Raw genomic sequence first — 257,842 nt, 5'->3', positions numbered from 1 at the left:
TTGCAAAGAGTAAGCACAGTTTCACAAAAAATACTAAGAAGGATACATATATTCTAAGGTGTTAATTAAACAGTACACTTAATCAGCTTACATAAATATTTTAATTTATTGAGTTGTTTCTAATATACTCAAAACCTACTTACATAATAATTAGTTAATAATGTAGGCATTGCAAAAAGATTTGCCGCAAACAATAGTGTGGAAGGGAAGCAATACCTATTGAAGCAGGTAGCTGCCTAATAAAGTAAACTGTAGAAATGTCATGCACAATGAAAAAAATGTATTAAGAATATAGAGTTTACGATTTATGGGAGAAATGCTGGTATGAGTTAGGGAAACCAAATATTTTTAAAAATACAAATTATCGGGGAAACAAACACATATAGAGACGCGATGCACCCCTAAAAAACCTTCTGACATGTTTATGAATGGATCACGTAGGTATTGCAAAAGTGTTCACTGTTTGAATACATCTCTAACCATACAGATTCATAAGTTGTTCATCCAGTACAACAAAAAATATTTTTTTATCGACAATTTGTGTTTTTGCCTACATCTAGTGAGCCTCTTAGCATTGAGTTATCGTGGGCTGACAGACTGATCCAAAGACTAGAAGAGTAATTTCGCTTCTGAGTTTATGGCGAGTACTTCTCAAACAACAAAATTTCACATTTTGTTGTTTTTTCCGCTGTTTAGTATTCGCAAAAATGCCTACTCATAGGCCTGACCGGTAATACATAGATTATTTAGTGGCGTGCAGAGGAAATCAAATATTTACAATTTTAAGAAAAAACTCAAATGAAAATTACAGTTTTGCTTCGCTAAATGTTAGATATAAAATAAATACTAAAGTTGTCTATGAAATGCAAATGCTTCTATTCACTTTTCTAATTATTTTATGTTATGTTTTTCAGAGGTTTCCTCAAATTTCATATGAACCATAAACAATCTTTTTTAATAAAACTTTCTTAATAGGAAAAGTTGACAAAGCCCAAATTGTATTAAAATTGTGTCAAAAATGATCCATGTGACGTAATAAAAATAAGGGATTATCCATCTCTTTGTTAGGGGTTTTCTTTCCAACTTCTCCTCTCATCTCTCTCATTTCATTACGTCAAATGGATCATTATTGACACAATTTTAACACAATTTTGGCTTTGTCGGAAAAGTTAAGTAAAGTGCACGGTAATATAACAGGGGCTTGAAATATTATCTGAAATAAAAATATTAGAAATACATATTACGCCTTTACCTCTTGGCATAATTCATAACTTCCACCTTCCCCCACATGATGATGCGTTGACCCTTCCCTAGTCGTGCAAATTCTTTTGTCAAATATAGAAAATAAATAGATGTAAATACAAGGATATTGTGACAGGGGAATTTTTGTCGTCAATTTAGGTTGCTAATATAGTCCTCTGATATTGGTCAATTCTATTCTCCATTCTCAGGGAAGAGGATGGGGTAGAGTCATAAGAGGGTGATATCGTTATATTAGCCAGCTGAGAGAAACATTTTATAAGGGTATGCGAGAATATCTTACAATATCCATGTATTCAATATCCATTAGAAAACAACAAAACTGACTTTGTCATCATATTCTACAAAAATTATTTGCTCTTTCTCTTGAGGATTTGGGTTGGGGTAGATTTTCTCAGCTTACAGAGAGTGGATATAACAGGGATTGAACACTGGAAGATAAATTACCTTTCCGTCAATTTTGATTATGCCTTTGGTTGCTTTAAGAATTCATGGAAGAATAGTATTTATAATTTTGTCGTCTATTTCTGATTCAAAACCTTTCAAAAATTGAAAAAGGAAAAATCTCGCCAAGAACCAAAAAATTCTTCATTTTAAGGATACTTCACACAGGTCCAGAATGAGTTTGTAACAATTTATTATAAAACTTAATTCTTTCATATAAAAACAAGGATGACAACATCCATAAAAGCGAAGCTCTGAAACGGTAGGACAAACGGACATTAACACTTGTGTAATGTCAGAACTGAATAATCAGAATGCGAATGTATAAGAGTCAAAGCAAAATTTGTTGAAAAACTGCTTGATACAGGATAATGATTATGGACATACTTACATTTTTAGGACTTGATTATAGAGTTGCTTCGCTTATAATATTGTACTTTGTTGTCCCAGGAATCAGTATACCAAAAATCAGACCAATCAAATAATTAGGTCACATACAAATTTGTTGTTAAAAATGTAAAAAAAAATCAACATGTTTAAAATGGACGTACGGACATTCTGGTAATGATTATAGAGTTGCTACGCTTTCTAACTCGTACCTAACTATTACAGGATTCACCATGCAAAATTTGAAATCGATAGGACAATTATAACATGCCTAAATTAACGAAAAAAACTATTTTAAAAAGTAAAAAAATCAACATGTTTAAAATGGACGTACGGACATTTTGGTAATGATTTTGGTAACTACTAAAGGAATCACCATGCAAAATTTGAAATCGATAGGACAATTCTAACATGTCTAAATTAACGAAAAAAGCTATCCGTTACGGACGGACGGACGTACGGACGGACCGACCCTAATTATAGAAAAGCTTCGCTTTTAAAAACCATAAACAGTAGGAGAGACTCTCAACCTTGCGGGATTTAGTTAGACCTACAAAATTTATATTATAAAGGATAAGGAAGCATATTAAGACATTTCCATTTACTTTGCCTGTATCCCTGAACCCCCCACCCTCTCCTTTTACTATTTATCTCCAATCATTACACACCTTTACACCTTATTTACATCATTAATACAGGGATAAGAGATAGGACAATTGGCATGGACAGGACAATAATGTCCTTCAGTAATAGAGCTAAGAATATAAATAGCAGTAGCATTCCTTTGGTATTTTAAATAAACCACATAACAATTCGTTGCATGTTTATGTCTTATTCACTTTTTTGTTGTAGTACCTCATAAAATACTAGCGGCTACGCCCCCCCCCCCCCTAGAGGCCTCTAGAGGCACTTGAGGAGAGGGAATTGATTTTTTTTTGGGGGGGGGTGATTATTTTCTAGAGGCGTTTTCTCTTGGGAAGGTTGTGGTACCCCCCCAAAAAAACTCCCCAGGACCTATAAGAAGCTACCCTGTAAAGGAGAACTATAACGGTTCACCGGTTAGCGATATCCTTCTGTACAAACAGACAGATAGTTAGACATCCTATTACTTTTTTTATAAGGATACATCATACAAGGAAGATTTGAATATAACCGACAGTAAGATGGATTATGGACAGGCAATTTATAAAAGCGAAGCTTTTCTATAATTATTAAAAGCGAAGCTTTTCTATAATTAGGGTCGGTCCGTCCGTACGTCCGTAACGGATAGCTTTTTTCGTTAATTTAGGCATGTTAGAATTGTCCTATCGATTTCAAATTTTGCATGGTGATTCCTTTAATAATTAGGTACGATTTAGAAAGCGTAGCAACTCTATAATCATCACCAAAATGTCCGTACATCCATTTTAAACATTTTTTTGTGATCTAATCATCCGATTGATCTGATTTTTGGTATATTGATTCCTGGGACAACAAAGCATAATGTAATAAGCGAAGCAACTCTATAATCAAGTCCTAAAAATGTAAGTATGTCCATAAACATTATCCTGAATCAAGCAGTTTTTCAACAAATTTACTTACAATTTTGCTTTGACTCTTATACATTTATATTATGATTATTCAGTTCTGACACTATACAAGTGTTAATGTGCGTTTGTCCTACCGTTTCAGTGCTTCGCTTTTATGGATGTTGTCATCCTTGTTTTTAAATATTTTTACCCCTATGTGGTAATAATGCAATGTTTCTATCACTCTTAAAGACAGGACAGTATTCAGATTTAATGGCACTTGTAAAGTAGTGCCTCAATGAAACACAAAAGACCATCCTTCATCCCTGTGTTGAAATAATAATTGCTCAAAAATTTCGCATAAAATCTCCCCCCCCCCCCCCCCCTATTCACATTCTCCTTCCGTCATCATTTTTTATGCTGTGCGGTGCTTTTAGCTTTAATAATGAGAGGTGCGTCTTTATGTAAATAACACCTATTCAAAATTTTAAAGGGTTTTTTCTTTTGCAGAGTTTTTTACTTTATTGTTGTGGCTAATGTTGGTAAATAAAGTCTGAAAGAAGTCTGAATCGCAAATAAATTCTTGGGTTTTAGTTTTTTAAAATAATTTTTATAAAAATGATCTAATCTTTTGAGCAATTTAAATGTGTGACTATTGAACATAATCTTGCGGAGAATGCAGGTTTCAAAGCAATTAAAATTTACAGTAGATTTTCAGTCAACGATAAACTAATATTCTTATGCGATCCTACTGTTAGTTGAAGGCTATAGGAACCGCCTAACGGCTAGCACCGAGCCTAGTATAGCCATTACTAGCTTTGAAGCTGCCAAAACTAATAAATTTTCACAGGATTCTTGCAATACAAAAAAGCTTCATGATAGCGAATATTTTAAAATTATTCTTCAAATGTCGCACACAAAAAGGCAGAATCATTGTGCACAAAATTATGTGAAATCTAGATCGTTTACAAGTTAACAGGTAAAAAAGGCAAAGTTAAAGAAAAGAAGTCGCCAATGGTAAGACAGGAATCTTTTATTCAATAAGACAATAAAATTATTCCACATGTATAATTTTTGGAGGAAAATTTTAGACCCTGATGCTTTGTACTGACGAATGATATATCAACCTAACCCTCTATTTTTTTAAGGCAACGAATTGTAGAACGTGATTATTATCTTTTGGAGTCAGTTAACCTGATTAAAGAGTTAAATTAATCTTATGGGATCGACTACCAACATTTGGGTTTTGTAGACTGGCTTTCAACTAAAGTAACAGGATGTCTGTCTGTTTTTGTGTCTGTGTGTTTGTTTGTACCGAAGGATCTTGCTAACCGCTGAAACGATCGGGTTTTCCTTAACAGGGTAGCTCCTCATAGGTGCCGGGAACGTTTATAACTATTTTGGGGGAGGGTACCACCACCCTCCCAAGAGAAATAATAATAAATCGAAATTTTTATTTTAAGTATAGAGACTCCTACGTAACATTGCGAGGTATCGTTAAAGGGACTCTTACGCAACATATCGTAGAAACTTGAACGAAACAAAAAAACAAACATTTAAAGTGCCACTAGAGGCTTCTAGGGGCATAGCCGCTAGTATTGGTATAAAGTAATGAAGTGAGACTGCATAAGAATTTTATTTTGAATAGTACTGACTGACAGACTGACGAAGCCAACCTGACGATATTTACCTTCATCTAATGTAAAGTATTAAATAATCGCTAAATGATTATTGTAGGGAGTTTTGTTAGATAACTAATTTTGTCTAGGAATAAATTCTTGCTTAGTTTAGATAATTACATATGATACATACATGGTTATAAATAACAAAAGGATCACAACTTCCATAAACGCGAATCTCCAAATTTAAAAATCAGGATTGGCCATGCCAACATTTAGAAAACAATTAAAAACTTTAAGTTTTTTATTTTAAGCAACCTTTAAATAGGTTCTAGTATTGCTTTAGCCTATCTTATTATTTAGATTTAAATGGTGGGATGGATTTATGCTTTTTTTTCTTTCCATCGGTTCCCTAACAAATATAGAGCCTTTAGATGCTAGCGGCGCAGCCGCTAGTCCTCCTATATATCATTAAGATGGAAAAATAAGACATTTTCAGGATTTTATGTAATTGGAAATTCTATCCTTTTCTATCTGAGGACCATTGGATCTTTTTTTCATAGAGAACCGGAAAAAACGAATTCGAAAAAAAAAATTTTCTATGTATAAAATCACCTATGATAAAAAATACGTCTATAAATAAATATTTATTTCCCATCCCTTGGCCTATTTTCATTTAAATACCTTTTTCAATACCAATCTTATTTGCATTTCTTTTTCTTTAACTATGGTGATATTCATCCAATCCGACCGCCTTTCTCTTCCTAACCTGAAAAATCTATATACATCCCCAAAATATTTTTTATCACTAGCTTAATTTTTCATCAAACGATGGAGGGGGGGGGGGGAGAAATGTTTAAACTTGCAGACAACCCTAAGGAAAAATCCTGTGCATGCACCGCAATTAGAATTCAAATCTACAATTTTCTCTAAATACTTTAAACCTACTTAAAGACAGAATTAAGTTTCTACTTTGAATTAGAGTAGAAATTAATTTGACCCGTGTTTCGTGATATTTTTTGTGAAAAAATATGTCAATGTATGCAGGGATCTAAAGGGATAAACAATGACCGATAAATTGATGTACAATCCCAATGATGTACAAAATTATCCCTTCTGTAGATCAGATTAGTGTTTGAAACGTTTTAACACTCACCTTAGTAAACAAACCAATCAAAATTCAGTAATAGTCAGTGTCCCCAAAGTTGTTGAGCCAACGAATAAGAAAACGCTATTGTAAAATTTTGTGGACTAGTGTTATAAACAGCTCATTGTCCCCTCTCTCTTTGCAATGTAGGACTAAAGAACCATCCCCAAATCATGAAAAATACTGTTTTTGCACTTTGTAAATGTTTGAAAGAATAAAGGGTTGTAGATTATTTAACCCACATTGTCCTTACCCTACCTGTAAAATGTAAATTACTCACCTCAAATATACATTATACATGTTTGTTCATGTCGGAGAAGCCAATAAAATTAGCATGTAACCATCAGATAGTGAAGAAAATGTTCATGTCCTGACCACTCCACTGAATTCATATTGCTTTTAAGTTAACCAAATACCAACAAATTACAGCGCAGCTGCGATATAACTAAGTTCTGATTTCACTTTTGAGTATCTAATTTTATATTATATTTTTAATATAAATTGAACTAAATTAGTGCTTTTCCACAAATTGTTAGTTGAGCACTGATAACCACTCTTATTTATAAAATAAATTACAAATAAGAATAGGTATTTTTTTGCTATGCCATTGCCTAACCTCTATGGGGGTCTAACCTTGTGGGGTTAAACCTGCGGTGCCCTAACCCTTCGGGGCTACCTATTACCCAATATAACCAAACCTAACACAACCAAAAGAATAAAACAATTATACGAAAAATACCCCCCTACACCCCTTGTTTTGAATATGTTAAAGAAAATTATATTAAGCTCATTATCGCTGCACTTCATAAGAACATAATTATCCTTGATATTGAATGTACTTAATATACATTTCTTATATACATATATTTGCAAACGATTATCTTAAATGGATGTAATATTTGATTACTTTTTATTTCTTAACCTCATTTGACTTAAACTACCTAACCTTCGAATTAAAAATTAATAATAAACAGAGGTGAAGTTATTAACGGCAAATAAGTTGGAGCATTGGTAATAGGACCTTTAATTGATAAAACCTAGTGAGCATCATTTGAAAGAAGAAAATGACTATTCCATCCTTTAATAAATCCTTCAAGGCTAAAGAATAAAAAAGTACATAAATTGCTACCAAAAACTCATCAAAATTCAAGATGATTCTGCGAAAAAAAAACTCTGAATAAAAGTTTTGAATAAAAATGTAAAATTTTTGAAAAGGTTGAAATGAGCTGTATGTAGCACAGTATGCCACCGTACCATGGATAAATGGTAAGGTAAATGAAAAATAAATTTGAATTTTGTTTTGTTACTTGTGGTTGAGATTTTTTGGGGCTGTCTCTAACTTGTGGCGTTTTTCTAATTTCTAAATATAAAGTAGTTAATTGATTGTCTGCACAAAATTATCTTTATTTGATTGGATTCTGTTATATAAGAATCCAGCCCCTTCCCCCCCGCCCCATAACAAAAAAAAATATTTCAAATGCAATTTGAAGACTATTTGTTTTAAAACATTGGAATATTTATATTTTCAGAGGTAAATCTTCTATTAGTTAGTTCTAAAGTAGTAATCCTCAAAACTTATACAGTTTTCAATAATATAAGGTATCTTTTTTCCTATTCCTTAATCCTTATCATAAAACATGCATAAAGCACTCCACATACCTAAGCAAGTAACAAGCTTATTATAAAGTGGAACATTTTGAACAATGTTTAAAAATATTGTAAAAAGAATAGAAAAGTTCTTTTTTGACGGATGCAAGTAATAAGAAAGGGAGAAGAAAAGGTGCTTTAATGACTTTGTTAAAAAGCTACAAAGTTTGAATTCAACATTAGAGTTTTAAATTAACAGAAATAAAAAAAAATTAAAAATAATTATTCTTAGGGTAAATCAAATACAATATTAATAAGTTGTTTAGCTTGGTTTTTAAATACAGCAATACTAACTTAATCACTTGACCTATCAGTAGTAGTAAACGTCTTAATTGTATTGCTATTATACCTTGAAACTAAACTAACTGTTTTGCTTGAACACCAGAGCTTGCATGATTAATGCTGACATGTTTGTTTAACTATGACAAGGTACAACATTTATTTTTAACATTCCTCTCCAGCCTTTACTTACACTTCAACATTTTTATTTTCTACCCATTTGTACTCAACAAAAATGGGTGCTTTCACACATAGTACCTGTTGAGGACTTATAAGCCCCCGAATTCTTTTGAAAACAAATGGAAAATTTGATTTTGATTATGATACTGCTTCTAAAGCTGAAGCCAGAACAAGAAATTTTGGATTTAGTGCAGTTCACGGTAAAATGTTCCTGGTAACGATTATCTCCAAAAATCTATGCATTTCAAAAGCTACTAACGGCCAAACGGTGGAACGTATTGATTATGCACGAACAAAATTTTAAACGAAAAAAGAAGGCCTATATACGACATACGTGTATAATCTGGAATAGTCATTACTCAATAATGCACAGTTATCTCGCAGTAAAAATAAATGCGCACAAAAGACTTATTTTACGAGTCCTTGTGCCTCATTGGATCTTGGCTATTCCATATCATATTTGTTGTTTTTATATAATTTATTTCGAGTTAAACATGAAACAAACTATGAATTTATGTATTTTTAAATGTTTACAATAGATAAATTACGAATTACGGAATATAAATCATGTACATTTGAAGTATGAGATATTATTTTTTTGTTTTAATAGAAACTCAAGAAAATCATTAAGAAAATCAGAATTTAGACCCATATTATTTAAAATTGATAAAGCAGATTTTACAACAAACAATGATTGAGAGAAACAGTTTAGAATGGTCCATCTTGATAAACATTCATCTTTACTAATTTTTAATGAGCGATCTTTGGCAATTAGAATTAGCAATGATAGTTGAAAAAATATTTCATTTTTAGCAAATATAGGGTACCAAACATTAAAAAGATAAAAATTTTCTTTGAGATAAATGAATTCAGATCATATTTAGGCCTTATTATGCCGCTTAACACAGTGTGCATGTATGGCATGTTCGTCCAACCGTTTGGCAGCTACACCCTTTAAAGTTAATAGATTTTTGGAGTTAACGTTACCAGGAACCAATTCACTGTTAGATTCGAAAGTTTGTAGGAATGAAATTGAAGAGCTGTATGATTTTTAAATTACTTAAGATTTAGAGAAGCTTTGCTTTAATAAATGAAGTACGCCGTTAAATTCATGTTTTGACCATCTAGGTCATAACTCTATCTCTTCTTGTCCTGACATATCTAAGTCATAATTCATTTCAAATCAAAATAATGCTCATAAAATATTTCGCAGTGGTTTTCCTTTAAGGGGCAAGTAGTACTATTTACAAGTCCCCTACTATCTTATTGTATCTATAAAGTAATTAAGTACATTTTGTGGTTTGTCAGTTAGGATCTCGCTAACCTCTGAAGGCAAGTTTCATAAGGCTCCCCGAGTGGTTTTGAGTTATCCTACTTCTAAATTAAAGTCTTAGGAGGGTTTAGGCTTTTTTTCTACCACCATCATCACATTTAGAATACAGAGCCACCAGATACCGCTATTTATATCAAAATTTGTATGTACAAAAGTTAGAAGCACTTGAAATCCTTCTGGTTTGTTGTTTTCAGTCACTGCACTGTTTCAAATATCTAGTTATCATTTCAGAGGTTTGGAGATTTTGGATTCTATGGAAAATAAATAGATTAAGAAATATACAAATTAAATATATCTTTTGAATTATATATACACTAGCGGCTTCGCCCCTAGCCTCTAGGGGCTTTGCCCCAAGAGGTGATCAAAAAAAATTTAGGCAAAATTCGTAAAAGGACCAAGGAAATCTTCTGCATAAAAAAAGGAACAAGGAAATCTTTTGCATAAAAAAAGGACCTAGGAAATCTTCTGCAAAAAAAAGGGCCAAGGAAATCTTCTGCAAAAAAAAAAAAAAAAATTGGGGGGGGGGTTGGGGGTGTCCCATCCCCCAAGAAAAAAATAGCTTAAAACCACCACAGGAACGATAGGCATATACCCTGAAGAGTAGAATCCAATCGGTTAAGTGGTTACCGAGATCTTAAGCTTCAGACGGACGGACGGACAGACAGACATCAAGCTACTTTGTTTTATAGATATGTATATATAAATCAATAAAAAGCTATAGTTTTTTTTAAAAATAAGCTAGCAAAAGATAAATTTATAGTGCCAAACACAAATATAAAGATGAAAAAGAGAATGTGGTGTAACATGAGCATCACAGAAACACACCAACAAATATGACTTATAATCAGAAGCGTCCAGAAGGAGGGAGATGTATAAGCCTCTTAGTAAAATTAATTCCAGCAGGGGTCTACCCCCCCCCCCCCCCTGTTCTTTCCTACATTACTACGTCATGGGTCTACACCTACCTAAAACAGCTAGGGGGGATGACAATTTAAAAAACCATATTCCACCCTGGTGAAACCTTTTGCATGCCACTGCTTATATATATATATACTAGCGGCTACGCCCCTAGAGGCCTCTAGTGGCACTTTAAATGTTGTTGTTTGTTAAAGTTAATTTTTTATGTACGATACCACCTTATTTGACGTTGAAGTCTCCTCTAAATTTGAATTTTTTTTTTATTTTTTTGTCATTTCTCTTGGGAGGGTGGTGGTACCCTCCCCCAAAATAGTTATAAACCTTCCCGGGACTTATGAGAAACTACCCTGTTAAGGAGAACCCGATCGGTTCAGCGGTTAGCGAGATCCTTCGGTACAGACACACAGACAGACACACAGACATCCTGTTACTTTAGTATAAGGATATATTCGAGCCCCCACTACAATTAAATGATGGCAAGTTAAATTGTAGGCTAAAAAAAACAGGCCTTATAGGGAATTCTGGGTTACATCGTATGAACATCAATGTTGTATAATCTTTTATTTGATAAAAATCTTTAATGTCTTTATATTTTCATTGTAAGTGCTTAGACACTGTTATTTTAGTATAGAAATACTTCTGGTTAAGCATATCTCTATATCTTTAGTGTAAGTAAAAGGTAGAAAAGGGTTGTAGTATTCTACAAGGTTTATTAGGCATAAATAAATATCTTAATTTTATTTTAGATTCAAAGCTTTAATTCAAACATTGTGATAGAATGGTTCTATCGGTTTGAAATCTTGTTATAAGGTTCATGCAACAAATAAATAATCTTGAAAGATGTGTTAACTTTATGATAATTCCCACAAAGTGGCTGTCAAGCTCTGAACCCCCTACCTTTATTTTTTTGATAAATTAAAAATAAGTGTCTGAGGGTGTGTGTGTGTGTGGGTGGGGTATTTTTAGTAGCGAAGCTACTCTATAATTTGAAATGTCCGTCTGTATGTCTGTCTGAAACGTTTTGGGGGAAACATGATTTTCTCAGCTCCTACAAAAGATAGAAGGCTGAAATTTTTTGTCAACATTCCCATCATTATGGAGCATAAATAAGTATAAAACATCATTAGCGGTCGGACTGCTTTTAAGCAGCTTTTTAGCCGCTTTTAATTTTCAAAACTGATTTTCTTGGCTCCTGTAAATGAAAGAAGGCTGAAACTTCTTGTCAATATTTCCATCAATATGGAGCATAATTATGTATAAAACATCAACAGCGGTTGGACTGCTTTTAAGCAGCTTTTTGGCCGCTTTTATTTTTCAAAACTTATTTGGTCGGCACCTGTAAAAGAGAGAATTCTGAAACTTCTTGTCAACAATCTTATTGATATGAAGCATTATTAAGTAAAAACATCAATAGCGGTCAGACTGCTTTTAGGCAGCTTTTTAGCCGCTTTTAGTTTAAAAAACTGATTTGCTCGGCTCCTGTAAAAGATATAAGGCTGAAACTTCTTGTCAACATTCCTATCAATATGGAGTATTATTAAGTATGAAACATCAATAGCGGTCGGACTGCTTTTAAGCAGCTTAGAGCCGCTTTTATTTTTTAAAACTGGTTTTCTCGGCTCCTGTAAAAGATAGAAGGCTGAAATTTTCTGTCAACATTAAAAACAATATGAAGCATAATTAAGTATTCAGCATCAATAGCGGTCAGACTGCTTCTAAACAGCTCTTTAACAACTTTTACTGTTTGCAACAGTTTTTCTCCTACAAAAAAATACACCACTGAAACTTGCCAATATTACTGACTTTATGCCCCATACTTAGGTATGAAAAATCTTTGGTAGTCTGATTGCTTTTAAGCTGCTTTTCTTTTTAAAACTTTCAGATATAAACCTTAATTTTTCAAAGTTTCATGATTTTAAGTTTTTGCATATTTATTTGCATATATATCTCTTTCTTTTCTTTGTTAGGTATGAAAACAGTTAATCAGCTCTATAAATTACTTTGTCTGTTTGTCTATTTTATTATAGATTTTGTTCTTCGCTACTTATGGATGTTGTCATCCTTGTTTACCTATACCTAACTCCTGCGGGAGGGCCTATACCTGCGGTGGCCTAATCTTGCGTGGCCACCAAGTACTCAATGTAACCTAACCTGGCCTAAAGTAATAAAAAAAAAACGAAAAACTACCAGCACCAAACACCCCTTCCCCTCTCCCCATTTTAAATAAGGAGGGTTTTTGCTCAACAAGGCACTTTGAGGAATAACGCCTCAAAAAAAGTTTAATTTTTCTAACCAAAATTTAAAATGACACATGATTAATCTATTTTATTTTACTTTACAAGTAATTGTGTAATTGCATAATGTTATGATAATAGTAAATTAGATATCTGCTCTCAAAGCTTTGCAAAGGTAAGTATTATCAAAGCATGGACGTCAAGGAAAGTATCATTGAGACTAGTTAACCTTCCTCTTGTGGAATCTAAAGCTTACAAATGGTGTCATATTTGACAGATAAATCTTGGTTTTGTCCCTCAATACCTACATATAGCAAAAACACTGGGACGTTTAAACTTTACAACTTTACAGAAAAGATATTCTTAGATATAAATATATGTATAATGTATATCTATTTATAAATAATCTCTTTACCTATCTATCTATATTTTCTTCTATAACTTTCTATCTCTGTTCTCCTCTCTCTCTCTTTATCTCAAGTTATATACAATAAAAATATTTAGCTTAAATGCATCAACACTAAAAATAAGTCAATGTTTTTGCAACTGAGCTTATATGTTTAAAATCGCAAAATATGCTTTATTCCAAAAAATCTATGTCCTTATATTTCAATCTATAGGTTGTGCTACTAGCCTCTAGGGACTTTGCAATACTATAGGAAAGCAGATAGCATAAACTACCCAACGATATATATTTATGAGGCTTCTCTGAAAAGCATAACTCAATCGGACCAACCATTTCCGAGATCCATATTGCTTTAGAAGAAAAAAACTATGATACTCTATATTATACACGTACTCCCCCCCCCCCTGGCCTCTAGGGGAGGACGTGAAGACAAAAGACTAAAACCACACCAATATATGCACAAAGCTTCCCTGAAAATTCCATCAATTCTGACTGGCATATTCTGAGATCCTCGAATTCTCTTATTCATTTTATCAAAATTAAAAGATTCTATGTTTGGGGAGGCAATTTTTTCCAATACAGTTACAAATCTTCCATGGTCCTTTATAAAGCTTTAATAAACCAAATATTTGTCCATTCAGGGGGAGCTTTAAAATGTGCTCGGAATGGTTTATCAGGCTATTTTATTTTTAGATGTAATCTTGGGATAGTTTGGCTATTTTCTGCCCTTCCTACCCCTAGATGCTATGGACGCAGTGACTATAAGATTTCAAAAAGTAGGGAACAAAACAAACTACTAGCCAAATACTTTGAACATAGTTATGGAAATAATGATTATAATTAAACCAAAAAATCTTTTTTATTTTCTTTTCCTTACGCTAAAAACGCTTTAAAATATAAGGTCGTCTTCGCACCGAAAGCTGCGTACGAATGCCGCGGAATATTAACTCCAACAAATTTTGGCAACGCAATTCATGCCATCAACAACATTTTACGTTTAGTGTTTTTTGGTTATTTTTAGCTTTTATGCGCATAATTTTTAATGACATGATGCAAAATGTTATCATTATATAATACACGTATTTATAGTTTTTTCTTTTATTATGAAAATTATAATTTATTTTTATTAAAAGCATTTAGATTTTTCATGGTACGTAAATCACACAGAAACCAAAACTAGAATGATCCAGCTTATAGTAATGGTTTTAAAAAAAGAAAGTTCAAAAATGGTCTTAACCACAAAACCTCTCTGTGTGTTTGATTAAGGTTCTTGTAATTAAATAATACAAAGTATTATTTTTTTATGATAGAAGTAAAATATAATAATATTTGACAGTAAACAAAACTATTTAATATATATTAAAGTATAGGTACAGTTTTAAATATTTCTTGCATTTAATCTTATATAATCGTAAAGTATTTGTTTTTATTACAATACTTTTTTGTTTATTTGTATATTTAACACAGTAAAATTCTTATCTTTCATTATATATTTTTATTTTATCTCAACTTTATTTTTTAATTGAATTTGATTGTTAAAATATAAATGTAGGTAGTTTTTGTTAAGGCCAGAAGTAGGTAGGTAACATACAATTTTTAAGGGTGTATTGTATATCATATGTTACACACTATTTTTTCTATTTCTTAAATTTTTATGATAAATTGCTTAATTCTTTTAATAGGTATGTACTATGGGTGAAATAGTAATTTAGAATTATAACAATTTTACCTTATGTTTTAAGCTAACTTACTTCCTTCCCCCATTTTTTATTTACGAAAAATTATACCTTTTAAGAGTGGCTCTTGCTTTTTTTTCTACGGAGCTTTTCTAACCTTTGCTTAACTTAAACCTTTTGGGATTCGACAATATACAATAAAAACATTCATTAGTGACAAGTTATTTTTTTCAAGTGTTTTGTTTTATTATCCTTGTTTTTATTTCAGACGGTAAATATTATATCTGTACAGAGGGAAGGCAATCAAAAAAAAAATGCCTTGGACCAAAGACTTGGCAGACTCGATGGGAGCGGACGAGAACGCGTTGAAGCTTCTCATTGGCCAACTCTTCGGATACCCAGTGATGCTATTACACAGACAATTTTTTAAACATTCGTCCACAACAATGCAACATATTTATTTTGCTTCCACTGGCCTCGCCACGGGGTATTGGTTTTTAGGTAATTTTATTTACCTACCTCAAAATATTAAATTTATTTAAACTTATCTATTTAACACTTAGTGAAGTTATCCATATTTTATGTTTTAGGTGCTGAAGTTTTACACAATGTAGCTTGTATACTCGGAACATATCTTATTTTAGCCACTATAGGTTTGTTTGTATTTATTAATGATATAAAAGTGAAATTAAAATAATATACCTATTGTAATTTTTTTTCTACATATTATAAATAGAAATTATTTAATTTTTGTTTATTATTGAATTCATATTTAGGAGGATCGATGCTTTCTGTAATAATATCCTTTTTGTACAACTTTTTGTATCTCCTGATTGGTTATTGGTACACAGAGATGGATGGATATTTGATATGCTGGACTATGCCTGGCTGTGTATTGTGCCTTAGACTAATTGGTAAGATCTTATTATTCCTCATTATAAACTAATTTGCAATAGGTCTAGAACGTTATTGCTTTTTTATTGGGTAAAATAAAATGTTTTAGGACCCATCACTCCTTAGGTGGCGACGCCCTTACTATGTATAAATTTTTTGTTTGTTAGGTTAGACATATTTCTTAATTATTTACTATTTAGGTCTTACCTGGGACTGTTATGATGGGGAACGAGCAAATAAGGAGGGAGAAAAAGTTCTCTCAAAAGACCAACAGAAAGCCGCTTTAAAAGAACGTCCATCAGTACTAGAAATGTTATCTCACAGTTTCTTCCTAGGTGGCTATCTAATCGGGCCTCAATTTTGCATGAAAAGATACCGTGAATATACCTCTCCTGGCTATCTAGACACCATTCCTTCTACCCCCGTCATTTACACCATCCAGAGATTTTGTCTTGGCATGTTATACCTTGTCCTTCTACAGGTCGGCTTGGCCTACTTTCCTTCTGACTGGCCCGATACTCCTGCATATTACGATGCTAGTCTGATAATGAAACTGGTGCTTCTGCCAATCTGGGTGCGCGTGTGCTTGTACAAGTATTTGTCACTATGGCTCCTTGGTGAAGGTGTTTGCGTACTCTCAGGTATATATAAACATTTTGTTTTAGTAGAAACCGAAAATATTATTTATAGAATAGAATTTATTAAGTAAAACAAACATACAGCGCTTAAAATTGAATTGTCTCTAATTAGTTCATGAAACATGTTGCTGCGCTGTTTCTATTCAACATTTATTATTACAAAGTAAAATATATATATTTATGTCTAGACGTACTTGATATTTTTTCCATGATTTTAGGCCTTAGTTACAACGGCACAAATGCAGAAGGTAAACCAGATTGGACAGGATGCAAAAATCTTAATCTTACTAGGTAAGTTAATCCTTCTTTGTTCAACTGTTTTTTTTATTTATATTTTTTTTAGAAACAACAACTAGCAACATAAAACAACATATGATAAGTAAAACTAGAAAAGTAATTTTTACATTTTTTCAGACTTGAAACCGCCTCAAGATTTGGGCACATTATCGAAGCTTTCAACATTAACACAAACCACTGGTCCGCTTCTTATATTTACAAGAGACTTAAGTTTATGAATAACAGATATATTAGTCAGGAAAAGATTTTTTATAAGCTAAGAATCCTTTCTTAAACTTTTTTAATAGTATTTTTTACATGGTTAATTTGTATTATCTTAAGTACGATCTAAGTATCTACTCTGTTTTAAAAACTGATATCCTTATTAAACAATAAACAACTAAAAAGCTTACTACAGAAATACCAATTGTCGTTCCAACAACACACCTATTGTATTTTAGTTAAATATTATTTATATCAAAAGTTTTGTTACATAAGATTTTTTTTCTCCAAATTGTTGAAAGTTTCCCTAAATAAAATAGCTCTTATATCATAAATAAGTTTAAAACATTCCAAAAAATCTTCAAAGCTTATGAAATAAAATCTTTTTTACCAGGGGGCCACCCTTGCATTTCTGGCCATATGGCACGGTTACCATGTTGGTTATTTTATCACATTCTTCAACGAGTTCATGGTTATCAACTTTGAGAAAACCTGGATGGCGCTGCTGGAGAGAAGTGAATGGATGGAGCATCCCGGGGCCGCTGTTGTTGTTAAGGTTGTTCTAGTTTTTTTTTCGGTTTCCTGTTGTGCCCCCCTCCCTTTCGTTGTTATTTTAAATAAAATAAAAATAAGGGAATTGGGGTAGTTTTTCGTTCATTTGTTTACTCTATGTTTGTTATATTGGGTACTTTGAAGCAGGGGTTAGGAATTTGTAAATATATCCCCTTCCCCCTTATTATCAAATCATTTATTATATAATTATTATTGTAAGACGGGGCCGGGAGTGTCAGTGCTCAACAGGCACTTGATGTAAAAGTAATTTTTTTAGCATCCTGACTCATACTAAAAACACCAGCTTGTAGAAAGGTAGGGGAAAGTACACCAAGGTAGTTAACGCAAAAAAATTTTTTTTTTCCATTAAAGTTTATAAAGGGATAAAAATTGTAACAGATAGCGGTAGTTTAACGAAGATAAAAAGATTTTGATATTTATTCCTATTTATCTGCCTAGTATATTTATTTAGGAAGCAATATGTGAATTTTTAGATGGATATGATGTTTTTGAATGTACTAAACACTAGTAGGATTGTGACAGATAATTTAGGCCGTTATTGTGTTGATTAACTCTTTATTTACTCTAAAAAATATTTTAATTTTGAATTGATTTAGGTCCTTGGGTGGCTGTATGTATTCATGACTCTACCCCACTGTTTCATCCCCTTCTCATTGTTGACTAGTACCAGGTTCATCGCTTCCTATCAATCTACATACTTCATATTTTACATATTCTTCATCACTCTCCCACTTACACTCAGAGTTATTAAGCCCTGGATGCGACTCAAGCCGAAAGTTAAGAAGGAGGAATAGAAATAAGCTGCGACACTTTTTGTTCTTGTTGTAAAATATTTTTTTAGTGATTTAGTAACGTAGCATTTTAGGTTATAAAATATAATATGCTCAACTTATACTGCAAGATTATGGTTGGGTTAATTCATTAATGATTGTTATTTTATTAAGTGTTTATTAGTATATGTTATGATTATTACATGTTATACTGTATTACCTTATAGGAGATTTAGTTTTCTTCAAAGGTGCTCATTATCAAAAATGTATTTTTTGTCTGTACATTGCATCGAAATATTGGAGATTATCGCACATTTCCTCTGAATGAATAAGTACTTAAAAATTACATTTCTTTACAGAGGCGTTTGTATATTTTCCAGCCAGAAGAATTTATTTCTTCTTTTATTCCCTTTTTATGTTTATTACCCTTTTTTTCCTTTTTGTTTCTTGCCTTTTTTTATTTCTTTTCTTTCCCCTTTTCTTTACACTGTTTCTCTTTTTACTTTCTTCCCTTTTCTTTTGGTCTTATATTCCCTCCTGGCTCCACTTGATATTTTTCTCCACCTTGATTCTGTAGCGGGGCGTGGGGGGGGATGGATTAATGGAAAATATACACCCCTGTTTGAACAAAACCAATTTGGGTTGAATTTTTTTTTCTCAGTCGTTTTCTTTTTTATCAAAGATTATGAGATTATCTTTAAACTATTTCAATTCAGATCATAAACAAATTTGAAAAATATAATCTTAATTTCTTAAATGCTTAACAAACTTATAACGGGTATCTAAAGCAGTCAAATGTTATGAATGTAAAAAACCATCATTCGTTATAAACACAAATATAATACATATGTGATGACTAAAATTCTGTTATGATTATAAAATATGTAGATACAAATATACTACCTAGCTTAGGATACTATATGTAATGTAAATAAGAATAGGATAATATTTTTTTACTTATCAAAGACAAAATTACAGTTGTGAAATAGTTTTTTTTTGTGAATGTAATTTGTACAAAGAGAAAATTAATAGATATTTTTTTGAAATTAACCAGTGATGTCAAAATTCAAATATATCCTATGCACAAAGGATGTGGTGTTTATTATAGCAGTCATTTTAAAAACTGTTAAAAAATCTGATTTTTCCTCCTTTTGTAGTTTGAACATTGATTACCTACCTTGAATGAAAATTAAAGTTTTGGTAGCTTAAAGGTTTCTCTAATATAAAACAATATATAACTACATTAACATTATGGTTTAAAGTTCTCTTGAAATGAGAAGTTTGAAATATGTTTCATTATTTTTGGTTGAAAATCACAATATTTTCTAGTCTTGATTAGTTATATTTTTATTTTGCTTCTTGTACTATAATATCTCTAGAACCGGCTTTAGGGATTAAAGAGCTTAATTATTTTTTTTAATAATAATTTTAATTGCATCTATAAGACTGATGTCAATGTTCTTGATTTTTTTTGTAGATTTTTAATCTAGCAATTTAATCAAAATATCTAATTTTGAGTTCTGAAAAGCCTAATTTAGAGATTAATTTGAAACTTTTATGTAAAATATAAAAAATTATCTTAAAAGCAGCTATGTACTTTTGTATGTAATAAGAAGTGCCTATTAAGCTATTGATAGTCCTTTTATGAGTAAAGTAATGAATAAAAATATAAAAAGAAATGTATAATTATATAAACTTATGATAAAGCTAAGTCATAAAGAGGCGTTAAATTGCAGACCATATAGAAAATATCTGTACTGTCTTATGAAGAAGTTTTTCAAACTATTTCATTGTTCGCCTGGCTTACTTTGTTAAACCTTTCCTTTCTGTTATTATTGTAAGTTCGCTGAAGGGATTTGAACTACTATCCCGCTGAGTGAGAATACAACGTCTAAACTCTAAAAATTCTAATACCGTAGTATCACAATGTAGAGAAAATAAAATATATAAATTCAGATTTATAAAATGGCAAGAATGCTGCATCAGTATTTTAAAAACGGAGGATTATTAAATACCTCAAACAGGTAATGTAAAAAGGACAGAGAGGGATTAGTCTATTAGATAATAGTATATAATTTTCCAACATACTCTCAACATTTTATCTTTCAAATGTAAAATATCCTGATTGGATTGTTAAAGGGAGTTCCATATAAGCTCCAATAGTAATAGGTAAACATGGGGGGGGGGGGGGGGTTATAGACGGTTTTTTTGTGGTGCCTCTGGTACACCCAAGATGGGGATAAAGTCTTATCTATTTTTAAAAATTATTTTTAAGCACCCACATGCAATAAAAAAAATTTTGGCGGCGGCGGAAAATGGCGGTGGACGGCCCGTAGGGTTGGTTATAAGGGGAAAAATTTTTGAAAAAAATAACATAGTCTCAAATGATTCCAAATTGCCTAATTCGGCGAGAAATGCAATAAAAAAAATTTTTTGGTGGCTGCGGAAAATGGCGAACGGCGGGAGCGGCGGTTCCGCCGCCGTTTTTTTTGAAAGATACCAAAACTTGGGGTAATTAGTGACCCAGCCCGAAAGATTTCACCCAATTATCTCTAAAACTAAGGGAGTAGCACCCAAAATAAAATTGCTGGTATGTCGAGGCACGAGTCACCACATTCCCCCCCCCCTTTTTCTCGCATTTTACACATGTTCATTTTACACTTTTTCAGCATTCCCATTATCATCGTTTTCCTTGAATAGGTACAATTTTGTTACTTTGACAGCTTGATATGTAATTTTTTTTCTTGTTAAGGTTCTTATTACAACAAAGAAACGGTGCACTGAATTTATACTTTATCCAAAGACAAAATTTAGGCTGCACAGTAATTAGAAGTTGTGTAAATTCAAGAGAACAATCTAGTCCTGTTAGGGTTAGATTTGCTCCAAGTCCCACAGGTCAGATAAAGTATTTTTATTGTGGGATGCTGAAATCCTTACCCCTCCCCAAATAAATAATAGATTCGACAATTTCGGGTTCATTAATGAAAACTTAAAAAGAACAATTATGTCAATAAGTAGCGTAGTAACAAGAAAGCAATGTAAAAACTTTGTATGCCTAGGTGTGTGCTCATGTAAAAAGAGATTATTATTATCTTTATCATAATATGGTATTAAAATTAAAACGATATTATGACTGATTTTGTCGGACCTTGGTTATAGAGCAGCTTTGCGAGAAGGTGACATTTTTACAACCAGCAGAAATACAGTAGAATGTTTTTTTTTGTCAAGTATAATCACCACCAAAAATACAGAAATACTTAAACTAACTGACATTAAAAAATCTAATACTGGCACTTTTACAATGTACATTCTAAAACAAATCCACAGAATTTCTGCCGATTGTAAAAACATCATGTACATATGATCTTTGCTACAAGAAAGTGTTTTTAAAAGTTTTTATACAGGTGAACTACATCTTGGCGGATTTAGAACAGCATTGTATAATTATCTTTTTGCAAAGGTAAGTTATTTTTTATCTTCAAAGCACTCAATGCAACTTGGATATTAATTTGTCTATGTAACATACGTCTGTATGTGTATGTTGTTAAAATGAGATTTAAAACTATTCGAGCGCAACTTCATTTAAAAATTAAGAAAACTAACTTTTGTGTGTATACTACACTATACATATAATGGGAAGTTTTTCACAATTTAGGCGCTCCGTCTAGACACGTCTGTAACGGATAGGTCAGATCGTTAATTTAGAATTGTCCTTACGCGTTTGAGATTGTTATCATGATTGTTTTGAAACCATAACAACTAATCTTTACTAAAAGGTTGTATAATATGTTTTTTTGTTCGTCTTGCTGAGCTTCGCTGTTAGGGATGTTTTCATCCTTGTTTGACAAAAGAACACTTAAAGCTTTATTATTCGAATAAATGTTTGAAAACTTTAGAAACATGGAGGACAATTTCTGTTACGTATCGAGGATACAGACCAGACCAGACTTGTACCTGGAGCCGCACAAAAGCTGGAGACTATTCTAGACTGGCTCCATACACCACCTGATGAAAGTCCCACTAAGGATAGAGGTCAATTTATGAAATCAAATAGTTAAGTCATTCCATTAGTTCTAATTATGCAGAATGGATTTTAGAAAGACTAATCATTGTTATGGATCTTTAAGCAAACAAAAGAAACTTAGTTTTTACATGAACTATTATGTTTTTAATTAGGTATTTTTTTGTATAAAAATTGGGGGAAAATCAGAATATACTGAAGAAGCTAAGTTATTCATTGTTTTAGTGCATTAAAGAAAATAATATGAATGCTAGTGCGATAAGAAAAGTAAGTCGACATCAGTAAATAAACATTTAAAATTAATTACATCTCAAATTAATTAAAAATAAACATTGAATTTTAAACTTTGACCTTTGACTGCAGGGAGGTGAAGCTGGACCGTATGTACAATCACAGAGACTACATCTTTATAACAAGGAAAACACCAAATAATAGATTTGCCCCTAAAATAGGCAAAAAAACGGTTAAGCTGCTGAGCCGTAACTTTCCCAACTTTTGTTAGATTTAGGGAAATAGACCTAGCAAGGAATACTCATGCTAAGTTTCATAGCGAAATTAGGATTCTAATTGCCATTTGTGCACTGATTACAAGAAGGTTGCATTCCCCCCCCCCCCCCCCCCCCTCCTCTTAATACTTTATAAGCTGTATTTACTTTAATGCACCTTGTTAGTTATTATGTAATCTTACAGTACATAGAGATATTGCATTTTTTGCACATTTGTTATAATTTTTAGAAGATTTTTAAAAACTATGAAATGAATATAAGGTAATATTTTATCATCCTTATTATTTTGTGAATATTGTAGCATGTAAATGAAATGATAGCCAACGGATCCGCCTACAGATGTTTCTGTACAGAAAAACGGCTGGAGATATTGAGAAAAGAATCCGCTAAAATGAGAGTTCCAAATATTTATGACAGAAGGTTAACATTTATATTTTGATGACAATTAGATTAGAGGTAATTGTATGTTTGTGTTTGTAAGCATTTGTTTTGTGTCGAAACACAGTAAAAGAGGAACAGTGAATTCAAATCAAAATAAAGAAATTACTTAGAAAATATATTAATGTTACGACTTAGATAGTTTTACTTAATTACATTTAGATGTATGAATTTAACGGAATCAGAAATAGAAGAGAAGTTAGCTTCCAGAGCCAGCTTTACAGTCAGATTTAAGCTAACTCCGTTTCAAGAAGGTTTTAAGGTAAAGTTAATTTTGTGACCTATATTATTTTTAGACCGCCCGTTGATTTCCATAAAGCTGTTGTGATTGAGTTGAATGATACAGCATTAGACTTCCTCCCACTAAGCACATTATAGTTACACAGTGGGCATCGGAGCTCAGTGGCAAGACTACGAATTACATTTGTTAGAATCGGAGTTAAAATCTTTACAAGTTTACTCGATATTTTTATTCGCAAATTATTCACGCAACTTCCTGATGTGTAAGAAGGTGGAATATTTAGTAGTAAGGATAGTGTTATTCCAAAGAATCTAATATCAAGACAACCTAAATTCCAAGGACACCTACTGTCTTACTATTCGGTTTGGATACGGTAATAACGATGAGTTATTAGTCATTGTGAAGATACAAAACATAGAATGGCATTTATAGGGATTTCAGACAAAGGTTCTTTCAAATTCAAAGGTTAGTTGTCTGTTGGCTGTAATGCAAAGTTAATTGCATGAATTCGTCTTCTTTGATTATTTGATTATAACTTTAATAATACTTGAATTCGTCTTAAGGATATGGTTTATGGTGAAGTACATCATGACGTTCACAGTTTAGAAGGGGATCCTATTATCATGAAATCTGACGGCTATCCTACTTATCATCTTGCTAATGTAGTTGATGATCATTTAATGAATATTAGGTAAGGGGGGGGGAAGTTTTGCCACTTTCGCTTACTCCGTGATTATTGGGCTAGGTATTAAAGTTAGACTATAGGTTATTTGGGATAAAAGTTTACTTTTGGGTAGTAGCTCACGTATTTTTAATCATTTTTGGATAACCCCACCCCCTAGCCCCCCGGGGCTCAAAAACCCCCTAAAAATGAACCTAACCTTAATTTTCTCAGGAACAATTTGACCAATTGAGATGATTTTTTAAACTTAAGCTTTTATGCTTATAAACTAACTTCTAGTTTAGAAGTCACCTCCCTGCCGCCAACCCCTAGCCCTCCGGGGCTCCAAAAAACCCTAAAAATGAACCTAACCTTAATTTTCTCAGGAACCATTTGACCAATAGAGATGATTTTTTAAACTTAAGCTTTTATGCTTATAAACTAACTTCTAGTTTAGAAGTCACCCCCCTGCCGCCAACCCCCAGCCCTCTGGGGCTCCAAAAAAACCAAAAAATGAACCTAACCTTAATTTTCTTAGGAACCATTTGACCAATAGAGATGATTTTTTAAACTTAAGCTTTTATGCTTATAAACTAACTTCTAGTTTAGAAGTCACCCCCCTGCCGCTAACACCTAGCCCTCCGGGGCTCCAAAAAACCCTAAAAATGAACCTAACCTTAATTTCTCAGAAACCATTTGACCACTAGAGATGATTTTTTAAACTTAAGCTTTTATGCTTATAAACTAACTTCTAGTTAAGAAGTCACCCCCCTGCCGCCAACTCCTAGGACTCCGGGCCCCGGGGCTCCAAAAAACCCTAAATATGAACCTAACCTTAATTTTCTCAGGAACCATTTGACCAATAGAGATGAATTTTAAAACTTAAGCCTTTATGCTTATAAACTAACTTCTAGTTTAGAAGTCACCCCCCTGCCGCCAACCCCTAGCCCTCCGGGGCTCCAAAAAACCCTAAAAATGAACCTAACCTTAATTTTCTCAGGAACCACTTGACTAATAGAGATGATTTCTTAAACTTAAGCTTTTATGGTTATAAACTAACTTTAAGTTAGAAGTCGCCGCCAACCTCTAGCCCCCCCCGGGGCTCAAAAAAACCCTAAAAATGAACCTAACCTTAATTAAAATTTCTTATTTGAAGAGTTAGTGGTACATTTATTAAACCAACTATGCTTATTTTTGGATGTTATTGACATATTTGCTGAAAAAATTAGAATCGGCCTCCAGATTCAGGTGCTGCAGGCCTCCAGGTCCACTCTGGAGACAGGTAAAATTAAAATTTCTTATTTGAAGAGTTAGAGGTACACTTATTAAAACAAATATGCATCTTTTTGGATGTTATTGACATATCTGATGAAAAAATTAGAATCGGCCTTCAGGTTCAGGTGCTGCAGGCCTCCAGTTCCACTCTCGACAGGTGAAAGTTAAAATTTCTTATTTGAAGAGTTAGAGGTACACTTATTCAACCAAACATGCTTCTTTTGGATGTTATTGACATGTCTGCTGAAAAAATTTTAAATTGGCCTCCTAACATACTTTAAAAATTTAAAATCGGCCTCTAAGTTCAGGTGCTGCAGGTCTCCAGGTCCACTCCTGAGACAAGTAAAAATTAAAATTTCTTATTTGAAGAGTTAGAGGGCAACTTATAAAACAGAATATGGATCTTTTAGCTGTTATTACTATTTCTGGAGAAAAATATTAATTTGGCTCCAAGTTCAGATATTCACCTGGCCAGCTGCAACCAGCGGTCACCAAGACGCAGGTAAAAGTGTCCATATCAAAAAGTATCAATGAATATGATACCTAACATGTTTTAAAAAACTGAGATAAAACAGCGAAAATATCTGAAAATACCCCTAAAAGCCATCTATAAGCCTGCAGTACCTGGAGGCCGATTTTATTTTTTCTTTAAATATGGTAATATTATCCAACAAGATGCTTATTTTCTTGGGAATTGAGCTCTAACTCTTAAATTAAGAATCTAAATTTTTTTCATGTCTAGAGTTGAACTGGAGGCCTGCAGCACCTGAACTTGGAGGCCAATTTAAATTTTATCTTCAAGTATGTTATTAACATCAAAAACAATGCATAGTTTGTTTTATAAGTTAACCTCCAAATAAGAAAATTTATTTTTACCTATCCAGTGTCCACCTGGAGGCCTGTAGGACCCGAACCTGGAGGCCGATTTTAATTTTTTCAGCAGATATGTCAATAACATCCATAAAGAAGAATATGTGGTTAAATAAGTGTACCTCTAACTCTTCAAATCAGAAATTTTAATTTTCACCTGTCGAGAGTGGACCTGGAGGCCTGCAGCACCTGAACCTGAAGGCCGATTCTAATTTTTTCATCAGATATGTCAATAAAATCCAAAAAGTAGCATATTTGTTTAAATAAGTGTACCTCTAACTCTTCAAATAAGAAATTTTAATATTTACCTGTCTCCAGAGGGGACCTGGAGGCCTGCAGCACCTGAACCTGGCGGCCGATTCTAATTTTTTCAGCAGATATGTCAATAACATCCAAAAAGATGCATATTTGGTTTAATAGGTGTACCTCTAACTCTTCAAATAAGAAATTTTAATTTTACCTGTCTCCAGAGTGGACCTGGAGGCCTGCAGCACCTGAACCTGGAAGCCGATTCTAATTTTTTCAGCAAATATGTCAATAACATCCAAAAATAAGCATATTTGGTTTAATAAATGTACCTCTAACTCTTTAAATAAGAAATTTTAATTAAGGTTAGGTTCATTTTTAGGTTTTTTGAGCCCCGGGGGGCTAGAGGTTGGTGGCAGGGGGCTTCTTCTAAACTTAAAGTTAGTTTATAACCATAAAAGCTTAAGTTAAAGAAATCATCTCTAGTAGTCAAGTGGTTCCTGAGAAAATTAAGGTTAGGTTCATTTTTAGGGTTTTTTTGGAGCCCCAGAGGGCTAGGGGTTGGCGGCAGGGGGATGACTTCTAAACTAGAAGTTAGTTAATAAGCATAAAAGCTTAAGTTTTAAAAATCATCTCTATTGGTTAAATGGTTCCTGAGAAAATTAAGGTTAGGTTCATATTTAGGTTTTTTGGAGCCCCGGAGGACTAAGGGTTGGTGGCAGGGGGGTGACTTCTTAACTAGAAGTTAGTTTATAAGCATAAAAGCTTAAGTTTAAAAAATCATCTCTATTGGTCAAATGGTTCCTGAGAAAATTAAGGTTAGGTTCATATTTAGGTTTTTTGGAGCCCCGGAGGACTAAGGGTTGGTGGCAGGGGGGTGACTTCTTAACTAGAAGTTAGTTTATAAGCATAAAAGCTTAAGTTTAAAAAATCATCTCTATTGGTCAAATGGTTCCTGAGAAAATTAAGGTTAGGTTCATTTTTAGGGTTTTTTGGAGCCCCGGAGGGCTGGGGGTTGGCGGTAGGGGGGTGACTTCTAAACTAGAAGTTAGTTTACAAGCATAAAAGCTTAAGTTTAAAAAATCATCTATATTGGTCAAATGGTTCCTAAGAAAATTAAGGTTAGGTTCATTTTTAGGGTTTTTTGGAGCCCCGGAGGGCTACGGGTTGGCGGCAGGGGGGTGACTTCTAAACTAGAAGTTAGTTTATAAGCATAAAAGCTTAAGTTTAAAAAATCATCTCAATTGGTCAAATTGTTCCTGAGAAAATTAAGGTTAGGTTCATTTTTAGGGGGTTTTTGAGCCCCGGGGGGCTAGGGGGTTGGGTTATCCAAAAAATGATTAAAAATACGTGAGCTACTACCCAAAAGTAAACTTTTATCCCAAATAACCTATAGTCTAACTTTAATACCTAGCCCAATAATCACGGAGTAAGCGAAAGTGGCAAAACTTCCCCCCCCCTTAATTTTTTAATTACTCCTTCTTTGAAGTGGATTTTATTTGAAGTTATTGATAGAATTTTATCCCCTTTAAGTAGATTAATAATAGATTAGCCGAGACAAGTTTTAAACCATTTGATTCGTGTTCTACCAAATAGAAAGTGACACCGGCAATTTCTATTAATGTTCCTATGAAGCACAAAAACCTCCCCCCCCCCCCCCTCCTATTTTTGAAATAAATTAAAAATAATAGGTCAGGGTTAGTTAGGTGCTGGGTAGTGGGTACAGGGTCAGAAACAGGAAAATAAAAATCTCCCCTCCAAATATTTTCAATTTATTAAAAAAAATGTGGTTTCTTGGCTCAATAGAAGGTTCTTTGAACCTAGGAAATTAACCTTATATAATAATCAATAGGTATAATATCAACGTTATATGAATTGGTGGATTTTTCAGTCATGTTCTACGAGGAGTAGAATGGCAGGTGTCCACCCCAAAGCATATTCTCATGTACAGAGCATTGGGCTGGACCCCTCCCCAGTTTGGTCACCTTCCCCTCATTCTGAACGCTGATGGTTCGAAGCTCAGCAAACGCCAAAACGATATGCACATAAGGAATGTTCAGTTCATGCATTTTAGCAAAATATATTATTAAAGGCCAATTTATTCATAAATAGCTCAGCAATAAGAAGCCAATATTATTTTGTATATATATTAAAAGATTTAACTGTATCTACTACTTTTATTATGTAGGAAATCATTTGAATTTCTTTGTAATTGTATGACGTAAAAGTTACCTATAAGTAAAAATACGAAAAAAATCCATAATTTTGAATTATAGAAAATAAACACCCCTGAAATAATATTCAATAAAATGCTGTAACAAGAATTCTTGGCTAGAACCCTGCAGGAAGCCAGTTATGATCCTGTGGCTATCCTAAACTTTGTTACCCTACTTGGAGGAGGATTTGATAAGGAGTACAGTCTTAAGAATATTTTTACCACAGAAGAGCTTATAACACAGTAAGTTTATCCTATTGTCTAAAGTAGTAAGTTTTTTTTGTCTGAAGCTTAAAATCTCAAGAACTACTGAACCGTTTGGGTTCTCTATTTTAGGTAAGCTTTACATAGGTTCTGTGATGGTTTTAGGCTATTATATTTTCAGATTTAAGGCATTGAATGTCTTTAGGCTTTTTTTCCAGCCCCTCTGAAAAGATCAAACACTAGCTTTTTTATATGCCGACTTTGAAGGCTTTGATTCAAAGCTTAATACTACTTCAAATTTAGAATTTTATTTTGAAACACTTATAGAAGACTACTTCAAATCTTGAAATTTATTTTGAAACACTTATAGAAGATAATAATATATTTTTTGTTTCAGTTTTGATGCAAGTAAAATCAACACTAATGGAGGAAGAATAGAAATGGAAAGACTGGCAGAAATCAACAATAACTTACTAAAACAGAAATTTTCATCAAACAAGAATGAATTTTTGCAAGAGTGTAAAGCGTACATATTAGCATCGTACAATGAGGCGGATGTGAATACTAATCTTGAAGTAAAAATATCTTGGGCCCTGGATAGAATTAAAACAATCAAAGATTTGATAAAATCAGAGTTTTTATTTCTTTGGAATATTAACACAACTTGCCTTGAAGAATTTACATGTGATATTAAAGTACTATCAAAAGTTATTGATATATTTAGTAAATCAAATGACTTTAAATCTTTTCAAAATAACATAAGAAAATATTGCAAGGAACAAAACTTAAAAATGCCAATGATAATGAAAGATGTTAGAATAATGTTGACTGGAAAAAGTGAAGGGCCGCCCATAAAAGAAATTTTTGATCTTATTGGTAAAGATAGTTGTCTACAACGTATGAAAATAAGTTTGTCTTAATTTTCAGATTTGATAAAACTTTATTAAAAATGTTTCCAAGTTTTGGTTTTCCTGATATACCACGTCCTTTCAATACACAGGTTATGACTTTTTATGTTTTTCATATTGTTTTATATTTTTCCACCAATTCAATTGTCTGGTGCCATTTGTATGATAAGAGACCTCTAAATCAGCGGTTCCTTAATAGATTATTTGTTTAAATTTTCTTTTTCTTCGTTTAGTTGTCTTTAGTCATGTGTAAGGTTAATTGTCATCCAATTTCAAATATTTTTTTCTCCGATGCCATTAGTATTAATTTCCAGTCTTTTATATGATAGGTACTTAATGAATATTCTTTTTAAATGTACCTATAATAGAAGATGTTTCCTTTTTTCAGAAAAAAAATATGCAACTTAACTCCTTTTTTTCGCAGATTACTTTCCTTATTTTGATGATAGAAATAAGTACATTTATATTGAATTTTATATTTTTATTTCAGTACCGATGTTTTTCTGTGTCAATGCTGCCAGGAACTGAAAGATCTGATATTGAGGCTGGTGGCAAGATTATTATGCCTCCATCAGCCCTGGATCAGCTCACTAGGCTTAATATTGTTTATCCTATGCTCTTTAAACTTTCAAACAGGTAAGATTTTTTTTTACTGGAGAAAGTTTTATTCTTCTTATTTTGAATTTGACTAAGCTAAATTTGAAATTGTAATTTTTAGAGAAATAGTTACATTTTAGACCATACTAGCGCCATTAGCATTTACCTAGGAAATAGGGTGTCCCATAGTGTAGTGGTTAGCGCACTACGCTGTGGTTGGGAGAAACCGAGTTCAAGTCCCACATAGACTTTGCACTTGGTTGACAAATGCTGTCGCAATTTGTCAGATTATGATCACGCAACCTTTCCTAAGATGCCCTAGGGTTGTAAGGAGGGAGATTTGTAGGAAGTTAGGATTCTACAAATCAAGCAGCTCTAACCATGCTTTCCCTCATCCATGCTCCTCGTATGAGAGTGCCATTAATTAGGTTGGCTTAATATGGAACACCTGCCAAAACTCTAGGCCAGGGTGATGTAATAATTGAGTAGCTTCCATGAGAATTTCGGGTCAGCTTGTAATGTATAGAATACAATCAGCTGTGCGCGAAGCTTACCAATCTAAGATTGGCCAAAGGGTTCTCACTTCCAGTCTCCGTGTGCATCTGAGTCCTAACTTTAGAGAATCATGGCTACAACAACAACAACCTAGGAAAGGGAGGGCAGCAATATAGCTGAAAGTTTAACCATTCCAAGACTTAAATTTGAAGACTATACAATTTTAAATAATGCTGGGACTCTTGTGAACCTTTCTTAAAAAGGAAACCCAATCGATTCGCATTTGACATTACATTAGAAAATTTCTTTTTGCATTTTGTGCTTTTTCAATCTTAACCATTTAAAATAACTATTTTAGTACTATTTTTTTTTATAGAACTACAAACCGCACAACACATTGTGGTGTACTTGAATTTGTTGCCGACGAAGGAAAGATTTACATTCCATACTGGATGATGCAAAATCTTGGCCTGGAGGAAGGTGGTCTAATTCAGGTATTGAAATTTTTCTAGGCTAATTTTCTATGGTATCTATTTAACAACTTTTTTTTGTTTTTAAACAAGTCACCTTGTATTGTTTTTATCTTGTTTTTTGGTTAATTATACTTTTGTAAGTCATTTTTTGCTCGTTTTTTTTTATATCCTTTTATATAAAGTAGTAAACATTTTTGTCTGTCCCGAAGGATCTCGCTAACCGCTGAACCGATATTGTTCTCCATTACAGTGAAGCTTCTTATAGGTCCTGGGAAGGTTTTGAACTATTTTTGGAGAGGGTGTCTTCACCCCCCTCCCCCCAAAAAATAATTTTTAAAAACTCTTTTGAAATTAAAATTTAAAATGGGATGAGGATGTTTTTTCCCCCTGCTCTCAGTGCCCCGGGCCTAGAGGCTTCTAGGGGCGTAGCCACTAGTATTTAGAATAGTGATAGAAAGAAACCAAAAACAATAATATTCATTCTTGCAAGATAAGACAAAGTTATGGGGATGTATCTTAAATGGAACTTTTCTTGTATTCCTAATATGCTTTTATAATTTTTATGTTAATGCTTTTCTTTAAGCAAAAACATCGTTGTTTTAGTGCCAATCAATATTATTAGTGATATTGTTTCTAGGTTGAATCCGCAACACTGCCAGTGGCTACATTTAGCAAGTTCCAGCCCTTAACCACAGACTTTCTCAATCTCACAAATCCTAAAGCTGTCCTCGAGATGAGGCTCCGCCATTTTGCTTGCTTATCGAAGGTGTTGTCCTTGTTTCATTCCGAATAATTTTATATTTCCTGTGTTTCAATTACCTTGTACAGTTAAGGCTGTTGTCTTGTTCATGACACTTCTTAAACATCAATTCCAACAACCAAGGAAAACTAAGGGGAACAATCTATTTTTTTCTTTCCAAGCACCCAATTGCACGACATTTGTCTGAAAGTCCCAACTGGACATGGTAAATTGGTAATGAGTTCGAGTTGTGCCTAGTCTTTCGATTAATGTCGCGCATCTGAACTGAATAGTAGCAGCAGGGACCATTTTTAACGTCTTTAGTTATGACGCGTTGTTGAGCCGAGATTTGTACCTATCACCTCCCAAACGGTCGAGGGTTAGAATAGCCAAAAAAAAAAATCAATATGTATTTTTTTTAAAGAGATTAAAAGCTTAATTACATTATTATTTTTATTTAGGGAGATATAATTGCAATAAATTACAATAAGAAGATCTATGAATTAAATGTTCTGGAGACCAAACCTGCCCCGGCTGTTTCTATCATTGAGTGTGATATGAATGTAGAGTTTGAAGCCCCGCCGGGTTACGTGGTTAGTATACTTTTATTAGGATTGGTGGTATTTTATAACTTACGCATCCAGTATGTTCGCCATTATCGGATCTTGTATCTTCCTAATTGGGGTGGGATTCTCTTTTGATTCCAAGTTATCATCTAGAGAACCCTAGGGCATCATCCGATTGTTTTGGGATGCAATACTCTAACGCCCACTGGTGGATATTAGTTTAAGTAACATTCAACAGACAACCAACCATTTGATTCGACGATTTTTGTCTGAGAAGCCCTAAATGTAATTGGTAATGAGTTGCGCCTGTTTATGGTCCAAGACATCCCCCATACTCAAACTATTGATGTCGCGCACCTGATATAGCAGCAGTAGGAACCATTTTCTTCTTCTTTGTTTGGATTTTGATATTATAAACATTCAACCAAACTTTAACTAATTACCAGGAGCCATCAGTATCGAAGGCCCAGCCAATGGAAGAGGAAGAACCAGAACTGGATATTTCTAGCATGCTGCCGGAACCAACTGGTTTTATTCCATTTTCTGGCACTGGAAACAGGTAAGATTCATCTAGTAAGTTTTGGGCGCTAGAATATTTTCTCGCCAATGATTTTGTTTAAGTAACATTCGAAGCACCAAGCAAGTGTGGAGTGGGAAGCTTAATACTGTTTTGTAGTGATGATAGTTAAGTTTTGCGGAAAATTTTGAAATGTGGTTTTCTTACCATACGAGAAAAATTATTAACAGTTGCAATCTGAAACTATTTTATGGTCTAATTATGACCGTCATAGTACTATTCAACCAAAGATTCTTTACATCAACTCTAGAAGGTGCTTGGATCACTTGCTTTTTTCGTGCATAAGTACCTTTCGTTCGTTGAAATTAAATATCCTTTATTTACATTAGACTTGATGGAAAGAAGAAAAGAACTAGTAGTGAGAATGAGATACAAAGTCAGCTTCTTGCAGAATACACTAGGGGCATTCCTGACTACGATTATCAGGTAACAAAACAAATATTTAACCTTTTTTAAACATTCTATGAAGAATTATCTCTATCTGTTCCTTTTCTTATTTGTGGATTGATCTGAAAAGACTGGTCTACTAGAGATTAAAAATTGTTTTAAAAATTTAGTGGAAGATGTAGAGTAGAAGAATAAAGGGGGGAGGCGGATGTGCCACTTTTTGAAACCAAAACTAAAAGTCAAAGGAACTCAACTAAAAAAAGAGTTACAGGTCTGAGATTTTGCATGGCAGTTGCTTAATAGGGGTACAATATGGAACTGTAAAGAAACGGCGGCGCAACCGCCGAAAACCGCCGAGAAAAGGCAAAAAAAAATTCGGCGGGAAACGCTGGTTTTCGGCGGTTGCGCCGCCGTTTCTTCACAGTTCCATATTGTACCCCTATAAAGCAACTGCCATGCAAAATCTCAGACCTGTAACTCTTTTTTTAGAGGAGTTCCTTTGTTGACTTTTGGTTTTGGTTTCAAAAAGTGGCACATCCGCCTCCCCCCTTAAAAGTTTATACTTCTTTTCAAAGTGTTTTTACTATATAATTTTCTGCTATTCGTTTATTTATATTCTTTGTTATTGGTGTAACATACAGGTAATTGCAAACATAAAATATCTGCGTTTGGGAAAAGAATGCATTAGATTGAAAATCATACTGATCCCCAAAGATTATCAACACGATCTCTTCCGTTGGTAGGTATATTTACTTTGAAAAATAAAGATTAATCATGATGCTTTAGTAAAAGGTTTGAACATTTGAGTCTCTTTGTGAGATTCATGTTATGATTACAATAGATACTGTATACATGTAAAATTACGTGTGTCGAGGTAAATATTATTGAGATAATATTTATAGAACCTTATTTTGATTTAGCCTGGAGAGATTAAGTTTATCCGTGCAAGAAGGAAGAAGGAGGAAAAAGAAAATATTGTCGATGATTTTGAAGCTTTCCAGGTTGATATATTTTTTTAATATTTCATTTTTTATTATTAACTGGCGGCTACGCCCCTAAAAGCCTCAAGGGGCCCTTGAGAGGCGGGGGAGATACAATCCCCCTACTTGTTGGACTATTTCTCTTTGTGGTACCCTCTCCAAAAATAGTTATAATCCTTCCCGGGACCTAAGAGAAGCTATCCTGTAAAGGAGAACCGTATCTGTTAAGTCGTTAGGGAGATCCTTTGGTACACAGAAGCATGTTATTTTATTTTAAGGATGACATTGTTGGTGAATGCTTACATTACAATTTAGAAATTTTGATCCTTCTATGACTATAAGCCACTAAGACATTCCTTTTATTTTTAGGGTAAAGGGCAAACTCTGAGACAATCTAAGAAGAAATAAAGAATCTTTTTTTATATGTATTATGTAATATTGTAATTTATATGATAGGTATTCATATTGGTGATCTTTTAATAACTCTGAAATAAGTTTTTATAATCCATCCATTAGTTGCATTAATAGTTAAACCAAAATTCAGGGTTAATTTAGAAATTTAACCTTTTTTTAATTTGATTATTTAGTCTTTGTGTTAATTTGAATTTATTTTCCACTACCTATAGACTAGAGTAGACTAATATTTAAATCTTTTTATATACTTTAGTCAGAGTTATTTTAAGGTATTAAATAGTCACATAAACCAAATGTAATCACTTTTCTTGGATAATTTTTATAACATTGTGATAATTATTATTTATAATATAAAATATTAAAAGTATTGTGTATGCAAAAACAAGGACAAATATATTTATTTGTAGCAGAGGAACAACAAGCTAAAACATTTTCATTGAATAAGAAAAGTTTTCCCAGGATAAACAATAAAATTCTCAAACAATGATTTTGTGTTCCTTTCAATCAAACTCTTTAAAGTTATATTTCACATTGAATTAAATGAAAGAGACTTGTTGATCTTATCATTCTAATAAAGAAGCTGCGCTACCAAAATTATATTTAAGTTTGGCCCAAAATTTATGTAGGTGGTAAATTGGTAATTTTCAGACTTGTAGAAAGATGGAAAGTGATGAGGAGAGTTGTTCCGAGTTTGAAGAACCTGCACAAATTTTATATGATATTGTTCCATACAAAGAATGGGAGCAAGAGCCAGAGGTAAGGAATAAAACATGGTTGTATATTCTGCACAAGATTCTTTTTTTCCCCGCTTCAAAATACCCCCCACCCCCCATATTTGACATTGACTTGACAAGATTATGGGAGCTACTCTATATTACATCACCCTTGCCGAGTATGGCAGGTGTTTCAATTAAAGTCCGCGATAGAGTTACCAAGAACTACTCTATAGAGAGAGTACTATTATTTAGAAGATTTTGCGAAATCATAAAATATGATTTTATTTATCATTCATTAGGTACCTATGGAAATTTCTCAGTAATTTTTATATTTAATTTGACTTAGATTCTTTACATGACATATATGTGAAAATGGGTATTATATTTAAGGCCTTTTGTGTGCTTATTGTTTTTTAAAGCGGATTCATTTTAGGTAGTCAAATATGCGGACAAGAATGGGCAGAAAGCTAGAGTTAGTTACTGGCCCTTCACTAGTCAATCCAGCTCTGCTTTACCTGGCGCTGTAGAAAGTATTTTGTCACACAGGAATACTTTTTGAAAACTCTTGATGGTAATGCAGTTATTGAAAAGTGTTTCCTTTTTATTGAGTTATTTCATTCTTAAGTAACTCAAGCAAACTTGGCTTTGTCAGTTTGTAGATACTGTATAATATTCCTACATATCCTTTTTAATTAAACCTAAGGTTCTCTAGGGCATTAATTAAAATTTTTTTAAAATGTATCTTATAAGCAGGCTTCCATGGCTATTTGCAGTTTCACAAGATGCAAATCTGGTTGCTATATTACAGGTTATAATTTTGTATTGTTGTTAAAACACCCTGAATTTATCTTGTTAAAAAAATATTTAATGTGTTTTTCACAAAACTTGATGTTGAAAGATGACGAATTTATTCAGGAAAATACGTTGGAAGTTTGGCATAGTAAAGAAAATTATGGGACTCTTGTTGGAAGAAGAACAATAAGGCGAGGGTTTTTACACATTAGCTAAAAACAGTCATTTTTATCTTTTACAAACAGTTCATAAATATCAAAGAGGCAGAGGATTGTAAGCTATCATGGTACCCAAAGCGGTATAATTTCGATCTTATTCGTTGTCTCAGGTTATGTTCTTTTGATAGATCTTGAAAGGGTTGTTCAAATTAGCAGGGTCTACTACGGATTAAATGGTAATATTGTGTATCCCATATTATCGACTATTGTCCTATCCCTAATTGTCAAATGTCCAGTTTTGTTGCTTCCTTTATTCCAGGGACGAGGTATAGGACATCTGATTTCCAGGGAAGGATTAATTTTATACCTCAGATACAATCCACTTTCAGTCATTAGATACAGTCTCAATCTGATGTAGATATTCTCTTCTCATCTTTACCAGGAAGCTTTACCATAGTCTTCTGCAATAGGCATTGAACAATTGGTAGAAAAAGAATACACTCAGGTAGTTGATATACGTTGGCTTAGCTGATTGGCTTGCCAGGACTTGATCAATAAACTGCAAAGAAAAATAACAAGATTAATTTTCTTGAAAGTTTATGCATTTGGTAGCAAGTTTAAAGATCATTCCATAAAAAAAATATTCTTTTAATTGCAAATTATAAATGTTTTAAATATATGAAAATATGGTGCTACAAAAAACACAATAAATTATGGTGCTACAAAATATAACCCGGAGTTTACTAGCAAATTTTATAAATTAAATACAAATATAATGACTTTTACCTAGTCAGGGATTGCAGATTTCTTAAATAGGAGCTTTTTCATCATCACACTTTGCAAGTTGAACTTTTAAATCTTAAAAGGAAATAAACTTGGTAAGTAAAAAAAAACATTATTTTCTTTCTTTTTCAAAAATCTTTAAAATGATAAATTTTCATTCAATATTAAATAATCATTGTACCTTACTCAAAAACCACTATTGTTTTCGGGCTTTTGCAGGTATACAGATAGAACAAGATGATTCCAGATACAATCAGGTACAACTAAAAGATTTAAATATTCTTTATTAACTATAACTTTTAATTGTCTTTCTATTTTTTGATATATCTTGAATCTTTTTTATATTGCATATTAACGGCAATTTTGATAATACATAAATTAACAAAAAATGTATAATAATCAAACAAACCTCAGAATTCCTTTAAATGTCCTCTAAGGGCTCAAATGTTACAGGTAACAGGAAAACTTCATTTTCTAAATACAATATAATCTTTTCAATTTTCTGTTTTTTATAAAGTAAACTTTTTAACAATGATTTTAAACAAATATTGAAATTGAGTTATGACCATTTTGGTCCTGCTTTAATGCTAAAATTACTTTTTCTTTTTAAATATTTACATAATATGAAATAAATACTTACAACTTCCGTGGCCTGGCTAAGCAGCTCCTCTTTGCTATCCACAGCGGGAGGATATATGCCGGCAAGTTCACGGAATCCAGGTAATGTCTTTAAAGTCTGAAATTAGTAGCCATTATTGTCTTTTCTAGCTAATTATGAATTTCAAACGATAAAAACATGTACTTTACTAATTCTGGATCCATCTTCTGGAGTTGTTTCAAAAGTTGGAGGTAGCAGGTAATTTTCTCCACACCTAAAACAGCATCAGTTGGACATTTGACACTGCCGGGCGGAAGAAAAATTACCTGCAACCTCACTCCGGGTTTAACTATTGGCAGAACTTGAGGGATAGTCTAGTGATGACACACCCTCTTGCTATGCATTTACAAACATAAATATTTTTATTTATTTGATAGTTTTGAAATTACTTTTTGTACTTCAAGACTTATTTAAAGTGTACAGCTAACGTAAAATGCAAGAAATGCAATAGTATTTTTATTAACAAAAATTGACGGGGCACAATGGCCCAAAACTGGATAAAACATTAAAATAAAAATGGTGTAAAATATTCCATAATATTAAGATATTTGGTTTTATAAAATTAGGATAAAACTGAATGAATGTTTTTTATAGAATAAAACTTCGGCAAATAAAAGTGTTTTTACATATAAAAATAACATAAAATTCACATGTTTATTAACGTTTATTTATCACCTTTGTACAAGTACATTAAATCTGCTCTCTTGGCTGCTTGGTTTAAGATCTCTGGAAGTGTCAGCTCGTCCTCAGTGACAATGATTGCAATGTTGCGGACAGGACGGCGGGTCTGGCGGGTGCCTGCCTCATTGGCATTCTTGTACTCAACCATAACTGAACGAATGACTCCATCCTTGCTGGTAAACACCTCAGAAATTATCCCAAGCTTAAAATTCTGATTTCCGACAAACTTCTCCCCCTCTGACTTGCAGAAAACAACGACATCTCCAACTTTAGGTTGCTGCGTCGTCTTGTCAAATCTAGCGGCTTTTGGGATGTAGTCAGCAATCTTCTCAGTAGTCCAAACCTTCCACCATGACTCATAGACTTGGTCTAATTGAGCCAATAGTTTTGTCGGTTTATCTACACACACAGGGGAATTTAAGCTTCTATTACTTGCTCTGCCAAACATTAATCTGCTGGGGGTGATCAAATCAATGTGATCAAGCTCGCTGGTTTTAGATCCAATACAAATAGGCAGATTATTTAACTCGTTACATACAAATGACAGAGCAGTTTCATAGGCCAAAATACTCAGTTTAACTCCACCAAATGTCAAGAAAAACAGCTTTTTAACTTCAGCAATAGATCTCTCAACAACACCTTGATAATTTGAACCACCTGTTGGTCCAACCTGATACTTGATTCCAACAGTATGCTTACCATTTAATGTTCTGGTCAACCTGGTCACATTTAACTCCATCCTGTTACACGCTGACTTTAACTGGCTACCTGGATCAATGTAGATCATGTCTGGAACACAGTGGTTGTGGCAGAATCTTGAAAAACACTGTAAGAAAGCCTCTGTTGAATAATCTTGCATAATGTGAGCGGCTAGGGCACCAGATCCAGGGTCACGGAAAATGGCCGCCCAAACTTTAACAGATGAACGGTGGTTATGCTCACATCTGGCAATAAATGGTCCGCAGAGATCCACTTGGGTGTTAAAAAAGGGTGGTGCTACAGTTATCCTATTTTCATGAACAGGACCCATTTTTACCTCCAACAGTCTGGCCTTTCTTTTTACACACAGCTGGCATCCTAGTCTGATTTCCTTTGCCAGATTTCTACCTCCAATAATGAAGGCAATATATCTGGATTCAAGGAGGGTGTGTTGAGTCCCTCTATGGTTGACAAGATTTTCATGGACATGTTTCATAATTGCATATGAAATTGGGCTGTACCTGTCCAATACAGGTCTGACAAATGTAAGTGGCCGTAGGTCTGGGAAAACATTTTCAGGATCCAAAATATTCTGTCCATCAAGAATTCTGCCAGTGTAGTAAATAATTCCGTCCCTTTCAACAGTGCCAGAAATGTCCTTTGACTTAGTGAACTTCTTTACTTCAGCAGTTCCAATACGGAAAAAGTAGTCTTCAGCAGCTTTAATTTCCACAGAACTCAAACGGTCCTTCATATTGACATTATTTGGCAGTTTTCCGCTTATATCCTTTGACTTGCTTAAGAGCCACAAACCAAATCTTTTTAAATAACAGCATCCTTGTATTGTCCTCCACCAGCCATAACGATTAGGGTCAATAACATACTTGCCATATTCATATCTAGCGGTCAACTCATCCTGCAGGCTAACATTAACAGAAATAGACTTAATTTCTTTTCCAACCTGTTCTTTATCTTCCTTAGTCAGTTGGATACTCTGAACCTTTTTAATTGGCCAGTCATCAGGACTCAGGTACATCCATTCCTTTCCTCTTTGCCAGGCAGATTCTGGCCCAATGTCTTCAATTGTTACTCCTGGACGGGTTCCAGTATCAGCCACATTTAACGCAGTTTCAACATGATACCACTGGTCCCTGGAACTGAACCTCAGGATTTCAACAACAGCATTTCTTACACCAATGGACATTGGGCGGCTATCTTGATTTAGCCAGGAAAGTACAACAGAGCTGTCGCTAACAAAATATGTGTTATTAATCTTGCCTCTGTAGTTATTTATTATGACCTTGGATAATACAGCCCCCATGACGGCAGCCTTTAACTCAGCACGTGGGATGGTTGAACCTGTGATAATCTTGGATTTGCCAGCAATTAGTTTAACAGTAACCTCGCCATCCGTTGATATGTGTCTTGCATGGCCACAAGCAATAGCTATATCCTTACTTGCATCAACACTAATAATCAAATCAACACTATCTTTACCAGCAGCCGAACGGGGAAACTTTATCTTCGGCAGCTGTTGCATCAATTCCAAGTTCTTAACCCACTTGTCCAGGTACTTATCAGGTAAACCATCATCCCACCCTACTTGTAAGTCGATTATTTCTCTGTAGTCAAGCTTAAAGTTTCCAGTAACAGGGGAGACTAAACCCAAAGGATCAAAGCTGCGAGCAATGAGGGACAGAATAGTCCTTTTAGTGAAGTATCTACGAAGTGCTTCCTTAAGGTCTCCACTAACAGGGTCAGGTCTTTTTCCACGCTTGCACTTGCCAAAATACAAAGGCTTTTCTTCAAGAGACAGGACATCTTCCTCTGGTGCCCAGGTATAGCCAAGGATTGAAACATTTACACCATCTGAAGAGACTTTTTCATCAGGTTTTTGTCCAGACAAGACAAAACTTTTAACTTCCATATTGGCAAGGTCCAAGGTAAAATTGATACCATTAATAACTTCTACTCTATCCTCAATGGTATCCATAGCATCATTGGCATCATCCACATAACACTTTTCTATCAGCACCTCAGCTCCTAGTGTATATTCAGGATGATTTAGTTTACAATAATTGGCAACTTGTGTAATACCTTCAGTTGTTTGGTTGCCGGAACTAATTACACCATAAATAATGGTTAGCATACATCTTTCCTCCACTGGTTTACTCGGGTCAAGTTCATCAATCCAAAGATATTTATGCCATCTGTAACTCTTTGGGTCAAGTTTTATCTGATTGTATGCCATTTTAATATCGCAGCAGAAAGCATACACACCACTCCTGAAGTTCACCAAGAGATTAAGGATTTTTTCCAATCTGTTACTGCCCTTAGCCAGACAGTTATTAAGACTTTTGCCGGTGGTAGAGTTGCTGGATGCATCAAAGACTGTTCTTACGGGTGTGCTTAAACTGCCTTCCTTGTGAACAGTTCGCCAGGGCAGATAATAACAGCCTTTATTCTTTTCCATTTCAAGTTGTATTTCTGGCGGTAGTTCTGACACTCTACAGGAATAACCATTTTCAACCAACTTATTGTGTGACTTTAGAACCTCTTGCCTTTTTTCAGGATTTCCCTGTAATTGTTTCATTTGACTTTTTAGGATAGCCAAAGCAACATGATGATTTTCTCCTAGCTCAACATCAGGGTCACAAATGAATGGAAGTGTACCAACGACCTTTTTTTCCTCAGGTGCAAATTTGACAGATTGACTGATTATCTCATCCTCCCTCTCCTCTTTTAGGCTCTGATGCTCCAGTTGGTTGCCCTTCTTACAGGTAGGGCAGCCTCTGCAGTTAATACATCTATAGGGGGCTTCTGTTCCAACACCTTCCAGCTCAAAGTATCGTCTTTCCATCATTTTAGCATGATTTATTGAATGTTGCGTTTCTGTCAGTCCAGCCGTATCTTCAACAACATCCATATCTTTTGTTGGCATATCAACACTCCAGTCCAGAGATGACCACAATGCACGTTTATGGCTCTGATAGGCTCTTAATTCACAGGTTAAAAATGCTGCTGACCCCATAAAATTGGCAGCATGGGCAGCTAGTCTCCAGGCTTCATGGGGACCGCCAAGGATTCCACGGTGACCACCCATCCCGGCAAACTTGCTTTCATACAGACATAAACCACTGGGCAGAGTAGCAACCACAGTAGGGAACAAATAATTATATTTTGACCCAAGTAACAAGTCTACTTCAGAACCACCAACAGATTTAGGTACAGTTGGCAATTTGACAGTGTGTCCATAAGCTTTAACAATGTCATTATAGGCCTCAGTTAACTCCCAGACTGGGAACTGGGTGGTGACATGATCCATTTGTATACCACTGACGGTGGCTATTTTGTCAGTCCCGGCCATTGGTAGCTCAAATTGCCGGTCACCATATTCTAAGTATATTGACTTTCCTCCAGCGACATTTAAAGTTGTAGGTCCAGGCCTAATCTCCCTAGTGTCCATCAGATTAACAGCTCTCGTGCTCAAACAGGCAGATCCGCAACCACTGTCATAAAAAAGTAGTATAGTTGGACCTCCTTTTGTTATCTCTAACTCTTGACACATAAATATACCAGGGTTTTCAACATCTGGGATAACATTTGCAGGTAGGTCTGTTGCCGTCACCTGACTTCCAATGTCAGGTAATGTTGTGTATGTGTCAACAAACAGAAGGTTATCGCCGGGAAGCCTGCTGCTATCAATAGAGGCCTTGAAGTTATCAAGCCTCTTTTTGTTGGTATTACGATGATAACTACAACACAAAATATGCCTTTGCCTTCTATGGTGGACTTTACCACAATTATCCAAATTGCAAAAGTGGTCTGTTCGACAGTCGTTGGCATGCCTGTCCCACCATGACTGCAGATCATTTAAATCAACATTACTGTCCATTCGAAGGCATCTATGGCAAACTTTTTTGGAGGTGGCCAACTTTGCCCTCTCCTTTATAGGCGTGTCCAAGAAATTTTTGCAAAAATACAGGTGGGTATGGATGCCGTCACATTCCCCACACACAACATCAATTGGTGGATAGCCGTCGCCCGTCTGTTGGAGTTGTGGGGTTTTTTGCTTATCTTCTTTTCCATAACTTTTCTCCCGTGTCTTTTTGTCAGTTGGTTTGTTTCCGGCGCCCACAGAGAGGACAGTTTCCTTCTCCCTTTTATTTTCCTTCCATTGCTTTTCCACCTTCTTAGTTTTATCTTCACCAGGCAGAGAAATTGCGGGCATGGACAATTGCCAACTAATGTCACTAACTTGTTCAGTAAGAAAAGTGATACATTCATCAAAACATTTGTGTTCATCCATGAGACCCATTCCAGATTTAAATTTTTGGTATCGCCGTCCCAACTCTATCTGGCGCTCGCGGTTTAACAGCTGTTGGACCAATGTGTGAATGTCACTTTTTGTATATAAATAGCTTGTGACGTCATTATTCTCGGCAAATTTCTCAACCTCTAGCAGTTTGGCTTGAACCTTATATAACCAATCTGCTTGTTTTGTCCTCTCAGAATCTTTGTAAGGACATCTGCCGAAATGGAAAAACTCATCCTTGTATTTGTTAAAGATCATGGGAATGTTTCCATACCTTTCTGATAACTTGTCCCAACATTTTTCAATAGTTGTTTCTTGCAGACAAATGGCGGCAGGGAGTCCCTTTAAACATTTTTTCTTCAAAAATTCCAAACGGTCAGAGTTGGTAAGGTCGGGGATAGAACCAACGTAGATTATAAATTGTTGCTTGAAGGTGAAATAATCTAACCCCTTTTCTCCACTGAATTCCGGGACGGTCAGAGACTGGGCCTTATGTTTACTGGTGACACACTTTGTTTTTAGCCCAAAACTTAGTTCTGCTTCTTTTACATAGTCGCGTGTTTGCAAGTATTGTTTATCAAGACTATTTTTAGTTTCTTGAAGCATTGTAGCCGTTTCAACTTCATCAAGCTCCATGGCGTCAACAATTTGTGTGTCAAGCCTCTTAAACAACTCCAAAGTCTCTTTCTGTAACTCTTCAAAATCGTACAGCATCTCCATCAAGTGTGCGTCCGATTCAGGGATCCTGTTTGTAATGGCATAGAGTAGCTCCTCCACATTTCCAGCACGCGGGACATCTGTGGTTTTGGTGGCCTCAAGTCTCATTAATTTAACTTGCCGTGTAGCATCATTCATTTTGTTTGGATTGACAGGATAAACCCTAATCCCTGTTGGCATATTTCCAGGGGCGGCGGCTGCCGGTGCAATAGCTGGCGGCGGCGCGGCTGCGGCCTCACGTTCAGTTATACTTCTTTCATAAAGGTGGTCGCAAAGTTTAGTGACCAACGTCCGTATATCATTTAACAGCGTTGTTGCGGAACCGGCCTTCTCAACAAGGTTTCTATCCTCGGGCGGGTTGGTTTCAAAATGAGCTCGGACGTCACTAAGCAGACTTGCTGATAAATTTAAATCTTCTACAGCACGGTCTAGGACGGTGGTTTTATACTTGAAAGAATCATTTCCTTTCTCTTGATGGTTTTCAAAAAGGATTTGGGCTTTACAGAGGGACGCAAGTGCCTGTTTTACTTCCCCTTCATAAACCATATTGGGGGTTTTTACACGGACGGTGTGGCTAATTTCAAATTGTCTATTATCTGAGCTAAGTATTGTTTCTTCAACACTATTATCCCATTGTAGGGTGTCCCCACTGCTTTCACTAACGTCAGAACGCGTGGGGGTGCTGGCAGCAGAAAGGGGGCCCGACGGTGAACTGGCGGCAGACAGAGAACCAATAGGAGCTCTGGCGGCAGAAAGGGGGCGCAACGTGGAATTGGCGGCAGACAAGGGACCAATAGGAACGTTGGCGGCAGGTAGGGGGCCAGTAGGAGAACGGGCTAAACTTCTCCGTGATGTAAAGGGGGACGCCGGCAAGTCAGACTCAAAATTAGCGCGCGTTGAAACTGGCGGCCTTGGTGTAGTGTGGTTTACAGGATGGGCTCTGTCTCGGCGCAATGGGGGCAAGTTATCCAGCCCAGGGTCTGTGAGTCCAGAGCTTCTCAGGTTCATGGAATTGTCTACTTAATCATGCGGACTTATGGAAAATTAGAGTTATGCCGCTTAAGATCCTTAAAACTGCCGATGTCTCAATCTCAAGTTAGGGCCCACAAGGTTTAACGTCTGCATTTTGCCCGACGGGCGGTAGCCATATATCGGGCTACCGCATGAGACTAGTGGGTTGGCGCTTTTACGGCCGTTTTTATTGAGCAAGAAAAAGTTCAACTATAAAACAATATATATAATATATAATAGTGCAAATTAGTGTGATGTGCTAGCAACCCCGCGAGGGACGGCTAGTTCGGCTTTAGCTTCGCAGCTGCTGCCAGGTGGGGCTCCCAGGCAGGTCCACCTTCAGTCCTCCAGGTTAAAACGTGGCTGTTAGACTCTTCAAGCTATAATTGACCGAGCTTGGAACCATAGTTTATTGATTGTCAAATGTCCAGTTTTGTTGCTTCCTTTATTCCAGGGACGAGGTATAGGACATCTGATTTCCAGGGAAGGATTAATTTTATACCTCAGATACAATCCACTTTCAGTCATTAGATACAGTCTCAATCTGATGTAGATATTCTCTTCTCATCTTTACCAGGAAGCTTTACCATAGTCTTCTGCAATAGGCATTGAACAATTGGTAGAAAAAGAATACACTCAGGTAGTTGATATACGTTGGCTTAGCTGATTGGCTTGCCAGGACTTGATCAATAAACTGCAAAGAAAAATAACAAGATTAATTTTCTTGAAAGTTTATGCATTTGGTAGCAAGTTTAAAGATCATTCCATAAAAAAAATATTCTTTTAATTGCAAATTATAAATGTTTTAAATATATGAAAATATGGTGCTACAAAAAACACAATAAATTATGGTGCTACAAAATATAACCCGGAGTTTACTAGCAAATTTTATAAATTAAATACAAATATAATGACTTTTACCTAGTCAGGGATTGCAGATTTCTTAAATAGGAGCTTTTTCATCATCACACTTTGCAAGTTGAACTTTTAAATCTTAAAAGGAAATAAACTTGGTAAGTAAAAAAAAACATTATTTTCTTTCTTTTTCAAAAATCTTTAAAATGATAAATTTTCATTCAATATTAAATAATCATTGTACCTTACTCAAAAACCACTATTGTTTTCGGGCTTTTGCAGGTATACAGATAGAACAAGATGATTCCAGATACAATCAGGTACAACTAAAAGATTTAAATATTCTTTATTAACTATAACTTTTAATTGTCTTTCTATTTTTTGATATATCTTGAATCTTTTTTATATTGCATATTAACGGCAATTTTGATAATACATAAATTAACAAAAAATGTATAATAATCAAACAAACCTCAGAATTCCTTTAAATGTCCTCTAAGGGCTCAAATGTTACAGGTAACAGGAAAACTTCATTTTCTAAATACAATATAATCTTTTCAATTTTCTGTTTTTTATAAAGTAAACTTTTTAACAATGATTTTAAACAAATATTGAAATTGAGTTATGACCATTTTGGTCCTGCTTTAATGCTAAAATTACTTTTTCTTTTTAAATATTTACATAATATGAAATAAATACTTACAACTTCCGTGGCCTGGCTAAGCAGCTCCTCTTTGCTATCCACAGCGGGAGGATATATGCCGGCAAGTTCACGGAATCCAGGTAATGTCTTTAAAGTCTGAAATTAGTAGCCATTATTGTCTTTTCTAGCTAATTATGAATTTCAAACGATAAAAACATGTACTTTACTAATTCTGGATCCATCTTCTGGAGTTGTTTCAAAAGTTGGAGGTAGCAGGTAATTTTCTCCACACCTAAAACAGCATCAGTTGGACATTTGACACTAATAAAAATTTATAAAGGATGAATGATAACTAGCCGTGGCCATAGCGATTCTTTTTAAGTTTAGGATTCAATTTCAGTCCCATTCCACGTAATAAAAGTTAAGAAGTTCCCTACAACCCAAATTACTACAACATCTATACCTATAATATCTGAGCATTTCATGAAATATTATTTTGGCTTCATCAGTGTAAACCCTAAATGAAGGCGGGACCCGAACCCGAGTTGGCGGTGTTTGGCGTGGAATGAGGATAACCAGCTACTAGCTATTGCCTATTCTGATGGAAACATTGAAATCTGTGATACTGTAGGTTTGTTACTCTTTCTCAATAAACACGAAAACATTTTGAAGATTATATACCTTTTAGCCAACTCGTATTTTATTGGCCTAACATTTTTTTTTGTATGTTATTTCTACTTATTATACATCAATTAACCACCTTTTTCTCCTAAAAAAGCATAATTTAATCAACTGTCAACTATTTCAAACTTAATCAACCAAGAAGAACAACGGTACTACTGACTCCCTGAAATGCACAATTCAAATTGTTCAGTCGATTTAATGCTAATAATTATCTGGTTCAGGAGGAATGATGTACCAGATAATATCTCCTCAGATACCCGCCAGTCAGCCTCCTGCCAGCAACAGTTCAGATAATAAGATCAGGGGACCTTCTAATCTTACTTATGTCAACATATTCTTCACTAACGTTAGGTAGGTCAATGTATCATCCTTTTATCAGTTATTTAAATGTAACAGGATCTCTGTCTGTCTTTCTGTACTGAAGGATCTCGCTAACCGTTGAATCGATATGGTTCTCCTTTACGGTGTAGCTTCTTAAAGGTCCTGGGAAGGTTTATAGCTATTTTTGGGTAGGGTACAACCATTCTCCCAAGAGAAATCACCAAAAAAATATTTCCGATTCCTAGTATCATTGTTATGATCACATTTCGCTGCCAACTTTGGGTTAAACAACATCAGATGGTGTACCTGGCTTCTTAATTTGGACTTACTCAGTAGAACTAAACCCTAGCCTTAACTATTAATATTTCACCTTTTAACCAACTTCACTAATTCTCTCAATCGTTGGATTTTGATCTTTGAAATCCTCAAACTTTTCCATAAATGACTAATCCACAGAAATGTTTATTTCCGAAACTCAAACGTTAATAGTTATTTCTCGTATCGTATTATAAACGGCTTTCCGCGGATATAGAGTGTACAATTATAATCTTATGATTGTACATTTCTATATTCGTAGAAAACTGGATATAATACGATGCTAGACATAGTTTTTTCGTATGGATGAGAACCGGTTCCTATCCACCGGATTCGAATGAATACGAGAAAGGTATTTATATTTTTTTGTATTTTAAAGGATTCGTGATAAGAAATGGATAAGTGAGCTTATAGTTGTAGATGTTGGTGGGCGGATTCTCAGCTTTCTAGTCTCCTCCTCGGGTTATCAGGTACGAAACTTTTATACAAGTAGGGCTAGTGCATCTCTATAATCTTTTCTAAAAATTTAGTTTAGTATTTCCATATTAAGCATAGTTTATCATATGTTATTATTTATACGGCACTAGTGTTGAAAATAACACAGCTCAAAAGTAGGAATATATTATATAGGAATTTACAAAAGTTTTTAAAGTATGAAACTAAATACTTTGCAATTTGCAAGCATTCTATTTTTAGTTTTACTTTTTCATACTTCCAACTTGCTTTTTAGTAAAATATATTTTCTTGTTTACAGGAATTGAGCAATTTTAGTGTTGGTTGGAATTTGACGTCAGCTGTCTATTGTTCAAAGCATAACCTTTTAATAACTTCAGGTGAAATAAATTTCTTTCTAACTAGAATAAATATATGATTCGTTAAAATCTCGATAACCACTGAACCGATAGGTCATGGTTTTTTTTGGCTAATTTAATTATGATTTTAAATCTGTGGATGATTTTAGGCATTTTCTCCTCTTTTATAGATTTCTCTATTCCATTATAAATCCTTTGTATTCTAATGGCGAATCCGTTAAGTAGTTATTTGTATTTATGTTTAGGTGAATCTCCACTGCTGGGTAGGTCAACGTGTGCTGGGAAAGCATGTTCCGTTGGTATTCATTCTTATAGGTAAAGAAATTGTCCTTTAAAAAAAACACGCCGACATGTAAGACTAAAAGATTTTATGTTATTAAATTAGGTTTTTGTAAAAAGTAAAATATAGTTATTTTTCCCGGATATCAATAATAAAACCGATGTTTTTCCTCAGAAGTGCTTTTTTTGAAAACAGAACCTCCACCTTATTCTTGAAATAAATTGAATTTGGGGGCGGGGTTGTTTGTTTATTTATTGCATCAATTCACCTTAGATTATATTGGATAAACTTTTTTTCCCGATCAATTTTTAATGATAAAATAGCGATTTTTCCAAAGTAAATCACAAATCTACCTACAAATTGAAACAAATTAATGTTTTAGATTGACAAATGATAGTCCACATTACGTGTCAACACTGGATGAAAGTGACCAAGCTGCGTTACTTAGCAGAGGATTTACCTTCCCTTTCATGTCAAACAAAAATCTAGATTATGTTGTAAGGTAACTGCTACTTTCTATTATTTTATTAATTTCTATCACGGCTGTAAACTCAATTGATATCCGCTGGATATAAATTAAATAGGTTCTTAACCTTAAATAGTTGCATAGAAATTGCCCACGTAGACGAAACTAAAAATCATAGGATTAAAAATGATTATTAACTCTTCTGGTATTTGAATCAGTGCAAGTGGTATATGAACGATTAATCTTCTATTCAATTTTAATATGTACAATTCTGTCTTATGTTATCAGACCAAGTCCAAAAGATATAGTTTGATTTATACGCAATTGTCTACGATATTCCTGCAGATTGGGTACAATAATTTGTTTTAGTATGTCCGTTGATGAAAGTGGGCGGAGATTAGGGGCAATTCACGAGTCCGGCAGCATCTCTGTGTGGCTTCTACCTGGATTGTTCCAGGACAAGCAGGTCAACTTGGCAGAACAGCCAGCTTTTGATGAGGTCAACCCACAGCTGTTACAAGTGCCAGGTAGTTTTATTATTGAACTATTTTGCCTTCGTCTTTTATGTCAATAAAAACTGATTTAGATATATGTATCTACCACTATTCTATTAAAGATGGAAGATGTTCTGAGCATCTAAAAATATACGGATTAAAAACAATATATTTCTAATGAATAATGACTTAGATAGACCTGAAAGTGAATAGAAAATATCCTTTTTATTTCATAGTTTTAAACACTGGATTATTGTTATTCAACATGCTTTATAATTGTTATCTTGTTTATATGAAAGTTTATTATTACTATTTAAAGCAAATTTTAGTTTATTGTCCATGTCTTGTCCATATCACATTTGAGATATTTTTAGGCAAAAAGAAGTTAAAGCAAGAATTTCTGGCGAACGAGCATAAATTTCACCCATCCGCAATCTCCTGGTGGAATGCAGAATCTGTCATTATTTGCCGTGTGTCAGGTATTTTTTCATTTTGATAAACTTATTTAATATTTATAGGGGTGTATTATATTTTTCAGGAGATCCCCGGCTAAAGAGGGAGGAAAATAAAAATATTGGGGGGGGGGGGGGGGGGGTTGGAAAAGTAAAATGTACTGAGAACTAGGGTTGGGCCGGATATTTTTTTGGCTGGATACCGGATATCCGGCTGATTTCAAATGCCGGATATCCGGTATCCGGCCGGATATCTGGCCAACGCCGGATATCCAGCAAATATCCGGTTATCTGGCCAAATTACCGGATATCTGGCCGGATAACCGGCCAAATTACTATATATTAAAGTATCAAAAAAGGATATAGTCCCTTTCGTGGCAATGCACCTTAAGGGGCGATTCGTTGTATTTTTAAAATTCCTTTTAATAGGTTATTTTAGGCTAGGCTAGGTTATATTTGGTTAGGTGATTGCCCCGCAGGGTTAGGCAATTTGCCCGGCAAGGTTAGAGTCCCCCGCGAGGGGCTAGAAATAGGAGGAAAGCTACTGTGAAAATACGAATAATCGCTCCTTAGGGTGCTTTGCCACGAAAGGGACTATACCCGCAAAAAAAATTTCTTCATAAACTGTTGTTTTATATTATACTAGCGGCTGCGTCCCTAGTTTCTAGGGATATTAGAAGGGACATGAAAGTGAAGAAAAATTACCTAAAACTTTACAACGACTTTTTAATAAAAATTTAACAGCCTAAAACCACCCTAGGACCTATAAGAAACTTCACACTAAAGTAGAACCATATCAGTTCAGCGGTTAGCGAGATCCTTCGCTACAGACAAAAAAAGCTTACTGCTTTATATAATAGGATAAAATTAAGGTTAAAACTTAAAAATTAAGTAACTATTAAATGATCTTTCTTCTTAGCAAATAAATCTAATTAACTATTAATACCCTCAATCTGTAATATCAACCCCTAACGGTTGGAGGATGGGCGGGGTGTTGGCGTTGAATGCCTGCCCCCCCCCCCCCCTTTGTTTTTTTCTGTCCCATTTTCTGTGTATAAAAGGTAGAGGGCTATAACTGAGATACTTTCGAAATTTGGATATGACACATAACTGAGAGTTGAATTTTTTTTAATACCTCCTTCCTGGCGGGCACAGGATGCCAGCAAATCTGGTAAGGTCATTCAGGTAAAAAGTAAAACTATTTTTTTACTTAAACAAAGCATTTCATGTTATCTAATACTAAAATATCCCATAGTCGTACATCCTCATATGTAATATAGGTATTCAAGTCGATTTCAGGTTCCAGGTAAAATCCTGCAAGTCCTGAACCTCAAGGTCTCCAGAAATCTTTAAACGGTTCCTGTGACCGTAATTTTTTACTTGAAGATTTCAAATTTTAAACTTAGGCTTTTTTATATATCTTCATGGCATATTACAATTTCATAAAATCCGTTGCCGTTTACCTGCCAACCGTCGGTTTGCGGCTGGCAGCTGTCAAGTACTGCTGCCACCGCCAATACTTATGTTTTGAGATTTCTAATATAAAATTTACATAAAGATAAACATATTCAGAAAAATTTGTTCTTTTGGCTTCAATAATGAGAAAATTACAGCCATTTAAGATTTTAAAAAACAGAGATTTTTGTTATAAAATATAAAAGATTATATTGCCGGATATCCGGCCGGATATTGAAAATTGCCGGATATCCGGCCCAACCCTACGAGAACATCAGTTGATACTACTATTCAGAAAAAAATTTTAAATCGGACCAAAGATATGGAGAAAAATTTGAAATATTTTTGAGGGGGAAAAAATGAATGTTGTGCAGAATTTAATTATACACACCTAGATATTTATCAAAAATCTTTCATTCAATCAGACTATGAGGGATTTTTTGAATAGACTATCAAAGTCGAAAATAGGTAAATTAATTTGAAACTTAAACATGTGGTTGAAATGTTGTTATCTAGTTACAACTTTTAATTATTTCATAATTCTTTTTTTATTTTTTAGGTGCCCTATCCGTGCTAAAGCTGGACAACTTGACTAATCTGCTTGGTGATGCCCCAGAGTTCCTGGATGGTGTCCCCAGATTGTCGCAGACCTTTGAGAAAGGATTTTTTGCTCTGGAATGTGAATCCGTTATTAAAGGTAATTTTATGAACCCTTATATGTGAGCAAAGTATTAAATTAAATAAATAATAAAAAGATAGGGCACTGTTGGTTCATACCAACCAATCAAAAGTTAGATTTAATCAATAGCACCTAACTTTTTTATGCAATAAGAAACAGAGAGAACATGTTCATAGAACTTTATAATCAGTAAAATTTACAATTTCATTACCTTCTCCCTCCCCGAGTTTTAAATTATCTGCCTTAATTACGGGAAACAATTTAAAGTGATTTAGCAGCTTCAAAGAGCTTTTTATGTAGGTCGGCGTCAGTCAACTAAATCAGAATCTGCGGGCGGTGGCGAGGATCCTGACAATGTCGACGTTGAAGTCGAGGAGTCCGATGACGAGGATCGATCCTGGGTCCAGCTGGGCAAGCGATCAGCCGCCGCTGTAGCCTACTTTATGACTGACAACGAACGCTTCGCGCCACCCAAGAAGAAGTCAAAGATTGTACGGCGTACGTACAGGATGATTGCGCTGATATCAACAACACCGGATGAGCTGTATGCCAGGAAGATTGAGAATGAAGAGTATGGAGAGGCTATTATGTTGGCGCAACACTATAGGTAAGAAGTACAACTACTCTTTAAAAATCATTTTAGTGTTTTTAATCAAAGTCCCAAGCGAACACACACGCAGAACCTATACATGCCCTAAACCTAAACCTAAACCTGTGGAGCTACTACGTTATCTATATAAGTTATATTAATATCAAGGAAACTTTTAGGTTAGACACAGATCCTGTATATGAGCGACAATGGAAGAAGTCCAATAAGTCAGTGGCTGCCATCCATGATTATCTGGGAAAAATAAAGCGAAGAATTTGTGTTCTTAAAGAATGCCTTGAAACAATTCCGATGGATATAGATGCAACAAGGCAATACACAATACATATATTTTAATATATCCTATCGCCGCAGTTGCATTATAGTTTATTTGATCTGCTTGTCCTTAGTTAAAATACAGTTTTTTATATACTATATTTTTTTTCAAGTGACCCCTCTCTAATATTTTAATTCGACATTCTAAATTAATGTTACAATTTTCTAGTGTTTACTTATTCCACCAATTCAATAAAATTCAGTGCTTTCTTGTCATTGCTTTGGCTTTGGGGACTTCCAAATTGATGGCCCAAAATGTGTGTCTGTCCGTTTCTCTGTTTGTTTGTGTGTGTGTTGGTGTGTTAGTTTATAAATTAATACAATATGGTTACTTTTTGAATTACATGTATTGATGTTACTAGAGAGCTGTTACAATATGGTCTCAGTGGTACAGATCTAGAGACACTCATTGCTCTGGCAGACAAAGACACGGGAGAATTTATCAGGCAATTTTCATTGCAAATTATTTTAGACAATATGCAAAGAGAACAAATAATTTGGCATGTTAGAAGCGACATTCCAGTAACGACAAGGAAGTTATAAATATTGGTAAACACATTTGTTTACCTAGATTTTTTCATACTTCGTTTCTTAAAATGATGTTGTAGGGGGGATATTGTATAGTTAATTATACTGGTACCCAAAGTTGTAGGAACACGTTCTCTCATTCGCACAAACTAGCAGTGTACAAACTTGACAACCAATAATTATAATCTAAGTAATTTTCTGGTCAAAATGGGAATTTTACATCAACTTTCGTCCATTCTTTTATCCCTTAAGATCCTTGGACATTATGTTAAAGTAGATTATAATGAAAATATGATCCTACAGATCAGATCGTGGTGGCCAACATGAAGACGAGTGGTTTGAGGACAACACCAGCCCCGACAGACAACGTGAGATCAGAGCAGAGCGGGAGAAGGCTAAGATGTTGAAGTTGATATCCAAAGTGAACTGGCAAAGCCTTAGTTTAGTGCAAAAAGATTTGATAGCGTCTAGACTGAAGTTTATTTATTACCTGGATATTCTGGATATATACGAAGATGCCCTGGGTGGCGGGCAGCGTGCTGCCGATAAATACGACACTGCTGTCTACCGGACAATGCGTAGTTTGTCACCGTTGGAGAATTGTCTGACGGCCGCCAGGGCCATGGATGCAATTACGATTGCCGCATTTTTTTCAAGTTTCTACTCGGATGCTATTCTGCCACACTGGCTTCCTATTCTCAGTGCCTTTCCAGGTATTTTTAAAATACAGCAAAATTTTATAATTAATAGCTAAACAATATGTTGTGTTTTTAGAGATACTTTTAATCGGTTGTAAACTATTTTGACTAATTTGAGACATTTTTTTTCTTTCTTCATGTTAGCTTACTATTTCTATTCAAATTGTTATATCACTGTATATTTAATTTGTATAAAAGTAATAAGATGTCTATTAAGATGTCTGTCTGTCTGTACCAAAGGATTTTGCTAACTGCTGAACCGATATCATTGTGCTCCTTTACAATGTAGCTATTCGTAGGCCTATTGAAGGCTTATATGTTCGTCTGTGGAGGGTTCCACAATACTCTCAAGAGAAATAGCCCCAAGAAAAAAATGCCCCTCCCCCCAGATTATTTTTCATAACTATTTAGATATTGTAGTTTATGATACAAAATTTTCCAGAAACTACGAAACCTGATGTGATGATAGAAATCCTGCCAAGTTTAAACATGGAGGGGAGTCCTGTTCCTTGGCTAGCTGCACTACCAAGGACAAAGGTAAACTATTTTCCAGTATGGCTTCGAAAACGATTAATATCCGCTGGATTAGAACCGGTTCTAAGCCATAATATTAACACGAATTTGGTATAATCCTTTAAAAAAATTTTTTTTTTGAATTTTAAGTTCAATTTTCAGTTACCGCACAATCATGACAAGAAAAGCAAAGATAATTAATTTTAAATTTTAAAAAAGTTTGCTTTCACAAAGTTCTTCATAAAACCACTCCTGATGCGATAATAGTCATTTCTCGCATCGTATTATAAACAGCTTTCCATGGATATACAATGTACAATTATAGGATTCAAACCAGTTTTTTTAGCCCTAAGTTGCCGAAGGCACGGGTATAATTTTTCAGTTTGGCTTACAACCAGTTCAAATCCGATTTAAAAAATAAACCTATTATTTTATTCTGTCATTTAAAAAAAATATTTTTTTTCATTAAGGATTGGTGTGAACAAGCCTTATCTATGAAATGGTCAGGTCATAAGGTGGAATGGGATCCAGCCATTCTCTATTTAGAAGATGCTTCGTTAGATAGGTTTAAGGACAAGAATCTTAATACAAGGCAAGATTTTTACCTTCTCATATAAACTTATTTTTAGGTGAACATAATCTTTTTGTCTGTCTGTCTGTTTATTGTAATGAGGGATCTCGTTAACTGCTGAACCAATATGGTTCTCCTTTACAGTGTAATGCCCTGGCTGGGAAGGTTTTAGGTGAGGGTACCACGACCCTCCCTAGAGAAATCGTCCATAGAAAAAAATACCCTCCCCTCAATTTTTTGTACTTTTTCTTTTAAGAACTATAATATTAAAGAGGTGGTTGTCAACTCCTTCGCCCCCCCCCCCCCCCCCTACCCTTCTTAACTGGAATTCTCCTAGGGACCTTTAGGGACGAAACCGCTTGTATACATCATAAAGGCAATACATATTCCTTAATCTTATACAGTCCGGACGGAAAAAGGGAGATAGAGTAGTTTCATTTTAGTACGGGGAATTTGTCTTCTATCCATAACTGTTCGATTAGGCTCAGGAGCGGATCAAGTAAATTATCTATTAGCTTTGTTTATATACCTAATCACTTAAATGAAATATTCTTTGTTAGAATGGTGACTGAGTGGTATGAATGGAGAGCCCGTACAGTTACTATGAATACCAGTATTCCAGAGCTTGGGCTAGATCTTTTACAGAGGGTCAGTAATTACAAATAATTAAAAATAAACAAGGATGACAACAGGCATATGTAGCGAAGCATTTTTAAGTAAAGAAAAAATTCTGTTGATTTTGGTCTAAATCAAGAAATGTTTTTTTTAATGAAGGATAATAAATGTTTTATATCTATTGAATTAGTTTTATTTTGAACGCATAAAATGGCTGGAGAAAAAGAAAAGTTAGAAAAGGTTTTCTTCAGATTTTTTTTGTATAATATTTTTCTTTACGCAAGATTAAAATTGTTCTAGTTATTCAGAATTCGAGAAAGAAAAATATTAGGTATTTGATTTTAAATTCAAAATCTTTATTATCTTTATTTAGGGTATCGAACGTAATGTAGAAATTAGTATGAAGCTTATTAACGACCTACGAACCTTGGATGCTCTCGTTTATGATGTTCAGGTGATGTAATGTTTTTATTTGTCCACCAATATAATGCTTGTTTTGTATAAATTACCTAAACAATTCATTTTTTAGATTTTTGGCTCAGATTAAAATGATTAAATAACATAACAAAATGATTTGATTAGGTCGATATTGATTTGTCTAAATTTGAAGCAATGAGCGAAGCAGAAAAAATGAGTGCTTTACTTTCTAGAACTACAGATCTATTACAGGTAAGCTTTAATTAATAAGTGCTTTAAAAATGTTGCTGACAGTTGCCGTATATTGAAAGATTATTATAATTACAGGGGTGTATATTCTACATGGGATCCCCTGCTCAGGAGGGGGGAAAAAAATAAAAAATAAGTGGTTGGAGGGAAAAAAAAATGTAAAAATTAAGAAAACTGAAAACATTTTTTCCATTTCCCCCCCTCCTTGGTGAAAAAAACTAAAAAAAATGTGTGGTAGGAGGGATGAAATAAATAAAATATAGAGTTCTTAAATATTTTTCCATTTTCCCCCCTACTTGGTGAGAAAAAACTAGGGGGGGAAAGAAAATAAAAATTTTTGTAGCCGGGGAAAAAAAATAAATCTTGTGCAGAATATACACCCCTGTATAATTATAAAGATTAATATAATCAAATACTATTTAAGAGTCAAAAATGTACAAATTATATTTCTATCTATAACTCTGATTTAAAAGCAAACATTTTACCCAACGGTCATGCCATTCTTTTAAAAAATTTTTTTGAAAAGTTAAACATAAGTCATCTAGGGAGTTTTTAATCTAGGAACGTAGCCAATGTATATTTCAGGACATCCGTAGTCTACTTCTTCCTTTCCTGTTACGAATGGATGATGCAGAACCTGGTCAGTTTATCCACCTGCTCTACACTTTCTGTATTCATAAGGAAGGTTTACTGTTCATACAAAGTTATTTATAGCCTTTACTTATTGCTTTCAAATCTTAAATGTCGTTGGTTAAAGAGTTGTTTTAATATTCGTCCTTCACTTTTAATTCCTAAAGAGAATGGATAATATGAAATTGAAAGCAAGATGTGTTATAAACAAGTATGGCAACATCTATAAGTAGAGAAGCACAAAAATATTAAAAGGTATCACGAAAAAAACACTGCTTATTAATTAGAGGAATCGTCTAAAGTAATTTCAAAAGTACATTTAAATGTATTAACACAAACCTTACTCAGGCTGGGAAAGATTTAACAATTCCGCTGACCATTATTGATAATAGTAGACCATCTACCAGAAACAGGTACATCATTGATTTCTAGTGTAGCTACAAAACCCCATTAATGGCTTGTTTGAAATGGCTTTATATCTACTTTTTTGCTCTTCCCATTTTATATCTTATTACCCCTCTTTCCTGTTGATTGTTAATCCTTTCTATTTCTTTCATTTTTGATTATCAATTCATTTTCTCTTTAATTTTGTATTTTTTATCTTTACCCTATTCCCTTCCTTAATTTTTCTTCTTTTCTTTTATTCACTACTCTATGCTGTTAATCTTCATACTTGTATTTAGGATTCTTGAAAACATACGCCAAGTTGTTCAATTAGGCATTGATTGTTGCTACGCGCACGGCTCTGGCCAACAAATAGACTACCTTGACCGGATAAGCTACTGCATCAGAGAAATATTTGAATCCAGCCGCGGTGGACTACGCTTAGATGTTATTCAGGAATGAAAAGATTATGATAATTCTCTTTTGTAACTATAGCTGTTGCTAGCTAAAAATGCATTAATTAGCGAAATATTTTCGAAATAAATCAAGAAAGTACACTAATGTTTTAATCTAGTTAATTTATCTTACTTTTGAATTTATTTGCTTAGCACCTACTTATTGTTTTGTCAAATTATGGAACTATTTTTTAGAAACATTTCTAAAAAATATTTTATCTATAACAATCAAAACCATAAATCAGGCATACAACTTGGACGTGAACCAGTACCGTGCCTACATGCAGCATATTGAGATAGCCAAGATAATGCACAGGAACGGAGTCAACAAGCCCCTGTCCATCTTGAGGGATGGCAGCAAGGATTTGCAACTTATGAAGAAAATTTTTGATCAGATCAACTGTAATGCTGAAAGAATGCGGCCACCACTTGATCAGGTAAAAAAATTATTAGATATCAGTGTGAGATGAAACAAAAAAGAGACAAAGTATTCACAGTTATTGCCAATAAATTACTGCCTTTTTAGTGTTGGTAGATAGTTATTAATTTCAATTTAAATCCTTTTTTTTGAAGTACAGTTCAATGTACATAAATGTATTGGTTAAATTGGGTCATATTTTAAGGATGGTTGGAGGTGTGTTTTGAAGGACCTGCAACGACTGCAGAAGCTTATACCTGTGGTACCTCTGGACAGCGTCTTCTATGCTTTCACCGAAAGCTTGCTGGCCTCTGGATTTAGGTAATTTTTTAAGTTAGAGGAATTGTTAAAACTCAAAACCATAAGAAATTGTCGAAATAGAAGGAAAAAATCGTTCAGTTTTTCTTCCTTAAAAAGAATTCTTTACAAGTGTAATATTTGTTAGTTTAACCCGATTTCATTACATTTGATTTTAAAAAATACTTTTAAAAAAGAAGAAATATAATTTTCAGGGAAAATATTGAATTAGCTGGGGAAGTTCTGAAGACTCTAATGGAAGAATCTGACCAAGTGAGTATCAATAATAATAATGAATAATAACTGAAGGAATAATCGAATTAAAGTATTAAAAAATTGGAAAATGAATATTTTGGCCTTTTTTAAAAAAGTGCAGCAGTAAAAAAAAAGAATAACATTCAGTAATTGTAATCAATCTTAATTAAGTAGGTATTGTATTTAAAAAAAAAAACTTTCTCCGTTTACCTACTTTTTTTCTACAGAAAAAAATGTAAAATCTGTTACTTTACCTAATTGATTATTTTCTCTATCCACAGGTGAAAGTTGTATTAACAGCTTGGAAGCATTACTTCAGCACCAGTACAAACCTGAATGATCCCAACATTGCTCTGGCAAAACAATGCCTCCGTCTCATCACCTTCACAAACAAAGAAATTTCCGAATGCTTTGATTTAATATCGTCCCTGCAATCTTTGGCTGATTTTGGTTTGCCTGACGTGCATCCATTCTCCGTGTTGAATTCTAAGAATAGGATTGAGTTTGTGACCATGGCTTTGAATAGTAAGCCCACTGCCTACAGAAATTCTCAACGGCTTATGAAGCTGGCTACACTGTTGAGAATTGAAGAAAATATGGATAGTCTTGAAGGTATGGTTTTAAAAACGAAGCTGTTCTAAAATTAAAGTCAGCACGTACATAACGAATAGCTATTATCGTTGATTATGGCATGTTAGAAACTATGTTTTAATCATGTCTTTGCCCGCACTGTGCAGTGAGGTCATGTTTATGATGCTTATTTTAATTTCCCTTTATTCTTAAGATAGATATTAACTAACTCTCAGTTTTTTTGTAAAAGGTAAATAACAATACATTTTCAGGTATGGTTTGGGTGCTAGTGGCCAGGAAGGCGCTGGAGGCCGTGGATTATAGTTCATGTTTGTTAGCTTGTGATAAGATTATTCTGAATAATTACACCCAAGGATGGGATATTTGTTTTGCTCTTGGTGTCCAAGAGGGCTTTACAGACTTACCCAGGTAAGATTAGAAAAATAGATCCTTTTAGTTTCATTTGGAACTGCCCTGTTTGTTTTATAATCACTTAATAATTGATTTATTACCTTACCTTTTGCCACTTGTTTACACCTAAAATGCTTTTGAAATGTCTCATATTATTATTCTACAAATTCATAAATCAAATTGGCAACTTTTAATATTAAAATTGTCCTTTCTGTGCTTCCTCGTCTAAGAACTTGTTATTTTTGCACCAGCAATAAAATAACATCAAAGTATTGATTTTAATAAAAATATTTTACTCGTTACATTGGTATATAAAACTTTAATCTTGTTTTAGATGCCAAGACCTGTTATCATTTGCCGTAGCCCACTGCGACCCTGAAAATATTGAAAACATCATTCTATCACAGCTAAAAGTTGAACAGAAAATGTTTCATCAAGGAATTAATATAATAAATTTGGTGTATTTTCGAGATATAAATTATGGAAGGGAAAGTAAAAAATCGAAATAAAATGTGTTTAAAGTAGTGTTTTTTTGTTATTGAAAGTCATCAACTGTTTTCCTTTGTATTTTTATCTATTGATCAACAATAACATTATATTTATTGCTATACTTGCTTGAATTTGAGAAAAAGAATGCTTTTAATTATAATATAAGTAAATGACATTTACTTAAATTATATTAAATCTAAAAGGTCTCTCCAACAAACCATCGGATGAAACTATGAACCAAACAAATGGAACAGTCAATGATTCTGTTTTTGAGAAGGACGAGAGAATTGACGAGGATAATTTTGAGGATACTGTAGAAGAGCTGCGCTCCAGGTACGAATATTTTTAACGGTCATTTACCAATAAGTAAAGATTGTATATATTTTTTCTACAAAATGAATCAGCTGGACTTTGGAATAGTATTTGATTGACTCTTTTTATCTGCCATTTATAAAAGTATCTGTATGTTACAGGGAAGTATCACCAATGCCTCCGCCCTCAGTGACAAGCCTGCTATCTTATAGAGATGCTTCTCCATTTCCCAGCGTGGTTACAGATATGAAAAACAAACTGCTCAGTGTTGCCTCAGTTCCAGATATGAAAACGAGGAATAGACAAAATCATTTAGATATAAAATAATATTTAGAATAACCGGCTCCATTTCTTAACAGTTCCACATTGTACCTCATTAAAACAACTGCTATGTCAAATTTTCGTGTTGTAACTTGTCTTATTCGCCTCCTTTCAAACTGAACCTTATTATGTAGGCATTTCAGTAACTTTTTGCTTGTTTAATTTTTTGCAGAGTTTGTACATTGTATTTAAACTAGGTATTTAGTACAAAACCAATTTCATCCTCTTTTAACCCTTTCCCAAATCTTACAATATTTTGTTTTTTTGATTAGAATAATGACTGTAACAAGTATGTCATCTCAGTATCTTCTGGATAATAATATCAGTAAATCTGTATTGGACAGGTAAGACTGTTTTGTTCTACATTGCATATTCTCTAATTTATTCATATAATCATGGATCTTTTATAAAATTTACAATTAATACTAGGCAATAAATAGACTATTTTGTAAATTATATCGGAAGAGGACTATCCACGAACAATAGTAAGTGATTCTAAGCACCTTCCAGCATTGATACTTGGCAGTTTTTTTTAGTGAATATACTAGGTTCATGTTTATTATTTGGTTTCTCGACTAAAAAGTAAGATTTCACCATGATTTTATATGAAAAAAACTTTGAAATGTTAAGCATAGTTTCGTGCAAATTCATCAAATGTTTTGATAAGTACAAACTGTGTTGTTTAAAAGCTTTGAAACAAAAGTATATCATTTTGATTAAAAATGTATGTTTAGAAAAGGGTTGGTAGCTTGTAATATTTTAAACAGTTTAACAGGGGTGTATATTCTACATGGGATCCCCTGCTCAGAAGGGGGGGGGGGGGGAAATAAAAAAATAAGTGGTTGGAGGGAAAAAATATAAAAATTAGGAAAACTGAAAACATTTTTTCCAATCCCCCCCCTCCTTGGTGAAAAAACTTTAAAAAATGTGTGGTAGGAGGGATAAAATAAAGAAAATATAGAGTTCTTTAAATATTTTTCCATTTTCCCCCTACTTGACGAGAAAAAACTAGGGGGGGGGGGGGGAAGAAAAATAAAAAAACTTGTAGCAGGGGAAAAAAAAAATCTTGTGCAGAATATACACCCCTGCAGTTTAATTGATGTACTTTTGCAATTTACAGCATTTGATGCTTTTATTTTATTTTGTCCTTTGAACTCAACATTGCAGTTGATGATATTGTACCTAAAAATGCTTTACATTTTAAAGTTTTTTTCATATAAAACCATGGTGAATAATAATTTATTAGTCGATAAACCCAAGATTTAACATAAACCTAGTATATTCACTAAAAAAATACTATAGATCAATGTTGGAAGGTGCTTAAAATCACTTGCTCATGTTCGTTGATAGTCCTCTTTTGTACACTTTTATCCATGTTGGGTTTTCTTCTTCTGGTAAGTATGTTGATGTTTATTGCAATGTAAGTTTTAAGCTTTATAATTTTGAATATTTATATTAGAACTTCGTCTTGGCTGCATCAGATCGCACTGAAGGAATCTCATAACAGCTTTTGCGAAGATGATGCCACCAAGAAGTTGGACAAAATTCTTCTTCCCGCGTTTTATGCCACACTCTTCTCTGAGCAAGACGACATTGAGGTTTATCTTTCAATTTTTTTTTGAAACAGGATCATTTTTCTCTAAAACTTATTTGAGACAATTTTGTTAAACAATAGCATGTCTTATTAGAAAAACCTTACAGTTAGCCTAATTAATAATAAAAAAAAACAGATGAATTTTAGACTACTTCATATATTTATGCCTAATGTAAGAAATATTCGGACAAGAAATTTTTTTTACAGGATAACAGAATCGACATAACCTACAAAAGATTCTCTGGTCCACAACAAGAACTAGACCTGATCAGAGCAGCGCAAAAAAGTCTTCGCTCACACGTCATCTCACATGTACTTCAACATTTAATCAACAATAAACTTGATTTAAATGAAATCAAGAAAGAAACTATGGAAATGAAAGAAAATGGCACAAACGACACTAATGATAATGAAGTTGAAAATTGTGATGATAAAATTGAAGGAGGTATTCCTGAAGAAGTTCTTCATGAAGTTATTTCTTCTCTGGCAAACCAAGATTTTTATCAGGTATACTTTTTATAATACTACACCTGGCTATACAATCTAAATGTTTTCCTAAAGTTAGCTCTTATATTTAGTATCTGGGCAAGTAATAATGATTAAACTTTGTCACCATTAAATTGAATCACAAAAGGGATAATTTTGTCTATTATAATTGGTAAGGAATAGTTATTTCTCGCATCGTGTTATAAACAGCTTTCCGCGGATATAGAATGTACAATTTTAAGATTAAAACCAGTTTTCTAGCCGAGGTGCCGAATACATTTTATATTCGTAGAAAGCTGGATATAATACGATGCTAGATATAGTTTTTTCGTATGGATAAGAACGGTTCTTATCCACCGGATTCGAATGAATACGAGAAAATATTTTATTATCGTCTTTTGTCCTATTCCTGTATTCTTAACATATACCTATTATTTCAGAAAACTTGAATTTCTTTAACTGTGCAAAATTTCATCTTGTTGCTCCGGTACTTGTGTACATAATCCTTCTTGTTATTTTAGGGTCTTGGAGCCATGTTGTCATTCTTGCCCGAAGATAAATTAGAAGATTTTCTTCTCTCTCTTCCTCAGAGTAAACCTGTGATCAATATTGTCTTGGTTTATCTCTCTATCTTAATCTATGGTGAAATTGAAAAGACAAATGAGAATGGAAATTTGTTTGAAATGGTGACGCCTAAAATTCTTCTTACTGCTGTTTTAAAAGGTTAGATTCATGTTAATATTATTCTCTAAGGTTTAAAAATCCAACGGAATTATATTTTGCAAAACAACTTTAAAAAAAAAAGTATAACATATATTTTTTAATTGAGTTTTTCATTGATTAATCCCTGTTTCCCATGTAATCTAAAAATAAAAATATTTAGATGGTAAGAAGACAGAACTCTACAAGACGCTGAATAAATTCCTTGAGATAGCTGCTGATCACAGTCAGGCTGGGGTACTCAGCAGTCTTGCTGGAGATATTGATGTATCTAGATTTTCTAAGGACCAACAGTACAAGGAGGATACTATTCTAGGTAACCAGACCAGATTTCTTTACACAAATTTGAATATTACCTATAGTGTTTATTTTTAATGTTTTTGTCACAATATTTAAGATTCTTTGGAAGAAATACATAGTAATTTTAGCTTTCCTACCATTTTTAATTTTATTTAAAGGACTTGCCAGATCGCTTGAAACGGCCAACTGGGACTTTACTTGTCGCTTGGCCTCCAGGTATAATGTTGACCCCTGGATTGTGACCGCTACCCACATGGAGGCTGTCCTAGTAGAGACAGAGGATGCTCAGGCTATCAAGGATATCATACAAAAACAGGAAAGTTGAAATTATGTTTAAGTTGAAAAATCAGTCTTTTTTTACAACTTTTGTATATTCTATATACTTTTTTGAGCCCATTAGCATTCTATTTTCACTAGCCTTTTAGTTCATTATTGGTCAACAAAGTTTAAACATATTGCTTGCAGGATTTAGTTACAGTTCTACAACAAGATGGAGAAAGATGGAAAGAATGGAGCAGCCAGAAGATCTACCCGCTGCTGGACGGGTCTAACCTAGAAAAACTACAATTTTATTACAATACAATGCGTGAAATAACAAGTGATCAAGTATATGGTGATCATTCAGCAGTTATTGCTAATCTAATTGACAATGGTGTTAAAATTGATTACTTTAGCTTGTTGCGAGGCGATAGGAATGTTTTGAAGTCAATTACTGTAGAAAATATAGAACCAGTGGCCAAGGCACTGGCCCTCATACCTGACTTGGAGGTGGGAAGGTTGATGCCAGCGGATGCGTACCTGTATCTGGCAAATATGGAGTTCAACAGGCGGGGCCAGGAGAAAGGAAACTGGGCTGATGCGTGTGCTAAGTATGAGTTTTCTTTAAAAATATTCTTTTGGTAATACAAACTGCAAGTTTTTGAATTTGGATCTCACAAAACTTGAAATTACCAAGTAATGTGAAAAGGGCCTGGGGTAAATTCAGATTAGAAGCAGTATTTCAGTATTTACCACTGTATGTACTTTAAAACTTTCGTAATTCTGTGCCTAAAGGGTGTCGGCGCGTACGTCCGTTCTCCAGTCAGCGAGTAGACCTAAAATCTATATTATTGTACATTTCTCCATAACTACACAAAAGATTTCTTAATGTTCTGGCTGATCTACTATTTGAGTTATATATTTTTAAAGATCTCTCATATGATATTACTATTATATATGTAAGTTAAAAATTAAATTATAGTTTTCTACATAGCTTTGCCCAAGAATTGTGTTGAAAATATAGTTAGTTAGTTTATTGTTGCTGCACTACTCTTCATATTGACATAATTATCCTTGTTTTACTAATGTCAAATATTTATTTAGATGTCAAAATCTGTTGGAAAAGTTAGACACAGCCAGTCTGAAACAGTTTACAACAGGCGCAATCCTCAGTGAGAATAGTATCGACAATATTTCTAGAAATGCTAGAGTTAGAGTTTTAAAGAAATTAATCACTGTCGTCGAGATCAAGGTGAGAATTCATCAAAGATTAGGTTAATAGAGTTGAGTTAGAGTATATTTTGAAATATTTTCCTCATCTGTCTTAAATTTTACACTGTCAAATATGCATCCAAATACTTTAATAGTTATTTATCGCATCGTTTTATAGACAGTAATCCGTGGATATTAAAATGAAAAATTATAAGAATAAAAAATATTGTAATATTCATTGAAAATTGTCTGCTATATGATGCTATACATGATTTTTCATTATTGATGAGAACCGGTTCTAGCGGATAGTAATCGGTTTCGAAGCCACACTGTAATGATATATTAAAATATGTCGTAATTTAGATGGGTCTATTTTAAGTTTATTATGTTAGTTTCAGTGTATTTTGGTAGATTTATACCTAATTCTATAAAATGTTATAAAGTTATGAACATGTCCTTTTACAGGGGTAGAACAACGCCTCATAAACTTATCTTTGCCATTGGCACCTTTCTCCCTGAAACATTCCAGGTTTTATAATCAGCTTATTTATCTGCTAATCTTATTTGATAAAAAGTACATATTTTTATAGTGGAGCTACTTCAAATGCTTAAGGAAATATTAGGACTGTCTGTTGGTAACACATTACCTTGTTTCCAAAGATATATTATCAAATTTTTAGATTGCTATAAAATCAGATGGAGACTGGCAGGAAATGTTGTCTTGGTTCCAGCAGTTGAAATCTCATATTGATTCTTTCCATAGTCAGCTAACCAGCACAATACTGCAAGATTTTCCAAGGAAAGCTTAAATGAGTTGTTGAATATTACTAACTTTACGAATCGCTATATTTAAAGATTTGTATCTTTAAGAAAAGTATTATTTGTGATTTCACCTAAATTTATTTCTTGACCACTGAAACCCAACCTCCTTTTTAAAAAATTTCAAAGAAAGAAACACATTTCTAGCGATGGGCTGTAATTCTTCGGGTTCCTATCTCTAATGGAAATTTCTAGCCTTAACTTAACCTAATCTAACATATCGTCGCTTGTTCTAATGCAATAAGAGTGAAACCACCTTATAATTTTGTAGACAATTTTTTAGTTTTAGAATATCTTTATACCCGTTCAACTGAAAATGAATGTATTCTAAGGTAGCAAAAGTAACCCAGGCCAATTAAGCTTCTTGTCTAGTTCTTGTAATTTATTGATCAACAAGTTGGAACAAACTGGAGGCCAACAGGATGAGATACTCGACCTGTTTGTGGATATACTTGGCCAACACACGAGAGCGGATGTTGTCAGGTACTATTTTATAATAAGGCTCTAACATTAAGACATATTTGGTTGCAAATTTATGTACTTAATTGACAATAGTTCGTTAACTAGAGCAAGGCCTTTAATGTGAATTAAAGTCTATGAAGGTTGTTGATAAAATTGGTAACATTCTTTTAGTCGGAACATTTTATTGTTATAAAAAAGATGGTATGCAAGTTTGCAAAATTGGTCAACTTTCCCCCATTTCGATTTTTAAATACTTACATTTAATCTATGTTTTTTAAACACTTCGAATTTATTCCTGTTTTTTTAAACACTTCTTAGGTAATTTTATCAGTCTTAAGATATAAAGCAAGGATTTTAATATAATCAATAATTTTGCAAATGAAAAGAAATAATAGTAGAAAAAATCTTCTCTCAATAGCTTATAATTTTAGATTCAAAGTCTTTACATTTAGGAAATTGATTGTGATATGGAAACAAGATGAAAGTAAAATCGACGAAGCATTTGAACAAATTTTTAACCATTGCACGGAATCATTACTCAACTCAGAAGAAATAAAACCAGGTACATTGTGTATTTTTTAGTCTTTCTAGTATTTTAGCTAGAATATTAGAAAGGCTGTAATGTTCTAAAAGCCTAAAAACAGCCTTATAGTTTGTAACCTTTTATGCAGGGACAAGGGAAGGCTATTCTGGCAAACAATGCTTTAGAGCTGATTTCTTAGATTTCCAGTTTAAACTTGATGATGAGATAAAGCAACTTTTCGCAGAATTTGATAAGAAACTCAAGCATTAATTTAATACTTTTTGCTCTATTTACTAAAAGCCATGCTATAAGGATTGTCAGAGTTTGTCTGCACATTCAGTTTAAAGATGTATGAGCAGACTTAAACTTTTTTTACAACTCTTAGGTATTTTATCTAAAACATAAACTACTCGTAAATTATATGTTAAATAGTGAATAAATTTATTAAAAATCCTAAAGAGTGGATAGCTGTAATACTTTGAAAAATATTTAAGATTGTTTAAATATTTATCTCATATACAAATTTAAATTCAAAAAAGGTTTTTACGACACCTAGCAATAAAATTCTGAACTACATAGCTATGTATTTTCACAATCATACATTTTATGATATTCAGACTGGCCAGAGTGTACGTTTTGTACGTTTTGTACGTTACGCATCGAATCTGTGTACGTTCTGGACGTTATTTTGATATGTGTACGTAACGTATTTTGAAATTTGTATTTTTGTACGTTTTACGTTTTTTTTAAAAATAATAAGAATCAAATATTAGCAGAAAAGTAATTTGTATGTTTTGTACGAAAATTTTTGCAAAAACAATAGGTGTATTATTTAAATAAATTCAATAATATCTTCAATTTTCATAGAACAAAAATATGTATGTAAATTATGCATATATGTTATTAGAACTTACAGTTTAAATTTATGGATTTGAAATATATGTCCTATAGATATAGTTTAAACTATTGAACAGAAAGAGATATGCAGTTGACTAAATTCAAGTTTAAATGAATTTCATGCTACTACCCCTTTAATAGATTTTACGATAATTTTTTTCAAATTCTTTATATACTTGGGGTAAATTTTCCGAGATATCATATGGTGCACAGTGTAGGATTAAGAAGTCTTATTTTTTGGTATCTTCAGTTTTTAAAGAATAAGAATCAAATATAAGTATAAAAGTATTTGTATATTTATTTGTATTTGTACAAAAAGTATTACAAAAATAGTATATTATCTATAATGCAAAGTAGAATGATGTCTGTCCGTCTGCTTGTCCGTCTGTATATCAGAAGCTTAATATCTCAGTAACCACTGAACCTATTGTGCTCTACTCTTCATGGAATATACCTAATAGTCCTGTGATGGTTTTTGCTATTTTCTTTGGGGGGAGGGACACTTAAAGCTTTTTACTTTCTACTAGGATTAGAGGCTTTGTATCCCTCTTTTATAGAATCGTTTGTTGGAAATTTGTCAAAAAAAAATATAAAAAAATATTGTGATTATTTTTTTCATTTAGGCTTCGCCCCAGGGTGCGGTGGGGGTTCCCCCACCCCGCTGATTTGCATTAGTTTACAAAAATAAATTGAGGGGTGGTTGATTTTTTTTTGGGGGGGGGGGTGGGTTTCCCACACTCTAAGAAAATAGCCTAAAACTACCACAGGACTAGTAGATATATTCCCTGAAGATTAGAACCCAATCTGTTCAGCGGTTACCAAGATCTTAAGCTTTAGACAGACAGGCATTGATTTACTTTGTATTAAAGACTAGTATTTTCTGAGATCTTTAGCAATAGACAAAATAACCCTATATCCTATTATATGTTTATCCTATAAATTCTTTTTTTTCTGTAACAAAGAATCTCGCTAACTGCTGAACCGACATGATCTTTGTGAGGTTGTAGGCTATTAGCATCAGACAAAAAACTTACTACTTTATTTAATAGAATATACTTAGTACGTAATAACAGGATGTATGTCTCTCCGTCAGTTTATTTGTACAGAAGGTTCTCGCTAACCGCTAAACCGATATGGTTCTCTTTTACAGGGTAGCTTCTCATAGGTCCTGGGAGAGGGTACAACCACCCTCCCAAGAGAAACTACTCTTAGAAAAAAATTACAACCCTTCCCCTATTTTTTCTTTCTTTTTAAAATTGAAATCAGAAATGGGGGTGGTCTACTCCCCCTTCCCTCACTAAAAAAATTATTAGCGAAGCTACTCTATAATCACTTTGTCAGTCCGTTATGCTATCGGAGAAACGTGATTTTCTCGGCTCCTGTTTTTTGATTGAATAAATTCACATTCCCATATAAACAACCCCTTAAATAGTGGATGTAAATATTCATTTATTTCCCTGGTATCTCATTTATATCCCTGGTATGATTTTAGAAGATTTTTAATTTTTTTGGAAGATTTTATAATTTTTATTAATTATTAAAAGAAAGAATTTATAATATTTTTTTTAATAGCCGGGAAATAAATGAAAATTAAAAACCAAAATTAAACCACATTTTAGCATAAAAAAATGAGTTTTTTGTTTAAATGAGAATGATATTCCTGTCCAGTTTTTTGTTTAGGAATGAATATTTCTTACCCTCGTGAATAAATGATGACCTATCGGTCCATCATTTATTCCCTCGGGTAAGAAATATTCATTCCTAAACAAAAAACTGGACAGGAATACCCCATTCCCATATAAACGACCCCTTAAATAGTGGATGTAAATATTTATTTATTTCCCTGGTATCTCATTTATATCCCTGGTATGATTTTAGAAGATTTTTAATTTTTTTTGGAAGATTTTAGAATTTTTATTAATTACTAAAAGAAAGAAAAATTATACCAGGGAAATAAATGAAATTTAACAACCAAAATTAAACCACATTTTACTAGCATAAAAATGAGTTTTTTTGTTTAAATGAGAATGATATTCCTGTCCAGTTTTTTGTTTAGGAATGAATATTTCTCACCCTCGTGAATAAATGATGACCTATCGGTCCATCATTTATTCCCTCGGGTAAGAAATATTCATTCCTAAACAAAAAACTGGACAGGAATACCCCATTCTACATATTTTCATTGAGATTTGCCTTTTGGTTGGGTGCTAGATCTATTCCTAGATTTTCTTTTTTTCATGGTTTTCTCGACTTCTATTCAAGATAGACGGCTGAAATTTTCAGGGAATAAATAAATTCACATTCTACATATTTTCAAAAAGTTTCTTTAAGGTTTGTCTATTTGTTGCAGTGCTAGATCGATGCCTAGATGTATAGGTTTTTGTGATTTTCACAACTCATATTCCTGATAGACGGTTGTAATTTTCAGGGATTGTATTAGTTTTCATTCTTAATACTTCCACTAAATTTCATTGAGATTTGCTTATTGGTTGGGGGGCTGAATTTATTCCTAGATTTTCACTTTATTATATATTTTTAAAAGGTTTTGTGATTTATTTAAATAAGTTAAATGCTTATTTTTTACGACACTACTCTATAGTTTATATAGTTCCCAGATTTCCATCCATAACTTTTGAGCTTCGCTACTTAAGGATGTTGTCATCCATGTTTTTTACTTTTTATTTTTAAATAAAAAAATGGGTTTTTGAATTCCACCCCCCCCCCCCTAATCAAGTTCCTCTAGAGGCCTCTAAGGGCGTAGTCGCTGGTCCTTATAATAGGATATACTTTGTACATAATAACAGAATGTCTGTTTGTTTGAACCAAAGAATCTCGCTAAACACGGAACCGATATGGTTCTCCTTAACAGGATAGCTTCTCATAGGTTTTTGGAAGTTTTATAACAATTTTGGGGAAGAGTATCACCATCCACCCTCCCAAGAGAAATTGACTTTAGAAAAAAAACTACCTCCTACCCCCAAAAATTAATTTTAATTGCGATTTTAAGTTAATTTTTTTCCAGATGTTTACAAATAACTTTTGAGCTTCGCTACTTATGTATGTTGTCATCCATGTTTTTTTTTATTGAATTCAACTCTCCCCTCCTCAAGTGCCCCTAGAGGCCTTTAGGAGCATAGACGCTAGTTCTTTTGAATAGAGTAAAAGGATATCTTGTGTCTGTCAGTTCGCTATGGTTCTCCTTTACAGGTAGCTGCTAGTAGACTTAAATGTATTGATAATAGGTAACTAGGAAATTATTTAACTTATTTTTATTAGGAATGTACGTTTTTGTACGTTTTTTTACTTTTTTTATGTACGTAACGTATTTTTTTGTGTACGTTATGTACGTTTTTTATTTTCAAAATTGGCTGGCCAGTCTGGATATTTGTTGTAGTTTAATTTTGACTTTCTTGGCAACTTCTTGTATCTAATGGCTAAACACGTTGGAGGAAAGTGGCGAATTAGGAAAGTAAAATAAAAAAGCTTCCCTGAAATCATGATTTATTAAGTACTGCAATAATTAAACCTAAAAACTACTAATCTTCTCTGAATATTACAACTTACAAACTTTTTTAATCATTTAAAATATGGGTAATTTCCCCCAAAGTGCCTTGTAGAGCACAGAGCCCCACCATTTCCCTACCATTAATGTAAAACAAATTGAAAACGATCAAAGGGGAACTACTCCTTTTGGTATAGCAAAGGTAACAAAAAAAATTAAAAAGGAGGGGAACAGTGCTTGATAGGCAACTTTGTCGTAAAGCCCCAATATATGCTTTTTTATGCTTATTTTAGATTAAGTCGATCTTCAAATTGAATTTAGTATTTTATATTTTAGGGGTATTTTTTTTTCAAAGAAAAGCTTTTCTAATTAGGATTGGTCAGTCCATAGGCATGTTAGAATTGTCCAATCATTTTAAAACTTTGCAGGTGATTCCTGTAGTAGGTATGATTTAGAAAGCGGAGCACTTCCATAATCGTTACCAGAATGTCCGTATTTCCATTTTAAACATGGACAAATTTTTATGTGAATTCTGTGACAACAAAGTACATTATTATAAGTGAAGCAACTCTATAATCATGTCCTAGAAATGTGAGTATGTCCATAAGCATTATCCTGTATCAAGCAGTTTTAACTTACAATTTTGCTTAGACTCTTATACATTTATATTCTGATTATTCAGTTCTGACATTCTACAAGTGTTAATGTCCATTTTTCCTCCCGTTTTAGAGCTTTGTTCTCATAGATGGTGTCATCCTTGTTTAATAAGTAATGAACAATGAATTGTCATATATTTAAGTTGTGATGTCATATATTTAAGTTTGCAGACATGTTTTAGTTGTTACTCTCAATTACTCTTCAATTGCTCTCAGAAAGAATAAAGAGAAAATGTATTAAAGACAGTTGATATTGAGAGTCCTAACACAGAACATTATCTGGTTTGGGTTCGAGTCTTATTAAGACCAATTCAGCTATTTACAGACATCCTATTACTTTAGCTAGTTTGCATAGGCAGATATTCTACCCCTTCAAAGTGCATAGTTAATTAATACATTGTATTAATTAAACAGACAGTCATCCTGTTGCTTGGTGTCCTGATATACAGACAGACATCCTGCTACTTCAGAACTTTCCAGCTTAAATAATCAGTAGTTTTGAATTATTAATATATTTAACCATTTCTAAATAAAGTATATATATCTAATCTTATTTACTCAAAAACTGCATTTAATTCAATATAATAAATACTTGAAAAACTGTTTGTATTTTGAATTGAATATTAAGTCTACTCTATCATTAACTTATGAAAGTCTGTCTATATCTCAGAATTTAATTTTAAGCTTTAGGCATAAGTTAGATTATTTTCTAATTTTTTAGTTATTAAATCATTTTGAAACTTTTGCTTTAACCTGCCTTGAGGGGTTAATCAAAGTGCTTTTGATTAAAAATTTGTTAAAATATTTTGTTTTTGTTTGTAAACAGTTACAAATATCATAAATAAGAAAAAAATGTAAAGATTTTAATTTCAGGAATTATTATAAAATATTTTTTAAATCTCCCTAATTCTAAATTGTTTAGTAAGAAGCCTTTGTTTTGATTCTGTAAACAAACGGTTGAGGTTTGGTGATAGCTTATGATTTATACTTTCTGAATTGAACAATACTACAAAATACAAGTATGTTGCACCCACTTTTTAGCTCTTTACCCTAGAAGGTTTCCAGAGTAGGTTTCGTGATTTTCCTAGAATTGTTGACCAGAAAGAACTTCCTTTGTCCTTGCCTTTTATGTTTTGTGGATGAAAGAACAGCTAAAAGTATTCAATTTAAGGCAAAAACTACTGGTTTTTTTTGCTGTATACTAACCATCCAAGTTTCGTTAATGTTTTAAACATTTTGTTTACATTTGATTTTTTTGTTCCTACTTTTTATCTTTTTTATTAATGACCTTTTTACTAAAATACAGCATGACCCTCAAAAAAGTATTTTTAAGCATCTGCAGCCCTTATTTCTCAATGAATTAAAAAAAAATGCATATGTCCTTGTTCTCCATAGTATTCCACATAAGTAGATATAAAAATATTTTTTTTACCTCCATTAACACCGGAGATTTTTAGAGCTAAAGTTTTGAAAAAGTGACTGAGAAAAAGAATTTTTTTTGTTTCTCTTATTTTTTGGATGGTTATATTATGTTTTTCTGGCAACTGAATAATGAGACACAAAGAAAAACAAGTTAACTAATTATTTCTTTTTTATTCCACCAAAAAATATAAATTTTTAATGGCAAAAAATACTACTGAATGAATTGATAATTTGCAAATTTTAGGTTATTTATTAACCCTTATTTGAGAAAAGGATTTTAGACAAAAAAATCATTATGTTTTAATTTTATTTTCTTCATAACTTTTTTGTTATTAAAGTTAGGATTGTGAAACAAAAACAATTTTCCTGCTATATTCATAAAGATTTATTTGGTTTTTTAATCTTAAAAAATTTTGCCTAATAAGTAAGTTTTTCAAAATATCATTAAACTAAAAAGACTCAAAAAATATGTGTAAAAAAATGCTTTTTACTCAAAAACTAAATTTTTTATTTCATTTTTGTATAAAGTTTCTGCTAGTAACAAAAATAAAAGGATTTCTACCTTAATTTTGCTAAAAAAGTCGTTTCATGTTAAAAGTTACTTTTTCCTCAGTCACTTTTTCAAAACTTTAGCTCTAAAAATCTCCGGTGTTAATGGAGGTAAAAAAATATTTTTATATCTACTTATGTGGAATACTATGGAGAACAAGGACATATGCATTTTTTTATAATTCATTGAGAAATAAGGGCTGCAGATGCTTAAAAATACTTTTTTGAGGGTCATGCTGTAGATTTTTAACACAAAACACTTCTTAAATTTTGAAAATCTAAAAATATTTTTTAAGACAACAAGATGGCGGACTGCATTCAGTATTTGATCGAAGAATTAGAATTTACAACAGCAAACACAAGAAATCAGCTGATGCCATTGTGTACTCTTGAGAAGTTGTCAGTTGCACACAGGTAAACCATAAATTATGATTCAACATAAAAAAGCCTAGGGATTGAAGGCTTTATTACAAAATTTAATTAGCAAACTGATGATCAAACTCAAGGGGTGAGGGGACATTGGAAAATTATACTTGTACCCAAAATTGTATAACCACAATACTTATCTTATTTGTTGGTCTGAAAACTTTGGGTCCTTTTAAAAATTTTTAATGGTTGGTTCCAATCTAGTAGTGTTGAACTTTTCAACCAATAATTTTAACCTATAGAAGGGGATATTTTGTATATCATCATTAGCTATGTTTATCGTGTTTTGTCTTATCTTTTAAGATACCTGCTTAACTTATTTCATTTTTTCAGGCTTATGTTTGTACAGCTAGTAAAGAGAACCAGTGTTATAGAATCAGAAGAAAATGAAGGAGAGCAAAGAGAGGAGGAAATGTTTGATAGCTCATTTTTAGCTGAGATGTATGAGGTAACATTTATTTTTATATTATTTGGATTTAATAAATGTAGGATATTTAGAGTAGATATAAGATTATTAGACAAGCTCTCATGTACCTACTAAAAGATTTGGGGAAAGGTTTACGAATTTTTTATTGCATTGCAATATAGATAAAATTGTTTTAAAAGTATTTATTCTTTGTATTTTACATATTGCACTAATTGTAAGGTAAGTAGAGTACGTTTTTAAAAATCTAACCAGTTTGTAAAAAGCAGTAAATAAGTAAAGAGAGGGGTAGGTTTCTAGTAGAATCCGTAAAGGTGTGTGTTTTAAGGCGTAAAAATAGTAGAAGAACGATAATATTCACTAAATATGTGTATTTCTTATTGAAAAGAACTATGGACAATTTTTTTTTTAAGTTAACATAAATTTTTATCGTTCTATTACTGTTTTTTACTTATAACACATAACCTTTACGGATTTTACCAGAAACCTACCCCTCTCTGTGTACCTTTTGAAGTATTAGCAAATATCTACATTTAGATAATTTGTAAGAAATTATGTCTTTGGTAGCTTTTAATTAGATTTTTGAATTATTAAATTTTTTTTCCTCTGTTCCAACAATTGAATTTTCTTCAGACAAGATATGGATTTCAAATTTAGGTTGAGGCCCGGTTACAAGATCTTGTACCTGGCATCAGGATAACCGACCAGGATCTGGTAAATGAACAAGCAAAGGCTGATCTTATCCAAAGGATTTGCCAGGATGTCAAAGATCTTGCTTGTCTTGAAAAGCTTTCAGGTTAGCTATTAGTGGAAGTTTGTAATTGTATGCTCTATTTTTAGTAGTACATCTACTCTATAACTAAAGTATTAATGTATGTAATGTTCCGTCCATTAGTCTAATACTTAAATAATGTCAACTATCTACTCTCTTCTCTTGAACAAGGTACAGTTTCTGCTTAGTTTTTATTTCATTTGGAAACTATTATCAAACTATTTCAACAGGGAAAATTAGATGCTAAATGTTCAAAATTCCAATTATTGATGAATTTTTCTTCTGTTAAGTAATGTTTTCCTCGGTATTTTACTGTAAACTAAACATAATTAAACTGTACCCACTCTTGGAACTTTTATTTATTTTAGAATTTGCAATTGAGTTTCTGTCAAGCAACCCTTCTCTTCAAAAGATATGTTTGAACCACCTTGTCGACTATGGTCTACAACTAAAGAAAAACAAGGATGATTTTGTCCAATTCATCTACAAATTATCCGATAATTTGGATCCAGATGACGTCGAACGAGTTTTTGGTAAATGTAAACAAATTGATGAAGAAATTTTTGTGAAGCTTGTTTGCGAACTGGAGTTGGAAAATAAGTACAAAAAAATTTCACAGGTAAACTTTATTTGCTTTTGTTGATGACAATTACAGCAATATATTGCAACTAGCGGCTTCGCCCCTAGCCTCTAGGGGCTTTGCCCCAAGAGGTTTGATCAACTTAATTTTTCGTATTTTAGATTTAAAAAGAAAAAGTAAAAAAAATTTTTTTTTGGGGGGTATTTTCATTTTTTTGGGGGGGTTGGGGGTGTCCCACCCCCCAAGAAAATAGCTTAAAACCATCACAGGACCAGTAGGTATATTCCCTGAAGAGTAGAGCCCAATCGGTTCAGTGGTTACTGAGATCTTAAGCTTCAGACGGACAGACAGACGGACAGACATCGTTCTACTTTGTATTATAGATAGAATTAAAAGAAAGAGCTTTATAAATTTTTTTGCTGCAATGAAAGTGAAATATTGAAATATTTTTTGTACGTTATATCCCATTCTATTCATAACGCTTTTTCTAACAAATGGATGCAGCCTTAGCTTTTAGAAGCAAAATGGGAATAACAATATAGAATCACACAAATATTATCAAGTATGTTTAGGCCATTAAAATCGTCTATCTCCCTGAAAGTACTAGTATAGTGGATATTTTAATGTTAAAAATATAATGATGCTATAAATATAAGATATTACTTATCATTAGTTTCATTTTTTATGTAATTATACCAGGGGTTGCTATTCAGTCAATTAATTCCATTTCAAATGGTAGAAAATTAAATAAGTTGTTGGCGTTAAGTTTGCGTAAAACTTGTTTTTTTATGTAGCTGGGGGGAAGTGGGTAATAAGGGGGGGGGGAATAATGGAAGGGGGTTGTGGGGATATTTTCACTTAGAATTGTTTGTCAGAATCACATTCCCTTTTCCCTGAATTATACTAAGTGAATTTTACCTATTTCTAAAGAAACTCTTAAAAGTATAACTGTTAAGATTGTATGCAAACTGGAAAACCTCGAAGATTCTACTTTGGCCTCCTTGATTCAAGCTGGATTAGGAGCTGAATTTGCATCTACAGGACTATACGCCAGGTAATTGTAATAACTTTCAATGAATTTAATGGTAGTGGAAACAAAATTCCCCTAATTCTAATTCGTGAAATCCTGACTTTCGTTAGTTGTAAACTTTACTTGTGGGGAAAGAGGGATTGTATATTAAATAAACACCGATATCCTCTACTTCCTGCGAAATTTTAATAATATTTCATTATTCACAGCACCGTAGAGCAGTACCTACTAAATCGGTTCAGCTTTATCCAGACATAAGACGGACAGATATTGTTTTACACTGTATTATAGATTAACAAGGATGACAAAAGCTCCTTAAAAGCTAAGCTCTGAAATGGAGGGACAAACGAACATTAACACTTATAGAGTGTTAGAACTGAATAAACTGAATATCAATGCATACTTATATAAAAAATTGTAAGTAAATATGTTGCAAAACTGATGAAATACATGTTACTGTTTATGCACATACTGACGTTTTTAGAACTTGATTATAGAAATGTAATAGGAATCAGTATTAAAAATATCAGATGAAAAGGATAATTATAACATTAAAAAATTTGTTGTTAAAAAAGTAAAAAATCAGCTTGTTTTAAATGGACGTACTGACTTTCTGGTAACGATTATAGAGTTGCTGTTATAGGAATCAGCATGCAAAGTTTGAAATCGATAGGACAATTCTAACCTGTTTAAATTAACGAAAAGAGCTAACTAACGGACGGAGGGACCGACCCTATTATAGAAAAGCTTCGCTTTTAAAAAGGGAATAGTAGCTTTCGCAAAATTGCGTAAAGTTGCGAGTTAGAATTCCAGTCAAATGCGCTTATTAGGCCAAACAGTTTTTAAATATGCGTTTGGTCAACATTAATATGGTAGTGCGAATGGGGCGCTTGTCCAATATCATGGTATGGAGATCGCTCTTCTATGAGTACTACTTAAAAACCTACTTTTACTGCAATACACATAGACATTCTCATCGTCGGTTCGTCAGTTTAGAATGCTTTTCCTTTTACTCCCACAAGTATAATATGAATTTGGTTGAACCCGTGGTAGCTCAACAAATACCCATGCGAAGTATTATATTGCTTTAAACTAAGAATAAATAGCTGGTTATGGTGTTTGATCTATATCATATAAGTATATTAAGCACTTAAGAAGGAAGATGGTTTTATAAAGTGTATTTACATTACAAGTGAATAAGTTAAGTATGAAAATATTTACAGGATAAGTGATAATAAACATAAGTAGTGTAGGACAGAAAATGCCCTAAGTCCAAAGCATTGAATTGTGCTAAGTGTTAGATCTCTAACATAAGACCTAAGCACAATTCATGCTAAGTACTGAGGGACCTAAATTTAAACTACAATGCATGCCAAAACAGCTAAGTCATTACCTTTAAGCCAAAAGAACTTGATGGTTTGAGAGTCAATGAATAACTGAGATATTTTAAGAAGTGCAAGTTATAACAACAACTATTTATAAGGATCTAAGCCCTTGTCTGTTTAATAAAGTGTTTGTATGTTAAACTTGTGACGTAAATGAAACTATGGTTGTAGGCATACATACTAGTACAGGATGGTTACATGGTTACTTTAACAATAGACATAATGTTTTAATAAGCATATAACAATATTCAATCACATACAGTTTACCATGATTAGGCTAGCATTACCCATATAAGGTATTATATTGGTAAGAATAGACTAATAAATTCGTAAAAACATATAAAAAGTGCCTTAGGGCTAGCCAGAGTAATTGTATCTTGTGCCTGAGTTACGCACGATAATTACCATGGCTTGTCAATCAAATATTTAGATCAGACTTTTATATGGTGTAAAATTTATAGTAAATATAGGTAAGTGGACTAGATGCGAAGCATTTCTGTAAAAGTCGTGTTCGTACATTCAAAGAATTTTGAAATTTGGGGATCCCATCTCCAAATAACAGTTAGACTAAATAAGCGCATTTGACTGGAAGCTTGCTCACAATTTTACGGAATAATGCGAAAGCTACAATGATTCCCTTTGAGTAAGTTTAGCTTTTTAGCTTATTTAGTAACTTGTAATATTTTAGAGTAATGGAAGTGGCAATAAGTGAAGAAATTGCAGACAAACTAGTTGAACAATTAAAAGAAGCGGGTTACAGGGCTCAGGCCTGCTCTCTACAGGTATTGTAGTCAAATCAGTTTCATTTTCATATCTGGATTATTAATTATACGGAAAAGTTACATGAGCAATGTTGTCCAACAACTTATAGCTAACTGTGTTTGCATGTGGTGATTAAGGGGATTTCATTATCGTAGCATTTTTAATCCTTATACATAGCTATCATCAAACATAAATTTTAGAGAATCGGCGCAACTAATATGCATGAAATTCAGACAAGATTTTGAAGCAATTAGAATCAAAGATTATACCTACATATGTACTTTTTTGTAGTTAATGGCACTAAGAATTCCTGGCGCCCTCAGAACAATGGCTTCCTTCAAGTTTTAAATACACAACCACAGCTAATTGTATAGTAGATGCATTCATGTATAACAAAGTTTATTGAAGAAATATCAAGTTACAAAAAGATAGAACAGCTCCAATGAATATTATGAGATATAAAAATGGGTGGGAATAAATCAGATTCTGTTAAAAATTGTTAAGCACATATAGTCACATCATATAAGATAAAAGTTCCAACAAGAAATCCAAAACATTACAATTTTAATGTCAATTTCAGCTGATCTTCCTAATATCTGTTTTTTATTGGTTCTCTCAAAAATTCCCTTCCCTTTCTTTAAGTATATTTTTTATACTACTTGCTGTAAAACATGTTTTAGATTTACTTTAATTGTAATATAGTAAGTATAATGTGAGGGTATAAATGGATATGTAATTTTAATTAGCGGATAAAATATTTTATTATTTATGATGTTTTTTTGTCATAGGTATTACATATCTATTTTTCATCCTTTGTTGTAATTATCATGAAAATCAGTGATGAACTTGTGATAGTAGAAAATTTTGTATTTTTATCACTCCGCACCAGTTATAGAATATTTATTTATTTGTAGCGCAGCTACACAATAATTAATGTTATTATGTATTGTTTTTGTTACCTTTATTTTAAAGCATTTACTGGATTGTTTTTTTATGTATTTCAGACCTGAATTAAACTAAAAATGGCTGAAGGTGATGTGGAATAAAATGATGTGGAGCTAAGCTACTCTATTACTAGTTGACTGTTAATTTGCGTTTTATGAATATCTACAAGAGCTTAGTATCAACTGCCGTGTACGGCCCGCCGGGCTGCACTGTAAATTTGTCGCCTTTAAGTGGGTTCTAAACCTAAAAGCTTTGAACCATAATAATTTTGTTTGCCATGGTTATTGGTTATAGGTTATTTTCAAACTTTTGTTCTAAATATTGCCTCACAAGCAACTCAGGTTATATTCATTATGATTTTTTCTTACACTTAACGTAAAAATAAGTTTAAATGGACCAAAACTTGCATCTAACAATAGTATATTCCATCAATGTAGATTTAATGGAATAGATTGATATGTACGTAACATGGTTTTTCTTAATTAAAAGGGGACTATCCACGAACAAGAGCACCTTCCAGCATTGATCCTTGGCATATTTTTAGTGAATATACTAGGTACATGTTTATTATTTGGTTTATCGACTAAAAAGTTAGGTTTCAAATCACCATAGTATTATATGGAAAAAACTTTGAAATGTTAAGCATATTTTGGTGCAAATTCATAAAATGTTTTGACGAGTTCAAACTGTTGTTTAAAAGCTTTGACACAAAAGTATATCATTTTGATTAAAATGTTTGTTTAGAAAAAAAGTTGGTAGCTTGTAATATTTTAAACAGTTTAAATAATGTACTTTTACAATTTACAGCATTTGATGCTTTTATTTTATTTTGTCCTTTGAACTCAACAAAGCAGTTGATGATATTGTATCTAAAAATGCTTTACATTTTTAAGGTTTTTTTTTCATATAAAACCATGGTGAAGCATAACTTTTTAATTGATAAACCAAATATTAAACATAAACCTAGTATATTCACTAAAAAATACTATGGATCAATATTGGACGGTGCTTAAAATCACTTGCTCATGTTCGTGGATAGTCCTCTTTCAATCAGATCTTTTGAAGGTCCTAGGTATACACAACTTGTGGCATGGAAAACAACTATTGAAGGAAAATATAAAATATTTTCTATTACTATTGGCCAAAAAAAGGATCGATAGCAAAAAGGGCTCTGCATCATTTTTGGGTTATCCCAAGGAGAAGAGTTTATTGTTGACAAAATCCTGGACAAAAGATCAAGAAATGGAAAAATTGAATACTTTCTCTCTTGGAAGGTAACGTATTTTAATCTTTATTTAAGGTATTGGGATTGGCATTTTAGAAAACAAAAAATGAACTTCTGCTTTGTCAGATGAGAGACATGAATTGTGAAGAGTAACGAGAATGAATTGTCATAAAACCAATCAAAACTCATTAATAGCATTTTTCGGATTTTCAAACAAAAGTAGTGCAATTAAAGGATTGATTGTCCGGAATTGTTCTGATATTAGTTCCAACTACAAAAGTCTTGCTAAACTTTATTAGTATTCATTCTCAGAAGTATAGATCAACGAGATATCCTATTAGAGTCCTCAACAGATTTTCTATTTTTGCAGGGATTCGGACCTGACGAGAATACCTGGGAGCCAAGGGAGAACCTGGATTGTCCGGACCTCATCAAAGCATTCGAGGACAGCAAGAAGAAAATTGATAAAGGTAAATTATTTGAAAAGTAAGCAGTTCATATCAATGCATTTGTATAATCTTTATTTTCTTCGCTTCGAGGGGTTGGGGGAAGGAGTTACATACCTACATACTTTTATTTTTATATAAGAGAGAACAAATGTACAAATAGGGATATATCTTTAGCTTGATAACCCCCCCCCCCCCTAGATATACCACACTTTTCTGGGGTCTTGCCAGATCAAGTATCAACTGTGGGGAATATCAAAGGATGACTCCATGCAAAATTTGAGCCTGATCCGGCCAGAACCGGCCGTGATTTTTATAAAAAACCGGTTTTTTTCCGGTTTTTAGGGAGTATCTGTAAATCGATTCAGCTGGAGCAAAACCGGTTGGAGGTACAAAAAATTTTAGCCGGAGGCGAATCAAACATAAGTAAATAAATGTCCGCCTCAAAAAGTTGTTCAACATCAAAGAGATGCTTGAAGTCTCTAAAACGACTCCTTCCCCTCCTTTAAGGGGAAAAACTGAAAAAACATTATTTTCAAAAGTATGACCACTTCGTGGGTGTGGGGGGCACTGAACCCGTCACCCCAGGGTCACCAAATATAAAGTCTAGGCGGCCCACAATGCTGAATTTTCACCAAGTGAAAGTCTTGTGTCATTATCTCTTATGAGAAAAAAGTTATTAATTAATTAAAATTTCAAATTGTGATTTTTTGTTGGATTTCTTTGATGAAATGACAGGCGAGTCAATTTTTAGGCCATTTTTTGCGGTTTTTGGCCTGTCACGCCCAAACGGTTTGAGATAATCTCACGGAACCTTTTGCCCAACCTAAGTCTGGTTGTTTGTGAGGTCTAGGGAAAAAAATCAGACTTACGCAAAAGATTATAATAATAATCTTTACACAGAAAAATGGCACAAGGTGAGGGTTTGAGGGGGCAAAATGAGCCAACCAGCGATTTTTGACGGCGCGCAGCGACGTCGTGCTTCATCCAATCCGGAATTTTTTCTTTCTTAGACCTCACAAATAACCAGACTTAGGTTGGCCAAAAGGTCCTGTTAGATTATCTCAAACCGTTTGGGCGTGACAGGCCAAAAACCGCAAAAAATGGCCTAAAAATTGACCGGCCTGTCATTTCATCAAAGAAATCCATCAAAAAATCACAATTTGAAATTTTAATTAATTAATCACTTTTTTCTCATAAGAGATAATGACACAAGACTTTCACTTGGTGAAAATTCAGCATTGTGAGCCGCCTAGACTTTATATTTGGTGACCCTGGGGTGACGGGTTCAGTACCCCCCACACCCACGAAGTGGGCATACTTTTGAAAATAATGTTTTTTCAGTTTTTCCCCTTAAAGGAGGGGAAGGAGTCGTTTTAGAGACTACAAGCATTTCTTTGATGTTGAACAACTTTTTGAGGCGGACATTTCTTTACTTATGTTTAATTCGCCTACGGCTGACCGTTTAGCCGCTATTCGCCGCCGAAGGCGTGATTTTTGGCGATTTTTGCCGTTTCCGAGATTTTAATGGACATTTAGGAGGGGAAAGAGTTGTCTAATCAAGTTGATGATGAAGTACATTTTTGTAGGCAATTACATTGGCTAAATTTCATGTGAAGTAAAATTTTTTGTACCTCTAACCGGTTTTGCTCCAGCTGAATCGATTTACAGATACTCCCTAAAAACCGGAAAAAACCGGTTTTTTATTAAAATCACGGCCGGTTTTGGCCGGATCAGGCTCAAATTTTGCATGGAGTCATCCTTTGGTATTCCCCACAGTTGATACTTGATCTGGCAAGATCCCAGAAAAGTGTGGTATATCTACCCCCCCCCCTCTCTCCAAATAGCTTAATATTATTCATGACCATTAATAAGGCACATATCCTTCTGCTATTTTATAATTGTGTGTTTAGCCAAAAAATCCGCACCTAAGAGCACGGACGAGGCATCCAAAAAGAAGCATCCGGCGGAGGACGGCAGGCCCAGAGGTTTTGAACGCGGCCTCCAACCAGGGAAAAAATATTCAAATTTTTACTTTATAATTAGATATTTGTCAGCTTAGATGTCCACAATTCATGCGATTAAATTAATTTGCTTCGAATTAAAGACGGGTGTTTTTTGTAAAGATTTCCGTTACCGCAAGGTAACCAGTATATTGTCAATTGGTTGGCCTGTTCCGTTTCAGTTCCGTATTCGCTTATGTTCAGATACCATTTAATATGATATCCTTTTTGCTCAGTTCCAAATGGAAAGTATTCTCAATTAAATCATATCAGAGAAAGATGTTACTTTAATATTTATCTCGTCAGAGCGTATAATCGGAGCCACTGATTCCTCAGGAGAACTCATGTTCCTTATCAAGTGGAAAGGATCTGATGAGGCTGATCTGGTGCCAGCCAGGCAGGCTAACATGAAGTGCCCCCAGGTATAGATACGTATATTGTTAATAGATAGTCATGAATAGAGCAGATAGATAGATAGATAGATAGTCAGACAGTTAATAGATATACTAGATAGTCAGACAGTTAATAGATAGACTAGATAGTCAGACAGTTAATAGATAGACTAGATAGTCAGACAGTTAATAGATAGACTGGATAGTCGGATATTTAGCAGTTAGATAGCTAGACAGACAGACAGATAGACAGATTGAAAGATTGAAAGATAGATAGTCAGAAAGAGAGCAGATAGATAGATAGATATTAGACTGAAAGAGCATAGATTACTGTACGTAAAGTGGGAAAAATGGAAGTAATTATGTGAAGTTGGTCTTATTCTTACTAGTCAATGCTAATATGAAGTGCTCTAAGGCATATATACTCAGATAGTCGCATACTAGATAGATTGGCACCAACCCTAATTGACACATAATGATAGCATATAGTTAGCTTATTCATGATTCAGCAAATTATAAAATTAAATATAGGACAGAAATAAATGTGCACCTAAAAGAAATTGACATACAAATGAAATAAGTCTTTTATGGATATTTTGCTTTATTTTTTAAAATACCAAACCGATACCTTAACATGAAGACACAATTACACACTTTAAGAAGGAAAATGGATAGTAAGATAGACAGAAATAGAGAAAGTAGATAGACATAAATTGACAGATATTTAGTAAGAATGACAAATTACTACTTTATCTTATTTTTATTTGTTTAGGTGGTGATTCAGTTCTACGAAGAGCGTCTCTCATGGCACACCACCTCTCAGGACGAGGATGAGTAAGTCAGCTGTTTCACCACGAATCAGTTGTTTATAACATAAATCAGCCAAAATGAACTGATATCAGAACACGCAGCTGAAATTGACTGCTGCTATACCTTAAGTACATAGTTAAACCATTTGAAATTAGATTAACAAACTCGTTAGATTTACATCATCTGTGTAATTTTAATATTTTTCTTTTATAAAATTTTTTATTTAATATATAATTATCAAAGTAGACTATGTCTAAGTATATTTGACCTTTCTAAATTGATTTTTCTTACATTTTTTACCCTTTTTAGAGATTTTTCACTTAATCTTATAATTTTAAGCTGTTAGTTCTGGTCATGAGTTTATTTCTTACCTGCATTTAGGCTTAAACTACTTTAAAATTCTCTATGCAACTCAATTTTTCTTCAAATATATGATTTATTTATGCCTAAGTATTTAAGTTATGAAAATATTGTAAAACATGCTTTAATGTTAATTATGCGAATTTTCGAAAACTTGAATCTGCTTCCATTTTTAATTTGCTTTAGTATTGTCTTCTTTAAATATATTTAACATTAGAGCATACCTTATCCTTTAATGTATTGAAACTACTACTTGTTAAATACTTTAATTTAGCTTTATTTAGTTTTATTAAGCTTAACGCAAATTCGTAAAATATCACAAAATCTAAATTCTTAGTATTAAATCAAGTAGTTACTTTCTCATTTCCATTGGTCTCAATTTTTGTACAATTAACAACTTTTAATACTGTAACTTTTCAGACTTTAAGAAACTAAATTGATACTTGATTTTCTTTAATTTAAAAAGTATCAAATAGAACTAAAAAAATCTCTAAAATGGGATCAACCAAGCATGGTATGGAGAAAATTGTGCGAGGAATCATGAATTACCGACTAAACTACCAGAGGAATATGGTCGAACAATTTAAATCGGTGAGAATTATTAAAAAAGAAATCTATCATCAGCGATATTGTTTCTACCAGTCTCAAGTTTTAGGCTGTTTGTTGATCCGTTTATTTACTCAAAAAATTAAGTTTCCACACTATTATTAATAAAATATTTTCACTTTAAACATATAGGGTTATTAACTGGTTAAAATATTTGGATTTTTTAATTACAATAGGTACCTATAGCATTTTGAAATTTATATATTTTTGTAATGAAATACACTTCTCTCAAGTCTTTTAAATTGTCCTAATTACAATTTTTTACTTCTAGGTTCGAGATAATCCAGTTCCCACTGCTGTATTCTTTACTTGTGTAGATTCTAGAATGTTGCCAACCAGGTAAAATAAGAATGAATTAATAAATGGAAAAAATAATCAAAGTATACCTACTAAAGGAATGATTTTACACACAAATTTTAAGATTCATGAATCATGTATAACTTATGAGTTTCCATGCAGCAGTACCTAATATAAATATTTAGGTTTACCCAGACACAGGTTGGCGACATGTTTATTGTTCGTAATGCTGGTAACATGGTTCCTCATAGCAGTAAGGTTCACAGTGTTCATACAAACAAACATACAATATTTTTTATCAATCATGTGGCTTTTATTATTGATCTAAGGGGAAAACACAATTACCGATAAGTTGATGTATATTTTCAATGATGAAACACAAAATTTGCTCCTTTGCATAATATAATAAATGGTTGAAACGCTTTGACACTCAATTTAATGAACCAACAATCACAATTTAATAAGATTCTCCAAAGTTGATATGCCAACGAAAAAGAAATGATATCCCATCATAAATTAAATTGAAATTTAAACATTTTCTTTGGAACCATTGGTCGAGTCCTTGCCATGTTAATATTAACCTTTTATCATTCTTTTCTGGTATTTAAATGGAAAATCGATATTGCATCATACTTTGCAATACAAGGGTCATTGACAGGTCAATGTACTGTTATGACAAGGACAATAGGTCAATAACAGGTCAATGTACTGTAGAATATTCCCCCTTAAATAAGTACCTATTCCTGTTTAAACATGTCTATTCTTGTCTTAAAATGGAAAATTCGATATTGCATCATACTTTGCAGTACAATAGGTTAATGACCGGTCAATGTACTGCAAGGACAAGTACATTAGGTCACTAGGCCAATAGGTCAATAGGTCAGTAGGTCAATAGGTCAAGGTAATGTTTGATATTCCCCTAAATAAAGTACCTATTTTTAATATTCCCCTGCAATACTATTTGGGGAACATCCATTGAATGTAAGGACTAAGGGAAAGCTTAAAGGGAAAGAATGGAGCTTCTTTCCTTCCAGAGGATTCTCCTGAGGGGATGCTAAATATGCTCTCTATGCGGTTCTCTCTGTAGTATATATAAAATCCAGAATTCCCAGTATGTCATGTCTATTCTTGGTTTACTCTCCATCTTCAAGCTTGGAAGTAATCATAAACCCTCACCATACTCACAGGCAAAATTATATTTAAACTATTTAATTACTTTAACTTTAACTTATCAATATGGATCCTATAACTTTACTTCTTGAAATGCCTGAAGTTGATTTAAATGCTATCTTTGAGGCTATACCTGAAAAGATAGATTCATCTTGCCAAACTGAGAATAATGTCATAGACTTTGACTCATTGGTTCCTTTAGGAAGATCTATTCAAATAGCTAATCTTATTGGTATGTGTCTTCAAGATAGGAAAGCACATAAAGGTTTTAAACCTGGCCAAGTAACTAAATTACTTAAGCTTGTTAAGAAAAGTCCAGCTTTGAAAGACTTTGAGCCCCTAATTAATGACATAAAGGATTTTACCCCAATGGAACTATCTCAGCTTTTATTCTTTACTGAATGCATTTGCTGCATAGAATAAACTTATAAAGATATGTTTAATTTAATGTTGTACATATTTATATTATTAATGTATATATCTAGTATTATTTCTTATTATGTAAAAGACAATTTGATGTGTAATTATTTAATTCATTTTACTATGCCAATAAAATCATAAAGTAATCAAGTTTTAATTCCTAATTTATATTAAAATTGTAACCCCAAAAACCGACCTATAAAACTAATTGTAGAGTAGCTTTGATTCTTTTAAGAATATAATTAGTTATAGAGTAGCTTCGTCAATTACAGACTTAAATAAGAATTATGGAGTAAAACTTTGCTTTATTTAAAAGCTACCTAGATAACCAACTCTTACCTGCACTTAGCTTTCCAGAAGAGCATTGTATAGGTCACATGGTCACTTTGATTCAGTTATCAGAAAATCACTGCCTAAAATAGATATAACTTGTTATATAGATATTAAACAATGGACTAAGGGAAATAGGGTATATATGTGAGACTAGCATCATAGACTAATATAGCTTAGATCAGACTATGAGCTTTTCTCATTAAGCACATGGACGAGTGGTTTCCAAATACAAAATCTGAACCAACCAATTGTTAAATTTAGTCTTAAGATAAATAGTTAAGTAAACGTGGCACTACGGAAACCGCCCTCGTGCCATCAGAAACTTTTGGGACTAGGGTTATAAACAGCCCCTCCCTCCCTGGGGTTTTGTACAATGTTACCCCTCATTGATGAGTAAGTATACTGTTAATGTTAAATTACTAATAATACCCAGGGAGTAAGGGAGGGGACAATGGGCAATTAATTCAATATAAGAGTTATCAAAGAAAGGGCATGAAATCCAGTTTAATCCAATAAATTTGTAGGAAATTATAAAGGGATTGTTAATTGAATAATAGATTTCAATAGCGTCATGTAAAGTGAAATCACAACTTGTTTTTGATGAAATATATTGAGGTTTTTTTGCGTGATTTTTATATTAAAAGATTATTGGACCCGGCCAGCTCCTAGCAAGAATATGACTGCCCCTTTTTATTCTGTTTATTTCCCTTGCCCCTTTACCCCTTCTCCCTTCTCCCCGTCTGCTACATTCCAAACTAACACAACGAGTGTTTATTTCCCTTCCCCCCCACTTCCCTTATCCCGTCTCCCCGTCTGCAATTTTCAAAACATACATAACGAGTAGCGGCATTCTATGCGCAAGTCCCCAAACTCAGTCAGAAACTGCTAAATTCTTGCACATTCCCTTTAAGCCAGTCCCCAAAGTCTGAGACTCCTAAAAATTGAATATTCGATCCATTGTCCCCTCCCTTACTCCCTGAATAATACCTCCCTTATAGCTCTATCAAATTACCGAAATCATTAACAGCCTTGTATGAATACTATGTACGTTAGGTCGACAAGACAGCTGTCGCAACCGAACCTGCCGTTCTGGAATTGGCCTGTGTACTTAATTCAGTAAGTTTTACAATTTATTGCATTATATGCCTGGATAAATTGGCAAAAAAGACAAACTTTTTAGATTATGAAAGTTAGACTTAATAGAATTCTTTAAAAAAAAACATTGACAATTTTTTAGGTAAAGCACGTGGTTGTGTGCGGTCATTCAGATTGCAAGGCTATTAATCTTCTGAATAGCTTGTACTCTGATCCTGATACTAGAGATTCTGCTGTAGCTACTGGTCCACTCAGGTATGATGACCATTAATATTCTTAATATTCTGTACTCTGATCCTGATACTAGAGATTCTGCTGTAGCTACTGGTCCACTCAGGTATGATGACCACTAATATTCTTAATATTTTGTACTCTCATCCTGATACAATATAATCTGCTGTAGCTACTGGTCCACTCAGGTATGAAGACCATTAAAAATCTTAATATTCTGTACTCTCATCCTGATACGATATTCTTATGTAGGTTCTAATCCACTCAGGTATGATGACCATTATTATTCCTAGTAGGTATTCTGTATTCTTAATATTCTGTACTTTGATCCTAATACAAGAGATTCTTCTGTAGCTACTGGTCCACTCAGGTATGATGACCTTTAATATTCTTAATATTCTGTACTCTCCTCCTGATACTAGAGATTATGCTGTAGCTACTGGTCCACTCAGGTATGATGACCATTAATATTCTTAATATTCTGTACTCTCCTCCTGATACTAGAGATTATACTGTAGCTACTGGTCCACTTAGGTATGATGGCCAATAATATTCGTAATATTCTGTACTCTCATCCAGATACATCTTTTTTTTCACGGTTTAGAAGTCAGTAATAATTTGGTGCTGATAAATAATTCCGTATCTTTACTATAACAAGATACAAAAAATTTTATATTTTAGTTCCTGGGTAACCCGCCATGGGGCTAGTACGATGGCCGAGTTTGAAAAGATAGAGAAAGCATTGTTCCGTCGTCCAATCCTTTTACATGCTGAAGATCCAAATAACAAGGTTCATTATCCATTATTTACATACTTATTATCTATATCAATTAAACGTTATCATTAAATAAAGGCATATATTTATGGAATGGCATTATAGAGCCCATACAATTGTTCGCTGACAGAGAGAAAAATAGGTTTAATTCCAACTGAATCTAAGTAAGATTAACCCAAAGATTTACATTTCTTTTATGGGGACTACTTTCTTCATAACTGAGCGGTTCATGTTTTTTTTCATTGAAATGTTGATAGGTAATAACATTATTCTTTTTCATTGGTTATCATAGGAAAACCTAAAAAAATTATCTTAGAATCAGTAGGTAATAAAAATGCATTTTAGCATAAATAAGACAAAAACTCAACTCACCCGGTCATTAGGTATAAAAAGCGTGTTTTAAAAGCAGTAACATTTTTGAAATCTCCATAATACACCAGTTAAACATCTGACAAATGAGAGAAAGCGCCATCCTGAAATGTAAGTTTTGTGCGTCTCTATTTTGCAGATAGGGTTTGTGAATCCTTGTAAATTAAAGGTTTTGTGATGAAATAATATCTTATCCATTTTTATTGTTTCTTCGACTTTCTCGAGGCCTTTGATAGTCAATTGATGGTTCTTCTTGGTTATCTAAAACAAGAGAGCATTACTGATTAGCGCAGAGTTTTGTAACTAAATGTTTAACTTTGACTAATGAGAAAATATAAATAAATGGATGATTGTAATAACTCAGTTCCCCGCATTTGTTGATGTTGATGAGAAGTACAGCATCAATGACAAGATTTCTATGGTGAACACTCTAGTCCAGGTTCAAATACTAAACAGCCATTTTCTATATTTGGATTCTAAATATTTCAAAACCAGAAGTTGTATCAATTGTAGGATTTTTTTTAAGGTACATATTTAGACATTTTCTGGAATTACAGAAAAGTTAGGTATTGTTTTTAACTTTTTATGTAATTTACAAGAGGCTGACTCCCTAGAGGGCACTTGAGGTGGTGAGGGGTTGAATTGAAAAAAAGGGAGATTTTTTGGAGGAGGGGGGTTGTCGACCACCTTCCATTATTATTTTTTTCTTCAAGGCGAAAAAATTCTTTCCTAGGGGCGATTTCTCTTGGGAGGGTGGTGTTATCCTCTCCTAAAATTATAAATCTTCCCATGACCAATGAAAAGCTACACATTGTGTAGGAGAACCATATCGGTTTAGCGGTTAGCGAGATCCTTCGATACACACACACAGAGATCCTGTTACTTTATTATGAGTATATTTAAAGTCTTGTAAGAAAAACATTTAAATGTAAGTTTTGAATGTAATATTTGGTGTAATATTTTAAAGAAAATATGGATCGTTTTGTATAAACACATGTCATAACCAGATGCAGAACGTAACCTCGTATCCCTTTATGCACAGCTGTTTGAGGGATGGTCGTACACACATACATGCTTTATGGTAAGTTCAAAGTTTTAGGAATTCTTAAGGTAATTTAAAATTCAGTTGCACAGGGTTTACATATCTACTGGCTTAGTCTCCCATTTAAGAAAAATAGTTTTTCCCTTTTTTGCATGTGTTTCAATACATATATTATCTTTTTTACTCCCCTAAGACAAAATATTAAAAAGAACTGCCTTCTTTTTTTCCTCTTTATGTTGAATCGATATGCAAGCCACAGCTAACAACACAACACATTTTACATTTCAAGATATGTTACCTACTATTATATTTTAAATCTGTTTTATCAAATTGAAATAATAATATTAATTTCATAGGTTTGATGTTTATACTGGAGAAGTGCATTGTTTCTCTCGCAAGGCAAAGATGATAGATTTTAAAAGAAGCGCAGCTACTCTTTTTTAAGCCTTTTGAAGTCCTTTTTATGCTTTTATGATTATGGACTTATTCCTCCAAAATACTAGCACTTACCAAGAATAGGACAATGGATGATAAATAACTTTCCCCTCAGTTTATTTCTAAATATCTGTTATTGGTAGCTTGAAAGTTGAAGAAACTAGGTGGAAGATATTTAAGGTTTGTAGAGTACTCATTTGGATCTGAAGACTGAAATTTTTTTCTCTTTAGGTATTTATTATACCGTTTTGAAACAATTACATATTGTGTTTTTTAATTTGTGCTGTCTTATTGTATTTTAAAATATTATCCTTGAAGGAGAAGACCTTTATTCCTGTGAATGAGAACACAGTTGAGGAGATAATTAAGGAACTTAACGAGTCTGCGGCAAGGTTATCATTTTCTTTAACAAGGATAAAGGTGTTCCAGTAAAATAAAGTAATAAATACAGTTATAAACATCCTAGAAAGTTTCGAATTTATCTACCTATACATTCGCACAAACAGGTGTTAACAAAAATTCGTTATATTTGCTATTTTTTTTTTGTCAAAAAGGGAAAAGTAGGTTGCGGGTAAAATCCGTAAATGTGTGTGTTTTAAGGCTTAAAAATAGTAGTAGAACGATGAAATCCACTAAATATGTGTATTTCTTATTGAAAAGAACTATAGACATTTTTTTTTAATGTAACATAATTTTTTATCGTTCTACTAGGTACTGTTTTTTACTTAAACCACACAACCTTTACGGATTTTACCCGCAATCTTTTTTTACCTTTGTCAGGTGCCGTCATTTTGTTTACTTTTTAAAGCGTTTGATTTTAATAAATGGATAGAAATATTTCAAAAAATGAAAATATGCGGGTTTTTTTGAATCAGGTATATTATGTAAATACAATGAGAAGGGGAGAGATTATTAGAATATTATTAAATACTACATATACATAATAATATACTTGTTTCTTTTTAGATTCAAAGTTGGAAAAAACGGATCTGAAATTAATATGAATGGGTAAGTTATTTTTTTTTGTATTAGAAGTGGAGCCAGAAATTTTGACATACTCCTTAATTGAAAACCAAGGGGGTTTATTTCAGACCTTAGGACGGGTGAAATTTTGTTTTTTTAAATCGAACTGATGAAATAAAGTTACAGTGAACAGTTCCTATGAATATTTAATGAGGTGGATGTGGGGTATTCTGAATATAATTTTTTATGTTTAATTCAGAAACGAAGACGATGTACAGCTGCAGGCGAAGCGAATGCTTCACACAGCTAAAGATGCCGCGCATGTTTGTGATGCAAATTGTAAACATGACTAGAGTTTTATATCAACCAGAACAAATACAGGTTTTAGAATAGTATTACTTATTAGTTTGAAGAAAAATAACTTTAATATTGAATGACATTAAAAATTAAAATATGTCACTATGATGTTATTATATCCTTCATGGTGAAAGTTTCATGTTTGAAAATTTGTACACTTGACAAAATTATAAATTTTTATCCTGTTTTTGTTTTTTATTTGGTGTTATTACAATTGCATTTTTCCTGCCAGTGGTGCCTGGGCGAGATTTTAAGAATCTCAGAAAATAAATGTTCTGTTCTTCACTAATCATTTGATTTTATGTTTTGGGAAATAGAAAAATAAGAAATTGTGCGATTGTGCACAGTCAAGCATCCTAGTTTTAATTTAAGTAGAAAAGTAAGCATTAACTTAGTAATAATACAGGAAATAGAGAATTTGATTTAGACAAACAATTCTAAGTGAAAATTTCCCCACAAACCTCTTTCCTAATCTCTCCTCTTCTTACCCACTTCCCTTCAGCTGCATTAAAAACAAGTTCTACGCCAACAAAATATCTAATTTTCGGTAATTTCAAATGGAATTGATTGTCTGAATCACAGTTTCTGGTAATTATGTATAAGTAAAACTAATGTATTGTACAAAATAATTAGTTTAACATATCCAAGAAAACTGGAGGCCTCCATATATATTATCAAGTACACTATACCAATAATATTTTTGTTTGCATATTTTTTAAAAATAGAATGAAAGAAAAGATTGATATTTCATTGTAGAAAACTACCGTCCCATGAACTATTTGTCTATTACACTTGATAAAAAAAAATATTTTTTTTATGTCATAAATTTTTAATTTGTGCTGTGATTTTCTTGTTTACAGATTTATTTACACGTAGTAATTTAATCTTTTATTGTTTTTGATTTCAATTTATATCTCTTCACATGATTTGTCCATACAAACCAAACAAAAAATATTATTAGCAGCAGAATAATTACAATTAGTAATATTTTCTTTTGACAAAGGAGTTGAAAATCCTAAATTTCAAATTATATGTTCTAAAAATGAAAAAAAATATTTTGAGTTACCAATGAAGGCCCGTCATATAGACGCAGTATATGTTATTTCATTGCTGCCAAAATATTTAGATGTTTTACAATTTTATGTTTTCTTAATATACATAATTTAATTTTAAAACCTTTTAAATGTTTCATAAAAAAACATCGTCAAAATTAAAATTGCATGACACTAACATTAAGTTTATGTACATACCTAGTTTTTTTAAAAATATGTTTGCTGAAGAAAAATTATTTTTTTTTTGTATGAACATAAACATCTGGTTAAACATGTGTTGTAGCAAATTAAAGTGTTTAAATAAAACAGCTAAGAAATACAATATTCTATATATCTTGGTCTAAATGCTGAAAATAAGCAAGATAAAATGTTGTACTTATATATTATTCAGAGCTGGATCTTTAAAATATTTATTGCTGCCAACTGTCACTGTCAGTGCTGCCAATAAAACATGTATCTTTAAATCAAAATGGCAGTTGTGATCGGAAACACCTTGAAAACACCCACCTGCTCAGTGGCAGTGGTCATTTTGCGATGCCAGTGAGCCGGTGGGTGTTACCAAAGTGTTTCCTGGTTCAACATTGCCATTTTGATTTAAAGATACATTGTAATTTAAAGATCTCTATTAGGTGAGCCGCTCTCAAAGAGGCATCGGCAGTGGGATCGCTGTGATTTAAAGATCCTGCTCAGATGTTAAATTTTTTTTTACAAATAAACAATTTTGCAAGAACTCTTAATATTATTAAGGCTTTCATATAAATACACAAAGGCTTTCTATTTAGTACACATTGAATTAATATCTAAACTGTTACTTGTTGCTAAGCATAAATTGTATTATAACGCAATATTATAGTTATCCAAATACGTAGTACTTAAATATATTTTAAAGTGATTAGTCTCTATTATTTCTAACATTTTACTTCAGATATTTAATCAAAATTATTATATCATTGTTTTTACCAGAATCTTAAGTTAAAACTTAAATTTAGAAAAAAATAGATGGTGCTTAATAGAAATATAACATTGTCATTAATCATTGCCTAGTCTTAAATACCTCTAAATAAGTAGATCTTTAAAATAACATATGTAGTATTAATATGCATTATTTTTTATAAAATTACAAAAGACCAATATTTTATTGTAACATTTATATTATTGTCTAAGTCTATGTATAGATTTTATTGATATTCGCATTTTATATAGTTAACAGATGATTTTATATTGAACAAAAAGTTACAGAAAAGTTAAGAATGTCTGACGCTGCCGCCGAAGCACAAGAATTGAAGGGAGGCCATGCCCCAGCCGTCAAGGTAACCTAAATAAAAATAGAATAAGATATGAATCATATTAATATTATATTTAATTTAATTTCTTGCTTTTGATGAATCATTTTGCCTTTTTTACCATATCAGCATTGCAACAATTTTTGTGATGCCTATCTGTCTGTCATTTATTGCTGTTATGCTTATGTTAAATACTGCTGTAAGCGTCATTCATTACTCTGAATTAATTCGGGACACCTGCCATTCTCCGCGAGGGTGAGGTTAGTAAAAAGAGTAGCTCCTTTGAGACGGCGGGTAAAGTACTTGTACTTCAGCATAGAGCTTGAGCTGGCCCTGGTGGCTAGCATACAAAAGTGTAACGTCCTATTACTTATGTCTAAATAAACACTAAGAAACTATGGCTACACACACACCCTACCTCATCAATTACCTTATGAAACTATCTCTTTAGGTTGGAGGTATGCGTGTAGTGCAGCACAAGCTGCCCAAAGCAGAGGAGAAGGCTGCTGCCAAGCCAACAGAGGAAGAGGTATTATAATATTTTTATCAGCGAAGCTACTTTATAATTAGAAATGTGCGTGATTTTTCGGTTCCTTTTCAAGATAGTCTGCGTGGGAAGATTTCCTATATACCAATGAGCATTCAGTATATATTTTACTTATTTAAGATATCTGGGTACAATAAATAGTAATTGGTGACCAAACAGTCTAGTCAAATTCCCCCCCCCCACCCCACCCCTGCATTATTTGAGATAAAATTTAGGAAATAGGAACCCCCTTCTTATTTTCAGTTTATTGTAAAAAAAAAAGATAGGGGGGCAGTGCTCTATATACACGTTGAGAAAAAGCATCCAATAACTTTTCGAAAATGAAGGTTGAGGAATTTGGAGAGGATGCAAAGAAAGAGGAGAAGAAGGATGTTGTTGTCTCAGGAGCAGTAATAGGTAAAGTAAATTCATAGTATTAGCTCATTAAGCCGCTGCGGTCAGCACGGGTGTATATTTTGTATATAGTATGTGGAAGGATTCTGAAAATATTTTTCCCCCATTCCCCTCCCTCCTTGGCCAAAAAAAACTAGTAGGGGGGAAAACTGAAATATTTTGCATCTGAAAAAATATTTAACTTGTGCAGAATATACACCCCTGGTGTAATGTCAAACAGCTCAGAAGGTAGACGAGTATGTAACCTTCAGGAGAAGTAGAAATAAAATTTTTTGTTGGGACAAAAAACAAACTAATACAAAAACGGACGTATCCATATTAGATCATATTAAGATGTTGTAGAACTTAGCAATATTCTGTATAGCATAAGTGATGGATTTTAGTAAGATTATTAAACATTGATAGATTTTCCTACTACCTAACTAATAAACTATTGATGTGAACTTTAGCTGAGGCCAAGGCCTTCCCGGAGAGCGCCGTAAAGTCCTTCCACGAGAAGCCAGTTCCCACCCACCAGATGGCCACCAGCCCCAAGCCAAAGATCATCCAGCAGCCAAAGAAATAGGCAAGGTCACATGGTTGTTTGATTTGGGTTTTTGTAACAAATTTATCTTCATGCCCCTTTTTTATTTCCTCATGGAATTTATTCAATTCTAAAACTGTTTTATAAATCTAAAAGTACACATGAACAATCCTAGATTAATTTACTCGCAGGTAGTGGAAAATTAAATTCACATAGATTTCAGTATTGAGCTTTATGTATTTTGTCTACAAATGAATTGGTATAAGCATTGGCAGGAAGTTTTGTTCAAATTCAATACCAAATATGTCTACTTTACATATCACTAGCGGCTTCGCCCCTGGAAGTCTCTATGGGCACTTAAGGTAGGAGGGGGAAAAGTCGACTTTATCCCAATTTAAATTTGAGCTTCAAAAAAGTAAAAAAATATTTTTTGGGGGGAGGGGGGTGAAGATAACCTCCTCAAAAATAGTTTAAAACCTTCCAAGACCTATCAGAAGCTTCAATGTAAAGGAGAACAATAATGGTTCAGCGGTTAGCGAGATCCTTCGGGACAGACAAAAAACGCTTACTTCTTTATATAATAGGATTGTACACACCTGACCCGTAATAATAACGAGGTTAAAAATCGATAATTTACTGGCTTTAATTTCATAGGTATTTTACATTTTTTGTCTGGCACAATCAATGTTTATTGTCTGTGATAAGAAATGATGATTAAGTCAGAAATAGTTGGTAATTGGTAGGGAGGGAAAACTTCTTTCTGAAAGTGGGAAATTAGCCTAAAACATCACAGGACTAATATCATTATGTATATTTGAAAAGCATAACCATAGCTGTTCAGTGGTTAGCGCGATCTTAAAGTACGAACAGACATTTTTTTACATTGAAAGACAGATTTTACTAATGACATTAAGTAGATTAATTTTACTCAACAACCAACCAAATTTTAAAAAAGACTGGATATCAGATTCATCTCTCTCTGGAATACCTCGCCCAACTCTACCTACTGCTGATTCTGAACCACCAAGTTTATGTGCAAATAGTGTAGTTTCCACCTACCAAGAATAAAGGGATGGACTCTTTGACAAATAAGCAATTTACTTCTAAATTAAAAATTTCACTTAAAAGCCAATATTATTCCTTTAAAATCATGAGAGAAATTATCATAATCTAATATTTTTTCTCATATAAATCATTGCTAAGTCCATCTTTGTTCAACCTATTCCTTTATTCCTGAAAGTTAAAAATTGAATCTTTATATCATTTTGCTCAATAAATAATTACCAAATGTAGTGTGTATACATTTCCGCATTGTATCTGTATATCGTCCATATTTGCTTTAAGATACTATGGCAATTTAATTAGACGAGTTAAAGAAAAAAAGGAGTAAGGGGTGATTTGTGTTGTTATAATAACTTATGGGTTTGATATTTGGAATGTGTTAGAAATGCGGAAATAAATGCAAACTACAAAATGTATAGTATACCAACCAATCACACTGATGCACATAAATTAAGCATGTTTCTTTATTTTCAATGGCCATTGCATTTTGAGCCATTTGGTTCGTTTTAATGTATATATAAAAATGAAAAATTTAAATGATTATTTCTGATTTGGATTGCTCTTATAGACAATTCAATTTTATTTTTGTATTATAAAAAACGTTTAAAAATCAAAAAAAAAATGTATTATTTTTTCATTATATTTTTATGTTTTGTCTATGATTCCTGTGTAATATGTATTATGATTTTTATTAAAGACATTTACTTACCTTTCATTTAATTGTGGCATTTTATTTCAAGTTTTCTATGTGATAAAAAAAAATAAAATATAAAAAAATCTTTCTGCATTATATATTTTAACTTAACATTTTTACAGAAGATTTAGCAATTGTGATGATAGTTTGCATTTTTCATCTTATATTTGAGAGAATAGTTTCTTGTACTTTCTATTTTTGTTTCAAATAAATGCATTTTTCTCTTCTGGATCTAGAAAATAAGGTTTTTCCTCTTCGTGTCAAGTTTAAATACAGGGATCAGGGATATTGCATTGGGAAGTTATTAGAAAATGACCATCTTATAATTACCAAACTCAAATTTTTTAAGGGGACCGGAATTTTTTTACCAGTTTTATTCTTCATGTTTACGATGATTTCTACACATGATAAATAGATTACATGCTTAATACCTATTGCGTTCAATCATAGAAATGTTTTTTTAGAACTACACCCAACAATTTTGTCATTTTTAAAATTCCATTGCAATATCCTTGTAAAAAATCCCTAATTTTTTTTTCAGTTAAAGTTTTTCAGAGGTGCCTAAAATGGTGGTGAGATCTTACGATGACGAGATGCAGTATGTTGAGCGGGTCAATGACCACTGCTGGAGGATTAAAAAGGGCTTCCAGCCAAATATGAATGTCGAGGTCTGTTTTAGTCAATCATGTCTTATTTTAACAGTCCATAGCTGTGTTTTCTTAGATTTTTACCGACATTGATATAGGTCAAACTATTTTGTAAGTTGGCCTTTAATGGAATAGCCATAGTTGTTATGGTTTTGACCAAAGTCTTCATGGGATAGGTTGAAACACATCTATAGCCAATAGGGCCAGTTCAAGTTACACATGAGAGCTCCTCATAATTACCTCGCCTAGTATCGCAGATGTGAAAGTCTCAGATTTTATACAATTTTTTTAACAACTACTTTTTCCTAACAATTTCTGAATCTTATCATACTTGTTTTGTTACGAGATGAAAGAACAAAGGAAGTTATTTTGTATCCTTTGATGTTATGCTTCATAAGATATCATATCATCGTATAATTATGCAATTGTGTAAAACAGGAATGTTGGAATAAACTAAAACCGCATATCATACAAAGCGAGTTCAATACAAAGTTATTTAAACTTTATTATATTTTTAAAAACAATGCAATGTCAAGTCAATTTGTAAATCATTGTTCTACAAGAAGTTAGACTCTGGTATTCTGTAATATACCTATAAGGGGAGAAAAAAGGGAAGGGGGTTGTTTGTGGGGGAAAATTTCACTTAGAATTGTTTGTCAGAATCACATTCCCTTTTAACTGAAAAAAAGTATTTATTCTCGTTATTCTAAATCTAAAACGATGGCCCCTATGAAGTTTGTCTGTCGGTAACGTTCGTCTGTCCGTTACACACAAGAATATATAGTTTTCAGTGACCAGACTTGAACTGGGTTCTTTTTAAAAAAAGTATCAGTAGTTGAATCACTAAAGTTATTTTGTAAAGAAATCTTTCAAAATCACATAAAAAAATCTTCAAAAATTAGAAAAATCTTTTGTTATTTACGCTACTATGATTTTAGAACAATTTTACTCCATAGAAAACTGTGTACAAAATAAAATTTGGTAATATGGCTTTGTTACCTCATTCACCGATACTTTTTTTTTCAAGAATCGAACTGTAATTTCTTTAAAAGATTGCCGCCTTACAGGTTGCCTATAAGAAAATATCTACTTACAGGGTGACCACTATGTACGTTATGTTCAATATGTTCATATTGAACACCACTTTTAGGTTTTTTGGTACTTTTTGTTCGTTATTGATTTTTGTGTACAATATGAACATTTCAGCATACGTTATTGTACGTTTTTCTGTAATGTATGATTAGTATTAGTTATCATTAGGTAATGTATTTGTATTTCATAAAAACTACAAAAAAATTTCTCCGCGCTTCGCGCGCCATTTTACCAATTTATCCTGGGATTTATGACGTAATGGTGAAGCTTCCATAAAATAAAAAAACATAACCTAATCAAGCATTTCAGTAAATATAAAAAAAATTCCTCTAAACCAATTACAAACCTTATCAGGACATATAAGAAGTTACATTTTAAAAGAGTATGATATTTGTTCATCAGTTAGCAAGATAATTTTTAGTTAATATTTATGTTTTCTTGTACTTATAGGAATGAGATACTACTTTCTATAATACAAAGTAGAACAATGTCTGTCTATCTATCCGTCTTTCTTAGGCTTAAGATCTCGGTAACAACTGAACCAATTGGGTTCTACTCTTCAGGTAATATACCTACTGGCCCTGTTGTGGTTTTAGGCAAAGAATCCCCACCTCCAAAAAAAAATTCTTTTTCTTTTTGTAAAATATAACAAGTAAGTGAGTTGGGGAAACTCCCTTAAAAAAAAACTTTACAATACCTCTTTTGGCGATGCTCCTATAGAGGCTAGGGGCGAAGATGCTTGAATATTTAATCGTACTTAAATAAATGAATATAAACCTCATTATTAGTTGGTACTATTTACATAATTAAATTGGAGTAAATTTTTTTAGGGGAGGTAATTAAGGGGGGTAGTTAACACCCAAAACAGATTTTAGGGGGGTAGAAAAATTTCCGGCGCGTTTCGCACGCCATTTAAAGATTTATTGTAATTTACATAAACTTTCAATAATGTCTTCCCATATATTTTATATGATATTATGTAAATGAGAAATTTAAACAACTGTGATTTTTTTCAGATCAAAATGTAGAATATGATTTTGATATTTTATAGTTAAAGGGTTTTTTCCTTAATTTGAATCCAAAAGTTGATATAATGTATAATACTTTCTATAAATACTAGCGGAAAGACATCATTCTACTTTGTATTATAGATATACTAGTGGTTTCGCCCCTTCGGTTTTTAGGGGGGGTATTTTCATTTTCTTTGGAGAGGGGGGGTTGTGGGTATTCCACCCCCCAAGAAAATAGCTTAAAACCATCCTAGGACCAGTAGGTATATTCCCTGAAGAGTAGAGCCCAATCGGTTCAGTGGTTACTGAGATCTTAAGCTTCAGACAGACAGACATCGTACTACTTTGTATTATAGATGTAAATGTGTTTTATAGTACGTTATTGTACGTTATTTTTTCAAAAAATGTACATTATTGTGTTCATTGTAATTTTTTTGTAGTACGTTATTTTCAATATTAATATCAAAAAGGCGGTGGTCGCCCTGTACTTATGACAGCAAAGGACGAAGCCAATGCACTAGTTAACCAAATAATATTAGAAATGGTTTGCTGTAGGCACCTTAATATTATTGTCAAAAATTTGAAATTTTCTAGGGCGTTTTTTACGTTAACAGCCACCTTGAGAAACTTATGTTTGAAGAGTTACGGAATGCCTGCAGACCCGGAATGGTGGGAGGCTCTCTACCTGGCATGAAACAGATTGCTAATGTGGCCGCTCTTCCAGGTATAGAAAGCTGCCATACTTTTACCTACCTACATCTTGAGAGTGAGGTCCTATTTTAGACTTCACGATAATTCACTGGCCTTAGTGTATCTTTCATTTGAACTAAAGGATTTTAGGTTTCAACCAAATAGGTCTTTCGTTGCACAAGTCCTAAATAGTTGGCCTCTTTATGAGCCATGGCATTCCCTCCTGCCCTAACCTTTAGTGTCACGGGCTGGACGTTCACGTGTTAGCAGTAGGTACAATTTTTAACATCTCCAGTGAGACGAGATTGGTCTAAACCCGACAGCTACCGCATAAATGCCGCGTTAGGTGCTTAATACAATTAATTGGAGACACTATAAAGAGAATAAAAGCTATTTTAATTTAACAATAGATTTTAATTTTTTTGTTCTAGGTATTGTTGGTAGGTCTGTAGGTCTGCCTGATGTCCATTCTGGATATGGATTCGCTATCGGAAATATGGCGGCTTTTGATATGGAGGTAACTGTCTTAACCTCTTTTCGAGGAAGCTTTGTGTTTATCAAGTTCAAAATTAATTCCTTACCTTTATCCTAAAACTAAGCGCAAATGTCGTCTTTTTTGACTTTCCTTCAGTAATAGACGCGGCATGGAATGTTTATATGCGCCCACGTTTTTCACTTTTGAATGAGATATGAGAGTGTGAAGATTTCGGAGAACAAAATTGGGCCTATCATTGGTCTCATAGTGTGTGAACGACCCTAGTATATCAGGGATTTGAAACCATAAGAGCTTCAGGTAGAATTTGTTATTTTTACTAAGAAGTATGGTGTATAGGACGATTATATGTAGTTTTAAAAAGGCTTTAGCCAGCTAAGCATGAAACTTAATTATGATTAATATATGTTTTAGTAATTTTTATGTGCCTTATTGTTGCATTTAACAATGATTTATTAAACCAAATAATTTTCCTTTAAAGCCAAAGTTTCCAAAGATTTTTTTACCGTAGAGAAAAATGATTTTTAAAAAGCAAATAAGATTACGTGGTTATAAATAACTGGAATTATGAACTAATTGATATTGTAATTTCAGGTCTTTGAAATAATTTCATCAATAAATCTATATTCAAACCTGCTGTTGAAACTTGATGGTTCCTGGTATTGGGGGTTTGTATGTTCGCCAACTGATCTCGTGAACTTCCCGCTAATTCGGAAGTCAAGCTCAACCAAAGTGTCATGGTTGAGACAATTTCAAAGGACTTGAAGTTTAGGCGTTAGCAAATTTCAAAGCCTCAAAGTTTGATGGAGCTGCACAAGCGAATTTCAAAGGAATGGAGTTTGAAGGAGCTGCACAAGCGAATTTCAAATAACCTGATGGTTGAAGGCGCTGCACAAGCAATTTCAAATGGTTCTGAGGAATAGGCATTAGCATTCTTCAAAGAATCTGAAGAATAGGCGTTAGCATTCTTCAATAAATCAATAGCATATAGTGTATTGATGAAAAAAAACATTGACAATTTTTCTGTGAAATAATTACCTAGTGAATCAATATGGTGCTCACTAAAAAGCAGAAAATTGAGCGAGCTATCGCTATTGGCAATGAAAGGCTAGAGGTGTTTGACGAACAGATAAAAGTGTTTTATGAAAATCTAAAAGCCTGCCAAAGTTTTAGTTCATGTGAAAATGTGAATTTAAAATCAATTCGTGACATTTTTAGTGAGGTCAAGGACCAATCTGACCTAATAAAAAGTCTAAAACCTGCCGTGGATACTAGTGAGCTGCGCGAGTTCAAGCGTGATTTGGATGAAGCTAGTGAGCAGAAAACTGTTGCAGATAAAGTTTATGCGTCATTGGAGCAGTGTACAAAAATTCTGTACTGGCTTGACAATGATTCAGACGACGCGAGGTCAAGCACTGTCGCCAGGAACCTCGACGTCATTGAGAAGGTGAAGATGGACATGGGAGTGCTTAAAATTTCCATGGAGTTGCGCCAAGAAGTACGTGATATGTACCGAAGGCTTAGAGAGATGGAACGTCGTTCATCTAATTTGGATGAGAGTGGGACACCTGCCATTCTCTCCAGAAGTATGTCTGCCGTGGATATTCGGAGTTCCAACCCGCAGTATGGGCGCTGGGACAACAGTTTGTTGCCGTCGTTCGACGGTACTGACACGGATTACCCAAACTTTAAACAGGTCTTTAAGGATCTATGCTCTGGTTATGGATTTGCTGACCAGAGGTTAAGTCTGATGTTGTGTATGGAGAAGGTGATAACCAACCCGGAACTACGCAAGCAAGTGTCAGCGATTAGAGATCATAATGAACAATGGGCGTTTCTTGATCAGATGTTTTTATCAAACACTCGCCGGTTCATGAGGATTTTAACTAAGTTGAACAAGATGAAACCTGTGGATAAACCTGTGGACGTGGTTAGCGCAATTGCTACCTTCAAGAGCATGATGCAGGAGGTAGAAACCATTGTAGGTTCTGCAGCTAAGGATTACAATCACCTAACTCTTATTCATATTTTTAAAGACAAGTGCCCTGAAAATTTGAGAGACAAAATTATGATGGAGCTAGGTAGCATGAACCAACCAAACATCCAGAAGATTGTAGAACTGCTGGAGAGGACCAGGGGTGCCATGTTGGCCGGTGATATGTCCTATGACACTAACGCCGGCAAGAGAAATCGTGATAGAGCTGCCGCCGCGCAAGTGTCTGGCCGCAGTGACAATGAGAATGGAAAGGCTGGAAAGGACAAGGCTTCCAAGTGGAACAGTGCATGTCCTGTTGAAAATTGCGAGGATAAACATCCTATTTTCCGTTGTCCCACATTTAAGAAGATGGATGTTGTTGACCGAAAAAAAGTTGTCCAGCAGAATAAGTTGTGTGAACTCTGCTTGTGTGATGGTCATGCTGCTGACAATTGTAATAAATCGGATAAGCTTGGTGTCTGTGGCACCAATAATTGCGACGGTTATCATAGTCGTATGTTGCATGAGGCTAGTGCTAGTGTGAATACAGTCTACAAATCAAGTTCTGAGCCTAGCACATGTACCTTCCTGCTGCAAATAGTTCCAGTTGTAGCACCTGGCGGCGGCGCCTGCCATGCCGCCGTCATGTTTGATTCGGGTTCGAGTCTACCACTTATATCTGAGAAGATGTCCCACAAGTTGAAGCTGAAATCTACCGGCAGATATACAAACATTTCTGTTGCTGACGGTAGTGAATCATCCTGCCGAAATGTGGTGTTCTATCTGAAGGACAGGGATGGTAACTTGAGAGAATTTGAGGCAGCTGTTATGCCTAACCTCGGAGGTGGCAACGAGATGCGCTCGGTCCATCCGGAAACCGCCGCCGAAATATTTAAGATGCCGCCAGAAAGATTTACATATATTAGTGGAGGCTTAGATATCATCATTGGAAATACACATCCTGACGTGTTTCCATCGACCTACCAGAAAGTGGGCCAGTCTATGTTGTGGCGAACCATTTTTGGTAGTGGTTTTATTTGTACAAGTGCTGACTATGGAGCTGGTCAGCAGAAATCTGCATATAAAGCTGCCGTAGCGGTGGATAATGAACCGGTCGGTACTGCCGTAGCTGTTGATAATGAGCCGGTTGGTACTGCCGTAGCTGTTGATAATGAGCCGGTTGGGTCTGCCGTAGCTGCTATTGATAATGATGTTAGTTGTGCTGCAGTTATTCCTGATGATATTGGTAACGATACTGTAGCCGTTGAGAATATTGTTACGGCGGGTATTGAGCCGCTGAATGATTCGGTTCCAGCCGGACAAGAGCCGACGGGAGTTTCGGTTCCGGCTGGACAAGAGCCGATCAGAGCTTTGGTTCCAGCTGGACAAGAGCCGACGGGAGTTTCGGTTCCAGCTGGGCAAGAGCCAATAAGAAATTCGGTTCTGGCCGGACAAGAGCCGACGGGAGTTTCGGTTCCGGCCGGACAAAGGCCGGTAGATGATTCTAAGTTTTATGACAGTCACACTTTTATTACTTGCCCTGGTGCTGTCATGAATCAAGAATCGACTTGGCTGCTGCCAACCTTGCCGCCCGACACAGGGTAAGAGGCCTGCAAATGGCGGGTGGAAATATGGCGGGTGTTGCCGTCAGAAAGTCATTGAAAAATTTCAAACCACACATATCTAATCTACAACACAAACTATCTATGTGAAAATGATCTTTAAAGAAAAAATATTACAAGTTATATATTAAGCTTGTGAAGGGAACCTAAAAAGGTTCTGCAAAGAATAAGTATTCATTATTCAACTAATTTTATTGTTCATATTAAGCACAAAAATTCTACAAAATTGTTTAGACTTTTAAAGCAGATTTTAAAAGATTTTGTTTCTTTAAGTATGATTTTGAAAAGCAAAAGTCTGTGTGTATTAACTACAAAGTGATTTTTGCAGATTTTTTTAGATTGAGAAAAATAGATTTTTTAAGAATTATTTTTCGAGGTATTTTTTTTTTCATGGTTCACGTTGCTTAAAAAATGTTATTTCTCAGATTCTCGTATGAGATAATGCATTAAAGTAAAGAACACAACATGTAAAATTATTATGATAATGTTTAAAATATTTCTTATTATTATTTTAAAAAGATTATCGCAAAAAATCAAGATATTTGTTTTAATTTGTAAGCAAATAAAGTTTTTTCTTTCACTCCGGAGGCAAGGATTCCTAATAATCCACGCGTAAAGATTTTTCTTCATTCCGAGAGCAGAGATTCGTAGTAATATATGTACCTAGCGATTTCGGACAGGGCAATTTTAAACCTTGAGAAAGTATTTTATAGCAAGTATTTCCTAGGTACATATATTTTCGTTCATGTTTAAAAATGTAAACTCTATTTTCTATGAGATAAGCATTTATAATAATGAGCACGATGTATGATATTATTAAAATATTGATTATTATTTATATGAATATCACAGAATTAATTTAAGATAAACTATGCATATTTTAAATTAACCTTTCCTTCATTTTATCGCAGATATTAAAATAAAAGCGGTTAAAAAAAAAAAAAAAATTATGATTAATAATTGATTCTTATTTTATGAAAACTAAGAACATTTTTTTTAGTAAAAAGCTACATTGTCATATGCCTATTTTTATGCCTAAAATAAGAATCAAATGAAATGCGATTAAAGTTTATTCTATTTCATATGCTCAAATTTAATTTATTGAGTTTAAATTCTTTTCAAAAGTACAATTCATTATAAAACTTACCTGAAAAGTTTAACAAAAAGGAATAAATGTGTCGAGGTTGCGTGATTCGATATTTATTCTAAGAGAAAAAATCAAGTATTTTTTAGCAGATTTTTTTAAAAATTATATATGAATTTCAATCAAGTAAACATTTTTATTCAGATCAAGGAATGATTGAAAATTCATATTTAAAGTCTCATATTTTTTACAAAGAAAAATTGGTATTTTTTTTTCATAATTTCAATGAAAATTCTAACGAAGATATTATTATTTTGCTATTCTTTAAGTATTAAAAAGTTTTATGTTGATTAAGATATTACAGTTCTTATTCATTAGGTTTGAAAAACTTTCTGCCCAAGGATTTTGAAAAATTTTTTCTTACTACTCTTTTTGATGCTTAACAAATTTAGTTTTAAGTACCTATAAATCTTAATTTTCTTGTCTAAGATTTATTTCGTTTTATTTTTACCATTATTTGTTTACATTTACATTTCAACCTGATTTCGTAGGTACTTATTGATTTATTAATAATGATTTATTACCTATTGATTATGAAATGATTATTATTTAGTATAGTTGTTATATTACAACATCATGATTAATAGGATTATCTATTTTAGGATTTGTGTATGTGATCTTGTGATTGTCATGTGCATGGAATGTTGTATGGTACAAACCAATCCCCATCCTTCTATCCTAAAATGTGAGGTATTATGAGTCCTAGTGAGGAGTATAATATTGTGTATGCATTTCACGGGGTTTCATTTAGTTAGGAGCAAAATTGTCACGTTTTCGGGATGTGGCCATTCTCATGTGATTGTGGTGAGTTGAGTTTAGTGAGAAATGTTGCTAATGCTCAGCGCGAAAAAAACCTTGAATCTCGTTAAGGAAGTTAATTTGACTTTCAAACGGGGGGTGTGTCTTAACCTCTTTTCGAGGAAGCTTTGTGTTTATCAAGTTCAAAATTAATTCCTTACCTTTATCCTAAAACTAAGCGCAAATGTCGTCTTTTTTGACTTTCCTTCAGTAATAGACGCGGCATGGAATGTTTATATGCGCCCACGTTTTTCACTTTTGAATGAGATATGAGAGTGTGAAGATTTCGGAGAACAAAATTGGGCCTATCATTGGTCTCATAGTGTGTGAACGACCCTAGTATATCAGGGATTTGAAACCATAAGAGCTTCAGGTAGAATTTGTTATTTTTACTAAGAAGTATGGTGTATAGGACGATTATATGTAGTTTTAAAAAGGCTTTAGCCAGCTAAGCATGAAACTTAATTATGATTAATATATGTTTTAGTAATTTTTATGTGCCTTATTGTTGCATTTAACAATGATTTATTAAACCAAATAATTTTCCTTTAAAGCCAAAGTTTCCAAAGATTTTTTTACCGTAGAGAAAAATGATTTTTAAAAAGCAAATAAGATTACGTGGTTATAAATAACTGGAATTATGAACTAATTGATATTGTAATTTCAGGTCTTTGAAATAATTTCATCAATAAATCTATATTCAAACCTGCTGTTGAAACTTGATGGTTCCTGGTATTGGGGGTTTGTATGTTCGCCAACTGATCTCGTGAACTTCCCGCTAATTCGGAAGTCAAGCTCAACCAAAGTGTCATGGTTGAGACAGTAACATAGTAATGCCGTTAAAAATAGCTCGCTTATTTTTCCCTTTCATTCTAGTCCCATATTTGGAATTTACATGGCACTTGCTTCTGCGTTCAATAGAACATTGTAAAATTACACATTCATGGCCAGCAATACACGGCCTTGTTTACTTAACATATCTTATTCATATAGTATAGATGTATATACAGATAACAACCTGCCTCCCATTTCCAAGGACCGTTTTATCAAACTGTTTTCTGCAACTTGGAATTGTTAATATTATCGACACTATTGGTTAATTTTCAAAGAACCAAGAGAGTCGGCACAAGTTCCTTGGGATGGGGACACATAGTTATTTATACCTTACCCCTCAAGTGTTTTACTCTTATGTTTACTTATATTAATTTTTGACATTTTGCAACAAAAATATTTTAAATCTAATAGATTCTAATAAAATTATAATGTTTTTAAGGATCCAACTGCAATTGTATCCCCAGGAGGTGTCGGGTTCGATATAAACTGTGGAGTGAGGCTCCTCCGTACTAACCTGTTTGAAAAAGATGTACAGCCAGTGAAAGAACAGCTTGCGCAATCATTATTTGATCATATCCCAGTAAGTTTTGTCTATTTTTTTTATTGATACAACAATTTTTATATAAGATAGAGTAGAGCCCAATTGGTTTAGCAATTACTTTTTACTAACAAAAACAAAAGTGGGGTTGGGGGGGGGGGGTGTTCATTCCCCAAGAAAATAGCTTCAAACAACCACAGGATCAGTAGGTATATTCCCTGGGGAGTAGAGCCCAATCGGCTCAGCGGTTTCCAAGAGCTTAAGCTTGATGCGGATAGACAGACAGACAAAAAGACATCGTTCTACTATGTATTTTGTTTTACCCCTAGGTTTCCTTGCTTATTACAAAATATACCATTTGCTGAGAATAATTTTGAAGAACATTATGTTCATATATTACACTTTCAATGTCAATTATTATGAAAATATGAAACATAAAAAGAAAGAGAACGAGTTAATATTATCTTATAACGAATACTTCTAAGGAGATGTTATGAGATTATGATAATTTCTTATTACAAAATGGATAGTTCCAACTTATGTGAGATTTTAAGTCACTTATACCTTGTTAAACGTTTGTTAAACTAGAAGAAACGGTGGCGGAAATACAAAAAGCTTCCATTTCCTGCTCTAATTTCTTGTTACACAAGTGTTGGCAGTTTTCAGCTGCATTTATTTCTCAGCACTGATATACATTAAAGTAACTGCGAAAAGCCAGAATGCCGCAACTCTTCTTAAATTGTGTTAGTTTCTAAAAGTTTCACTTATTTCGACTCTAATTTAGAGTATGACTTGAGAATTATTCCTTGGTGTTTGCCTTTAGAATATCTGATTATACACAATCTAATGAAATTGGAACTGTTTTTAGCTACTTAGATAATAACGTAGTCCGGGATATTTTCAATTGCAGATTAAACTGAACTTAATTTACAAAATTGATTGGGTTACGTCACTTCAAACCAATAGTGACCGAACTTTTCCAACAATAATCTTAATCTACAGAAGGTGTAGTGAAGACTAATTAAATGATTTCTTTCAAACTATTCCTTGAAACTTATTAGTAAGAAACCGATTGGGTTCTCTTTTTTTTTAGAAAAGCTTCACATAGGTAATGTGATGGTCTTAGGCTCTTTAATTTGTTTCAGATTTAAGTCTTGAGGGTGGTTTTAAGCTATTTTCAATTCCCCCTCTGCCCCTTTGAATATAGATACCCTAGATGCTAGGTACGTAAACGATAGTTAGAAATAATGAAGAATAAGTAAAAATAACCGATTTAACTTGCAAGGTTGGTGTTGGTAGCAAGGGAATAATTCCGATGACCGCTCGTGACCTGGATGAGGCGCTGGAGATGGGAATGGACTGGAGCCTCAGAGAAGGGTGAGTATTAAGTAATTAAAATGATTTTTTTACTCTTCATAACTGTTTGATATTTATCCAGTAATGTATCCATTGAGAACACTGCATATTTTATTTATGCATTCAAAGTCACACTATTTTTTTGCATAGATGACATAGCACAAAATTCATTGTTATGACAGGGGGAAAACTATCGTCAATTTAGGTTGCTTACATGGAATTTACTTATTGGCCAGTTCGTTCATTCAGTGGGGGGGGGGGGTGGATGGGGTTGTTCTTTATTCTGGCCAGCTACAAGTTTCACTTTATTAGAGAAAATGATAATTTGGTGTAAGTTAGATCCATGTAATAATAAATCCAATGGCATAGGTATGTCTGGGCTGAAGATAAGGAACATTGTGAAGAATATGGAAGAATGTTAAATGCGGATCCCTCTGTAGTTTCAACCAGGTTTGTATACTAAAATCATATTCATGAATAGTGTCATTACAATTCTATTAAACAGAAATTTCATTTTCCATAATTAAAATACATTTTGTCCATTTGGTTGTAGTTAAGAACCAATATCTTTTTTTGATTAAATAATATAAAAATTATGTTTTAAATTTAGAATAAGATAAATAGGTATTAATTGTCCTAGTAATATTTTTTTCCTCAGGGCAAAGAAAAGAGGTCTACCTCAACTTGGAACCTTAGGCGCTGGAAATCATTACGCTGAAATACAGGTATTGTTCTTATACTAAGTTATAATATATTTTCAGAGTTTGAAGTTTAATTAAGTCATTTGAGTTGTAAACGAATGAGACATTATGTTGTTTTTTTTGTCATTTATTTTGTTTTTGTCATTGGGGATGTACATTAATTTATCGGCAATTGTCATTTCCCTCAAGATGAATATTGCTATTTCTTTAATGATCCTTTCTTAACAGGTTGTTGACGAAATTTATGACAAGTTTGCTGCCAGCAAAATGGGAATTGAGGGTAAGGGACAGGTTGTCCTTATGATCCACTGTGGCTCCAGAGGTTTTGGTCATCAGGTATTTATAGCAGCGCAGCTTCTCTATTATAGGGTTATTGCTGTCCGTGTCTATACGTCGCATCCATTTATGTTAAGTATACGTGATTGTAGGTTAAGGTAGGTAAATTTGTTGTTTTTCAATTAAATGGAGAATTTACACATTTTGCCACGAAAAAACAAACACTTTCCTTCCTCTTTAAACTACATAAATTTAAATCATCCTTGTAAAGTTGCTTAGATTAAATAATTTTAAGAAAAATTTTATTTTGATTTAGTTCGGCCAAGTTGAAATATGCTAGAAGTTATATTTTTTTACAGGTAGCTACAGATGCCTTAGTCGCCATGGAGAAAGCAATGAAGAGGGATAAGATAGAGACAAATGACCGACAGCTAGCTTGTGCTAGAATTAATTCAAAGGTAATTTTTTCTCCGACTTGTAAAAGAAAATAAGATATCAAGATTCAAGATCTATTTAGTACCTACAATTGTAACAGAATAAGAAAATGGTCAACACAAGAAATAATATTGAATGATATGAGCTGGTATTTATTGGTTTTTCTTGGACATAACACTAGCATTTGATATATTATATCTATCAAGTTCAATAGAAATAATACAAGAGTTCCTCGGAATTAATAATGGATTAATCTATTATGAACATTTCAACTTCTTATTATTTAGGAAGGTCAGGACTACCTGAACGGTATGGCAGCTGCTGCCAACTTTGCCTGGGTGAACCGGAGCAGCATGACCTTCCTGGCAAGGCAGGCTTTCTCCAAGATGTTTCACACGACGCCTGATGACCTTGACATGCATGTCATCTATGACGTCAGTCATAATATTGCTAAGATGGAGGTAAAATTAAAGTCAGTTTTTGCAATAATTTCGTAAAATCACAGATTTTGAGATTTTTGAGGTATTAAAATCACAGACTTAAGGACATAACCTGCCTTATGAGTAGCTTTGAAATTTTAAAAGAAAATAGTTGCTTCACCCCTAACCTCTAGGGGAAAGCGGAGGCTGGAGGAGGTAAGGAAAATAGCTGAAAACCACCTCTAGATATTTATAAAGTAACCAGAAAAGTAAAACTAATTAGGACCCGCAATTTCGGAAATCTTTACCTTCAGATTAAAAAAACCTTACTTCTCTATATTATAGGATACAACATAGCTTGTGTACTTTAAGGAGCATATTGTTAACGGAAAGAGGAAAAGATTATTAGTTCACAGAAAGGGTTCAACCCGCGCCTTCCCACCCCACCACCCGCTCATACCTGTGGACTATCAGTTAACCGGACAGCCGGTTCTTATTGGCGGCACCATGGGCACTTGCAGCTATGTTTTGACAGGTTAGATAACTTTTTTCTTCTTCTAAATTTATACCTTCCTATTATGAAGGATCCAATAAAAGAATATAAAAAATCACGTTACCTTACATCTACAGGTACAAAAATCTCTTGGAACGACAGGAAAAATGTGAAAAATAAGTATAAAAATAGCCAAAAATCTGTTAAAAGCCGTTCAATCGCCAAGGATGAATTGATGATTTTATGTTAATTTGTTTAGAAATAATGTGGCGCACCCTGTAAATGGTAAATCATGTTTAGGGACAGAAAAGGGAATGGAGGAAACTTTTGGTTCAACGTGCCACGGTGCAGGGCGTGCCCTATCTCGCGCCAAGTCACGCAGAAATATTGGGTTTCAAGATGTTCTAGATAAATTATCAAATCAGGTTAGCATTTTTTTTACTCTAAGCATGTTTTTTGGATTCAAAATGTGGAAAAAATAATACTTTTACAATTTAACTGCAGAATGATTGAAAGGCTATAATTATAAAGATTATTCAAATTTCTTTCGGAGCCTAACAGTTTTAGTGAAAACAAGGATGACAACATTCATAAAACCGATGCTCTGAAATGATAGGACGAACATTAACATTTTTACATCATATTGTAAATTGTTGGAAAATTGATTAATACAGGATAATGTTTAAGGACATACTTCATCACATTAAAATTTGTTAAAAAAGTAAAAAAATCAACATGTTTAAAATAATCAACATACGGACATTCTGGTAACGATTATAGAATTGCTACGCTTTCTAAAGCTTCGCTTAAAAAAATATACACATTTCTTCTAGAAACCTAGCAATTTCAGTGAAAAAATAGAATTACATAAACCTTCTACACTACTTTTGTATTAAATCGTCCGTTTCTTCATTTTTTTTATATTTTACACAGCCTTTTATTTTGTGTGCAAATTGTAGAATGGAAAATAATGATTACATTCTTGGAGGCGAAACTTTAAAACTATAATCTATAAAAATCTCGGAGATTTTTTTTTCATATTTTAAATATTAAATCTTATTCCTTGATTTTAATTTTAAACTAAAAATAAGTTTGAATCTAAGCCCAACCACATCATAATTAAAGAAGTACCTCTTGCTACTATGTTGCATGCATGACACTAATAATAAGCGCTGGAGGATTGCCTTGGTCCCAAACAGGCGAAACTCATTACCATGCATAGTTAGAACTTCCAGACAATGGTCGTACAATCAAGGGGTTGGTTGTCTGCAATAGTGGGGATGTTAGTTTCATGGGACCTACCATAAAGATCGGGCTGTACGTTGTTATTAATGGTTATTTTGGCTTTCTATGGTTAGGCCGTTTCAAAACATGTCGCAAGGCTATTAATTTAACTGGTTGATTGTGTTTGATTGCTTTAAAGGGCGAATATAGTTTCAATATGATATGAGCTTATATGAAAGGTGCCATTACATACTTTTAAAATATCTATGTTAAATTTAAAAAATCAAAAAAATCCTTAAGTAGATTTTGCAATTTTTGCTTTTACTTCAACATATGATAAATGAGAAAGTCAACAAAATCGTTTATTTTACCCCTTTACAAGACTTTTTTTGACTAGTTTTCTTAAGTTTAATTGATTATTACATTGGCATGCATCTTAATTGATAATTAAAGTGTTTATTTTTTTTCTATTATATACTATTTTATTGATTTTTTAAAAAGCATAAAATAATTTGCGTCAATTTGCGTCCGGAGTAATTACTAGGGTAAATAATACGTTTTAAAGTTTTTTTTCTGTATAAAGATCAATGATTAATTCTTGATGATATAAAGGGGGGGTTTTTAATGCAACCATCTCGTAATCAATGTATAAATGGCACTTAGAATTCGAATTTCGATCTCAAATTTTGCATGAGTAATCCTTGGTAGGTCTATTTTCCCTAAATCGAACAAAAAATTGAAAAAGTAACAGCTGGCGGCTCAGCCGTTTAGCCGTTTTTTTGCCTATTTTTAGGATAAATTCATCATTAATTACGTAGGAATCAACTTTTTAAAACATATTTTTGGTTTAATTCATGTTAAATGATAGCAATAACCATTTTTTTAATTTCTAGTACCAGCTGCTAAACGGCTAGAACCGGCTGAAAACAGCTGGGAGCTGCCAAGAGTATGAATAGTTGATAGAATGGGTAGATAGGGCTTGTGACATGTCTAGGGGTAGGTTTTTATGGGTGCTGAGCTCAAAAATACTATCAAAAATAGTGGCAGCTCATCCATATGGCAGCTGGGTAACGGCTTCTGCTCAGCTGGGAGCAGCCAAGAGTAGAATGAGTAGATAGGGCTTGTGACGTGTCTAGGGGTAGGTTTTTAGGGGTGCTGAGCTCATAAATACTATTAGAAATAGTGGCGGCCCATCCACATGGCAGCTGGGTAAAAGCTACAGCTCAGCTGGGAGCGGCCAAGAGTAGAATGAGTACATAGCGCTTGTGAGGTGTCTAGGGATAGGTTTTATTGGGTGCTGAGCTCAAAAATACTACCAAAAATAGTGGCCGCCTATCAATATGGCAGCTGGGTAACAGCTGCATCAAAGCTGGGAGCGGCAAAGAGTAGAATGAGTTCATAGGGCTTGTGACGTGTTTAGGGGTAGGTTTTCTTGGGTGCTGAGCTCAAAAATACTACCAAAAAAAGTGGCCGCCCATCCATATTGCAGCTGGGTAACAGCTAAGCTTAGCAGTAAGCCGTTATTTAAGACTCATTGACTATTGGGACTATTGAAGGATAACCAAATATTGAATATTTCAGTATAAATACACTATTGTCATTTTATATTATTAATAACAACACCTTATCAATGTATTGTTTTAGTTGTTAAACGGCTGAAATTGGCTGAGAACAGTTACCAACAGATAAAAGTAAACGTTCAAGACATAGCTTGTGATGTGTCAAAGAGGTGTAAGTTTTTATAGGTGCCAAGCTAATTAATACTCCCAAAAATAGAAAAGCCCATCCACATGACAGCATGGTAAGGGCTGCTGCTCAGCTGTAGCTGTTACCCAGCTGCCATATACACAGGCCCAAACTTTTATTGGTAGTATTTTAGAGCTCAACACCCATAAAAACCTACCCCTAGACACGTCACATGCTATATACTTTTGGCTATTGATAACTGTTCTCAGCCGCTTTTTGGTAGTTTTCAGCTCTTGAAACAGTGAAATCTAGTAATTAAAAAGAGTTATTAGTAATATATCCATGAAAAAAAAGGTAAAATGTTAATTGGGAGAAGTTTAACTCCACTCAAAAAACAGCTGAGCTGTGGCCATTACCCAGATGCCATATATGTAGAAGGGCCGGCACTATTTTTTGTAGTATTTTTGTGCTGAGCGGATGGGCGGCCACTATTTTAGTAGTATTTTTAAGCTAAGCAACCATAAAAGCCTACTCCTAGAGACGTCACAAGCCCCATCTACTCATTCTACTATTGGCCCCTCCTAGCTGAGCTGTAGCTGTTACCCAGCTGCCATGTGGATGGGCCGCCACTATTTTTGGTAGTATTTTGAGCTCAGCACTCCGAAAAACCTACCCCTAGACACGTCACAAGTCCTATCTACTTATTCTACTCTTGGCCGCTCCAAGGTGAGCTGCGGCCGTTACCCAGCTGCCATATGGATGGGCGGCAACTTTTTTTGGTAGTATTTTTGATCTCAGCACCCCTAAAAACCTATCCCTAGACACATCAAAAGCCCTATCTACTCATTCTACTCTTGGCCGCTCCCAGCTGAGCTGCGGCCATTACCCAGCTGCCATATGGTTGGGCGGCTACTATTTTTTGTAGTAATATGCTCAGCACCCATAAAAACCTACCCCTAGACACGTCACAAGCCCTATCTACTCATTCTACTCTTGTCCACTCCCAGCTGAGCTGCAGCTGTTACCCAGCTGCCATATGGATGGGCCGCCACTATTTTTGGTAGCATTTTTGAGCTCAGCACCCCTAAAAACCTACCCCTAGACATGTCACAAGCTCTATCTACTCATTCTACTCTTGGCCGCTCCAAGGTGAGCTGCAGCTGTTACGCAGCTGTCATATGGATGGGCGGCCACTATTTTTGGTAGTATTTTTGAGCTTAGCACCCCTAAAAACCTACCCCTAGACACGTCACAAGCCCTATCTACACATTCTACTCTTGGCCGCTCCCAGCTCAGCAGCGGCCGTTACCCAGCTGCCATATGATTGAGCTGCCACTATTTTTGGTAGTATTTTTGAGCTCAGCACCCATAAAAACCTACCATTAGACACATTACAACCCCTATCTACTCATTTTACTCTTGGCCGCTACCAGCTGAGCTGCAGCTGTTACCCAGCTGCCATTTGGATGGGCTGCCACTATTTTTGGTAGCATTTTTGAGCTCAGCAACCATAAAAACCTACCCCTAGACATGTCACATGCCCTATCAACTCTTCATACTCTTGGCAGCTCCCAGCCGTTTTCAGCCTGTTCTAGCCGTTTAGCAGCTGGTACTAGAAATTTAAAAAATGGTTATTGCTATCATTTAACATGAATTAAACCAAACATATGTTTTAAAAAGTTGATTCCTACGTAATTAATGATGAATTTGCCCTGAAAATAGGCAAAAAACGGCTAAACGGCTGAACCGCCAGCTGCCAGCCGTTACTTTTCCAACTTTTTGTTCGATTTAGGGAAAATAGACCTACCAAGGATTACTCATGCAAAATTTGAGATCGAAATTCGAATTCTAAGTGCCATTTATACATTGATTACGAGATGGTTGCATTAAAACCCCCCCCCCCCCCTTACCCTAGTACGCATTTTTCAACACACACACACAAACGCACCGATCGCCAGATTTTCTCCAGAAAAAAATATAAGAAAAAAAAACACTATTCACCTATTATTTTTGTCCTCTTTAAATTAATTATAACAATTACCATATAATTTTCATACTTACATGAAATAAAATTTCTCCTGTAAAGGTTTTTTTTAAAAATAAAATTCATATACTTTACACTTTGTTGGGGAATATTGTCAAGGAAGAAACAATCCACAATACAAAAAATAGATTGATAACTGGTTTCCACTTTTATTACGACTATCATTTAACGAAAGCTTTTTAATTCAACCTTAAACGGAAGCCTTGTGTGATGCTAGGGTGTTTGGAGTTCTTAGGGAACCACACTTATTACATAAATTTATTTTGAGAATGTTCAGGTTTTAAGCTATAACAGACTTATACATTTGGATATGTCAATATCTTAAAGTTACTTATAATCTATGGAATTGCACGGTTTTTTTGAGCCCATATTATATTCAACCTATATTCGCCCTTTAAAAACTAAAATCCTTTTATTTAATATTTTATATTCAACACATTCTTGGTTTTTTGTTTTGTTTTTAACACTATCTAAGTTTTTTGTGTCAATTAATTTTATTTCATCATAAAACTCGAGATTGCATTGATATTAGCCGATAATTGATGCAAATATTGTTTGCTTTTTCCTCAAGATTTATATAAGACACAAACATAATTCTTGTAAACATACAACATGCAGTAATTTTCAGCTCCTTAGTTGCGCTAGATGGCCCCTCTTTTCCTTTTTAGGGTGTGGCCCCTCCTTGTGAGGAGAGTTATTCCTCCTTTTTATAGGGTTGCCCTTCATAAGGAGGATAAAAGTTGGGTTTTTCTTGGTTTGCGAAAACCCAACTAATGCATGTATGCTTTGTAAATTAAAATTTTAAATTACAGAAAGTGTAATCTTATTTTTCATCATTTGGGATAACCATAAAACTGTTTTGTTCATTAAGATCCCTGGTTATTAGTCGAAATGTTGGGTAAACAAAAGAAAATTATAGAAAACTTAAAATAAATGAGGGAAATAGTTTACAATTTTCTATTTACTGGCCCATAAAAATTTACAGTATGAAAAATACCCTTCTTAAACAGTAGTTGTTCTTGTTTTATTCAAAATATGGTATAATTTTCATTTTGGCATCATACCTACATATTTATTTACTACACAATTGATATTTGACAAGTACTTGCTTATGTAACTGTATTACTTATTTTATAACCTATAACAAGTACAACTTTGTTTATTAGCAGACGAAAATGCTATTCAGGCACCACACAAAGGCCTTACCAACACACAAATATAAGACAACCTAAAGTTATAACTAAGTTATAATAAGAAATCTGTTTAAGGACATACTGACATTTTAGAGATGCTTCGCTCATAATATTGTACTATATTGTAATAGGAATCAGTAATCAAAAAATCAGATTAATCGGATGATTTTATCACATAAAAAATTGTTATTAAAAAAGTAAAAAATTCAACATGTTTGAAATGGACGTACGGACATTCTGGTTACGATTATAGAGTTGCTACGCTTTCTAAAACGTACCTAACTACTACAGGAATCACCATGCAAAGTTTAAAATCGAAAGGACAATTCTAACATGCCTAAATTAACGAATAAAAGCTAACTATCTCGGACGGACTTACCCTAATTATAGTAAAGCTTCGCTTTTAAAATTCCATAATATGGAATAAACCTTCACTGTAAAAATTTAAAATATGGGAGGAGAGGGGGATACAACAAATAGAAAGAAAAGAATGTATTGACAAAGAAATCTATTTAGAAACAGTCAGACAAGTCCTAGTCATCGAGTTGCTACTTTACTAAAAATGGATATTGTAAGAATTTATCGAATTTATCTTAGACTTGTATAATTTTTGATAGTACAAGAGAAAAGAAACCTTTAAAAGATTTTTTCATGTCCTATAATATTAAGAAGTAATGTTTTTTTTTAGTCTGAAGCTAAAGATCTCGGATATTGCTGGGTCGAATTTGTTGTACTTTTCAATTTATAAATATCTTGTCTATAATACAAATAAGAACGATGTCCGTCTGAAGCTTAAATTCTCAGTAACCAGGTATAATACCTACTGGTCCTGTGGTGGATTTAGGTGAGACACATTCACCATCCCAAAAAGAATCCCCCCCCCCCAATTTTTTTGGTACCTAATTTTTTTTTTCAATTACCTCTTGGGGAAGAGCCCCTAGAGGCTAGAGCGATATAAATCACTTTATCCGTTGGTCTGACAGTTATGATACACAAACCACGCATAAATATTGATAATAGGTAAAGGACAAAGTGATTTTATTTTTATTACCTACATTTTTTGCGACAACCGAACGTGTACTCTTTAACTCACTTTGTCTGTTTGTCCACCAATGAAAACAATTAACACAAGAAAATATTTAAATGATCATAGATTAAAATCAGTGATTATTTCTCCCTATTTGTGTGAATAAACCTAGAAGCCAACATGATATATCAATTTGAAAATTTTGTATCCATCATCTGTGGCGTATCTTATTGGAATAATAAAATGATCACACAAACTCGTAATTTTTTTTTAGTAGATTAGTGAAACTTAAATACACCTTCGAAACAGCATGAAAACATTAAAAAAACCTTTTTATAGACAATTTCAGTTTTTCCAACCAACTGACTAAAACCCAGGGATAAGGGATGGGAAACGTAGGAAAATATTATTTCAGGCCTATTTCAAGCCTAGGCCTATTTCTAGCCTTATAAACCAGTTTTGGGATGGCGCAGTGCTTCGTATAAAACGCTAATAAAAAAGCTGTGTGTGTGTGTGTAGATAAAGTATAGAATCAAATTCAGGTAGCTAGTTTAAAGTAAAAAACATAACTTTTTATAAACCTATATATTAATGGCTTTTGTTAAAATGAAGTTTTTTCTCTCCCAAAATTTTTTTATCTTTTACTTTGGTAATTTGAACTGTCAGAAAGCTATCGTTGGGTTTCCCTCAGACAGATTTTAGTTTGTATTATTTGCATTTTTATTAATGAGTAAAAATTTTATTTGAAAATTTCATTGCTAATTAAAATTCAAAATAAATAAATTAATATGCACTTGGGTAACATTCTATCAAGTATTCTTTGGATACTATTAATGTAGTGATATATTTGTACTGTGTTGTATTGTGTATTGTACATATATTAGGGTTAAAGTGTTGTATCAATTCCGTATTAAATTTTTAAAATTCAAAATACAACATCTAATTTATAAACTACCAAATGAAAATTCTTAGCTACCTCCTTTCCAAAAAATAATCCCGTTATTTTTGTTTTTTCTATATGGCCCTTTTTTAATGTTTAACTCTAAGCAGATTTAATAATTAAGCTAATGTGATCTAACACCATTTATATTTATTTTTTAGTAGCAGACGAAATCATTATTTTTTCTATAATTGTCTGCTTCTAAAATTTTCGCCAATTGGTGATTGGTTGTTAAAAACAGGCCGATTCTGATTGGTTTAGAGCTAAAGCTACTTGGGAGCGTCCGCCAGTTTGATAGTAATTTGTAATAGTTGCAATATCCCTTTAGAATCTAGGCCGGGACCTAATTAATGGCCAGGTTTCCTATCCCTTATCCCTGCTAAAACCTTCCTGATTTTTAATCTTTCCTAATTTTTTTCATTGCATTGTAATGGTAAGGGGGGATATCAAAAATATAAAAGTTTTGTTTTAGTGGAGGGGCATTTTTATTTTTGTAGGTATACTTTTTGCTATGCCAAAATATTTGCTGTTTTCCTTTAACATTAAGTAATATGACACAAATTGGTTTTGTACCAGGTGCTACCCACCACTAAGTTTTCAAAATATTTTCTCTTTTTTTCCCCAGTGTCTTATTTGACCTGCTTGTCATTCATAATATGTCGTAATTAGTGACCCTAGTATTTTTAACAGCGACGCTACTCTATGATTTATTTTGTCAGTCCGCCTGTAACGCTATTAGAGAAATGTAATTTACTGGGCTGCCTTAACCCGTCGGTCTGGCGTTAATGCTTCAAAAGACATAAGTTCTTATTTAAAATGATTTTTTTGATTTTCTATGATTTTTTCAATCATCTGTATTTATAGTAAATAGCAATACTTGAAAATTATTCCATGAAATGTTTCTTTATCTTAACTATATTATAAACATCATTTTCTAAAAAAAAACTTTTGAAGGATGCATACTCTAAATTAACTCGGTAAATGAACTTCTTGAATCTATTCTTTTTTAATTGCGTTTTCTAGTTATTATAGCTCTTTTAGCACAAGTATCTTCAAAGTAGAAGATTAAATACCGAACGAAATAAGAAATGAAAGTAAGAAAAACACCATACGATTAAAAATGATGACTGTTAAAATTAAGATAAAGGGTATTAGGGGGTTAGATACTTGTATGTCCCCACTCCATTGACCCTATGCCGACTTTCCATTGGGTCTTTGGATATCAGCCAATAGCGTCGTATCAGAAAGAAATTTGCTAGCAGATGAAAAGGGTCCCCAACACTGAATCCATGTAGTTATCTGGATTAAACATATTTATATTTAAAACTAAGATAAATACGCCAAGTGTAGGTGTCTTTAGTAAGAAAAAAATTATCCTTTAAAAATCTAATTTTGCTAATATCCTAACTTGTACTGTCAATGAAAAAAAAAAGGAAAAGTGTGTCTTCTTCTAAATGCCTAGATTGAATTTGATAAATATGTATCTTTATAAAAAAGTAACAAGATGTCTTCTGTGTGTCTGTAGTGAAGAATCTCGCTAACCACTGAAACTGATTTGGTTTTCCTTTACAGCGAAGTTTCCTATTAACTATTTTAGCGTAGGATAACATCACCCTCCCAAGAGAAGTCGCTCTATAAATATACTCTTATCCAACCCCATCCCCCCCCCCAAAAAAAAAATATTCTTAAGAACTAAAATTAAAAGTGGAAGATTGGCGTCAAGTTTAAAAACTTTAAAATGATAAACTTTTTGATGAAATATCATCAAATGTTTTGTTAAGTTCTATTAACTATTTTAGCGTAGGATAACATCACCCTCCCAAGAGAAGTCGATATATAATTATACTCTTAACCTAGCCCCCCCCCCAAAAAAAAAAAAAAAAAATATTTAAGAACTTAAATTAAAAGTGGAAGATCGACGTCAAGTTTAAAAACTTTAAAAGTATAAACTTTTTAAAGAATAATATCATCAAATGTTTTGTTAAGTTCAAACTGTTGTTTCAAAAGCTTTGATACAAAAGTGTAGACCTAGTGTTCTCATTAAAAATACTCAGGTTCATTCCTGAAGGTGCTTAAAATCACTTGCTCTTGTTCTTGCATAGTCTTTTTTGCTTAGACTTCAAAGTAATATCCGTAAAAGCATAATAAGCATTTTCTATTTTTAAAATTTATTACCTAATATGTTTCGTTTCTTTGACTGTTGGATTATTATTGCATTGGTTTCATGTATGTAGTAAGCCTTGGTTTAATTTTAAATTATATTAATTAAATACCTACCATAAAAAAAATTAAAGTTGTAAATATCACGTATTACATTATACTTAATCTACTGAATTTGTATATTAATTAGTTGGTATGAATTTATGAATATAATCATTAGTATGTTAATATTAAGTTCATCAGAATAAACATATACACTGTTAATTAGATTATGAACAAGGTGGACAACATCCATTAGAATAAATGCTAAGCATAGTTATTGATTGTTGTCAGGTTTGGTAAAAATTAAAAATTCTGCTAATAATCTAATAGAGTGAGAATGCCTTGGCAATCAAATATCACAGTCATGCTCAGTTACAAAATGTAGATAAAAAGTGCTCCATGTAATAGTTTCAATATCTAAAACAAAAAGTTATTCTATCGCGCATAGACAAACTATTTCATATGAAATAAGTTATAGAGTAGCAGCAGAACTATTGAAAAAGAGAATAATTGGTGAATGTTTAATGTACTAGGCGTACATACTAAGGGAAAGAGACTTTCATTCGATAACTTTAAAATACTTCCATATTTTTACCTTAATGTCTCTTTAGAGCTGAGTACTGAACTACACCCAGCCACTAATATTTTTAAAATAAATTTTAAAAAGGGTTGGTGGGTAGTTTTTCGTTTGTTTCATTATTGCTTTAGGTTAGGTTAGGTTATATTGTGTATCAATTTATTATAAAAGTAAGGTAAGGTTGTAGTTCTTGACAGGCACAAGGAAAATCATTATACAATTATACACAATTAATTAAAAAGAAAAAGGAAAAATGATAGATAATATTATTCAATACAAACATTGTAGGATTTCAAAAGATGAATTTTTATTTCTACTTCTGTACATACTAAATATGTATCCTTACATATTTCTCATACGTAAATGTATTTATGTACATACAATTGAATTAAAATAGAATGACTGTTTTTTAAAGCTGAGATCTGTACTTGCAGTAAATGAAAATCAATTAAATTGAGGAATACATCATTTTAAAAGCTTCAACATGTTTAAAGTGCATCTTTACATTCGCACTTCTTTAAAATTTTGCACATGATAATCATTCTTTGACTTAAAACCTTTTATGGGGAATAATTCGAAAGCATATCATCTTTATAATTATTTTTTAAGGTAAGCACCGTCAATTTGATGTTCTTGTAACATTTAAATCAGTCCTTTTCCCTATCAAAACATTGTACATAGTACGGTTTGGTCGTGATATGCTGTCTAATGTCTGATATATGTTTGATTTCTATTTGTATATATGTATGTATATGCTCAATTAAGAGGATTGATAGAGATTACTTTCATTTTAATGGTTACACAAAAAAGCATTTTTCAATTAACCATTTTCAGGTAAATAATAATATATGTAGTTAATTTGTTCTGGTTAGCCAATTTAAACATAGGTCGTAAGGTGAAAAAATATGTCAATTTTTTAAAAGCTGTGTCTAATGTTAATGCTTTAGGATTCCTTTCCTGAAAAGCTTAATGTTAGTCCTGGGTAGGATTATATCTATTTGATGGAGGGGAGGAATTATTCATAACAAAATAACCCTCATGTAAAAACTATTTTTTGTTTCTGTAACATAAAATACTATAATATAAAAAAGTTTGGAAATATAAATTTTTATCATTGAAATGTATTTTTTAGTTGTTTTGTGAGGAATCCATCCATTTCATCTAAATTGATTTCTGCTTAGAGTATGAACACACAATGCTCACTAACTTTCAACAAAGATTGGTTTTATAAATACAAGATCTTAAACATAAAACTGAAAATTCAATGACTAAGGTTAGATAATGCCAGTTGTAGGTTAATGAAAAATAATGCAGATGTGATTATAAAACAGGTCAAAGAAATAAAAGTATTCAATCTGAATTATTTTATAAATAAGAAACGAAAACACAAAAGCAAGTTGTTTGATTCTTTCATAAAATTGAGGCCTTAATCAAAGGTTGTGTCAAAAAATGCAACCTTTTTTTAAAAACCAAATTGCGAGGCTTTTGTTAATGGTTGAAAAATACCATAGATAACGCGCGTTGAAACCGCTCTGAGCTCTAGTTTTTAGAAATGCGAATATCATCTTTGTGCTGTTTGTACGTCAGTAGCTATGTTGAGAAATGTGAGGTAGGGTAGCAATCAATCCACTTTAGTTTTGCTTGTATCCATAAATTTTTAGCTTCCTGTATATTTCTTATCCCAATTCTTATTATAACTGTGAGAGGAAACTCATTTCAATTGTATTTCGATGGTAGATAAAAATACACTTTAAAAGTGCACTTTCCTACATATAAGGATAGGTAGAACTTTTCTGGAACAGGGATAAAGATAAAAAGGTCGTCATTGCTACTAAGTCAGATCTCTGTAAAACAGCTAAAATAATCACGAATACAGTTGTTGTTTACAGCTGATTTTAGAATGTAATTGTATATATTGATGAGTACATATAACAAGGTTATTTGATTTTATTATTCAAAACGTTTTGTGTAGTAGGTATGTAACATACTTTAAATCGGCCTCTTTTATCTCAAGATCTTGTAACTAATACGTATATTGAATGAAACCTATTTTGCAGTATCGACATTTAATATTTCTCCTAAAATTTTGATAAGTAACTGAGAGGAAAAATATCATAGAAAGTAAAAAAAAAAGTACGCTTTTTAAAGTGCAGCTTTTCTTTAATTAAAGATATAGCCTCTGTAGGCAAAAGTTACCTTTTTTTTCTCTTATAAGACTATAAAGATAAATTGATGTACATACCTAATGATGATGAGACATAATTACCTCTTCTGTAGATTGAAATTATTAGTTGAAAACTATGCACACTACAAGTTTCAACCAACCAATCAAAATATACCTAATAAAAGTACTTAAATATTTGAAAGCTAACGAATATGGGAACTTGTTATGAAAACTTTGGGTACCGGTTCAAATACAGTCTTCTCTCTTTATGGTTGTGACTCAGTTATGATTTGAAATCATAATCAACTATGTCTTCTGGACAGTTCTTAGTTTTTATAGCTGCTTATTTATTGATATACATGTTCTTGTTACGTACAATTAGAGTTTTAAGTGTGAAACATTGGATATTATAAAATGGATATAGAATTAAGATTATTACCAATGACTGGAGGGGTTAGTTTTTGCCATCGTCAAATTACAAGATTCTTAAGATTATGCAATAATACCCTTTCAAGTTTCAACAATCAACGCGTTGATTTCAAGACTTTTTAATAATCTTAACTATTCTTTATATTAACTTACACCTATTTGTTGGCCATGGCATTCCCTCAATTAAATCCCACTTTCAATGTCCTAATATTATGCTGTTCTCTAATTATTTTAAAAATGTATGTCCAATATTTCCAATTCTATTCCGCTTGACAGGTGCAAGAAAACATATCAAAAAGTAATAAAACTTTTCCCAAGAAATAATAAGTTCATACTTCTTTATATGATGAGTGATATGAGGAAAATATGAAATACGCGTCAGTATATTTATGTAATTTTGAGGATAATTTATAAACTGATTGATTGACAGATGTAAAAATATTCGACATAAAAGGGTTAAACAGGCAATTTCCCTCAAATATCCTTGTTGATCACAGAACCCCCCCTCCCATCTTAATTTTTAAATAAATTAAAAATGGAGGGGGGGATGATTTTTCATGTTTTTTCAAAGAATCAGTTTAATTGTGTGTTATTTGTTATTATTGTTGTATTGAAAGTTAACTATTGTTACATGGATTTCTTTAATAAGTATTTTTTTCTTCTGAAATGTAGACTAACCAACTAAATAAACTTTAATAAAAAATATCTTTTTTACAATAAGGGTAACTGCTCGTCTGCATAAAAGTAGGGTAGGTTGTGCTAAAATTCCGTAAAGGTGTGAGTTTTCAGGCTTAAAAACAGTACTAGAAAGAAAATATTCACTAAATCTGTATCTTCCTTATTAAAAAGAACCATAGACAAAAATATTAGTGTATATTATCGATCTACTACTGTTTTTTGAGCCTTAAAACTCACACCTTTACGGAATTTTAGCACAACCTACCTCCCCCCCCCCCCTTCATTGGAGTTCGGAAATGCATTTTACATGGAGGGATTTTTTTTAGGTAATAATTACCTAACATTTTAAAAATGTTATTATTTATTTTTAGGGTATTTCCGTACGCGTAGCTTCTCCAAAATTGGTTATGGAAGAGGCACCAGAATCATACAAGAACGTCACCGACGTAGTAGACACTTGCCATGCGGCGGGCATCAGCAAGAAAACTATGAAACTCAGGTAAGTAGATAGATAATCAGGGAGATAGACATTCATACATACATACAATTGAAAATTACATGCAGATAATACAGACAGAAATAAAAAAAACATAGAAACAGACAAATAACTAAAGTTTGTGGCAAATTCATTTATTATTTTGTTTATTTAGACCTATTGCTGTAATCAAGGGCTAATATGTTCCTGGATTTATTTTTCTTACTGGTTACCTGGGAAATCTGAAATCAAGACACCCAAAGACAAACAGTATCTCAACAGGGATAAAGAATAATATATTTAATAGGTTGGGTCGATTTTGGACATTTTCATCTGAGACCAAAGTTAAAAATTTTATGAGAATAATACACCTCTGGATCATTTAAAATTTATCTCAAGTCTAAAAACCGTTGGCTCTCACTCATACAATTGTTTAGCTATTTTTGAAAGTGTATTATACCTATAAAAATCATGTGCAAGTTCCCGCTTTGGTCTCATATCAACCCACCCTAATCTTTGTTTTGGATGATATCTGGTGAAATATTTCATACACCCAAATTAATGTTAAGTTTACTTTGTTACCATATCTAACTATAGATGTAGCAAAAATATTATGAATGTTTCCCACAAGCATCCCGTAACCCTGAATTTTCAAGGATGTTATTCATTTGTAAATATATTATCTAAGTTTTAATATCTACATCCTGTTTCAAGAATATCATTTTTGATGATTTGTTTAAAACATTTTATATTTGAAATTTTGTTTCTTTTTAATATCATAATTAAAAAAATGAAATTAATCATTTTGATTACTTTTTAATGGTGAAAAAACTGTGATGAAATTGTTATGTATTTGTATTTTTTCATTTTCTGTATTTTTTTCGTGACATTTTTAATGTCTTTTTGCATTCTTTCAGATCAATGTAGTAGAGTGGTTAAGTCAGTTTTAGATTTGTACAAAAAAAATACATTTAGTATTAGATACAATCTTTATAGCTGTGAGTTAATCTAAACTTTGATACGAGATTTTTCTTGCATTAATTTTTTTTAAATGGCTTTTATGTGGAGACAATATACGCGACTGCTGGAGAAATATCCATGGAGAACTCAAATTATTCAATCAGGTTACAATTTTAAACGGGGCCATAGGGGGGGGGGGGGGGGGAGGGCTTTATAGTTAGAATTGAATTTCAGCCTTAAGTCAATCTGTTAAAATATTTTAACCAAACCTATTTTCTTTTAAAATTATAAAATTATGTTATTATCTTGACATATTAAATGCTCTTTATACTGTTACGTAAAAGTTATTACAATTTTAATTAAAATTATTACATTTTATTTAGAAAGTTTTGATTGAATTTTTTCAGGGATTTTATGTGCAACCGGAGATACAATTGCTCAGACTTTAGTAGAAAGGTATCTAAACATTAATAATACTTTACTTAAAAGTCAGTGTTTGCAAACATTTTCGGGCATCATCTCATTAAACAAAGAAGTAAGCTTTTTTTGTCTGTAGCGAGAGATCTCGTTAACCGCTGAACCGACATGGTTCTCCTTTACGGTGAAGCTTCTGATAGGTCCTGAGATGGTTTTGGGCTATTTTATTTCTATAAATAAGTCTTGTTATGGTTTTAGCCAATTTTTCTGCCCTTCCATATTTGCCATCGAATATAGAGCCGCTAGGGGCGAACAAAGTAATAAGTTGTTTGTGTGTGTCTTATAAATTATCGTAAACGCTCCAGGGCAAGTTTTAGGCCATATGGCAGGGGGGAAGGGTTTAATCCCCACTAAGAGATAAGGCGCATGAAAATCCAATGAAAAACAACTACAATGGACATTTTGCCCACCCCCTTTAGCTAAAAAATTATTGCACTTCTAGAGGTCAAAAAGTATTCAACAAGTAAGAATGTTTGACATTCATTTTACAGCTGTGGTGAAAATTCTTAATATGCAGTAATACACTGTTGATGGTGTCAGTAGTTTTAAAGCTGGCTCTCAATTTATAAAACTAATCTCTCTAATCCTCAATTTAGTCAATGCCAAGTTTAAGAAAATTCAATAACTTTTACTAAACACCTATGTCTAGAAATACATTTCTAATTTTAAAGTGAGGGATTGTAATAAAGTAAAATTAATTAAATCTATAATTAAGAGTTATTTGTTTCATCTTTTATGAATGGTTTCAAAATAGAATTAAACATTATTATGTACTTAAAGTACAATAAATTACAAAATATAATTAATACCAAAATAAATACCATTTTTAACCCGTATTTATTGCCATTATGAATTTAGATTTTTATGATCGTGACAGAAACGCTCCCGATTTTCGACAATTACACATTGAAATACATTACCTACTCCACTGACATGCAAAGTTACAGTGTTGTAAAGGTCTAAAATGTGGAACTTTTTGTTACTTTGAACTTAACAAGGCGTTTGATAACAAGGTGTAATATTCATTTGTTTAAAATTAGGAGAGAATGAATTTATAAATGATAGGTATTAACCCTTTTTGTTTTTTTATAGTAATTTTGACACATTTTAGAAAGAAATTATCTGAGTTTGATCCTTCGCGCACTGCTAAATTTTTCATCCTTGGTTCTTGTGTTGTGGCACCTGTTATCAGAACTTGGTATCTAGCACTGGAAAGAATTGTTAAATTTCCAGGTAGAAATAATCCGGGTATAGTCCCTTTCGTGACAACGCCTCTTAAGGGGAGTTTCGTCGTATTTCTCCTTTTCTAGCCCCTGCGGGACAATCACCTAACCTAACTTTACCTAAAATAACCTATCAAAAGCTATTGTGAAAATTCGACAAAACGCCCCTTAAGATGCGTTGTCACCAAAAGAACTAAACCCAATAATCCTTATTTAAAATTAACAGGATGTTAATGTGTGTGTATATCTGTAGATAAGAATATCGCTAACCGCTGAACTATACGGGGCAAAATTATTTTCACTAAAAAAGTAGCGCTACAAGCCGCTAGGAGCTCTGTATTCAAATTAGAAAGCAGGGGGTATATAAAAATTGCAGAAATTTATCCAACGAAATAGTCTAGGCCAAACCTTGAAACTTCCTTATTATAGAATTCACCCGGTTATGTGGTTAGCAAAATCGCACGGACAAACATAAAAACCTTATTTTGCATCTATTGGGATTAAAAACACGTTGATTGTATCATCGTACTTAGTCATATGCTCTTATATATTTATATGATCCCATTTATTAAAAAAGTTTGTTGTTGTTAAAGTAACTAAGTCAATAAAAAAAACTATAAGTTATATTTATCCGAAGACATGGATATATAAAAACTTATTTATTTGTTGTAAAGAATAAAGTACACATTTTAACACCTGGACGATATTATATCCCATCCCTAGGACATGTCACTATATAAATAAATTTTACCCGTGCCTCTCCTCCCCTGAGTGCGTTTTTGTTCGAGAGGAATGTATAAGAATATATGGATATCATGACAGGGGAAAAATTGTAGTCAATTTAGGTTCCTAATATGGACATCACTTATTGGTCAGCTCGTTTATCTAGTAGGAGGGGAGGAGATGGGGTAAAGGGAGTTTATATACGGATCGTTATTTTAGTTAGCTACAAATTTCACTTTCCTTTTCGAGAGGGCATTATAAGTGTTTTTTTGATCACAAATCAAGATCATACGAACTTATTCTAAAATGTTAAACATAACTGCAAGTTTTATTTTCTTATCCACAGAAAACTCACTAAAATTATTTGCACTTATAGTTTTTAACAAATATATCTTTAAAGCGGGCCATATTCCATTATAAGCATATATTAAATCGATTGACATAAAAGATGTATTATAGATCTTATAAACAAACAAACAAAAAATTTAGTTGTTCTGTTATCAACTTTCATAACATGGTTCTCAGTCCCATGAAAGCAATGCCAATTTATGTGTCCGAATAACTTTCTCATTTTCTTTTATAAAAGTTCTATAAGTATTCGATTCCCTCTAATAAGATATTATTTTTATTTCACTCTTTAACCTAGATGTATTAAGATAATATGATAATTCTTCAAAAAATGGAAGTTTTCTAGAACATTTCCGCCCTTAAAAATATCTTAAAATTTTTTAGTAGCTAAAACAAATCTACCCTGAAAAATGAGGAGAGGGCTGATGTGCCACTTATTTTAGCAAGAAAAAAACACAGGAAACCAAACTAAAAAGTGCTGTATCTTTTTTCTTTGGTTTGTTATTTCGTTTTTAGTTCTGGTTATAAGTAGTGACACACCTCCCCCCTTCCCCCCCCCCCCCCTCCTTCCTTTTTATATCGGTCTAGTTGGCCAAAGACAGTAAAAGATGTATGTATATATATATAGCTTTACTTATTTTATTATTTTCTAAAAGCATCTTTTAATGATGTTATCATTCTTGTTAAGAAAATTACATAAGCACTTTTGTAATATTGTTCTTTCTGGCAAAGAAATACACGTTTATGTGCACTTATGGGCAAGGCTCGGCAACTGCATTTTAAAGATTTTTTTGCGGTTGGAACTTGTTGAAAAAATAACGGCTCGATTCCAGATTCAAGGTGTGAATTTAATCAATATGATGTTAGCAGAATTGCTGACTTTGGTGGCTGCGACTATGCAGAATCTGATTGGACAAAAAATCGTCTTACTTTGCTGTCGTCAGATGCCTTATGTGCAAATTGGATAGTCGGTTAAGGCTCAAAACTAGAAAAAAAATGCGGATGAACGCGGCTACTGAGCCCTTCTTAAAGTAGTTACATCTGTATACTTTAAAATTATATAAAATTGCCAGATTACAAGAATGCATTTTTATTGTGTATTTTTGAATATATATTTTCAGGAAATTGCAATATTATTTATGTAAAAAATATTTGTACTTGGCAACTGCCTAGAAAAGGAACTTATCTGTGACTTTGGAATGTTAAAATATTTTGAGAAAAGCATGGTTAGCAGCTGCACCCGAAAACTTGTAAAAAAAAAGAATATCTAAAATCTCTTCTCCTGGGGGATATTTGATTTATTAACGGCTTTGAATGGTTAAAAAAAATTATACTGAATCTATCTAACCCTACATGTTGAAAAAGAGCCCAAAATCTCCACCCTCCGTCTCCATGAAAACTTGATTACACCTTTCCCATAACAACCGCCCCAAAACCCACATACTCGTCTACAACAAGTGTTTATATTTAGATGGTTATTAACTTTTTTTTAAATGTGTTTATATCTTGAAATATTGTCTTTTATTTCTTAAATAATATTTCTACCTATTAAGGAGCTAAAGGAGCCTTGACAAAGATGTGTATGGACCAGGGACTGTTTGCCCCATGCTTTATAGTCATATTCACAACCTCGGCGTACACACTTAATGGGGGTAAACCTCAGGTAATTTAAGATGGTAATATCCTCTTAAAAATTTTTTTTTCAATTAAAAAAATTTGAGATTCCCCTACCCCCGACAACGAACAACTCTGATCGCAGCTCGGCCCTCTAGCCTGCCTAGCCGCAGCGCTCGGCACCCTAGCCTATGAACTAACCTAACCTAAAATAAGGGGGGGGGGAGTTTTGCCACTTTTGCGTAAACAGTGTTCTGTGGACTAGGTATTGATTTTAGATTATAGGTTATTTGGGATAAAAGTTTACTTTTGGTTAGTACTTCACGTATTTTTAATCATTTTTTGGATAAACCCACCCCCTAGTCCCCCGGGGCTCAAAATCCCCCTAAAAATGAACCTAACCTTAATTTTCTCAGGAACCATTTGACCAAAAGAGATGATTTCTTAAACTTAAGCTTTTATGCTTATAAACTAACTTCTGATTTAGAAGTCACCCCCCTGCCACCAACCCCTAGCCCTCCGGGGCTCAATAAAACCCTAAAAATGAACCTAACCTTAATTTTCTCAGGAACCATTTGACCAACAGAGATGATTTCTTAAACTTAATCTTTTATGCTTATGGACTAAGTTAAAGTTTAGAAATAGCCCCCCTGCCGCCAACCCCTTGCCCCTCGGGGCTAAAAAAAAACCAAAAATGAACCTAACCTAAATTAAAATTTCTTATTTGAAGAGTTAGAGGTACACTTATTAAACCAAATATGCTTCTTTTTGGATGTTATTGACATATCTGCTGAACAAAAATATAATCGGCCTCCAGGTTCAGGTGCTGCAGGCCTCCAGGTCCACTCAGGAGATAGGTAAAAATTTAAATTTCTTATTTAAAGGTTTATAGGTACACTTATTAAACCAAATATGCATCTTTTTGGATGTTATTGACATATCTCCTGAAAAAATTAGAATCGGCCTCCAGGTTCAGGTGCTGCAGGCCTCCAGGTCCACTCTCGACAGGTGAAAATTAAAATTTCTTATTTAAAGAGTTAGAGGTACACTTATTAAACCAAATATGCTTCTTTTTGGATGTTATTGACATATCTGCTGAAAAAATTAGAATCGTACCAATCTTTAGCTTTGGATGAAATCTGGATAAGATCAACCCCTCTGAATTAAATTCTTAAAATGACTCCACTTTCATCTAGACTTTATAATCTGAATCATATCAAAAACGCTTGCCCCATTTTGAGTATCTGTAATATTACATCTGAGACAGAATTATACTTTAAAACATTATAAAATAGACATTTTAGGTCTGTCTAGAAGGCTTCTATAGGACACCTTGAGCCTGCTTGGAGCACAACTTTCTCTAAATTCAAAAAATACAATTTGTTTAATTTTCCCTATCCAGCAGTCGCCTGGAGGTCAACTAGACCCTGCCTAGAACACATATCTTTAAAAAAGAACTTTTAATTTTTACTTGTCTCCAGAGTGGACCTGGAGGCCTGCAGCACCTGAACCTGGAGGCCAATTCTAATTTTTTCAGGAGATATGTCAATAACATCCAAAAAGATGCATATTTGGTTTAATAAGTTTACCTCTAATTCTTCAAAAAAGAAATTTTAATTTTTACCTGTCTCCAGAGTGGACCTGGAGGCCTGCCTGCAGCACCTGAAACTGGAGGCCGATTCTAATTTTTTCAGGAGATATGTCAATAACCTCCAAAAAGATTCATATTTGGTTTAATAAGTGTTCCTATAAACCTTAAAATAAGAAATTTTAATTAAGGTTAGGTTCATTTTTGGTTTTTTTTGAGCCCCGGGGGGCAAGGGGTTGGTGGCAGGGGGCTGACTTCTAAACTAGAAGTTAGTTTATAAGCATAAAAGCTTAAGTTTAAGAAATCATCTCTATTGGTAAAATGGTTCCTGAGAAAATTAAGGTTAGGTTCATTTTTGGGGTTTTTTTGAGCCCCGGAGTGCTAGGGGTTGGTGGCAAGGGGGTGACTTCTAAATCAGAAGTTAGTTTATAAGCATAAAAGCTTAAGTTTAAGAAATCATCTCTTTTGGTCAAATGGTTCCTGAGAAAATTAAGGTTAGGTTCATTTTTAGGGTTTTTTTTGAGCCCCGGAGGGCTAGGGGTTGGTGGCAGGGGGGTGACTTCTAAATCAGAAGTTAGTTTATAAGCACAAAAGCTTAAGTTTAAGAAATCATCTCTTTTGGTCAAATGGTTCCTGAGAAAATTAAGGTTAGGTTCATTTTTAGGGGGATTTTGAGCCCCGGGGGGCTAGGGGGTGGGGTTATCCAAAAACTGATTAAAAATACGTGAAGTACTAACCAAAAGTAAACTTTTATCCTAAATAACCTATAATCTAAAATCAATACCTAGTCCACAGAACACTGTTTACGCGAAAGTGGCAAAACTTTCCCCCCCCCCATCCCTTGTTCGTTCGTTGTCGGGGGGGAGGGGGGTTGGTGGTACTTATATTTTCAAAATTGAAAATAAAATTCTAAGAGGATAGGTAATGCTTTTAAGATATGCTAAAACTAGCTATTTCGCCACTAGCATCTTTTTATTTGAAAACCCCAGCTAAGATATATTATAACTAGCTACTTCGCCTCTATAATCCTTTTATTTGAATATCTTAGGTAAGATATATTATAAATTGCTGCTTCGTCTCTAGAATCTTCCAAGGTTTTTTTTTAATTAGATTAAAATAATCCCGAGATTTTGAAAAGTTTCCATAAGCGCAACCCAATCAAACCAGCTGATTTTAAGATCTTTAAGTACAAACAAACAACTGTATATTTAATCTATATCTGCTAATAATTTTATATTGCTTTGTTTTTCAAATGGTGATATTTTTGGATTCTATCCTCCCTATTTTATTATCTAAAAATATTTTGGAATTCGTAAAGATTAATGTTGTGTGTAAGAATAGAATAATGTATTTACGAAGGTCAAGTCAGGGGGTATGGCATCTCATGAAATAAACAAGACTTATCAATTATCAACTTTACCACTCTACTTTTAATTATAGTTTTATAAGAAAAAGAAAGAAAAAATCGTGAGTCGATTTCTCTTGAGAGGATAGAGGAACCCCTCCCCCCGCCCCCCCCCCCCCCTATGAAAAAAATTATAATTTTATTAATATAAGAGGGGGAAAGTTTTGATACATTTGAAAATTTATCATATAAGAATGATGTTTATCCCTAATAACCTATCCTCTCAGTCTAAAGATAAAGCCTAAACACACGGTTTACGCAAATTTGTCAAAACTTCTCCCCCTCTTACAAACACCTCAAGACCTTTATATGTCAACACTTCATTTGATGAATCATAGTATCCAATCTATATCTCTCATTTTCTTTTAAAATCCCTATCCTTACCATTCGTACAGGTCAACATTTCTCAGTGTGATTAATTTCAACCATTAATCTTATGCATTTGTCTCTTCACTTTCACCAAATTTTTCCTCTTTTTTGTGTGTGTGTTGTGTGTGTACTTATTTGTTCTTCCGGTTTTTGCACTAAAATATAATCCTTATAATCCATTTTAGTACTTTGTACTCAATGTTCTTTACCTATCTCATATCGGATATACTTTTGTAATATTAGGCACTTTTGTAATATTAGGCACTTTTGTACTTCAGTATTATTATCGTTTTTATTGTATTAAGGGATAAGGCCAGGGCTCGGTAGCCGCGCGTCAGCCGCCAGAGGGAATTCAAGCTTTAACTATTTTAAAAGTCACAAAACCTGACCCCCAAATATTTATGTAGAATCTATATTTATATCGATGTCTTTTCATTTCAAAACTGTTTGAAATTTTTTCATGCTATTTTTATACCAATCTCTCAAAATTAAAAGTTATCTACACTTGAACCTTTGCCAGAAATTCAATTACCTGGGTGTATTATTCTGTAACTGTAAGCTATATATTGCCATCTACTTATGTATCAATTTATATGTTTTAGAATCTGAAAAGCCACCTGGAATCCATGTACCTGGATGTATTATTCTCCAACTGGAAGCTGTGGCCTGCCGCCCAAATACTCAACTTTTATTTTGTTCCTCTTCAACATAGGTTATTGGTAAGTTTTTTTTTCTTTTTTTTTTCGCGCGAGGAATATTTTACATCTAGCGATATTTGTAGTGTAAAAATGGTTCTAAAAGCTGCTATTTTTTAAAGAAAACAACATACTACATAAAACCATACTTTTTAAATTTTATAGTGCTGTATTTTTCCAAGTTAATAAGTATCTGGTTAAACCTTTCAACTCTCTATCTAAAAATCCTGCAAAACATTTATTTATTTTCTCCGTATTTTTCAATGTTTTTTTTCTAGAGCTTCACACTGACGTCAAGTGTATAGAATCTGTTGAAAAAAGCAACCTTGTAATGCAATTCCAATACTTTTAGTTTTAAGTCTTCAATAAACACGAAAAAATGCCTATCAAACCAGCAAAAAAGTTTACCAAAATAATACATAATCATTACAACAGTTAAAAAATTTTAATACCATAATCAGTTCAATATTGATGTGTCTTAAATCATTCGGTTTTTTTACTTCTAGTGGTCAATACTTGTTTTAGTATAATGCTACACTTGAATTATACGACTTTTGTCTGGAGGTTTTATCATCATATGTAGAGAATTTATATGGCCATCGCTTATTATTATTTTTTGAAGCACCGTACCTGACTCTGCAGATATAGGTATTAATTTAAACCCCTTGGATACAGTTTTTGAGCTTGCTATCCAAACATTCACATCAATTTTTCTCCATAAATTTCATATCAAATACGTACTAGAAACCCAACAACTAGCGGTTTTTTAAACTAATCTAAATCGGCGGATTAAATTTGCAATTTTGCAAAGTATCTATTTCTATTTTTAGTATACAGTTTTGTTTTTGTTATTGGTCACAAATTTCCAATATTGCAATATACCTAAGTCTGAGATTTAAGAAAAAAGAAAAACATTCATTCAAATTTTGTGCAAATAATAATAAATAGGATGACTGTTAGTATGTATTTTTCCCCTTAAATCGCTCATCTGATATATAGAATTGGATTTTTTAAACAGCTTTCCGCGGATATAGAATGTACAAGATTAAAACCAGTTTTTTCAGCCCCGAGGTGCAGAAGGCACGGGCTAAAAAAACTGGTTTTAATTTTATGATTGTACATTTTTATATTCGTAGAAAGCTGGATATTACGATGCTAGACATAGTTTTTTTGTATGGATGAAAACCAGTTCCTATCCACCGGATTCGAATGAATACGAGAAAAATTCTTACCCTTCCCAGTAAATTTGTACAGCTTTATTGTTGCGGTAGTCAACCACTAAATTGGGGTGGAAGATGGGGCTGAGAAAGAAAAAATTACTCTTTAAAAATATATTTGATGTCAAACACTTTTTAAAAGTCAAACATACATCAACCTAAAAATGATGCAATTATGAGCAGGGAGGGAGGGGACAATGGGCTGTTTATTAAACTAGTCCCCAATGTTTTATAATAATATGAAAGCGTTGGCATAACAACTTTGGGGACTTTGGGTTCATTTGAGTGTCTAAACGTTTAACTACTAGTTGTTATCTACAGTGTATTTTTTTATCATCATTGGGGATGTACTTCAATTTAACGGCTATTGTTTTGTCCCTTTAAATCCCTGAATCATAATGTTTAACATATTTTTGTTTATTTAGATGATGAATCTTGTAGCTGTTATCTGGAACACCTACCTGGCTTGGAAAACAAACCAGACTAAACCTGTACAAGAATAGACATATTCATAGAAGTTTTTAGTTCATTTTTAGTCATTTAGAATTAGAGTTTATATATACATAATTTGTATGCTATTTATTATACCATTAGATTATTTTATTCATAGACTGTTTCTAACCTTATTCTTGGCTTGTCTATGTCAAACCTTAAAATACCTTACCCATTGTAGGTAGCAAAAGACAGACAGGAATTTTCTAAGTTTCTCCGAATATATCTGTTTATTCAAATAATAATTATTTTTTTTCACATTAATGGCTAAAAGGATCCAATTTTCTTACTATTGCCAAAAAAAAGATATGTATGTTAAGAAAAACATAAAAAATTATCCATCCTTTTTATTTCTTGGAGCTTAATCTAAATGTGATTCTTGAAGTTAGTAATGTTCTAGATGTACTTAATAATGATGTTCTTGTTAAGAAATATTTTGTATTGCATTTATTCTTTTGTATCTTTGATAAACACTGAATAAATACTATTTAATGTACTTTTACTTAATTTTTATAGTAGCGTAGGGTTAATATAACTGACATATGGCCGTAAGTTTGTCCGTCTGAGTCACGTGTCTTTTAGCTTAAAATTATAAGCAATACAGTATACTCGTTTTCCACAAGTAGAGAAGAACAAATAATACGGACGGACAAACAATGTGAATAATACAGTAGCTTCACTAATAAAAAATAATGTTCCTTTTTTTTGATCGTATGGATGTAAATGTGGATTATAAGTAACCTTTTCATTGAACAAAGACATTTTTAATGAGCCAATTGTAAGGGATGGGGTATTTTACATCCGTTTGTCAATTCTCATTAAAAGCGCCTAAATTAAAAAGATTTAGCTGCAGCAGCCGACATTAACGACCATTAGCTGGAACTAAGACGTCTTAAATTTCTGCGGCAGCCGTGCCACGCTTATAAAACACTCTTGAGATGTATGCTGTGAACACATTCAATATAACTGACAATAGTTAAATGTAAAGGACTTTGGTAAATATTCTCAACAAACTGTGGACAAAGGATTCTAATATTGCAGGGAATAAGAGTACAAAGTACAATGCCAGAGATCGGTTTTTAATAAATGCCGCGTTTTTTCGACAATTTTTTAGACATTGATTGATTGAACGAAGACGATGGGAGAGTATACAACATAAGAATTCAAAATTTTAAAATTATTATTTTAGCCATTTGTATAATGTCTAATACAACTTAAATCCATTTTCGCTGCATATTTATTAATGCGTCTTTTTAGAGCTGTGTTAGACATTATACAAATGGCTAAAATAATAATTTAAAATTTTGAATTTTCAAGTTTTGTATACTCTGTTAAAATCGTACGGGGCATTGATCTTCAAGATGGAATAAGGTTTTTAGCAGAGTATACAACTAAGTATACAACTAAGAGTACAAAGTACAATGCCAGAGATCGGTTTTTAATAAATGCCGCGTTTTTTCAACAATTTTTTAGACATTGATTGATTGAACGAAGACGATGGGAGAGTATACAACATAAGAATTTAAAATTATTATTTTAGCCATACAACTTAAATTCATTTTTGCTGCATATTTATCAATGCATCTTTTTAGATCTGTATTAGACATTATACAAATGGCCAAAATAATAATTTTAAAATTTTGAATACTTAAGTTGTATACTCTGCTAAAAACCTTATTCCATCTTGAAGATCAATGCCCCATACAATTTTAAAAGAGTATACAACTTGAGAATTCAAAATTTTAAATTATTTTAGCCATTTGTATAATGTCTAACACAGCTCTAAAAAGACACATTAATAAATATGCAGCGAAAATGGATTTAAGTTATATTAGACATTATACAAATGGCTAAAATAATAATTTTAAAATTTTGAATTCTTATGTTGTATACTTTGTGTTGAAATCCCATCGTCTTCGTTCAATCAATCAATGTCTAAAAAATTGTTGAAAAAACGCGGCATTTATTAAAAACCGATCTCTGATAGATTAATCTACTGGGTGTCCCACGTAAAAGTTTTTTTTGAAAAGTTTCTTACTCGGTTAATATCATTTATGTATAAGGTATACCTTACCTAGTCAACAAGCGAAATAATATTTGGGTGGCAGGTAAAAAGGTCGTAAATTCTAAGTATTGCCCCCCGAAGACATAAATAGGTTTCGTAATTTTTTTTCAAATTAATTGCTATAAGTTGCATTTAAATAAAAGCTAACTTAGTACCTTGTAATTTTGTCATTGGAACTGAAATGGTTTAACGCTAATAAAAAAAAACGGGCGGTGTCAACCTTGAAGGGGTGAATAAAGATACCTAATGTTAAAAATTTTAATTATTAGGAGATGCAGACACTCCCCCTCCCCACCAATGTCGCACGCCATAATTTTAAATGAGCATAAAGTTTACTTCTTCTAAATTTTCTTTCAAAATAAAGAAATATCGTTCCGTCAAATGACTAGGCATATGTTTTTGTGCTTGTTATTTATCACTATCTTGCCTCATGAAAAATATGTGCTTTTTTATCTAATCACAATTTAGATATGATAGAAAAAATGTCCATTTCAATCCATCAATCAATATACATTTTGTCAGACATATTTTCAAGTATTTTAACTAAACATAACACGAAAATCGCCATTTTCCACCTTAGATTCGTTTCTACTTTGAACTGTTAATTATATATTGTGTCGTTCTTAATCATTGTAATAAACATCTTAGAGCTAAAATTATATTTTAATTGCGATTTGAAGCCAAATTCAACGTATTAGGAGCGATCTGAATCAAGTTGAAATATGTAGTGTGTATTTTTCTTCATTATTCAACCTGTACTAAAGCGGAACATTCTCACATTGCTTCACTGTAATCGGATTAAGACGGATTTAAGAAATACCACCCATGAGAGTGAGACAAGTCTTCTCGCGCATTTGTATACACCGCGCGACAAGTGTGCATAAAATATTCCAGACCTTACACCAATTATAACGATTTTCGAAAATGAAATGTAAATTAACCTGTTTGTATTTATTTTAGTAATATTGAACAAAGACGGGCGCACATGCTCTGGCACTAACAGCATGTACTTTTATATTTGTAAAATATTTGTGACGATATTAAATTCCTATCTGTACTTTTTTATGGAGTTTGACTTAACTAGAGTGTTTGATAGTGACTTACTTCCTACTTTGTGTAGAAAGATTTCAGTTGTACATATAGATCTGAAGGGATGAGACAGTGGCCGACAATTTGTTATTCATCCCCAATGATAATACACAAAATTACCCCTTCAAGGATTACAATTTAGTGGTAGAAACGTTTGGACCAAAAAATCAAAATTAAATAAAAGTCCCAAAAAATATATATATGATAAGAATCTACGTATTATAATATTTGGTAAAAACTTAAATATGTGAGATTTATGAGACGTTGATTTTTTAAACGGCAATGTAACTTACCCTACTAGAATTTTGATGCAGGGTGCTTTTTGTCTAATGAAAAGAATCTTTGTGATTATACAAAACTAATATGTCTAACATGGCCATACAAATTTCATACCTGAACCTGACAGCAAGACAAAATAACCGGATTTTTCTAGCTCTGTACTTTTCAAACAAGCACGAAATAAGTTCAATTTGGAGTCCAGTATTTTATTTATAAACTTCATCTTTCTATCAATAATAGCAGCCAAGTAATTTTTTTTCATAGATATTTATGTCTCACTCTCACAGTCAAAGAACATTACCGTCGAAATAAAGTATGTACCAAAAAATGCATATCTTTTTAAAATTGTAATTGGGCGGCTTGTGTTAATAGTAGAAAAATGTTATGCATAGCGCTAGAACTGCTATATGCTCTAGTTTTGGAAATATAAGCTTCATTCTTGTGCTTTATATAGTTTAGGAGCTACGTAGTAAAATGTCCCAACTGACTTAAAACTTGACTTATACATATCATTAAGTTAAAGTTAGTTATATTCTGAATGTTCATTGGTATGGGGAATGTTCACAAAAAATAGCAACTTTTACAAATCACTTTTCTTGTAGATTAAACAAACAATTTTGATGGTTAAAACAAGGAAAGGTATCGACAGACAGACACAGGTGAAGTGTGACGTAGATACGATTCTAAATAGACCGCGAAGGACATGTCATAACTTTTTATACATTCAAGATTTAGAATACAAGAAATAATATTTGGATAAACACAGATTTTATTTTCATTCATTTTTTTAAATTGACCTATAAATGAAATTATTAATTTGTAGTCTTATTTCTTTCTTGATATTTTATAATTATTTACCATACTACATACTATATTTTTTTTAATATTTACCGAAAAAAGTTATTTTTATTTTTTAATGATTACTTGATATTCACTAAACCTTAGCTTAGTTCAATTTAGTTCTTCAATGAAAATAATCAAAAATACAATCGAATAAGAGTAAGCAGACAAGATACTTTTATAAATAATTATTTATGATAAATGCTTGAATATCAGTTTTTCTCATCCCTTAAACAAAATATCTTACATTTGTAAAACTAGACCAAATATGTTTTATTTTTCAGGGAAACTGCTTATTAGTCCTTTGTTGGTTTATATAATACTAGCGGCTACGCCCCTAGAGGCCTCTAGGGGCACTTGAGGAGGAGATAGTCGAATTTGATAATTCAATTTCTTATTTTAGATTTTAAAAGAAAAAGTTTAAAAAAAATTACGTTTGATGTTTATTTTATGTTGAACTCTCTTTCTAAAATTGGTAAATTTTTAAAAAATTTAATTTCTCTAGGGAGGGTGGTGGTACCCTCCCCCAAAATAGTTATAAACCTTCCCGGGACATATGAGAATCTACCCTGTTAAGGAGAACCCAATCGGTTCAGCGGTTAGCGAGATCCTTCGGTACACACAGACAGACAGACAAACATCCTGTTACTTTAGTATAAGGATTAAATTGAGGGCGGTTTACCATATATCATTAAAAACCGACCATGACCAAAGCTAATACTTTAAAATAAAAAGTACATTTGTTTCTTGTAAAAAGGCATAACTTTTTTTAGGCAAACAAATATTTAGCGCAAATAAAACAAATTCATTTATACAAATACACAATAAAGAAAATTTGTATTTCACCATCGATAGATTATAGGGGAATGGCGGCATTTTCGAAATATTGTGCTTTGTTTTTAACCAAAAAATCATAATATTTTGAGTATTAGTTCCTAATTTTTTAAAGCATAAAAACATGAATTTACAAAATGATATTCATAAAATATTGACGTCCATACAAATCCTATAATTTTTTCCCTATAATATGCAAAATTATAGGATGGTGTAAAAAATGAATGGAAATATATACTGCAACATATAACATACAATTTTCAGCGGATAAGAGATGAAAATTTATAGTAACATATAATGCTTTAAAGGCCTTTAAAGAAAAATAAAGTCAATTAAAATTAAAGTAGCACAAAAATAGTAAGCTCCATGTAAAATTTTAGTTTAATTTATCTTTGGATTTTGAAGTAGATAATAGTTAATTCTCGCATCGAATTATAAACGGCTTTCCGCGGATATAGAATGTACAATTATGAGATTAAAACTAGTTTTAATCTTATGATTGTACATTTTTATATTCGTAGAAAGCTGGATATAAAACAATGGTAGACATAGTTTTTTCGTATGGATGAGAACCGGTTCAAATCCACCGGATTCGAATGAATACGAGAAAAACCTTTCCCGGACCTTCTTTGTATAGGAAAATTATTTCTTGCTCCATTAAATGAACATAAATTTTAATGACAAAATCCATGAAAATATTTGATTACGCGTCAGATTCGTAGCAAGGACGATTCCGTACGTTAATAGCGTAGCTTTCTAAACAGAAAGGTTAAACATAAGAAATCTTTGAATATAATAGGCCTTGAATAAAAAGAATAAAATGAAAATGGAGAGCTGAAAGCGATTACAGCTAACTATAATTCATATAATTTGTTGGTTAATCAATACATCTAATCCAATTTTTCATTTACTTCACAGACTACGCTAATGAATGCCATAAATCATTGACAGACGTATATATCAAACTTTTATAGTAGCTTTGCAACTAAAAAAATCAAACTTTATATTTTATTTTAATGGAAACTAGAATTCTTATTTGAAAGTACAACATGATTTTGTCCTTCATTTATTCTTGAAAATCGTTTGTAAATAAAGTAACCTAAACCTAGTTTGTTCTTAGGGATACAGGGATATGGCTGTAGTATGCCACAAATATCTTAAAAGTACGAGAAAGTACGTCAATATTAATAATCGTAGCTTAATTACATATTATACAAATTTTTTTTTCACCCCATATAAAATGTTTTTCCAAATATAAGTACAAAATAATAATATTAAAAAAATAGTTTTATTTCATATACATACTGTATCCCATAGTCTTCATATTATCAGGAAGATACGTGCACAGGAATCGGCCATATATAGGCGATTCGGGGGGGGGGGGATGAAAGAGTGAAGAAAGGACTCCTGAGTTCTTTTTTTTTCAGGGGGTTGTTGAAACATTTCTAAACATATCGCGCACTTTTATTCAGTAACAGTACAATAAAAGTGTAGGATGTCCAAAGAATGTTAACTTTTGGAGATATCCTTTTGTCTAATAATAATGTATTATAAAAAAAAATACCATACACTTTTCTTAAAGTAGCTTTAGAGTGCACAAGCATGGATTTTCATATACTTGTTCAAAAGGTAATTAAGGTAGGGTCACCTGTACTACCAGCAAGTTAAAGGAAATTATCATAAGTCTTTGCAAAACGCTGACCTATGCTAATTTTGATTAGCCTTAAAATGTGTCTTTTTCGCATTTTTGGGTCATTTAAGGCAGAAAGTGTGAATAATTTTTAACATTTTAATTTTCATACTTTACTACTCTATAACTTCGGCAAGTACTTCTTCCTTGTCACTTACGTAGACTGACTATATCCTTTTGTTGACGGATTTTAAAAACTGATTGTTTAAAATAATGTGAAAAATAATTTTCAAATTTGTAAAAAAAAAATTTTTTTTTTTATCTTGTCTAAGTTCTTTTTTTCTCGTATTCATTCGAATCCGGTGGAAAGGAACTGGTTCTCATCCATTCGAAAAAAAAACTATGTCTAGCATCGTATTATAAACAGCTTTCTACGAATATAAAAATGAACAATCATAAGATTAAAACCAGTTTTTTTAACCCGTGCCTTCGGCACCTCGGGGCTAAAAAACTGGGTTTAATCTTATAATTGTACATTCTATATCCGCGGAAAGCTGTTTATAATACGATGCGAGAAATAACTATTCTCTTTTTTCAACACTCAAACTTGCTATTTTGATATTATTTCCAACTTTTTTGCTTCTATGACATTTTTATTTCAAATTTCTTAATTAAACTTATTTCGTGATTGTAATAAACATAAAAGTTTTATATTAATTTATTGAATGACGCAGATTTAATCTAATTACTTTTAGTGATTTATAACATTTTTCTCTTTGAAAATATTGTAATTTACTAAATCATTCAAATTAACTGTTTAAAAAACTAAACAATAAAAAAGTAAAAATTGAAAGGTTGTAAATATTTTTAGCTACCTCCTCAAATTTTTTTTTGTATATAAGAGTTGTTATATTTTTCTGTCAGTCGCGGTAAAGTTTCCAGCTGCGGCTGTGGTTGGCTTGATTACAATTTAGTGTAAGTGGCTAAGGGCGTCAAAGGAATTATTTAGGCTGTTGACGCAGCCTCTAAACAGTTGTTTAGTTTAGGGTGGCTTAGGGTAGCTGTGCCTAATAGTGGCTGAATAGAAATTTGATACTTGCATCTATGGTGGCTCAAGATGAGGCTTAGCCGAGTTGCTAAATGCGGCTGAGGTTACGGAGCCTCAAAATTTAATTGATTTGGATAATTTTAACCTTGTTGCCCTTGTTATTTTTGTGATGTAAGAATTGCAAAAAGATAAATTTTCATAAATGTATATATGATCAGGACTTGGGACAGGTAATAGGTATACAATATTTCAAAACTACTTTAATGAATTTTCCAATACGCTTTTAATTATTTTATCTCTCTTTATCCATTTTAGCCTGTTTTCTTTTATTAGGGGTAGAAATTAGATGGACCAGTAGACCATATTTTTAAAATTCCTTTTAAAACTTGTAGGAACATTTAAATTATACCTTTTACCTTATTGGGACCCGATGCTCCTTCGATTTTTTTAAGAAGGCACCTGGAGAACCCAAGGGCATCATCCGCTATAATGGGATGCAATACTCTAATGCCCAATGGTGGATATTAGGTTAAGAAACCAGGGATAAGGGATGGGAAACGTAAGAAAATATTATTCCAGGCCTATTTTCCAACTAGGCCTAAAAAACTAGTTTCGGGATGACGCAGTAGTTAGATTTGAAAACTATGAACTATGAAAAAAGTATAGAATAGAATTCAGGTAGTTGATTTCACCTATCATAAAATACAATAAAAACTTTTCAAAGAACCAATATGTTAGTGGCTTTAAGTAGAATCCCGTTATTACTTCGCCAACCCCCCCTCCCCCCATTTAAAAAAAAGTTTTTTTTGAGATGGTTAAATCTGATTTATTTTCATACATTTTAAGGGGGGATCTACTTCACCCCAAAATTTTTATATAGAAATAAACACCGCTTTAGCTCCCCAGCTTTAATAAATAAATTAAGTAGAATTGAATAAGTACATGGGTAACATTCTATCAACTAATTGTTCCATAGCAAACATATAAATTAAGAATTTAAAAAAAAAATTTATTTTACGTTAAATATTAACAGAAAAGTTCAATTAAGTGTGCAATAATTTTTACCAAAATTAATGAAATTTTTTTTTTAACAAAACACAGTACACTTTTATTTACATATTGAACTAGTTTTGTATTTGTGATCATTTAGATGGGTTATCAATTCCACATGAAATGTAACTTTTAAATTGTCTAAAGACATGAGTTTTTCACATTGTTCTAAAGTATAAAATGTTGAATCCTACTCAGTCTTCAAAAAACGATCTCTCAATTTATGTTTTGCTATATGGACATTTATTAATGTGTAAATTTAATAATAAGTTGATGTGATTGAACGTCATATATATTGTTGTCATTTTAATAGCAGAAAGTTTCCATTGTTGTCTTTCTAATAGCAGAAATTTATGTTTGGTTGAATTAATTTAGCCAATAATGAACTGGGGGACGCGTTTGTTATTAATTAATTGGTTAATGCTAAAAGCAAGTTTCAGGCTATTGGATATTGGCCTACAGCCAATGAGGAACTGGGGGAAATGAGTTGATTTTATAGGCAAAAAAGAAAAGTTGCCCCATCACTTTTAAAAGGAGGCTGAGACCTAATTTTCGGTCAGGTTTCCCATCCCTTATCCCTGAGAAACAGACAACCAACCCTTTATTTGCACTGCCTTTGTCTGAGGCGAGTCTGCTGTCGATGACACTCAGATCCAACAACCCAGGATAACTAAGGGGAGCCAAATCTCTCCTTTTCTTTCCAAACACCCGAGGTATTAAGTTAAGTAACACTAATCAGACAACCGACTCTTTGATTGCACGACCAACGTCTCGAAGTCATAACTGTGCATGGTTATGAGTTGCGCCTGTTTATGGGCCCAGGCATTCCCCTACTCTTACTATTTATGTCGTGCACCTGACATAGTAGGAAACTGTTTGTAACGTTTTTAATCTTGACGCGGTGTCGGACCGAGATTCGAACCAATCACCTCTTTGAGCGGATGCGCTACGTGTTGAGCCACGGTTGCGGGTTTATATTTAAATCATACCATGAACAAGGGAAGATTGTGCACCATACGATACAATATATGTTTTATTTCGTTATGGCTAAGAACTGGTTTTAATGCAGCGGAAAGGTAATCAGATTTGGGACCATAATGAAAAACAAATTCTATTAAAAGATACATTATTAAATTATTGAATATATGTCCAGCATCCTGTATTAGTAAGGTATTCAAGGCTGTCTAGTTGTGTTGACCGTAAATTTCACAGTTTCAGAAAAAAATAGCAAAACAAGCATGCAGACAAAAAATACTTTTTACATCATTTTTTTCAACATTTCAAAAGGAATGTTTGCCTTGAACAAATATGACACATTGCTTTTCCCCTAGATTCTAGGCACTTAGATTAAATTTGGGATGGCATACCCCACGTAAAATGGTCTAAAACTTGACCACAATATTAGGATTCTTTTATAAAAATTGTTGAAATTGTTAAAAATTTTCTATGTGTTGGGGTAGTTAGATTACCGTAAATACATGAAACATAATTCTTAAACTTACTTGTGACCAATAAGAAACTCGCCTGAAAAGCACAAAATTAGTTATCAGTTTAGATATAAGATCATATTTTTAGTATCCATATTTAATTAATGTAAATACAAGAAAGTTTTAAAACAAATTATATAGATTTAGAATAACTTATGCATTTAAGTTAAGTTAGGCTTTTTATTTGTTTTATGGAATAAATATTTAATTGTCCATAGATAGTTTCTTCTTACGCTCAATATTCTCAAAAATCTTTTTTGTCCTCTTAATTTGAAAAAAAAACTAGGACCGGCCTCTTCAAAACAAAACAACAACAACAAAAGCTTCATTATACGCATTTTATGCCTTGAATACAACTGTTGTATGTCATATGAACAGTTTAGTCAGGTATATGGGGGATAGAACAACCTAAGAGAAATTAAACACAAAATCACAAAACTTTGTATTATAAATCAACGAACAATACGTATTTATAAAGATTAAAGATATGTGGTAGATATAGGATTTAAGTAGTATAATGCTTCTCATCCTGTCGAAGTAAATATCAGATAAAATGACAACAAAACAAAAATATTATAATTGTAATTTACATATTGACATTTATTACATTAAAATCGTGAATCTAAAATTAAAAGATATAGTTATGAAGATTAATTTTTCCGCCATTATCCCCTGCCTCCCTGATTTAAATTTTGCTTTGTTTGTATATGAGGCCGGTTAGTGCAATATTTGTCCTTCATTTACTTTTTAACTGCATAGCTTTTCTATAATTTTAAAAATATTTGTGCATTTTTCTCCCTGGATTACAATCATGTCAATTGTCTTTACCTTTCAGAGGCAAGGTCCTATTTCGTATTCAAGTGTTCGCCCTAGGACTTTGGAGCATCGTTAAGCCCTTTGATTACACGACCTTTTTATGACAAGTCCTAACTGTGCGTGCGTGGTAATGAGTTGCGCCTGTTTTGGGCCAAGACATTTACAATACTCTAACTATATATATCACGCACCTGACATAGCAGCAGTTGGACGTTGAAGCATCGTGGGTACCATTTTTAGTGTCTCTAGTATGTGGACTATACAAGAACCAAACACTTTTGGAAGAGGTATTGAATTCACGAAACAAAGGCCTTAATACCAAATATATTTACAATACATCAAAAAATCCAATAAAAAAAGGATTTGTGAAACAACTTTTGGGGATTTTTATGAGGGATTGTTAAAGCTTTCTTAAAAGCACTTTTTAATCTGCCTACCAGTTTTAATTGCAGTACTATTAATGCTATTTTTCGTCCTTGTTTAGTCTGGGCATTTTTGGAGATAACAATTTTTTGTAGAGTAAAAATTGTCTTTCTTTTATGTAAATATTACATTTCATAATCGTCCCTACGTATTATAAGAAAATAGAGTAAATTTGAATAGACTGAATTCCTTGTTTATGGAATTAGACTATAATGCAATTAAGTGTTTTTATCTAAAAAACGGTTTCGGCCTTAAAATCTAGGGGCTCTGTATTCAGAAAAGGACCAGAAAGAAATACATAAAACCATTCCAAGACTGAATAATAGCCTAAATAATAACATAAAACCTATGTGAAACTTACCTAAAATAGAGAACCTAATCAGAGCAAAAGTTATTGAGATCTTAAGCTTCAGACAAAAAGAAACCTTACTTCTTTATATTATAAAAAGATATGATGTGGTTAGAACTATTTAGCTTGACTTTAACCATAAAGTATCACTACTAGAGTTATATATCTACCACATGATAATATTCCATCGTTGTTTATAGATAACTAGCGGCTTCGTCCCTAGCCTCTAGGGGCTTTGCCCCAAGAGGTATAATTACATCTTCTATTACTTACCCAGCAGAACGGATCGCAAATTTTCGCACCTACCCAGCAGGAAAACATTTTCTCGTTTAAATAACGAATTCGCAAAATTCGTAAAAAAAAATAGTCTAATTTATTCTCAAGAAAATTACTACTGGTGCTGCTCATAGTCTAATGTGTTCTCAAGAAAATTATTTTCATTTTTGGGGGGGTCGGGGGTGTCCCACCCCCCAAGAAAATAGCTTGAAACCACTGAAGGACCGATAGGTATATACCCTGAGGAGTAGAATCCAATCGGTTCAGTGGTTACCGAGATCTTAAGCTTCAGACGGACGGACAGACATCAAGCTACTTTGTATTATAGATATTTGGCATACTTTTAACCAGTGGGAGAGGGGGCAATGGACTGTTTATTTTAAAATACTTTGGGGACTTTTTTGATATTGAATTTTGATAGATGGTTCATAAAGTTGAGTGTTCAAACGTTTCATCCACTAATTTTCTTCTACAGAAAGAGTGATTCAGTGTATCTTAATTGGGGATGTATGTACATCAATTTATCGGTCATGGTCTTATCCTTTTATATCCCTTCGTTTAACTTCGGCAGTCTAGAGCATATTGGTTTGATATATGAATATAGATCAAGGTGATTTGAATAAAACAACATTCAAAACTTAACAAAGAATGTTTTTATACAGTTTATTAAATTAACCTAAATATTAGAAAGTAAATCAGGCGAGATAATGCATAATACGCAGTTTTGAGTAAAAAAAAGTCATATATGTCAAAAAGATTGTATTTGTTCTAGTTTTCTTGACATATAATCCTTATCTTATAATTAGGTAAAATAACATCCTACAGACAACCAACCCTTTAATTGTATGGCCTTTAATATATGCATTTTACTAGTATTCTCTTTTTTTTTGTTTCATTTATTAAAATTTACCACAGATAAGACAATGGACAATAATTTGATATACAATGCACATCCCAAATTTTGATAAAAAAAATTACCACTTCCGTAGATAAAAATTATTGGTGGAAAATTTTAGACACTACTAGTCTGTATCCTCCAATCAAGATTTAATTATTTTTTCCAAAGTTTTTAAGCCAGCGAATGAAAAAAAAACTTTGGGAAGCAGATAATTTACAGACAAATATCCCCTGTCTCTCGGGCTTATTTCATATCTCCGTCTTACTTTTCCCTCTAATAGCCTAAAAGCAGGATCTGGCAGAAATCGAAGTTCTTTTGACATACTTAAAAAATTACCCGGGACATAATTTGTTTTCTAGCATTCAAAATATTACGAAAATATGATAAATAACTATTCCAGTATGACTTAAAAACCGATTTATATCCGCTGTTATAAACCATACAGAAAAATCATGCATTGCATCCATCGTATTACAGACAATTTTCCATGAATATTAAAATAAAACTGGTTTTAATCTTATAATTTTTCATTTTAATATCCGCGGAAAGCTGTCTATAATACGATGTGATAAATAACTATTATCATTGTGAATTTCGACGTTATTGTCTTCATTAAAATATTCAGATTTTAGAACAATTTATCTTAATAGTGAGATTTAATTATATTTATGGGCTAATTCCAACAACTTTGCAAATGGACCGAATGTGCGTTTTTTGTTTGTTAGTTGTGCGTGAGACTAAAAGGAAACTCTATTTACAATTAAAGATTTGGATATAAATTTCAAACTTCACATGCTCATTCCTAAAACAGAAAGGTACAATTTAAAAAGCGTAGATACATTTAATCATTTCCAAAAACTTCGAATTCCTCATTTTTTGTAGCTTATTTGAGGTTTTTCGACATCAATTTTTAGATGGTTTAGTTGTCCTATTATATGTTTACTTTATGTTATGGGCCTAATCATTTACCCTCTACATGAGTGGATCAGCAATAATTATAAAGTATATATCGAGAAACTTTTGTTTAATATATACTCTTACCCTTGTTTCATAGAGGCTGATCATTATGACCTCACTATTATTACTTTGAGTAGGGCAGTAGTGTAATGACTCCTAGGGATCTAAAGGGATAAGATCATGGCCGATAAATTGATGTAAATCCCCAATGAGGATACACCAAATTACCTCTTCTGTACATTACAATTGGTAGTTGAAACGTTTGGACACTCAACTTAATGAACCAACATATTGAAATTCAATAAAAGTCCCAAAAGTTAGATAGCCAACGTTATTATAATACTTTGGGGACTAGTGTAATAAACATCCTAATGTCAGCTTCCTTCCTGGTAATGATTAGTGCATCAATAATCGACAGTCCATTGATAAAAAAAATCAGGTAGTTTCCCTTGAAATTAAAATATTTGGACCACCCAGAAGCATTGACTAATACATATTGACCATTCCAAAGTTAGAACGTCAATTTTGAAACTCGTTCTAAATATCTGCGAATATACTATAAGGTGAGAAACAAAATTATAGAATTTTTTTTCCATTTCCTTGTGTAAGATTTCAACAGCATCTTCATTTGCATGGAAGAAATGTCCAGCAAAGGATAGAAAAGAAAATGATTTCTGTGTAGCCATGATTTGCATAGCGTAAGCTGTCATATTCAAATGAACAAACCCAAGCTAATAAAATATCTGCCTTCTTAGGGATAAAATGTCCAGCAAGAGATAGAAAATGATTTCAGTGTAGTAACCATGATACAAAACTCTTAAACTGCCTCCCACCCACATTCCATTTCCTAGTGTAAGCTCACACCTGTCTTGAAATTAATCAAGATAAAGTTGGTTTGCTTTACAAGGGCTTATTTTAAAAAAAACTTATGCATTTTAAATGAAATACAAGAATTGATTATTTTTCATAACTGGTTGGCCTTACTCAATTTTATCAAGATTCATTTAAGCTATGTGTGAGCTGTCATATTGAACTCATACAAACCCATAATAGGAGATACCTACCAATAAGCTACGTTTACACAAAACAGTGACACAAAATACTTTCTGCTTTAGCAATTTAAATCCAATGATAGTTTGGCCATAGATAGTAAGCTGCCAATATCTAAAGTATAAAAAATAAGAATGTTTTAGAAAAAATCATATCGAAAATGCGTAGAAAATATGAGGTTCAGACAACTATCATTGGTATTTTCAGCTTTTGCAACGGCCAACCCAGGTTATGAAAGTAACAAACGTTACATAAAATTATGCAAATATGTGTAATAATATCATTTATTTTTTGTAAGCTTATTTTGAAATACATATCTATCTATCTGTTGAAAATATTGATATGTCAAGTGTTAATATAAAGTTTTTATAAGCGAAGCTTATCTATAATTAGGGTCGGTCCGTCCGTACGTCCGTCCGTCAAACACGGATAGCTCTTTTCGTTAATTTAGGCATATTAGAATTGTCCTATTGATTTCTAACTTTGCATTGTGATTCCTATAGTAGTTAGGTACGATTCAGAAAGCGTAGCAACTCTATAAGCATTACCAGAATGTCCGTACGTCCATTTTAAACATTTTTTTACTTTTTTAACAACAAATTTTTATGTGATATAATCATCCAATTGATCTGATTTTTGGTATATTGATTCCTAGGACAACAAAGCATAATGTTATAAGCAACCCAACTCTATAATCAAGTCCTAAAAATGTAAGTATGTTCATAAACATTATCCTGTATCAAGCAGTTTTCCAACAAATTTACTTACAAATTTGTTTCAACTCTTATACATTTATATTCTGATTATTAAGTTCTTACAAATTACAAGTGTTAATGTCCGTTTGTTCTACCGTTTCAGTGCTTCGCTTTTATGGATGTTGTCATCCTTGGTTTTTGTAGTTTTAATTAATTAATATTTCTTTTTTGATGTTTTCTAGAAACAATTAAAGCACCACTTCAGAGTAGTTTCGAAGTTTTTTTTGCAAGAATGAAATGATACTCAAAGCTGGTGAAAATACAGAATATCTTTTTTTCCAGATAAAATAATTAAAAACAAGGGCTGACAATCCCAAAGCATTTTAGAGATGTTTATAAATAAATCATCTAAACCATAATTTTTAATTGTCTTACTTAATTTCTAAAAGAAAATACCCATTAAACTCTTTGTTTTAGAGATTTGTTGAATTTTCTTTAAAGTTTGATATTTCAAATATTTATCATAAAAATATATTTTCAGGAAAATTAATTCCCTTTTCCCTGATTTTTTTAAAAAGATCTCAAATGATTTTGTGCCTTAAAATGCATGTATTTAGTAATGCATTTAATATATGTGCCTTTGTACGATAGTAGCGTTACCTTTTTAGGTCTATTTTGCTTCCTAATTTTAGATTTTATAAATTTTAGCTCGTTTAACTTTTATCTGCAAAATTTAATATTGTCTGTTGATTTGACTATTTTTAAGATATATCTTTATTGGCTACTAGCGGCTGCGCCCCTAGAGGCCTCTAGGGGCCCTTAAGGCGGGGGGGGGGGGGGTCGAATTTGATAACCCAATTTCAAATTTTAGTCTTTAAAAGAAAAAGTAAAAAAAATAAATATGGGGGTGGAATTTTTTTTTTTTTTTGGGGTGGGGTTATTTTTTTTTTTGGAACGATTTCTCTTTGGAGGGTGGTGGTACCCTCTCCAAAAATAGTTATAAACTTTCCAGGGACCTATGAAAAGCTACCCTGTTAAGGAGAACCTGATCGGTGCAGCGGTACAGACCCACAGACAAACACACGTCCTGTTACTTTATTATAAGGATATCAAAGAGGTTTTTTTAACGAAAATAGTAGAATTAAAAGTTTTCTAGGGTCATTATTTATAGAGATGCTTCGCATATATTATTGTAACTTTTTTGTCGAAGAAATAACTATTTCAACAATTAAATTTACAGGATAACTATATCAAGCAAAAAGTTGGTAATCTTTCTAAATTGTGTCTTACTACCACATGAATCATCATGTAAAGTTTGCATGACATCGGACAATTCTAACATGCCGAAATTTGTGTAATAAGAGATATCCGCACGGACGGAAGAACCGATCAGAACTGTGGAACAGCATTGCTTTTAGAAATAATAAATGATAGCGAAAATTCAAGATAAACTTTTATGAACTTCTGTATAATGAACTAAATTATTTTCATCATATAAGTTATGTAAGCAATATATAAAAATAGCTAAATGGCTATGTGTCCAAGCCATTCAGACCTATTAAAGAAGATCTTTATAGTGCTTATAAAAAGAATGACGTCATGCAATACAAATGACCAATCATGGGCCTTTACACAGAATAAATTACCAATGGAAGGCCAGTATACATTTTAATTGACCAATGGTAGGCCAGTATGACGTCATATTTTATAGAGTTGTGTGGTCTTTACCAGTGGAATGGAAGCTTCATCAACACCTAACCCCCCCCCCCCCCAAAAAAAAATAATGAAGATAAAAAAAAGTATAGAGGCATAGCTACAATGTTGAAATCTGAATTAAAATTCTAAAGTCGCAGTATGTAAATTTGTGTTTGTAAATTACTTTTCTACAATTTTATATTCTTCTAGAATTTTATATGTTTACAGTTTCGGGATTTCCCTGGATAAACAACAAGGATGACAAAATCCATAAAAGCGAAGCTCAACAAGACAAATAGAATTCTCTCCTCCGTAGGACTCTTCTAACATTTACCTAGCTTAACCAAACAATGATCATCAAAGATACTTTTTTTCTTCAAATAGTTTGTGAGTGGTTATATAGAAGAAAAACCGCTAAAAACAGATTTCCTAATTGCAAACACGTCAACAATTAGAGATATCATATCAACATAATCAAATTAATTAACTTTATAAAAGGATATATTTTTGGATAATTTTCAATGCTATAAAAATAAGGATTTCCTACTACTGACTTTAGTGCTGCTACGCAATTACGAAGTACAGTTTTCTAAAGAAATTTTAAGTAAAAAAAACTACGTCATTGGGTTAACTTTATTTAGATTAAAGAATATAAACAACTAAACATGCTCACAGATAGAGATTTTACTGGGGGGTGGCGCGAAGCGTTGCAAATTTTTGGTTGATATTTTGAAAGGGGCTAAAATAATTTCAACATGAATGACAACGTCCATAAAAGCAAAGCCCGACAAATCAGACAAAATAAAAACATTGACAAATATAAAGTAAATCAGGTTTATTGGAATATCATATTAATAGACGCCCAGGCTTTTTTTTTGGGGGGGGGTGTAAATATTTTATTGAAAGGATGAGGGGGGGGGGATGCATACATCTTACTCCATCACGCTCCTGTTAAGAAGTATAAACAGCTAAACATGATATCAATACATTACACAGTTTTGTTTATTTTTAATACATAAAATTTTACAGGTCTGACCGAGTTAAGGATAAGTTCAATTTGTAGCTTCTCTATAAAAATATCTTTTTAATCGATATAAAAAGAAAAAGCTTAGATTTTAAAGCTAAATTTATCCGCTCCCTTCTGGAGCAAAGGCTTTAGGGAGTCAAACTATAATCTATCATTTAAACAGGTTATTTGCTGTCCGTTAACATCTCGATTACCTCTGAATCAAATGAGTTCTCAATTCCAGGGACTTTTTATTTTCAAAATCAAATCTTGGGTTGATTTAAGTCCCATTTTTGTCATCCCTTCCCCTTAAAATAGACATACTGTTAGACTAATGCAAGGAGTGCAGCATCATAGTTATAAAAATATGTTCATATACTGAATGTCAATAATAAAGCAGTTATTAGCACTTTATCAAAAGTCATATAGCAGCGTATTATAGACTGCTTTCCCAAGGCTATCATAACAAAATTAATTTTTATAATGTATTTTTACATGATTTTTCAGTATGGTTGAGAACTGGTTCTAATCCAACGGATATTTATATGTTTCAGTGCCATATTGGAATAATAATTATTTAATTTCTATTGATTCCTGAAATATTAATTCTAAGAAGTACAATATTTTCTTTTCAAAAATCAATATCACCAGGAAGAGGGGGACTCTGGGCTATTTATTACACTAGTCCCCAATGTTTTGTAATAGCGCTTTTTATTCTTTGACTTAACATTGGGGACTTTCATGAAATTTTTCATTGGTTGGTCATTATTAATAATTATAATCTATAGAAGGGATAATTTTGTGTATCTTTATTGTGGATATACATAAATTTATCGGCCATTGTCTTATCTGTCTATATTCCTCTCTTCTATTTTTTTCCTATTTTCTCTGTCTGCTAATTTTCTCTCGTACTTGAATGTTTTACTGTATTTTTCTGTCTGGAAATAGAATTCGCTTTAAAACATATGGATGCAGCGACAATATTAGGCTTCTTAGAATCGTTCCATCCCTCTACCCCCCCCCCTCTTTAATGAGGGTCAACAACTTTCTAATACAGCCAAGTGGGTGTACGGGTAAAAAATTGGCGCGCTTCGCAAATCCAAAAAAAATAAGACGGTGTCAAAATTAAGTGTGTTGGCGTAGCTTTTGAACAAAGGATATAATATCCATAGATAATACATCTATTGGAAAGAATAAAATGTCTTGATGATCAAAGGTAACACAAATAGTAATAAATACTCAATTATTTAAAATTGACCGATGTGGATTAAGAACTTGCAGATAAAGTCTTTTAATCAAAGGTTTTGTTATTTTTAGACAATAAAGTAATGCGCAGTGATCATTGATACATTACCCGTTGTTCTGATCAGAGAATATTCGGTATAGTTAAGACCATTTGAGCTGATATTAAATCAATATTATAAAAGACTGTATTTATAATATCGTTATATGCAGGGATCTAAAGTGATAAGACAATGGATGTATAATTAATATACGCCCTAATATAGATTTAAAATAAGTCACCAAACGATTGTAAGATTGTGTTTCTAAAACTTTGAGTGTCAATAGAATTAACACATAGATGTCATTATCTTTGTATATTGATTCACAACAAAGACATAAATATTAGGTAATTTAACTCTTATAACGGCATATAATAAGCCATTAATGATATGTTTTACCATCTTAAAATTAAAAATAAAAACAATCCAGAAACTATGAAAAGCCCTCTTAAATTGGAGATCTGTATCAGTTCAGTGGTTGAAATGAAATATTTATTTTATGACACATAGCAAAATAGAAATACATATATAGTATATACATGACAAAAATAATCACAAACAAGCAGTAAAATTGATCATGATAAATCCATTACAATATAATAACAAGGCTAATAATATCCACATAACACAAAAATGATATCTTAACGGAAAATAAATGTGTCACAAATATAGGTATTAACTGACTCAATATTTATCAGTATCCTAGAGCTAGAGGACCTAAGGAACAAAAACAAATGAAATGTAATTTACGGGAAAAGAAAATAAGTAAAACAAATAATCTTCAATTGCACTGAATGTATCTTTTGAAATGTAGTGAAACTGTGGTATCCGCCTCGGTTAAATGGCAGACACCCAAGTTCAAATGATTACGGCAGTGCGAACAGACGTGGACACATATATTATAGAGAAGCTGCGCTTCTCTAGCAATCACTAAATAACAAACAGAGTCTATTCAGATGTTACTTTATTCAGGGTCTAAGGTTTACTAAAGTTATATACAACAAATAATAAATACACAGATTGGAATAAATAATCCTAAAGCAAAATCCCGGCATCTACAAATCCTGTGGGCTCTACCGGCACCTTGTCCCAACATTCAGTGCTCTCCCTTACCACGTACTTATTACGCTGGCAGGTAAGCTGGAGCAATACATCTCCCCTCAAAATAGAGAACGTGCTCCCCTGGACACGCACCGGATAAGCCGGGTCTAGCTGCTGGAGCTTCCAGCAATTGGCCGCTACTTCTTCTGTTGCTGCGCTTCGCATTCAAGTTTCCAGGGTAAATCCGATGTAACCTGCGTGTATCTGGGCCTGGAGGGGGACATCCACGTCCCTGGCCGATACTCTGGGCAACACTGCCGCGGCCGGGTCGGCTGCCACGAACAATGCTGGGTGGTTGGTGGCATGGGCTTCAAAGTCGCAGTTCACTATCGAGGTGGGGGTAGTCATGTTGATAAAGAATTGTGCCTGATGGTCAACCAGGAACGCATCCATCACCAGGCTGGGCTGGAGGCTGCGGATCAGCCTCAAGGGGCAATCTCTTCCCAGGTGGTCCCACACGTACGTGGCCTCTCCAGTGACACAGGACAGCTCGGACTGGGGACACGCTAGGGTCAGGTGGTCGGACTGGGACTCCACCTGTCCGTTCTCAACTACGTAGGTCTCCTCCTTGACCAGCAGCCGTCGCTCCTGGAGCACTAACTCATTTCGGTACAGCTGGCCTTCAAAATGGACGTCCTCCCCTTCACAACCCACCCCCTCGGGGCTGTTGACCAGTGCTCCTACCATATCCATGGTAAAGAACAGGGGGTGGTTCAGCTGGAACGTCAATGGCTTGGTCTTGCCTGGCAGGGTGTAGACGCGGCTCCGGGCCAGGTCCCGGCACATCTCTGGGTCAATCTTGGTTGGCCGCATGAGGGTGGGGACCGAGGTCACCTTCAGGTGGCCCCAGACTCCACACCTAAATGTCCACTGGGACACTGTGAGTTGACAGCTATTTCCTGTGGTCTCCCGGATCTTAACTTGCTGCAGGATATGTACCTCATGGCCCAGAGGCACCTCCTGGTGTAGCGGCTCCTTGCTACACATCTGCTCTTTGTTGAAGGCGGTGACATGGGTGGGGTTGGCACAGTCCCACCCTACTAAGACATAGCTAGTTGTAGGCCACACAGCTGCTAGCAATAGGCCCCACAGAACCATCCACCAATGGGAGAATCTGCCAGACAGCCACCATCCTCGTGCACGCATCTGGGGATTCTCGGCTCTGGCCACAACGGCTTCCTGGGGCTGGATACTGCTGGACTGCTCCTGGCTAGATATAAATTTCCATTGAGTGTTATCTTTAGACGCCCGGGGCGTCCCGATACCCTCCCCAATGACGGACTGACAGGCGACTGGCGCCTGTCTTGGCGTCGGCTCCCCTAGCCTCAAGGTGGCCCTTCCCTCGTCCATGGCATGCCCAGTGGCATGGGGCTGTAGTGCATGTGGCACAGGCTCGCCCTGTATTACATCCCTCCCCTGCCCTAGGAACTCAGGTGCATGTGGCACAGGCAAGTCCTGATAACCCCAAATCTCAATCTCCCCAGCCTCTGGTGCGGGAGGCACAGGCAAGGCTGGAGGGTTACAATATTTTGGGTACAATGCATTTGTCAATTTTAACTTATCCTGGCTCAGTTGAGGGTGGTAGACAGCTGGACACAGTTGAGGGTGAGGGACAGCTGGACTCTCCTTGCTGGCTGGTGGCTCTAGATGAGGGACAGCTGTACTCTCCCTGCTGGCTGGGGGCTCTGGATGAGGGACAGCTGGACTCTCCCTGCTGGCTGACTGGGGGTGACGGATGTCACCCCTCCCTCTGGGGCTGCAGGCTCGTTCCGGGGTCCAGGTCTCTCGGTGGCGGCGACGGTTGTCGCCCCAGGCACCGGTGTGGGGGCGCTGGATAGCACCCCCCAGTCTCCACAGGTGGCGGCGGCGGTTGCCGCCCCAGACATCAGCTTGGGGGTGCGGGGCCGCACCTCTCGTCCTTCCCAGGTGGCGACGCCGGGTGGCATCCCATACATCGACTCAGACTCGCTGGCTAGCGCCTCTCGCCTCTCCCGCTCGGCGGCCGCCAGGGCCTCCCCGTACACCGCTCCGGTGGCGCTGGATAGCGCCCCTCTGCTCTTGCTGGGGGTGACAGGGTTTACCTCCTCCTTCGGGGGACTCGGTCTGGCAGGCACCATCATGTTGAGGCCGAATGGCAGAGGCCGCAGGACTTCTGGCTCCGCAATGTTGGTTGGCTGCACGAACTCCGGTCCCATGTGGTTGAGGCTGAAGCCCAGGCCAACCCGGTTGGGTTCAGCCGCTCCTCCCAGCACGTTGATCCTGGCTGGGATGGTCCCAAACTGCGGCATTCCTTCTGAGTGGCCCACAGCGCTGGGGGCGGCTGCTTGCTGGAGTGTTGCTGGGGGCGCGCTCCCTTCCATGTTGGCTACCTGGCTGGGCTTCCCTGAGTGAGCGCCCTTGCCAGCTACACGTCTCCTCCCGGCTACCTGGTCCCAGTCAGCCTTGCACTCGGCTGCCGTATGGCCTGAGTAATGGCAACGTTCACATCTGGCAGAACGGTCACGGCGGGGCTGGGTGCGTCGCTCTTCTAGGCTGACCTCTATAGGCGTAGGACAGTCTCTGACTCGGTGGCCCTTCCCATGGCAGCAGTAGCAGCGGCCTGGAATCTTGGAGGCGTCGTCTGGTGCAACCTTCCCCATCTGGTGGAGACCCGGAGCCAAGGCGCCAATCTCCATTGGCTCCGAATCATGTCCCATCATCTCACGTTTCACGTTGGCGTTGCGGATGCCGCGGTTAAGCTCATCAATGAGCAATTCCAGGTCTTCATGGCTGTAGGCCTCCCTGTACAGGGCGCACTTTGTGGAGATATAGGCCTGGATGGGCTCCGTCGAGTGTTGCCTGTAGTCCCTGAAGGCTTGCTTCAGGGTCTGGGACTCATAGGCTGGACGAAATAACATTTCACACTCGGCCTTGACTTGTTCGTAGGTCAAGGCTTGGCCTGCCTCTCCAAACAGGTGGGAGGCCATCTCCGCCGCTTGCCCCGCCAGGGATAGTAAAAGGGCGTTGCGGCGGTTCAGCGTGTCATGGGGGGGTACGCGGTAAGCCGCCCATGACATTTCCAGCCTCCGGATGTGGGAATTCCAGGACTGCTTGGGCGGTCCTCGGTACTCCGGCAGGTTACTCAACATCAGCTTGCGGTACTCGGCTGGAGCTGGCTGGGGATCGTCCTGGAGCCATCCTTGGAGCTGGTTGCCTCCTTGCGCTTGTTGTTGCTCCATCGGGTCAAAGGTTCAGTGACAGGACACTAAGTCTAAGTCAATACTATAGGCGGCTTACACTTATGATTACTATCCTAGCAACCGCTACCGTTTATCACTTGGTTGGTAGTTTGAACTACAAAGATCTGAAATAGGTGTACACTAGGGTACTTTTCACTAGCTTCTCAGCTTTAGGGTAGGCTGGTAGGTGTAGAGAGTTGTTGAGGGTCTGAACTGCTGTCAGGAACTGATTTGGTTTTCCTTATCACACTGTAGATAAGGAGGGAGGAGCTTTGCAAGTTTTTTTCTAAAAATATCTCTGTTGTATGCTATAGAGTAGCTCCCCTCCTGTGTGCGTGAAATCCCCCTTTCTTGCAACGCGCCTACGCGCCGTCAGAGTGCGCACACAGGTAAAACGCGCATCTATCCCTCAATCTGCTCTCTCATTGGTCCGCTTTATCTCCTTTGTCCGTCGAATTTTCGTTGCAACCCGTGAAATGCGCTCCGTTCTCCCGGTCTCTGTCTCCGCACGGTAGACGGACTTATCCGAGTGTGGGGAGAAGGGGGAACGCGTGAGGGGAGGGGGTAAAGCCGCCCTTCCCCAGGTGGGGAGGGGGGTGCCGCAGGCTTGAGGTGACTGGGTTGTGAGGTAATTGGGCTTCTCCCTTAATCCTTGGCTTATCTTATGTCACCTCAATTGTATTTGCTTCAATTTATGGTGGGCCCCTCCCCTACCGTTGGGATAAGGGGGTATATTTGCCGTGCTGCAGGTTTGGGGGTCCGATTGTTTACCAATGCATTGTTAGCTTATATCTAGGTTCTATTTTTGGCTTATCACAAGTTCTATTTTTGGCTTATCACAATCCACGGCAATTATTTACCAAGCCCTGCCCATAAATCTATTGTTTAGCTTTCACACCAGGGTGGTAATCCATAAAATCTGATATAATATCTGTTTTTCTCAATGGGTGGCTGCGCTGTAGCCTCTCAGGATACTTGGAAATCTGGTATACTATCTGTCTTTCTCAATGGGTGGCTGCCCTGTAGCCTCTCAGGATACTTGGAGTTAACGTAGTTTTTCTTCTGCTTGGTACACTACACTCGTATTTTCGCTCACAGCTCGCAGCTAATTTGCTTGTTTCAGCCAGTCGGCGGCAGGGAATGTCCCGTCCTGCAGCGCCGTGGGTCCGAATCCGGGTGGTGGCGGCAGGGAATGTCCCGTCCTGCAGCGCCGTGGGTTCGGATCCTGCTATCTTTTGCAGTAAATGGTGGCCTGTTTTCAGCCGTTTGCAATTGTTTGGCCTGTTTCAGCCCGTCCGCAGGCCTGTTTCAGCCTTTGAGCGCCCAATCCTCCGTTAGATTTCGTCGCTCTTTGCGGTTCTCCGTCGAGTTTCGCCGCTCTCCGCAGTCTCTCGTCCGATTTCGCTGCTCTCCGCAGCTCTGGTTCTGCCACTCTCCGTGGTCTTTCGCTAGGTTTTGCTTCCACAACTGCCAGATACAGAGTTAGACCTTGCTATCCAGGGTGGGTAATTCAGGTTGCTTGTGTCAGTTTTGCCAGTTTCACTGCTGGGAGTACCTTAGCCTCAGCTGCGCGTCTGCTCTACACTTGTGGTTTGCCGTAATCTCACACAGCTGTCACCAATTTGTGGTATCCGCCTCGGTTAAATGGCAGACACCCAAGTTCAAATGATTACGGCAGTGCGAACAGACGTGGACACATATATTATAGAGAAGCTGCGCTTCTCTAGCAATCACTAAATAACAAACAGAGTCTATTCAGATGTTACTTTATTCAGGGTCTAAGGTTTACTAAAGTTATATACAACAAATAATAAATACACAGATTGGAATAAATAATCCTAAAGCAAAATCAATATAAATACATATACAATAATCAGATTGGGCAATAATGATCCCCCATCCCTGGAAAGGGTGGGGGAACCAAACAATACAGCTTAACCATAATAAGGCTGTCAAAATCTATCATTAATTTTAAAGCATAGGGAGGGGTCAGGCTGACCCCTTCCCCGGTACTCGGGGGAGGGCCCTCGGCCCTTCTCCGAACCAAGGTCAGGGTTGCCACAGAATATGGCTCAAGGTTGCCGAATACCACAAAACTACTCTAAAGTTTAACTCTTGAAATGTATTCATCTTTTAAAGTTTCAGAATTAAGGTACTCTGTTACATTAAAGATAAAAATCTTCGAAAACCACCCGAGGACCTATGTGAAGCTTCACTAAAAGGGAACTCAATCGGTTCAAAAGTAAACGAGATCTTAAAGGACAAACAAAACAAATTATAAAATTATAGGAAGGCTATTGGTATCTCATAGTTGGTTGGATGTCTAATAATATAATTGTTGGACATAGAAGTGTTTGTAGCGAAGCTGTTCTATGATTTCCGTCCTTAGGTCTGTCTGTCCGTTTTTAAGAAATGGTATAAGGACTCCTATTACGTAAATACAGATTTTTTTTAGTCTAATTTTCAAAATCAAATTTACAGGCATTCAATGTTTTTTTGTAACTATAGGTGAAAGGACAAGTATATTTTATGTTACTTATGCTCAGCTACTTATGAATGTTGTCATTCTTGTGTGTTTTTGTACAGTATTGTTGTATAAAAGAATAAATTCCAAAAAACCTGATATTTTTGACTGACAGAAAAGTTGGAAGCACTAAAACTTGGCTAGTTTACTTTGAAATGATTACACAGCGTCTAAAAATATTTGTTGAATATACTTTATGATGTTTTCAAAGTAAATATTTGGAAATTTTAGGATTACACTCTTCATTAAAAACAAGAATGACAACATTCATATGTAATGAAGCATAGAATTAAAACAAGTAAAGGGTGGAGTCAATTAAAGTTCCATTTGCCATTAGAATTTACTTAGGAAATTTAGAAGCCTATCTTATTGAAAGCAGCTTACAGTGCCTATAAAAAATGACGTCTTACAATACAAAGGGCCAATGATAGGCCAGTATACATTTTACCATTTGTAATTTAAAATGTATATTGCCTATCATTGGTCATTTGTATTTTATGACGTCATCTTTTTTATAGGCTCTATACGCTGCTTTATCTTATTTTACAGCCGAGTAAATAATATTTCGCTCAAAATTGACAAAGCTGGAATTACAGACGTTATTTTACACATGATTCACGTCCGCTAGATGTCACGGAGGGGTTGGGGCTGAGTCTGGACTACAACGCATCATAAAAGATGAGTTAAAAATGGCACCTATTGCTGCTATGTCAGGAACGTGATAGTATTATGAAGAGTTGGGAGAATGTCTATTCCCCAAGCATAGTTAGAAAACCAGACAAAGATCGTGCAATCATAAAGTTTGTTGTCTGTTATGTGTTACCTAACACAATACCCTGGGTGTTTCAAAAGGAAAGACGACATTGTTACTTTTAGTTATCCTTGGTTGTTTGATATGACAGCATTGATCTATAGGTAATATCCATGTGTACAAATATGTATAAATATTCATTTATAGGGATTCTTAACAAAATAGCAACCATTTTGATTAATATCTATAGCTTTACGGACGGACAAGGAAAGTTATAGAATAGCATCACCACTGCAATGTTTGCTTATTAGGCCTACTAAAACTCTTTTTTAGAGGTTATTAGAATGAGAAACCATAAAACTTTCTTCTCCCAGTATTAAAACTAACTTAATGTTTTAAATAATTTTATTTGATGAACTTTATTAAGTCTTAAATGTAAATATCAAGTTAATAATCTCTTATCAGATGTTTGAAAACAAAATTATTAAGAGTTAATATTTAGTGGTCAACTAAGAAAGTCTATTTAACTTACTCCAATGTAAATTTAACTGCTTTCTTTCACGGGCATTTTTATCATTAGTCTTTCATTCTCTTACAAATGTGCATAGCTACTTTATATTTACATTTTTTCTTCTTTTTATTCTCAAATATGCACAATAACATCCTTAATATGAACACGTGCACACGGCTGATAAATAGGAATGTGGCACAACTGCCGGGTCCTTAATAGGACAAACATAATTTTAATTCTATATTTTAGATATTTAAAATTATTTTTTTAACAAAATTGTCCTTGTTCGGTAGAGACTTCTTTTTTGAAGGTTAGTTTATCAATCTATCAATAATATTTAGAGCAGAAATACGGAAAAATATTCAAGTATTTAAATTGTATTATGTTTTCAAAATTAGCTCTAGGCAGGTTAGGTTAGGTGAAGTAAAGGTTAAAAGATCCTCGAAATGACTGGTAATATGGTTCATGCCCTGCATGGTTAGAGACCCTTGCAGGGGCTAAAAATAAAAATATGTTGCGGGGGGGGGGGGAATTAATATTTGTCCAACACAAATATTGCATGATTTAAATCAATTCTTATGTTTGAAAGTTTGTCCTTGTTTAGTTTTCTAATATTTCTATTAATCATTACAAAATTGAAAGGGCAAACATGGCAAATTAAATCCTTTAATTTTTACAGGTATCATACGCGTCAGATCCAGCCTTGTAAGAAAGGTTTAAAAGTCAATTTTAGATTCTTGGAAAAATTATGAAAGGTTATCAGCATCATTAAATCCAGTAACATAATTTTTTTTTGTATTTCTATTAGTAAATAAATATTGATTATAAAGTTTAGTAAAAGTTTTATACTAGCGGCTACGCCCCTAATGAACTCGACAACCATTTTAAAAAGAAGTAAAAAAAATCGGGAAATTCTTTGCTTTTTGTTGTTAAGCTGGTTGTCATCAACATTGAAAGGAACAACTATTAGGCTAAGCGGTAACCGAGATCCTTCGGTTCGAACACACAGAGATACACAAAGATCCTGTTACTTTCATATGAAGATTATTTGCCTTTTTTGCAAACCCCTAGTAACAAATAGCTCTGTATTTAAGAAGGAAGAGAAAGAGGCATAGAACCGACTGCAATAACTTAATAACTAAATAATGAATAATGTAGCTTATGACAAGCTACAACAACTTTACCTTCTGTTACTATTCACTATCTACAAAAAGCAGAATTTTAAATATATTAAATTTTTAAAAATCGACTAATTACAATTGTCATATCTCTGTACTTTGCATAGATATTGTCAAATGTTTATAGACATGAAAAGACTGACCCAACACTCAAGGTATATTTATCCGAGGTAATTCTTCAATACTGCAAACCCCCATGGAATATTTAGAAAAGTAAACGCATCTCTAATGATTATTTTAGGTTGGGTAAAATAAAATAAGGGTTAAGAAGACAATGCAACGATAATATCTTATATGAATTTATTTTAGTTTTAGTGCCTCCCAAAGGAGATTTTTTCTCTATACAACCAAAATTTTATACCCCATGTAAATCTACTCTGATGTAAAAGATCCTTGTTTATAAAACCTTGAAGCAAGTTCTTGAATCTACCTTTGTTTATTTTATATAACCTTGAGACAAAAGCGTTTTTGAAAAACCGTTTGTTTAATTTTGAAACTGCACATAAAAAGGAAAAAAACCAGAAAAATTGTCTTTATTTTATTTTTTTGTAGTCATAGTAAAAAGAAAATACATTCACAATGACTATAAATTGTATCCAAAATTATCTTGTTTATCTTTTTAGATGCAATTTTAAAGAGCCAAAATATTTTCCCTGTTTACCTTTCTTCATAAGAAAGGATTCTCCTTCGATTTTTAAGTGATATTCTAGAGAATCCAGAGCGTTTACTGGGATGCGATGCTCTAACACCCAAGGATATTAGGTTAGGCAACATCCAACAGACAAGCAACCCTTTGATTGCACGACCTTTGTCTGAGAAGTCCTAACTGTGCATTGTAATGATTTGCGCCTCATTATGGGCGAATGCATTCCCCCTACTGTCTCGCGATCCTGACATAGCGGCAGAAGGAACCATTTTTATCGTATTTACTTATGACGCAGTGTCTGGCCGAAATTCATCCTATTGCCTCTCCGACGACTAGCGGATGTTTACGGTCGCGAGTATATTTTTACTGTTCATTAGGAACTCCTTTTAGCGACCACCTTGCAATTTTTAAAATGCATTTATAATGAGTTAAGTGCAAAGGATTGTCCACTTTCGAGGAGTTTTTACTTAGGGTTGGTAAAATAAACAGAAGGTGATCAGTAAGAATCTCAGCCATGCCCCGCGTCATAACTAAAGACATAAATAGTTAGATAAGGGGGAATGTCTTGGCCCATAAACAGGCGCAACTCATTACCATGCACAGTTAGGACTTCTCAGACAAAGGATGTGCAATCAAAGGGTTGTTTGTTTGTTGGATGTTACTTAACCTAATATCCTTGGGTGTTAGAGTATCGCATCCAATCTCACGCGGATGATGCTCTGGATTCGCTAGATGATCACTTAAAAATCGTAGGGGAATCCCGCCTATATGAGGTAAGGTAAGGTAAGGTAAAAATACACAGAAAATATGAACACTACAACATAACAAACAGAAGGAAGAAAAGACAGACACGAACACTTATAGAGAAGATTTGCTACAGAAAATGGACATACATATATGAGAAACCCTGAATTCGCAACGTGTTAGTATCTATATACTATTGTCTAGATTTTCTTAATATGTGCAATTATTCTACGTGAACAATAGACTATGCACTTTTTCTTAGAATAAGGGTCGGTAAAAAAAGGAGTCTCGCGCTAGCTTTTAAGAAAATTACAACGTGTCTGCTGGTTATTTGGTTAGATTCGAGCTGACGTACTACATAAATAAATAGTTCAGACTGCTGCTGTACCAGATGCGATAAAAGAGAAGAGAGAGAGAGAGAGAGAGAGAATGAGAGAGAGAGAGAGAGAAAGAGAGAGAGAGAGAGAGAGAGAGAGAGAGAGAGAGAGAGAGAGAGAGAGAGAGAGAGAGAGAGAGTGAGTAAGAGAGAAAGAGAGTGAGAGAGAAAGAGAGAGAGAGTGAGAGAGAGAGAGAGAGAGAGAGAAAGAAATAGAGAGAGATAACTAAACATAAAGCGGCGTTACCGACCAACATACATACTAACAGACACAATCACCTTGGAGTATCTGCGCTGCTAAAACTGCAGTGACAAACTCTAACCCATTTAACTCTAATATTAGACCGAGCGTGCGATTGACTAATTGGGTTTGTCAAACTATTTATAAATCTTGTCGATAAAAGTTCAATTTTATCTGCGTGCACAGTTTAAATTTAAAATGTTGGAGATAAATCTTTTTACAAAGCACAAGTAACTGTTTGTACTTTAAGCAAGTACAAACTTTCTAAAATATCTGTAAACACTGAAGGCCTATTATAAAGCTTTCCTGAAAAGATCATTCCAAAAGGTTCAGTGGTTTAAGGTGTTTTTAATAAAGATAGACAAACTTTCAGGTCCTTCGCTGTAAAAATAAATTCCATGAGATTATTAAAAACTAGCGGCTGCGCCCCTAGAATCTGGAGGCAGTAGGCAGTAAAACAGCATACAATCATCCCGGGACCTATGAGAAACTACCCTAAAATGGAGAACTTAATTGGTTAATGGAATAACCCCATTCCACTATTGGAAGTACTTGTTTAAATAAATAAAGGAAAAATTTTTAAAATAATTACGCAATTAAATTGCGTATTTGACATTTGATATCATTGTACTTTGAACTTTAGACAAAAAAATCATATTGGATCTATTTTTCATGGAAATATTACCGTGGCTATCGTGTTGTTATTACATAATCATATGCAAATACACTCCCCCCCCCCCCGAAAAATGAATTTATAATTTATAATTTTTCTTTTAAATTTAAAATGCAAAAAATTAGGTTGATCAAACCGTTTAGGGCAAAGCCCCTAGAGGCTAGGGGCGAAGCCGTTAGTATTTATATAATTCAATATATACATAAGACTTTCAAGATGACGGACAAACGGACAGCTATACAGAATAGAAGACACTAGACTGATAGACGAACATACACTTTAACGTATAAAAACTTGTATAAATGTTGTGTCCATATTTAAGATATTTAATAATATCATTATGTGGAATGTGTCATTTTAAATAAAGAAATTTTCCTATTTTTATCACTATGCAATAACTCATGTGTGTAGTCAGTGGCGTGACAGAGTTCTTCCAGAGTAAGGGGGGGGGGGGGGAGGCGCACCCGAGAAATTTGTCACCTCTTTTGGCTGTTTCAGATGGTTGTAGATTCTTGTCAATTCTACCAAGGGGGTGTATACACCTCGCTACACCCCCCTTTTGCACGCGTCTGTGTGTAGAATTAAATAATAATAACATACGTAATATACAGTATATGATAGATAACTCGGGTCCATATGACACAATCAATAAAGCAGATTATAATGCATTGAAGAAAGATGTCTATCTGAAGCTTAGGAACTGCATAACCGCCTAACCGATTGGCCTCTTCCTTTCCGTCCGTTAGTCGGCTAGTCCAGCCGTTCGTATTGCAGCTATGGTAACTAGAAAGTCATTTCAAATAGATAGATAAAAGTTATTTCTCGCATCGTATTATAAACATCTATCCGCGGATATAGAATGTACAATTATAAGATTAAAACCAGTTTTTGAGCCCCGAGGTTCCGAAGGCACGGGCTAAAAAACTGGTTTTAATCTTATGATTGTACATTTTTATATTTGTAGAAAGCTGGATATTATACGATGCTAGACATAGTTTTTTCGTATGGATGAGAACCGGTTCCTATCCACCGGATTCGAATGAATACGAGAAAAATTTTGACAAATTTTTTGTGTAAAGATCTTAATTCCTATAGTCTGTCGTTTTGATGTTTAAAAAAGAATACTATATCTTTGGATACTTACAATAGAAATGATCTATCAACTTTACTAGCGGCTGTGAACTATGAATCTAGGAGCTCTTTATTCAAGGGATAAGGAGACGTCAGAAAAGAAGCCTGAAACCATTCCAAGGCTTGAATATTAAAATGAGAATTGGGTTAAATAAAAATACCTGCCGAAAATGTCCAATACCTACTTACAATATTATAATTTTGTCCTGATTTTGAACCTTAGTGTTAGAGTTGTCTGTTGTGATGAAAATATTTCAATTACATTGGCAAATCAACCAGAAAAAAATTAAATATTTTCAGAGAGGGAGGGAGGGGGAAATGTCAGTTTAATCCACAAATCATACTTCCCTTCAAATTTAACCACTAACTACGGGCAGAATTTACATATGAATTTCAAGCAAACAAAAACATATTATAACATTCACATAAATATATGCATGGTTTAGTACTTTCATAACCTGTGTTGGCCATTGCAAAAGCTGAAAATGGTATTTATAAGGACAGAGAGATTTTTCTATCCCTGTATTCCTAAATATTTTGAATCACAGATTTAATATGCTCCAATACCCATCCACGTATATGTATACAATGCAGAGAAAATTAACTTATTGCATAATGAAAAAGTAAAAAGTATAGATTTCAGTAATATTTTAAGAGTTATAGGAAGCAATAAACTAGTTCCATTGAACTTTAACCAAAGAATTTCTAATGTAACAACCCTGAGCTGTGGATGGACATTACTCGGTTTAACCGAAGAGAAGCTTCGCTTCTATCATCAATAACACAGAGGTTTTATATACAAGGTTATTTATACACAAATACAACAATACTAAATTCAATATCAACAAAATTAGGATGGGTTCAATATGATAATAATAGATTCCTTCCCTTTATATATTTTGGGGGAAGGAATCAACAAAGTTATAATCATGGTTTACCTAAAGATAGATTTATTTACAAGAACATTATCATTAAGCGCAGCCGTTCTTCATATCGGTCTATCCGATAAAAATTCACTGTAATGTTTAATTGTCACATAGGAAAACATTGCTGTAATGGATAAACAACAGCAATAGAAATTGAATTGAAAACAGTAGTAATTTATTAAATTTTTACAATTTTCATTGTTTTAAAATTTATTTTAATTTTATCTAGAGAAATTAGTTCATGTACTTTTAATAGGGACAATAGTATCCACTAGAAGTGCAGTAACAAATACCAAAACATGTTATACACAGTCTAGACTTTACAGTTGTTCTGAAGGGGGGTGTATTAACCCCCTGGCAAAACTAATGGGGTGGATACATATCCTAGGGGTCCATCCTCTATACCTATCTACACCCCCCTTGACAGGGGTGTACACTAGGGCGGGTTCATATCAGAATTAGACAAAGAGGGAATGTGCAACAGATAAAACTAACTTAAATAAAATTTTTGATCGTAAAAGAAATTTAAAATATTTAATTGTAGAATGCGACAACTTAAAAATATATTTCAGAAATAAAAAATATGCAAAGACGACATTCAAGCCCTCTCCACTTATTACCTTCCTATTAGTGCTAGTGGGCTAAATATTTTTGTGCATTTCCCCAGTTTGATAATGAATTTCCGACTATAGTCAGTCAAAGTCATATTTTGCTTCCTTACCCTGCAATTACCAACCTTTTACCAACGACTAGACATACAATTGTATAGCTATTTGTAAATGAGAGTAAACAGTTTTTTGAATCTCTTCATGGTGCTTCCAGGAAAGGCCTTGAGGAGTAGAATCAGGAACTGTTGTCCATTTCAAAATATCTCGTTCCTAGACTTAGAAACCACAATTTTTAAAGGTTTATTTAGAATTGTCCAATTTGTAGAGGTTTTTTGAGAATTTCTCAGGCTAGGAACGAGATTTTTTAAAACGGTCAAAAGTTCCCGATTCTTCTCCTCAATCAATGCCTTTCCTGTGAGCACCATGAAGCCATAGTTCTGATTCAATAAATTTTTGACAACTATTTACAAATAGCTATAGAATTGAATGTCTGGTCGTCAGCGGTTTTAAGACTTAGGATAAATTTTAAATCATTTGTAGATCCCCGCTTTGGTCTCAGAAAAAATGTCCAAAATCGACCCACCCTAGTGTACACCTCCTGATATACTTCCCTAATTCAGACAAGGGATGTGTCAATTAAAAAAGTCTCACACACTGAAATAAAAACATATATTCTTAGAAATGAACATCAAAACACCCTAAGAACATTCACATATTGTTAATTATGATCATGAAATTTCAATTGGTCATATGGCTTTGCCATTTTAATTACACAAACATAAGAAGACCAATAACATATCTTTAAAAGTTTACAAGCACAAAACTAGTCTGTAAAAAGTTACATATATGGACTGGTTTGTCCTATCATCATATTTTATTTAAATTACGGAAAATATGGTTAATGTACAAATATTTAGAGATCTTCATGGATAAGACAATAGACGATAAATTGATGTACAATGTACATCCCCAGTAACGATAAAGTAACTCTACGTTCTGTAGATTAAAATAGAAAAGTTTGAACCTTATCAAAATTGTTTTAAATGCTTTTGTGCCAACAAATGAGAGATCGTGTTTATAAAACTTTGGATATTAGTAAATTCGTTCCAATGACGCCTCTTTCCCTGCAAGTTCCAGAGTAAAAAAAATATAAAAAAAATGAAAATCCAATAATTATAAAATTATTGCTTTTGTTATTTTTCTTTTAATTATAATTGTAAAAATGAAATTTTGTCAGATAGATAAATTAGAGCAGGCCAAGTATTTAATGAAACAAGGATGAAATTTTACATTTGAAACTCAGCCTACAAATAGAATAATTTAAACATGTTTTAATGAAATTGCTATCAAAGACAATAAGCCAAATCCTAAAAAAATATTTAGGCTAGCCAGGGAATTAGGATTTTCTATATTCTAAATTAAGATTAAGGAAACCCTAGCTCCTCGAATGTTATCGTTAGGAAGGTGTTATAAATTTTGAGGATAAATTCCATTTGCCTATGCAGTCCAGATAAATATATCAATGACGCACATCATGTACTTTGCATGATTCTCATCCTCTCCCCATGTTCAGCATCCAAACAATTTTTTAAGTTTATGTTGATATGATAATTGTAGAAGAGTATCAAACACACACAAATAAGATAAACTTACAAATATCAGAGATATGAATATATATTCTTAGGTTTTAGGTTTTTGAAGTTTGTGTGATTTATCACATGAAAAAGTTTGAAAAGGCAACAGTGAAAAAAATAGTAGATCTAGAATGATACAGAACTAGTAAATTTGACCAATAAGAACACAGTGTAGGAACAGTTAGGCCATATTATTGGTTAGAACATGTTCACATTTTGGTCGGTAGGTCGGTTATTGCTTTCATTTCATCCACATATAATAAGCTATGATAAAACTAGCCTTTAAGAAATTATATCCCCTATTATTGGAATGAATGATATGTGAATAAATATAAACAAAACTCTTTGTCTGATAGACTAAGTTGGTCGAATAATTGTGCCTGATAGTTAATCTAGGGTAATAAATCTATAATTAAAGAGTTTAATATAAAGCTATGAAGAAATATACTTAAACATTATATAATAAAAGTCTAAAAATCTGTCAATGTTTTTTTGTAATTATAATGCACAAAGTAGTTTATCTGTCTTTTTAAAAATCCAAGTTGGCGTTAAATTTAAACAAAAATTATAATTTTGTTTGAAATGTCTGTTTTGCTTTCTAAATTTAATTATAATTGTATTTTTTAATGGGGATTCCTAGTACGATTAAGAAATATGTTTTTTTCATGTTTTTTTCATATTTTAAGTAAATGAAAATTAGCCAAACACTCTACAATTTTATGAATTCTATAATTAACATTATCTTGTCTCATGTCTCTTTCTTTTAAAAAGCGAAGCTTTTCTATAATTATTAAAAGCGAAGCTTTTTTATAATTAGGGTCGGTCCGTACGTCCGTCCGTACGTCTGAGACAGATAGCTTTTTTTGTTAATTTATGCATGTTAGAATTGTCCTATCGATTTCAAACTTTGCATGGTGATTCCTGAAGTAGTTAGGTATGATTTAGAAAGCGTAGCAACTCTATAATCATTACCAGAATGTCCGTATGTCCATTTTAAACATGTTGATTTTTTACTTTTTTAACAAAAATTTTTTATGTGATCTAATTATCCGAATGTTCTGATTTTTAGTATACTGCTTCATGGGACAACAAAGTACAATATCATAAGCAAAGCAACTCTAAAATCAAGTCCTAAAAATGTAAGTATGTCCATAAACATTATCCTGTATCAAGAAGTTTTTCAACAAATTTACTCACAATTTTGCTTTGACTCTTATTCATTTATATTCTGATTATTCAGTTCTGGCACTATACAAGTGTTAATGTCCGTGTGTCCTATCGTTTCAGAGCTTCGCTTTTATGGATGTTGTCATCCTTGTTTTTATAGAGTTATGCTCTTTTGTATGCCGTTATTCTAGAATGTTATCAACCTTCCCTGTCAAAAATTACAAATTTAGATTTGTGTCGACTATATGGCATTAATAAAAAGCGGTTGTGACTTACATAATATCTCGACATTTATTAAAGGTGATCATAATTGACATAATTTCGACATATCGAAGGTTTAATGATATCTTGACCACATACCTATGTTGAAATAGAAATACAACACAATATTTTTGACAGGATTAAATTCTCTTATTAGTCAACCTTTATACAAATTACTATGTCCACCTTACTGAATAACCTTGCATAAAAAACTGATGTTGCAGTGATTTTGTGGCCAAACCAAATAACAATAAAGCCATGTGACCAGGGGTGGCCATACAAAACACACAATAAAATTATTTTTAGCTAATCTCACTTTTTGTAAACCAATATCCAATTTTCAAAATCAAACTAAGGAATGATTTATTTATTTGGCGTATAATGTTTGTTTGACAACATTTTGGCAAACTTCCTTAATATAAAATCAAATAATTGCTGAATTGTATGAACAGTATGACCATGAAATAATATTGCAAAAAATTGTTAGCGCGCTGCAAATTGACATTATAAAGGCCAACTTAATCCAACAAAATCAGGGCTTTGCAGCCGCATTTACAACCGCAACCGGCAAGTATGGGACAATTTATAGCCATAGATACAATAGAGCTACACTGTCTTTTTTAACCACGAACCTCGAAAAAATCATCAACCCGCTGCGGTCGCAGAACCCTGAGCAAAAAAAGAGTTGGTGTTAAATGACCGTTGAAAACTATTGATTGACTTTTTATGTTTTTTTTTCTCAAATAGTCCATAAAAATGAAAAGTACAAGCAAAAAGATGTCCCAGGGAATCACATTTAAATGGATTAAATTGACAAATCACTATTTTTGCATTTAAAAATAACCTTTGACACTTGATCTTCTTCATTAACTAGTTATGGTTTTACCCATAAGCCAGTCGACAAAACCCCAAAGATTAATCATTCCCCATTTTGGAGCGAGCTGTGAACTGTAAATTTTAATGGTACCCATAGTTTATTAAACATGATATCTCATTTGTTTGCTTATAGACTTACAGAAGGGGTAATTTTGGTTATCATCATTGGGGTTGTACACCAATTAATCTATTGGTTTTGGATATCATTATCATTGTATTATAATGATCAATGACCCCTGTATTTATACAGAGAAAAGAAAATAAAAGATTATTTTCTTTACACGCAGTAAAAATTCTTTCCATTTAATTATAAGTGCTTCGCAACTAACTTATGAAAATATAGCCTAAAACCATCCCAAGGCATTTAAAGAGCTGTACTAAATAAACAACCAGCAAATTTCTGATCTTTTTAGCTCCTGACAAACATATGCTAATAAATATTCATCGAATCAACATAATATAAGGCAATGTTGAAACCAACAATTGCAGACAACCCTTCGTCTGAAGGATCTTTGTTTGAAATTTTAGCTGTAAAACTTAGCGTCAGTATAAATGTGATCAAATAGTTGCAGTATTTTTGTGTATTTCTAATGTGGCTTCGAAACCAATTGATATCCGCTTGATTAGAACTTGTTCTTAGTTATACTGAAAAATCATGTATAGCATCGTATAACAGACAAGGGCTAACGAAACTGGTTTTAATCTGATATTTTTCATTTTCATGTCCACGGAATACGATGCAATAAACAACTATTATAGTCTTTTAGTTTTGCTATAAATTAAAGAGCTACATTATTTTAAATTTAAAATGCTTTGCTTTTATTAAAGTTGTCATTCTTGTTTAGCCTTAATCTTTTATTTCTCCCAGAAATCCTAACTTACAGGAATAAGACTATGGACACTAAATAAATCTTCTGTCCAATAATTTCAATTCACAAAGACATAATTTTATTTCTCGTATTCATTCGAATCCGGTGGATAGGAACCGGTTCTCATCCATACGAAAAAACTATGTCTAGCATCGTATTATATCCAGCTTTCTATAAATATAAAAATGTACAATCATAAGATTAAAACCAGCTTTTTTAACCGGTGCCTTCGGCACCTCGGGGCTAAAAAATCTAGTTTTAATCTCATAATTGTACATTCTATATCCGCGGAAAGCCGTTTATAATACGATGCGAGAAATACCTATTCTTTTACTGGCGAAAAGATAATTTATTTTAATTAACCTATCAGTGTATCCCTGGAAGAGTCTGGAATGTTTAATTTTCTTAATCTTTCCCTGGATTTCCTTCTAAGCTCTATTGCAGGCTGACATGGATTAGTCAAAAAATAATTAAATTTGTTGAAACATTAATGAAATAAACAGTAAAACCTTGTTGGCCAAAAAATTGACATTTGAGATATCTGAACGTGCAGACTCATAGCATTACTGCTCCTTTCAGTTAGAAACAGATTATTTTTTTTAAATTATTGAACTTTTCTCAGTGAGGGAGGTGAAATCGAATTTTAAAATAATTTAACTCAACATAGACGTCCAAAGGGGGGGGGGGGGTCTTATTACTAAATCCCTGATATATTCTGTTCTAAAAATAGAGAAAGAATACATAATATATTCACAAGAGATTTTACCATAATTATCACTGCTAGATCTTATACCACAATTTTAACAGTCTCATCATGACAGTGACTATTCATATTTTAGCTAATAGAATAATTATAACAAAAAATCTATAAGTAAAATTAATGAAATATGTAATGCATCAAATTTTTTTTGAATCAGCAAAGATGAGAACGACCACAAAAGTAAAGCGATAAAAAGACAAGTTTTATTCCAATATGAAATAATTGGAAGACGGTATTTGTATTAGAGAGTGGAGCTACATCCCCTCAAACTAGAATATAACCTTCCTTAGATCTATAACAAACTTCAATGTTAAAAAGAACCATATAGGTCCAGCGGTTGGCAAGCAGAAAACTATTTAGTTCTCCATTTCAGGGAAGATTTATGCATATAGGAAAGGACAAGACTTATTTATCTATTTGATTTTCTTATTTGATATGCTCCTAGATGCTAGGGGCGCAAAGTTTATAGATAATCAGTGGATATGAACATATGAGAGAATATTTTTAAACAAAGTTTTCAATAAATAGGACGATTCTATCACTGAATTATCATTGTCAGGAAGTATTTTGTGTACATTTTATAAGTTATGGTTATATAAAAATATATACATATGTGTGTTCTGAATTTTGTTGTTTAAGATTCCTATCCTAAAACCAGAAACAAGCAAGAATAGAAGGAACTAGGCATATGAATTTTTTTTATATTCTTTGGGTTTAATAACTGCAAAAGGTTTCTTATTTGCTAAAAGACACAATAGCTAAAATTTCATATTGAAATGTGTACATTTCTAACTAATAATGTGGACAGATAGTTCCAACACTGTATATCTATTAGTCTAAGAAAGTTTATGAATTTTGACAATATGCAAAAAAATATATCACAAATAACTTTAAGTATCGAACGATTTATTTTGAAACAAAATTTTTATTTGGATAAAATTTTACTTCTGGAACTGAAACAAATAAACTTTGTTCACGTGATATGTTTATCAAAACTGCAAATTTTTAAAAACATTTTTTCCTTGCTTGGCCCCTACACTCTAGGGGCGTCAGAAAGCAATTTGCTATCATACGAAAAGGAAAATTGCCTGGATTTAACATCTATACTTAAACATTTATTGTTGGTTATCAAGGACGTCAAAAAAAATATCTCGAGAGGGGTTAAAATATTGATTTATGTTATATTAGTCAAATAATCAAGTTAATACATTCGTTTGGATTGAAAGCTTTATGAACTTATATTATTTCTTGATTAGATTGTGCAAACCTTCAGTATCCAAACTTTTCCACAAAATTATCTCTATTTTACATTTAGGGATTATTTAATTATCGTAATTGGCAGTGTACATAAGTTTATCGCCCGACCACATTCAACCATCCATCTTTTTCATCTTTTATTTTAGTTAACATCATTAGAAATTAATTTGATCTTGAATGGAACCACACTCACGTGATCAAATATAAATTTGGAAGTTGTTATTTGTATAAACTTGAACACTGGTTGTACACAACTTTTATTGGTTCGTACCCTTGTTAGACATGGAGGCCTGGTGTTGACATACAATTCTAACCATTTAATAGGAGTGGCCATTCCCATATAAAATATTTACCCTTGAGACCAAAATCTTTTGGAGAGAGAGGGGCTGGTTTCTGAACTCCTAATATTTTTTTTAGGGATTTGTACAAACTAAATTTCTTGTGTGATAAATTCACTGAGTAAAAAAGTCTGTGATAATTCTTAGTTCTTTATTTCGGTGAACATGGCACCCTCTTCAGTCTTGCAGTTTAGCTGGATGTTAATGGTAAATTTGTTTGAGGAGGACAAATTTAGGACATTACAAGCTGGTGTTGTCGTCGGCATCACTAAATATGTATATTTTTTAGAGAAGGAAAGGGAATATTACCCATCTACCCCCCCTCTCCCAATTGGACGGCCTTGTATATTACGGTTTCACCAATAAAAACCTAACTTCGCCATGCCGTCTTATGTTGATAAAAATACAGCAAGAATGTTTAACATGGTTAATCTGACCACATGTGCAGTTTTGAAACATTATGCATCCTACTGTACATTTTATATGTACATCATTTAAAAATTGATACAATTTTTAATTGCATTCACATTTTATATTCAGGGATCTAAAGGGATAGGACAATAGCTAATAAATAGATGTACATCCACAATGATTTTACACAAAATTATTCCTTCTGTAGATTACAATTGATGGTTTAAACTTTTGAACACTCTACTTAATAAACCAACCAATCAAAATTGACTAAATGTCCCCAAATTTGTTTAGGCAACCAATAAGAAAACATTAGTATGAGACTTTGCAGACTAGTTAAGAGCTCATTGTCCCCTCTTTACCTGTTTTATATTACATTAGGTTAAGTGTGTTTTAGAAGGGAAGCTACTCTATAGTCTGCTTGTCCGTCTGAAATGTTTTAGGGTTATTTTCTCGGCTCCTATTCAATATAGACGACTGAAACTTTTTGTCAAAGGTCAATAAATTTTACTGTCACAAAGGTACCTTACTTAAAAATAAAAAATCAGCTCTAAAATATAAAAAGAACAAGGATGAAAAAGGATGAAAGTTGTGAAGCACAAGATTAATCTAAAGAGCAGAAGTTTAGTAGCCATGAATTAAGGGTAGATTTATTATGGAAAAAATCATGAAACCATTTACATGTGTTTTTATGTCTTTATATTTATATTTTTAAGGCTTGACCGACAGACCGACGACCCAAGTAAATTATATATTGGATGCTCCTTCTATTTTAAAATCATTTTTTCTCATATTCCCAGACATGTGACAGACAAACAAAGTGAATTATAATGTAGGTTCCTTATAATTTTTTTTATTAAAATATACTATAAAATAAAGTTAGGACTTGTGTAAATGTATAAATTTGCATAGAGTATCGGATTTGTAAAGTTATGGAGATAAGGCTTACAAACTTTTGGAGCTTTCATTAAATCTTAGCCAGTTGACGCAAAGCAGCAGTGTCTAAACATTTCTTATCAATAGTTTTAATTTGCAGTAGGTTATTTTGTTTATCATTATTCAAGGTGTACAATTTAATGACTATTTTCTTATCTCTTAAATTTTCTGGGTTTAGAAAATGAGATAGAAAACTGTTTTCTCAAACCATTTCTCTCTCTCTCAGATAATTAATCCATTATTCTTATATCAAATGTTAGAGAAATAGCAGTTGAAATTGATCAGATTGTTGAACATTCAGACTTTTTTTCTATGTTTCTACATTTCATCCAAAAAAAGATATTTTTATGTTATAATTCAAATTCATACAATTATTAGTTTTTCTTTTTAGTTCGATGATGCTTTCTCTCCTACGACAAAGCCAAATCTGTACCACTTTTGATTCCTGTGACGTAATAAAAATTAGGGATTCCCCATCTCTTTTTTAGGTTTTTTTTCATTTCCCCTCCCTTATTTATATGACGTCACAGGAATCAAAAGTGGTACAGATTGAGCTTTGTCATTCCTACATGTACTAGGACCACCGAATCTACCCCCTTAGTTTCAATTTATGAAAGAAAGAAACATATTTCTAGCCCCTGCGCATGATCTCCTGCCTGGCGCTTAATCCTACGGGAAACTGTCTATGGAGGTCTCTCCTAATCCTTATTTAACATAACATCTATATTTCCTTTTTTCTAAAGGTTTCTTTGTGGTCCTTTTAAAATATTAGGAAAAGTTATATGTAGATTATAAAACTTACTCACCAACCAACTAACTAGATAAAACTCTGTTGTTTTGTATTGATACTTTACCCCAAGATATTCAGACATATTGCACAATATCATTGTCTGACCATCTTATTTCTAATCAGAGAAATAGGAAAAAATAAAGAATAATTTCTAGAATCATCTAACACAGGTCCAATATTTAACAACTGGAAAAAAAGTTGGATAGGTTATATTTTTTTTTGTGGAAGGGAGGAGGTAATCGACCAATCCTCATTTAGAATTATAAAGAAAAAATTATTATTTTTTTTTTTTGGGGGGGGGGGGGGGAGAGTATTTTTCTGGAGAGATTTCTCTGTTACTTTTATATATGGACTAGGTAATCCATAATCTAATTACAAGACCTTTGACTGAAAGAAAAATAATTCCACCAAAAGTTACGACGTGCACTTTAAAATGCCATGCATCTGATATAATGTCTTTAGTTCTTATATAAACTGGTGACGAACATAGGCGTTGCACTTTGAAGAAAGTTGAAAATGGCAGGCATCTCAAACAATTTCTATCTAACAACATAATAGTAATAACACGAAGAAAACTAAATATAAATTGCCTAAGAAAAGACGATTATATTTGACATCCCTAGCATTTAAATATTTCCATAAAATTTGTAAAAGAAAAAATTGCTGATAGTGTCCATTTTTGTCATTTGCAATAACCATACCTTAATCCTAGCTTCAAGTGACTATCTTTTTCCCCAAAATGTGGGTTAGAGGTTGCTAGCTAATACAGAGCAGATGCTCATTATTTAGAGTTTTATTTAAACTAAATTGCTAGTTGCTATCACATACAGAAGCTGAGTAACAGAAAAAATGATGGCAAAAATATTTGCAGACATTGAGGAGATGCTAATTTTTTCCCATAGTAATTCCGGATACAACAGCCATCTAACCTAAATAGAAGATGCGAAAATCACACCTCTCTTTAAATGTATATGACATTGATCATTTGCATTGTATGAGATCACTTTTTATTATGCGCTATACGCTGCTTGATTGATTGATTGTGGAATTAGAGAGTAGCTACGCTACTGAAACGAAAATATGAATATAAAACAATTTGATTTTAGGTTTGCTGAATTGAACACACACTTTTGATAAGATGTGAATCTTAGTATTTTATGAATTCAACTTTCTATCCTTAACTCGAGCCGACATGACCAGGATAAGTAGGAATCTAAAGGGATAAGACAATGGCCGATAAATTGATGTACATCCCCAATAATGATGCACAAAATAATACCTTTAGTAAATTTAAATTAGTTGTTAAAACGTTTGAACACTCAGCTTACTGAGCCAACCAATCAAAATTCACTAAAGTCCCAAGTGGAAAGTCAATGAATGTTGAAACGCTACAATAAGCTTTGCAGACTAGTGTAATAAACAGCCTATTTTCCCCTATCTCTCTAAGGATAAGAGACTTAAATCATTTTAAAATTTAAGCAATGGGAAGAGCTATAAACGATGCTTAAAGCGAACAATACTCTGAGAAACTGAGAATAAGCAGTCTTTTTTTAGTCTGGAGCTTAAGATTTCGGAATATACTGTTTCGAAATGGTTGATCTTTTCAGAGAAGCCTTATTTGTAAATGTCTTGGGATTGTTTTAGACTATATTCCAACCCTCCCTTGAGGTTAGAGGTAAAATAATTAGTAAATACATATAAAAAAGTAGAAGGATGTCTTTCTGTCTGAAGCTTCATATTAGTCCCTAAAATAACTTTTTTTTAGGGGGGAGGCAGAGAAATCCTCTAGACAAATGATTAAAAGAATATTAGATAAAACAAAATAAAACAAAAATAAATAAATTGTAGAAAAACTATAATTCTATAATTCCGAATATACTGATAGACTATCATACACATATGTTTATCAGAGATATAACAATAGGCAAACAAATTAAAAAATGAAAGAATTTCAACAATTACAATTCAGGGTGGTTTCACAAAAAGTGCCTGTCGAGCACTGATATACCCCTTATTTTTAAATAAATTGAAAATTAAGGGGGTGGGGGTTAGGTTTTTCCCTATGCCTAACTCCTGCAGTTGGGCCCTAACACTCCGGAGACTATTCCTGCGGAGCCTCAACCCTAAGGGGCTACCTAATATCAAATATAACCTAACCTGGCTTAAAGAAATAAAAAAACGAAAATTTTCCCCCCTCTCTCATTTTGAAATCATGTCAAAAAAGAATGAGGGCGTATTCAGTGCTCAACAAGGTACTCTGTGTGAAAGAGTAAATTCTGAATAATCTTCATCATATATAAGATTATGGATTTTGTCATCCTCGTTCTAGCCCGATGTTGATACACAAAATACTATACCCCTTCTGTACATTATAATAAGTGGTTTGAACACTCAACATAATAAACCAACCAATCATATTCAGTAAAAGCCTCCAAAGAATAAGAAAACGTTATTGAAAATCTTGGGGACTAGTGTAATAAACAGCCCATTGTCCCATCTCTCTGTGAGGTAACATTTAAGCTTATTTACCTATTTATTCATGCATGCAATGATGTACATAACATATATATACACATGACATGATTTGATTAGGTTACTAATGGGTATAGCCAAGGGCGACGCGTTATAATATTAGCTAACATACAGAGTGTGCTTGTAATGTAGCAAATATAACTCATGAGGCTAGAAATTAATAGATTATCAATAAAATAAACAATATCTCACAAAATTTGTTTAAACTTTCATTTTTCATTTAAAAATTTAAAATTTCTGCCGTAATGAAAATAAAACATTGAAATAGTATGTTATTTTAGTTGAATAAGACCTTTCCAAACTCTTACTTGGACTACAAAAAACTTCCATGAAATTGTGGAACACTCGATCAAGCGGTTTACAAGATCTTAGTGGACATACATACAGACAGTCAAAAATCCTGGTGCTTAAGTATGTAGAAACAGCGTAGAGGTCTAATAAAAATGACGTCATACAATACAAATGACCAATAAAGGCCAGTATACATTTATATTGATCAATGGTAAAATGTATACTGGCCTATCATTTGTATTTTATGACGTCAATTTTATTAGGCTTCAAGTTTGTTGTAATATAATATACTAACGGATGCACCCCTAAAGGCCTCTAGGAGCACTTAAGGAGGGGGAGTTGAATTCGATAACCCTATTATTCATTTTAGATTTTAAAAGGAAAACTAAAATAAATTTTTTTTTTGGGGGAGGGGGGCATTCTTCCTAGGGGCGATTTCTCTTGGAAGGGTGGTGGTATCCTTTCCCCCTACAGCTATAAACCTTCTCAGGACCTGTGAAAAGCTATATTGTAAAGGAGATCATTATTGGTTCAGCGGTAGCGAGATAATTCGGTACGGTATTTTAAAGTTAGTATGTTTTTTTTAACCTATTTTTTAAAAAAAATCTATTCTAAGACATGAAGATATATTTCGATTTTAGCAATCATTTTCAATTCATTTTGTCTCTTGTAGAAGTGAATCAAGCAATATTAGCTTGGTGGTTTTAGACGGTACGGACAAAGATACAACCTGTTACTTTATTAAAAGGATTTTCTAAAGTTAGACAAACTTTTTGCTCCTTTGTGTTGACACTAATTTAGTATGATCCTGGGCATAACCTTTGTGGTCAACCAAATCAAATTTTCCCATCACGCACTTATTCAATAACAGTAAGAGATATCAGGGAACTAAAGGGATAAGACAACAGCCGATAAATTGATTTACATCCCCAATGATGATACACAGAATAACCCCTACTGAAGATTACAATTAATAGTTGAAACGTTTGAAATCTCAACTTGAACCAACGAATCATCAACTAAAAAATAGCTAAAAACCTGCTAAAAAGCAGTCTGACCGCCATGGATGTTGAGTAGTTAATTAAGCTCCTTAATGATGAGAATGTTAGAAAAAGTTTCAGCCGTGTATCATAAATAGGGGCCGAGAAAAACACGTTTCTATCTCTTGTCTATTATGGACGAACGGAAAGACAAATTGACATTTGGATTTATAGAGTAGCTTTGCTACTAAAAAGGGTCAAAAGCATGTTTCGAAATGTTTTAGGTATAAGATCTGATATTTATGACAACATTGCTGTTTATATTACAACAGCACTAAAGACCAGACAGAGAGGGAACAATGGACTGTTTGTTATTCTAGTCCCCAAAGTTTTACAACAACGTTTTCTTTTTCGTTGGCTTAACAACTTTGGGGACTTTTGGGTGAATTTTGATTGGTTTATTTATTAAGTTGAGTGTTCGAACGTTTCAACGACTAATTGCAATCTCAATAATGAATGATTTTGTGGATCATCATGGGGGGATGTATGTATATCAATTTGTCGGCCATTGTTTTATCCCTTTAAATCCATGACTAAAGAAGACTAACATGATTAAATGTTCCAAAACACTTACTTCCCAAAAATATTATAAAAATTATTTTGAAAATTTTCCATCCATCCAATCTGAATGATTTGATGTTAAGGAAAACTCCAAAAATATATAAACCTTAATCAGGATTCATCTCGAGATTTCTTACCAGGGAGAAAGATTGAGAACCTGAAGAAAAAAACTGTTTTGCCTACAACCTTGCATAAACAAAATGTTGGTTTTAGGTGATGTTAATAAAATAAAATCTTTAGATAATAAGTAAATATGATCAACATATCACAAAGAGATACACTTTCCAGCTATTTATTCTTTTTTTGGTTGGTGGGATTAATAATTTTTGATAGAAGTAGGAAGTAATACAATGGGTGGATGAAAGTCGGAGGAGGTTATTTTTTTTGTATTATTTGGAAGCATGTTAGATTCTACTCCAATTGCCCCTGCACCCATGGTTTAAAAAATCAGGTAAGTTTTTTTTAATAATTTACGACCAAAACTTTTGAGGAGAATAAAAGAACTTTTCGGCGTACTTTGCGAATCGTCCCCCCCCCACACACTAATAAAATAAAATAGAAACTTGGAAGACTTTTAAAACATCCCTATTCCTGGATATTTTTTTGCATTTTAGTTTCACAAGAAAGATTGAATTAAAAAGTTTGTTTATTTAAGGAAGATGGTAAACTAAAGGAATTGATGATTTGATAATCTAATAAGGATGACAACATCCATAATCTAATAAGGATGACAACATCCATAATCTAATAAGGATGACAACATCCATAATCTAATAAGGATGAAAACATCCATAGTCTAATAAGGATGACAACATCCATAATCTAATAAGGATGACAACATCCATAATCTAATAAGGATGACAACATCCATAATCTAATAAGGATGATAACATCAATAATCTAATAAGGATGATAACATCAATAATCTAATAAGGATGACAACATCCATAAAAGCAAAGCTCTGAAATTAACAGTAAACTAAGTAAACTATTGATTTAAAGCTATAGGCAAAATCGTTTATAAACTTGTTGCAGAATTAAGTAAATTTCGGTATCTGTTTAAGAACATACTTACATTAATAGGACTTGATCATAGAGCTGCTTCGCTGTAAATATTGATATCCAAGGAATCATAGTTCCAAAAATAATATGAATATCTTATGTTATGAAAAATGGACTTAAAGACTTTTTGGTAACGAAAATAGTTTTAATTCATACCTAACTGTTATAGGAATCATAAAGTTTTTATCAATAGGACAATTTCAGGATGCCTAAATCAAACAAAAACAGCTAAACGTTACGTATGAACGGACGTACAGACTCTTATTATAGAACAGCGTTCCTTTAAAAAGTCAAAATATAAAATGAGAAGCATGCAGATTTTATTTTTCATTATTGATTAAAGAAAATCTAAATTTAACCGATCTTTTATTTTATTTTACTTAAATTGCTTTTATCATTTTTGTGTTATATAATGTAATGAAAGTGGCTAGATAATTTTATCTATAATTTGAGGGAAGATATTTTCCAGTATGGCTCCTCGAGTTTAACAAAACTGCCAAAGGCACGGGCTAAAAAGACTGGTTTTAATCTTATAATTGTACATTCTATATCCGCAGAAAGCTGTTTATAATACGATGCGAGAAATAACTATTATTGACCTAATAAGGTATCACGTCTTATTTAATTATTTTGTTCATATTAGCATTAGGCTGGGGGCGCAACAAGTGGTGTCTATAATATCATGCATAATTGTTATCTACAGTATATATTTGTTTACCAAGTTTGTTTAAACTACAAATATTTAAGAACAAACCTTAATTATACAATGTAACGGGAAGGTAAATGATTAAAGTGATTATTAAAATTTTAATTATCATTAATTAAGACATAAATAAGATACTTGTTAGGCTACTGCTGCTATATTAGGCGAGTGATAAAAATTGTAAGAGTAGGAGGAGTACAGTGTCCCATAAACAGGCACAACTCATTATGATATGTAGTTATGACTTCCAGATAAAGGTTATGTAATCAAAAGATAGCTTGAGTGCTCATTTTTCCTCCTAGATTTTTGGCTATCTAAAACTGTATCTGGTGATATTGAAAAGATCCCCTTACCTACTTCTCAAGGATTAGATATGTTTGCACTTATTAAAAGGACATTATTCAATTATGAAATAATCATTCCCAGAAAAGTGTATGACTTAAAAGAAAAATTGTGACATAAATTAAGAAATTAAGATTTTATTGGGTATTTTTTTTCAGTTTTTTTTTGTAAGCAAGTTTTCTAGAATACGAAAAAATTATAATTTAAAATAAATAAAATCTTGATAACTCAGAAATATAAAAGATTTTAAGTATTGAGATTTAAAAAGTCACCTACGTTTTTTTTTATTGTTTTCTGATTTCTATAATTTCTTTATTTGATGGCCCTAAGTGTTGTATTTGAATACTATTTGCTAAGGTAGATAAAATTAGGCAAAGGTGTTTCCCTTTAAAGAGACAACAGAAGCTTTAAGTAACTATATGCATAGCATACTTACATACCCAAACATAACTAAGGATATACATTAAAGTGATAGGACAATGGCCTTAAATTAATGTTTTCTTTCTATTCTTAAATATAAAGTTCTGCCTTTCATACATGGTAATAAGGGTGTAGTAATTCATCTGACATTATACATTTATATTGACCAATGGTAAAAGGTATTAAGGCATATTATTGGTCAATTCTTTTCATAGATATGCACTATAAGCTGCTTCAACATTGTTTTCTCATTTATGTTTAGAATAACCTGGATGTAACCTCTAACACGTAGCGCATCCGCTCGTCGTCGGGAAGGTGATAGGTTCGAATCTCGGTCCGACACCGCGTCATAACTAAAGACGTTAAAATGGTTCCAATTGCTACTATGTCAGATGCGCAACGTAAATAGTTAGAGTGGGGGGAATGCCTTGGTCCAAAACAGGCGCAACTCGCTACCATGCACAGTTGGGACTTCTCAGACAAAGGTCGTGCATCTCAGAGAGTTGGTTGTCTGATGGGTGAATGGACGCTTTACAACGCAATCATAAGTATTGCATGTATGTTTCAAGGTGCGTGGAGGTCTAGTACCCGAAGCGACACCTAGCCCCTAGAGTCTTAACCTCTAAAGGACGGGGTACACAACAAAATCTTACTTTGAACCAGGCTAAATGTCCTACAGAAACTAACCCTTTGATTGTTGGAAGTCTTAACTGTTCATGGTAAAAATTGCGTCCAAGGCTTTTCCTTACTTTAACTTTTTTGTCGCACACCTGACTGAACACCATAATGGATTAGTTATTGATTGGGCCGAGATTCGAGCACATCGTCTACCCGACAACGAGCGAATGCGCCATGTGTTAGGCCACTGTCGCGATTTTTAAGATGCATAACCTAACCAACAGACAAACTATTTCATTTTTGATTTTAACACTGAATTATTTCCGTTGGACAATTATAATCACGAAACCTCTATTTTTAAAATTTTCTACCAAGAACGAAGTTTTAAAAGTGACAAATAGTATAAATTTATTTGTCTAAATAAACGCAGACATGTTTGTTTCGATAAGTAACAGGATATCTGTCTGTCTATACCGAAAAATTTCACAATTACACTTCTTGATGAGATTCCATTTTTGAACGACCATACCCTAGCTATCGAGTAGCTGCACTATAAAAAGTTATTTGTATCAAAACAAGAATGATTCATGAAAGCGAAGCTCTGAAACAGTAGGACATACTAACATTAACTCTTGTACAGTGTCAGAACTGAATATGCAAAGTATAAATATAAAAGTTTAGAAAAAATTGTACGTAAATTTATTGCAAAACTTCTTAGATACAGATTGCTGTTTAAGGCCATACTTACATTTTAGGACTTAATTATAGAGATGCTCCGCATATAATATTGTACCTTGTTGTAATAGGAATCAGTGCTCCAAAAATCAGATTATTATATCACATAAAATATTTTTTGTTAAAAATCAACATTATTAAAATAGACGTACGGACATTCTGATAACAATTATAGAGTTGCTACGCTTTCTGAATCATACCTAATTACTGCAGGAATCATCATGCAAAGTTTGAAATCGATGGGGCAATTCTGATATGCCTAAATGAACGTAAAAAGCTAACCGCGTACGGACGGACCCTAATTAGAGAAAAGCTTCGCTTTTAATAAACTTTTAAACAGTATTGTCCTTAGTAGTTCCTATCACCATTATCTATGTAAATAATTAAGATAAAGAATAATTATTATGAAGCTTTATTTGATCTATTATGATTTTATTTATATATTATGCATCATTATAACAACATCTTTATATTATCATTTATAATCATTTTCTCTTAATACATTGCACTTTGGCACCTACACTCTTGACAACAAGAGAACCGCCACAAATACAACTGACAAAAGTACAATAATGATATTATTGTCCCTTGCATTTGTGTAAGGTACCCTTTATGACATTTAATTTTCATATAATTTCAATTAATATAGAGTATTTTTTTAATGAAATAAAACACATTTTAATCAATTGAAACTTATGTTTAATAATAAAACAAAATTCATTAGAATAATCAATATTCTATAATTTAAAAAAATTTTGCTTGGTCGGCAAAAAAAATGTTATTTTAAACTTTATCACAAAAATTTTACGTTTTTTGTCAACATTTAATTTTTATCTACAAGAAATTTAATAAGAACAACTATTATGACAATTATATTTTGAGTATTTCCTAGTCAGAGTTAAATTTACAATTCATAAAATCCTAATCTTGAATATTAATATTAATACCTAATTTAATTATTATAAATCTATGTCATGGGAAGACAATTATTTGACAAAGTTTTTTTTCAATTATTTTTGTATTTACATTTACTTGCATGGAAATTTAGAGAATTTTTTTTACTGGCAGATAAAGCTTATTTTTATTCAGAAAATATTTAAAACCTCATTAATGTTACGTTAAAAACAATAATTTTAAATCTTTGTAATAAAAAAGCGTAAAATAAGTAAAAGGGTGACGGATGGTTTTTAATTTTTTTGGTGAACCTAAAATGAAATCTCCAGTTTATTCCAATTTTAATTATTCCTATAAAATAAAAGTATAAAAATTTATCTAACGTGCTTTTAAATAAAAATCATGAGAATAGATAAGTTTGTATACTGAATTGAAAACACTATAAAAAAATATTTCCCTCTCACAAGTTTTTTATTACATCTTTTATGATTTGGTTGTTATTTCAAAAGTTCAATTCATTGCAATTTAAGAAAAATAAAACTCACAGTTAAAAGTGTAATAAAAAGGCTAGGGGTATTTTTTTATAGTGTATATTTTACAAGTTTTGGTTAAAATGATAAAATAATATTGAGGAACTAATGCAAAGCTAGGATTACATGACTTTATACGCGAAAACAAAACAGCCAAAAAGTAAAACATAACATCCAATTTTAAAATAAATTTTTCACTCCTTTTCACGAAAAAATATAATAAGTCTTAAGTCAATTTTAAATGAATAATATGAAATAAATGTAATTGCTAAAAATTATAATTAATTAGCATGTTTCCAGAACAACTACGCAATGCGTGTGTGTACGTGTGACTTCAAGATACCGTACAATTACAAATTAACATAAACACACAAAACTTTTACCATTAAGTACATCGTGTTTTTAAAATAATTAGTTTATATTATGTAAAATTTTATTTAAATAATATGCACGGGGTTACTAACAGGAATATCAATGGATAGATAATGGCCGATAAATTGGTGTACATCTCTAATGATGAAACACAAAATTACCCCTTCTGCAGCTTACAATACAAATTATATTAAAGTCCCAAAGTTGTTAAGTCAACGAATAAGAAAACCTTATTATAAAATTTTGGGGACTACTGTAATAAACAGCCCAATGTTCTCTCCCTCCCTGGGTTTCTAACGTACAATCTGTTGGTGTTGTAAATAAAAGTAAATTGTATTTTGCACCATAAAAACAGTAGCTAGCTAGTGACTTCGTTTATTTAATGCATATGCTTATGTACTTGCATTTCATGAAAAACAGATTAAAATTTAATATTTATACGTTTTCATTCAGCTTTTTTTAGAATGTTTATATTTATCCCAGTTAAACTTTTTTGTTATAATTATATGGATATTAGGTCATAGAGTCGATGCAAATATAGGGTAATGTAGATGTTATGTCATGTCGTTTATAAATTCCGTTTAGTCCAGAAAAATATTGAAATTGTATGTCAATTAGGTTTAAATATTAAAACAATCAAGGGTAGGTATTAAAATGTGCAAGCACTGTCTATATGTATATTTGTATGCATGTCCTTGAAAGAAAACTACTGTTGTTTGTATGATTTAAATGTGTCTATTGTCGCAGTAAAAAAAGTCATGAAAACACATGAAATTAAAGGGTGGTCAGAATTTTGTTAAAGTAAAAAAACATGCTTAAAATTTTAGCTTATAACGAAACAGTTATTATATAATCATATAATAAAAGACTTACAACTTTTAAACAATTATCTAGCTGTTTTTTTGGCTGTCATGTTTCGACATATGAAAAAAGAACAAAGTAAGGGGGGGGGGAGATGAATGAAAAAAAGGAAGAGGGATGTGGGAATCTTCCTAGTGTGTGTGTGCATAATTCAACAAAATAAAAACAGCACAACGTGCTTGCTAATATCACAACAAAAAATTCCAGTAATAAAGTAACATACTCAAGTTTTGATTCCTAAATAAAAGTTTTTTTTTAAATTTAAAATGCTATAATTTTAATTAATTTAATCAACATTGAAGTTTAAAATGATGAGAACAGATGACGAAACTTTCCTATAAACCAGTAAAATAAAAAAAAAATAACTCAGATTTAACAAAAATTAAATTGATTGACATTGAAATTTACCACTAAAAAACTAGAGAAATATTCTGTTATATAAAATAATTATAATATAAGTTGTCACCAGAATGTATTACTGTATGTATACAAAAATGTATATAAAACATGTAGATTATAATAATATAATAATTAATTAATAATAATATTAATGTCTATATCTCATATATTTATACAAAACTCTTGTCTATTGAGTACTAGCGGAGTTTTCCCGGGGATTATTTGACTCCTGTCAATGTACTTTAATCTATCACTAGCGGAAAATTCTGACAATAGGACGCTTTTGACCGACAGGTCGGTTATCCGGCCGTTCGGGGAGGGCGTTTTCACTGGACTAGGGTGAGATCTTGGGGACGCGCTGTCTGTAGAGTTGGGGGAGTGTGACAGCTGCGACGGCAATGATTCACTGTCCGTCGTGGCTGGAGGCGAGGAGTTTGTGTCGCTGCCGCGCAACAAGTACGAGTCAGCGGAATTGCGCCTGACCGGTGTTTGGCCGACAGGTATGGAGTGGCTGGTTATTGTAACCCCAGCACTGTAATCCTCCCCGCTCTGGTTCAAATTAATATTCAGCTTGTGCTCATTATTCACAGCCAGGCTAGAATTATTATTGGTCGGTACGCCGGTGGCCGTAATTGTCAGCCCGTTCACACCGTTAATCGCAGCCGTCATCGTGGTTGACTCACTACTGCTGCCATTCACGCGAACAACAGTAACATCCCGCCCAGAAATGGGCTCCTCCGAGTAGCCGCTCTCGTCACTAATTGTGTCCTGGTCCGAAACCTTGATCTTGCCCATTCCCTGGTGGTCCAACCCCACGGCTCCGCCAGGATCCGACTGATCCGATAAGGAGTGACAGTCGTCATGCTCCTCGTGTGAAGGTGTACTGGTAGACTCATGTATGGACCCTGACGACCTGCCCTGACTGGCGGGGCTCGAGCTCTGCGCGGAGTCAACCTCAGCCTCGTTGCCTCCCAGGTAATCAGTTATCTCATCCTCGTCAGACTCCTCGGCCAGAAAAAGGGTGACACCGCCGTTTAATGACGGCACCCGGGATGGGGTGTTGTCATCCTTGCCGGCCCGCCCGTTGTAATTATAATCATCATCATCGTTTTCATGATGCAAACGGAACTTTAATGTATCAACTGCATGTATATCTGCAGATTGGTGGTGGTTGTGGTTGCCAGGTAGGTGGTGCAAACTAGAGTGCGGGTGGTGAAGCTCGTGTGCCTGGGCGTACGGGTGGTTCATATGGGACACTGGGTAGCGACCCTCCTCCTCCCCGTACTCATAATCGTCTCCGTCCTCGTCCTCGAACTCGACCTCCTCGATGGAGGTCAGCTTCGGGGCACTCTTGCTCCGCTCTATCGGGGGCTTGTAGTTACAGGTTCCAGCCTGAAATAAAAGATAATTTTATTTTAAACAACTCTTATGATTTTATCATTAAAAACAAATTAACTTTTGAGCATCAAATAAAACTTTAGATATCTTTTGACGAGTCTATGTCTTAATGAACAATCAAATGTTAAACATTATGGACCAACAACGTTTGCGGAAGGTTTTCCTTGTTTCAAAAAAAACTAGCAAAAAATTTTTAAAAAAATTTATAAAAATAATTTTTTCTTAGTGACTTTATTATCTTGATTTGATAGAAAAAACAATAATTTTACTGCAATTTATGGCTAGATCTTTTCTTTACAAATACATTTGTAATAATGTATGAACATGACGGAAGGGAGGAAGATTTAACATGCGAGACAATTTGCAAGCTGGAGCATAAGGCGACGTTCCTGCAAGACAGCTAGAAACATTGTTCATTTTATTAGATGAATTTAATCATTACTCCTACTTAAAATATACAACAAAAATCTGTATTTTTATCATAGCATTAGATAATAGATAACTTTATTTTTCATTTCTATTTCACTGAAAGCTAATTTCAATTATAATTATCAAACCACAAATATTGAAAATTATAAATTTATTTTGTGTGTGCGAACACTATCTTTCCTATCTTATATCATTATCTAATTTTTTTTGAATAAAATTTTAATTTGTTGCATAAATTGGTGAATAACATCCTTTATGCTAAGTGTTGTTAATACTTTTTGAAGGAATTTTTTTGTAAATTTATTTTGAAGGTAAAATTGTTAGTTAAGCAGTTTGTTACTTGAATGTAGAATAAGATCTCATAATCGTCCTTCAAAGGGGGAAAATTATTTCAAAAAATCTTTATTTATCACTTAAAAAACAATATTGAAATAATAGTATAAAATAATAAAATAAACTGCAACACTTTGGTAGGAAACAACTTTGTTATTCTTTTTAAAATCTGCAAATCTTTAGTTCAGTATATCCTACATTGTACCTAATTTTATAGGGAATAAAAATAGCACATACTGATACTATTTATTTCAGAGGAATTCTGAAAGTTATGTATTAAAATGCCATTATCAAATATCCATTACCATGCATGCAGACTTCAGACAAAGGTTGAGAAATAAAAGTTGTCAATTTAAGAAGAAAGATCTGTAGAAATAAATAATAAAATAGAGAAAGACTTTCAACTGTAGTCTAACTAAAAATTTCAAATTTGCTGATTTACAAAAGCATATAAATCTTATGGTTCGCACTCTGCAAATATTTTTCTCATTTCCTGTCACACCTCTATCTATCTACTTGCTATCTATCTAACTACTTGCTATCCATCTATCTATGTACTTGCTAACTATCAAACAACTTGCTATCTATCTACCTACTTGAAAACTATTCATCTACTTGCTATCTATCTATCTACTTGCTATCTAACTAACTACTTGCTATCTATCTAACTACTTGCTATCTATCTAACTATTTGCTATCTTTCTAACATCTTGCTATCTATCTTTCTACTTGCTATGTATCGATCTACTTGCTATCTACCTAGGTATCTATTAATTTATGATCCTCTCCCTCTATCTGTCACACCTCTGAAAGAACCAGAAATTCCTTTCTCAAATTCTCAAGCCCCGTAATTTTTATATGCGTGGCATCTTTACATAAAGTATTAACTATCAGGAGGTTAATATTTAGGGGGGGGGAGGGAGGTAATTTCAATTTAGTGGGTAATCTATCTTAATTTTTTTTTTTTGGGGGGGGGGTGAATAATATACTTTAAATATCAATTTCAATCCAAACTTTTACCCCGGGGGCAACCCCATTTTTTTTTTTTTTTGGGGGGGGGGGTGAAACTATCCATTTACCCTACTTGATTTAAACAATACATTTTCTTATTTTCTTTTGTCTTAGGCATAAATAAAACTTAAAACCAAATTTTTTTATGGAAAATTATTGGACATTCTAATCCTTGTTTTTCTTCATAACTTCCCTATTGCCCATTTAAAAATTTGTTGATAACTAAGTATTCAGTACAGAAACCTAGCCACTCCTTGCAAATAAGCAAATTTTATTTTTTATTAATCGCCTCACAATGTTGGATCCCCTTTCCCTTTCCCTAAATTAGATTAATTTCTTTATAAATGTAAGATTAAATTATGAAAAATTAATTTTTGAATTTTTAAACTTTAATCTTAAGGATTTTGTGTTAAATTATGAGGAAAAGATTGTTCTTTTTTCATTAGTTAATAATGTGAAAATATTTAGAATTTTTGTATAATTAAAATTCTTCACTGTCTTGGGCAGTAAAGGATAAAAAGCATGGAATATTTTTATATTAATCACCTGTTATGCTTTTAATTAAAACAAAAAAGCTCATAAATTTTATAAAATATTGATTAAATTCATTAGTTACTTAATAAATAGTGTATGTATAAAAATAATTTGTGTTATTATATTCCTAGTTAAATGGCATAAAATTACAAAAATATTGTGTTTTCTAATAATATAAAAATGATAATATTGAGACAAAATGCAATGAAGTTCTGTATCTTATGTTACAAAAAATGCAATATTTGTGATTGCTGCACCTGTTTATGAGCCAAAGCATTTCAAATACCTATGGTGACATTGTCACACGACTGATAAAGCAACATTAAAAGTTAAAACCATCTTCAGTTATGACGCAGTTTTGACTTACACTAAAACCTTCCATCCCCACGTTTTGACTTAGGCTAGGTAAAGTAGGGTATTGGAGAGGGGGCGTAGAGTTATCAAATGTTTCTACCTGTAAGAGAAGCTTCCTGTATGGCATACTCGGGTTATCATGAATAGAGTTGGCCAGGCTGAGACGAGCGTTCTGACGAGATATCTTCTCCTTCTTGAAGTCAACGAGGGCCTACAGAGCATTTGAATATTATAATGTGGAAGCATATTGATGTTTTTTTCACAGAAAGTCAATGTAAAAAAATTTCATTATCTATTCCATCAATAAGCCTTTACAATGGAAAAGGTTATGTATGGAAAATTATCAAAAAGTAGATAAGAAAATGAATGCATCCATATTTATAAATAAACATTCCTGGTGGAGACGATTTTGTAGGTTGGCTGCCATCTCCTTGGCCTTGTCCTCCCTGGGACACAGCACCGCGTGGCACCGCAGCTCCTGCTTCATCTTCCTTGCCTCGTGCCTGAAAAACATTAATGTTAGTTTTCTACTTTTTTTGTTGTTAAAAATTTATTGATAATGAGGTGGTTTTCCCTCAAAGTGTTTGAGTCGATCATAGAAGACTCCACTATTGTTGTACTTTAGGTTAAGTTAGGTCAGGTTACATTGGGAATAGGGTAATCCATAAGAGTTATAGCAACGCAGGTATGGACCCCGAAGGGTTTAGGTAACCACAGGGGTTAGGCTTAGGTAAAAAAACCATACCTATTTTTTTTAAAAAGCGGGGGCGGGGGGTTCTGTGTTATCTAAGCACCGATTATGCTTCCATATATTGCATCCTAAATCCTTATGATTTAAATGCATAGAATGTTGGGCAGCGAGACTTCTATAAATGGTAGATATGTCGGTATACCCCTGACTTTTTTTTAGCATATCATTGCTGCGCCAGAATTAGATTTAATTGAACCTGTTTCAAAGATGTATTTAATGATATAAAATATAGATTTAATGATGTAAAAAATGCAAAGCTGTCATATTATATCAATAAAATTAATATTTACATTTTGATGACTAAGATAATTATTATACAGAGGCAGTTACATCATTTTATCTGCTGATAGGTTGCATGTTAATTTTGTGGATTTTTTATAGGAAAATTAAAGCAAAGGGCGTTTTTATTTTTAAAGGTACATTTTAAATGAAAAACAAGGACAATAACATCCTTAGACACTGTTTAATTTGATGAAAAAGAAAATATGTTAAACTGTAAAAATCTATTTTTTATACTTCAAATTGTCTGTCAATAGATAAAGTAATTTTTTAGCTACAATCAAAGAAGATAATAAGAATACAACAAAAATGACTGAAGCATATTCAAACGAGATAATGTGTACATAAAAAGTACACAATATGATTTAAAATAAAAACAATTTGTTATGATAAATATATATCTGATAAAATATTTAAAAAGTGATATAAAATATGTCCACAAGAAATGGCAATATTCACAATTGTCTTGGGCATAAGTGATTGGTGGGTTTTGGAGTACCGGGTGTTTATACATTTAACATATTTTTTTAAAAGTAAACAAATAATTTTTAAAGGCATCAATTGTACACATAATTTTTTTTAATAAGATTGCCTTATCCATTGCCTTCATACTTATTTGCAAGGAAAGGTAAATGAAAAATAAATCATTTATTTCTAAAACATAATTTTTAAAAATCTAAGAATTTAATTTTTTATGAACATCTTAAAATAGATGGAAAATTGATTGAAGGAGTCGGTAAACAAAACAAAAAATGCTCAAGTGTTCAAAACCTGACAAAAACAATAACATAAAAAGACATCACATATTGGAATAAAAAGCGAAGACATTCTTACAAGGAAGAGAAACAAAAAGGGAGGACATTCTATCAGTGGGGATAAAAAGTAGACAGTCTATCAGTTGGCAATAGTGATCGAGAAACAAGATTGATGAAATTTTGTATCAGTTTGTAGCAAAACATAGCACAAGTAAATACAGACACATGCTCTTTCTCTAAACCATAAATTATCTAAATTACACCACATTACCAGGACTGTAAAGCCAAAAACAATTACTGTGACGACATACCAACCAACTACAAAGAAACCAATCCTTGTCTTGAATGGTAGGGAATGAGTTTGGAATGTGGAAGTTGGCGCTATTTAATATTTTGTATTTGTATGTTTACATGAAAATGCAAATAAATCAACCTTAAAGTTGCTAGAACATACAGGATTAAAAAAAGAGGATTATGGAAAAAAAACGAAGTTAAGGTTTCGTCGCATTTTCACAGTAGATTTTCTCCTATTACTCCTATGAGGGGACAATTTTCAATTACATAACCCTTCGGGACAATCATTAACAATTAACAAAAGCTACTGGAAAATAAGACGAAACCCGCTACTTCGTTTTCTTTTCATGATCCAAAAAAGAAACTAAAAACCAAACACAAACTTTATACTTTTTTTGGTGCTTATTTAAATTTCTTCCTGTACCTCATTAATTCTGACATTTAAAAATAAACTGCTTAAAATTTAGCAAACTTTTTGGAAGTTTCAGCTAAACACCTGTTTAGTGTTTAAATGTTATGAAGAAGCCACCATAAAGTGATTATCGTCTGTACAGGCTGTCTATCCATGTCTATCTATCCATGTCTATCTATCTATGTCTATCTAAATATGTCTATCTTTCTAAGTCTGTATGTCTATTCTTAATAAATTATCATAGTTAATATAAAAAAGTGACTTGTATTATTAAGCATTCATAGTCATGTAAAGTTTTGGATTTCTAATAATTTTCTTTCTTGTCCCATGAAAGACCACTTATTAGTTTTTTCCTAAATCCTCACAATTTTTTCTAATATTTAGTTTGATAAACATTGCATGATATAAAAAAATTAAAATCCTTTATGAGCTTTCCCTATCCGAGAATGCAATAGGCTCTGAGTAATTGTAATATGTATTAGGCGTACTTAATACCATTTATATACAGTTAGACAGATTATCAGAATAGGGACAAACGTCCAGTTAGATAATTTGATTTAAATCATTTTGTTTAGAAAATTAAGACTTCATTATTGTTGGAATTTGGTATGATTTAAAAATAATTTGCAAATAACATAACAGGATTTAAATCGATTGACATCGCTGAATGTTTGTTCTTGATTCTACAGAAGATTAGAATTATGAGCAAAAACCACTAAATGTTGTTAAAATGCAGTTAAAATTGGGTTTTAATAAACCCAAGAATACTAATTTAGGAAGGGGGGGGGGGGGTGATGGCATAGTGTCTAGTTAACAGCATTATGTACTTTAAGTTATTTTAAAAATAAGACTCGAATGTCATTTCTTTTTGACCTGTCCTTAGATTAACCGATTAATTTAAGAGTAGCTAGTAGATGCTTATTTTTCCAAAATTTTTTAAATACTGTTAAAATGTTTTTAAAAGATTATGGTTTGTGGCTAACTTGTCAAAAATGTCATTTATCTTTAAAATGAAAAGAGTAATGATTTAGTTCTGCCATTAAGATTTGGTGTTCCTACATACTGACGAATTAGTTGTAGGGACAGCAATTTTTAAGTTTCAGACTGACATGTTAGACATCTATATACAGCTATTTGAGAGTTTTACTTTCCTTATAAGACAGCGAAACCAATATCTAGGATCATAATTTTCAATAAAGCTTTGAATTTGTCCTAGGTTAAAGACAGTTTTTCAGTAATTAAGGTCAAACCCTCAAGTATATTTCCCAAGAAACCTTTCACCACTCAAAGTTATAGAGTCTAGGGGCGAAGCAACTAACTATTTAGACCAGAGCTTTTTATGAATTACAAAATTTAAAATTAAAACCATTCAATAAACCTTTACTTAAATCTATAAGACTCAAATGTAACAACTTGCAATAATTCAATTTGACAAACCCTAAAAAAGATAAGGTAGACCGTTTTGACAAACCCTAAACGTTGTTTAAATCCCAATAGCAAGAAGAATAAAATATGCATAAGGAATTGAGTTGGAATATTGTTTACATGAACAAATTTTTAGAGCTAACTTAGAAATTTTGCATTATTTAATAAAAATCATCACTAAAAGTATTTTAGAAATAAGTAAAAAATTAATGAAGTACAGAAGTAGAAAATAATAAGTTAAAATAAGTATTTATTTTCGAATATTTTATGTTTGTTGTTTAACAGTTAAAATAGTTAATGTTGAGTCTATGGCTAACATAGTCTAGAGGACACGGGCGAGGCAAGTATGCTATTATACATGTCTCTGAGTGTCTTTTACAACACTTAGTCAGTTAAAAACATCAGTTCTCTGTATTCCCTTTTATGTAACCATTCATTTTTAGGATTTAAACAAGTTTTTGACATTCTTTAGTATTTGAGCTAGTGATAGAAAGAAAATATAATTATATATGATTTTTAAAATGTAATGTTTCATCGTACCTATTGTTTTAAAAATCCAAATCCATAAAAAATTCCAACTAGGAAATGAATTTATCTTGACCAAATAAATATAAACTGTTAACTTTTATTTTCCAAGTGTTAGCTAGTACTCACAGATTACAAGTTTTAGAATGGTTACATAGGGGTCTGTCGCCTTTAGACTCTGTTCCGTCACAAAATAGAATATTGCTTTAATTCTTAAACTCTTCTAACTAATTAACAAAAAGTATTTAAAATAAATAATTTTTAAAATCATAGTAAGCAATAAAATTTATATTCTTTTTCTAAAAAAATGATAATGTAAGAAACTCATAGTATGTTTTTTTTTCTTTTAATATTCTTAAACCATTCAAACCCCTCTCTAAGATTAACAAATAATCTTTTGTAAGTAACAGATTTTTTAAAGGCCTTTTAGCCACTCTATGTAAACAATTTCAAATCTTTAAGACGGTCAAATATTGAATTATACTGGGGTTTGTATATGTGTGTGGAGGGTTGATTGGGTGGGGGTGGGGTGGGGGGGATAGAACAGCAAATGTTTCCCAATCTGATAAGTCAGGATACGCCCCGGGACATAAAGTCAATAATAATAGATGGTACATACGATACATTAACATAGAGATCTCAAAACTGTTCTCCGAAAAGAATATAAGAGTTTAATTGCTGTTCTGGTGATATTGATGTACTTTCCAGCTTTTTAAAAACTATCTTTTAAATGTCATTATAAAATATCGTTATTTATTTTAAAATTAATTCTTGTAATGATTTCTTATGTTATAATGTCTACGTAAATATCAAGCAAATAGCTTTTACAATTTACATTGACATAACGACAATCCATGAGCAATATAAATATTATGTCAACATAGTGTTTATATATTTGGTAGGTTTAAGAGCACTCTAACATATAAAACTCAATTAAATAAGCTTTAAACTGCTAAAAAATACAGGGAGGTAATGAAAAATTGGATAGTTCGGGGGTAAGTAAAGACATTATAAAAGACTGCCGATTAATACATGCCTTACTTCATACATTAGAGGGTGCTTGAATATAAAAAAATATTTACAAAGCAGATAATGTTTCCTAAACATACACCACCGCCCACCACCAAAAAAAAACAAATAACCTAAAGCCTGTTCTGAAATTAATAGCTGTTTTCGAAATCGTAATGTAAATACATACAACTACTTAAATTTTTAGGATAAAAAAAGGATACTTTATGAATAAGCCCTATAAATATTTTTATTTACGAAGCTGTTGACAGAAAATAGATCAAAATCAAATTATATCTTGCAGGCAAATAATAATTATAACATTATTCATAATCTAGACATATTTGTAAAAAATGGACCTAAAATTAACATAAACTATTCTTTCAATTTGACCTATTTTTGATCAGTTTAAACAAAGATAAAAATGTCTTTTTTCAATTACATTTTCACGTTGTAATCAAAGTTAATAAGATTAAAATTTTCGAGGAAAGTTTAATTATCATTTTGTAACTGGGCTGCAACAGTTTTCTGAATTAATTATCAAAGAAGTTGTATCAACTTTTTTGCTTTTTATTTAAGATAGCTAGCCGGTCCTTTCAGTAAGTAGTAGATGTAAAATTTTTCATAGAATTCAGATATGCAATCGGTTTTTTTGTAGACCTCTTATTTTTTAAGTAATTTAAGTTTTTAAAAAAAATAATTAAGTCGGTTTTAAGGTACTAAAACGCAACAAAATAAAAGAAGAAAATAGCCAGTATAAACAAAAATAGTAAGATCTTTAATTTGACACCTTACTTTTAAAATTCTGTTGAGTAATTGTTGAAAAAATCTATTTTTTTAACCTCGGTTTAATCAAAACATTAAACCTAAATATTTTCTCATACAGACATAAAAAATATGGGTTCATATATACCATTAGAATGAGAAAAATAATATGAATCCATTTTAAGCAAAATTGAAAAAGTTTAAAAATATTGTAATAAAAAATAGAAAAAATAAAAAAGTTATTTTAAGAATTGTAACTACTAAACTAGCCAATCACAAATCGCAAAAATTGACGAATCGGGAAGATTAATCTATAAAATTAACCTATAGAATTGCCAGAAAAAAAGGAGAACGTTCATACAATATATACAATAGATACTACAATAAATATAGTGATATTAAAGAACATGTAAAGAATGAAAAATTATGAACAAATATGCATCAGTCTGTTTATAAACTTCAAAACAATGCAGTTAAAAATACATTATTGTTTCTTGTGTTTAAAAAATATCTGCTACATTGCATTGTCTTTTGTTTAGGTTTTGTTCAGGTTTGGTTCAAGCTAACCCTTTAAAGCCAAAATTATGATTCTTAAAAAAAACTTATTTTTTTTATTATAGTTTTATAAAACTTTTTCAATTTTGCTTAGAATAGATTCGTAATATTTTTCTGATTCTAAAGGTATATATGAACCCATGTTTTTTATGTCTGTTTGAGAAAATATTTAGGTCTAAAGTTTTTATTAAACCGAGGTTAAAAAAATAGATTTTTTCAATAATTACTCAACAGAATTTTAAAAGTAAGGTGTCAAATTAAAGATCTTACTATTTTTGTTCATACTGGCCATTTTCTTCTTTTATTTTGTTGCGTTTTAGTACCTTAAAACGGACTTAATTATTTTTTTAAAAAACTTAAATTACTTAAAAAATAAGAGGTCTACAAAAAAAACGATTGCATATCTGAATTCTATGAAAAATTTTACATCTACTACTTACTGAAAGGACCGGCTAGCTATCTTAAATAAAAAGCAAAAAAGTTGATACAACTTCTTTCTAATTTTCTTTCTACAAATATTGACATTTGGTTCTATCTTTCTCAAACTTGGAACAGTTTCCAGTCAAAATGAAATGGCTCAAATCCCGACAACTTTTTCAAAAACAAATAAGGAAGACATCATCCATAAAAGTAAAGTTATCGACAGTTGTACAAACAAAAAGTATCAATTATAGAACGAATACGCAAACATTGCTTATTTACGGAATGCTTAATAGAACGTGCCTGTTTTTGAAGACTGGATTACAGAGATGATTTGTCTAATAGTCTTAGTAATCAACCTTCCAAAAGTAGGGATCTTATGATAATAATAAGAACAGTAAAATATCATACAGAAATACAAAGTTTTCTTAATGGAGTGTTAAAGGTGTAAAAACCTAAATGGGAAGTTTTCAAATTTTTTTTCTCTCTTTTAATCATAATATTCATTCGAACGTGTTTCAGGAACGAAACCACTCTCTAATAGGGATGGGTACGTCAAGTAGTAAATTTACTCAGCTGCTATGTACGATAGGAGTCTAAAATTTGAGAAATAAAACAATGACTAAAATCTGGCCTTGTAGGATTTTAAAACTTTTTATCTTTGAAATTTGATGTAATAAATGAATTTAGATTTTTGATTCAATGATTTTATGACTTTAACTGCTGTGGTTTAAAACATGGAACCATGTAAATTTAGACCAAATTTAATAATCCATTTTCATACACATATTTTTTAGTAAAATAAGAATTGATATCAAGCTAACAACATCCCTGATGACAAAATAACAGAGAAATATTAAACAGTATAAATAAAATATTCAAATTCCGGCAGCTATTGTCTCTAAATGTTCAATAATGTATATTTTCAGTTTAAACTTTTAGTAATGTTAAACTATTGAACATTATGTAAGACTTTAAAATCTAAATTGAGTATTAAAATTAATTTGACATAGTTGAATAGTTTTATAATTTCAATACTTCCCCCCTTTGCTTTACTACCGTAAAATTATGTTTTCACAAAAATTTATAGTAAATTTTAGCCAAAGCATGCTTAACTCTACAATTATAATATGTATGTTGGTGAATTCACTGTTGATTCGAATGTAATACTAATTATTTTTATTGACAATTCTCACTTAAATACTTTTAGCACTTTTAAAACCGTTTTAATGGTTTACTTTATTTTATTCATTATTAATTTTTAACAACTTATGAAAATTATATTTAAAGTATTTGCTCTTTATCTTATCAGTATAGTATTCAATAGGCCAAAATAGATTTAGGTATGCTAAAGTACAAGGAAAAAATCTGATATTATGTTAAAAACTAATTTTAGCAATAATGTAGCCACATCTGATTAATAAGCTACGTAGACGCGAGACCTTGGAAACACATTTCATATAAAACATAGCATTCATATAATTTCTGGCTACTTAACACAGATAGTTAGATAGATAGTTGGATAGATAGATAGTTAATAGGTATGGGAACTTATGCTTGTTTTATTCGTTCTGATAAAATAAATGGAGTAAATCTTAAAAATTTATTTTTATAAGACACATTTAACAACAAATTAAAGCATTTTAAAACCTTTTTTGCCACGTTTTTCATGGATAAACACTAATTTTTAATTGTACAAAAGCTAGTTCTACTAGTTATCGTTCAAGATACATTATCAATCCACAAACTTAGGGATTTTGAAACATTATTTCAAAGATTTTTTTACAAAAATATTTGTGTGGCTTCCTTATAGCCGATTCTAAATTTTGGCAAAACCACTTAAGCAAAATACTTTTAGCGTATCTTTTCTATGATTGATAAAGTGTGTCTGTCTTACCTGTATATCCAGCAGAAGACCCTGGGATATGATGGATGTGCGACACTGTATGTAATTCTGTTTGCCCAATATTCTGTTAACCCGTGCTCCTTGGTCACTGCTCGTAGTCCAGAGTTCACAACTGTTAACTAAAAAAAGTAAATAATTGTAAATTTTTAAATAAAAACAAGGATAGTTATGTCCATACTTTGCGCAGTAATATAGTTAAAGCAATAACGTTGATGGAATGCTTTCAGGAAATTTCTCACTTAATTCAAATCTAGTTGGCTTACAGTGTTATTCACGAACTTACGGAACACTTTGGTTGAAGAGTAGCTTCACAAATAAATATGAAATAAAGTACATTTAGTATGAAATGGTAAAATATCTTTAAAAAAAACAATATTTAAGAATTAAATGAAAGCCTTTTTCCTGATTTTACGGTCATAACCAATATCATTTCATTTTGTAACTGTTTCAGGGATATTAGGTATCAGACATAAGGTGCATAATAAGTAATAAAAAGAACTAATCTCTCATCCCCTCCCCTAAAAAATTTAATAAAATTTTATAGATGCAAGAATAAATTATCATCCATAGTCTTATTAATTCCTAACTATTTATATATACTACTTTTTAGCCCGTTTTTATGTCCTTAGATGCTTGGGTAACTGTCCATAAAATTTGATAAAACCAAATATTCACTAGGAACCGTATGTGTAAATGAGATACTAACATGAGATTTTATCCCAGGGGTGCGCATACATGTCACCAAATAAGGAAATAACTTAAACTGGAGTGTTTCTTCCATTTTTTTTTGACCAACTGATTAACATTGTGACCTCTTAAAATGTCCAATAAAATATTTTGGCGGTTAAAATTTTTTTTTTTCATTTGTGTTTAGCATTATAAAAGTAAATGATATTCAGAAAATAAATAAGAGATATTGTATGAACACTTATCCCACACACACACACGAGATGATATCATCATGAAATCAAAATAAACTTTAAAAAACCTTTTTTTGGTTGTCAAAGATAAAAGATTTTAGATCTTTAATGAGTAGAATCAATCATCTCAAAATTCCTTTATGTTTAGATATTAAAATACTGTGGAGTGTTAATCAAAATTCTTTACAGAAACGAACACATCATACATACATAATTTTTATTTTATTTAAGACATAAGGACAAAGTTTATGAAATGAAATGATTAGAATTACCTTCATAATGATATCTGGTTTATCAGAGCTGATATGATTTCTCCACAAGGTTGATAAAGGTTTATCTACACAGCCATCACCTGAAATTGATATGCATTATCAATACATGATTCAAAACAGATTCCAAATGAATCTAAATTTCTAAGTCAATTTGTATTTTCACAAATGCATTAAAGTAGCAAAATATCGGATAAAATGAATGAGAAATTTACTGAATGATTTATCGAGAAAAGTCATATTTTCTAGAAATTTTTTTTATATATTTACTATATGTGTGTTTTTCACCATGAAATAGAAATAGGATTCATGCAGTATAAATAGATTTATGGATTTTCTCAGAAAGATAAAATTGATTTTTTTACATGACTTGCGAAATGACAGTGATAGATTTTAAATTTATGGGACAAATTCAATATTTCTTACTCACTGTAAAGAAAAATATTAAAATATGTAGAAGATGAATGGAGTTACATTTAGGATTTAGACACAATTTGCAAATTATTAAAACCAAATATTTTAATATAAGTCATTGAAATAAATAATTCCATTTACTGATTCTAAATGTGTGTAATATATTAATTTTCAATGTACTGTTTTCTTTCTCCTAAATTGTTTTCAATTGTAATCATTTGTGCAAGGCCTTAGCTGACAAATTATACAAGTGCATTGATACACTTTGAAAATAACAAGAATAAACCAGTCAATTTTAACTAAGTGATTTAATTTCAAAATGTTTGTGTTTATTGTAAGGGAGGGCCTACCAGAAATTGTCCCTGAAAAAACTTTCTTCCCAACTTTTTTTTCTTAAATACTAAAATATATAAAAAAAACTATGGGCGCTGCCAACAAAAAATACTGTACTGTTTGTGTTTATATCAAGTTTTTGTATGATGATATTTGTTCAAAAATCCAACAAATAAACTATTAGATCCAAGATAGGTATTAGAGAGTATAAAATATTAAGAAAATTTTTTAAAATTTTTAAAAATTTAAATTGCTTAATTGGGTAAACGAGAAACTTATAACTTTGGGCATTAAAAATACTTTTATGCCTAATGCATCATGCCCAATACCCCTAAATTCCTGGGCATGTATGCATGTTAGTATTGTACATTTATATAATACAGATCAAAAAAAGGCGAAGTCAAGTGCATTTTTCTTTCATAATGTAGTCACGAAGTGAAGGCTAAAGGTGTAAAAACATGGGATGGGTTTGCTGAAGAATTCACTGCAACTTTTAATGCCCCTAAAAAGATCACAAAACCTATGAATTGTTTTAAAACACAATACAATAGACCCAATTAAACAATGTGTGGTAAGAAGTGGTAAAAACGCGTATTCATTTGACCCAAAACCAATAATAATTTTCTTTTTCTTGCTTTATACAAAAAGTTCTATACTATCATTGATATATGGGTCAGCATTGCAAGTTCAGAGTACTTTCTCAAAAAAAAATGTTTTGCCTTTAACACTTCCACCAACCAAAAATTGTCATTACTTAAAGCAAACAGTTTATTTTCTCAAGTAACTATCCATTTAAAATCGATAAAACAAAACATCAATAGAAATGGCAAAAAGTTTAATACAGTTATTATACAGTTTCTAGTTAAACCGAGTAAAAGGATTATTTATTTTCTATTTACCTATCCCTGTTTCCCCGAATATAAAAGTTTCCTTAGCTGACTCTCCATCAATTGACAGATAAAGAAGTGAATTGAAAGGAGGCACTCTCCCATTCAAAGAAACATATTAATAAATGGGTTTTTTTTTTACAGTTTTACCCCAAAAAATTGCCCTTTTTTGGTATTTTTATAGCGAGAACAAAATAAGTTAACAGACTTTTAGTTGCTAAGTGCCTTATAAAGTTACATTATAATTATTCAATAAGATTTGAACTTTTGTTTAGTTAAATAGGTCAAAATAATTATGTAATACTCAATTAAAATGTCATTGATATTATACTTGTTTTAATACAGGAAATTATATTTTAAATAAATAAGAAAACACACTTTTAACATTATGTAGTGTAAAACAGGTTAAAAGATTAAAATTAGTTTTTAAAATGAGCATTAATCTGTATATAGAAGGGTTAATTAAGAATATTTTAGAAAGATAAGTCCATTATTTTATATTATATTACTGTATTGGAAGTTTTGATAAGGGATAAAACCTTCAACCTTAAGAATTGAAAATAAATATTTGCTATACCTATTGCCTATCTTTTATTTATCAGAGTGTATTTTCAAGCAAAAATGCATGATTCAATTAAACAATTTTGAATCGCTAAATTTCTTACAAACAGACATTATTTAAAATGCAATCTTAAAGATTTTAGAAGGTTTTATCCAATGTTATTAAATTTGATATTAAATTAAATTAAGGTGCAAGGTAGAATACCTCGGGCAATGTACAGCCATTACTTTAATAAACCTCTTCTATAGAACATACAAGTTACAAGTAAAATTTCTATTAATATACGCAACATAAAAAAACACATGTAGTTAATTTTTTTTTATATCAATAAAATCACAACAAAACAGCCTTTTTTTCAACCTCTCACTCAATCATTTTTAAAAAGAATTTTTGTAATTGGATAGAATGTCATTAATTCAAAGTTTTAGAATATTTTAATTTGTTGAAAAAAAGTAAGAATACAACACATCTTAGTCTTAAATTATGCCTGGATGCATATTAGGGCCATCCAATTAAAAAAAAAAAAGAATATTAAGTTGTAATTTTCTCATTTAAAATAATATTAAAAACGATGCCTTTAAAACGCCTGGTTTTGAAATCCTAATAAAAAATGCACTTTGAAAAGTTTGGAGTACCCTATCAGATATCCTAACCGTATCCTGACCTTATTACTTCTCTCTACTCTATCTCTCTCTCTCTTTAGTTTTCTTGCATACCATCCTTATTTAAAATTTTAAACAGCTAAAAACTGTTTTTAAAACAAAACTGTATGTCTTTAACATTCTATAAATCTTCAAAACTGTTAGAGTCGCTAGTTTTTACATTTTTAAATACTCCCTTCAAAGTTCAAGAACAAATGTATATCAAAATTGCATTTAAGCATTGCTTTATTAAAATCAATCACAATTTTCTAGTATTTTAATTTTAATTTTTGGTTAAAAAATAAGCTGTTTTATTTTCACTCCCCTTACGATCTATGGACTAGTCTAGCTGAACCAAAATAGAATAATTCTCTAAACCATAGATTAATTTTACTAAGATGACTGTATTAATAGTAGTGTAGATTCTATAAAAATTACTTCGTTTACATTTACTTCACTTTTACATTATTAAATTTTCTTTTTTTCGATCTTAATTCTGGTACTGGGTAAGAATTTGATTTTTGTAGCTGCGTATGAATAAATAGTATATCCTTGTTATAATTAAATTCATGTGCAATTTGCAGGCTGCGAAGTGGACTATAAATGCGTCCGCACTGCACACATATATGTACATATTTCAATTTTAACGTCAGATGATTTTACAACTTTTTAATTTGACTTAAAATTTCCTTATTTTGAAAGAAACCAGAACTTTTTTCTTTCTGTTTATTATAATTGTTTTTATGCCGTGGACATGTTGTATGAAAAGAAAATATTCTGAAATCTTTTTTACAAACAAAAATAAGAAAAGGAAAGAATCATTATAGGAGGCTTAGAATTTGTTTTTGTTGTATTTTATATAAATTTTATTTCACTATCTTTGTCCCATTTTCTAGATATTATTTGAAAATGCAACTTTTTTTCTGTAAACGAAAAGCAATCCCAATTTTAGGGTCAAACAGATAGTAAATTCTGCATTAAATATAGATTATTGCTTTAACGTGGATTTTTAGAAGCTAAAAAACTCAAGGATTTTAAAAATTAGTTCATTCTCAATGTCTGTGATCAGACTATGTTTGATTTTTCATTTTAACTTTTTGTTAAAAAAATCATATAACTTTTAACCTTTAAATGTAACATGTTTTTGATCCTGATTTGATCAGTCAACAAGTTAAGTAATTATACTCTATTATCTACAGACTATACTGCTCATATCATGATGGACTATAATAATCCATTTCTTCAAATTCAAAAGCTCAAAACTTTTAATGCAAATTTCAAATGGGATTTTTAAAAGCAAGTTAACTTAAGTGGAAAAAATATCATATATTTAATTAGAATTTAACTTAGAAAAAAAGAACAATAAAGTATTATACAGTATAACAGTATATTTTTGTAAGTCAATATACACCGATTTTTCTTAAACGAATTTTTTCAACCTAAGGAAAGTTGAAGTCAGCTTATAAAGTAAGTGTTTTTTCTATGGATATTTCAAAAGTTTTGGCAAAGTTTAAAAATGTATATTGCTATTCTTTTTATATTAAAAGGTATCATCATTTCAAGTTGCCAAAAGCAACATCTTAAATTCTAAATTTGATGGTCTTTAAAGCAAGGAAGGGGAAAGATGTCTTGAAAACAATTTAAGGGGGTTCTTAACAACAATTAAGACTTAAATTTCATGGCTTCTCTAATAAAGCTTCTCATATTTTTTTTACATAGTAAGTCAATTATTAAATGTGATCTAGAAGTTGAATCAATGTTCCGAATGTATATACCTAACCTTTTCATAGTTAGGCAGATCTTTATAAAGATGAGTTTGATAGATTAAATGAGGTTTTTTAAAAGTCATAGTTCAGAAATATTTCTATCCAACATGCGTATTTCATATTTAGATAATTATTATCAATTATTTATTAAAATGAAATAGTTTGCTGCTATATTTAAATATGAATTTAATATAAATAAACTATTTAATCCTATATAAAGATTCTTAATAAGTTCATTGGTTTGAATAATGCGATCAAGACTTAATAAAACTCTATTCATACAACATTTTATAATCGTATTTAGGCTGGTAATAAGATTTTTAAATAAGGCATCTAAAATTCATCCAACCATATATTGAAAGGGAATTTGAAATAGTTTTGCTAATAATACATTAACTAATTTATGTTTGTGTGTATAATCACAAAAAAACTCAACTTAAGCCCTATGATAAAAATACCTTATCTTTCATGAAATTAGGTTTAGAAAATCTTACACAGGCATTTTATTTCAAATAAAAAAAAACTGACCCACTTACTCTATTAATGATTAATTACATAAAAATTGTGACACGCTTGTAAAATAATCAAATTACGTAGGTCCAAATATTTTGAAATAAACTTGTTCTTTTTTAAGACAGGTTGCATCTCAGACTGATCTTTAAAAATTCCTAAATACCATGCTACAAGGCTATTCAAAATTAATGATTTTTTAATATTTGAAATGCCTTCTGGAAGCCTAAATTCTATATTTATTAAAATACTGTTTTTCTACATTTATAATCTTATAAGTTATAATCAATTGCCAAAATATACAATAGATAAATTTTTTTTTAAGAATTAGGCTTTTATTATAAAATATATAATGACCTCATTCAGTCCATGTTGTTAATTTTCAATTAATTCTAATAAAATCTACAAAAAGATTGCTATCCTTAGTTTAGACTCTTACTCTTAACATTTACTTCCCCTTTTTATAACTAGTGTTCATGTCTTAGTTAAAATAATCAATCTAAAAGGAAATTAAAATTCACATTTTTGATTTAAGATTTACCTTTTAATTAGAACTTTTTTCAACTTGTTTATCATTTTACAGTTTTCTTATTGATTTTTTGTTATTTAATTTCTATTCTGATTTATAAGTTAGTAATTAGCTGTTTTAAATAAACATTGTATACTTGATATTTGAGGGATAGACAAATAATGGGAGGAGAGGGGTGAGAAAGAGAATTAAGAGTGGTCAAACAACATATGGCAAGACACACTTTTAACCATTAGACGTATTTTAGAGTAGTTTTTATAAAAGATGTTTTGACATAGAAGGTATGATTGTTTTATGGGTATCTTATCTATGATAATTTTTGTTCGTAGCTAAAGAAACTCTGAAACGCTTAAATATTTAATTAGTGCTTTTCAAGGGCTATATCTGTAGTCCTGAAATGCCTTAAAGCTATTTTTTGACATTTCCGAAAATTATCGCACCTGCTAATTTATACATTAGGGAAGTTTTAAAACGATTGGGCACCCTATCAAGCTCTAATTTTGAGACACACGTTTTAAAACTCACACCACTATAGCCGTAGGAATTAATTGTAATCTCTAGCTTTAACAAAATTTAATATTTTTTAGTAAATTGCACTTTTTATCCTTTCATTTTGGCTTTTAAGACATAACAAGTTCTGTTCTAAAATTAGAAAGCTTGAAAATAAAGATATTTGTATGTACATAGTTTAAGATGATTGTATTTGCCTTTGGAATAGATTAGATTTTTTAACAAGAAACTTATTGTGCATAGGAATACAATTTTATTCTAACAAAAAAGGAGAAAGAATATTTTTCTGCAAACAAATCAAAACATTTAGAATTTATATAAAAATTTAAACTAAAAAAATTTATTTATTTTAGCAAGAAAATAAGCATTAAAACAAAACATAAAGTTTAAAATCAAATCTGGACAATTTGAAACAATTGAAATTGTAATAATTCCAATTTTGAAATTAGGATAATACAACTACACACGGACAAACAATAGAAAAGGGAGTGAGTTTTAGAGGAGGGTGTGTGTGTGTGTGTTGGTTTGTTTGTCAGTGTGTGTGTGTGTCTGTGCTTGAATTCGGCGTTTCAGAAATGGCTAGCAGGGGGTAAATCCACCCACACACTCACACAAACACACACAGAAAAATGCACACACACACACAAATTCTATAGGCCTTGTCTGAAACACATCGAGAAGTCCAAGCAGCACTTGGGGGGATATCAGTTTTTAAAAATAATAATAATAAATAAATGTATTTATTTGATTTAATTCAAATTAAATTCATATCAAAAGAGAAATAAATTAGCATATAATTTGTTTACAAATTCTCACAAATTAAAGTTTTTTTCTGACTTACTTCTGAAATAAGAAAATATGGAATTGTAAATTGAAAGCATGCTTTTAAAAACCTAAACCCAAGAAGGTGGGTAGTTTTCAAAACCGCAAAATTTTATAAAACAGCAAAAAAATATTTAAAACTGACACAGGAAAAGATAAAATCTTTGTAAAAATTTTAAAACCCTATTAAAAATTGATTATTTAAATATTTTTGTGGTAAAAAAATGTTGGAATGAAGAGACATCCCTGTAGGAGAGCTAGGCACAGTTAATCCACAATTATTACAAGAAAAATGGTTAGTTCGGCTGACCAGACACACACACACACTCACACACACAAGTTATGTGTGACAAGAAGCAATATGGGCAAAAGAAATCAAAGCAGGAGGTGGATTCTTGACAGACTTCACTTTTGAGTAAAAAAAGTTTACCTATGTAATAAAAAATCCTTATTGCCAATTTGTATGTATACATGCCTATTTGATTGTCCTTTAATATCACGCAATTGTCCTTCTAGATCAACTCTTAAGAAGAGAAGCTATGTCGTTTATTTCATCCATTTAGTAGGAGGTTAGGTCAACCCCCCCCCCCCTTGATTAGTTTTTTTTTACTACTTTGTGAGATTAGGTAAGGTGTTAACCATAACTATCATGGCTAGGGGCATAGCCATTGGTAAAAAAGAAGTATGAATTATAAAAAATATATATTTTTCAGAATATGCCACTTGAAAATTAAAGAGAAAATGTTTGAAAAGATTTGTGTAACTGTATTTCAAATATTTGAAACAGAAGCATTTTAGTAAACAACCCAGTTTTGGGCCTACAATAGAGTTTACAATAGAATCAAAATTAAGTTCAACTTAAATAAAGTTATCTAGAACGAGATTTAAACATTATTTTCATATTAAATTTAAATGTGATAAGGTAATTGAAATGATCTTGAGATTTCATTTTTGACCAACTCTAAGTTTATTTTAAATTACAGAAAAGATATATAAAATTTTACAATCTGAAATCTTAACTTATCTAAAACAAACAACTCATTAAGGATTGGTCTAAAATATGTGTTTAAAACTCTAGTTTGTTTGTTTTTAGAACTCATAAATAGGCTTGCTTTATTTGCAAATGTGAACTTAGTTTTCATTATAACTTCTGTTATTCTAAAAATTATTTTTTAAATTTCTGTTTTAAAAAATGATATGACCTTTAATTATCAATTTAAACAATAATATTGCTTCATCTTATTCATGAAAATTTTCTCACATTATTGATTCAAAATTTAGTTTAAGAATTAAATTTTCTCATGGATTCAGAGATAGGGCAATAGTAAATAAATTTAGGAAGGAGGAAAGTGTTTGACAATCATTGTTCCATAAATTTTGCCAATAGTCATTAACTTCAAAATATATAAAAACTTTCTTTTCAATAAAAAGAACATCATTTAGGTTTTATTGATAAATTCCTAATAGAAAATCAACGTTGTTTCATGTATTCTTACAAAATCATTATGTTTAAAAGTTTAATTATGCAAAGAAAGTGATTAAATAACATTTTTCGTGTTTAGAAAGTTTTAAATAAATTTCTAGGTGATGGAGAGAAGTACTCCATTTAAAAAGGTTTCATGTGTCTCTCAAAGTGTGAGATATATTTTATTTGTAAGTGTTTATATTAAGTTTAAAAAAAATAAAATTTGATTATTTAAATTCGTTAAATTGCCCCATCCATCTTGTCTTTGATTCGATTTAAACCTTTTGCATATCGGGGTCAATTTGATCCAGGCTGAAATTTCCAATTCCCTTTTTTGTTGTTGTTCCCTGTATTGCGTGTTAAGAAGATTTTTTTATATATTTGTTTTCTATGAGTTTTTGTTGCGCAAATATCTAAAAATATCCCGTCATATTTATGTATATGATCTATATGATATTTCTAAGCTTTATACCCAGCTACTTATTCAAAACCACATAAGAAGATTACTTGCCAATAAATAGAAATTAGAGTCAAAGAGACATCTTAAGATTTCAATAATTTTGTTTTAATTTCTAGTGTTTAGACCACTATCTTAAAATGACATCTTAACGTTTTAACCCCTTCTTTTGCTGTAATATGGGAACATCTAACACCTCTTCCCTCTTTTTTCGTGTTTATGGACAATAAAAAAAGCCCCCTGGGCCTAAACCTGGACCCTGCGGCCGTTTCTTCTCTTTTTTTCTACCTACAACACTTCTAAATCTGATTTAACATAATAAACATGGAATCATCAGAAAATTGTTTTTTTTTATAAAGTATTTAGGAAGGGGGTGGTGGGATATCAATGATACTCTGATTGGCCTGTTTTAACATTAAAACTCACCTGAAATTAAAAAGAAAATATTTATTAACAATGAAATTTAAATATCTTGAATAGTCTTAGCTAACATTCCATAGATATTCAATATTTTATAGTGTTTCTTTGCGACCAACTTTTCCGCTATTCAAAAATATCACTATTGATATCAAATGGCTTCTTTTTCTGGAAGATGAGGTACATAAAGTTACTGTAATTGTTATCAAAGAACAAAGCAGATTATTTGACCAAACAATTAGGTAAATTTACTGACAAGGAAAAAAACAAGAATTTAAAACATTCTTTTAAAATTATGGTTGTATCCTTTTTATTATTAAATCCATTACGGGCCGGGAAAATGTCCCCTGAGAGATCTATTTTTAGAACTGAGTATTTGTGTAATGGTTTCTCTCATGAACGTAGCCCAGAATACATCTATCTATGTAAACATACAAAACAGCATAAAAACTGTGTAATAATAGCTAACTTTAAATTGCTTTATTATGACAGTTTTTATCATAAGAAGCGTAGCAATAACATTTCCAGTAAAACAGTAAATATTTATTGATTACTAAAAATGCGTCTTTCGCCAGATTGAACAATAGAGTTATATTTTAAAGCCGTCAATAAACAAGAAAGTTTTGTTGTCTTTGTCACTGATGAAAGGATGAAGTAAACTAGTTGTTGAAGCATTGGTATCCTGCTATTAAGAATTATTTGTTATATCGTATGTGAACTTTATATCAGTCTTACTTGTGCATAGATATATTTACAGGAATAGAGGGTATAAGGGATTTGTTTAATCAAAAACTTTATCTTTCACATTTAATTTTAATTAGTTGTGGAAGACCCCAGCTCAATCATACAAATAAAACCAATATAAACACTTAAACACTGAAGAAAAGAAATACCTTTTGATGCGTCTTTTAACTGCATTACCGACAAATTAATACATAAGATATGTAGTGCATCTTCGCTACTAATAAAATTTTTTTTTCTTATTTCTCTACATACATACACAAACACACACACATCTTTTGATATCAATGTACTTGCGTCCAAAAATAGAGCATATCAATCCAGTGCTAATCAAATAGACATGTAATCATAAACAAGGATGACAACCTCCATAAGTAGCAAAGCATAAAATATAACATTGAATAGAAAGAGAAATAAGGACATAAGAATAGATGATATTAAGATATTCAAGTCACGCACCAAACCAATAAGGACCATCTATAAAGGAAGCCTTTACCCAACAGACATCTATTAAGAAACAACCTAACCTAATTGTGACTATTCATAGGGAGATGACCTCATATCTTAAACTCACTTACAAAACATTTTAATAAAACTAAGTTAGAAAAACTTAGTTTTTTATATAAAAAGAATTGGCAATCAGAAGTCTATTGAAAGAACCAAAATCAAACATTTTATTTTCCCATTGTTCGAAAAAATGTAATAAAAATATATATGTAAATACATTTGGCCTTTTCAATGAAAATAATCACAATTCAATTTTTTATTTAACTATGAATATAAATTTTTGGTATTCAATCATAGTTTGCCATTTTATAAAAGTATAATAAAACGAATAAATATTTTTGTGATTTTTTTTACTAAAGATATCAGAAAAGGTAACATAGACCAATCATTTGCGTGATCATAGCTTAGATGAATTTATAAAGATCTCTCAAATAGACTAATAAAGGGGTTAAACAATAAACTATAAATATGTGGGGAAGAATAGATTGTAGATTTCTACTTATAATAAGATTACATTTAATACTAGTTTTGGATTGTTTAAGGCTATTTTCATCGGAAGCTATTTTGTAAACTTTGATCGGTCATTCTAAGTGAACTGAATTTGGTGTCCTACTGTTTATAATAATAAAATAATGTCAACAGCCATATTTAACTGTATCTAGATAATAGGTTATTTTTAGACCCCCCCCCCCCTCCCCTTCTCTTAACCAATTTTATCCATGACTCCTTTTTCTAACTTCCTCTTTCGACCATGTGACAGCAGCATCTGGGGCAAATAAAAGGGTGGGGGGTGGAGCAAATTAGATAAATAGGGGAAGAACACCTGGAAGTTTAAAGGGGGTAAGTACCAAAACTTCCGTTTCAAACCATTTTTAATTTTTCTCAACAAATGCGCCAAAAATATTATAAAATTAAGCCAAAGATAAAATCTCGGTGTAATATGGGCTTTTTAGAGGTTTAGGTGAACACATGAATTTGGCTCTTTCTATCGTAAGACTCCAAAGCGTAAAGTTAACTTCAGGAAATGCCTAGTTTCCAGTCTTTACCTTTAAGCATTCTATAAATATTTATTATTCGGGATTTTATTCTAAAGAAGTGAAGCAAATAAAAAATAAATGGTTGTACATATAAGATTTCTTATTTTTTGGTTCTATTAATTTATTTAAGTAGTATTGTATGAAATCTTTTGTTATATAAAGGTGATGAAAAGTTGAGAGTGGGCATATTAATTTATAATTTTAATAATCTTATTAACCTTACATCAATGGTACAATAGGAAGGGTACATACAAACATTTATTAACAGCCATGCTTGTGGATTAAGTGAAGCAACACTACTATTATAATTCGTTTTGTCCATTTGTCTGTCGGTTTCTTTTTACCAGGAACGTTTAAGGATGCAGGGTGGGTAAAATAGTATTTAATCCCCCCCCCCCTGAAACAAATGTTTGGGTGATTTAGAAAACCTCAATTTTTTGAGATACATCCTCCTTTTACCCAACCCACCCCCCCCCCCCCCCCTCAACAAAAATTACATTTATATGATTTTCATTTAATTTATCTCTTATTATTTGAAATATGTGAACCCAAGGGTGATAAAAATGCTTGAATTAACATAACATAATTAAATTTTGTGGTTCCTGTGAGATTGTGACTTAAAATTTATTCCAAAGGCACCACATCTTGGGTAATAAAACAAATCTGTAAGATTTAGACTTTCTTCAAAATCTTATTCTAAGAATTTGAAACATTTCTTTTGCTGTACTTACTAAATTCTCTCTTATGCATTTTTATCTAGAAGAAAATTTTGCTAAGTTTAGTTAATCTACTTAAACGCAACTACCCCTTTGAGAGTGTAAATAACAGCTGACAGAAAAGCAGTAGGCTTAATTCTACTTAACCAAATGACTTTATTTAAATTGCAGGAAAGGGTGGGTGGCAAAGATTAAATTGATCAAACATATGAAAATAGGACAAATGAAAGGGAGGGGAAAATGTAAACTAAGGAGGGTCTATCTACCCTCAGGAAGAGAGAGGACAATGAATCTAAAAATAATCTACAACTATTTGCCAGCTACCAAAGACTAAATTTTAGATATAAAATTAAGAAGATGGGGAGTAATTTACTCATTCCTATATTAAATATCCCTGTATCTCTGCTTAAAAACACATATTTGATCAAAATTGCAAGTTTTATTTTATTACTTTATTGTTCTAGGGGGAAAATTGTAATTGTAAAATAAAACAATAAGGTCAACAATAAGAGAAAAATTAACTTTAACAAATTAGATTTAATAAAGAATAATATTATTTGAAGCAGTGTCTCTAAGTTTTTAACAATTAATATTAATAGTTAATGATTTTTCGTAGGTTAAATTTTTCATATGAACATTAGTTTTTATCTTAAATTTTTCAAACAGGAAGACAGATTTTAATTTGTGGCAAAGAAAACCTACAGAAAAAAAATCAACACGCGCTAGAATCCATAAATTTTGACCAAAGAATTAGCAATAAAACATAAAAAAACATGTATTGTTTTCTAACCAAACTGTTAATCGCCATTTCTCGTGTTTGACCTCGAAAAAGTTTGTTTAATGTAAAAAATTCTCAGGCCTTGCTACTACTGCCTAGTCCTTAGATAGCAAAGGCAAGTAGTAGTAGTAGTATAAAGCAACCGCGCGACGTCCAATTCAATGTGTTTGAAAGAATGCGCACAATACCGCGGAAATTTATTTGTTTTGGCGCGCTTCATTAGAATTAGTGCGCGGCATTATTTGTCGCGTCGTCGCTTTAACAGACGGCGTATTAATACACAAGGTAAACTCATTTCTAATATTCATTTTTATAGTGAAAATAAAGTTTAAAACTATAGGATTCTAGGAATAAGAAGTCTGTCATTATTCTAACTTGTTTTAGATACTATAATGACCTTTCATATTTTAGTATAATATCAAAGCATTTCTAATATAAAAGACATAAAAAGGGATCATTAAATGATAATAATAATTGAAGAAAGTTACTTAAAGAAAAGAGAGAAAGGAAAAAATAAAAAAATGATCTATAAAAAGGAGAATGAAAAAAAGTGAGAAAAGTAGGTAAAAATTAAAAAATAAAATGATTTTTTAGCAAGTTTTTTATTAAGAAAGAAAATTTAAAAGAAATTAAAGGAATGGAGAGAGAGATAGAGAAAGAAAGAAAGTAAGTGAGAAAGAGATAGAGAAAAAGAAAGAAGGAAAGATAGAGAGTCTTTGTTGTTGTTGGTAAACCAGATGAGAGAAGGTATCAAATATTTGCATCAAATTTTAGAACTTGGAATTAGAAACCATGACGGGTTCACTCCAGGGAAGCCTCACAATACAACACAAATAACAAAAATCTATTTTTTTTCATAACAAACATTAAATGCAAGAAAATCTATATCACAATAAAAGAAATGAAATCCCCATCTATGTGAAAGCCTTTTACAAGAATGATATTTTGCAAAGATTAGCAGAAGCGTAGCAACACTGCGTTGAGTTGGTGGTTGGCGCAGTGGCGTAGCCATTACGATATTTTAGGGGTTCATATTTTAATAATTTGATTTGAGACAAGAAAAAAAATAGGAAACACAAATTTCTTGGGTACAATTACTTTTTTTTTTTTTGGGGGGGGGTTGGTAATAACCCAACTTTACCCCTGAAAAGAGTTGTGTTATGGTGGTGAGCTTGAGCTCATATTTTATTTCACAATTTGATACATTTTTCAATAAATATTTCTGATAATTCATTTTTATTCAATGGACCAATCAAAATATTGAAATTTTGCAAATTTAAATTATTTTACATATATTTTAATAAAAACAAAAGTATTTCATGTATTTTTAAACAACTTTTTGTTGATAAAGTGATTAACAAAGCATTGTTAGTGTATTGATATTGGCTGATTCATGGCGGATAAAATGAGATACAGCCACCCCCACTTTATAAGCACAATAGATCTACTAATAAATTTGCAATCAAAGCCTTGCAATATATATTATCGCAAGCGAAGCAACTAATTACACCCCAACCCCCCATTTTTCAAACAGTTAGGTAAATATTTTTTTGTAATGCTTCTTTTAGGGAAGTTTAGGTACAGTAATTTTATAAAAATTCAATACAAGTTGGTTGGAAATAGGGTTAGAGTGGGGGGAGTAGGGTCCACTAGCAAGTGAGAGGGACACTGCTATCGCCACCGCCACACCAACATTGCAAAAAGATAAAAATCATTTTTGTCTAAACATAAACGAGGTAATAATGTTGTGAACCACCCCTCATTATCTCATCAAAACTTATTTTAAATATTTAATTACTATCCTTTCAGCAGCATACTATAGTCTTTTGTACATTCTAAGAGGACGTAAAATATTGATTTTTTTTCTTCAATTTATAAATGTACATTATTTACCTAGGGTTAGAAGAATTTAAGTTAAATTTATTTTCCATTCAATTTAGTTAGAATAATCAAGGGAAGAAAAGTTGTAGATTATTTTGAGACGAAGACCAAACTGCATAATTTTTGTGTCACTTTTGATTCCTGTGACGTCATATAATGAGGAAGATGAGAAAAGAAATGGGAAAGAAAACCCCTAAAAAAGAGATGGAGAATATGACGTCAAAAGTGGTGCAAGTTATGCAGTTTGGTCTTCGTCTTATTTTGACCGTAATTGTCTTTTCCCTATCTGATAATATTACATAAAAATGCATTTTTTTGTTACATTTAACAGCAGGTGGCGGAATGCATTACATTTTTTTGTCTCACAATTTTTATCAAATATTTCTAATCAATAATTATTTGAATTGCCTAACATTTGTAGTAAACAAAATATAATTCTTTTAAAAGTTTGGCGGCTTATTAAAAATATCTTTCTTTGTTTTAATCAATAATTTAATTCGAGAGGGTGTTAAAAATGAAAAAGGCCGTGTCTCCTTGTCTGTCTATAAACCATTGAATGAACATAATAATTTTTTAATTGCCATAATCGACTACTTGATTATAATAGGTTGGGTGGCCTTACACAGATTTAATGTATATAAAAAAAGATCCATTCAAGTAATTTTTCTTTTTATATATAAAAGGATTTAAAAGTTTCATTTACTTTAATTCAAAAATAAGTAGGGGGGGGGGGGGGGTTACCATCTAACAGAACGTAATCAGAAAATGTTTAAAAATTAGTAGACAGTAGAAAGATTCTCTACTGGTCACGCTATAGGCGTCAATTTTATCAAGTTTTTTGTTCAAACTTTCAGTAGAAATTTAAATGCTTTCAATTGTTTGGCTTTTTTGCGATTTTTTATTCCGCGAATTTTGTAAACGCAATGGAATTAAGTCAGTGCATTGATATTTAGGTCATTTCTTGTTATAAAATTACATAGATAAACATTTTATATCAAGGTTGCATTGATATAAAAATATTAATGTTTAAATTTTTTTGCAAGCATTTTGAAAGCATTAAATAGCATTCCTCTTTGAAGAGCAAAGCTTTCTTTATGGTTTGATTTTAACGGATTATTTTCTATATAATAAAAGAGATTAATAATTAATAATTTAGTTAATTTTTTGTTTGGATGGTGTCATAAGCGCAGCCACCCTATAATTAACCATGACTTTGTAACTAGACTTATAACTTTATAAACATAATATTGTCATACAATTTTCAAAACTTTGTCATAAATTAAACCATTACCTACAGAATTGATGAATAATGTTTAAAAAGTTTTTCAATTTTTTTATGAATTTTTCTATCCTTGTTTTTTTTATTTATAAAGGTTTAGCCATTTTGACATACAATGAAATTGCGTAAGGCTTAAAAAATGGCTAATCATGAAAAACAAGTTATAATAGAATATTTTTCTTCCATTCAAACTTTTTTCTCTAAAAATAGTTATTTTCAAACCTTATTATTTTCATTTTAAAACTACGCAAAACGCTTTTTTGTTTTGGTTTAAAAGGTGAAAACATATTTTTTTTAATAGATAAACAGTAATTTGAAACAGGTATAAGTAATATTTATTCATTGTATAAAAACAGATTAAAGAGTTGCAAAAAAAAACTTTTACATACCTTTCGCCCAGCCGGTCAAAACATTTCCCAAATAGATTACTCTATAGGTGGGATCATAGTCCGTGATATTGGCGGATTTCCGCTTCCAGAAGCTCATCTTGTTCTGCATCCGCTTTCTGGCCGCTTCCCGCTTCTCTTTCCGGTCATCAGAGTCTTTGCTATCCGTACTCCGACTCCTGAAATTATTCAGATTTAGATTTTAGACAAAAATTTAAGAATCGAAAGTTAAATATTTGTTTAAAAGAGAATGCTAGCTTAAGTTTTTATACTCGACAATTTTCAGGGATATTACCGTAGTTTACAAAGTAATCTTTCATATTTTTATTATGTGTAAAATTCTGCATTGGTAGTTGTTTTTAAAATGGATAGAGAAAGAGTTTAAGATTAACTAGACGTCATTTTCTTCCAAGGTTTAATTCATTATTACATCACCCCTATCAAATCAAACTTTTTGTTGCATTTAATAAATGAAACACTTCAGAATAATAATTCACTTGTTCAATAATAATAATAATAATAATAATAACAAGAGAGTAAACCCGTCAATTTATAAATGCAAAAAATGTATCTTTATATCTATTGCCCTTCAATGCTAGATTTAAGATTTAGAATAAGCATAAAAAATACAAAAGATTTTAGTAAAAAAAGGTTTACATTAAATGAAAAGGCAAAAAATGGGCTTATCTTTATATAATACTCTCAAAATAAGACAGAGCTATTTTGCATATTGTATCTATTTTTCCTTTAATGCTCAGTCTATGACTGTATTGTCTAATGTGGTGTGCAATACTTGGCAAAGGAGGCATAATCAAAGTTTAACCAAACCATTTTGCTCTTGTTTCTTTCTACAGCAGGATTCAAACAAAATGACGTTAGTATGGGATGAAAATTAGCTAAATTTAATTAATATTAATTAAGTTAATCATAAGGCCAATTGAATGGAGAAAATATAATTTTTTTTCAAAATAAACTTCTTGCTGTTTTGACTGTTTTGTAAAAATAACCATTTTACTTCACGAGAAGGTCACAAATAATTTACTAGTATGGTTAATATTGAAAACTAAGTGTTGCAAAGGATAATACAATGGATATATTATTACTTGGATCTTACACCAGATTTTCATGTTCTATAATAAAGTGAACTCTGTAGCGGGCTATAATAAAGATATCATCCATCCCCTCCTCTTCAACTGGATAAACGGCCCGACCAATAAAAGAAATTGTATCCTAAATTTACGACCTATTTTCTCCTGTCATAATATCCACGTATATTCAACATCCATTGATAATAAATATAAAATTATAGACAGATAATTTATAAAATAACTTAAAATGATTGGGGAAGATGACATTTTAAAAAGGTCACACGACCATACATAATTTTTATCGATAATATAATGTTACTTTAATATCAATAAAATAAATAATAAGTATAACCCATCATTATAACAGACATTTATTTAGAAAAACAAACATAAATTAAGTAGGTACTTTAAATCAATTTGGATCATGAAAAGTTTGTATGCTTTTCTAAATTTTACAAACTTCCTTTTCTTGTCAATTTTAAGGGTTTCTCTCTCTCATTGCAGAAAATACTTTAGTAAATACTAGGGTCTCTTGATTCAAAGGGGTTAAGAACGGGATATAAAAAGAAGCCTAAAGCCAACCGAAGGCTTGAAAAATAGCCTAAAACCACACCGGGACCCATGTAAAGATTCCCTATAAAGAATACTCAATCAGTACAGTTGTTATCGAAAACTTAAGCACAAGACAAAATAAACCTTACTACTATGATTGAAAAGTCAGTTTTTTAACAAACAAAAATATGAGAATTAAAACCAATGAATGCTGTAGACGTCAAAAATGTTATTATAACTGTACCTGGATGAGAAAGATGGAAAATTTAGCGCCTTCATACCCCATCTGGACCTGCGTCCTGTTGTGGCAGGAACACTTTCCTGAAATTTTAAATAGTAATCAGCTGGATAATTGATATAAATTGAAATACAAAAGATGCATTTCGCATATTTATTTTCTGCCATCCTCCCTTCTGAAGCAATCCAATAATAGGTATGGATGAAATTGCTTTTAATATAATGTTACAAAATTTTATTTCGGTAGGAAATTATACATTAAACAACGCAGTATATTTTACTAACATTAGCTACCTGACCCTACATCAAAAGTTATTATTTTAATAGCAAGTAAAAAATCTAAATTATTTTTAAACATTTTGATTATTAAACGAGGTTCTTGTGTGATAAGACATAATTCGAAAATTTGAAGTCTTTTTAATAATCACTATCAGCTTCCTAAAAAGATTAAGAACGATTCTTAAATGCTTTTTATTTTACCATTATCAACGCCTTTTATAAGAAGCGCAGCTACTTTATAATCTAGGTATGTGTGACAGTCCGACTGTCAACCAGCACTTATTGACTTTGTTTCGAGATTATTTGATCTTTATTAAGCTTCAATGTTCTTTTTAAAATAATGTTTAGTTTGTTACTGATGCGCTTCTTTAATACATAATTGTCCTTGCATTAACATAAATCTTATTAATAGTTTGAATGTTTATTAATATTTTTGTGTTGCAACTATTTAACCTTCAAATTTTGTTGTCAACTTTTTGCGAAGGTTGGAAAACAAAAATAAGACTAACTTTGGCGAAAAAATATTACATCCTTGAAAGTTTTAAAAAGTGACATTTTTTGAAGTGTTTCTTATTATTTTTGTCAGTTAATCAAGGACAATAGTGTCAGATATACAAAATAAATGCAAAAAAGAAAGGAAATAAATGAGAAAATGATGCCCATTTGAATGAAAGAGAAATCCTTTTTAAAATTTTAAATTTAAAAGAAATATTTGACAAGTTCCAACTGTTAGACGAAGTTTAACTGAAATGAAAAATTTAAAAATACATATATTTAAAAATCTAATATATCAAAAGCATGTATGATAATAAATAAAATAATACATAAATCTATCATAAAAAATATATCTTCCTGAACAACCTAAATTGGCAGATATTTTAACCAACATGAAAACAAGAACGACAAGAGTAATTAGCAGCGAAAATATGATGAAAAATAACAGTCCTTTCAAAGTTATTAGGATTTAGTAAAAGATAATTTTTAACAAAACAAAAATAACTTTGACCAATTAGTATTTCTTACGGCCAAGGATACGGACAAAGTTAACTAAAGAGAGGTATTGCTACTAAAACCAAAAACACATCCATACAATGGATGCAAGTTTTTTTTACAATGTAAACACGAATGAACTAAAATTTGATTGATACATAACTCTGTTACAGTCCTACATCACTCATGCAGCCATTTAATTGAGATAATTTAGAGCTACCTATGGGTTACACACAAGTTGAACAGGTTACCTCGCTTTTTATCGTAACCTTTTTTAACAAGAAAATACAAATATTAAGAAGGAAAAAAACATGTATAAATGAACAATGATTTTTAAAAATAAAAAAAACCTTATAACTCTACTGAAAGATAAAAATATGAATTTTATAGTAGGTGGTAGAATAGACAGATATGCAATAAACATATAGATAGATAGATAGATTGATGAAGAGTAGTCCGTCCTAGTTTTCAATACCGGAAATAGAATTAGAATTGTGTTTCCGGTTTTGGTGTGAAAATCTTGCAATATATACTGGGTGTCCTTATAAATTATTTTAATACTAAACATTTTATTTTATATATCAAAATTTTATGCCATAAGCTGTAAATCATGTTTATTTACTTGCTTAACCCTTCGGGACTTTCCTATAATAACAATGGGTCTAACCCCAGAGATAACACCAATCATGTAACTGATAATTTAAATATAAGAAAAAAAAACTGTCTGTAATTCAAGAAATTTGGTTATGAAATCATTATTTAGGTAATCCTGTAGTAAATTTACTCTTATTTGTACGTAGAAACAAATATTGTGGACACCCTGTATGTAATTTAATTGTATTTGGATATGCAAACTATTGTTCCGTCATTTATTTACAATTATGGTTGAACAATAGACTAAAATATCATAGACAACTAACATACAGTTTTCTTTCCCTGAAAAGGTTATGATTCTGTTGATTTGTTAAGTATGTTTAAAAATAATACCTAATTCTTAAAGTTTTTAAATAAGTATTGGTCAGGTAAGAAATTCTGTGAATTTTGTTCTTTTAAAACTCGAAGAAGAGGAAAGGGGTTATTACTCTAAATTATTCTAATGGCAAAATTAACTACATACTTACAATTCAAATAAAATCACACATACAAACAATCACTCTATTCAAATTATACACATATTCTAGTGCTGTTGATTGATAATTTCAAATATTTACTCAATTTAATTCATAATTTACAATTAGTCTTGAAATTATTTAAATTTTTGTTTTGTTCTTAGTGGTTAATTGTGTTACTTTTAACAAAAATAAATCTTTATTTCTTTTCCCATATAAGAACAATAAAAAAGCAAATAAATTTAGAGAAAATCACGCTATTTTTAACATTTTAACAGAAGAAACTATTTTTTGTTCTCCCTTTTTGTATATCCAAATAGAAATAATGTTTTTGTAATCTTAAACTTTATTGTATCTTAAATATAGTTTATAATTCTTTTTTTGTGGGGGGCTAGATAAAAAATTAAATGGTCTAAATGTTAAAATATGATCTTTTTTGCTTTAATAAAAGTTCTCAAAAATGTAATATAATATTAAATCTTTTTTGAGATGTTTATGACAAGGTTTATAGAATGAGAAAAGGGAGTGTAGGGTAAGCCAATAAAATTTGAATGAAATTTGCTCATCAAATTTTAAAAATATCCATAAGAATGCCTCTTTGTCAAAAGAAAGAAGCATATTTTAACATATTTTAGCACTTTTAGTATAATAAATAACAACTATTTTCAATTGCACAAAATGTATCTTACATAGCCCAGTTTCCAAACAGATAGAAAGCACATTTTTTATTTGTAAAATTTGTTTTAAAATCACAATTTTTGTAAAGTGAGAAGATTACCAATTTTTATTGCATATTACTTTTAAATTTTGGTAAAAATGAATATAATTGGCATTGACTGAACACCCGTAGTATAAGTAGGTGGGTCACGTATGGTCCCTCAGATGTCAAAACTTTATTTTAGTGTTTGGCCAAAATGACTTAGCAATTGTATCTGTAAGTACGTCTAATAACATCCTTTGCTATTTTTAAAATCCTAGAAAATTTTTTTTGCAAGAAAATTGCATAAATTCGCAACCTTTTTTAGAACCACTACATAACTCGAGTTTTAAAACTTTTTATATAAAATCCTTTTTACAAAAAATATCAATAATTACTTAAAATTAAACCTGAAAGAAAAAAAATCTCATTACACGTGTTAATTTGCATGTTTTAGGTCTTTTTTTGAGGAAAGTATAACTTCCACATTTTTGACAATAATATATTTTTTTAACATTTCAAAGTAAAATATAATAAAACTTAAACGATTTTTCTTGAATTATCAGTTGAAAATTTCATCAAACATGCAATTTAAGTGATGAAAATTTAATAAAATCATTTTTAGAATGTTTAGAATTACCAATTTTCTACATTTAAAACAAAATGTTAACATAATTTAAAAACATTTTAACATATAACTTCAAAAATCATTAACATTTTATAAAAAGATGTTTCAAAAAATAAATCATTAAAAGGTATTAAAATGCATTTGAAATTACTTAAAATTAAAACGAGAACATCTTTTTACACTGTATTCTATGTAATAGAGTTTAAATGACATGATTAGTGAATGAAATATTTCCTAAACCCATTAAGCCTTTTTGTGACTATATTAAAAATAATTTATTTTGTTTTATATTGCTTTTTTATTCAAATATTTGACAAAATTTTCCCTACGTCAATAAAATAAAGTCAGTTTTTTACTGTTTCCAGGTTTTTCTTTATAATTATAACAATTAAATATAATATAAATCTTCATTATCTTTTATTTGAATTATCATACACATTAAAATGTAAAGTATAAGCTAGAATAGCACTTTTTTCAACGAATATTTTAATGACATTATATCAAAATAATTCCTCTTAAATATCACACAACATATGATTGGGAAGTATAGCCATTTCTTGGAGGTATAATATTTACAAAAATACCATTAATTCTGTTTTTATCAGAAGTTAAAAAAATTGAACAATTCTAAAACAATGGTTGGCTGTCTAGATATTGAGTACACTAAGACCACGTCTCTGTTCTATTAAAATAACGTTGCAAAAAGAGGGGTTCTGAAAGTAATCTACCTAATTTTTTTTAAAGAACCAACAAGTACTGTCAGTATCTTTTTTCTTGTAATCTAGCAGACAATCAAATCATAACACAATTTTCATGATAAAATATTCAGGTTTCTACTTCACATTTTAAAAAATATACTGATCAATATAATGTTCAAAATTTTACTTTGTACTAATTGACAAAATATGTTGTAATTCTTATTTTAAAGTTACATTTTTATCCCTGACAAAATCATAGACGACTTTTAAAGGCATCTTATCTAAACTTTTTGAAGAAAAACTTAAAAACATTAATTAAGTATGAAAACTATTTTCTTCGATTTTTCTGAAGTTATTATCGCATTCTATGGGTTTTTTATTATCATTTACTTATATCGAAAGTGCCAAACATTGTACCCTAACTTATTCATTTAATAAAAAACCAGCCGTGGGGTGTCAAGTTTTGTCTCATCTCATTAAATAAATAGGTGTTCCCACTATGTAATACAATAATTAAGTTGTATTCTTGTATTCTTAAAGATTGTCCCTTAACAGAGTTTTTACTTTACCACACTTTGCCTAATTGATTAATAGTATTTATTATGGTTCCTTAAAAATTCTGCCAGTTTATTCCCACTCCATTTAAACCTATGCCTACTGGGCAAGAAACTGGGCTTCCAAATCTTTTAATTGGCTTAATTTTATGAAATTCTAGTAGGTTGAAAATATTTTATCAAAATCTACAAGAAAAGAGAATCAGGTTATTCAAATATTAAAGATAGAATGTGATATGCCAATAAGGACCTTTTTATGTTAGCATCATAATGTCCCTGGGTATGTTTTAAGCTATTTTATAAGAGGCTGACATGTTAATCCTCGCCCTAATTATTTGTGTTTCCGTTATTTCTGTTATAATTATCTTTAAAAAAATTTTATAGGTGTTTTAGACACACTAAAAAGACAAACAAGTAGAAAGTAAAAGGTTAAAATGAAAAAATTAAACGAATAAAAATGTAGACTAATTTAACCGCGTCTGTAGCAATGTGCATATTTTGTGCGAAATTTTTTGCATAGTATTAGTTAAATACTACACACAAAAGACCAGTTAAATTGTTGCATTACAAAAAAGGTATTTTTGCACATTTGAAGAGATAAAAATAAAAGATAGCACAAATTAAAAGTTTATGAGTTATAAATTGTCTTCTGTTATGTTAAGATCCTAAAGCGGATGATCAAACGGGGATATTTTTAAGAAAACTTTTTAATATTTATCCAACAGACAATAAGAATATTTTTTACTTCAAAAAGTAACAACATTAAGTCACTTTTATTGAAAAGAAAAGTTTTAAAAAATGCTTTTATTTTAATTGGGTATATTGTTTTAGCTTTTTTGTTTGAAATAATTATTTAATGCTTATTCATGAATGAAAGTATTAAAAATTTCTGGTTCAAAGAAACACAGGAATTTCTGGTTCTACAGATTATATAAACTAAAGCTGCAGGTGGCCAGGGGGTAATGCAAATATAGTAATTTAGGATCATTCTTTCCCTCAGATAAGGTTAGGAATCGCAAACTCCCCGCAGGGTTAAAGTTATCAAAGGGATTTGGCAAGAGTGCTATTGAATTAGAAAGGTTTTTTTTATCAAGTATTCATTTTAGGTTAGATGATGAATGTATAGTTCTATGAAAGCCCCTCATGGATAGAACACATTTCATATTATTAATTAAATAACTACAGGGGATTCACCACTTTTGTTGTTCCAATTAGGAGATCAAAATTGTCCGACCAAAATGTTGTTAATTTTATTATATAGAATATTTTTTTGCATATTATTTGCAGTATACTTATGGTCAATGTGTACATAGAAGAAAACGCAATAATCATAAGCCTATTGAAATAATTCTTTACTTGTTCGCGCATAAACCAATCATACGTTGCACGCACACGTTTACACACACACACAAATACACACACACACACATGCACGCACTTGTATTTGTCTATAGACATATTGTATGTATATTTTTACAATGAATTTGGTTATGGATACAAAAGACAAAATAGATTTTCATATGTTTAGCTTCTATTTTTTGCAATATAAACTAAACTTAGACATCGTCTAAATATTTTTTTATTTCTGTAGTGTAATTTATAAAAAGAAAGGTTTAATGCGAAATAAGTCTTTTTGGTTCTTTAGATTAAAATTGACCATGGTCCATACCTCTCCAAAACTCTGCATATGCATTATTTTTTCCTTTATTGTCACTTTTTTAAAGAATACATTGTCCTATCCCTGGATTATATATTGAATAGAGGAGAGCGCAGACAGACAAATGGACCTTTCCATGCACTAACTTCAATTTCCTAGTTCTAAATATGGCTGCGTGTGTGTGTATGTGTGTGTATTGGTGCACTTGTATAAAACGCGCGTGCATTTTAGCGGCGGATAAAACTGCAAAACCATTAAAACAAGCACTTTCTATATTTACTATTTTTAATGAAAATTAACAAAAGTAGGGAACACATCAAGTATATAAATTAAACAACGCTAATGAAAAATGCCCCATACACGATTTTTAACTTTTCAAAATGACAATCTTTCCTATCTATGAAAAAAGGACCGATGCTAGCGAACAATGCTTTTGAACGGTTTTTATTAATCAAAAAATTTGTTGAACCATTATACGGTAATATTGTATGAACATCTTTTTATTTCAATTCTTTGATTAAAAATAATCCTTCTTCCCCTTTTATTGTTCCTTTAATACAAATTGCCTCGTCATTTCTCAATTTTTTTGCTTTTAAGTATATACGCGAGGCCCTATAACGGACACTAATTATTTATAGTTTTAATCTTCATTTCAGTGTTATATTTTTACCTATATATGTGCACTTATTGACATTGCTTGACATGACAAAATAAACTGTACAAAATATTAGTCCCAACTTTTAATCATCAACCACGTTCGTATTTAATTAACTATGGCTGACCAAAATCTTTGGACAATTTTTTTTGTCGCGTTTCTACCCTGCAATTGCCGTTGTAATTTCAAACTAAAATTGTATTGTATAATAAACAAGATATACTGGAATGGTTTATTAAAAAAAAATTGACCTTCTTTATATGATAATTTCTAAATTTTGTCTGGTGTAAATTAGGTAGGACATTTTTTATGGATGAAAACAATTTAATTATAAAAAAAAACTTTTACACCCACTTTTTAAAAGCGAAGCTTTTCTATAATTAGGGTCGGTCCGTCCGTCCGTCCGTCCGTAACGGATAGCTTTCTTCGTTAATTTAGACATGTTAGAATTGTCCTATCGATTTCAAATTTTGCATGGTAATTCCTTTAGTAGTTAGGTACGATTTAGAAAGCGTAGCAACTCTATAATCATTACCAAAATGTCCGTACGTTCATTTTAAACATGTTGATTTTTTTACTTTTTTAAATAGCTTTTTTCGTTAATTTAGGCATGTTAGAATTGTCCTATTGATTTCAAATTTTGCATGGTGATTCCTATAATAGTTAGGTACGAGTTAGAAAGCGTAGCAACTCTTTAATCATTACCAGAATGTCCGTACGTCCATTTTAAACATGTTGATTTTTTTTACATTTTTAACAACAAATTTATATGTGACCTAATTATCCGATTTGTCTGGTTTTTGGTATACTGATTCCTGGGACAACAAAGTACAATATTATAAGCGAAGCAACTCTATAATCAAGCCCTAAAAATGTAAGTATGTCCATAAACATTATCCTGTATCAAGCAGTTTTTCAACAAATTTACTTACAATTTTGCTTTGACTCTTATACATTCGCATTCTAATTATTCAGTTCTGACATTATACAAGTGTTAATGTCCGTTTGTCCTACCGGTTCAGAGCTTCGCTTTTATGGATGTTGTCATCCTTGTTATATAAAATACGACGCAACTTCTACAGCCAACCGTTCTTGTTTTATCTAAAAGTCTATGGTTATAAAAATCAGCTTTTTAATGATGCTTGCTTATTTTTAGACATTAAGGAAGTTTATAACATGTAGTTTTTTTATAATACCATTCAGATAATTAGGATAAATTGTTTCATTTAGGTTTTTGATGGGAAAAATAATGCAATGAAAAATTACCAAGCGAAGTATACACACACAGATAATTGCAAATTTGCTGAATGAAAAAAAATCTTCCACCTAATTTTTGTGTGTGAAATTCTGTATTACTTATTGGGGGAAAGAATGGGTTGTATATTAATTAACGCCCTATTGACCTCTTCATCCTTTTAGCTAGTGTAGATTTAAAGTGAAAGAAAATATGTATACCTATTATACTAATTGTTTTAGAAAATATCTTAATCTAAACTACATAACATAAGCTTATAGACCGGGCTTTTAAAAAGTGTGAAACCGCAGTGCAAAAATTTAGAATGCTCAGGATTTTCAAATGAAATGTATGCCTATATGCTCAGGCTTAGTAATCAAATGGTTTCAGATTGGCCAAACTTTTTAACAACAAATATTGAACTGTTGGCATGTTTGGCATTTAGACCTATCCGATTAATTATCCGATGATAAAAAACATTTAAGTTAAAAGTTTCTGGCATTAATCTAAAATTAGACATCAATGAACTTAAATGGTAAAAAATTTAAAAGCAAAGATTCATATATTGACGAGAACACATAACGTGTATGAAAACATGCATGTTTATGTTTTTATTAAAAGCCTTGTCTTTTATGATATCCTTATGTATTGACCATATGGTTTCAATGCACTCACGAATAAACGAACCTGCAATTATCTAGAAAATCCTTTTATCACAAATTTTAGTTGTATGTGATGAATTCAGCGATGTTTATTGAATTAAATCCTGTAATAGGAAATATGTATGTCCCAAACATCTCTCTACAATGGGTTATTTTTGTCAATGACCTATCATAGTGTCCCTGCAATGCACTAAAGAATGGTATGCACGGCATCTACAGTTGTTCAAACATTATTGCTAACAAAAATAATATGAAACAGCCAATAATATTATAAGAATCTTTTCTGTATGAAACCCAATAATGATATGAATATTAACATTGTTTTACAAAAAAAATATTTCCTAATTGGTTTCTAAGGATTCGATTGCATTTTTGGGCGAGCACTTGAATTCTATAATCTGCGGCATTCATGCGCTCGCGCACACACTCACACTAAATTCTCATGAAAATTACAAGTTTTCCCTTTTCTACTATTCCAAACTAAAATACCAATGTTATAATACAGGAGAGAAAGGGTTAGCTTTACATACCTGGAAAAAGTAAGCATATTACTAATTTTTCATATATTTAAAAAAAAGATAAGCCTAACATTTCTAAGATTATCAAATTGGAAGATGTTTTTTTTATCAACAATAGAAAGTTTAAAAATATCATATTTGATCTAACCGTTTTAAAGCTTCTAACGGCGAGACATACTAAATTCATGTTACTAAAGGACGGATTAATAATCTGATGAAAAACAATCTTACATGAATTTTTATTGAATTTTTTCAACTAATACATAATATAAGGATTAGGCACCTCTAAACCGTTGGTATTTTAATCTGCTATAATACTTAAGTAACAATGCAAAATTCCAAATATCACAAGCCTAGAAAATTTTACACAATTTAAAAAGAAAGGGAGATAAAAATTCAACTATCTAATCGATTTGAATCAAGTAATATTAGTGTAAAAAAGTCATTATACTATACATGATTCAGACTTCCTCAAAATATGAAAATTTTATAAAGTCCATTCATTATAAAAATCAGAAATCTTGAATTAAAATATGTTACAGTATGAAAAATGACATTAAATTAAGGTAGAAGTTTTAAAATGAATGAAAAAGCGAAGCTTATCTACATGTAGAGTAAGTCTTTCTGTAAGTCAAGGATAGGACGATTTAGCATAATGTTTGAAGAAAAGTATCTACATAAATAATTTATGTACGTCAAAAGAAAGCACCCTGAATTCAAGCAATTTTACGACACAGATTCAAAATTTTGATTAAGAATTTGGATTATTATTCACTCCAAAAACAGATTGATAAGTTAAATGTAAGTTTGTCCGACTTGACGAGCCTCTCTTTTACGGATGTTGTCATCCTTGTTTAATTAAAACTAAAAGTGTAAAATTTCTAGGCTAAATACATATTCGTCTACAAATGTTACTAATGACTAATTGTCTCTATATTCATTATTCTACATACGAGTAAAGCTCATCTATTGTTCAGTCTAATATCAACCTTTTAAATTTTAATCTTTAAGTAGTTTAAATAATATTTCTTACAGAATTTTAAAAATAACAAAAGCTTTAGACAATGTTATAGAAAAAAAACAAATTATTAACATTTCCTTAATTCTTAAAAGTAATTATTAATTGGGGGTAAAACGGTTGTAGATTAAACAATTTTGATTTGTTAATGTCCAAAAACTTCATTTCCTCCAACCATTATATTATAAGTAAACCATACATTTTTCTATGAAAAATGATATAAAATAAAGCATAATATTCATACATACAAAAAATAACCTTGATTTTTCCCATTAACCTGGCACAAAAAAATATATTTTGGACACATCTATTCACTTGATATGTATATTGTCCATGTGAACCATACTATTACAGTATACTATCAGTATAAAATGACCAAAACCCTACTGTAACCTTGATGATACAAAAATTCATACATATGAACTACTATACATTATACATACATGTCAATTCTATAAACAATGGCTTCATGCAGTACGACTATGCACATACACATAAGAATAATTAAAAATGGATACATGATTATTCATCTATAGTAAGATTGTAATGGATATATAGTCAATTGTAGTAACTGAAAAGGTAAAAAAGTTTTCTGAATATTTTATATAACTTTGCCATTAGCTCCGTTAAATAACTTAATACTTGTCCTTAAAGTTTAAGTAATTTTTTAATCTAGCTGTTTCATAGACCATAATGGACAAAAAGTGAATTGAATATATATAATCGAACATAAATTTATCATCCATTTTAGATTTATTCCAAAATACACATACACTTATGATACAAAAATCACACTCACACACACACATCCTCACAACACACACATCCTCACAACACACACATCCTCACAACACACACACCCACACACAAACTAACATATTTTTTTTCTCAAAATGTGAAAATTTGCCAAGACTTCTATGAAATGACCATCAGTTGAAAACAATACAATACCGTGCAGAATGTGCACTAGAAGCCACCAAAATTTAGATGTTAGCCAACAAATATATACACATAAGCATCTTACTACCAATTAGTAAATAGTTGTACAAAATAAGCCTTCTCTTTTGAATGCTTTTTTTTGTGAAAATGACTCATACTTATTTAGAATTTTTGGTTGTTTCGCAGGACGACCATAAAATACAATACAGGCTTCTGAACAGATTTTTGCTATTGTGCAAATATATTTTGCCTTCGGGGCCAGGGGGGGGGGGATGCCCTGTAGGGGTAGGCTACATGTCAAGTAACCTAAAATCTTAAAAAGGTAATATAATATGGATTCTTACAATTAAAAGATCAAGAAAAACACTTATTTAGGCTTTAAACAATTTAAAGAAGTCAATTTAAATGAAACTTAAAAATTAATTTTATTTTAAGTCGAAATTGATTTCAAAAGAGAATACAAAATCAATTCAATTTTTATGCCAAACAAAACAAGTACCAGTATGCCCATTTTAGAATAATAAAATTACAACAATTTATGAAAATGTCAAATGGTGGAGTACAACTATGCTTACAGAGCACTCCTACCCAAGTAAATTTCGGAGTAGCTTTGGCACTCTGAAAAAAAACACGGAATAATCGTGACTTAATTACAAAGAATTTTGGTATTTTCTCCAGAATATGAATTGAACCAAAACCCCTTCCCTCCTTCTTCGCTTTAAATATTTATGAGTTCTAACATTATGTTTCCTTGCCATTAGAGGGGTTACAAAGTTATAGAAATCTAGATATACAAAAAAAAGTTTAATATTCAAATCAATTGAAAGTAACAATGTTCTGATTAAAGCAGAAAATTTTACTAAAAACCATCTTGAATTTGTAAAGTGGGGCTAAACTTATGGCAATTTCAAGCAATGGGGAAATCGCCAAAATTTCCGATCAAGTATTATCAAGAATTAAGAATCAGAGATCAAATTTCAAACATTTTTTATTATTTGTTTTTAGCTAGAAAATTAACAGGGCAGCAACTTTTTTGTTATTGTCGTTTCAGACGGTAAATAATATTTTATTTCATTTTTATTTAAAAACAAGGATCTTTCTGTCATATTTAACCATTTATTTAAAGCTTTCTTATATACTTTTTATTATAAAAGATCATAATAACGCAAAAACTAATGATTTCCAACTAATGTTTTATTTAGAAATGTAACCCTATATGACCCCATTATCACTTTAAATCAGGTGTTCCTTTTTTTAGAAGGGTTCAAGAGGAAAGGGGCGGGGTCTTAACGGTTAGGAAGGGTCAGGTTTCATAAAACCTTTAACGAAGAAAGGCTTAAGAAGTTAATACATGTGTGTGTGTATGTGGGAATTGAGTTTAAATAGAGTCAACTATAAACACTTTTGCAAATTAATGCAAAGTCTAACTTTTGAGCAGATTATTAAATCAATTCAAAATAGCCGACTTGATGAAAAAGTTAGAAAAGTGTTAAGTGGTAAATATTTGGTTTAGAATATAATGTTTATAGTCGATGTGAACATCAGGCAATTTGGCTAGTTTAACAGAAGGTAACAATATGTCATTTATGAAACTTAATCTCTTAACGATGCTGTCAGGTTTAATCGGATTATGGGAACTCTAAATATTTCTATTTTGCTAACTGGTAAGGTAGCATGTATACTAGTATTTATGTTTATTAGCGTTTAAAGGGTGAAATTTCAGAATCGGGGTCAGAACAAAATTACAGGTGCGGATACCTATAGAAACAAAGATGGCACATTCAAAAAACAGCAAGAATTTTGAATTATTTAGATATTCTCCTAAATACGTATCTAAAGGTTATTAAAGGCCTAATCAAACAGACATTTTGTAGAGATTTATCTATTAATCATTGTCCTATTCCTGAATTTAATGGATAATATACTGTTTATGGAAAAAGAAACAAAGTCTACTATTGAGATCCTGCTATTTTTTCTATAAAAATATTTGTGGTTTTGTGGCTTAGTCAGGTTAAAGATAGATGTATAGGGTGATGCATTCTGATGACGGACAATTTTACACATTTCTATGGAGGTACGCTGCTCTATAAAAATAAGTACAAACTTACAATTTTATACTTTTACTATACAAAAGATCTTGAACTACCTATACAATATAATTTTTAATAGCCAATTATAGTTTACGTAAGTTTAGTTAAAAATTCTTTTTTCTTATTTAATAATTTATTCCTTTAAGAACAAACTATACATAATTAAATCACATAGTCTTGAATTATTAATATATACAGTTTATAAAATAGCACATAAATTGTTAATAACAAGCGATATTATAATATATTGTAAAAAATGAACTAGTTATATTTGGAGACAGTTTGAAAATCAAATACTAAAATATTTTGTGTTGTCTTTATATTTCAAAACAAAATTAATAAATTTTTCAATAAGATATGTTGATATACCACCTTTATCTAATAATTTTGAACAGAATTGAGCTAAAAGCAATGTTTGAGAAAAATAATTGTTTTCATTCCATCTTGATAGACAAGGTTCTTTACTAATTTTTAGCGCCTTGTCTTTAGCTGCTAAAATGAGCATCGAAATTTGAGCAAAATCGTCACCTTTAAAGCATTCATAATAGATGTTAAAAAGAAAGAAATTTTCTTTAAGGAAAATGAACTCAGGGCGACCCTGAAAGTAAATTTCATCTAGAAAAATAGCAAGACAATGTGCGAAGTATTTCGGGAATTTGCAGAAAAAAATTGCATGATCTGAATCATTTTTTACATAACATTTAGTACAAATATCACTATCAATTAGATTCCATTTGAATAATTTTGTACAACTTACCAGTGTGCGTATGTATTGTTCAAAAAGGAATCCTTTATAATATAAAGTTATAGGTAGATCAAGAACAATCTTAAAACTATTTTGAAAATTTTCAATATCTGGAAACCATTTTTTATCTACCTTTCTAGTTTCTATTGAAGGATGAATACTGGCAATTTTTTTCTTATGCATTTGTTTGAAAAAAAGCGAAAAAATTGATGGTGTCTCGTATGTAAGATAAAAAAGAGGTTTTTCTGCATTTTTATTCTTATTCAAAGATAAACATTGTAAGGAACTAAACTCAAACTCATTTGAAATGTTTATAACCACCTCTTTTAGTTTTGCATAAATTTCCTGGTGATTGTCTAAATTTTCTATCAAATTTTCTTTAATAACAGGAATATAAAGATATTTTTGCTGAATTGTTATACTTTTTAATATAGAAGCAATAGTCTTTAAATTACATCTATCAAGGATTATACTTTCTCTACTGCTAAATTTAATGTCTTTAGACCAATAGGATGAAGTAATGGGCGATTGCAAGAATGTCTTTGGATTTTTTTCTAACTCTTCTAGAAAAATTTTAGATTTTTTAAACATTGTTTTCCCCTGAGGTGGGTATAAAGACATAAATTTATTACTGTATTTTTTCAACATATTAGAGCCAAAGTTCTTAAGAATAGAAGAAATAGGTACATGCTTTTGTTTTAGAATTATAGCTAGATTTGAATTAGGGTATTCGTTGGCATGTTTGAGGATATTAAAAAAGCTTGTTATCCAAATAGAAAAACTTTGCTGTTCTGGTAAAAGCATATTTAAACCGCCATCGTGAAACTCTGATTCAATTCTCTTTTTAGCTACTTTGTATCTGTGACTTGATCCATTTGACCAAAGAAATTTAGAAGTACTTTTCCATATTTTTTTGCATATCACATTATTTGGTGAGTAAATTCTATATATGTGCAAAGCACAGGAATTCATGAATGAAAGGCACAGATTTCTTCTCTTAAAAATATTTGTTCCATGGTTAAAATGCATATTTTTAGAACGATTATTAAGTTTATTCAATAATTCTTTATATGTTAAATTTAGAGAAGTTGCAAAATCAAAAGACAAGTAAACTCCTAAATGTTTAACAATATTACAGGGTGTTCCCAAAGAACTTAAATTTACTGGACAGTTGCCATATGTTAAAATTTTTGTTTTTTTGAAGTTAATTTCTATATTTACTGTTGACTTTAGTTTTTTAAGTAAATCAGATAAAGAAGTCACATCTTTTTCAGTTTTTAGAGTTAAAGCTTTAAAGCCGTCATCGGCAAAAAATATGGCTGGCAAATTGTGTTTTTTTATCTTTAACATTAAGTGTGACATTAACTTACTGTTTAAGCAAGAATAAAATAAGTGATTATAAATAACAAATTTATTTGCACTACTAGGGGCACCCTGTGGAAATCCCAACTTAATTTCATATTGTTTTGATATATGATTATTTACAACCACCCTAAATTTGCCTCCATTAGAAATAGATGCCCAAACTTTGGCAAATTGTGGTGAAAAAATGTGGCTTAGTATCTTATCAGATACTTCGTATAACGTTTGATCATATGCTTTTTTTAAATCAAAGAAAACTAATTGGGAATCTATTTCTTTAGACTTTATATAGTTCATTATAGCAGTGATAGATATTGTAGCAGTAGCCATGTGCCGTTTCTTAATAAAGCCAAATTGATCAGAATGTACAATTTTACTCATGAAAGGAGCAATTTTATTGTTTAATGCTTTGTCCAAAATTTTTTGGCTGTTTTCAGATAAATAAATTGGCCTTAAATTATCCGGATTTGATGAATCTAAATCTTTTTTTGGAAGAAAACAAACATTTTTGATCTTAATAAATGAAAAATCTGAATTATCTAAATCCATGTCATACATTTGATTAAATGCATTAGTTGCAAACTTAGGGACATTTTGAAAAAGAAACATAAATAAACTTTTTGGCTGTGATGTTGGTCCAGGGCTACTACGATCTTTAAGAGATTTTATGACTTTTAGAAACTCCTTTGTACTACTATATGGAGAAATAGTATTTTGTATTTTAGGAAAAATATCATCTAGCTTTAAATTAAAAGTGTCTAAAAGTCCGTTTAAATCAGCTTTAGGAATATCATCAGGACAGACAGATGCAGCATGAATTTTGCCTAGTTTATTTACAATTTTTTCAGGACAATCAGTCATTTCATTGTCTATTAGTAAATTGTAACTGTTCTTTTTCTTTGGTTTCATATTTTGATATGTAAGATAATTTGGTTTACCATCTAGCAGAAGATATCTCATATAATATATTTCTGCCCTTGAACTAACCAAATTTTTAAAATATTCTTGCTGCGTCTGAATAATGTCCTGAATGCTTTGCAAAGAATCTTTATCAGGAGAAGTTTCAATCTTATTATATAACATATTAATTTGTGAATCAAAATCTTTTGTTTTCTGAAACTCTTTGTGTCTCAATTTTGAGTAAAATACATCGTGTTTTTGCTTTAAATGTTGAATAAGATTAAACATTGTTCCTGTATATTGATTTTTTGCGTTTAGAAAGGATAGATCATCCACTGAAACATTTGCCAAATTTATATTTTTGTCATCTGAGTTCTTTTTTAGAAACCATTCTGTTTCTGTTTTCATAATATCTAGAAAATTTTTATCTTTAAACAAAAAAGGTTTCCATGTTTGATTTTTGTATTGAAATTTACTTTTTTTGGCAACTGTGACAGTTTTATGATCAGAAAAACTATTAAATCTAAATTCTATATGATTAAAGTAGTCAAAGTTACAAAAGAAATAGTCAATATTGCTTTTGGAGTTAAATCTTTGCCCTGAACCGCGCCAGGTAAAGATTGGATTGACAGAAAGTTTATTGGCTAAATTAATCATATTGTGTCTAACTAAGAAATCATGCAACAGCTTAGCCCTGTAAAAATGTCCAGGGTTGTTAAAATCGATATTAAAATCCCCAAAAAAGGTGAATGCTGTCAAATTATGATCTTTTATAAATGTAGCAATTCTATTTAACATATCTTTTAGCTCTAAAGTTGAACAAGATGGTAGATATGTAGGAATTAAATGAAATATACTGTCTCCAATTTTATATTTCAAATACATGCAATGCGTGGAAATTATTGTCCTTGTCTCCAAAATTTTAAATACATTGTCATGATACACAAAAACACCAGCTTTTGGTTCATTTCCGCTTGTTTCCCCCCCGTATACACATCCCTTGGGAAGTTTTATTTCACGATGAGAGCTTTTTAATTTTGTTTCAAGACAAACAAAAATGCTAGGAACATAGTTAGCTGAACACGTTAATTCTTTAATCTTAAAAGGAACCTTAGATAAGTTTAATTTTCCCTTTGAAAAAAAACCAAGACCACGGACATTGGTAAATTTAATACTTAAAGGAATATTTTTATTAGACATACGAATTACGAATTATAAAACAATAAAAAAATAATAATTTAAATAAAAGAAAGAACTAAAAAAATTCTAAAAATCAATTTGACTTGACTTTTAGCATAAGCCTAAATGAATAAGCCCTTCGGTTTCTTACTTAGTATGAAAAAAGGGTTGAAACCACCTCCCTAAGCTGTGTAATTGTATTCTAAAGATTCATTTAGCCGGCCTAAAAGACAATGAAATATTAACATTAAGTTATTTATCACTCTTGTCCCCCCCCCCCCCCCCCCAACTTATATTTTACTTATTTGCAGACACATGAGCAAAGCTTCTCTAAAATTATGTACATATATTCTTATCTGTATAAATCTAAACTAATTCTCACACTTGCCCTCCCCCCCCCCCCCCCCAACTTATATTTTACTTATTTACAGACATATGAGCATAGCTTCTCTAAAATTATGTACATATATCTTGCTTTACATTTTTAAAAAAATATATTATTATAACTGCTTAATATCATATAGCTTTTTTACTAGAATAAGGATATTGTTTTTTTTAAACAGTTGACAAAATTGATCAATAACTAGTTTGTGTTGTGATTGATGAATGCATGTGCTATTTGTAATAAAAAGTCCATGCTGTTAGGATTTTCCTGATAGCTTCCATAGTGATGTGTTGGTGGGCTTCGCGTTGGTGGAATGCGGGCTGGCGGGCTGCGGAGTGGCGGATTGCGGGCTGGCGGGCTGCGGAGTGGCGGTCTGCTGGTTGGCGGGTGGCAGACTGGTGGGCTAAAGGCTTGCTGGTTGACTAAATTCTGCCTTAGGTTTGTTTTTGGTTTATTTCTAAACCTGTCATTGTGTTGTGGTTTAGTTGAATATCTTGATTTTGGTGTTCTATGCATATAATCATCCTTGTTTACGTGAACATAGGGCTGACCTAAAGATGTGTAATTAAACACCTTTGCCTTCCCTCCTCTTCCGCCACCTTCTCCCCGCGCCCCTATCCATTCTCCACTGCCACCGCCTCTACTGCTAACACCTCCCCCTCCTTTCACTTCCATCCCCTTGATACCTCCGTTGTCTCTGTTATGTATACTGCTGACCCCTTCGCCTCTCCCCTGTTGCCCCCTACCCCCTGATCCCCCTACCTGTGTCTCCTTACCTCCGTCATTTTTAACCTCCTTCCCTTTACCTCCCAACAACGCAGTTTTATAAGATTTACCCTTTTTTTGTTTATACTTGTTAATGATATGTTGTTTGGGATGGTTCATTGGTCTGTAAATCTTGCTGTCCTTTCTGATGACATCTAAATCCTTGCACTGCACCTTATCATTTGCTGTAACTTCTAGCTGTTTACTTCTTTTATATGTCACCTCCGTCCAGTTGTTGTCTGCTTCTGTCTTGTCTGTCTCCTGTTCATCTTTTGGAAGCCTTTCATAAACAAATTCCTGAATAGTTTGTTTAAAAAACAAATATTCATCTGATGTCATATCTTTGTCCTGCTCTGGTATGTATAGCCCAGAGTGGTACAATGAATTAGTAGGGCATTCTTTGTACTCTGTTAGACCTTCGGTTCCAGGTATCTTTACAATGAACATAGGAGCCAAAAAATCCGCGTAATTGGTGGCCATAAAATCATTGATGTGGTAAAATTCAATTTTACCCTTATCTTGTAAATCCCTGAGAATTGTGGACAGAATATGAACATTATGTTTTAAAGTTGGGTATCTGAACAAGCTGTATTGGATTGGAAGCGATATTTTATTCCTGTGGCAGTGTTGTTGAATCTTCTTGACTGCTATCTGTCTCTTTAGAGGTGATATGTACATGACATTTACAGGATATCTCAGTTTGCCATGCTCCTCTACAGGTGGAAGCTGTATAATCTCTGTTATGTAATCACACCCTGGTATGTTAGTACCACCTATGATCGTTGACAGACTTGCATAGTGTGAATATGGTGTGCTCCATGATTTAATATCAATTGGTACAAGCCTTTGTGCATCAATAATGTGTAAAGTACTGAAGAGATCAATAAGCTCTGGCGTTCTGTTGTGGCTGAACTTGTGTATAGGCTCCTCTTCACTGCCAGAAGTAAAATCTAGCCTGTTTAACAGAGCCATAAACTTTTCATTGAGCCTGGAGCATTTTGCTTTCACTTGCTCCACGTCAGCATGGCTACTTTTATTTAGCTCCTCAATTTGTATTTTGATTTCATTTATTTCACTTAGGCAATTTTGCATATCATTCTTTACTATGCACTTTTCACCTCCTTTATCACAAATAATTGCCCCATACTTAAAGAATTTATATTTGTTATCCTTTGCAGAATCTGTGTTTTCACTCATGTTGCCTAATGGATTAGCCTCCATCACTAGATATATTGTCAGCCCGGGAAATATTTTGTATTCAAATTTTATGAAAGGTAAACTACATAAAAAAAAACGAATTTATGTTGATATTATTGATGATAAGATAGTTCAATTCACACTTTTGTACATTAGGTGAATTTTTACATGCTTAATGCTATATAACACAGGCATATAAGCCGGCTAAATGGGTAATTGACCTTAAAGCCTAACTAACATATGGGCTAGCTTAGCGGTCAGACGTCTTACCCTCACAAAGATAATGACACAACTGTTAGTTAAAAATTAAGCTGTATCTTTTATGATAAAACTTATTCTTGTTTTAAAAAAAAAAATTGGCTAGGTTTAAAGTGCCGACATCTAATGTAATAATACTATACTTTTGTACCTAGACAAGAGATTTTTTTGCAAATCTAAAACGCGATAAAAAATTGAAAAGCACGAATTATAAAAAATCTCTTGTAATAAATTCAGCCAAATTTAGACTGAAGATTCAGTACAGAAAAAAAGTTTTCTTTAAAAAATGAGCTTTTAATGTCGAAAGCATCATTATTAATCTTAATCGATGCAGCTACTTTTTAAAATAAATATGTCAGAATATTCTATTTTTTTCCACTAAAATTATCCTTTTTGGAAACTAAATGTACAGTACACAGATATTGACTTTTTTTCTATACTTATTTAGAAAAGGAAAAGGAGGCATTTGCTTGAATTAAAAAAAACTTCTTGAGAAACTGTTTCATTTCAATAGAACCATTCAATATTAAATGATTTGACCTATAGATTTGTATAAAAGTAGACATAATTATTTAGAAATAAAATTACCAAGAAATGACCAAACAAATTATTTCTAGGAAACTTCAATTGATAGGAAATTATTTGGATTTATCGTGAAGTGAAAATATGTATTTATTGTAAGGTTAGGCAGCCACAGTCGCATCTATAGATACCAGCGACAGCCGCCTAAAACGACAGCTGTTTGCTTATTCAAAAATGAAACGTAATATTTTTAATTAACATTAGAAAAATAATTTTACTGAAAATGAACGTCTGCCGAGCCCTGATTTATTGTAAGAGTTACGAAATTAATTCAACGTTCTAAAACGTAATTCAAATTGTAGTTTTTTTTTATAAAACTACAAAATAAAACCTACAGACTTAATTAACAAAATCCCCTAAATCTAAGTATTTTGAAGTTAAAATAACTTATTCTTTTTAGCCGTGGTCAAAAAAAATATTTTCAAAAAAATAGATGAAATGGCAAAATTTTTATGGTGCAAGGCTGAAAAAACAAACAAACTCATAAATATCTAATTACATACGGTCATCAATTTTAACTATGATACATAAAATTGTTTATATTAAAACTAAAAAAAACATATAAAAAAGATAAAAATAGAACAGTTTTTGTAAGGAAAAATCTGGGCCCATAAAAACTTATTGGATCCAGACGCTATGTACAATTTAAACAAAAATATTACATACAAAATGTCTTGCATGGATAGGGATAAAGCTAATAATTTTTTTCTCGTATTCGTTCGAATCCGGTGGATAGGAACCGGTTCTCATCCATACGAAAAAACTATGTCTAGCATCGTATTAAATCCAGCTTTCTACGAATATAAAAATGTACAATCATAAGATTATAACCAGTTTTTTAGCCCGTGCCTTCGGAACATTCTGTATCCGCGGAAAGCCGTTTATATTACGATGCGAGAAATAACTATTACATTTTTTTGGTCCAAGAGATCGAGTCCCGAGGGCATGTTTCCCCTTACAGAGTTACAGATAGATTTAAACCCTATAAATGAATAAAATCGATTAAAAAATTTCCAGTAGTCTTAAGAAAGATGTGTTACAACCTTATTTGTTTTTTAATTCTAGTCTTACAACTTTGAATTACATTTGTCTTCAATAATTGTGGACAGTGCAACTTTTAATTTAAAATAACTAATAGGTATTATTCTAATATACAATCTTACTCAATTAGGGCAATAAAAAAGATAAAGAAAAAAGATGTAATTTTTCGTGATTTGTTTATTTAACGTAAAAATGTCCTAATTTACTAGCATTGTACATACATACAAACTTTAATAGTGCATAATTGTCTGATTTTAAAAATAACTAGAATGTGCTAAAAATCACATTGTCTTTATTTTTCAGTTGGACAGCTAGAAAACGAGTCAAGAATATTGCAATAGAAAAAATATGTAATAGTATTAATAAAAATTAAAGCACTAAAAAGGTAAAAATTTTGACTCAAAAATAACAGAAAATTTGAAAGAAATTGCTTTACATTTGAGAAAAAAATCCTACTTTATTTCTAGACTTTCTAGCTGTTTAAAATGCGTCTTTATCAACGCCTAAGCTTTGTTTTAAAAATAAGGATTTATCTATAATACAAAGTAGCTTGATGTCTGTCTGTCCGTCCGTCCGTCCGTCCGTCTGAAGCTTAAGATCTCGGTAACCACTGAACCGATCGGATTCTACTCTTCAGGGAATATACCTACTGGTCCTGTGGTGGTTTTATGCTATTTTCTTGGGGGGTGGGACACCCCCAACCCCCCAAAAAACAAAAAATCCCCCCCCCCCATTTTTTTTATGCAGAACATTTCCTTGGTCCTTTCTTTTTTGCTGAAGATTTTCCTGGTCCTTTTCATGAATTTTGCCTTAATTTTTTTTATCACCTCTTGGCTAGGGGCTAGGGGCGAAGCCACTAGTCTTCTATATTGATGTTACTATTTTATTTCACAAGAGAAATTGCAAAATATTTATTAGATAAAGTTATTTCGGGCGAGTGAAATTTCTAGCCCCATATATTTGTCAGTCACGCTTCGCGCCATTTTTCCAAAAATATTTGGGTGTTTCCTTAGTTTCTATGCTTGACCCCTTGACGGGTACCTTCCCAGAAAAAAAGAAGCTTTTCTATGATTCTGATTGTCTGTTTGAATGTTTTAGATAGAAAGAGGTGAATTAAAACGTATAGAGTAAAGAGGAAATAAAGTCTTTTTCTTTTAAGCTATTAAAAAAATTCATGATTTAAATAATAACACTTTTAAATTTCTTCATTATCTTTTTTAAAAAAAAGCTTTTAAAAATGTGAAAGAAATGTGTTCTTTAAAAACAAATTAAAAGGCTGTAAATTAAAAAAAGAAAACCTATTTTTTTTTCAATTACTAAATCTGTTTCTAAAGTGCAATGCGAATAAGTACAAAAACTGAGAAATCTAAAACTTTGTATCTTAAAATTTTTAGTTTGCACATTGATTTTTAAAAGCTCTACATAAAATAAATATCTCATTAAAACATATTTAATAATTTTATTAAAAGTACTTATTAATAAAATGAAATAGTAGCTAAAAAGGGTTAAAATGCATAAAACTATTAAAAAAATATATTAAAATGCAAACAAAGTAGGGTAACTTTAGATAAATCTCTATTTTAATAAACTATAAATTTACTCCTGTACTGGTTTAGTATCTATATTAGAAATTGAGTGTAACTGGTAGGTATTCTTTTGTACAAAAATATCGGATCTAGTGCAGTTGACAGTAAAATGTTCCTGTAATGATAATCTCCAAAAATCTATGAACTTTAAAAGCTGCTAACGGCCAAACTTTGCAGATTTTATCAAAGAACACAAAACTTTTGTCCTACAGCCAGAAATATTCAAAATTATCGCCATAAATAGTTGAGTACAGTATAAAAACTAAAACCATATTAGCCAGCAACCTATTAAAATGTCAAGAATATACAGTATAAAAAGTGAAACCATATTATCCAGCACTCTATTAAAATGTCAAGAATTTATTTATGCTTCTATATAAAAAGTCTCATGAATAATGTATAAGAAGAAGAAGCTGGGAGTATATATTTGTCTAAAAATAGAGAAATTAAGTTGACTAAATGTATAAATTATGGCATTTTTTTGCTCTGTAGGGGTATATAATATTTTTATGTACAAGAATTTTTTTTAAAGCGAGACAGGCTCTTAAAACAAGGGGAATTATCCAAAAACTTCATTATTTTATTCTATTTATGATAACTGTTTTATGGCATATTATTAACGATATGCCTTAATGACACCTAAACATAGGATATTATGGTTAACATAAGGGAATGTCGATAACATTATCACGTCAGTTATTACCACCTTTAATATAACACTGTATAATCATAATTAATTCAATTCAGGGGAAAAAGGTGAAAACATAATCCCATTTAAAATTCTGTGATAATATACTAAGAAAGGACCAACGCTTAGAAATTTAATATATAATATTTATAAAAATTGCTCTGCACCTACCTACCTGCCTAGCAAGTGGTATTTAAATCATAATAACAAAGGGAAATTCACTAAATTAAAAAAAATGTGTTATTGTGTTTTTCAAGATTGTTTTTATATATTTTTTTTTTAAAAGTAAAAGTCAGAAAATTTTAAGAATCTGTTGCGCTTTTATGTACAACATAAAAACAAACAGAAATAAAAGTTAAAGGATATATTAAAGGTTAAAAAAAGATTCATTTGAAAAAATAAATTTCAATAAAGAAAAAATCCTTGTTAAGCCTTGAAATATTGTGTTGACCCACAATATCAGGTGATTAGGATAATAAATCGACAATGTGGCCTTTAGGTAAAGCTGTCATAGCTGACATATTACCAACAGAATGCTTTGGGATGGTTTTAGACTATTTTTACCTTCCCTACCCCTACAGAACTTCAAGATGCTAAGGGTGCAGTCGCTAGTAAATAATAGTATTAGACTTTTATTTATTTAATGATATTTCATACTTATGTTGAAATAATATCAAGCCTAAAGTTTAATAGAGTAAAGGTACCATTATTGCAAAAAATAAGCAAATTTACATTTAATAGCATGGAAAAACAATGCAAAGAATGTGTATACCGTTTAAAATAATATTAATGTCGTAATAAAAAGATGAATTATGTATAAAAGTGTTATGGGGATGTCAAAAGTAAAAATATTTAATATCTTGCAGCCCTCTCTCTCTCGACTAGTAGCCTAGGGCGAGAACGTAAGAAAAAGAACAGATTCTATTTGTAATATATATATATATTAATGTATATATACTTTTTATAACTTTTTACATTATACCTTAATATATTATTTCTTCTAAAATGGGATACCTATAAATGTATTTCATTAATTTTATTTTTTCTATTCATCTACGCTATTTACAAAGTACCCAATCTTTTTTACATTTTGGGTACAAAAAGTAGAATTTAAAAAAACATTTTTGATTGGAACATTGTTTTTCAAAGCAATTAAACATTAAAAATACGTAAGTTTTACCGTTAAACGCTGAAGATATCGTATTTTATTGTTAAAAACGCTTGAGGCTATGAAAATTTAGGTCTAAATATGTTTTATTTGACAATTTAATGGTATCTTAGTTAAAATAAAAGTTGTAAAAATTGTCATTAATATGCCTTCGAATTTAAGGACTTTTTGGGCAGTTTTTAGCGGATTTTTCATATTTATAATAATGTAAATATACAAATATGAATCATATTATTCACCTGGTTTTCATTTGGTGGCTCCATCATGGTTTATATCACACACACACACACCCTGGTTCTACAAGATAGATAGATACACCCAGGTAGTTAGAGGTATGTAACAAATATATATAATATGTATCTACACTAGATTTCAATGCTTCAGGCACTTATATATTTAGGCCCTGTGCCATTTATAACTGATCTTTTTAATTTCATTCACTTATAATAAGTCACTTCTTTACATTCTCCACTGCTTATAATTTTTATCACTTGATAGTATATTATTTCTATTTTATAAATCACTAAAATTTAACTCTGTTGTGTTTGAAATTGTTAAATCTACAGTCTCTGTTATTTACAGACATTTTGACAAGTTAAACCACTTTTTTCTGTTCAATTTTATTTATTTTAACTTTTATTAAAAGCTATAAATATAAACTTTATATTATGCTTTATAATAATAAGAAAATGTTTTATTTTCAAGCTTATTTAAAAGTTCACATTATAATAAAAAAAATTCTAGGCTCCTCTTTGAACTAGCTTGAAAGTTTAAAACCAACTAAAAAATGACTGTTCTAAGTTCTCGGTCTGTTTTGTCTCCCTTTTTCTTCGCACTCTCTCCACCTCTCTTTCTCTCTTCCCTTCTGTCTGTCTCACTTAGTTCGTTGTGTCCACTCTTAACTACCTGCTTCAGTTTAACGGTGACCGCACAATTTTACCAAAAATTACAACAGCAACAAAAATTTTGTTTCGCGCATTTGCATCCATAAAATTTCGATGATTTTCTTGAATTTTCATCATAAATCTTTTATAACATTTTGTTGGAAATTACGAAAATTTACAATTTTGTTTGTATGGACGTCAATTAGAGAGTCCGTCGTATTTAGCCCTCTTTTCCCATACTCCATACCCTTCATCTACCCCACTTCTCCTAAATTTAAACCCTTTCCTTTACCCACTTCTCTAAAGTGCAAGTCTTCTTCTTTCCCTTTTTAATATTTTTCTCTCAATACTAGAACAAGTAGGTATAGACCAATCAAAAAGCAATTAATTAAATGATAATAAATAATATCCCAAGATATGATGTGGTTTTATATTGTCATAACATATCTAAACCCTTGAATTTCTCTGATTTGAATGCATTTTTGCTGCTTAAACCTTCTAATTTGAAGAAAAAACGTTAAATAATATGATTAGTCTATAAGCTGTACGAAAAACCTCCCCCATGCTATATGAAATTCCGATACCTTCCCCAACGGATACCCCTCCTTCCTTCCCTCATTTTAACTTGTAGTTGCTTTTGAATGTGTATATACTAATACTATAGTGTAAGTTAAGTATCTTATCTCAAGGATAGGTCAACTACAATTGAATTAATCTACAACCATTGCTTTCCCCAAATGATTAACCAGTTTTTACAGGCATATGATGACATTTGAGAATTACAGGATAATTAATTTATCTATGATTGTCGTATCCCGGTACATCCCTGATTTTCTCTCTTAATCAATGATATACCTGAGATTTTAGTGCATAGCAAATGCTGCTCTTGCAATCCCTAGAAAATTTAGATGTTATTAAAATTTCAACTTTAAATCTATCACAAAAAATATGAACAATTGAAAAATAGAGCAAAATACAATGTGACCCATCTTTAAAAATGCCTTGGGATGGTTTTGGACTATTTTCAACCTCTCCCCCAAACCCCACCTCCCAACATCTCTCTGAATTTAAAGATGCAGTTGATTATTATCCTAATGTCACGCACATAAGAGTAAAAGTATTTTTAACGTCTTTAGTATAGTGAAATTTCTTTTGATAGTAACTGCAAAATGTTATTAAATATTTTTTCCTAATTGTATAAACACTGAATAGCGAACCACTCCCTTTCCCCCATCCCCTTATGGCTTCAACTGAGAGCTTCCCCAATACCCATTGTAATTCTGCCTATTTGCATCCTTTCCCCCTTGCCCCAAAAGCCCCCATAGCTGACCCCTCCCTGCCTAATCTCCCCCACCCAAAAATTCGACCAACACTTGTTGGCTCAAAAATAAGGGACACACGAGCTATAGACTAATCAACAATCTTTCTTCTGAAAATTAAAACCAAAAGAGAGAAAAAAGCAGGTTTATAAATAATAAAAATGTAATATTCAAAGAGACTTCCCCCCCTTTAAAATAATGAATTTATTAGTTTAAATGATATAAAGATACTTAACTTCCAAAAAGTATCAAATGATGTGGTAAAATGGATTCTAAATTCTGATATCAACAGAGAGGGCGGTGACATAGGACATCTTGATTGGGTTGTAGAAACTAGCAGTGTCCAAACTTTCCCTTTTTTAATTAAAATCTACATATGGGAATATTTTGTCTGTCATAATTAGGATTGTACATCAATTCGTCTCCATTTTCCATTCCTAAGAGGCTAAGATAATTAATAGCTCTAAGTTTTGTTTAAATGCTGGAGAAGAGGGAAAGCACCAGTAAAATTTTATGCACAATTTCATGTAGAGGTTTACAATTAAGTAGTTTTGACTTTTAAGGTAAACTCTAATGCCTAAATTTGTGTATGTATGGTCTAAAAAAATGGGCCCCCGAAATCATGTTTATGCATAATATGGAGTTGTGCGCAGATAGATTCTAATAGGGATAAATTAGTCAAATAACTTACATTTTTTGAAGCGTAGCTACTCTATAACTAGAACAATCAGGGGACAGTAGAAAATATCATTTATGACGTCATTAAAATCCGTCTAAAAAGGAAGGATGAGAGGAGAAGTGGGAAAGGAAACACCTAATAAAGATATAGATAATAGACATATTTTTATGACGTCACACATGACACTTTTCGCTGTCTCATATATCTGTTTTATTTGTCAAAAGGTATTAGTTGGAATGGATTTTAAGGAACAAGGATGAAAATACTGATAGAAGCAAAGCTGCCAAGCAAATTTTTATCTATAATACAAAGTAGAA

At 32.3% G+C, this 257,842-nt stretch overlaps 10 protein-coding genes and 1 long non-coding RNA gene across 22 annotated transcripts; 9 read left to right on the top strand and 2 right to left on the bottom strand.

The window, feature by feature from the left end:
* The first annotated feature begins 14,319 nt into the window (after positions 1 to 14,319).
* On the top strand, positions 14,320 to 20,368 carry LOC145311755 (lysophospholipid acyltransferase 5-like). Of its 2 annotated transcripts, XR_013876779.1 has the most exons (9): positions 14,320 to 15,539; positions 15,629 to 15,691; positions 15,815 to 15,952; positions 16,133 to 16,573; positions 16,789 to 16,861; positions 16,985 to 17,106; positions 17,464 to 17,624; positions 18,238 to 18,624; positions 19,128 to 20,368. XR_013876779.1 is itself a non-coding variant. In XM_080150732.1 (8 exons), the coding sequence occupies exons 1-8, from the start codon at positions 15,353 to 15,355 to the stop codon at positions 18,433 to 18,435; spliced, it is 1,383 nt and encodes a 460-aa protein (XP_080006858.1). In that variant the 5' UTR covers positions 14,320 to 15,352; the 3' UTR covers positions 18,436 to 20,368. The 2 variants fall into 2 exon arrangements, 1 of the variants encoding a protein (XP_080006858.1); XM_080150732.1 differs by having other exon boundaries at positions 18,238 to 20,368.
* Positions 20,303 to 30,016, top strand: GluRS-m (putative glutamate--tRNA ligase, mitochondrial). Its single transcript, XM_080150751.1, has 11 exons — positions 20,303 to 20,435; positions 21,164 to 21,306; positions 21,816 to 21,871; positions 22,308 to 22,443; positions 22,800 to 22,853; positions 23,244 to 23,358; positions 23,539 to 23,638; positions 24,181 to 24,308; positions 28,561 to 28,719; positions 29,005 to 29,127; positions 29,486 to 30,016. Exons 1-11 carry the CDS (start codon positions 20,377 to 20,379, stop codon positions 30,006 to 30,008), a joined length of 1,596 nt encoding a protein of 531 aa, XP_080006877.1. The 5' UTR covers positions 20,303 to 20,376; the 3' UTR covers positions 30,009 to 30,016.
* On the top strand, positions 29,928 to 35,873 carry Ufd1 (ubiquitin fusion-degradation 1-like). 7 transcript variants are annotated; one of them, XR_013876783.1, is made up of 11 exons: positions 29,928 to 30,088; positions 30,487 to 30,632; positions 31,465 to 31,582; positions 32,199 to 32,327; positions 32,762 to 32,893; positions 33,313 to 33,425; positions 33,773 to 33,869; positions 34,751 to 34,831; positions 35,180 to 35,266; positions 35,494 to 35,595; positions 35,830 to 35,873. XR_013876783.1 is itself a non-coding variant. In XM_080150737.1 (10 exons), exons 1-9 carry the CDS (start codon positions 30,038 to 30,040, stop codon positions 35,216 to 35,218), a joined length of 906 nt encoding a protein of 301 aa, XP_080006863.1. In that variant the 5' UTR covers positions 29,928 to 30,037; the 3' UTR covers positions 35,219 to 35,266; positions 35,494 to 35,873. The 7 variants fall into 7 exon arrangements, 3 of the variants coding, with proteins under 3 accessions (XP_080006863.1, XP_080006866.1, XP_080006865.1); XR_013876784.1 differs by having other exon boundaries at positions 35,478 to 35,595; XR_013876782.1 differs by having other exon boundaries at positions 35,180 to 35,300; positions 35,473 to 35,595.
* Positions 35,867 to 82,049, top strand: LOC145311752 (NBAS subunit of NRZ tethering complex-like). The gene is made up of 51 exons (XM_080150728.1): positions 35,867 to 35,980; positions 36,374 to 36,487; positions 36,695 to 36,748; positions 36,856 to 36,923; positions 47,780 to 47,883; positions 48,158 to 48,287; positions 48,952 to 49,042; positions 49,327 to 49,405; positions 49,630 to 49,699; positions 50,047 to 50,166; positions 50,500 to 50,657; positions 50,999 to 51,103; positions 53,091 to 53,228; positions 53,511 to 53,817; positions 53,979 to 54,128; positions 54,495 to 54,578; positions 54,964 to 55,373; positions 55,801 to 55,895; positions 56,342 to 56,463; positions 57,003 to 57,090; positions 57,431 to 57,511; positions 57,640 to 57,726; positions 58,309 to 58,405; positions 58,703 to 58,766; positions 59,037 to 59,194; positions 59,439 to 59,629; positions 59,816 to 59,931; positions 60,123 to 60,180; positions 60,444 to 60,774; positions 61,005 to 61,161; positions 61,478 to 61,582; positions 61,837 to 61,965; positions 62,106 to 62,240; positions 62,538 to 62,609; positions 63,725 to 63,863; positions 64,067 to 64,366; positions 64,867 to 65,068; positions 65,229 to 65,381; positions 65,524 to 65,683; positions 65,833 to 66,234; positions 66,728 to 66,875; positions 67,516 to 67,634; positions 68,027 to 68,137; positions 68,569 to 68,678; positions 75,962 to 76,079; positions 76,425 to 76,539; positions 77,173 to 77,311; positions 77,656 to 77,906; positions 78,824 to 78,921; positions 80,971 to 81,064; positions 81,336 to 82,049. Exons 1-51 carry the CDS (start codon positions 35,885 to 35,887, stop codon positions 81,390 to 81,392), a joined length of 7,080 nt encoding a protein of 2,359 aa, XP_080006854.1. The 5' UTR covers positions 35,867 to 35,884; the 3' UTR covers positions 81,393 to 82,049.
* On the bottom strand, positions 37,311 to 38,449 carry LOC145311766 (uncharacterized). Its single transcript, XR_013876787.1, has 5 exons — positions 38,314 to 38,449; positions 38,083 to 38,147; positions 37,855 to 37,936; positions 37,677 to 37,748; positions 37,311 to 37,449 (listed from the first exon to the last, which is right to left on the bottom strand). It is a non-coding gene; the product is annotated as an uncharacterized LOC145311766 (long non-coding RNA).
* Positions 82,042 to 87,646, top strand: HP1b (Heterochromatin Protein 1b). Of its 5 annotated transcripts, none has more exons than XR_013876785.1 (7): positions 82,046 to 82,076; positions 83,187 to 83,263; positions 83,585 to 83,684; positions 85,574 to 85,672; positions 85,970 to 86,085; positions 86,828 to 87,107; positions 87,578 to 87,646. XR_013876785.1 is itself a non-coding variant. In XM_080150744.1 (6 exons), exons 1-6 carry the CDS (start codon positions 82,067 to 82,069, stop codon positions 86,891 to 86,893), a joined length of 462 nt encoding a protein of 153 aa, XP_080006870.1. In that variant the 5' UTR covers positions 82,042 to 82,066; the 3' UTR covers positions 86,894 to 87,646. The 5 variants fall into 5 exon arrangements, 3 of the variants coding, with proteins under 3 accessions (XP_080006870.1, XP_080006869.1, XP_080006868.1); XR_013876786.1 differs by having other exon boundaries at positions 87,575 to 87,646; XM_080150744.1 differs by having other exon boundaries at positions 82,042 to 82,076; positions 83,193 to 83,263; positions 86,828 to 87,646.
* Positions 87,647 to 87,676: 30 nt separating this feature from the next.
* Positions 87,677 to 95,697, top strand: CAHbeta (carbonic anhydrase beta). The gene is made up of 12 exons (XM_080150736.1): positions 87,677 to 87,816; positions 88,103 to 88,170; positions 88,314 to 88,386; positions 91,105 to 91,167; positions 91,289 to 91,401; positions 92,059 to 92,167; positions 92,886 to 92,960; positions 93,529 to 93,602; positions 93,920 to 93,962; positions 94,317 to 94,390; positions 94,965 to 95,006; positions 95,221 to 95,697. The coding sequence occupies exons 1-12, from the start codon at positions 87,721 to 87,723 to the stop codon at positions 95,312 to 95,314; spliced, it is 924 nt and encodes a 307-aa protein (XP_080006862.1). The 5' UTR covers positions 87,677 to 87,720; the 3' UTR covers positions 95,315 to 95,697.
* A 453-nt stretch (positions 95,698 to 96,150) lies between these two features.
* Positions 96,151 to 101,102, top strand: LOC145311764 (death-associated protein 1). Its single transcript, XM_080150750.1, has 5 exons — positions 96,151 to 97,680; positions 98,105 to 98,182; positions 98,527 to 98,596; positions 99,043 to 99,158; positions 100,072 to 101,102. Exons 1-4 carry the CDS (start codon positions 97,621 to 97,623, stop codon positions 99,156 to 99,158), a joined length of 324 nt encoding a protein of 107 aa, XP_080006876.1. The 5' UTR covers positions 96,151 to 97,620; the 3' UTR covers positions 100,072 to 101,102.
* A 304-nt stretch (positions 101,103 to 101,406) lies between these two features.
* Positions 101,407 to 130,282, top strand: RtcB (RtcB RNA ligase). Its single transcript, XM_080150729.1, has 14 exons — positions 101,407 to 101,540; positions 104,216 to 104,345; positions 104,743 to 104,828; positions 111,617 to 111,757; positions 113,001 to 113,092; positions 113,441 to 113,521; positions 113,730 to 113,796; positions 114,001 to 114,108; positions 114,408 to 114,506; positions 114,771 to 114,944; positions 115,275 to 115,437; positions 115,696 to 115,820; positions 129,931 to 130,058; positions 130,210 to 130,282. The coding sequence occupies exons 1-14, from the start codon at positions 101,439 to 101,441 to the stop codon at positions 130,232 to 130,234; spliced, it is 1,521 nt and encodes a 506-aa protein (XP_080006855.1). The 5' UTR covers positions 101,407 to 101,438; the 3' UTR covers positions 130,235 to 130,282.
* Positions 130,283 to 130,955: 673 nt separating this feature from the next.
* On the top strand, positions 130,956 to 141,641 carry Mpv17 (Mitochondrial inner membrane protein MPV17). Its single transcript, XM_080150741.1, has 6 exons — positions 130,956 to 131,158; positions 131,402 to 131,450; positions 132,583 to 132,704; positions 135,319 to 135,428; positions 139,344 to 139,460; positions 141,079 to 141,641. The coding sequence occupies exons 1-6, from the start codon at positions 131,086 to 131,088 to the stop codon at positions 141,154 to 141,156; spliced, it is 549 nt and encodes a 182-aa protein (XP_080006867.1). The 5' UTR covers positions 130,956 to 131,085; the 3' UTR covers positions 141,157 to 141,641.
* Positions 141,642 to 193,541: 51,900 nt separating this feature from the next.
* LOC145311751 (uncharacterized) lies at positions 193,542 to 255,519 on the bottom strand. The gene is made up of 8 exons (XM_080150727.1): positions 254,883 to 255,519; positions 229,067 to 229,143; positions 227,186 to 227,361; positions 210,548 to 210,627; positions 209,347 to 209,474; positions 200,657 to 200,763; positions 200,361 to 200,473; positions 193,542 to 197,593 (listed from the first exon to the last, which is right to left on the bottom strand). The coding sequence occupies exons 1-8, from the start codon at positions 254,907 to 254,909 to the stop codon at positions 196,364 to 196,366; spliced, it is 1,938 nt and encodes a 645-aa protein (XP_080006853.1). The 5' UTR covers positions 254,910 to 255,519; the 3' UTR covers positions 193,542 to 196,363.
* Positions 255,520 to 257,842: the final 2,323 nt, after the last annotated feature.

Source organism: Acartia tonsa, chromosome 2 (assembly GCF_053477335.1).
Source record: "Acartia tonsa isolate MP-2025a chromosome 2, ASM5347733v1, whole genome shotgun sequence".
In the NCBI taxonomy this organism is placed as follows: Eukaryota; Metazoa; Arthropoda; class Copepoda; order Calanoida; family Acartiidae; genus Acartia; species Acartia tonsa.
Note: the sequence above shows the minus strand (reverse complement) of the source record. Positions and strands in the feature narration are given on the sequence as shown.

What these genes read in the sequence shown, in the direction of transcription:
- LOC145311755 (XM_080150732.1), top strand. Translation starts at nt 15,353, where the DNA reads ATGCCTTGGACCAAAGACTTGGCAGACTCGATGGGAGCGGACGAGAAC. An exon ending in ATTGTGCCTTAGACTAATTG is followed by an intron (nt 15,953 to 16,132) that starts GTAAGATCTTAT and finishes TTTACTATTTAG; the next exon opens with GTCTTACCTGGGACTGTTAT. An exon ending in GGGCCGCTGTTGTTGTTAAG is followed by an intron (nt 17,625 to 18,237) that starts GTTGTTCTAGTT and finishes GAATTGATTTAG; the next exon opens with GTCCTTGGGTGGCTGTATGT.
- GluRS-m (XM_080150751.1), top strand. Translation starts at nt 20,377, where the DNA reads ATGGCAAGAATGCTGCATCAGTATTTTAAAAACGGAGGATTATTAAAT. An exon ending in AAGTCCCACTAAGGATAGAG is followed by an intron (nt 22,444 to 22,799) that starts GTCAATTTATGA and finishes GACTGCAGGGAG; the next exon opens with GTGAAGCTGGACCGTATGTA. An exon ending in CCAAATATTTATGACAGAAG is followed by an intron (nt 23,359 to 23,538) that starts GTTAACATTTAT and finishes AATTACATTTAG; the next exon opens with ATGTATGAATTTAACGGAAT.
- Ufd1 (XM_080150737.1), top strand. Translation starts at nt 30,038, where the DNA reads ATGTTTCCAAGTTTTGGTTTTCCTGATATACCACGTCCTTTCAATACA. An exon ending in TTCCTGACTACGATTATCAG is followed by an intron (nt 33,870 to 34,750) that starts GTAACAAAACAA and finishes ATTTTGATTTAG; the next exon opens with CCTGGAGAGATTAAGTTTAT. An exon ending in ATGATTTTGAAGCTTTCCAG is followed by an intron (nt 34,832 to 35,179) that starts GTTGATATATTT and finishes TTTTATTTTTAG; the next exon opens with GGTAAAGGGCAAACTCTGAG.
- LOC145311752 (XM_080150728.1), top strand. Translation starts at nt 35,885, where the DNA reads ATGGAAAGTGATGAGGAGAGTTGTTCCGAGTTTGAAGAACCTGCACAA. An exon ending in GTTCCAGATATGAAAACGAG is followed by an intron (nt 62,241 to 62,537) that starts GAATAGACAAAA and finishes TTTTTTGATTAG; the next exon opens with AATAATGACTGTAACAAGTA. An exon ending in CAAGGAGGATACTATTCTAG is followed by an intron (nt 65,382 to 65,523) that starts GTAACCAGACCA and finishes TTTTATTTAAAG; the next exon opens with GACTTGCCAGATCGCTTGAA.
- HP1b (XM_080150742.1), top strand. An exon ending in AATACTTTCTCTCTTGGAAG is followed by an intron (nt 83,264 to 83,584) that starts GTAACGTATTTT and finishes CTATTTTTGCAG; the next exon opens with GGATTCGGACCTGACGAGAA. An exon ending in TGAACGCGGCCTCCAACCAG is followed by an intron (nt 85,673 to 85,969) that starts GGAAAAAATATT and finishes TTATCTCGTCAG; the next exon opens with AGCGTATAATCGGAGCCACT.
- CAHbeta (XM_080150736.1), top strand. Translation starts at nt 87,721, where the DNA reads ATGGGATCAACCAAGCATGGTATGGAGAAAATTGTGCGAGGAATCATG. An exon ending in TCTAGAATGTTGCCAACCAG is followed by an intron (nt 88,171 to 88,313) that starts GTAAAATAAGAA and finishes ATAAATATTTAG; the next exon opens with GTTTACCCAGACACAGGTTG. An exon ending in TGGTTCCTCATAGCAGTAAG is followed by an intron (nt 88,387 to 91,104) that starts GTTCACAGTGTT and finishes TATGTACGTTAG; the next exon opens with GTCGACAAGACAGCTGTCGC.
- LOC145311764 (XM_080150750.1), top strand. Translation starts at nt 97,621, where the DNA reads ATGTCTGACGCTGCCGCCGAAGCACAAGAATTGAAGGGAGGCCATGCC. An exon ending in GCCATGCCCCAGCCGTCAAG is followed by an intron (nt 97,681 to 98,104) that starts GTAACCTAAATA and finishes CTATCTCTTTAG; the next exon opens with GTTGGAGGTATGCGTGTAGT. An exon ending in TGTCTCAGGAGCAGTAATAG is followed by an intron (nt 98,597 to 99,042) that starts GTAAAGTAAATT and finishes TGTGAACTTTAG; the next exon opens with CTGAGGCCAAGGCCTTCCCG.
- RtcB (XM_080150729.1), top strand. Translation starts at nt 101,439, where the DNA reads ATGGTGGTGAGATCTTACGATGACGAGATGCAGTATGTTGAGCGGGTC. An exon ending in ATCATTACGCTGAAATACAG is followed by an intron (nt 113,797 to 114,000) that starts GTATTGTTCTTA and finishes CTTTCTTAACAG; the next exon opens with GTTGTTGACGAAATTTATGA. An exon ending in GTGCTAGAATTAATTCAAAG is followed by an intron (nt 114,507 to 114,770) that starts GTAATTTTTTCT and finishes CTTATTATTTAG; the next exon opens with GAAGGTCAGGACTACCTGAA.
- Mpv17 (XM_080150741.1), top strand. Translation starts at nt 131,086, where the DNA reads ATGGCTTTTATGTGGAGACAATATACGCGACTGCTGGAGAAATATCCA. An exon ending in AACTCAAATTATTCAATCAG is followed by an intron (nt 131,159 to 131,401) that starts GTTACAATTTTA and finishes GAATTTTTTCAG; the next exon opens with GGATTTTATGTGCAACCGGA. An exon ending in TTAATGGGGGTAAACCTCAG is followed by an intron (nt 135,429 to 139,343) that starts GTAATTTAAGAT and finishes TATATGTTTTAG; the next exon opens with AATCTGAAAAGCCACCTGGA.
- LOC145311751 (XM_080150727.1), bottom strand. Translation starts at nt 254,909, where the DNA reads ATGATGGAGCCACCAAATGAAAACCAG. An exon ending in TTTCCATCTTTCTCATCCAG is followed by an intron (nt 227,362 to 229,066) that starts GTACAGTTATAA and finishes GAATAATTTCAG; the next exon opens with GAGTCGGAGTACGGATAGCA. An exon ending in CCTACAAAATCGTCTCCACC is followed by an intron (nt 200,474 to 200,656) that starts AGGAATGTTTAT and finishes CAAATGCTCTGT; the next exon opens with AGGCCCTCGTTGACTTCAAG.